The 260,195-nt window shown below is 33.6% G+C and overlaps 12 protein-coding genes and 1 long non-coding RNA gene across 28 annotated transcripts; 6 read left to right on the forward strand and 7 right to left on the reverse strand.

The window, feature by feature from the left end:
• The first annotated feature begins 40,591 nt into the window (after positions 1-40,591).
• Positions 40,592-48,503, forward strand: LOC117206201. The gene is made up of 2 exons (XR_004487352.1): positions 40,592-40,745; positions 48,164-48,503. It is a non-coding gene; the product is annotated as an uncharacterized LOC117206201 (long non-coding RNA).
• LOC117206199 (DENN domain-containing protein 5B) lies at positions 41,318-115,675 on the reverse strand. 7 transcript variants are annotated; one of them, XM_033445322.1, is made up of 21 exons: positions 115,369-115,675; positions 72,534-72,643; positions 70,343-70,563; positions 55,632-55,826; positions 54,521-54,992; positions 53,852-53,988; positions 53,588-53,776; positions 53,151-53,325; positions 52,126-52,337; positions 51,837-52,043; positions 51,737-51,745; positions 51,359-51,533; positions 51,011-51,272; positions 49,801-49,908; positions 49,050-49,308; positions 48,606-48,873; positions 48,148-48,460; positions 45,134-45,310; positions 44,832-45,042; positions 44,536-44,751; positions 41,318-44,434 (listed from the first exon to the last, which is right to left on the reverse strand). In XM_033445322.1, the coding sequence occupies exons 1-20, from the start codon at positions 115,484-115,486 to the stop codon at positions 44,562-44,564; spliced, it is 4,008 nt and encodes a 1,335-aa protein (XP_033301213.1). In that variant the 5' UTR covers positions 115,487-115,675; the 3' UTR covers positions 41,318-44,434; positions 44,536-44,561. The 7 variants fall into 7 exon arrangements, with proteins under 7 accessions (XP_033301213.1, XP_033301214.1, XP_033301215.1 ...); XM_033445323.1 differs by having other exon boundaries at positions 41,318-44,468; XM_033445324.1 differs by having other exon boundaries at positions 41,318-44,751; positions 53,151-53,323; positions 53,589-53,776.
• An 803-nt stretch (positions 115,676-116,478) lies between these two features.
• Positions 116,479-120,437, forward strand: LOC117206216 (coiled-coil domain-containing protein 22 homolog). Its single transcript, XM_033445345.1, has 8 exons — positions 116,479-116,665; positions 117,159-117,330; positions 117,409-117,709; positions 117,782-118,026; positions 118,113-118,529; positions 118,614-119,054; positions 119,161-119,333; positions 120,062-120,437. The coding sequence occupies exons 1-7, from the start codon at positions 116,613-116,615 to the stop codon at positions 119,278-119,280; spliced, it is 1,749 nt and encodes a 582-aa protein (XP_033301236.1). The 5' UTR covers positions 116,479-116,612; the 3' UTR covers positions 119,281-119,333; positions 120,062-120,437.
• A 68-nt stretch (positions 120,438-120,505) lies between these two features.
• LOC117206218 (28S ribosomal protein S27, mitochondrial) lies at positions 120,506-122,283 on the reverse strand. Its single transcript, XM_033445354.1, has 2 exons — positions 120,958-122,283; positions 120,506-120,880 (listed from the first exon to the last, which is right to left on the reverse strand). Exons 1-2 carry the CDS (start codon positions 122,026-122,028, stop codon positions 120,596-120,598), a joined length of 1,356 nt encoding a protein of 451 aa, XP_033301245.1. The 5' UTR covers positions 122,029-122,283; the 3' UTR covers positions 120,506-120,595.
• Positions 122,284-122,375: 92 nt separating this feature from the next.
• LOC117206219 (WD repeat-containing protein 61) lies at positions 122,376-124,087 on the forward strand. 2 transcript variants are annotated; one of them, XM_033445356.1, is made up of 8 exons: positions 122,376-122,478; positions 122,576-122,685; positions 122,753-122,916; positions 123,024-123,262; positions 123,348-123,441; positions 123,511-123,604; positions 123,695-123,866; positions 123,971-124,087. In XM_033445356.1, exons 1-8 carry the CDS (start codon positions 122,476-122,478, stop codon positions 124,070-124,072), a joined length of 978 nt encoding a protein of 325 aa, XP_033301247.1. In that variant the 5' UTR covers positions 122,376-122,475; the 3' UTR covers positions 124,073-124,087. The 2 variants fall into 2 exon arrangements, with proteins under 2 accessions (XP_033301247.1, XP_033301246.1); XM_033445355.1 differs by having other exon boundaries at positions 122,377-122,478; positions 122,753-122,922.
• An 83-nt stretch (positions 124,088-124,170) lies between these two features.
• LOC117206217 lies at positions 124,171-229,507 on the reverse strand. 7 transcript variants are annotated; one of them, XM_033445351.1, is made up of 13 exons: positions 229,241-229,507; positions 211,112-211,291; positions 198,997-199,231; positions 172,418-172,502; positions 171,293-171,416; positions 138,337-138,756; positions 136,265-136,459; positions 132,249-134,929; positions 131,851-131,942; positions 131,593-131,715; positions 131,439-131,514; positions 130,211-130,475; positions 124,171-130,062 (listed from the first exon to the last, which is right to left on the reverse strand). In XM_033445351.1, exons 3-13 carry the CDS (start codon positions 199,160-199,162, stop codon positions 125,683-125,685), a joined length of 8,607 nt encoding a protein of 2,868 aa, XP_033301242.1. In that variant the 5' UTR covers positions 199,163-199,231; positions 211,112-211,291; positions 229,241-229,507; the 3' UTR covers positions 124,171-125,682. The 7 variants fall into 7 exon arrangements, with proteins under 7 accessions (XP_033301242.1, XP_033301240.1, XP_033301244.1 ...); XM_033445349.1 differs by having other exon boundaries at positions 131,439-131,715; positions 136,265-136,456; XM_033445353.1 differs by lacking the exon at positions 131,593-131,715.
• Positions 229,508-232,069: 2,562 nt separating this feature from the next.
• On the forward strand, positions 232,070-233,706 carry LOC117206209 (transmembrane emp24 domain-containing protein 7-like). Its single transcript, XM_033445338.1, has 3 exons — positions 232,070-232,408; positions 232,672-232,908; positions 233,005-233,706. The coding sequence occupies exons 1-3, from the start codon at positions 232,253-232,255 to the stop codon at positions 233,218-233,220; spliced, it is 609 nt and encodes a 202-aa protein (XP_033301229.1). The 5' UTR covers positions 232,070-232,252; the 3' UTR covers positions 233,221-233,706.
• A 418-nt stretch (positions 233,707-234,124) lies between these two features.
• On the forward strand, positions 234,125-236,863 carry LOC117206206 (CDK5 regulatory subunit-associated protein 3). 2 transcript variants are annotated; one of them, XM_033445335.1, is made up of 9 exons: positions 234,125-234,272; positions 234,677-234,851; positions 234,930-235,168; positions 235,238-235,508; positions 235,585-235,715; positions 235,787-236,050; positions 236,141-236,352; positions 236,458-236,629; positions 236,708-236,863. In XM_033445335.1, the coding sequence occupies exons 1-9, from the start codon at positions 234,267-234,269 to the stop codon at positions 236,777-236,779; spliced, it is 1,542 nt and encodes a 513-aa protein (XP_033301226.1). In that variant the 5' UTR covers positions 234,125-234,266; the 3' UTR covers positions 236,780-236,863. The 2 variants fall into 2 exon arrangements, with proteins under 2 accessions (XP_033301226.1, XP_033301227.1); XM_033445336.1 differs by lacking the exons at positions 234,125-234,272; positions 234,677-234,851 and having other exon boundaries at positions 234,953-235,008; positions 235,083-235,168.
• A 465-nt stretch (positions 236,864-237,328) lies between these two features.
• LOC117206208 lies at positions 237,329-241,594 on the reverse strand. The gene is made up of 5 exons (XM_033445337.1): positions 240,446-241,594; positions 238,813-239,047; positions 237,811-237,975; positions 237,596-237,705; positions 237,329-237,518 (listed from the first exon to the last, which is right to left on the reverse strand). Exons 1-5 carry the CDS (start codon positions 240,576-240,578, stop codon positions 237,352-237,354), a joined length of 810 nt encoding a protein of 269 aa, XP_033301228.1. The 5' UTR covers positions 240,579-241,594; the 3' UTR covers positions 237,329-237,351.
• A 9,282-nt stretch (positions 241,595-250,876) lies between these two features.
• On the forward strand, positions 250,877-253,272 carry LOC117206202. Of its 2 annotated transcripts, XM_033445331.1 has the most exons (4): positions 250,877-251,123; positions 251,391-251,616; positions 251,707-252,766; positions 252,833-253,272. In XM_033445331.1, exons 2-4 carry the CDS (start codon positions 251,398-251,400, stop codon positions 253,123-253,125), a joined length of 1,572 nt encoding a protein of 523 aa, XP_033301222.1. In that variant the 5' UTR covers positions 250,877-251,123; positions 251,391-251,397; the 3' UTR covers positions 253,126-253,272. The 2 variants fall into 2 exon arrangements, with proteins under 2 accessions (XP_033301222.1, XP_033301221.1); XM_033445330.1 differs by having other exon boundaries at positions 250,877-251,616.
• Positions 253,181-256,650, reverse strand: LOC117206204 (ATP-dependent RNA helicase SUPV3L1, mitochondrial-like). Its single transcript, XM_033445333.1, has 6 exons — positions 256,551-256,650; positions 256,335-256,483; positions 253,885-254,006; positions 253,684-253,740; positions 253,505-253,599; positions 253,181-253,396 (listed from the first exon to the last, which is right to left on the reverse strand). The coding sequence occupies exons 1-6, from the start codon at positions 256,578-256,580 to the stop codon at positions 253,337-253,339; spliced, it is 513 nt and encodes a 170-aa protein (XP_033301224.1). The 5' UTR covers positions 256,581-256,650; the 3' UTR covers positions 253,181-253,336.
• Positions 256,651-257,107: 457 nt separating this feature from the next.
• LOC117206203 (signal peptidase complex catalytic subunit SEC11A) lies at positions 257,108-258,393 on the reverse strand. Its single transcript, XM_033445332.1, has 4 exons — positions 258,231-258,393; positions 258,024-258,133; positions 257,548-257,697; positions 257,108-257,461 (listed from the first exon to the last, which is right to left on the reverse strand). Exons 1-4 carry the CDS (start codon positions 258,276-258,278, stop codon positions 257,227-257,229), a joined length of 543 nt encoding a protein of 180 aa, XP_033301223.1. The 5' UTR covers positions 258,279-258,393; the 3' UTR covers positions 257,108-257,226.
• A 553-nt stretch (positions 258,394-258,946) lies between these two features.
• Positions 258,947-260,187, reverse strand: LOC117206205. The gene is made up of 3 exons (XM_033445334.1): positions 259,820-260,187; positions 259,514-259,728; positions 258,947-259,437 (listed from the first exon to the last, which is right to left on the reverse strand). Exons 1-3 carry the CDS (start codon positions 260,122-260,124, stop codon positions 258,974-258,976), a joined length of 984 nt encoding a protein of 327 aa, XP_033301225.1. The 5' UTR covers positions 260,125-260,187; the 3' UTR covers positions 258,947-258,973.
• Between the last annotated feature and the right edge of the window lie 8 nt (positions 260,188-260,195).

A 260,195-nucleotide genomic window follows, 5' to 3' on the forward strand; every position in this document is an offset into this window, starting at 1 on the left:
AAGTGAATCTCGTTTTTCTGGATCGCACGACCGCCCAAAGTTTTATTACATTATCGCCCCAGGAGGATGTGAATCTAACACACGGCCCGACGGGCTTCCTAACATTATCACCCAATGGTACATTTGAACCCATTGCACGGCCTCCACTCAATGGTACATTTAACCCATTGCACGGCCTCCACTCAATGGTACATTTAACCCATTGCTCGGCCTTCCTGACATTTCTTACATTATCGCTCCGAACACATGTGAAATCCATCACACGGTCACATTGAGCTTTCCTACATTACTCTGCTAGGCGTTATCGTCATCGTGCTTGTGATCCTCCGAGATCGGAATACTCATATCGCCATGGTCACTGTTCTCGCCATCGCTACAGACGTCCAATTCATCAGGGATACGACTATTCGGCATTTTCCGCAACCTATCATGACTATATTTATAGGATCGTTTACCATCTACTGTTTTCAAAACATACCTATCTCCTTCCAAACTTTCAGCTATTACAAACGGGCCCTTAAATTTTGGATTTAATTTAGTTTGATTTTATTTCCTCGTTTTTGCGTAATACAAAATCACCAGGATTAAACCTAACTACTTTAGCTTTAGTTTTGTCAAATCCACCTTTATCGTACCTAGCACTAATTTCTATATTCTCTATTGCCTGCTGTCTTACATCGGAGATATCTGAATATCTTTCTTCGGTATTATCGGGTATCAACATGTCGTAAGGTCTTTGCCGTTCTACCGGTTAACAGTTCCAATGGACTCTATTTAGTCACGCGGTTGGTGGTGCAATTCAAAGCCAACTGTATTTTGCCAATCGCGTATAGCCACGATCGCTCGTTCGTTTCTATGATTGTGAACATAATTGTCAACGTACCCATAATACGCTCTACCTGTCCGTTGGTCCTACTCGCACCGGTTGAGATTAAGTAGAGTTTAGTGTTTACCTTGACAGAAATCTTGGAACTCTTTACCTGTAGGACACCTCTCTTGACCCGTTATTATCCGGCAAGGACTGCCGAATAAAATATAGCATACTTAAGTGCTTCAACGGTACTAAGGGAATCTATTTTACGAGTATGATGCAGGTATACGAATTTAGTGAAGACGTCGACCAAAGCAATGACATATTCCTTCGAATCACTTTTCCCGCTTAGTTTGTCCGTTATGTCCACGTGAACTGTATGCCAAGGTATGCTGGTCTTAGGTATAGGATGTAATTCAGCTTGTATTTTACCTGAACTAGCCTTTGAAACTCGACAAGCACGACAGTTCTCTACGAATTTATGAACATATTTCGCCATTCCTTCGAACCAGTAATACTCATACAGTTTCTAGAGCGTTTTATCCCAATCTAAGTGCACAATTGTCTGATGCACGTGGTTAATAACAGACCACCTAAAACCTCTTGGGACAATGGCAAGCAGAGAGTTCTGCCTTTTCTCTGTATTTTACGATGAAGGGTACCGGACCGTAATTCATGCGTATTTGCGATATCTCCCGTGAGCTCCTCGTTTTGTAGTTTATTGACGATCTCAGAAATTTGGGGATCGCGACGTTGTTCCGCTGACAGCCAATCTTCGGAGCTTTCGGTCAGATTGATTTCCTTCTCTACGACTTCGTTGATTGTACGCTGATCCAAGTCTACGGGGTTTCGCGAGAAGAAATCTACGTGGACCTTTCGTTTACCTCCTTGATACATAATGTCGAAAGTAAAAGTTTGCAAGTAAGCCCACCACCTATAAACCCTGTCATTTAAATTCACCCCATTACTAGATGCCTTCAAGGAATTACAATCAGTAACAACAAGAAATTCTCGTCCATGTAAATAGTAGCGAAAATGTTTAACACCGTGTAACAACTACTAACGTCTCTAGTTCATATGAGAAATACCTGGATTCCGCAGGGCTAGGTCTTCTACTATAATATTCTACCACTCTATTTTTGCCTTTAGCCTTATGCATTAAAATAACCCCATATACATCCAAACTAGCGTCAGTATGTAATCCTATCGGATAATTAGGGTCAAATATCGTTAACACCAAAACATCAGTCAGTACAGAAATTACCTTTTGCCTCATCTTTTCGCGTTTATCTGTCCAAGTTATGTTTTTGTTACCGGAAGTAAGTGTGCATAGAGGTTTCATTACCTGTGAAAGTTTAGAGACGAATTTTCGAACGTAAGAAACTAAACGTATGAACTGTCTATATTGTGTGACGGTCCTTGGTTCAGGCAAAGGACTCAAGGTTTGTATTTTACCCGGATCGGGGCGAACTTCTCCGTTATGAATTACATGTCCCAAATAGAGTACCGGTATGTTTAGGACAGAGCATTTAGAAGAAAACCCGGCGTTTACGAGGGTATTTAATACGGTGTACAATCTTTCTAGAGCTTGATCTATGGAGTTGGCAATAATTAGAACATCATCAAAATAAACAACAACGTACGAATGGCGCGTTGGCTGCCATACGTATTTTCAAAGGAATCTTAAGAATGATCTCTTGTTTCGTTTGCTCGCAACACCAAAACCACCAGCCGCCGCTGAATACAATGAAGAAAAGTGCGGTACAGATCACTCCGATCAAATGGGCTCCCATGTCGCCACAACTAGAAAAAGGATCAAATTTTTTTTTTATTTATTTATTTGAATTTTACAATTTGTCCAGTAGGACATTTGGTAAAATGTTGTAACTGTATACTAATATAACATGTGGGTGGCTACCCCCAGCGGGGTACCATCTTCGTGTTTGTTAGGTTATGTCCTTTGTGAGATCTGTTGGGTGTTTCCTTTTTAATCTTCTTTTTATGCTTGATGTGTCGACTGTTTCCGCTGCCAGCCGGTTTGGGTGCGTTGCTATTCTTTCTCCGTGCCTTCTTGCACTTTTGTTAATCTCCTCCTTGACCGTTGGTATTCCCAGGTCTTTCCGAATGTCCTCGTTTCTAACGTACCATGGGGCGTTTATTATTGTTCTAAGAATTTTAGCTTGCATTGTCTCTATTTTGGTTATATGGCTCATTGCTGCTGTTCCCCATAGTGCTATTCCGCACGTCCAGATTGGTTTTATGATCATTTTATATATTTTTAGTTTGTTTTCTATGCTTAGTTTGGATTTTCGACTTGTTAGCCAGTACATTTGTCTCCTTGCCATCTGTATTTTGTCTATTGTTGCTTTAATATGCTGTTTCCATGTGAGTCGTGAATCTAAGTGGAGTCCTAGGTATTTGACTTGCCTTGTTTGTATTATGTGTGTGCCGTTTAGTACAATGTTTGGTGGTTTCTGTTTTCGCAGTGTGAATGTAATGTGTTTGCATTTTTCGGAGTTTGCTTTAATTTGTTTAACTTGTAGCCACTTTTCTATTTTTGTGATATGTTCTTGTAGTAATGTGACTGCTGTTACAGGGTTAGTGTGCCTGACTAGTACCGCTGTGCTATTGGTAGTTGTTCGTATGTTAGCCGTGTATAGTGTGTATAGTATTGGTCCTAAGACGCTTCCTTGCGGAAGGCCTGCCTTGATGTCTTTGACTTCGGAGTATGTGCCCTTGGTTTTTATTACGGGGGTTCTGCTGCTTAAGTAGGATTTTATTAATTGGTATATTTGCTCCGGAAATTGTTTCCTGATTGTTTGTAGTAGGCTTTCGTGGTTTATTTTATCAAATGCTTTCTCTATGTCCATAAAGAGGGCTGTACAGTATTGCTCGTTTTCTAGTGCTAGTATTATTTCGTTGACCAGTCTGTGCATTTGCTCTATAGTGGAGTGTTTGTTGCTGAATCCGAATTGGTGATCCGGTATTAATTTTTCCTTCTCTATTATTGGTTTTATGCGGTCGTAAATTACTTTCTCTAGTATTTTAGAGAACACAGGAAGTAATGATATTGGTCTGTATGATGTAGTTTGATGTGGGTCTTTGCCTGGTTTAGGTAACATTAAGATCTGTGCCAGTTTCCAAAGTTTAGGAAAGTATTGAATTCTTAGTATTGCGTTAAATATTATTGTGATTTGTCTTATCGCTTTTGGCGAAGGTTTTTCAGGATTTTGCCATTGATTAGGTCGATTCCTGGTGCTTTATTATTTTTTGTTTTTTCGATTATGTTTCTAATTTCTTGTGCTGTTGTTTTAGGTATAGTGTAGCGTTTGTCAGTTGATGTACTAGTGGTTAGCGCATCCTCGTCCGTATGACCATTGTGGTTGCTGTTGTTGATATTATGTGGTGTAAATGTGTTGCATAGGTGGTTGGAAAATTCTTTAAATTGCTTTTCGTTACTTCTTACCCATGTGTTATCTGCTCTTCTGATTTCTGGGACCAATTTTATTGTCTTCTTTATCTTTTCTGGGGCTTTCCATAGGGAGTAGTTGTAGTTCTCGTGTGCAGATAGTGGCTCAATGAACTTTGTGAACTCGTTGTTGTTGTGTTATTTTATTTTATTTTTTATTTCCTTTGCAAGTTTGTTTAGGTGTTTTTTGTTTTCGTTTGTTCTATGTTTTTGCCATTTGCTTCTTTTTTCTCTAATTTTTTCGAGGATGTCTGGTGGAATTATATTTGTTTGTCTCTTGGTTGATTCAGGTATAGTGATTGCCCATGCTGAATAGTTTCTGTAAATGTTGTTACTGCTTGATCGATGTGTTCAGGTGTTTTTAATGGGATGTTGCAGTTGATTTTGCTCTTAATTATTTCTTTAAATGTTTGGCATTTGGTGATTGTATTGCATAGTGTCTCTAAATTCCTGTAAAGTATTGGTTTGTTTCTGTATGTAATCATTATGGGTGCATGATCGGAGGTAAGCTCGAAGCTGGGTGCTATGTTTAGTTTATTTGCGTTTAGTCCCTTTGTAACTACAAAATCAAGTAGATCAGGTATTTTGCACAGGTTTGTCGTCCAGTATGTCGGTCGTCCCGTGGATAATATATTGAGGTTATTGTTTCTAATGTATTTTTCTAGGGTTCTACCTCGAGGTGTGGTAATTCTTGATCTCCATAGCGTGTACTTTGCATTGTAATCTCCCGCTGCGATATACTTGTCACCTAAGTGTTGAAAGTACTCTTCCTACATTTGTGTTGTCATTTTTTGTCGCGGTGGTACATATACTGCTGACAACTAGAAGTGGTTGCTGCTAGTTTGTACTGTAACGGTGGTTGCTTGGGTATATTCCTTTCTTACTTGGCTGTGTAAGTGATGTTTGATATAGTTTCTTATTATCACTGCGGTCCCTCCGTGTGCTTTTCCTGGGGAGTATACTCTCTCCTCCACTTTGTAGGAAGTGTAGTGGAGTAGTTGCTGCCAGGTGAAAAGAGAATTCGCGTTTCGTCCCGAGACTACCGGTGGACTTGTCAGTAAGGCTATACCCGGTAGTCCCTGCCTTAGACGTAGAGGGAGTCTCGCTAGGTGCGGTATTTGTATCGTGATACCGTATATTCGATCGCTAGCGAGACAGACAGACTCGTTGTCGTCGTAGTAGCCCTCTGGTGTTGGGCGGTTGGTACCCGCGGATCGCCCGGGAGATGTTACGACTGCGTTGATGCCTCGACTTGTCGGCGTCCGGTTGGTACCGATCTGCCACACATATATGGTGTAGTATGGTATTTTCATGTAGCTTTCTGGAGTGAAGTGTGTTTCTGAAACTAGTAATATGTCTATATTGTTGTTATACAGGAATGTTTTAGTTTCTAGAGCCTGTTGTTGTAGGCCGTTTAAGTTTCAGGCTGCTATTTTCAGCGTGTCCGTTTTTATTTTTTGCTTAGCATGTTTGTTAGAAGTTGTAACATAACTGTGATTTGTTACGTTTGCTGTCTGAGAACTGCGTTTTGTTCGCTTATCATTTTTGTTAGCATTTCGGCGTTTTTGATGGATTGTTTGAGCAGTTCCTTGATTTCTGTAGTGTCGCTGCTGTTATTGTTCTGATTTTGGTTGTCTAAGGGTGGCGATTGGTTGACTACTTGCGTGTAGCTTCGGCTACCAACGGTGTTGGTGTTACTGTGGTTATTGTTCATTACGTGCTGTAGATTTGGTGTTGTCACAGTTTCTGCGCTATCCTGTTGCGCGTGAAAGTTGTTGTGTGTCCTGTTTCGAAGCGGCTGAAACAGTTTACGCTGTAGTTGCTTCCTGATTACACAGCCTTTGTAGCTAGCTGGGTGGTTTCCATTGCAGTTGTAGCATTTTACTTCAGTTATTTTTCCTATGTATGGACAGTTCATTGTTAGGTGTTTTCCTGCGCATTTGGCACTCGGTTTCTGTTGCAATAATTTTTTGTGTGTCCATATTGTTGACACCGCATACATTGCAGTATGTCTTTTCTGTGTCTGGGTGGCTCGGCTGTAATTATTGTGTTTAAAACTGTTTTAATTTCGAAAATTTCCTTGTTATTATTTTTAGGTTCGAGTTCTATTAGGAATAACGGTAATGGTTGTTTAGTATCGTACCTGGTTATGTTGTTTATTGCTCTTACCTGATGCTCGATTTTAGCTAGTTCCTCGCGTATGTTACTTGTATTTGTTTTTGAATGTAATTCTCTGATTACTGCTTTATAACTTTTATCAGCTTTAAGCTGGTAAGTGTGATACCTGGCGTTTTTTTCTTTTAGTGCTTTTGTCACTTTTCTGAAAATTTCTGGGGTGTTCGTTTGTACTTTTATCCGATTTTGTTTTAATTGTTTTATACTGTAATTTTCTTTTCCTGCCATGTTGTTAAGTAGTTCAATGATGGGGTCTATTATTTGGGCTTCAATGTAAATTTGCGGTGGTTTGGCGATGTGGATTATTGGTTTTCCGGCCGGGTCTGTTTCTTTCTCTTCTGGCAATGCGCTGAAGGAGTTTCGGAGTATGATTTCTTACAGCCATTGTTGTTTTTCTGCTTCTATAGCTTTCCTAACGTTTGTGTTTGGTGTTATTTTTCGTTTTTTGTTGTAACTTGCTACCTTCCAGCTTTCATCCTGGTGGGTTAGGTCGTTACTGATTTTATTCTCTTCATTCTTTTGTATTGGTTCCATTTCAATTTCGTTTGTAGCTGGGCACTCCTGTTCGTTCCTCCTCTTCGTTTATTGATTGGCTTGGTTTTGATATGTTTGTTGCTTTGTTTATGTAGTATGTTTTATCTTTACTAATTATTTTTATCAATGGGATGTGATTTTGCATTTTAGATTTGATAATAGTCTTCTTAGGAGAAGACACGGATTTCCACCGTTCGGCTATGGGCGTTGACGTTCGTAACTTTCTTTTCCCCACTTGCCACACTTTCTCTGAAGCACCGTTTTACACGTCCGTTTAGCTCGGCTGCTCGGGCAGAACTGACATCGAAAATTAGGAACAATATTTTGTAGGCTAGAAATATTCGGATGACGGTGAAGATACTCCAGCAATCATAAAATTGTCAAGAGCGACTGATGAAATCGTAAAAATTATTACACTACTGTTACCTATTTATTTGTTTAAATCAAATTTAAATTTCAAATTTTGTTTAGTTTATTTTCTGTTTAATTTGAATTTAATCGGAAGGGAAAATTGAAATGATATTATTGTGTATGAAATATCGATTTAAGATTTCCGATTACTACGGTAGTTGCTGCCACCAGAAATAGTCTAAGGACTATTTCAAAAAAATTTTTTTTATTATTTTTATTTCTTTTCCTTTCTCCTTACTATTATTTTTCCTTTCTCTTTTTTTTATTACTATTATTATTGTTTTTCTTCAAGCTAAGAGTATTAATGTGTGATGGGTATAGTTCGTCTATAGTGTCTCTGGTAACTAGATTGAATTTCCAGTCTGGAAGTGCATCTGTAGCACGTTCTTGGCTGTAGGAAAACAAATCTTTGTACCTTCGTCTGTTGTGGGTTTTCGGTAACTACTAGATTAAATTCCCAGTCTGCAAATGCACCTGTAGCACCTTCTTGGCTGTAGGAAAACAACTCTTTGTACCTCCGTCTGTCGTGTTTTTCTGAACTTCGTAAGAGTTTATCCTAGTGAATAAAATTAGTATTTTACGTTTAATGCGTAGCGTTAACTAACGTTTAATGCAACTGGCAAACGAATTCCACTTTTCGGCTAATCTGCTATGCGCAGGAATACTGGCACGGGAGAGGATTAAAGTTATTCGGAATAAACAATGGATATTGACAAACGTATTGATTTCATCCGACTGGGTTATATTGATATAAATATGTTATAATTTATTCGATTTTAGTCGATTGAAGGTATTACAATGTCGGTGATAAGTATCGTCGGATGCAAATATAGATATATTATATGGTGGTGTGCAATAAATATATATATGTAAATATAGTAAATACTCGAGCTTCTAATTGGATAGGTTTTACAAATGTTTGGTAGGGTAAGATTTATTTATGTCGATAGGATTAATGGCGAAAGCTAATTTTTACTCGTTCGAGTGATTAACATAATACGGTTTATGACAGAGGCTATCGTACGATGTAGGCGATGGCGATCGAGATCGGAAGGATTGCGTCTCGCAACGCTCGGAAATAGGTGAACTTGAGGGCGAAAAACTAGGTGCAGAATCTTCGCGACTTAATTCTAACTCTTCTCGGCACCTCTTTTCTTCCCTTTTAACTTCTGCAGCAATTAATCGTTTGTACCAACGTTGGGCTCGCTTCTTGCTGAGATGACTTTCACGTCCTGATCCGTAGCGCGAAAATAAATTTGATAATTTCTTTCAATCAAGGTAATTTAAAACGTTTATTTGAAACCATGTTTACAGTATTTTAAGTGAAAGGCAGTTAAAGCCGCTATATCTTGCGAAAACTTATCTAACCACGTTTTTATATTTTCCTAATGTTTCTATAACGGTGTTAAGACAATTTAAATTGTAAACAATGTCGGCAGTTGTACAAATGTTGGGGATCTTCCCAAACATTTTCAAAAGAAAGACCCCGATGTTTTTTCATCTCCGACGGCTATAAATGTAGCGACTCAGAGAAGTCAGTGAGAATATTTACCGTTCGCTAATTGAGTAAGAATATTTACCGTTCGTTTATCGAGTAGAATATTTACCGTTCGTCTATCGAGTAATTACCGTTCGTGTATCGAATAATATTAATTAATTACCGTTCGTCAACCGAATGATTACCATTCGAAGAGTTAGTTATTATTTGTCTATCGAAAGGTTAGTTATGATTTCGTCAACCGAAGAATCATCATCTTGTCAACCGAAGAATCATCATCTTGTTAACCGAAGAATCATCATTTTGTCAACCGAAGAATTTTATATCCGTCAATCTGTCAGTCAATTGTCAATATCGAAATCAAGCAAAATTTGAATAAATCGTAACATATTGTAAATTTACTTTCGAACAACTTTAATCCTCTCCCGTGCCAGTATTCCAGCACATAGCAGGTTAGCCGAAAGTGGAGCTTATTGCCAGTTGCATTAAACGTCAGTTAACGCTACCTTCTCGTTGGCAACTAAATAGAACGTAACGCGGAATACCACTATAGGGGACAGCAGCAATGAGTCACATAAATAAATTGGAGTCACTACAATCTCAGAGCAATATTCAGAAAGATAGAAAATACTCAGAGCAATAGTCAACGTTATGTTATGTCAAAAACGTGCATATACGTAGAGATCTAAAATTAGCACCGGTCACAGAAGAAATCGGTAGGTACGCAAAAAATACAAGGAAAGAATTTTTTTTTATTTATTTGTTAAAATTACAATCAATTCTCGCGTTGAGAATTTTCAGTAATTTTTCTGGCGTGGCGCAGTGACATGGCTGTTTATTTACAATAAGTTAATTCTTATTATAGATAGGTATAATATGTAGCTATTATAAGTAAGTGTATATGCTTAATTTGGATAACTAAATGAATCTAGCGTTTAGGTCTAGCGGGTAGTGCCTCTTCAGCCTGCGAATCTGGTCCGTCGTGTCAAGTAGTCCAGTGATTAGGGGGTTTCGGTGTTTATTGACTCTTTTGCTATACCTGTCGCTGTATTTTGCTATTTCCTCTTTGACTGTGGGTATCTTGAGGTCGCGATGGATGGTTTCGTTGGTAACATACCAAGGTGCGTCTATTATGGATCTTAGCGTCTTCGATTGAAAGCGTTGTAGTATTTCGATGTTGGAGTTACTTGCTGTTCCCCATAGTTGGATTCCGTAGGTCCAGACAGGTTTTATTACGGTCTTGTAGAGGGTAATTTTATTCTGTATGCTTAGTTTGGAGCGTCGGCCCGTGAGCCAGTAGAGTTTTTTTAGTTTGTCCTTTAGTTGCTTCGTTTTATCTGAGATGTGTTTCTTCCACGTTAGTCTCCTGTCCAGGGTCATGCCCAGGTATCTGACTGAGTCCCTGCTAGGAACTGTTGCATTGTTGATGGTGACCTGGGGGCAGGTTTGTTTTCGGAGCGTGAAGCTTACATGTGAGGATCGTTAATTTTGAAGCCCCATTTATGAAACCACTTTTCCATGGAGTCGAGACTTCGCTGGAGAGTGGATGAGGCTATTACCGGGTCTGCGTGGGTAGCTAATAGCGCTGTGTCGTCTGCAAATGTCGCTATTGTTATATCGTTTGATATAGGTAGGTCGGCAGTGTAGATGGAGTACAGTAGGGGTCCGAGGACACTACCTTGGGGTATGCCGGATTCTATTGGGAATGTTGCGGATGTGGCGTCTAGGCATTTAACCATGAATTGTCTATTGGTTAGGTAGGATTTTAGGATGGAGTAGTAGGGGTGAGGTAGGATCTTTTTAAGCTTGTATAGTAGCCCTCCATGCCATACTTTGTCGAATGCCTGTTGGATGTCTAGGAAAACCGCTGAGCAATATTTTTTCTTTTCGAGTGTTTGGCTGATCGTATGAGTTATGCGGTGGATTTGCTCTACTGTTGAATGTTGTTTTCGGAAGTTGTCTAAGAGTGGAAGGAGTCGATTCGTTAGCATCTTCTTGAATAGTTTTGACAAAGTAGATAGAAGACTAATTGGGCGATAACAGCTAGTTTCATGTATTGGTTTTCCGAGTTTAGGGATGAGAGTAATCAGTGATATTTTCCAGGGCTTAGGATAGTATTCAAGGCGAATAATTGCATTAAAAATTGATCTGATGAGTGCAATTCTTTTTACGGGAAGTTCCTTGGTTGCTGTATTACATATTTGCTCATGCCCCGATGTTTTCCTGGGATTTAGGAATTACGGATTAATTCTGTAACTTCTTGAGAAATGAAAGGTTCAATAGGAGGAGACATTTGGAAGGGAGAGTGCAGGTATTCCGTTATTTCCGCGGCAATATTGGAGGAATGAGATTTAAATACGTTAGATAGGTGATTAGCAAACAGGTTGGCTTTTTCTATAGGGCTGCGCCTATCCACCTTGCGGACAGCGAATTGGAGGGATTATTTGCGGGGGACGCGTGAGTTTCTTGGAAACCCTCCATAGTGAGTAGTTGGAGTCAGCTGTGGGAGACAGATTGGCAAAATATTTTTGAAAACAATCATTTTTCTAGTTTTTAATGATTTTGGTTAGATTCCTAGTTGCGTTATTTAGCTTGCGTTTATCGTTAGGTGTTCTATGACTCTACCATACTCTTCTAAGTCTACGTTTTCTGCGTTTTTTTTAAATATGTGATGGGGGTATTCATGTTTATTGATAGGACTCTTAGTAGGTGTGGAAGAGCGGATAGCGTTTATTATGCTGGTGTTAATCATTCAACATCAGCCTTAATTTCCATAAAAACAAATGAAGATATTCGAACAGCCAAGAAATGCTTAAAGACTTCTCTAAAGAGCTGCCAGTTGGTAGGTTAGTTATGAATAAAGCCATTAGGTGGATTTTCGATAATTGTTGACTTAATTGTTGCAATAACGGGGGAATGATCTGAAGGGTGTTCCGCCGATAAGTTGATTTAGACATATCTTGGCGAGATGTTTTTAGTTATAAAGAAGTCTAGTAAATCAGGTATTTTGTTAGGTCAGTGGGCCAGTATGTGGGTTCATATGTGGTGAGGCAGTTGTGTCTTACTGTGATAAGTCTGCTGCCCCATTGGGTATGTTTGGCGTTATAGTCTCCTCCAGCTATGAATTTATTGCTCAGAGCATCGAGGAAGTTATCAAAGTATTCTTTAGAAATGGAGCGTCTAGGAGGACAATATACTGCAGAAGTGGTGATCGTACCATGGCAATCTTCTATCGCTACGTTTGTAGCTTGGAGGTAGTCCTTCTGGAACGATGGAAACTCATAATGCATAAAGCTGGTTTTGATAATAATTGTGGTGCCGCTGTGGGCCTTTCCACTGGGATATTGGGTATGGTAGAAGTTATAACCGTTTATTTTCAGGTAATTTTTGTCGGTGAAGTGAGTTTCAGATATGAGCATTACGTAGATTTGCTGTTGTTTTCAGAAGAGTTCTAGTTCGTATTTGTGCTGAGCTAAAGCGTTGGCATTCCAAAGAGCTATGCGTCTTGGTTTTATCTTGCGTCGGGGCGTATTAATTTATCCATGATGAGTGTTAATAATGATGGTAAGTTATTAATTTGTTCTGATTGTTTCTCGATTAATTTTTCGAATCTAGAGAAGATATCCGTGTTTTATGAACTGGGAACACTATTTTGAGAATGATCACTATGGATTTTCGGATTGTTTTGGTTTCCTTGAACTGCCTGGACGTAGGAAATTGAAGGAGTAGAGAATTTTTTAGGACCGAGTACTTGGTTGATTATCTCCTTGACTCTAGGTTTAGGATACTTATTTTTGTACAAGGTCTTGTAGGCTGAGCAACCTTTATAGTTCGCAGGATGCTCTCCTTGACAGAGAATGCACTTTGCAGGGGTTTCTGGAGATTTAGTGCACTGATCAGGGGGGTGAATACCTGCACATTTAAAGCAGCGGAAATTATGGTTGCAATATTTCTGCGTGTGACCGTACTTTTGGCATCTTTTACATTGCACTATCTCTTTTTTTATAAAAGGAGGTTCGAATTTTACTACTGAGTTTATTAGTCCATTGATGTTGTAAATTTGTTTATTGTTTGGCTTTTGTTTTAAGTCAATGAAGAATAAGCATAGTGGGTTTTTCGAGATTCTGTGTCTTATGTTGCTAATGTTTGTTACTTCATGGCCATGTTTTAGGAGTCCTAACTTCAGCTCGTCTAAGTTGGCTGAGTGGATGTTGCGTAGTACCACACAAAAAGATCTTTCTTGTATGAGTTGATATGTGTGGAAGTTTGCGTTTAAGGTTTTTAGTAACTTTGTTAGTTTTCTATAGAAGTCTAGGTTAGTCGGCAGAATTTTAATTTGATTATTATTTATTTTTAGTTTGTAATCCTCTTTGTTGATATCTTTCTCAATGAGCTTTATCATTATTTGAATGTCCATGACATCATCATTGAAGATAGGTGGGGGGGGGATTTTTTGTGTACGTTGGTTAGTTAGTATTTCAGCTACGTCCATGGAGTCGTTTGTGAATTCTAATATTGCGAATGTATTGTAAGTGATTAGATAGCTTGTTGACGGTTCGTCCTGACTAGTGTTTGCGTTTATTTTAACTGTTCTAGCTTACGTTTTCTTATGTTGTTAGTATCGTTTGGAAAGAGCGGTACAGTTATGGTTTTGCTCAAGAGAGCTTGATCGAGATACTTGAGCCATCTTCGAACTAGTTAATTCAATTTGAAATAACTAGTCGAGAGGCTATGATTTGGGTTAGAGATTAGGAGCGTTGGATCTTCCACTAGTAAGTTTAGAAACACTTGGTTTATGTCTGTTTCGATTCACTTTCGACGGATGGGCGTCACGTGTTGTATTGTGAATTTCACAGAGCACTAGACACACGTCTGCACGCTTCGGCACTCAACAGCAAAACTCATTAATGATTTAAAAGAAAATCAATGAATAATTTAAACTAGATGTAGCATTTATGAAGGACTACAGTTCATTAAAATTATTTCCTTTTTAAGTTGGTCTAAAAAGTAATAATTATTATGATGAGATTATTTGGTACTAGAAGATATACCAATTTATATTAATAAAGTGCAATAATACAGTGCCAGGAAAATGAAATAAAATTAAAGAAGAATAGATACATAAATACATTCATCCATAACCACTGACTAAGTACAGGATCTTGTCTGTGATATAATTGCTACATGCCAGACATTATTAATAATAATCGTAGATCATGTATAAAGTTGTGCTGGTCTACGGCGATGTGCACAAAGGCGAAAATCATTGACGTTTGCTCATGGACGTGAATATAATAATTCACAACGCGTTATAAGTTTTGTTCTAAAACCGACTTATATTTTCCAAATAAATGTCATTGGCAAGCAAAAGATATTGGAACTAGCGACAGAGTGCTCTCATTTGGAAATATTTGTGCATGTTTCAACCAGGTATTTTAATCCTTATAAAATTAAGAATCGAAGATAAATTTTAGGATGAAAGTCGATAAAGAGACCGAAGCTGGACTTTCAGAGAAAATGATATGCGATATCGCAGGGGACTGACTAAATTTATATCTTTTTAACAAAGCCACCACTGAAAATCTAATTAAGACTTTTCACATAAAAGTGATTGCTTCCTTCCTAGTGCACAAGCCTACCGTCAGTGTATCAGCTACATAGCTGTAATATACATATTACGTTATCCGTGAGATTGAGTATACTTATATTATTCATAGTTTAGTATGTACAATAGTATGTACAACGAAGCAATGCCAGGGTAGGTCGGGAATGAATAACAAGAGCAGTAGAAACAAATTTCCTGGATGTGACGGAGGGTGATGTTGATGCTGCTTATTCGAATATAATTCCGATTACATCATGGCATCGATATAGGACTATGTCGGAAATAAATATTTTAAAATAAATAAAATAATCCAAATAATTGATAAATAAACCGCATTTCTTAATTTCTATATGTCGAAGATGAAAGGACACCGGAGCCTTCCATTTGGAACTTTGGGAAAATTCCTTAGCACTTTAATTTAGATTCTACCATAACCGTAATTAAGGAATTGTCGTCATTCAATTCGATTGTATTTGTTCGAGATTTGTGATAATGAGCTTGGGCTCGAGGCGACAATCAGTCGCCGAACGTAGCCGCGGTCAAGGGATGAACGTTTTGACTAACAAAGGTATGGAGTAATAGTATAGCTCTCCTTAAAAAGAAATAGTTGTAGCAGCACTCGACAGTAAACATTTCAACGGTTTCTGTCCCGTGGCTCGCCACACGCAGACCCTATTCTTCGGGTAAGATGATTACCAAATGTCGACGCATCTCTACAGTATATATTCAACTAGCCTGAGGGTCCGCTATAAATCTTAAGATTTAGTTAACTAAGGTTCTTCAAACAGACAAACAGTCTTTGTTCCAACTACCCCGGGCATGGCGGACGGCGAAACTGGTCCTGTTAAAGAAGGAGGGTCGGCCCTTGGACTCGCCGGCGGCGTACAGACCGATGTGCCTTCTGGACGAGGTGGGCAAACTCCTTGGAAGAATAATCGCCACCAGTCTGGAGGCCCATATATCAGGATGGCACGACAGGCAGTACAGCTTTCGACGGGGCCGCTCGACCGTCGATGCGGTGAATTGTATACGGACCATGGCGGAGGCCATGGTGTCGCAGAACGGGCTGGCGTTGGCGGTCTCGCTGAGCGTAACAAACGTCTTCAACACTATTCCCTGGGACGTCATAGTGGAGGCGCTGGATCGCTTCGAGGTGCCCCCCTACCTTGTCCGTATTATCCGGACCTATCTGAGCGACAGGTGGGTCACCTACGGGGACAATAGAGAGAAGGAAGCACGAAGGTCGGTTGAGCGGGGTGTTTCGCAGGGCTCTGTGTTGGGGCCCATCTTGAAGATCACGGCGTATGACTCGGTCCTTCCCTGCCCCCTACCTCCGGGCACGGGCACCGTCTGCTACGCCGATAACACTTTGATCCTGGCTGGGGGACGATGGTGTTATGAGACACTTCAACTCGGCGAGGTTGCCGTGGCGTTCGCGGTTCGCACCATTCAGGGGCTGGGCTTGAGCGTGTCACCTGTCAAGTCTGAGGCCATGTGGTTCTTCGACCAACACCGTAGAGGAATCCCTCGTGTCCTCTGTATGAACATTTGCGGAGAAGAAGTACAGGTGGGGCTCCAAATGAAATACCTGGGCCTCATGATGGACAGCCAATGGACGTTCGGGCCGCTTTTTGAGCTCCTGGTCCCTAAAGTGACGCCCGTAGTCAACGCCTTATGTGACCTATTGCCAAACATTGGCGGGGTTGGAGTCGAATTTCGCCAACTTTACGAAGGAGTGGTTCGATCCAGGGTCTTGTACGGGGTCGCGGTGTGGGCGGAAGATCTGCTGAGGAATCGTCGCAGCTTACTGCTACTGAGGAGGTTGCAGAGGATTACCTCCATCCGAATAGTCAGGGGATATCGGACTGTATCCCATGAGTCGGCGTCCGTGCTAGCGGCGTCTCCTCCATTCGAACTACGGGCACTAGCGCTTCGGCGGGTGTACCATCAACTGCGGAGCCCGTGCTCGGGCGGGGATACGCGCTCTATCGATCTGCCCCCCCCCCCCTCGGACTTGCACGACGGCTCAGGCAGCGAGGCGTTAGAAGGAGTGGTCCCCTCTAGTGGCCCAATCAACTAAGGATGGCTCCCGATTGCACCATCAGGGAGAAGACGAAGGAGTGCCCCAGCGGTAATACGTAGATGGTCCAGGGCACTTCTACCAATCGTCAGGATGACCACCGTGGAGGTTTTAGCTGGTACGACTCCGGCACTACTCCGGAAGACGCAGGGTGCCTATGAAGGTTTCCTCCACGAAAAAGAAATCTTTATTCCAACTACGGGAACGTATTTTTCTCGCGAACGACGCTTCCCGCTAGCAACATTCCCTCAAGGGCGACTAGCATCCTACTCTAACCAGCAACATGAAAATTGGCCAATTAACAGCGACGTCCATTACTCTCACTTTCCGAACGAAGGTTTTTCTCCACGAATCCGATGATCTCGTGCCCTTAGACATACCCCATCATAGTTTTCCTCTGCAGCGTCACCGTGACGGTGAGACACTCTCTCGTACATTCTCATCAACGAGTTAAGTAACGTCTTACGATCAGTGATTACTCCACGTTTTAATATAGAATCCAACTTAGACTTTGACGAAAAAGTAAATTCGCTATCCCGTTGACCGCAGGTTCGTTATCAAACCTTAGACCATTGTCAATAGTGTCTAATCACCGCGGTTACTTGTCAACTCTGTAATATCCACACTTGTGTTAATAAACGTTACATCGATTGAATAACGACGATGGCCAATTCCAGTGAAGATTCACTACACGACCCCCAACACTTATTTCGACGACGACGACGACCCGACATATATACTAAAACACTTAAGATGAGGATGAATATATACGAGGTGTAAGTGTTGTCCGTGATAATTGTTGTGCTGGCTGTAGATGTCGCTGCTGGGGTACTGCTATTTTCTTCTAATTTAGATGCGTGGAAGAAAAATCGGACACGGGTTCCGAACGTTCGTAACCTAAGGCGCTAACCACTGCGCTACCGTCGTCTGACATTATTTAGTGTCAAGTGGTGGTATTTGCTGTTAAGTGCCGCCACATATATCTATTGTTCTCTCTTTTTCTAAAAGGAATTACACGGAGCACGAGTGTATAAATATGGAATTAATGATTGAAATCCTGATAAGAGCAGAATAGTGGGACGTACTACAATGTCATATGTACATAAAAATCTATCGCCTGAAATGACCTGGTATTCGCTCGTAATAATGATCAACAATTTTTATATTTTCGCTTTTTTACTTATACCATTTAACGTTCTTCCTGGCCTACTTAATGCCGTGTACCTTGTAATTCAGTGCAAGAAATCAATGAAGTCCTAACTTCAAATTCAATTTTCCAATTAGAAATGCGGATAATCTTTGAGTTTGATTGATATATTTAATTAGATTATTTCAAAACGTGGTCTTTTGAGATAATATTATCATTTTTTGATGATACAACTCGTAATATTTTTACTTTTTTTATACAGGGTGATTGGTAACTGGTGGTACAAGCGGAAAGGGGGTAATTCTACTCGAAAAAAGAAGTCGAAAATATAGAATAAAAATTTTTCGTTTGAGGCTTTGTTTTCGAGAAAATCGACTTTGAATTTTCGCTCGGTACGCGTGTACTTTATCACGTCTTGTTATAACGGATCTCACTGTAGATCGTTGTCTCGATGGAAAAATTAAAAAAAAATTTTTTTTAATTTTTATTCTATATTTTCGACTTTTTTCGCATAGAATCACCCCCTTTCCGCTTGTACCACCAGTTACCAACCACCCTGTATACACGTAACATTTTTTACTCGTATATTTGTTTGCATATAGGTTTATACGTTGATTAGACATTTTAAATTACACAACAACATGACGATTTTTAGTCCCTGATCGGTGTAGAGAAACAAATACTCATTAGAAAGCTCTATCACTTATGGAGTAAGTATCTGGATATCAATCACAAAAACTGATGGATGAAATATCGAATACTAACTGATTGTGGCAGAAGTCGGCTTTGGCAATTCATTCAATAATTTTCAAAAAGCTGCACAATTCAAATTTAGACATTTATACTACTATATTATTGATAAATGTATTACGACGTAATATCACCAAATCTCAATACCTCCTCATTGTGGCAGGAGTCGGCTAACGATATAATCATCGTTGATGATTTAGCTGTACTTCTTTTTTTGAATTATTTTTCTAAGATAACGTGTAATATTTTCCTTTTGGTAGTGTAATAAATATAACATGAAAGATTCTATGAATACGTTCCCTCGCTTTTGTGTTTACATATTTTTCGTATTTCTCAGGTCATAGATATTAACCTGACAGATTATAGATATTGCACACTTTTCCACTGTATTATCGTGAAATAATAATGTTAGATTCTATCACTAATAATGTCACAGTTGATCCGATTATAAATAACAAATAACAATAATGTTAGATATTTCTTACAGTTGTAGCGGCACATGAATCACGGGACTATTTGGATCGAGAGTGACTCATGTTGTTGTTCTGTCTCAGGGCATTGACACTGTTACAATGTACGAATTTTAAAAGTAAACAAACTCCGGAGAAAATAATATCGCCGCTACGTGCAACTGTCAACCAGAGTCGAATTCAAACTTTCCTGTACTCCCCTGACCAGTATAAATAAACGAACATACTCTCCAGGACGGTTAGCATCGAGTATTCGGTAGTCAGTATTCAGTAATCATCACGTAATATCCGTATATCGAGTAGCATTGAGCGAGCGACGATTAACTCTATATTGTGTACTTAGAACGATTTTAAATACATCTGACTATATCAAGTATTAACTCGTTTCATCATTTGAAACAACGCGTTTAACATCCATCACGCAGTTATAACTATATATTGTCATTAAATAAAGAATTGTATTATATATATGTACATATTTTTAAGTAGATATACTCGTGTCTACTCTGTTCAACAAGAAGTTTTTTTTTATTTATTTATTTACATTTTACAATTTGTCCAGTAGGACATTTCAACAAGAAGTGACAACAGAAGTAAACGGAATGACCACATGCTAAGCGTCTAGCAGATGTAAATAGTTGAGGTCAGGCGTGGATTTACCTGGATTATTACTAGAACTCCTTAGGCTTTCTCGGCTTATGACATGGACGGCGGTGATGAGTACATTACGAAGCATGAAGATAAATTTGCGTTTGTTTTTTATCATTTGAAAACAGATCGTCGCCGACCTTGAGCAGAACCCAGAACCTAGAAGGAGGTAATCTGTATGCAGTCGAAGAAATTGCGAAATTAAACAATATTACTGTCCTTCGGCTTCCACCATATCACCGTGAATTACATCACATAGAAACGATATGAAACCAAGTGAAAAATTACTTTGTAAGAAGGAATGTGTGTATTTGTTCCTCGACACCCTGAACATAGTTATCATAGAAAATTGGAAACGTTATGTGGAGCACATTATAATGATAAAAATAAAGTTGCGAAACATTTTTGGGATTTAGATAACATGATTGAGAGGAGTGAACCTTTTATTTTATAAATATAGGTGATAATGACAGAAGGATAGAATTTAGTGCACAAATAAATTCTAAATAATAGAATTATATATATTGTATTATTTATATATGTCGGGTTTACATTAGAATTAGGGTTAGGGGCGTGAAACGAATCTTCGTTTGGGTTACACGTTGTCGTTATGCAATAGAGAAGACATTGACTAGTGCAAATACGATTATTATAGAATCGGACAAGTAACTGTGGTAGTTAGGTACTCGAGAAACTAACGACAATGATCCTAGGTTCAATAACGAATCCGCGGTCGACGGGATGATAGATGAACGTGCTCACAAAATCTAAGTCGGACGAGTAATATTCACTGGTCGTAAAGGGTTACTCTTTTCATCGATGAGATCGCGAGCGAGAATGACTTTCTCGTCCCGATGATGCCACAGAGGAAAACTATAATGGGGTGTGTCTAAGGACACGAGATCATCGGATTCGTCAAGAAAAGCCTTCGTTCAGAAAGTAAGGGAAATTGGCGTTGCTGCTAATTGGTCAATCTCCATATCGGTGGTTAGAAAAAGATGCTAGCCGCCCCCGAGGGAAAGTTGCTAGTGGGAGACGCCGCTCGTTGAAAAGTAGGTCTCCCCTATTTTCCCGTAGTTGGGACAAAGACTGTTTGTCTGTTTGAAGGACTTCAGTTGACTAAATCTTATGATTTATAACGGGCCCTCAGGCTAGCTGAACATGTACTGCGGAGACGCATCGACAACTGGCAATCATCTTACTCGAAGAATAGGGTCTGCGTGTGGCGAGCTACGGGACAGAGACCGTTGGAATGTTTACTGTCGAGTGTTACAACTATTTCCTTTTTAAGGAGAGCTATAGAATTATTCCATGCCTCTGTTAGACAAAGCGTTCATCCCGTGACCGCGGCTACGTTCGGCGACTGATTGTCGCCTCGAGCCCAAGCTCATTATCACAACTCTCGAACAATTACAATCGGATTGAATAACTACAATTGTTCAATTACAGCTATAGTAGATTCTAGGTTATAATGTTGCGGGATTATCCAAAATTCCAAAGGCTCCGGTGTTCTTTCATCTCCGACATATATATTATTTGTTATTGTATTATTTGTATTATATACATATATAAGCAGCTAAAACTCCGCCCGGAAAGTGAAACAGTACTTTTGCTACTTTTCGTTAAACAGAAATTAGCGCTGCTATTCATTAGAATAATGCAACGGCGCATACAACAATACATCTTTCGATCTTCCATCAAAAGCTTAAAAAGATCCTACCTCGCCCCTACTACTCCATCCTAAAATCCTACCTAACCAATAGACAATTCATGGTAAAATGCCTAGACGCCACTTCCGCAACATTCCCAGTAGAATCCGGCATACCCCAAGGTAGTGTCCTCCGACCCCTACTGTACTCCATCTACACTGCCGACCTACCTATATCAAACGATATAACAATAGCGACATTTGCAGACGACACAGAGCTATTAGCTACCCACGCAGACCCGGTAATAGCCTCATCCACTCTCCAGCGAAGTCTCGACTCCATGGAAAAGTGGTTTCATAAATGGGGCTTCAAAATTAACGATCCTCACATGTAACCTTCACGCTCCGAAAACAAACCTGCCCCCAGGTCACCATCAACAATGCAACAGTTCCTAGCAGGGACTCAGTCAGATACCTGGGCATGACCCTGGACAGGAGACTAACGTGGAAGAAACACATCTCAGATAAAACGAAGCAACTAAAGGACAAACTAAAAAAACTCTATTGGCTCACGGGCCGACGCTCCAAACTAAGCATACAGAATAAAATTACCCTCTACAAGACCGTAATAAAACCTGTCTGGACCTACGGAATCCAACTATGGGGAACAGCAAGTAACTCCAACATCGAAATACTACAACGCTTTCAATCGAAAACGCTAAGATCCATAATAGACGCACCTTGGTATGTTACCAACGAAACCATCCATCGCGACCTCAAGATACCCACAGTCAAAGAGGAAATAGCAAAATACAGCGACAGATATAGCAAAAGAGTCAACAAACACCGAAACCCCCTAATCACTGGACTACTTGACACGACGGACCAGATTCGCAGGCTGAAGAGGCACTACCCGCTAGACCTAAACGCTAGATTCATTTAGTTATCCAAATTAAGCATATACACTTACTTATAATAGCTACAAATTATACCTATCTATAATAAGAATTAACTTATTGTAAATAAACAGCCATGTTACTACGCCACGCCAGAAAAATTACTGAAAATTCTCAACGCGAGAATTGATTGTAATTTTAACAAATAAATAAAAAAAAAATCTTCCATCAAATTCATTCTACTAATACTGCGCCGTATTAAATATTACATGTACGCCAGCGTAATATACGTCTTGACATTTGCAAAGTGCCTAGTCGATGCATAAGACAGAATTTTTGGATTAAACATTTATTTTACTTTTCTATTTAACTTATCGAATGAGTCATTCATTAATCAGGAATTTCTACGCATATACAATAGAATCCCTATTAAAGAGGACAAACGTATAAATTAGCCATGATCTAACAAGAAAGAAAGAGAGGCACAACAGGAACTGGTGCAGGTAGCAAAAAGGGAAAGAAATCTTGGAAGAGAGGTAAGGATATATTTCAAAAAATTACAGATAACAGGGAGTAGTTGAAATGGCAAAAAGAATGGAAATCGCAAACAGATAAAAACTTTTAACTAAACCTCGAGAAAAGAAAGAGACGAGAGCTGACAAGAGGGAGAGGAGGGGCATACTATTCTGGAACCTAGGAGGCCTAACAAACAAAGACGAAGATTTCTGAAAGTATATTAAAAACTTTAATTTCGTAGGACTAGAAAAAATGTGAGTAGAGGAAAATAAAATAAGGATACTTAACGGATTTATTTGGCAATTCCAATCGACAATAAGGTTTCAAAGGAGGGATGAAGCAAGAGGAGGAGTCATTATGGGAGTGAAAAAAGAATGGAGGGCAGAAGAAGAAAGTGTAGAAAGAGAGGAATTGGTTAGAAGAATGAAGGTGAAGAAGGATACATGAAGACATATGAACAATGTAAGAGCAGAGAGCGCGACTGAACTGAACTTATGAAATAAGGAGGAAATTATGAAAGAGAAAAATAATGATACGTTAATAGGTGGCAACTTTAGCACAAGGATGAAATTGAAGGAGTCATTATGAAGAGATGAGGAGAAGGAAAGCCCAAGCAAGAGGGAATTAAAGAATGCTAAGAAAGACATGGAAGGTAATAAATTACTGTTGGGTAGATGATACATTTACACTGTACATGTGAATGTGTGTGTAAGCATTAGAGAGCGTCCAGGTCTTAGTGGAGACAAAAGACTGTTGCCAGATGTTAGAAGAATCTGGAAGAGTCGGTTGAGAACAAGCGTGCGTGCAAGAAGGGTATCGAGGTCTTCAGAGTGTAACATATATGTATAGCTGTTGTGTGTAAAATAAAACTTTCTTTACCTTAACAACTGCAAAAGGTGACGAATATTGGGGAGAAAGGGAGCAGTAGTTGCATATTACGTACATATTACGTATTCTCAAACTTTGCGGAATGGAACTAGATAAAGAAATTCGAAATAAGGAAGAAAATCGAGTACGGCCACCTATCATTGAAATTGAAAATCATTACATGTGATAGAGACAATACGGAGGAATATATGGAAAATGTAAGGAGGGGATGCTCAAGCAGGAGGAAGTAGAAGAAGTTTGGTTAAAGTTGAAGAAATATGTAGAACAATCCATAGTTAAAAAGAGAATCGTATGGATAGAAAAAAAGACGGGAGACGCAGACTGGTGGGACAAGGAATGTATAGGATAAAAGGGCAAAGGAAAGAAAGCGTACTTAAAGTGGAAACAGGGAAAAGTTGACAGGGAATATTATATAGACATTTCTTGCAGCCTCGAATATATAATTGGCTTTAAGCTCGTTTAACCCTTGTTTATATATACTATAAAAAAAAGATAAGGGCTACGTTTCGATGAATCATTTACCCGTACGCCGCAAGGCTGCCTGCAATTAATACTAACACACATGCTGTTACGGACGCACAATTATAAGCAGAATCCACTGCATTGATATGGATAGTTCTTTGCGAAGATCTCGGAAACTGTGGTTGACCGGCAATTACATGTACAGGATAAAGTTGTTCAAAATTGTTCTACAGTTTCACCATTTTATTTACATAATTTATGTAACTGATTGACATGTGAATATCGATCGATACCATTGCGCGCTTTATAAAATATATTCTTTTGAGCGGATACGATGACAGTCTCACATTGCTAGCCTCTTCTTGTCATATAGGGTAATAAAAAGAATACGCGTCTTGTATTCAAGTGTGTAAGTTAATATATCTTTTGCGGATGAATATTGTACACTGACAATGTTTGTTGTTAGTGTATATCCACGTTTCAATAATAGCCCGCATGGTTTTTGTATTGGAGTCCTCTGGTATCGTAGTTATATGTTCGGAACGATTCGAAATTTTTCAAGACTATGAAGATATTCGAGTCAATTCGAAGCTTAGAACTCTAAAAAGTCTTGATAGTCTTGAACGTCTTGATCGTTTTGATCGTCCTGAAAGTCTTAGACGTCTCGTAAAGCTTGAAGGTCTTCGTTATTTTAAATTCTTATTAGATTTAAATCTGACGACTGGCGACACACGACAGACTTTTATCGCTGTCGATAGTCATAGAAAGGAGAATGAAATAAGAGACTGGATAACCAAGCAATTTAAATGTCAGCATATCGATATGTCGGAGATGAAAGAACATCGGGATTTCCCGTTTGGAATGTTGGGAAAACCCCCAATACACTAGTCCAGACTTTTACTATAGCTACACTTAAGTAATAAAAATAAGAACTAGTTTTAATGTTCCAATCTGGCTTTATGACGATGGGTTCGGGCTCGAAGTGACATAGCGGGTCACTGGACGTAGCCACGGTCACGGGAGGGACATGGACCTGACAGAGGTATGGAATGATTATATGGCTCTCCTTAAAAACAAAGATTGACCCGAAAGGTGGGGACAGGAATATATAAGGGCAGTTTCGTTTGGATTACGGATTAGTTAATTAGTTAGTTAGTTAGTCGTTGGGCGAATTGCTGATTCAGTTATCGAGAGAGTTATCCGAATCGTGTATTACATTGGCACTCGTCATCCCGTGGACCGTGGATTCGTTATCGAACCTGAATTCGTTGTCACCATCATCTCGACCATCCTATCGCCGCTATTACTCATAGCCTCTTGTAGTGTCCACATTTATACCAATAAACATTAGCTACATCCGCGATGGTAAATTGAATAAAGGTTCATCGAACGCCCCAAAATTCCAACCCTAATCCGACAGATATAATAACACAGATATACAAACATGGTATAATAAACACAGCGATTCTATACTTTTATTTTTAGTTACTGCCGTATAACAATTTTGTAACATCTTGACGCGATCTCTTTTCATTGATGTAGATCGAGTAACAGTTATGTAAAATACGTAGAGTAAATGAATATAATTTAAATTATACTGTGTTTGGTCCTATTTTAACTGGAAAACTCTCAACAATATGTTAAAAATAATTCAGATAAAAATGATGCAACTAAAAAAATTATATTAATGCATTACGATCTAACAAACTGCCAAGTCTCATCAAAAGAATCGAATTCACGATTGACTGATTTTAATATAAGGAATAATTAACAATTAAATTAGGAACAATGATAACAGGCATAGACAATGTGAAGGAGGACCCATAATGACATGTTGAGAAAAAAATGACGAAATAAATGAGGTAGAATACAAAAGAATGTAAACATGTAAAACAGGAAGGGTTTTCAATGACTAAAACACAATTTGCGAAAAAATAAATTTATTATTTCATTTGTTAACGGAATATGAAGATAAAAATAAATAAAACACACTTCTCCACAAAATTAAATAAATTAAATAATTAAATAAATAAATTAAATAATTCTAAATTTTATGAAATCATTTGTTCTTTATCATTTATGTAATAATAATAATGTAATAATTATGTAATAATAAAATTGCATTATGGTACTACCGTTCAATCTGTTTCTTTTATGATGGAGAATATTTCCTCGTTTAGAGAAAACGCTCTCGCGGGGCATTGACGTTACAGGACAAGCTAAAATTTTTTCCTAGTTGCAGAATCTCCGATAATCTAGTGGACTGTAATATCTATCTACAGTCTATGTAACTTTCTTTTATGTAATACTGTAATTCGTTTATTGGCCCGCAACCACTAGAAGAGATTATGATGGAATACTTCGTCGTCAAAAGATGTCCAGAATGATGAATTATTTACTACAGATGTGGTACCATTTATATTTAATATGACAGGTGGAATACTTGATGAATTGCAAATATGATCTATTACTAATCTTTTTGCATTGTCAATATTGTTGCTTAAACTAAACCCCAAAAGCTTGAAGTGGGGATTGAGAATTGTCGTTGAAACATTTGTTCCTTATTTCTTTCAATTGTATGGCTACAACGTTATCACTACTTCATTGAAGAAAGACGTGTAACTGTTTTCCAGCTGTTATAACTTCAGAGATTGATACTTGATTCACAAGACAAACACAACAAATGTTAAATAAAAAGATGGTTTCAACACTGGAAAATATCGAGATGATAAGATCCATTCACGTGCAATCAGAAAATGGAAAGAAATATTAGAAGAAGATAATGCTGCCGCTACAACCTGTTTTTGTGCCATCAATCTGTCAAACATGTGATAAGTTGAGTTTCAACGAGTATCGATTTGTAGTATTAATTTACGATTGGACAGTCTGAATATGTTCTGCGTTTCAAATAGTTTGTCTTTTGCTAAGCAACTTGATTTAAAGTAGATTACTGTACGTCGACGCTTTTGGCCAATTAGATCGGGACTGGAAAATATTACTTTTTTAACAACTAAAGTTTATCTATGAGCAAAACACGAAATGCTGACTATGTTGTTTCCTAAATGTCTTACTGCTGCATTATCAGTTACTGCCTTTATTTTATTTTGTATATACCAGTGTTGAGACAGCTAATACAATACTGGTATGATTTTCACTAATTTTTTCTACCCAAAGCGTGTATGTTTTCATTTCGAAATTATTATTAATAAAATGACATTTACTGTTAAGAAACTATCGGTATTAACACTCGTCCATGCGTCGCTTGTTACGAAAATAACAGAGACTTCATCAAGATCCTTTTATACAATTTGTTTGCCTTTTCATTGGAAGCGTCCTTAAACAATTGTTTTCGAGCCTTTTTATTAGAAATAGGATATTTTGGATCTAAATAACTAATCAATTCTCGGAATAGAAAGATCCCCCACAATACTAAAGGGTTGTAAATCCAAGACAATCACGTCCACAAACAATTTATCAATTTTTAATTTTCTGTTATTAATATCTAAAAAAGTTAGATTAACTGTTTCTTAATAAATATTTGCATAAAAATATAGTTTAAAAATGAAATTGCTACATGATAATCTAATTCCACGATAATCCTATTCCACTATGTAGAAATAAAAGAAATGTATCTTAATGTTACTACTGTATGGAACATTGCATAACTTCGTGCAAGAAGTTTCTGTTGCTTTTCGAAGTTGATGAATATTACTTAAATGTTTTACTAAAACTGTTGGAGAATTGCAAGCTTTAAATCGCTTGTTATATATATTACGTGAAGTCAAACCATCCTCAGATTCTGTACAATATTACACAAAGTGACAATATTAGTCCAATATAAATGGAACGATAATACACAATTATTGTTACAATTACTTGATTTACCGTAATTTCAAATCGTAAAAAGAGAGAGCAATTCGTTAAAAAGCATAGATTTCATTTATCACGGACACCAAGGCAACACTTCTCATACAGACGTTGACTATCGATCAATTGTGAATAAAAATCTTAGAGATTTCGTCTCCTTCTGCGAGATTAAGAACAAAAGCAGGTCGACCAGTGTAATAAATCGTATCACGTTATTGCACTTACACATGATATGTTCATTGAATCACTCCAGCGTGATATGCGCCACCTTTAATTTGTGATATCTTTGAGACTTGATTTGATACCTTCATGGTTTGTAATACAATAACATAATTTGTCGAATTGTAACTTTTTTGTATGAAAGCTTTTTCTATCTAACCGATGAGATCCTTCCGATTAAAATACGGCCAAACATGACATAATTTGGAGTTACACAGTATTTCATCATATAATACTAATTTATCACTGGTAAAATTAAAATAGATTTCTACTATTTCTGTATAGTAGAACCATATTAGAATTTAGCTTTTGTAAATTGAATTTTTATGTGTATGTTGAGTAAAAGACAGCGAGTTAACTTAATTTAGTTTTTCTTATATAATCACGACAAATAATTAGAAATAGATAAATTTCTTGCAGATGGAGTTACATTTTTAATATCGTGGAAAATAAAGGACTTTATGCATTAATTAATTATTTAGATTCAAAATATATTATTCCTTATTAACAAAGAAGGCGCTGCAAAAATTAGTTAAATTACTTGCAATGTAGAAGCATTTTCAATATCTCAAACTTTAGAGATTTTCTTTAATACTTTATGTTAATCATACTGTTTTAAAAAAAGTAATAAAAAACATAAAGAAAAATTGTAGATTCAGAATTATATCTACCAACTCATTAAAAGTCATAACAGCATATGGAAAACCGCCTCATGAAATTTTCGAATAGAGAGTATTAATGATTCCTCTAACCCTTTTCCTCCATAAATAATTAATAAGTAATAACACATATAAATAATGTTTATACAAATTTCATATACGTATGGCAATCGTCCCGTCCGCGGGTGCGCACAGAAAATTCATACACATATCATGAGTGTCCAGGATGTTAACAAAATAATCGTAACGAAAATAGCAATCGTTTTATATTACAGTACATGTTCAATATAGCCTCTGTTTTCTTGCAAACAAAGTACACAATAAGCACGATACATACAACACGAACTACACAACACACCCAGATCATTTGCGTTGGAGCTACATAAAAACGATTTAAAAAATAACAAAGAATACGAAAATAAAGGAAATAAAAAAGATGAAGCTGAAAATTGTTCCCGAAACGATTATTTAGATAATTGTCAGAGTTGGTAAATTCTTCCTCGTTGGTATATTAGCGTATCTCGGAAGAAAATGTAAAAGAATTATTTTATACCCTTTTTCCACGTGTTTTGACCTGGTAATTTGAAATATATTGTTATTTTTCTTACAAAGTAAAAAGTGAAGATGGTATCAAACGATGTTATGACATTACATCAAGAACACATCTAGTCGAGAGGCTATGATTCGGGTTAGAGTGTTGGATCTTCCACTAGTAAGTTTAGAAGCACTTGGTTTATGTCTGTTTCGATTCACTTTCGACGCATGGGCGTCAGGTGTTGTATTGTGAACTTCACAAGGCACTAGACACACGTCTGCACGCTTCAGCACTCAGCAGCAAACTGTAATGAAAATTGGCAGAAAAATGAATATAAACACACATTCAAACTAAAAACGTAATATATATTTCATTTGTATATTATAATAAATAATTTGTAAAAATATTTTAAATAATACAAGCTGTTTGTTTGTATTTTATTGAAAATATAAAAGTACTAGTATTTTATGATACAAAATTAAGCACACACATTGATATTTGGGGATTATATCATATGAATAGGAAATATTAACGTTTTGTTGCATAGTTTTTGGTTTTAATGACTACCTGTAATCATTGTGGCATGGATACGATCAATTTTTGGATAAAGAACGATGAGATTCTCTGCAAAAAATGGCTAGTAAGCGAAAGACTTTTTTTTTATTTATTAATATTTACAATGAATTCTCGCAATAAGAATTTTCAGTAATTTTTCCTGGTGTGGCGCAGTGACATGGCTAAATATTTATAATAAGTTAATACTTACTATAGATAAGTATAATTTTTAAGTAAGTGTTGTAAATAAGTAAATAATACTTAATTTAGATAATTAATTGAATAGCGGATAGTGTCTCTTCAGCCTGCGGATCTGGTCCGTCGTATCAAGTAGACCAGTAATTAGGGGGTTTCGGTGTTTGTTGACTCTTTTGCTATATCTGTCGCTATATTTTCCTATTTCCTCTTTGACTGTTGTTATCTTGAGGTCGCGATGTATTAGTTCGTTGGTGACATACCAGGGTGCATTTATAATGGATCTTAGCGTTTTCGATTGGAAGCGTTGAAGTATTTCAATGTTGGAATTACTTGCTGTTCCCCATAGTTGGATGCCGTAGGTCCAGACAGGTTTTATTACGGTCTTATAAAGGGTAATTTTATTCTATGTGCTTAGGTTAGAGCGTCGGCCAATGAGCCAATAGAATTTTTTGAGTTTGTCCTTGAGTTGCTTCGTTTTGTCTGTGATGTGTTTTTTCCAGATTAATCTCATGTCCAGGGTTATGCCCAGGTATCTGACTATGTCCTTGCTAGGAATTGTAGTATTGTTGATGGTGACCTGCGGGCAGGTTTGTTTTCGGAGCGTGAAGGTTACATGTATGAATTTTTTGTCATTAATTTTGAAGCCCCATTTATGAAACCACTTTTCCATAGAGTCGAGACACCGCTGAAGAGTGGATGAAGCAATTATCGTGTCTGCGTGGGAACCTAATAGCGCTGTGTCGTCAGCAAATATTGCTATTGTTATCTCTGTTGATATTGGTAAATCGGCAGTGTAGATGGAGAACAGCAGGAGTCCGAGGACACTACCTTGGGGTATGCCAGATTCTATTGGGAATATTGTGGAAGTGGCGCCTAGGTATTTAACCATGAATTGTCTATTGGTTAGGTAGGACTTTAGGATGGAGTAGTAGGTGTGTGGTAGGATTTTTTTAAGTTTGTATAGTAGCCGTTCGTGCCATAGTTTGTCGAATGCCTGTTGAATGTCAAGGAATACCGCTGAGCAATATTTTTTCTTTTCAAGGGTTTGGCTGATAATGTGGGTTATGCGATGGATTTGCTCTACTGTTGAATGTTGTTTTCGGAAGCCGAATTGGTGATCTGGGAGTGTTTTCAAGTCCTCTAGGAGTGGAAGGAGTCGATACGTGAGCATCTTGTCGAATAGTTTAGACAGGGTAGGTAAAAGACTGATAGGGCGATAGGAGCTGGTTTCGTATATCGGTTTACCGGGTTTAGGGATGAGGGTAATCAGTGAGATTTTCCAGGCCTTAGGATAGTGTTCAAGGCAAAGGATAGCATTAAAAATCGATGTGATGAGTGCGATCCCTTTTATGGGAAGTTTTGCTTTATTGCCTATTAGGTCGTGCCCTGCTGCTTTCTTGGGATTTAGGCGACTGATTGTTTCTATAGTCTCTGCAGAAGTGAAGGGTTCGATAGGAGGGGACATTTGGAAAGGGGTATGCAGGTATTCAGTAACGTCCGCGGCAGCTTTGGAGGAATGGGGTTTGAATACTTTAGACAAGTATTTGGCAAACAGGTCGGCTTTTTCTATAGGGCTACGCGCCCATCCACCTTGCAGACGGCGGATTGGGGGGATTATTTGTGGGGGGGCGTGTGATTTTCCTGGAGGCCTTCCATAGCGAGTAGTTGGAGTCGGCTGTGGGGGATAAACTGGCGAGATATTTTTGGAAACAGTCGTTTTTGTAATTTTTTATGGTTTTGGATAGCTTTCTAGTTGCGTTGTTTAGTTTGCGTTTGTCATCCGGTGTTCTATGGGTCTGCCATACTCCTCTTAGTCTACGTTTTTCTGCTATTTTTTTTAGTATGTATTGGGGATATTCTTGTTTGCTGTTAGATGGCTTTGTCGGTGTGGAGAGGTGGATTGCGTTTATTATGCTCGTGTTTAAGTATTCCGTGGCTGCTTCGATTTCTTCCTTTGTTTTTAGTGGGGTGAAGGCTGAGGTTGAGTGTGTAAAGACTTCTCTGAAGAGCTGCCAGTTGGTGTGTTGGTTGTGAATGGAGCCATTAGGTGTATTCTCGATGATTGTTGAACTGACTGTAGCCATCACGGGAGAATGATCAGAGGAGAGATCAGCCGAGGAGTTGATTTGGACGTGTCTTGATGAGATATTTTTAGTTACGAAGAAGTCCAGAAGGTCGGGTATTTTGTTAGTGTCGGTGGGCCAGTATGTGGGTTCGTATGTAGTGAGGTAATTGAGGTTGTTGCTTATTATGCTGTTTAAGAGGTTTTTGCCTCTTACTGTAACCAGTCTGCTGCCCCATTGGGTGTGCTTGGCGTTATAGTCTCCTCCAGCTATGAATCTATTGCCCAGGGTGTCCAGGAAGTTATCAAAGTCTTCTTTGGCGATGGAGTGTCTGGGAGGGCAGTATACTGCTGAAGTGGCGATTGTACCATGACAGTCTTCTATCGCTACGTTTGTTGCCTGGAGGTAGTCTTTCTGGAATGATGGAAGTTCGTAGTGCTTAATACTTGTTTTGATTATGATTCCGGTGCCACCGTGGGCCTTTCCGCTGGGGTGTTGGGTATGGTAGAATTTGTAACCATTTATTTTCAAATAGTTTTTGTCGGTGAAGTAGGTTTCCGATACGAGCATTACGTCGATTTGCTGGTGTTTTAGGAAGAGTTCTAGTTCAAATTTGTGTTGCGCTAGACCGTTGGCGTTCCAAAGAGCTATGCGTCTTGGTTTTATTTTGCGTCGGGGCGTACTAATTTATCCATGATGAGTGTTAGTAGCGATAGCAAATTATTTATTTGCTCCGATTGTTTCTCTATTAGCTTTTCAAGCCTAGAGACGTTGTCTGTGTTAGGAGAATTGTGGACACTATTTTGGGAAAGATCCCTTTGGCTATTCGGGTTATTTTGGATGCCTTGTACTGCTTGGGCATAGGAGGTTGAGGTAGTAATGAATTTAGTCGGACTGGGTATTTGGCTGGTTGAGGGGATTGGGGTAGTCGTGAGTTTCGGCGGGCTGGGTGTTTGGTTGGTTACCTCTTTTGCTCTGAGTTTAGGGTACCTGTTTGTGTATAGGGTTTTATAGGCTGAGCAGCCTTTATAGTTGACAGGATTGGTCACCTTGAAGTGGATGCACTTCGCTGGGGTTTCCGGTGATTTAGTGCACTGGTCAGTGGAGTGTGTGCCTGCACGTTTAACGCAGCGGAAGGTATGGTTGCAGTATTTCTGCGTGTGACCGTACCTTTGGCACCTTTTGCATTGCACTATTTCTTTTTTAACAAGCGGTGGTTCGAATTTTACTATTGCGTTCATTAGGCGACTGATGTTGTAAATTTCCTTATTGTTAGGCTTTTACTTTATGTCTATAAAAAATAAGGATAACGGGTCTTTCGTGGCCGAGTTTTGAGAGTTCGAATTTGAGTTCATCTATGTCTACTGAGTGGTGGATGTTGCGTAGAACCACTCGAAAAGGTCTTTCTTGTTTGAGCTGGTAAGTATGAAAGTTGGCGTTCAAGGTCTTGAGTAGTTTGGTAATTTTTCTGTATGCGTCAGGGGTTGTCGGCAGAATTTTTACCTTGTTGTTGTTTATCTTCAGGTTGTAATCGTCCTTGGAGATATCTCTCTCTAAGGACTTGATCATTGTTTGTATGTCGATGACATCATCCACAAATATTGGTGGGGGAGGGGGGATTCTCTGTGCTTATTGGTTTGGCGGCGGGTCTGCGATTTCCATGGCGTCGTTAGTGGATTGCAATACGGCGAACCTGTTGTGGGTGTTTATTTGTATCGTTGATTGTTCGTTCCGGGTATCGATCGTGTTTGGTTTTGATGTTTCTATTTTCCGTTTCTTTGTAATATTAGCGTCGTTGGTGCGGAGGGTTCTGCTGCACTTCTGCCACGGAGGAGGTAGCGCGGGGTAGTTGCGAGTTTGCTCAGGAGAGCCTGGTCGCGATTGCTGGGCCATCATCGAACTAGTCAATTCAAAATGAATAACTAGTCGTGAGGCTATGAGGCTAGTATTCGGGTTGGGGTTAGGTGCGTGGGATTTTCTTCTCCCTAAAGGGTAGGAAACACTTGGCTGTGTTCACTTTCGACGGATGGGTGACACGTGTTGTTTTCGGACTTCACTGGGCACTAGAGACACATCTGCACGCTTCGGCACTCAACAGCGAACTGATTTAAAAAGTTGTTCGTAAAAGAGATGTTTGGCCCAGGTCTTAATTTATTGACATCTCCTTGGAGGGGACTAGGGAGCATTTATTAGCATTAGCCCTGACGACAATTAAACTGCACAAGACAATTTTCCATGTACAACTGATTTGATTTTTATACGCCTAACAAAAGCAACCTTCTAAGGTTCTTTTAAGTTCCTTAGGTTTTCTAGATTTCCTCTCACTTCGCAGGATAAAATAGGTGGAGATATAACAATATCCAGTTTTCTAAAGGGAGTGTACAGGTTAATGTCTTCGGCGCCTAAATACATACACACGTGGGATGCGACTATGCATCGCACTAGACTAGTTAACAAAATTTTATCCATTGAAAAAAATTTTCTGTTTGGACCTATCGCTAAAAGTGGCAGTTTTATTACTTAAATGGAGCCTAATCTTAAGTATTATCATTAAGTACAGTCTATAGGACACAAACTCTAGCGAATATAAATATATAAGGCTATCTGACGTGACGTAGGAAAAGTTAGAAATCAAAATTTCAGAGGCAATCTAAACGTCGTGGTCATATTTTGTAAAACATATAAATGTGACTAAATCCTTAAGAGATAATGTAAATAACTTATTTGTGGTACTGGGAAAGCCACACGCAGCTATTGGGATTCAGACAGTTAACAAATGGATTAAGTCGATATTGGCAAAGAGCGAAGTTGATATGTCTATTATTTCAACTTCTTAAAACTTCTTAGAAACTTATCAGTTTTTTTATCACAATCGAAATAATTGATAACCAAAAAAAGGTTGCACTTAATTAACTTCATCGGAAGTGAAGGATATTCTACATTGCGGAATTTATATCCACCATCGTTACTGTCTTCAGAAACATTTGAGGAGCTGATCAAGCTCGTGAAAAGTCACCTACAGTCGAAACATAGCCGAACGTTATGAATTCGAGAAATCCTTCCGATAAGTCGGCAAAAAAGAAAGGATTCACACCGACTAGTACAACAAACGGGATAAAGAATCGGGAGGTGCCTACTCTTACGGTAACCGAATCATATGTCTAAAGTTATGTACAAATAGTATGTGGCAGATCCCCCAAGTTGCTTCACGGCGCGTTGCTTCACCTTGAACTGTGTCTCAGGACGAACCAACGAATGTCGATTCAAATCCTTACTCGCTTGTTTCTTTTACGTACTCTAAGTGACGGCACGAGACTGTTACTGGGCGAAGCATCTTCACGAGTCTGTTTCGCATTGTCTTTACATAGCTTAATAGTTGTCGTTTCAAAGGCTAACATTACAATAAATGTGATAAAGTTGGACACCTAGTTGTGATATGTATGTACGGCTAATGTACCTAATAGAGATAAGTCCGAGAGCAAAGATGTGAATGTTACTTTCAAAAAAACAGTCCAAATGCAGTAAATATAATTCTTTACAAGAATGTGATAATTTATCCGAGGAGTTTGGTAATCTTCTCGATATTAATGAAGGCAGTAGCAGTAGTGTTATAAATAATGCTACGTCATTCAAATGCAAATTAGAAGTACAAGGGAAGCAGTACAATTATAACGATATCCGAGAAGTGCTATGAAAGTACTATACTTATATAGTACCAATCATATGACCTTAAATATAATTCTTTTGTTCGTTTTAACAATTCTTTATATTTATCAATGTCTAACTTCTTACTACTGGCTGTACTATGAAGAACTTCTCGATTAGTTGTTCATTAATTTCTGTTACTTCACAACTCACCTTAGAATTGAAAAAAGATTTCAAACCGTATTTCCGTCGTTTGTTGACCGAAACCAATCTTCTAATTGTTCGATTTCTTCATTTATTGTAGCTTCCTTATTTCGGACAAGTTCTGTATTTTATTTTATGAATAGAAACTTTATTGCCTTACAAACAAATATCGGTTCAAGACGCGGATTCATTCACAATACCAACCACTACCTAAATCAATTAATTTATGTAAGATATATTTTCGACCAATCGCGGGGAGACGCAATCGCGAGGAAACACGTCAACGGGAGTCGTAAATTCCCGTTACGATTATAATAATCGACACCACGAGATGATCGATCCCCTGATTTTCGTTAAGATAATAGGGGTGGTTAAGTTAGTATAACACTATGATTCACAGGGTTATAAAGTTTTTATTTTTTCCACTTAAGTTACACCGTTGCTTATGATATATATCGTCGACAATGATTTAGCGTATAGAGACGCGATACAATGGCACACTATTCGTTGGTGATAGAGCAAGGCTCGTAGAGTTTTTGTTATAGTTGACGTAGCAATAAGGAAAAAGACAGAGCTGAACTAACCCGTTACTGACATGTTGACTATTCTAACGTTGTAGAATAAGTAAAGTTGACTTTTCTAGCGTTGTAGAAGAAGTAATTTACCGTGCCGATGCTGTGTCGGAGGGAAGCTAACGATAGGTGTGTCTAGCGCACGGGACCGTCGGATTTGTTCATGACATTTTTGGTCAGGAAAGTGAGGACAGTATACCTTGCTTCGGATTGGAGAAACGAAGGTTGATGGACTAGGAAGCGTCTTAGCCGCCCTCGATAGAAAGTTGTTAGTGGAAAGCATCGTACGTCAGAAAAATTAACTTTCCCGTGTCAAACCGTAGTAGACAATACTCTTTAGAAAGCGATTTAGAAAGACGATATTTGTCCGGTCTGAAGGACCTTAGCTAGCGACTTCCTGAGATTTACGATGGGTCCTTAAAACTATTGAGTGTACGCAGTAAGGATAAGCGAACATCTGGTTCCCGTCTGGCCCGCGGTGTGATGCCTGGTCTAGGTAGAGTGTCGTCCGACGTAACATCCTCCCCCTGTTGAGAGGGTACTCACAATCTCTGCCAAGGTAGAGTTAATTGAAGCTGCTGCCCAACTCTTTGTCGATTACTGGTTGTCCGTATTCTGCTGGATCGGGTTGGCTCGATAGTAGGACGAGCTGTGTGCATCCTCTAGGACAGGATATGCCGGGCCCTCGAATTTCATCGGGTGCCCGCGTATCTGCGGGGTGTGCTCCGGGCGTTCTTCCGAGACCGGAGTATCGTCTATACCGTCCGGGGCGGAGGGGTGACCGGGAGGGCTGTACATCGCGGGGTCCCGCAGGGTTCGGTGTTGGGTCCGTTGCTGTGGAACATCGCGTACGACGCAGTGCTTCGGACGCCGATACCACCGAACTCAGCACTGACGTGCTACGCCGACGACACGTTGGTGCTGGTCTGGGGCACGGCATGGGGTAGAACCGTCCGCCTGGCGGAGCTGTCGGTGGCCTGCGTGATCGCCGAGATCAAGGGACTGGGACTGAGGGTGTCCCCTGAGAAATCCGAGGCAATGTGGTTTTGCCGCAAGGCCGATCACGGGACGCCTCCAGCGGGTTATCGCCTGAGGTTGGAGGGGGCTGAGATCGGGGTCGAAACCAGCATGAAGTATCTGGGCCTAACCCTCGACATCCACTGGACCTTCAGCGCTCACTTCGAACGCCTGGTGCCGTCTGTTGAGGCGACGGCGAACGCCTTAGAACGTTTGCTGCCTCGGCTGGGCGGGCCCGACGTCGGAGTGCTGTACGCCGGCGTGGTGCAATCGAAGCTCCTCTACGGAGCTCCGATCTGGGCAGAGGACCTGATGACCAACCGTCGTAGTCTCCTAGCGATCAAGAGGCTGCACAGGACGGTGACCATCAGGGTAGTGAAGGGCTTCCGCACCATTTCGGCGGCGGCAGCGGTGGTGCTCGCCGGGTTTCCCCCGTTTGAATTGCAGGCCCTGAGGTGTCGCGAAATTTACCTCCACACTCGTGGTGTGTCGGGCGGGGTGGGCCCGGCGGGAGCCGACGTCAGGATTTGGGCTCGGCGGGCTTTGATCAACAGATGGCGCGTCAGCTTCGACACGAGAGCGGGTGCACCGGGGATAAGGGTCCTCGGGGCCGTCCTTCCAAACTGGGACGTTTGGTTGGACGGCGGCGGGCCTCCGCCGACCTACAGGGTGACGCAGGTGCTCACCAGATACGGCTGCTTCGGTGAGTATCTGCACCGAATCGGGAAGGAGGCGACCGCGCGCTGCCACCATTGCAATGCGAGCGTGGATTCGGCGCAGCACACGCTGGAATACTGCCCGGCGTGGGCGCGGCCGCGCCACGACCTCATCGCGGAAATCGGATGGGACCTCTCGCCGCCGACGATCCTCGAGGCATTGTTGGTAAGCGAGAGAAGGAGGAGGGCCGTGACCTCCTTCTGTGAGCAAGTTATGCTTCGAAAAGGGGCCGCGGAGAGGGTGAGGGTGCGGTACTCTCACCCTGAGAGGATTGACCGGCGAGGGCGCGGCAGAGGCCATGGACGCGCTTCAGTGAGGCGCGCTAGGTCCGCCGCGCCCCCCGTTGGGGTGCAAACTTAGGCGCTGGCAGCTCAGCGCCCCGGGGCCGCAAAGCAGCCCAGTAGGGGAACCGGGCTGCCTGGCACGGCGGCTCTGGCAACTAGGCGCAGTGTGACAATGGCCACACACCGCTCCATCAAGCGGTGGTATTAGGCGCCGGCGGGGGGGGGAGCGGTGTATCGCTCACACCGGTTCCCGGACCCCTTTCGATCGCAGCAGGGACGGTCATCGTGGAGGTTTTAGTCGGTTGGAGTCCGGCACTACCACGCCGCTTTTCCCCAGAAGCGACCTGGTGTCCGTGCGGATTTCCTCCACGTTAATGTAAAAAAAAAAAAAAAAGGGACGAGCTGTGTGGCACCTCGATCCAAGATGCTCGTTGCCGTTTGCACGGTAGCGTTCCTTATAATTCCATCGGCTCCTGAAGTGTTGCTTGATCTGGTGGATACGCTGCCAATTGGATACCGGCATGGTAGAACTGTCCTGAAATCACGCTCCCGTAAACTCGTTAGTGTGTCACCTATTAGGAAGTGACAGGGAGTGAAGACAGGGAGAACATTCGGATCAGATGATATGGGATGGTGAATTTGGAGGGGTGAAACGCCATTGTATCTGTCGGTCGTCGAAAAAACTTGTATCCTTTCCTTGTGTTCGTCGGAATGCAATAGGATCCGAAGTTCTTGCAACTCCCTGTTAGCCCCGATGAAATTGGTGCCATTGTCCGTGATAATTGTCGCGCAGTATCCTCGCTGAGAGATGAATCGGCGTAGAGCGCCCAGAAATGCGTAGGTTTATCTATTCAATTCTTTCCCGATTGGTATTTAGACGATGAGCCTTAGTCGGTGTATTTGATCCGTGATGATCGAGATTCATACGGAGGATGAGATTTTCAGTCTTTTGGAGTCGATTGAGTGGATTTCCGCGAAGGTTCGGTTGTACATCTCGAACAATGTGGAAAGCGCGGTTTCGATGATCCAGGTGGAGATCGTCCATTAGAGGATCGGGCGAACGACCGTCCGACGATCGATCTCCCGACGATCGACTGCTCGTTGACCTACCGCTTGAATACTGACCGCTTGACGCGCAGTCGCTTGAAACCCGTGGACTGACCTGAGTGTGCGCTCAGTGTAAATGTGTATGATATCGTTGCCCGCATATATGACACGAACCGGATGTGCATTGGGTAAGCGAATGTCATCTGCCTAGGCAATTTATACAGAGCGATGCCTTTTTTACAACTTCAAGGCGTTTTGTAGCCGATTTGACTTTGAAGACTTTACAATATCTGAGTTCGTGGGGTCCTTTGCAGGTCGGACACACCAACATCCGATCTGTGGTGGCGAATGTGTGTCCTCGTGGTGCGTTCCGACGATAACGGGTGCGTTGCAATCCCCTTTTATCATTGGTGTTGTAGCGTTCGTCTGATCGCCGTTTGCCCTTGTTTGTAAGAAATCTATCAAATGGGTATAATCGGGCAGTCTTTTGTTCGGCAACGTGCGATGCCATTGGCGTACGGTGGACTGCGGTAACTTTGAGGCGATCAGGTCGCATATCACGGTATTCGACGTTAGCGGATCACCTAATTTCTCTAACGCTGTCAAATTTATCTTGACCGTTCATCTGCAGTGACAAACAACTGCGCCAAATGATCAAGTATCGACATCAACAAAGGTAACCACGTGTTTAGCAGAGTACGACCTATCATCAGCAGAAACTAATATTGCAAGAAGAATGCAACAACAAGGACTTCTAAAAAAAGAAAAACATCAATAATACTTCCACGAAAATCACATCAGCTGAAACCCTAATACTTCTGGGAGGACACCAGTAGAACCGAAGATTGCAGCGTCCGCAGAAATAATCACATACTAAAACTCCGCGCTATTATGGAATAATCCGTCACGTGACAATTATCCCATGATAGTCTCAGTATAAATTTCCGTTACACATTGTCCGTTACATATTGTAGTGCTGTATCGTTTACGCGTAATTCGCGTCAAACTCTGCCGTAAAGAGAAACAACACCGCACAAAATTCAACCGTACCTAAGAGATTAATTGTTAATTGTGATTAATACAGTTAGTCTTGCAACAACTATACTAACTCAATACGATATTCCAAGAATGCGATCGACCATACATATAAGCAAGGTGAGAAACTAAATATTGTAATTTTCTTCTTTAATTTCGGACTTGTACCACATGTACGACTTCAATAAAATTATTCATTGATTATTATTGTCAACAATCAAGAAGATATTGAAACTATTTATTTATTCTAAGAGAACCTTAATCCCTCCCGTGCTAGTGCTCTTGCACATAGCGGGTAAGCCGAAACGTGGCATTTAATTTATCAGTTGTATTGATAAGCTAATTAACGCTACCCATACGGTTATATCAACGAATTAGAATGTCAAGGATATAACAGTTTGGAAATTCAAAATAGTGCTGCGCCTTAAAAGGGTGCGACAAGTTTTTGAATCCATTGTATTCAGTCGTTTGCCTTGTTTCAAAAATAATAAATGAGAGTCGAAGCAAATCGAAATAGTTAATAACTATTTCTGGTGGCAGCTACTACCGCTTTGATTTAAATATAATTCGAGAAATCCAAGATTCGAAATCCAGAGTAACACATAACGATTACGAACACCGAAGATAAAAACCAAATTGTAACATCAATACTTAAATATTTAATAATTTTTTAATTATTAAACACAAATCAATCAGTTTTGGTAATTCTTTATTCTACTGTACAGTATTATAGTATTTTGTTTTACATTATATATATACAATTATATTATGTGGCGCTTACCTTGTAAAAGATCCTATTATACGTTACATGAAGCTTTAATTTTTAATTTATATACAAACTTGGTAAGGAATCTATGGAACGATCGAGCATGGATCGTGATTACATGGACATGACTTTTAAATCTTAGATCGATACTTACGCATAAACTACTTGTTTGAGTATTGTGAATAAGCGCACATCGTCATGTTGAAGTGTCTGAAATATTATTACGAAGCTTATATTTTAAGCTCTTTAACTACGTGTTTGCACTAATTATATATCATTTTGCTGATATATGAAGTATTTTACAATCCTTTCCAAGTAAAAATTTATAAAATTATAATCCTAAATATTTTATTTAATAATGAACCATTCTGTATATTAAAAATAACAAAAAAATTCATTTATACATAATTCATTATAGCTTTTAATTTATCTCGCCATTTTTTCTGTAATATTAATATTTTAAAAATATCTATTGTACATATTTTGTATAAATTCCATTTAACATTTGACTTTATTGAAGATCATAGAGAGATTAAAATTATAGGCAACTTTAACATGACGACACCAGGCATGCTCCAAAGCATAATAAAGTAAAATAATATAAAGTGCAACGCACTATCCTCCAATTTAACAACAAAACGATCAGAATACACATTTTACAATTACCTAAAATACAATTTTTTGTTTCCCCTTTTGATTAAACGTGATTATTGTTAAAACAACAAAATATACAATAATCCGTTTAAAACTGATATAAAACATAATTTTATGTGTACAACCGTTTTATTTTTTTCCTACAAAATCTAGGGAAAGTAACCCAACCAGATCATTAAGCGAGTATTTCATTATTTTTGTCAACAATATACAGCAACGTAATTAATTAACAAACAAATCTTAATGTATGTTCCGGATGAAACAACTAATGATACATAACTAACAAATTCTATACTCTTCTTTTTTTTGTCCTATTCATTTTCCTATTCACTTATTAACACATTGCTTTCCACTTCAATATTATTTGATAAAACAGCATACAATAGAATACAAATATAAGTATAGAATACTTAGATATAAAATTTCTATATGATATATACGTTGGTAAATTTATATTTTATAATTGAGGAGATAAAGAATCATTCTATTTTCAGAAAGATTAAAATGTAATAACGGATATTATATAAGAAGTTGAAACTTAACGTTGAAAAATGTATTAAAAGATACTCTTAGTTAATAAGCAATGTGTTAACAGATATTAGAATTAAAATTTTACATCCACGGATCTATGTAAAAGATGACACGGTAAACTTTTAAATTTGGCCACAGGTGCGAGAGACTCGCTATAAATTATTTCTTAATATGTATCAATGTCATGAATGTACACAATGAACACGTGTGAATACATACTTGATGTTTTGACTTTGCAACCTTGTATATTTTATGGTTACATCAACAAAAGATATTTAAAATTATTTCTGCTTGAAATTAATATTTTTTAAAAGATTAGATACAAAAGTAATTAAATTGAAGGTGAATTGTAAATGAGAAATAGTTGTATTAAATTTTTTTACTTAACGAAATATTTTTTCAATGCTTAAAATTCTTTAGAATTAGTAATTCTTTACTTAAAATTAAATTTAATGTTTAATTTTAACTGTGTTTAATATCAGAATAAAATAGCAAAAAAGTAAGTAAATACCCAAAAATTTAGTATCATTGAAATTATTAAGATTTTTTCAAAAATTGTAGTATACCCAAGTAAACTCGTTAAACATTAAAGCTTATAATAAAAAATATTATTCACGCGTGCTTTACGAAGAATGAGCAATAGTACACTGGTTAATAATACGAAAGAACAATTTTTAGCAATGGGATGTGGTATTGAATGTCAGTGAAATGCTAGCGATAAAATTGAACTCTAAAAACTATTTCTTCAAATTAGTGGAGTATTCTACTTATCTTGATCATCAATTACATTAAAACTTCGAAGAAGCAGCTTGCACGTCAAAAATCAGTTGTCACACTTCGAAACTTGTAATAAATGATTAAATCGGTTGGTCCATTTTTTCTTGAATATGCGCATAAATGTTTCATAATATATTACGTGCTTCTGATTTCGAATCGAACTACAATACACTAATTGAATTTCAAATTTTACAAGAGAAGAAATATAAATTGCTAATATTAAGTCTTAAACTTTGACGTTATTGTTTCTTGCAGCTCAGTACTCGTATAAGTAAAAATAAAAAAATCTTCGATCATATCCGATAAAAAAAGGTAAAGGAAATAGTATTAACTAATAAAGCAGGTATCTGTTCACAAGTGTGTATAAACAACGTATTAAAAAATTAATCGACCATTTTCATGATTTAACATAATGTGATTTATGAGAATGGAGAAAGATTAAAATTAACAAGTCGTAAATTTTTTCCTATTCTAATATTTCTCTCGACAAAGTTATATTTCCTATTATTAATGATTTCGATTAATGTAATAAATAATGGAACGTACAAAATTGATATTTATCTTGTCTAACTTATTAATTATTGCAATATACGTTGTTTGCACGCTCTTTAGATATTCTGCTTACGGCAAAAATTGTAAAAAAAACTAAATCCTTAGTAATAATAATATCAATAATACTAATAGTAATAACTAATAGGATCACATCTTTGGTACACGATACGTCAGTTTCAACAATCTTAACTAGTTTCTCTATCAATTATCTACGGCAAGATGGGCGAAATTAGATCATCTATCTTTTCACTGAACTCTTATTGTTATCAATATCATCAACTTCCGGAACAGAGAAAGATCTTTGTTTTCGTTATCACTCATATATCAACTTTCTGTCAAACAATTCATCATTTAAAAACGACTATTTTACATCAGCATAACAGTCTTCATTTGCATTATTAAATTTCTCTTAGATCCTTAATAGTAGAGTTTTACAAAGTTTATCATTTTTCCAATACTATAACATTTATCCTGTTCGCCTCGTATTATTTAGAATTTTATAAATTGTGCCGTTTTAAAGACATGTATCCTACAGGAAAGTATATGATCAAATTTAAGTTATTCTGCAATCATTTAAAAATAAAAATTTTGTAAAGTGCAGCGTATAGCAAAAAATCCAGCATATCTTACCTAATTATTGGAATGTTTATGATAAATTAACATATACTAGAAATTCCATGAGTCAAGCTCTTTTCGAGGACAATGTGAAATTCGCTTAGTGGTTCAAGAATGTGAATAAGGAAATTTAATAATGTAGTATTTCTTAAGAAAGAAGTTTCTTCATACATGTCTGCAGTAGAGCGCGCTTCACTCATTGGCCGAAGCATTGAATGAAGAAGCTGTTCTCTGGAAGAAGAAAGTAGTAATTAAATTTACAGTAATATACCCAACAAATATTTAAGCTATTAAAATTATAACTTATATACCTTGCTGCTAAGCAAATGAATAACTGAAATTTTCCATCTTTACCAAGAGTTTGACTGAATAAGTTAATTTGATCAATAAGATGACAATAACATCTTAAAGTCGTAAATCTTTGATTATTCTCTGCGTGAATTCGTCTATCTCTATTCAGCCTCTGTGAATATTCGTCCATTTCTTCCAGCAAAGAAATTTCAAAATTTTCTTTTACACGTACTGAAACAAATAAAAGTTAACTATTTTATTTATTCGACAATAGAAAGTTTAAAATAAAACTAAAATGAAATAGCTAAAAATAATAACTTACAGAGATAATCCCAAACGTAAAAATTTTTCCCAAATATTCTTTGGTTCTTAAAACCGAATAAAAATATCTGCTCTAAAGATGGCACAAGACCACCTTCCCCACAAAGTAAAGCAGTCAAAGAACCATCCTGACATTCTCTTCTATAGTGGAATTTGACAATCGCGTTTACAGACTCTCCTATAAAATTACATACATTTTTTTGAATGGAAATTTTATAAATTATAAGTTATAATGTAACTTGTATATAGGAAATAATATAATAATTTTGGCAGAAGGAAAAAAGGAGATTGTGGAGATCATAAAGAGCCTGAAGAGATACCTGAAAGAAAAATGTCTTACGCTAAACGTGAAAGAATCGAATGTGATGAGGTTGAAGAAGGGAGGTGGAAAAGTGAAAAAAGTGAACTGGAAATAGAAAAGTGAAGAAATAGAGGATTTTACATATCTAGTATACAGAATGAAAAGAAATGGAAAAGAACAGGAAGTACATATCAGAAAAAGAGTTAAGAAAAAAAGGCAGAAAAGGCAGAGAAAAAGGGTTAGGAAAAGGAATGTTTGGAAAGGTTTGGAGAAAATGAATATGATTACTCGATAAACTAATATGAACAATCACAGAATACAGAGTAAGATATGGGCGTGGAAAGAGATAGAGAGACTCTGCATGGAAAGTATTTTAGATTGATATTAGGTGTGGATTGGTATATTCTAAGATACTTGATAAGAGAGGAACTAAAAAGAGACATGACGAGAATGAGAGCGAGAATAAGGACATAGAGCTTTGAAAGAAAACTGAAGAGTGGAGAATATAAAAAAGAGAGAAGGGGAATATAAGGAAGAAACTAGACGGAGCCTGGTAAAGGAGAGTGCATGGAAGAAAATAGAGGGAATAGGAGGAAGAGCGGAGGAGGAAGGTGGAGGCAAGGGTAAAAATAGGAGATGGAAGACATAGAGAGAGAAAAGCAGAATGTAGAAAGAGGAAAGGAGAGAAGGCAATAAGAGCGAAAGAAATGCCAATACATCTGAAGAAAAGATGAAATGAGGATAAAGTGAGGAGACTCACAAGATTCAGATTAGGCAACGAGATTGGGGAAGGAAAATATTGATTAAAGTAAGAGAGAAAGGAGTGTAGGCTGTGTGGAAAAGAAAAAGAGACATAGGAATATGTGCAAGAGATATATGTGAGGAAGAACCGAGAGGATAGCAGGAAAATGTAGAGAGGATATTAGGAGAGGAAAGGAAGGCGAAGAGTGGGTGGACAACATAGAGAAGGAAAGATTGAAAATGACTGAAGGGTAAAGGGAGGGTAAGAAGGAGCAGAGTAATGAAATAAAAATAAGGCCAAAAAGAGATGGTTTAGCCAATAAGTTAGATAGTGTAAGGTAGGTGCAATAAAGATCAAATTCTACCATATAGACGAGTGTTTAGTATATAGATAGGATGGAAATGAGACAATTAAATCTAGGATAGCATAAGATAGAATAAGCTAGTTAAGTAGATAAGGAAATACAGAATAAGAATTATTGTAGAACAAAGGGCATTTTGTAATCCCAAAGGAAAAGAAATAAAACATTATAACTACTATAACTTGTACATGTGTTACGACCGTTCGCGGAGAGACGCGGTCGCGAGGAAAACGCGTCAGCGAGAGGCGTAAATTCTCGCTACGATTCGGTGAATCGACGCCGCGAAGTAGTCGTTCCCCTGTTTCGGTTAAGATAACAGAGGTGGTTGATTGAATATGACACAGTAGTAAGTTATATTTCACCGTTTATTCCACAACTTATAACGAGGATAGTTACACTGGTGCGTGTGTACGAGATGATTGAGTGACTGATCTGCGGGTGTGTCTACCCGCTCGAAGGATGTTGACCGTTCGAAGGATGTGAAATCAGTACTGTACTGGGAGACGATGATGTGTCGGAGGAAAGCTAAGGATGGGTGTGTCTAGCGCACGGGACCATCGGATTTGTTGGTGCCGATGTTATTTAGGAGAGTGAGGGAATAGGCTTCGTTTTTAATTGGTTAAACGAAGGGTCTTAACCGCCCTCGAGAGAAAGTGGTTAGTGGGAGGAAAGTTGCAGCGTGCGTGAGAAAAACCAGCTTTCCCTTGTCCAGCCGTGGTAGACAATAGTGTTTAGAAATTCTTCGGAAACAGATGTTTGTTTTGTTTAAAGGACCTTTTCTAGGAAATCTATAAGATTTATGGACGGTGCTTAAAACTATGGAGGATACGCTGCGAGTATCCGAAGACATCTGGTTGCCACATTGCCCGCGGTGTGTGGCCTGGGCTAGGTAGAGTGTTACGCGACGTAACAACATGTATAATATGAATCACCTAAGAATTGAAGCTGAAATATTTTTGATACTATTATATCGAAAATGTTTCAGATAAAAATTGTATGGTTTCAAGGAAGGCATGTTCTAATGTTATTAATTTTTCTGCAGGTGGGTGCTTACAGATTGTATGAAGGTTAGCTTTGTTTTTTTAAATGAAATCATGTACTTTGTAATGCATTAATGGATATAATTTAGAGATTCTTTACAAAAAATTATTTAGCTACATGTATTGAAAAGCTATTAGATCTTTTATATGATAAATTTTACAAAATAGAAGTCAAAATATCTACTAAAGTAATAGTTTTTCGATACAAGTAGGTAAATGATATTTTATGGTAAATCTCAAGCTGTATCGCTTAAAGCATTACAAAATACATGATTCTATTTAAAAAAAAAAACAAAGTTGATCACAGCACGACTTTTAAGCGCCCACCAATAGACTAACTAATAATAAATAATAAAGCTAACAATATTAAAATATCTAAAACATTTTTTAATATAATTAATAGCTTCGAAGATATTTCAATTTCACCTTTTAAGTGATTCAACCTGTATATAAGTGAAAATATATAAATGATTACATATGAATGTATATATATTTTTTTCGTTGGCATAATATAAGCATTTAAATTTACTTTCTGAATTAGAAAAGGTGTATGTACTTCAATAATATTTACCTAACATATGTTGCAGTTCGACTTGAGACACTATAGGACGTCTAGGTATACTAGGAGACCTACATCTTGGTGGTGTTGAACATGATTCAACCAATTCTTCACTATCGATATTACGTGGTACCAAGGCACCTACTAATAATCTTTCAGTAGATCCATCATCGATACCTCTGCCAAGCCATCTACCACAAGGGAATTTAAATGTGTGCCCTGTAACTTCATTTCTCACCACAACATGTTCTACCATCCATTTTGGCGAAAGACCTGTATTGTCATGTCCTATACGTAATGTAGAGAGCACGCCCAAATTCTTATGCTAAAATAAACGTTATAAAATTATGTAAAGTCATGAAAAATAATTAATTCTCTTAACATTCTATATTTTCTAAAATTCAGAAAATGTTAAATATGAAATGAGTCATGAAATGTTAAATATGAATTATGTATTTATAAGAACATACATGAAACACAAATTCCAACGCTCCCTTGGGAATTGGCACTGGATTTGTTTCACACAATGTACCAGAAATAGCGATCCAACTGTTTGCCGAAGTAGTAGCTGCGCTAGCTTTTCGACTGGGAAATATAACGACCCTGTATGGCAATTTCGTAGTTGGATAATTGTTTGTAAAGCAGAAGTAATCGACGGCATTCAACGTTAAAAGATGGTATAAGAATTGTTCCTTTTCTTCTTCGCAACGCAAAAATGCCGAGCGTTTATACTGACTTCTAAAAGCAAAATGACATAAAAAATCTTCAATTTTATTACTTATATAATATTCTACAATATAACCAAAAATGTTAACTATTACTTATGTTAGTTGTAAAACACGTTGTAACAACTAAAAGCCAATTTATCAATATTATAAAACTTAAGTAATTAGTAGTATTTCTACCAATCTTACCTTAACAATCTGGTATCTGATAATAAAGTTTTCAAATGACGAGAAAGAAGTTTCTTTTCAAGTGCTAATCGAACCCAGGCTCTAGCATATCCAATATGCGTTTTAATATCAGTCATTGCCTGTACATTCCGAATATCAAAAAGCAAAGAATTAGGCAAAGGCCTCAAATGTTCAGGGCCAATTTTTCTGTCGCCAGGAGACTTGTGCTTATCCGTGCCTCGTGTAGGCGAGTCGATCTCCAATGCCAGGTTTGGTAGATCTGTTATTGTTAACAAATATAGAAATCTAATTACACAATAATTTCAAATAGACAAAATAATTGAAACTCGTTTTTCACACTTTTATAAAAAGTACTTTTAACACTGCATGCAAATGATAATCTCATGCTTTGGACGAAAAAGAAATAGATGCATCCTGGAAGAATCATTTCAGGCATTCCATGTACGAAATACAAATGTTTTTATTTTTAATTTAAAATTACGTTATACATGCTAATTATTTCATATTTTTGTAGTACATCACTAATGAACTAATAAAAGGAAATCGCTTTTGACATTACATATCTACGATACCTACAAGTTGTGTGAATATGTATTAAAAACTGTCTTTTAATGTTTAAGACATATATCAAATCATGCGATTTGCTAATATTTATTATGATTATTACATTTAAATATAGAAATAGTGTGTATATATGTATTAGAGAAAAAGCTGATCGAATTACTTGTGGCAAGCCAACGCTAGGGCTTACCATTAAAATTCTCCTTGATATAAGAAGCAATTTCAAAAATATTTTTGCCCTTTAAAGATGAAATTAAACGCTCTGGTAATCCAAAAAAGCTACTTGGTGATTTCTTGGCTATTTACAATAAAGAAAAATAAAACGCAAATAAAAATCAACTGAAAAAGAAACATTGATCCACGTTTTAAATAATATTGTGACTCAAAAAGCAATATTTCTAATTTCAATAAAGTAAAGAATTATTCTTTATTTCGTTGTGATACTAAAAGAAGAAATTATTAATTTGTATTAATATTACTTTGATACTAGATAACTAGCTCTTTGCTAGAGCTTTAATATTTGAAACTACTTAATATTTTGGACTATTTATGAAACTTTAATATTTAAAAATGTTTCAATGATACTTTAAAATTATAGTTTAAAATATTTTATTTACTCTTTGAGTTACATTACCATCATAAGTAGAGGACAATATATTTAATACAGTCAACCCTCCTATTACACGATTAATTAATTGCATTGTACTGAAACCGTGTTAAGCGAAATCAAAACAATGTAGTAAAACATACATATGTGCTATATGAATGTTGTTCATATGAATGAATATTTATTAAGTCGTGGTATATAAAATCGTTTTGCAATTTTTGTGCTGTGTTATATCGAAACCGAATTTTTATACTGCTTTGTTATAAGAGGTTGAGTGTAATAATACCTATAATAAATAAAATTTTAAATAAAATGAAAATGAATAACACCTATGAAGTAAGCATGAAAAAGGAAGTAGGCAGCAATTTGATCATATAAAGAAATATTTGTATTATGTTCTGCAATTCTAAATTATACTTCATAATAGCAAAACACTATATTTAAAACATGTGATTTTACAGAATCAATATTCTCTCGGAAATAACAGTCAAACATATTCACTATAGTATGTGCACGTTTAGCAAAAACATGTAGAATCAAATAAATAATTATTTATGAATAATGTGTCACTTACAACTAAGGGAGTGCAGAGTATCTACGTATGAGAAACTAATCTCTACTTTTAACACTTTATCTGAAATAGAATAAGACACGTACAATCGAGACGTTTCCGTAGGACGCACCACGCTAACGCTGCATTTCCAAACGTCATGAATTTTAGTAAATATTACAGTTTCGATGATGAAGTGCGATGTGTGTAACAGATATCAAAGTATAACAAATTTCCACATACCAGGAGAAAGAAAATTAGGATCTATTGGTTTACTCGGGTCGTTGCACTCTTCTTCTTGATACATGGCAAGATGCGACCAAAGAGCGCTTTTCCCTTGTTTATTTTGCAATCCATGACTCCAAACTCGTTCTAGGAGATCACAGAGACTGGCAACTAGCGTATTTTCTTCGACATCGGATAACGATTCACCGCCATGACCTAATGCAACTGCTTCAGAACCCATTTTTTCAACCAACATTCTTTTTGTTTTTGATTTACAATCCTTAAAACAAACACAAAAAAGCAGATTAACGTAACTTTCTCGTGTTAATAAATTTACTTATTTTATTTTCATTTTAGTAAATATACTTTGAGCAATTTTTCAACAAATGTCCAATTTGCTTGTGCTATTAATGCTGGACTCATATCTGCAGAGAGCTTAGTTTGAGGTCGAGGTGATTGTGTTTCTTGAGGTACTGGAGTTTTCCCATTTGACTCCATAGATTTCATTTTATACTTCCACTGAGTCTGACCTCTCCGACTACTGTTATAGATATAAAATTAATTAAACTCTAAGAATAGAAATAAAAATTGTATGAATAAATAAAATATTTAGACAATAATTATAATAGCTGATTTTCAGGATACTGCGAATAAAAAATAAAACAGTGAATCAAATTATATGATAGTATACAGTAACCTCAGATATACATGTATAATGCTGTAAAATTTCAAGTAAATTCTTACCGAAGTATACTACACGTGAAGCAGGAAATAAAATAATAACCGTTAATATTTCTTGTGTTGATCTAATTGTCAGAAAAATGCATTTGTTCAAAATATTTACCTTTGAGTTGGCTCCTTATTTAATGCTACACTGTCTAACAAGGGAAAACTTCGAAAATACGCTGCTCTATGAGGAACGATCTCTGTAGGTGGATTCGTTTCAAAATCTACGTTTGTCAACCTTTGTTCCAATACCTTTTGCGATTCTTCAATACTTGTACAAGGTTCATAACGTGTCGATCTTACAATACCTTCTCCAACTTTTTTCCTATAATAAACAAGAATAACTTTATCATTTGGGAGAATATCACAGAATAATGGTACAAAAAATTTATCTTTCTTATGCTTACCTTAAGAGAGAAATTCTTTGATCAAAAACTCGTGTGTTAAAATCAAGCTCACTCCACGTTGACATAACTTTGCTGTCGACAAGAGATGCAAACATTTGTGTTTCTAGAAACCTTGATAAAAATGGCAAATGCTGTGTAGGTTGGTCAGATAAAAATGTAGCCTTATCAAAAACATGCATACTATCCCTATTATTCAACCATTCATCTTTGTCCTGAAAGAAACAATCGTTTTTCTTCCTCAAATACAGTTTAATATTTATGTTAAATATTATTTATATTATTTATATTTTATAATTCATATTATATAGATGTCATTTATATTATTATAGATATTAGATATTAATTTATATAAATATTATTTTCATAGATATTCATTTATATAAATATAAATATTAGTAGGTAAAAAAGGTAAAAACAGATCGAAATAAACACATTTATTCTTATTTTTGAATTAACGAGTAGCGAGTTTGCTTTTGAACGAACTACATTTGTTTAATTTTATGATAGAGCTTCGAAATAATATCCTTACGCATAAACATAAGTCTGCAAACGTTTTACTATTGTCTGTCCTATTCTTCCTATTTGTATAGTTTGAATTTGTTGAAAACTTTCTTTAGTTTTGTTGTGAAATATTTGAACATTATCAATGTATGTTTCACAAGTCCGATTTAAATCGTGGAGCGAGCACAATAGGAAATAGGATCTTCACGACTTATTCAACTACTTGCAAATCGCTTGTTTCAAAGTATCCTAACTGCTTCTAACTGAAATGCGTTTGAGCATCATCCTGCATAAAATATATACATCACATTTAAATGTGTAAGTATTTAAGAAATTAACACATGATTCTCCGGTTCATTTCCCATGGAGAAATGAGTCCGAATAAAAACTCATTGTAACTCAAAAATGATAATAAATAGAACATATGTTTATACGAACTTTTCTTATCTTTTTCGCGTACTAAATCAATTTCTAAGGAGATTCTTATATATTATGAAGCAACTTATATGAATACTCTTTCGCACCTGACTTGGTTGAATAACGAAGTGTTCGTAATTAGAAAAAATCTGTACAAAACGGTTCAAAAAAATCTCTCTAATGGCATTGTTAAACATAAGCATCTCTTGATATTCTTCTTGAGGTGAGAGTATCTGCTCTTTCACGTTATCTTCCACTGAATCAATATCTTCCACGTTCACTGCAAGAAAAATGGATACTAAACAAAAATGACCAAATGATGCTCTAAAACTAAACATATCTATATTTAGTTAAAAAGCTCCTTTACTATATTTAGCATACAATAACTACCAAAATGTTTAATTCACCTAAGTAAGTCTTCTATTATTAGAGCTCTTAGAAAGAAAGCAGAAAAATTTTACATAAATAAATTTAAAGAAATTTATATACAAGAATTTATATAAAAATATATATAAATAAAATTATATAAAATAAAAAATCTTTACCAGTTCTTTTAGCGATATCTACTATCCTTTGTAACGTGTCTGATTGTGACGTCGGTTCCGGTCGATTCCAATCCAAGACATCGTGTAACGAATGTTTTCTGCGAGGAAGATGACATCCAGAACCAGGAAGCGTCAAACTACTAGTCATGATGTCACCGTTATAATGATTTATGACCGTGTTATCAGTCCTGAAAAAACATTTTGATCTTAACAGTTGAAAAATACTCATATAAAAAAGAAAAAGATGAACATTTTCAACTTACTTTCCCGCGTGTGGTACTTTGTACTTGTTTAAGAGAGCTCTAATCTCGGCAATAAATTGCATTTTATGTGGAAATACAGGTAACTCTTCTGGAAATTGGCTACTTTGCTTATCTATATCTACATAACAAAGATTTGCCTGTAATCAAGAAACAGAATCTAAAATAGCGTCATCTCAAACACAAAATTAAAAGAAGAAAAAAGAGAAGACATTTTAACTACGTCAGATTAGATTAAATAACATAAAATAATCTTAAATTCAAACTAGTTCACATATTTCGCATAACTTGGATTAGAAGATTTTCAAATTTTTGCCAAATTCTCTATCTTAGTAAATCTATTCTATCATAAAACAGAAATGCATACAAGAGAAAAATGACTAATTTTTTAAATGTCCGCTCCAACTAACATATTCGGTGTTACTAGCGCATTTTTATTTTTGTATATTTCAACAAATAATTTTAGGAACACAAATAAAATAGTGAAATAAATATATTTTCAAAGAAACACGCAACTCCTAAAGAGAGGTATTCCTTTATTTTAATAGCGGAGAATCAAATTTTTTTCGGATCTAAAGCATTTGATTTTCCATTTAATTTTCATAATAATTTTCAATATACAAGATGATAGAAATTTTAAGGCCCTGATTTTGAAAAGCGCTAAACACTCACTTCGCTGGCAATTTTCAATACACCGCCCTCACTTTGCGCGTGCAAACCCATTATAAATGGTACCGGCGCGTCCAAGAAGTGATGTAGACTGGCGGGCAATATCGGCACGTACACATGTTGCCAGGAAAACGGAAAGAGAAGCGCCGTTATGCATTCGGATACCACCATCAACTTGTGGAAATCTGAACTTCTGAGTAATACTTGATTCTCCAATAGGACACATGTAAACAATTGAATCACACAATCCGCTCCAAGCCATGTGAATATATCCTTCAGAGGGTAATCTAGCATTTGTAACTCCTGCGATGGCGTTGGCTGATGGATAACCAGCTCTAATGGCGATTTCGCTGGCTCGTCATTGGGAATGAAGAACTTTAACGACTTTCCAGGTAATGGTACCGGCACATTGTACAACAAATTGTATACATATGACTCTAAACTAAGACCAGGTCCTGGATGTCTAGGAACACATCTATAAAGATAAATATTCTGTTAGCTCCCAATAAGTAGTGTATATATAATAGGAATGTAAGCTTCGATATTGCCTTAAGTTTTACGTAGTTTTAAATGTATATAGCTCTAACTTTCTCTCGCCCGTGGAAATTATAGTTTTGAAAAGGCTTATATTTCTTGATAGATGATTAATTTCCTAAAAGAATTTTCTGATTCTATAAATTCCACTTAAAATGTGTAATGGTGTCCATAGTACATTTATTCTTTGATTTTTTGTAAGCAAAAACGTTATTTTGCGTTATCTATACTTTTTACTGAGTGATAGTATATTAATTGATTGGTTAAATTATACAAGCTTCAGCTTTCTTTAATATTTAACTCCACAAAAGTAATAAAGGAGTAAAATGAATTTTGAAGAAATTTAAAAAAATAATACGAATCATTGGAAATTTTGAAAAATTTATTTGAAAACTAAAATTTCGTACTTCTTGTCACTAAAAATGTTAATTTATAATATCTTCAAAGGAAACTTAACTTAATTTGGCTTGGGATAATGGTTATTTCAAGGGTGAAAGTAGTTTATTAACGATCTTCTACATTATCAAACTAGCGAGAGATGAAGGAACGTTGTAAGATGATAAGTTAGATATACACTCACTTGTAGAGATTAGTCAGGAACGTTTTCGCGGCATGAAGGTAAGGCTGCTGGCATAGCAAGGATATCGATTTAGTCACTAGCAACTTGTCTTTGGTAGAGTCGTAGTAGCCTAACGCAGCACCTGGTGAATGTGCTGATAGCTTGAAATGCCGTGGCAACGATCGCGTGTTATGTCCATCCTGGCCTTTTCTTGCCCTGTTAACGCATTTATATTACATCTTCATGCATTCGATTCTGTTAATCTTTATTTAAATTGAATTTCTTTCATTATTTTACGCTAAATTGATAATCTCAAGTAATGCAGAATATTTAAAGTAAATTTCTACATGGAATATTAAGGGGCAAATAGCAAAACGAACCCATTAAAAGTATTTAAGCCTTTTAAGTATGTGTTTTATATACGGCATTTCTACACAAAAATCCTAGATCACGTACCAAATGGAGATGTTTTGTTTTTATGGATGAATATAAAAATATATCGCTGTCATTTTAAATTTGTTGTAACTTTTTAAAACGTTTAATTCAAGAATCATTGGTAATTTGTTAAAAAGGTATCAATCTACCTCGAAATAATTAATATTTGGTACCAATTTCTTTTGTCTTTCGATAGCAGAAGCCCTTCGTAGAATATTACCGAATAATTTTTTTTTATTAAACTCATTTCGTACATTCTGTGCAATCTTTAGTATCTTTAGTTTGTACAAGCTTTAGTATTTCCTTTCTCATGAAACATTCTATATATATTTTACAACATTTAAGTTAGGTAACGCTATTTATCAAACAATTTAAAAGAAAATTTATAAACAAGAAAAAAGCAACAAACACGGTAATAATTAAATATTCGCTTTTGCTAATATCATGTAAGAATATTTCCCGAATGAAAATATTTCATGTGAAAACATGATTAATTGGCAAAACGAGATCACTATCGTAGATGACTTAAGGCTTTTGCACAGTACTGTGTATTTATTACATATACTAATAATCTTCTGTTGTCATTCTGTTTCATATGTATATATCTCGATATTATAAATAAACAATATCTAAGAAACATTTTGGAATCGCTTATTCAATGAAAAAACGAAAACTCGAATAATTTAATAGGAAAGTAGAAATATATATTGAAAATTTTAATCAGATATTGTCACGTCTCGCGCTCCACACGACAAGTAACGTGATACGCCATAGCTCGCGAATAGCACGAGGCACACTCTAGACGAATGGAATTAAAAAACAGAAAACATAAAGGAAATAAAAGATACTATACGTATAAATACTTTAATATCGCAATAAATCAATAAACCAATACATAACATTATTATTGAACAAAATTAAAATCTAAGAATATCGAAATGGAAAAAAGGAACAATGAAACGTCCACTGATACGTACTGCCTTGCACGCGCTCTCCCCGCCACAATACAGGGTACACAGTACGATAAGTAGATAATGGAAGTTGAGATGCTACGACCTTCTTACACAGCATTAACAGCGACAAACAACTAGACGCGCCAAAAAATCAAGTATCGGCATCAGCAAAGTTATTCAGTTCAGTTATAGAGTTCAATCCAGTTAGTTGAAATTTTCGTCGAGTTGAATTAGAGTCAGTAAGAGCTCAGTCAGTTAAAAATTTGTCAAGAGTTAATATCAAGTTCAGAAGAACAGTAGTTTTTGCGAAGACGACAATTGTTTTAATATAGTCTTCGAGTAACGTCAAGAAATAGAACCGACCATTTATTAATCGTCAAAGATTCATACAGTCAGTCTTCCAACAACTATGCCAACTCAGTACGATATTCCAAGAATGCGATCGACCATACATACAAACAAGGTGAGAAGCTAAACATTGTAACACTTTCTTCTTCGATTTCGGACTCGTACTACATGTACGACTTCAATAAAATTATTCATTGACTATTATTGTCAATAATTAAGAAGATATCAGAAATATTTATTTATTCTAAGAGAACCTTAATCCTTCCCATCTTGCACATAGTGGGTAAGCCGAAACGTGGAATTTTATTTATCAGTTGTATTGATACGATAGTTAACGCTACCCATACGGTTATATTAACGAATTAAAACATTAAGGATACAACAGTTTGGAAATTCAAAATAGTGCTGCGCCTTAAAAGGGTGAGACAAGTTTTGAAAAAATCCATTCGGTTGTCGCGGAAGTAATTAGAGCAAAACCTCCTGGGATATTCGGAATAGTGCCACGCTCTAGAAGGGTGCGACAAGTTTTGAAATCATTCCATTTAGTCGTTTGCCTTGTTTCAAAAATAGCACATGAGAGTCTAACTAATCGAAATAATTAATAACTATTTCTGGTGGCAGCAACTACCGTTTTGATTTAAATATAATTTGAGAAACCCAAGATTCGACATCCAGAGTAACACATAACGGTTACGAACACCGAAGATCAAGACCAGATCGTAACAAATACAGATATTTTCATGTTTAATTGTAAAGGTTTATATTCCTTTCTTTGTTTGTGTCAAGATATTAAAGAGTACAATTAGTTTTTGTAGTTTGAAGCAATTGTTCGTATATTTCGCTATTATATAATGAGAAAGAAGACTGAGATAGAATGTCGATTATCTGAACAAGAAAGATAATAGCTCGATAAATCAATAATAGTATTCCTGTTCGACTATTCAGACAAAACTATTTCAATATTTCCAACAGAAGAACTCCTAATTACATTTCCAGATATATTTCACATTTGGAAGCTGTACAGGATGTTTTGCTTGATATATACATACAATGCAAAACAAAAGTATTATCGCATCATCACACACGGACCCCAAGTCTTCGTATAAAATTCTTTGTAAATCTGTAAAGAATGTGATTTTCTGTTTAATTTTTTTGTAAAATGTAGCTGTCGACTCTATATATACTAATATATAATATCTAAGTATACATTTAAAAAATAGTTATAATAAAGAAAAAGAAAGATAAAACACACATAAACGTCCGTTTTCAGCGGGACAAAAGTATCGGCACACTTATGATTTTGCGGTATAAATTTATCATAACATTTGATTTACTATTTAGTATGCAATTCGTTTTTTTATAACAGCTTTCAGACGATTAGGTATTGAATTTACTAAATTTTTTGTAATTTTTGGATTTTGTGCCATTCTTCAAGCAATGGTTTCTACAGTTCTTCTTGCTTAGACGTAATATGATGTGTTTTAATCCTTCTGCCTAATTCAGACCAAAGGTCCTCTACAGGATTTAGAGCTGAGGATTGTAGAGGAGTCGTTAAAATATCCGATGTATTAAAAATGATCCATTATTTAACAATATAGGCTATGTATTTGGAATAATTATCCTGTTGAACATAACAGTCTTGTCTTAAATTTCATTTTTCTCGCACTTTTGCTTTAAAATATTTAAATATCTATATTTGTGCATAGTATTATTCAATATGGTATGTAATAATAATGTAATGGTATATTCAATAAAAACAAACTCTCCTATAGCAAAAGACATTCCCCATATTACTACCCTGACACCGCTGCATTTGACGCTTTGAACAATCCTTTTTTTATCTAATCCTGTTGAGGTTTTATATCTCGGAATAGAGAGAGCAAACGCATGGATGAATGTATTATAGAAATTCTTTATTCAGAAATGTTAAAAATTAGGATTTCCAGTGGTTTCTATTCTATGTGATAATGTATTGATAGATGGATTTATTACAGTGGATTAAACAGAAAACGATGATTATTTAACGTGAATTTAATGCAGTAGTATGATATGACAACTCTCGATTAACGACTTTTGACTCTTGATTCTCGGATGGCTAACTGAACAACAACTGCTGCTGTGCCGAAATATATTGATGGCCGTTAGGCCTATTGAAGTTTTCCGACCCTTTCGGCTTGTTGGCATTTGCACTTTATCGTCGATATTGTCTGTATGTTGACGATCTTTCCGCGGTACTATAATAGAGACTAAAGAAGCCGCTGTAAAGAGAATCGTTGTGCCAAAAACTAAACACTAGAGATGTAGAGTTTTCCTAGAAGTGAGATTTACTTCAACAAATTCAGTATTCAGTTTTCGCTAATCTAAAACACGACCATCGCATTGAAAAATATTAAATTTAGTTTCATCTGGAAACAGTATTTTTTTCTAAAATGTTATATTTTTGTCTACATAATTAATAGTGAACTTCAATCTTTTATTATTATTGTTGTTGTTATTGTTATTATTATTACTGTTATTATATTGACTATCTTTTTTTTCTTGGTCTGTAAGCTCTCGAGGACATCCGCTTTGCGTAGCATTTATTAGATCGTATGCCAAGAAATCGTTCAATCACACTTCTTACGATAAAGCAACTATAATAATAATACTATACTAATATACTATAATAATGATTACAGCAATAAGTAATAATTTTTTCTATTTCCGAGCAAGATTTTCTTTGCTCATATACACATATATTTAATACATTTTAACATAATCTTTCTTTCAGCTATTGTTGTTTCTTTTCTCATTTTATTCAGGTTTCTTTTTTCTGCAAAACAATCTTACTAACTAAAAAACTGACTATCAGTTTGAAGGGTGAAACTTCCGCGACATAACAGATGTGCCAACATTGGGAATATTTAGAAAAGGATATTTAGAATATTTAAAAGGTGGAATACACGTAATAACAAATTTTTCGAGCGTGCCAATGCTTTTATTCCGCTGAAAACGGACTTTTATGAGTATTTTATCTATTTTCTTTATTATAGCTATCTTTAAATTTCATAATTCATAGTACAGTTAAACTTTAGAGTCGATAGTTGTATTTTGCAAAAATATTAAATGGAGAATCACATTCTTTACAGACCTGCAAAGAATTTCATACGAAGATACTTTTGTTTGATACTGTATCTGTATTGAATGAAACTGAAAACTTTTTTAATTAGTTTCACTTCATAAATATAATACTGTGCAGAAGTCTTACGATTAGGCTACATGTACATAGCTGATCTTATAATGTTAATCAAACATAATCTTTGAAATTGTCTTCACAGACTATTATAAAAAACGAATATTTAAACACTCTCTTCTTAGTGTCAAATCATTCCTTAGTTCAATAAATTTTTGAAAGTGTAATCAATATAAACTTGATATAAATCTTACAGAACATATATGCAATTGTTTGAAATGTGCCATAAAAGGAAAAGGTGTCAAAAAAGTAAATAGCTTTTGTAATGAAGTTTTTCTAAGTAGAATGGTAGAAAGTGGAAAATAAATTTATTAAAAAGTTGTTCGACAATATCCTCGAAAGGACAATGAATGTAATGCAATCGAGAACTTATTAATTCTTAGATTTATACTTCTTATCGAAAATTAATAATAAATGACTTTAAATTTTTTCAATAGAATTCAGATTAGAGAACATAACTATAATAATAATAATAGTAAATTTATCGTTCATTAGACTACATGCCTATTACAAGAAATTTGTTTGACATATATTATATAGTTTATGCTTACATACCTACATCGATAGATACTTGCATAAAAATTAATACTATTTTCTTAATCCTAACTTATAATCTAATTTATATTATTAACTAATTTATATTATTTATATTTATATTATATTATAATTTATGTAGTATCGTGGACGAAAGGCCTGGGCAATATCGGACGAACTATGAACAGTGTCGCGAGAGCCGAGGCGCCGTCGGGCCCATCAATGTGTCATCGGTCTTTTCAAGTGCATAGTTTCGTGGAAAAGACCTACGTGACCCTGGCCACGAGCGTCTGCAGAACACGTGTGCGGTGGGCCTAGGAAAAGGGCAATGGAATGCGACAACGGTCAGTCGAGAAACAGAGCGCGAGTCGGGAAACAGAGTGCGAGTCGAGAAGCCGAGTGCGAGTCGAGCGGAGACGGAGGTTGCGAGTGGCGTTGCCGAGAGAGTGTGGATTGCGCTGTGTTCTGTACGTTTGGTATGAATAGTTCAAGTTAAGCCACAATCGTCTTATCTGTCTGATTAACATCTCTATTGTCCACTTTTGTAAACATATTACATCACGATATTACATATTTTTGGGGGCTCAGCCGGGATTGGACAAGACAGAAAACGAAACGGTTTAACGGAGCTATTGGAGCTAATTGTGAATTTACCGGTACGCGGTGCGGTAAAAGACGATATCGTTGACTGTTTAAGTTTGTGTTGTGTGAAAAATGGCCAACGTCGGGGACGAACGATTGTCGGGTGAAGAGGGTTCGACGCTGGAGGAGCTGAGGAATAAGCTCGCGCGAATGAACCTCCCTATATCGGGTGCGAGGTCAGTGCTGATTGCAAGGCTGAATCGGGCGTGTAGGGCTGGACAATCGTATCGTAAGGGATCGACGGGCGGTGAAGAGCTAACCGGTCAACGAGATTTAGAAAATGTACAGAGAGCTGAGCGTGATTGCAACGAAGGTGAGGATGTTGAGAAAATGAATACGAAGGAGTTGAAGGAGCGCCTCGCTAGTTTGGGTTTAAAAACGACGGGAAGAAAAGTAGAGTTACGCGCACGGCTACGAGCGGCCATGGATGGTAACGACATATCGTCGGAAGAAGAAAGCGACGACGAAAGTGAGGATGAAGATGACAAGAAAAACGCAAGAGGATACAAGAGAGATACGCGAAGGGTGCATCAGGACCGTGACGAATGTTGTCGAAGGGCATGTGTTGGTTCGACACTGAGTTTTAGAGACGTCGAAGATGCATTAGAGTCGTTTAGTGGCAACAGAGGTGAAAATGTCGAACGATGGTTCGAGTCGTTCGAGGAAGTCGCTGATACGTGCATGTGGTCGGATGGGCAGAAGGCAGTCTACGCGAGGAAGCTGCTGAAGGGATCAGCGAAAATATTTGCGAGCTTCGAGTGTCACGCCAGGACTTGGCATGAGTTGAAGAGGGGGCTAGTGAAAGAATTTTCGAGGAAAGTCAACAGTAGGCAAGTTCATCAGAAACTTGAAGAAACAAAAAAGGAGAGTGATGAAGCATGTTTGGCTTACATGTACCGCATGCTCGAGATAGCCAGCCATGTGGACATGGAGGAGGAAGCAAAGGTGGAATACATAGTGGATGGAATAATAGACGACGAGAACAATAAGGCTGTATTGTACGGCGCTACGTCAATCAAAGAGTTGAGGAAGAGGTTAGTAATGTACGAAGAGCAGAAGAGTCGCAGAGCAAAGTCGATTGTGAAGTCGGCTAAAACCCAGAAGAACGGGAAGCCCAGTCAATCTGTAGATGCAATGAAGAAAAGAAGATGCTTCATTTGCGGTAGTGAGGATCATCTAAGTGTTAAGTGTCCGGAGAGGGGAGAAGGTGTTAGGTGTTTCAAGTGCAGCGGATTTGGACATATTGCAGCGAGGTGTACGGCACAACCGAAAGAGACTTGCGTAGTGTCAAGATCCGAAAAGGGGAAGTATGTGAAGGAAGTGGCGATAGATGATTGTAGGTTTGTGGCATTAGTGGATACAGGTAGTAACCTTACGTTCATACGAGCGGATGAGTATGCGAGGTTAGGATCACCACCTCTGGGAAACTGCAAACTTAGGTTCGATGGTTTTGGTTCTGTTGGCAATAGTACCTGGGGCGAGTTCACAAGGGTAATGACGGTCGACGGGTGCGACTTTACTGTCACTCTGCATGTTGTCTCGAATAAGGTAATGACAAGACACAGTCTACTCTTAGGTACCGACTTTTTAGACCAGGTAGAGTTGCGAGTCAAACGGGGCGAGGTGACATTTTTACGACTCGACGATCAGACCGACGATCACGAGGACGCGCCGGATGTACTGAGGGTAAACGCGATAGAACAATCCGACGAGATCGACTTGTCACATGTACGAGAATCTCATTACCGTGAAGCCATTCGGGATATTATTAAAGGGTATAGACCGGAGAAGAAGCGAGACGTCGGAATAACCGCAAAAGTAGTTTTGGAAAGCGACAAGCCGGTAGCGCGAAGACCGCGAAGACTGACGCCGTCGGAAAGAAAGGAAGAAGATGATTTGATGGAAGTGTGGACAAACGAGGGTGTCATCAAATCGTCAGACTCGGAGTATGCGAGTCCGATAGGTGTAGTTAGAAAGAAAGATTTGTGTGTGCGTGTGGCTAGATGGGCCTTGTTACTAGGCGAGATTAAGTATCAGGTGTGTCATCGGCCGGGGAAAAGTATGCAGCATGTAGATGCTCCGAGTAGGAACCCCCTGCCGAGCACTATGTATGTAACTGAGAGTGAAGACGGGCTGATTGCACGGTTGAGAAGGGCACAGAACAAGGACACTGAAGTCCGTAGGATTTGGGACGCCGCAACGTGCAGTCAGGCCGATGGGCAGGTAGTAAGAAACAATATCTTGTATAAGGAGTGTGAGGACGATGTGCTAATAGTAGTATCGAAGGCGATGCGGGCTCAGGTAGTCAGGCAAGCGCACGAGCGTGGGCATTTCGAGGTTACCAAAACAGAAGCTATGGTCAAGAAGGACTTCTGGTTCAAGGGGTTGCGCGAGAAGGGCGAACACATGGTATCCAACTGTCTTGACTGTAGCCTAACCGAACGAAACATAGGTAAGCTAGAAGGGAACCTGCGAAATTACAAGAAAAGAAGAAAGCGAGCGAAGCAGTACCTGAGGAAGGACCCGTGCACACCTCGATTTTATGAAACCTTGGGTCCTAAACGCCGAAAGTGACGCATCTGATGACAGCGAGATAAAAGGCAACATCTGAGGGCAGATGTTATTGCAGGATGGCCGAATGTAGTATCGTGGACGAAAGGCCTGGGAAATATCGGACGAACTATGAACAGTGTCGCGAGAGCCGAGGCGCCGTCGGGCCCATCAATGTGTCATCGGTCTTTTCAAGTGCATAGTTTCGTGGAAAAGACCTACGTGACCCTGGCCACGAGCGTCTGCAGAACACGTGTGCGGTGGGCCTAGGAAAAGGGCAATGGAATGCGACAACGGTCAGTCGAGAAACAGAGCGCGAGTCGGGAAACAGAGTGCGAGTCGAGAAGCCGAGTGCGAGTCGAGCGGAGACGGAGGTTGCGAGTGGCGTTGCCGAGAGAGTGTGGATTGCGCTGTGTTCTGTACGTTTGGTATGAATAGTTCAAGTTAAGCCACAATCGTCTTATCTGTCTGATTAACATCTCTATTGTCCACTTTTGTAAACATATTACATCACGATATTACATTTATATTAATTTATATTATATTTAACACTAGGTTTACGGGACCAGTCAATTTGACGGATTTCAAACTTTGAAATGAAATATCCCAAAAACCATAGTATTCATTTTAACCATTTTGCATCGTAAATTAATCGTTTCATTTAAAGAATTTATACACACAATTATTTTTTCCTAGGCTTTCTTATTTTTGAAATCTGTATGTAGTATACCTATCTCTACGAAACCCGTCAAATTGACAGGCTAGTTGATTTCATAAACATTATTGTCCATTATTATTTCCCATTATTGTCTCCGCTTATTGTAAGTATTTACAATAGGATAATTGAATTTGGGCACAGTATTTTCTTTTTTTTTTTTTTACCAATCCCCCTTTTCTAGCAAACACGAGTAAATCCAGGAGATATAATAAAGTATTGAATAAAATTGTCAACATTAATGAAGATTGTTCTGAGGATACCTCCGTAGAAGATCAATATGAATTAGGCTAAAGCGAAGCTGACAGTGAAAGTTCTGAATATACTGAAAGTGGAGAGACAGAAGGATCTTCGGGTAGTGAAGAGGAAAACTTCTTGAAAGTGTATCGTAACAAGAAAAGGATGCGTATTTTTTCTAGTTCTGACTCCGAGGATGAAAGGACGAGCATCCAAGCACATCCCAAAATGTAATGGGTGAAACTGAAATTGCAATTGACGGGACACAGTGGATAAAACTGAAAGCAGACGGATCTAGGGGTAGGACGCCCGTTCGTATGATATTCAAGGATATCGCAGGGCTTACTGGCTATGCTAAGAGAAATATTATGTCGGGTTGTGTAACTAGTGCTTTCGAATTGATAATTGACAGACACATAATGGAACACATAAAAGATTGCACTGAAACCGAGGCGCATCGAGTTTTGAAAAAAGACTGGACAATCACAGTTGCTGTGTTGCGTAGTTTTCTAGGAATTCTATATGCCCGGAGCGCATATGAAGCGAGATCATTGAAAGCCGAAAGATTACAAACAGATAAATTTGCGCTGATATTCGAAAAATGGAACAGATTTATAAGTAATAGCCAGGCTTGTTACAAGCCATATGAAAATATCTCAATAGATGAACAATTATTTCCAACGAAATAAACCTCATAAATTTGACATTAAGTTTTGGTTAGCAGTTGACGTCCAAACAAAATATATTTTGAATGGTTTTCCTTATATGGGGAAATATGAAACTCCATGCTCAAGGGAAAAAAGGACAAGATGACATTGTTTTCCTCAAATTTATATAAATCAGAAAACTGCACGCTTACTGTGTATAAAAGTAAACCTAACGTAAAAGTCCTCCTTCTAAGCACCAAACATACAGGTATACAAGTAGAAGACAATTATAAACGTGCTCCAGAAACCATTGCTTTTTATAATAAAACAAAGTTTTAGCAACAAACAAACAAAGTGAAAGCAACGATTTTCCGATGGCCCCTTCAAGTTTTTTTCAATATTTTAGATTTGGCAGCGATAAACACGTGTATATTATGTAAAGAGTGCACCCGATCGAAAATATCCAGAAAGGAGTTTATATTTTGCCAAAGATCAGACGCTTCGTTTCTGTCACCTTTAACGTCAGAAGTGCGAAAAAGTTACCAAGTGGCCTACTGCAAAAAAGAAAATAGAAGCAATAATTGTTGTATATATTGCATAAAGATCGTATGCGGAAAATGCACAAACAAAATTCAGTATATTTGTAAAAAATATACTCAATAAATATGATTACCCTATATCGTTAATATTATTGTTATCATTTCCATGATAATTTAAAAAAAAGACTTTTTACTTATTAACAATTTATCTAAACGTGGAGCCTAATATTGTTCAATTAAGACTTAATTTGAATAAATCGATTTTTTAAAGAAAATGCGTATTTTCGTTTATCCGTCAATTTTTTTTTTTATTTAGTTGTTTACATTCACAATTTGTCCGATTTGGACATTTGGTAGAATTTTCCGTCAATTTGACAGGTGCTCGTAGAGATAGGTATATAAGAAACGCCCGTAAACCTAGTGTCAATACAGTAGAAATTTATCCTTGAATCTTAGTTCCGACAAAATGATAGTTACACGATTAATGTCCGATGCCAACCCAATTATTTTCATTAATGCCTGGATAAAGTACACGAACTCTTTTGCTTACTGGATGTCTCTTAAAATCAGCATTTGTGGAAAATTCCATCTTTCTCCTCTCGCTCTATTGAGCTGTGGGTATACACTTAAAAGATGATTCAAATTTTCTACTTTGTCCATATTACAAAGTCGGCAAAACTCAGTCATTTAATTTTAACGTACTTCCATTATCATAGTTAATCCACGTCTCGTGCCTAGTGGACAACCTTATTTGAGCTATAATTCTGCTATATACCCTTTGGGTCTTCAATTTTGGGTATTCTTCACAGTTGGGCTTCGTTAGATTTTTAATATATTACAAATTGGCCAGATTTCAGTGTTTTTGTCGGTCCTCTGTGAAAAATTTAGTTTCCACTCTATTGCTTAAAAAATATACCAACTCCGAAAATTTATTTTCATGATTCAGAAATCCAGCAAACAAATTCCATCAAATACCTTAGTCTTCATTTGGACAACAAACTAAACTAGAAAATCCATATTCGAGAGAAAATTAAACAAATAAAAACTAATAGAAAAACTATTAAATGGCTCATAACCAGAAACTCCAAGTTGAATACAAACAGTAAAATAAGCTATAGATCTACAAAACAATTACCAAACTCATATGGACATATGTAATTCAACCCTGAAGCATGGCTGTCAAATCCCATATAAAGAAAATAGAAAATCTACAATTCTAAGAACAACATTATACACATTGAGATATGTAAGAAACAATGACATAAAGAAGATTAACTAAAAATCCCAACAGTGGAGTACATTAACACAGAGTAAAAAGCCATCTTGCTAAAAGTTGCTATTCAAGCTTATCCAGATGTCTCAAAAGGAAACACTTTTTACATCTACTTACACCTAATAACCGACATATGGTTTCATACCGATACAACGTTAACTTTCAAATAAATAAATAAATAAAATAAATGTAAGTAATTGTAACTATACAATTAGATACAGTTAGTAAAAAAAAACATCTAAAAAAAGATCTATTCCTTATATTAGGTAATTGATTTAATAATTCTTGTCTACTGGTTATTTGTGGAACGTCTCCTCCGTTTATTTCTCTTAATTTATCTTGTAATAAAATGTGCCAACTGCAACTTCTGTAGTTGAATATGCTACTACCAAATACTACTCGCATGTAGCGTTGCTGATGTCACTTGAATAGATGTAGTCTTCGTTCCCAATTTCGCATTTTGCTCTACCTTTGCTCATGAAATAGTTAGCCGTCCATCCGAGAAGTCCTGATGCATAAGAGTGTACTCCTAAATATGTATACGTTTTTATTACTTCTAGTGTTGACTCGTTATACCTGTATTCTTTAACTTGTTTCTTTTTCTTCCTTGCTTTTTGGACAATTATTATTTTTGACTTATCTATGTTTACTGTTAAACCATTTTCATAAACATACTGTAACAATGTTCGTTGCGAAATCTCTATCTCACTTGTCCTTCTCCCACAAATCCTTCAATACACTTTATGACTTGTCCTTCATCCACAAATGTACCTCTTAACGATACGTTCTCGTCAATAGTTTTAATCACTCTTATCATCACGAACTCAGTTTCATGCAAAACGGCTTTGAGAATTTTGAAAAATCTATGAATGGTGCTAGTAATTTCCCATTTCTTTTCTTTAGGGTGCTTTTGGAGTGCATTTTCTTTTAGTCGGAGTATTTTTTTGGTATTCAACATTAACAGGTTATCTTTGCACCCCTTTGTTTACTCTAACTCTTGCTTGTCCTTCCGGAAGGATTTCATAATTATTATAATTTATTACAATAATATAACTCTTGCAAATGGTTTTAACAACTTTTTCCTATGTTGAATCACAATCTGTTTCATGAATACAACATTCTGATTAATCGTTTCCTTGATAATTTAATTTAACCCCTTAACCTACGATTTACGTATGAGAATTTTGGTCCGAAAACGTAAACAAGCTATTGTATGTAGTATCGTGGAAAAGGGCTTACGAAATATCAAGTCAACCATAAACAATGTCGCGAGAGCCGAGGCGCCATCGGGTCCAGTTCCGTTGGGAGTGTCAGTTGAGAAGTCAGAGAGAGTCAATGGAGAAGCCTCAGAGCGTGAGTGGAGAAGCCAGAGAGTATGAATCGGGAAATTGAGAGCCGAGTATGATAATAAGACGTACGACGATATTGTAATCAGTTTTTTGTATTGAGTACTGCTTGTTATACTAAACTTAACTCCTAATAAAACATCATTATTTGTCCTCACTCTAAGACCCATTTAAGTTACTACGTATATATTATATATTATATTTTGCCTGATCATCGTACTACGGGCTATGCCCGTAATATTTACGTTTGGTCCAATCACCTAATACGGGCTATGCCCGTGATATTTAGGTTTGGCCCGGTCATCGTACTACGGGCTATGCCCATAATTGTAGGTTAAGGGGTTAAATGTTACATGAAGCCAGCAAAAAACCAAATTATTACTTAAGAATATGTACATAGATATTTCGGTACTTCTAAATTATTACAGATATATAAAATATGTTTTAAATGAAACACTTCAATCTAATTTTAGCTTTTGAACTTATCTCAGGCAACCATATACATATTGTTAATAGATATTAACAAAGGCAATAATTGATATTAGTTAGTACAATTAAAAGAGCAATAATCGAAGGTGAATGAATACTAGTCCTACAGAGATCAATAATCATTCAATGTTGGTGTGTTATCGCGATTGAAACAACTATATGTTTCCAGCTACATTCTAAAAGTTTATGTAGATTTTATGAAGTGTTAGATATTTATTAGTAATAAACGGAATTCCTGAGTAGTAGATATATATCTTGTTTTAATTTGAATTTTTCAGAGAATTTGAACCTACTTATAACAGGCAATAACAATAAAGAAACGTTCTTCGATCATATTTTTCGAAATATAAAAAAATATCAATCTTTAAGCGAATTGCGACAACTGTCCAAATACTTGTGCACGGTATCGTACATAGGTAAGATTTAAACTCCCTTCTGACACAATATTCCCCATACGACACAAAAAATATTAATCGATCTACTATAGAATGATCTAAGTTGATCACTAGACCCCAGATTTCTATGCATTGATAAGAAATTTGAAGGTACTGAAATGCACAAAATGCGTATGATGTGCAAAAACCTATAATGTATTCAAATTAGAATATTCGTTATATTATTTACTAAACAAAATGTTCCTGTGTCTCGTTTCTCTAATCGTATTCATAAAAATAAGAATTCGCATAAATAGGTGCAATCTGCTAATCACGTTATCCTTAACGTAACAAAAGGATCAACAGCATCATGGAGGAACTCAAGCAAAGGAAAATAAACAACGGAAAGAAGACTCACGTTGGTGGTGTACCGTTTTGCCCGCTGCTCAATTCCGTGATGTGCATCGCCTGCAGAGTTTGCATAGCCGCGCATATCTTGCGATTCCGGCACTCCTCGTAGAAAACAAGACTGAACCCGTAGGTTCTGTGCCCGTCCTCCTTGGTGAGCACGAACGAGTGAAACGTTGGTTCCACCGAGTGTTTCTGGGTTCGGAATCTCAGGCCGCTTGGCAGGCAGAGCTGCAAGATTGAATATCTAATGAACAGACGTTGCACACAACGCCTTTTCATTTCTTCACTACTTCTTTTCTTCGGCTTTTCTTCCTCTACTTTTTACCATTCGCAACTAGGACGCGGTAGCCTATATAACGCTGTTGATCGCGAACAATGTGTACCCAGTTTACCGTATATACGTCGAGTATTTTGCACTCTTAATTTTACGTCCCAGTAATTCTGTTAGAGCTTGGCGAAAAGTACCTACCGTGCCTTTTCCTTTTTCTATATTCGAGGGTGTTTTCGAGAGAAGCCACTCGAGGTAAGTTTCGTGGAATCGGATAGATAAATGAAAAATGGTTTCTCTATTTTAAAAGAACTTTTTAATTGTTACGAAAATAAATATTTCATCTCAAAATCAACTAAAAACGTTAAATTTTAAAAAATCCTGTTAAAGAAAATGAAAAATATAGCTGAGCATCTTGTCTCTTCGTGTAAGGTATCAAATTTATCTAAAAAAAAGTCATTGATAATGTAAAAATAAAATTAAAAATATGAGAAATATAATTTGTATAAAATGTTAAAGACAGGAATATAGCATATATTCTTTAGGCATTCAAACGACCAACTGCGAAAATATCTTTACTATATGTATATAAAATACTTTATACTTTTAATCTTTCAATTTACTGATTCTATCAAACTTTGTCAAAAGCACTGTTCCTCTTCTTTCTTCTATCTTTAACAAAATTTTCAACGGAACTACATGAAGTCACGCAATAGAAATGGTTGAATAAATAAAGAGCAGTGATGTTTTTTCTGAGTGAGTATATTCCCCGGTAAGGAACTTTTAAGAAAGTATAGTTTGAGAAACATATATTTTTCGCGGGCACTTTTAGGACGTATAGAGTGTTGAATTTTTATAATAATTATACTTTATTAGTATTTTATAGGTACGTTTAAAAATACATAAATTGACGAGTAGAGTAAAAATATGTAGAAATTGGCATTATTAATATGATTCTCATTTTAGTTTTTAGATCGTGAAAAGATGCATTAGTATGTTATCTGATGAAGTTTAGAAAGTATTAATATAAATTTACAAGATTTATGTGAGTTTCATGTCTACTTGTAACTCTAATACGAATTTGTGCTATCTTCAAATGACGAACATAATAATAATAATTCTTTTTTAATTTCAATATCGTTTAGCATATAGGGTACAGGATATAAGATATCGATTAGGAAATATTATACTTATACCGAAGATGCTAAAACATGATCCATTAAAACATTAGGTGCAAACCTTTTGACTGTTATTGTTCTCTTTTTTCTTGCTCTCATTGGTGCCCTTTGTTTTTAGACTTTGATGGTTAATTACTGTCTATATTTTTAACATTATATACTGAGACATTAAATGGTAAATGGTAAATACATATAAAATTTCATAGTTTTATCTGTACCATTCAAGAAATAATGGTATGATCATATAATGATGTGACAACATCATACACTGATCAATTATGTAATTATGTAATTCGTATGAAGATTGGTAGAACATAATTGAAAAAAATTTCGTTTATATTAAGCTAAATTTTCTTTATAATCGCTTAAAACCATTATTTCTTTGTACTTTTAAATAAAACATGTTAATTGTTTCAACTTTTGATAATTATAATAGCCAATCATTTGTTCTTTACGTTCTCATAGTGCATTCACACTTTGAAAGAAGAAATTGATGAAAACTGTTATTGAATATCACTCTACCAAACAGTATTTAGAAATACCCCATAATGATTATTAAAAGCATGCAGGGAAGGAAGAAAATCACATATGGTCCAAATGATCTGTGATAAAGTTCTAGGTAATACGTAATTCCCTAGTTTCTAAGGTTAACAAAAATTAAAATCAATTCGTACGAATATCGTAAAATTTTGCAAAAATTGTGTTTCTCACATTATGATTCTCAGAAACGATAATTGTTGTTAATAACGTACCATGCATACAGCGTGTTCGTCGAAGGGGTTCCATGGTACAGAATCAGGATAATGTCCCAAAACTTTGCTTTTATACGCTCGGTCCAGAGGTGTACATTGTAAGGAGTCACCTGAAATAAAGAGGACAATATTTTGTTAAATTTCTAAGTTATATAAAACATTTTAATCACTCGCGTGCATGTGCATGTACATAATTACCCACATATAATTATGATATAAAAAGGATAATAATACAAAAAATTTATGTTTTCGTAATATTTTTTCTCTCCTCGGATTTCATGCTATTTTCTTCGCAATAAACATTAATTTATATTAGTTTGCTCTAGTTCTGTCTAAGTTAAACAAATCCAACGGATCCTTTCTTTTTCAAGGACGTTGGGCCAAAAGATAAAAATGCATGTATTGTATTATATTACATTATATTATATTACATTATATTATATTACATTATATTATATTACATTATATTACATTATATTATATTATATTACGTTATATTACGTTATATTACGTTATATCATGTTATATCATGTTATATCATGTTATATCATGTTATATCATGTTATATCATGTTATATCATGTTATGTTATGTTATATCATGTTATATTATATTATATTATAACGAATATTCATTGAAGAAATATTATTTCTTTAATAATTAATGTATAAAGATGACAACATTTATGAAAACTGAATAATTTAGTTATTTTTACCTATACTGATTAATCCTCGACTGATATTGATGCGTTAAATGACCATAACTAACTAGATTAGATTCCTTATCTTTAAGGTATTCAGGGTATTTTTATTTTGTTGTGTATGTTATATATCGCGTAAAATATAGAACACAAAATAAATTTAATATTTTAATATTAAGCAATCCCTATTTCTAATTGTAGTGGTTATTTATTTCCCAACGATAGCAGTTGAGAGATAAAATCAGATAAGTGCATTTATTAATCAATTTTTTAGTTTCCTTACAAGCATCGACTTTCTTTTAATACTAGATCTGCCAACTTTTCATATGCAATCAAATATATTGTACATAGTTAACTAAGAGTAAATATTAATATTAAAAAATATATGTACATACTTACACGATTTTGTAATTAGAAAGACAAAAAATCTGATATTAATCATTTTGATTGGTTTGGTAGTTCTAGTGTTAATTGTGTTAAACATTTATTAATAGTGATTATGTTCCTTAAAGAAACATGAACAATTTAGGCGATGCAACTAATATGTTCATCGTTTGACTTTTTGATTACTTGTAATAAATCTTTACAAAACTGTTAATTATTCTCCATTCCAAAGAAATTAATTATTTTGTACCGGCAAACTAAAAAAAACTGCATGTGTTAGAGATTAATTAAATTCACATGTTATGCGTACATTGTCTTCAAGTAAGTTAAAAGCCTGACATTTATAATCATAAACAACACGTTATGAAAATGATGAGTTGTAATGCTTGTTACGATAAGTGGAGACCGTGACCTTTTAACCAAATACTTAAACATGTTCTTCTCTTTAATCAATCTTCGAGTCTTTTCTTAGAGCTAAACGAGGTAGAATCTACACATGTTACAAATTTGTTCAAAATTTGTTCTTTCCGTTTCTTATAAAATTTTATATTATACTTGAATAATATTCAATGTCACACTAGAAAACAAAAAAATTACAATAACGTAACACAATTATTTGTCAGGAATTGCACGACTGCAATCTTCTGTGTAAATATTTTTAGCATATTGAACAATAGAAGTTGCGTTGATCTTACAGTAATTGCATATCATAATCACAATAAAATGATATATTTTTTATGATCTTAAATGTGTGTACTATCTTATTTTAATGATAGTTATAATACATGGACTTTAAAAAAATAAAAACCTAACCTAGGATATTAAATTTAAAAATTGAATTTAATCGCATCATAATATTTTATCCTATACAGCTACGACGATTATACAGAATGAAACCATTACAGTTCGAGGCCCCGCATATTAGCGACAATTTGTCCTGCGATAGTTTTATCGTTTACGATTAGGGCAACCGTCCATATGAATGTGCGCGTATATGACGACACGGTTACTGGTCTTCTATTTTTGCTCTGGGTCGCATCAATCAAAGTTCAATTTTTTCCTCTAATAATGCCATATACAAATGCTAAAGCAACAGCGATTTTGCCGCTAGTGCTAGCCTCTGACTCATCTGACCTGTAATTTTACAATTAAAGATATGCACTCTACTTTTGAACACTAGTGTACATTTCTATCCTCGACCGCAAGATATTCTAAAACATTATATAATTTTTAACGCCAACATCCTTACACAGTCATATCCAATCTCCAAACCTCGTAACACTTTCGACCCAAGTATTTGACAGAAGTCTCTCTTCACAGACAGAGTATCATCACAGCGAAACAATTAGTGTAAATTCCTCGTTCCACGAGAAACGTTCAAGTCGGTCAACCATTCTACGGGAAAAGTGATATGTATATGTGTTCCAGATGAGACAAAAAAAACGCACACACATATAGAAAAGGGAGAGATTCGACATTTAAAAAAGAGTTTTAGCAGGGGTGCATTTACTTTACTCCAGTTTGCACATTGTTCTTGGTTCAGTACAGCCTAAGTACATCTTGGAAGCTGCAATTCCTACAGCAAGAAAAGAAGTGAGAGAGAGAGAGAGAAATAGAGGAGGAAGAGGGCTCTCCTCCTTTCCTCGGAAAAATTAGAGTCTCTCCACGACAGCGTCGGCAACTTGTTATTGAACGCGGTACATATCCCAGAGCAACTCGACCTGAATGAGACTGTTGAAAGTCTTGGCGATGTTCCAGTTGCCTCGCACACGATAGACACAACAGCACCCTTGTACGGGGTTAATCGTTTATGATCGAACAACTGCCCAGGACGGCAGTGAAATGCATATGATGTGGGCTCGTCGAGCGAGAATTTGATTACATGGGGTGCATAATTGTTGGCTAACGGAAACGGATTCTCAGCGAAGACAGGACATTATCAAAATAAAGTCTTATTCAAATATTTATTTAAATAATAACATATTTAGAAAATAAGTTATTTTAATATTTTTTATTCTATTTCAGTGATTTTCAATCTTTTTCATCCCGTGACATACATAAACCAATTATTAAAATTTTACGTTACACTAAAAAATATATTATATTTGGTTCAAGACGGGACATTTACACTGTACGGCTATGATCGTATTGGCTGTTACCATTTTTTTATTTGTCAATATAATTGAATAAATTATTACATGCTTTAGAAATTTCTGTGGCACATTGGTTGAAGGTCGCTAAGTTTGAAATTGAATTTTACCTTGAAACTATAATCTCTGTACACGGAATTTCTACTTCAAAATTCTAATGCGTAAATCGAAGTACATATACTATATACCTTTACGTATTAGTTAACATATAAGATATTCCATTGATGTTCAACACTGCAGATTTTTTGGTTATTTTAAGTAATAAATGAAAAAATTCTGCAACGAGCTGAATCAGATGCTGCTAAGTCAATCAATATATGGAGATGATCCATAATTTCCCAGTTTAATTCTTGAACCTTTTTTGAAATTATAAAACTCATAGATACTTACGAGTTTTCAAAACAAAAAATACTCAATTTTACTGTCTAAAATTTACTCAATTAAATAAATTGCGTCAAGGTTTAGATATAGGTTTTTAAATATATAGCTACGTCGGAGTTAATAGTAAACGTAGTTAACAGTGGTGTGCAAAAGTTTTCAATCAGATATCTTGCTGCATAATGCTGTGCATAATTTCCTTTCTTAATCCAATTTCTAAAAATGGACCAATCCTTTGAGCAGAAAATACGGTCAAAACCATTATCCATTACCATCGTATTTTAATGTTAGTATCTGATATCTCACATCATATTTTTCCAACAGGACGTCTTCTATATCGTCCATTTACCAGAAAATGCCACATCTCTCCAATCGTCGATTGTTCAGTTTAAATTCTGATTCTTCTTACTAATGAAAGGATATTTTGTACCTGATCTAGCTAAAAGATGTAAACGTCTTGTCACAGTCGAGCGACTAATATTAGCAATTCTTTCCTCACGTATTTCGTAGGCTATTTAAAAAGTAGTCTTTTTTGCATCTACCGTAGATTTTCTTTTTATTAGTTGGTCAACTCTTTTAATACTTTTTCATGGTCTTTTACATTGTGGTTGCTCTTCTAGACTTTTTTCAGAATAATATTTTTTCATAATGTCATTTACCGTAGATTTCCCGATTGTTAATATTGCAGCGATCTCGTGAGACGGTTTGCCAATTTTTGACAAATCAACTATTCTCCCGATAATCAATAGAAGTATTTTCATGTCTTCCTTAAGTGCTGCGACCATGCATTAGTAACTAATTCTGATATGTTGACATCCATATGCAATGCAAATAAAGCGTAATAAACTTTGAATACATTTGGAGATACGCCTGGCCGGAAACTTTTGAAAGCGTCGTATTGACGATTTTGTAAACATCTAATATAAAGGATAATAAAGAGTTTATTATTTGTAACACTGTTTTCTCTTAGTTGTCGTACCCGTATATCCAGTAATAGTTCACACTGATCTACATATCTTTTAGTAAATAATATATACATAGTAAATAATAATACATAGCTTTTAGTAAATAATATATAAGATATATCTGACCGGAAATTTTTGTACGCTAGCGTATACTCAAAACATTTTATGCCGGAAAAATATGTCTTTTTCATATTATCACTTAACCACTAGTCATATAAAAATACATACACGTGTCCTTTTTTATTGATTTTGTAACATTGTGTAAATCTTTTCACAGAGTAATTTTAAATTGAAATATAAGAATTCTATATATTTGTAATGGACGTACTTTTATGTAATTAGTAGTTAAGTAGAAATATGGACAAGACTTCTATGAAAATGTAAAATACGAATTCGTTACTTGCGATAATATCATTTTAAAAATAATGATCAAATAATCAATTTGAAAAATATTTAAAAAATGATGAAAATGAAATGATAGGTCTCCTTTTCATAAATAAAAGAAAAGGAACGATTCAATAATCATTAATACGTATATCCATTTCGGTGTTACCAAGAAGCGGGCTCAGTTTTACAATAATTGCTTATTTAAGATATCCCACTCCTGCTTCCATCGCTCACGCTTTTCTCGCGTTTCTTTGGCCTTGTTATTATCCACTCCAACTTACTATACTAAATTATATTCTATTGTTCTAACCTGTACTATACTATGCTATCTTTAGTTTCCTAACTCTACATATATTCACATCTTCTCTCATCCGTTTGTACTTTTACATCTTTTTTCTTATTGCACTATCCTTCTTTAATATTGTTGCTTATAACATATTTCTTAAGCGTTGTACCTGCTTCCTTAAACAATTCCAATTGCCTGCAACATTTCACCACTTCCTCTTTGAATTCCTCTGCAACTGTCTCCCCGTTCCTTAAACGTGGTTTTATTTAGTTTTTCGCATTTGAAAAGCAGCTTATTATTTCTGTGTATCCTTGCATAACATACACTTCCTCTCCTTTTCACTATCTCGACATTTATTGTCTTCCAGATTTTCATACGTGATACTTGTCTTTAATTTTTGTATCGACATTTTCTTTTCTGTTCTGTAGATATTTCGGTAGTTGTGTGTGTGATTTCATCTCCTTGCACACCTCATTGTATTTTCCTTGTAATTTTCCATGTAATGTTTATCTGTCTATTTCAATCCTTTTTACCTTCAATTTTTCCACTCATCTTTCCCCTTCTTCTTTTCTGTTTTTCTATACGTGCTTAGTTATAACCGCTTTCATTGGTACATTTTATCCTTTACTCTCCCCATTTCGTTTCCCTCTGACTTTTAATCTTCTCCTCCACGCACTTTTCCAGTAATATTATTCAAAAATTATTATTATACATTTACAAAATGAATATATTCTACATATTTATGAAATAAATAGAAACTTCATAATAATAATTGTAAGAAATTCAATTTCTTCAAATGTAAAATTTACGTCACGATAGAAATTCACGATTATTGCCCAGAGAAAAGATTCTTTCAAAATGACAAATTCGTAATTTTTCATAGAAATTTTATAGATTTATGATGGCGCATTTTTTATGTTTGAATGATCTTTTGTAAAGTATATGAATAAAAGAGCTTGCGTTTCTTATTGCGTTATAAACATTATCCTATCCCTTGCATCTTAATTTCTTTGATACAAGTTTTATACTGTAGTTGCCGGTAGTTCTAGTCAGGAATGGGCACTTTTTATTTGAAGTAAAGGTAATAAATAAATAGATCAAATAATTTCTCCAAACAATATTACAAATGAATTTATTTAAAAATAAAGTCGTTTTCAAATAAATTCCAGAATTTAATTTGAGAAATAAATTATTTCCATATTATTTACTTGCCAGATATTTGATCATTTCAAATAAGACTAGAAGGCAGAGGATAAGAAATGATTGTTTCTCTCGTATACGAAATATTGTATATTTATTTGTTATGAAATGTTTGCTTTAGGAATAACTGAATACTGTAATATTTCGTCCGATCAAGGAGCGCGAAAGTTACGAGAATGTATTTTATAATATTTTAAATCAGAATAATTAAAATTTATGTTCCTGTTTTTATGTACTCAGAAATGCTGATATATATTGACGGATATAGAGTAATTATAAAGTTATTTTCATGATACAGCATGCTGTAATTTCGTTAATACTTATAAAATTAAGTTTTGAAGTTTCAAAAGACTTCCCTACTTTTCTTTTAGTTGTTGGAGTTTAGAAATATCGATTTAAGTTAGCAGATCCTTCTTTTAGGAAAGTTAAAATTCAAAAAAGTTACGGAAGGGTAGAGAAGAAAAAGCGAAAGAGTTGAAATACGAGTGTCCTGCAGTCCACGTGACTTGTAAACTGGTTGTAAAGTGGTTGTAGAAAGCAGTTACTCGGATTTAAAGTGACTTCTGCTTGTTTAAATCGATTGTTTCCTTTTTGCAAACTTTTAACTTTGTTTGGACAAAAATTGTCATATGTGTCCTTCTATTTTACTAATGATATATAGTGAACTACCATCGCATTTATGAAAATTAAAACAAAAATAAAATTCTTAATTTTTAATCTAATTTAAAACACTAGTAAACGTGGCTTATTTTAACAAATATAACAAACATGTATGGTGCATATAATAAGCAAAGTTGTAATCAGAAGACAAGTAATGAAAGAATCTATTTTTTAATTTATTGTAACAATAAATTAAAAATTGTTCTAAATTTTTTAACTGTCACAATTAGAATAAAAACAAGATGTATACAAAATCTCCCATGAATGATTCATTATTATACACAATGCAATATTTATTTATATTTCGTGATAGATATAAGTGAAACAAAAGAGATTCTATGACTCAAGCTAAAGCTCAAATTGAGAATAACAAAATTGCATTGTAAACTTCGTTTTCGAGAAAATCGAGTTTGGAAACTTATCAAGTAGCCTGTTGTTATGTGTTTACTTAACAAATTTCTGATTCGATGGGCTACTGAAGAAAGTTATTTTACGCGTGAAAGTAAAGTAAAGAAAAGAAAGTAAAGTAAATTGGAGAATGAAGTCTGTTCGCCTAGTCTCGTTTTCGAGAAAAGTGAATTTGAAAATTTATTGGGTTCGCATGCATCGAGCTTATTCTTGACTAAATATATTCAAATTCTATTTTCTTTAAAACGAGACCTTAAACGAGAAAGCCGCTAGCAATCAGAAAAAGAATCTTCGAGGTTTCCCCCAACGTTTCCACGCTTAATTTACCCCAAATTTCATCTCGAAGCACAAATCAAAACAATCCTTTTACCCATCCAAAATTAATCTCTTGTTACACATCTCTAACTATTGCGGATTTTCACCCACTGTTATCTCAAATAATTTTCCCCACAACAAAACAGGTTCAAAGTGTAGAAGAGTTTACAAGCAACTATAAAAATCTGTTGCAACTTGGTGAGAAACATGCAAGATTTGCATAATACTTCCGTCTAGACGATTTTTTCCTAAGATGCGCTTTCCTAAAGGCGCGAATGTACCGGCCACGTAAGTTTATGAACGTTTGTGAAACTCTTTGTAGAAATCTCTATTTCACGTGTAACATGTCGTGTTTTATTTCGTGCAGTTTTTAACAAATGCATGGGCACACAGGTATAAAAATATGCGGCTGTACGTGTAATAATACATAACATTTATATTTTATTTCGCGTGATTATTAATACAGAACAAAATAATCGAATATTTAAGTACATTCATGCAAGTAATTTGTGAAACAAATATGTGATACAAGCATTGAATTTGAAACATATGTATATGCCCAATTCACGACTAACTACTAAGAACTAAGAACATGCTAAAAAATATTTAACGATACCAACAACGTCGATTATATCAAATTAGTGCTTCTCAGAAGCCGAAGATATTATTACAACGAAAATGAATCGTTTGTTGCCAGAAGATATTAATACATTATTTCTTTTTTGTAGCGAAACGATTATATGATTAATCTTTGTTCACTGAAATTATATGTTTATGCAACTTAGAATATCATAAGCCTTTTCTGCAAAATACTTATCTTAATGTATTTAAATATTGAAATATTTTGTTATATAGAATCTTCGAAAATGACTTGTTACGATCACCATAGCGTTATAAAAAAAAATATAGCAGCGAAATTAACGTTGACCTTGACCGTTGAAATCTTTTATTGCATCGTATTCTTCTCATAATGAGGATAAAAAGTCTGAAAAAATCATGGAATGCAACTCAATCGTTCTCTTGGAAGAGAATGTTAAAGTTCCATTAATTCTATATACAAATGTATAAATAATTTTATTTATAATACATTTAGATCTCACAGTCAGATAGACTTCACATAGCATAATTTTGATGAAGCTGCTAGCATCTACTATTATTTATTATCATTCTTTAACACATGAAATATAACGACAACTGGCAAGGAATAATGAAAGAATGCTTCGGTCCAGAAGAAGCTCCAAATCGTTGTGATTTTCAATGTTTAAATCAATTCAGTGAATCATTTCAGTTCGGATGTACGGATCATATTCGCCGAACAATTAAAACATCAGATTGAATATTTAACCTTCTTCTCACTTCAAATAAACACATAATCTTAGACATAAACCTAGCCAAAATATAGAAATGCGATGGTAAGTATGGCCATTACGTAGATCCGAAAAGACAGAAAGAAAGAAAAATGGAATATCCAATAGTTTATCTGAAGCATTTACGTGTGACAATGGTCAATCTTTACTCTGTATTTAACTGAAAAATGTAACCTGTAAAAATTGAAAAACTAATGAAAGTTAAACATTTCTTTTCCAAGAAAATGTTTTTTAACCTCGTGGAAAGTAAAATAAGATGCAGTAAAAAATATTTAACCTTCAATTTCAAGATTAAGGTCAATTTTGCTGGTAGTTTCTTTACAAATCTTCACCGATTCATAAGTGTAGTATAATGTTATAGTAGATGTGACAAATAATTTTCGAACGCCTTGAACAACGCTTATAATCACACAAAATATATAAAATATGAATATGTAATTGCACTTATATACATGTATTTGTAACATACGTTCAAAATATTGACCTCTACTTTTTAGCAATCGATGGAGATGCACAACGTATTCCAACCAACGTTGTTATCACGTGTGTGACTTGGAAGTAATTTCGGAATCGCTGTGCGATCGGGAAAGATCGCTGTGCTTGGAAAAAAATACAAAATAAAATTTGTTCGCGTGAAGTTGCGTTTTTGATAATATCACATTTGAAAATTTGCTACGAACGTATAATTACGAGAATTAGTATTCTCAATGATATCCATTAAAGTTAAGAATCATAATCATTTTTTTAATGATCTTACTAATAGAACATCTTAAGAAAATAAGTAGAGTGCAACATTTACACCACACCGTCTAAATTTTATATCATGAATCATAAGAGATTGACGCATATGAAAGTAATCCCGAAATGCTATACAACTTTCAGCGATTCGAACACTTGTAACTAAACGCATAAATGTACGCTATTTATAATCTTTTCTAATCTAAAATCTAAATCTAAAATCATCATTTTGATCTTAATTTAAATGAAAAAAATTTTCCACGATGCCTTTTCTTGCATCATCTCACATTTCTAAATTCAAGGTCATTTCAAGATTATAGTATAACAGCTCGTTAAACTCGTCTTGATATCAGATATTACGCTGTGAAGTAAAAAATATGTTATGCAATTTAAAAAAGTCATGGCCACCTCGTGGTATCACCAAGGTATGTTTTCAGTAATTGTAAAGAAAAAAATCTGAAGTCCTTCATTTTGACGGATTTGATAGTTCTGGTGTTAAGGAATAAAATAACAATTGAATATATCCAATCCGGCATTTCTAAATTGTTCGAATTTTGCATTTCTGTGCGATCGGCGGATACGTGATTTAAGTAAGGATTGTCACCGAGTTTCTCTCTTCCCGTCGAAATATCTGGTCACCTTTTTTGGTCTAAACACTTTTGGCATTCCTCCCCGTCGAAATTACCGAGGGTTGCTACACCAGTCATGACAGTTATCATCGATGTTGCAATGCTGCAAAAATCTTTATTCTCCTTAGGCTGAATCGAAGGGAAGTTACGTGACGAGAGTTTCGTCTCTCCGTATTTCCTCAGCGATATTCCCGGTTGCTACCAGCCGTAATTCCAGCTGATTGTTCTGAGGCTTTCAACAAGCCTTGCATTGTATTCAACCATTCAGCGTAATTTCTTTATCTTTGCTTTAACTCGGACTCCTTTGTGCGATGCACAAAGTATTCGTGTGAATCCTATTAGGATTTTAGTTAAAATTTCTCAATTACATAGAAGATTATGTTTTAGAAGAACGAAATGGAATTCTTATGGAATTGATAATTCATTAAATATGTATAAATTATCTATAGAAAAACTTAGTGATTATATATTTTGCTATATGCTACGTATACTACGCATATAATGAGTCACGAAAGTAATCGAACACTCCTAGGAACATTTTTATAAGTTATTATATGTTATATTAAAGATTTTAAAATCTCCTTAGCATTGTGACGAGACCTGACTATCGTGATTATATCGATTAAATTTGAAACAGATCTGAGAATGTATATAGAAATTACAAGATATTTATTGGAACAATGCTTTTAACAGTTGAAATACACAATTGACATTCAGTTCTCAAGATTTTTACTTATACCATTTTAATTCTCAGTCCGTCATTAATTCTATATGAAATTGTGATTAAATAATACTATTATATAAAATCTTGAAAATCGGTAGCTCATTATTGTTTTGTTAATTAAATGGATTCTCAGGAGCAAAATATACTTCTTTTGAATACAATCAATTAACAGTTAACACGAAACAAAATATCAAAACATTACCTCTTTAAATGATAGGTTATAAACTTAGACAGTTTTGGCAAAGATAACGACGTTAACTCTAACCTGCTGATAAATAACTTTTACACAAAATTTATTACATGACTTATAATAATTTCAATCATTTATTGTACGAAGTAATAACTTCTTCTTTGGCATCCAAAATTTTATAATTTTTAATTTGCATTATATATTTGAATCGGCATGGAACGTATGTCACAAAATAAGATATGATTATTTTATTTGAAAACGTCAACTAAAATGAAACATTATTTGGTAATAATTGTTAATTTGGTAAGAATCTGTAATTTTCATGTAGAATAAAATTATTTTCTGCAAATTATTTTTAATATAATAAATATATAACGTAATATAATAAATAGTATAATATATAAAAACAATAAATTTTAGTAGAAATGTGGCTCATTTTAATTTTTGTTTCAAATAAAATTTCGGATCATACAGCATTTATTGTATCCAATTTTCACTAAAATTATTATTGATTGCGAATGTTTATGCAGTTTATAGGAAATTTAAAAGTACAAAACAGAGTGCATATAATAGTATGTAAAAGTATATAAAATATTCAAATACTTGTTATAATACTTAACATACAAAGAAAATTGTTGTTTAGCTCCTATTTTTTTAATTACGACCGTTTAAAGTATGGAATTGTGTAAACACCCGCAGTCTTATTACTTGCACAGTTATCAAAATAGTCAATATTACAGGTACGTGTACCCACCCTGTTAATAATTGTTGTATCTGCAATCCAATTATGTATATCACTTGGAAAACAAATTATGTCTACAGTAACTCACATTAATATGCGCACGAGTATCTGAATTTTAGTGTGACATAAAAATATGACAATTTTTGTTTAAAATTTTTTGTACGATAAAACTACTGTTAGGAAGAAATTATTTACTTATTTTCAAGCTACAATAAATAGTTCATACTAGAATAAGTAATACGATGTTTAAATCATCCTCGTATATAAAACAATAAATGCAGAGATATAATGTTATGTTCGAATATTAATGATGTATAATGAGTAACAGTACATAACATATAATACATCCTGTCATACAGGATGCGGCCAAATAACATGTACAAGCGAGCATAAAATGATTCCTTATAAAAAAGCAAGAAGAAAATATACAGTCAAATTTTTTCGTCTGGGCCTTAGTTTTCGAGAAAATTGTGTTTAAAAATTTATCATATATGAATATAAGTAGTTTGAGTCAAAGTAGGAGAAACTAAGTAGGAAATATAGAATGAAATGTTTTCATAAGACGCTTTGTTTCTAAGAAAAATAGATTTGAAGATCTTTCATGCGCATATGTTCCTAAAAATGAAACCTTAAACAGAAAAATTGTATTCTATATTTTTCACTTATTTCCGCACATAGACTAACCTTCTTCTGCTTGTTTACTTGTGCCTAGTCGGTAACTCGCTGAAGTCACATATGTCAAATAAATTTTTAAAGTCGGTTTTTTCAGAAACTAAACCTCAGACGAAACAATTTTATTCTATATCTTGTTTTTATTTTTTCATAAGAAATTTCCTCGCGCTCACTTGTACAGGTTATGAAGCCACATCCTGTATATATCATTGTTCAATTATAACGAAAAAATCTGTAAGCGCTAATGATATAATTACAGAGAAACTCGGATGTTTACAACAATACGCTATAATATCATTCGATTTTTTTAACTTTATCAGGGTAATAATTCCCGTTCTCAACTTTACAGTGTAATAGAGCAGCATTGCAAACGCGATTCTGTCTAATCAAATGGTAGCATTTACCGATTCAAGGAACCAACCGAAGATTAACTCCGCTTGATGACTTTGATTGCCACTATCAATTGCTCTACGGACTAATCTCCGTTTGGAAATTTCATGAACGAAGTAACGACGATAATCCAATAGACCGTGCTATTTGGCAATCATCGAGGCATTTCGATAAATGTCACTTGCTTCTTCCTTTCATTCCAAATTCGTGATTCCTTCGTGCGATTTGATCAAAACATCAACTGATAATGGATCACTTCCGTGACCGTTGTATCATAATTTTATAACTGAACACGAAAATAAAAATATTGCGAATGGGTAGGAAAAACGAGTAGCACGGAATATTTAGAATATGGTAATACATGTTATACATGTTATAAAAGACTTTATATTTCGGCTTCTTTATATATATTACTATGTATCATATTATATATGTTACTTCATATTATTATCTTTAATATTTGATATGTATTAGAGTCCTGCCTATTTTATCGATTTCAAATGGATCGTTTATTTTGGAATTATTATTTATATATAATAATTATTACTCTGTGTAAGTCCATTTTTTGAAAAAATCGAGAAAACGAGAAATTCGCATATACTTTAGTATGAACTTTTATTTATAAGCAATTTACAATTAAAATCTTAAAATAGTTTCTTGTTTTAATCAATTAGAATTTCGATAATAGATGAAGTTACATAGAAATTTATTTTGAAAGTGATAATTCACTAATTTTGAAAGTGGTGTGTAAATCCATTCGTTACCATGAAAAGCGATATTGGTCTAGTTAATTCTCGAAAATACTGTTTATACAATGAATTCACATCCACTCAAACACATTATACGAACATGGATAAGCTAAGTAGACCTTATCAGGATTATTCAGTCGACGGAAACTCGAACACCTCAATATCTCTAAATAAAGGAAAATGGACTTGCGCTACTTTCAAAGTGAATGGTCCACATGTGTTTTGTTGTGCAATTTTTCAGAATCATGTGTATTTATTGAATATGATTATTATTTGAATAGAAAATGTCTTACTTTAATTTACTAATTTCAGTTATATAAGATACTTTGTTCGATTACAAATAAAAAAATTTACCTAAGGGGCCAGAAGTAATTGTCACATCTTTTAATTTATAATTATCTTCTTTAAGTATGAGATAGTTATTTTTAAAAAATTTCATTCAACAGAAGAAATATGTATTTGTAAAATAAATATCTGTTTTTATCGTCTTATCATTATTAGGCGACCAATATGTCACAATAGCATCTTTACGCAACGGAATTGTTAATTGCCGGTAAAATAAATAGTACAATTTTTATTAAGACACTTGGAAAATGAATGAATGCTTCAAACTTAGATATACTTTTCTTTACAAAAGCAACCTAAGTTTATGCAATATAAGTTTGTAATTTCATCCAAAGTTTCGTTTAAGAGAAAATCGGGTTTGAAAATTTGTCAAGTACCCATACTAATTCCTGAGTGAACATGTTTAAAACTGTATTTTCTACAAAACGAGGCCTTAAATGAAGATATTTTACTCAGTTGATTTTCGACTTAAGATCGGTTTATTTTATCTGCACATGGAACGTATCAGTTCAGCACCGATCAGACAAATATTCTTTAACGCATTTGAATTTTCATGCAACATAACATAAACATGTATCCGGTATCCGACGTTCGCTCGAAGAATGCCTTATCTGATGCGGGATACGTTGGGACTTGCCGAAACGTATCTATGTTGACAGTGTGCATATATTTCGGTTTGATTAGGATCGATTAGACGTGATAGCAAGAGGATACTAATGATGAATTCTGAAAAACTTATTTAATTTGTTAGAGATTGTACTTACTAGATATATTTGTTTATGTAACCAACAAGATAAAAATTTTTAGTGATAATAAGGAATAGTGATAATGAGAGAAAAGGAGCAGAATGGAAGTTGGAAAAGAATTAGGGCAATATAGTAAATACAATAGGTATACATTTATACATATAGTTAAATGAGAAAATATTTTTACTCGGTATTATATGCCTTTACAAATCGCTCTTTGTTGATTGTTTGATCGGATGCCATTGTACGACAAACGTATAGATATGGATAGTGTCCACATCAGAATAACCCCGATACTGAACCGTTCCATCCGAAAACAGAGATAAAAATAGTACAAATAGATCGATAATTGAAAAACAGCAAAAGCATTACATAACGCTTGGCCATCGTTGCCTTCAGGAAGATTCATAAAGAAAAAAGAAATCAGATATTACCGTAAATAGCGATCGCGCTTTTCCACGGCTAAGAGGACTTTTGTCGTCATAGACGTGTTATGTTATTGCGCTATCGCTTAGATTGCAGTTAGTACAGTCCCTGGCTCGAAGAGAAAGCACCTACGCGTTTCCTTCACGATGTACGCCGCGCGTTATGCACTTCTGTCGTCAGTGAGCTTAATTGACCGGAGAAAATTGTATGGTGATTGCTTAGTTAAACGATGGGTGCTGCCGGTGTCCTCGAATGCGCACGAAATGTAACATTTCCTTTGATTTCATAGGAAAAAGCCTCTTCTTACGTGAGAAGAATTTCTATTTTCTTCGTAGCCTTCATCCCTTTCTTAATTGTTTGCACTTTGAGAATTGTGTTCTACGATCGATCAAAAACACTGCCACATTTTTTCGATAAAGAAATCAAAAAGCATTGTTTTAAAAAGAAAAAATATAAACATCTGTAAATTTACTTATTACTTACATAGTAGTCAGTTGTTTATTTTTCATCGATAAAAATAAAAACGAGTAACAATTTGCGTCTTATCAATATCGCTATGATATAGTTAGTTCAATATAAAAATTATTATCGCAAAGAGTTCTGAAAACTTGAAGATCTCGAAGTCTTAATTTTTATTTCATTACAATATCACATTTCTTCTTACGCTATTTCCTTTAATTTCTAGTACAATTTTCAAGGTTTAACATGTTCTGAATTTCCTACATATATTCATAAAAGAAATTTGAGATGTGTCAATATTTTATAATAAAGAAAGATATTAATAATACATTATTTGAAATTACTACAATATCTTCCTGTTCTGTATTAATGTAAGAGTTTATAATACTTTATATTATAAATGTATAGCTACATTTGTGGATGGATATGCATACATATTTTCGTGAACATAATTAAGAAAAATGAAATCTGTGTAGATGTTCCTGTTTCATCTATTAAATGTAATCATATATATTATATTATATATTATGTGTATAATGTATATATGTATCCTACAAATTTTTTCATCTTCAAATTTCTCATAATGCACGTGTATTCACCGTTTAATAATAACAGTTAACAACTTTTTTATCATGAATTTCTACATAATTTTTAATTCTAATAAATTATAAGTCTGACGAAATTCTCCTAAAGCTGCGTAAAATTTATTATTGATTTCTCATCTATATGTTATGATTATAAAATGTGCTGCACTTCAAGACTTGTTAATTGAAAATCAATCTCAAGTATTCAAAAAAACATTGACGTTGTTGAAACTTGTATGCAAAATATTCATGATTAGGTATGGAAATGTGAAGGTATTTCGCTTGAGTTTCTGGTACAATCGTCACGGATGATGTCGTACAATTTAATTATACATATGTATAGTCGAGAAAAAAGATTACTCTAATATTCTTGCTTTCCCCTTCGACTTTAACCCCAATCAAACAACAGATCGCTTTACTGATATATATAGATGTTAGTGAAATCTACACTAACTAGAAAAAATATTTCTCCATCATTGTATTTATTACAGTATTTATATAGTACTAATTCTTTATTCTTTATTCAATTTTGAGTATTCGAGGCGTGCTTCGTCTCACTAAATATATTTAATTAAATTGAAGTACATATATTTTATTTCGGTGAACCTATCAAAAAGCTACCTCATCACCAATTTCGGTGACCATGAAATATGTTGGCAAGATTATCGTTCTGAATAACTTTTTGCTGTATGTATAATAGATGCTCTGTTTTAATTTTCGAGTTATATACAAAAGTATGTACATATACAAAAGGTGGAAACACAAACGTATCATATATGTATATATTTCCTTTCCATATTATATACAAAATTGTACATTTGACAAATTTACTAACAGAACACACATCATACTTATCCGTAAGCAACTCTGTATTCATCCTTTTTTTACATTAAATAGCTTAATCCTCCTGCAATTCAGAAATTTGGGCCGAAACTTTTATTATTTTCCCCATTCTTTATAGTTATTATGAAGATATTAAAATATTAAAACAGATATACTTTTACGTGTAACTCGAAAACTAAAACCCATTATATGTATAGAAAAAAGTTGTTCAGAACGATCACCTCAACAAAATATTTCAAGGATACCGAAATCGATGAGGTAGTAGCTTTTCGATAAATTAACCTTTATTTCATATCATTTAATAAAACAGTAAAGATTCGATTATCCCAACTAATTACATACTTACAAAAAAGGAGAATAATTGAATTTTTTTGATAATCAATCGATGAAAATTGTGATTGATTGTTAAATTAATAATTCTGCAGGACTACTTTTCATTCGCACTTCATACCACCTGTTGGCTGTTTCTATAGCAATTCATCGCTGTTTCCGCTAGTGTACAATTTTCTTTTAATTGTTTCAATAATTTCGTCACTTACGCATCTATGTAATGACGAACTGAGAACGATAACTTGGTTGAGGACTATATAGAGAGTATTATAGTTAACTGTAGTTAACTATAGATATTTGGAACATGTATTTGTTTCCTTTTACTGCTCGACATTGTTTGGGCAATAGAATAATCCAGTAAGTGTTCGAATAGTGGAATGTTCGGCAAATCGACGTTGTATTGTACTTTCACATGATTACAAAAAAGTGATATGTATTATGAAAATGAAACGTTATGACTTGCTGAAAACCGCTTCATTGGAAAAATAAGTTGTAGTCATTATAGCTACACACTTTCGTTATTTTCTTCATATCAAATTTACAAAAGAATAAACTCCAACTTTCTCAGATAATTGAATTCTGAAGTAAATAACGCATCTCATATAAGTGTCCATTACGTTTAAATCGCTTTCATTTCTATATCTTTTCCTGAAGATGATAGTGAAAAGAATTAACAAATATTTACTATAATATTTTTAACTAAATTTATCCCGAACTTAAGAAATAAAGTGTAATATGATTGTTGTAATATGGTAGGACAGCTATAAAGTTTCGCTTAACTATGGCGTGCCTAATTTACTAAAAAAAAATTGAAGAAATTTTCTCAACCATATATAATCGTATACTAATAATTACATGGATTGCTGCAGATAATATCTCATAATATAAATGATTGTTAAGCATTATATATATATATATATATATATATATTATATATATATATATATATATATATATATATATATATATAATGCTTATATATATTAAGCATATATATATAGCATATATATAAGCATTATAGCTTATATATATATATATATATATATAACATATATATGTATATATATATATATATGACATATATGTAGTATCGTGGACGAAAGGCCTGGGAAATATCGGACGAACTATGAACAGTGTCGCGAGAGCCGAGGCGCCGTCGGGCCCATCAATGTGTCATCGGTCTTTTCAAGTGCATAGTTTCGTGGAAAAGACCTACGTGACCCTGGCCACGAGCGTCTGCAGAACACGTGTGCGGTGGGCCTAGGAAAAGGGCAATAGAATGCGACAACAGTTAGTCGAAAAGCAGAGCGCGAGTCGAGAAACAGTGTACGAGTCGAGAAACAGAGTGCGAGTCGAGAAGCCGAGTGCGAGTCGAGCGGAGACGGAGGTTGCGAGTGGCGTTGCCGAGAGAGTGTGGATTGCGCTGTGTTCTGTACGTTTGGTATGAATAGTTCAAGTTAAGCCACAATCGTCTTTTCTGTCTGATTAACATCTCTATTGTCCACTTTTGTAAACATATTACATCACGATATTACATATTTTTGGGGGCTCCGGGATTGGACAAGACAGAAAACGAAACGGTTTAACAGAGCTATTCGAGCTAGTTGTGAATTTACCGGTACGCGGTGCGGTAAAAGACGATATCGTTGGCTGTTTAAGTTTGTGTTGTGTGAAAAATGGCCAACGTCGGGGACGAACGATTGTCGGGTGAAGAGGGTTCGACGCTGGAGGAGCTGAGGAATAAGCTCGCGCGAATGAACCTCCCTATATCGGGTGCGAGGTCAGTGCTGATTGCAAGGCTGAATCGGGCGTGTAGGGCTGGACAATCGTATCGTAAGGGATCGACGGGCGGTGAAGAGCTAACCGGTCAACGAGATTTAGAAAGTGTACAGAGAGCTGAGCGTGATTGCAACGAAGATGAGGATGTTGAGAAAATGAATACGAAGGAGTTGAAGGAGCGCCTCGCTAGTTTGGGTTTAAAAACGACGGGAAGAAAAGTAGAGTTACGCGCACGGCTACGAGCGGCCATGGATGGTAACGACATATCGTCGGAAGAAGAAAGCGACGACGAAAGTGAGGATGAAGATGACAAGAAAAACGCAAGAGGATACAAGAGAGATACGCGAAGGGTGCATCAGGACCGTGACGAATGTTGTCGAAGGGCATGTGTTGGTTCGACACTGAGTTTTAGAGACGTCGAAGATGCATTAGAGTCGTTTAGTGGTAACAGAGGTGAAAATGTCGAACGATGGTTCGAGTCGTTCGAGGAAGTCGCTGATACGTGCATGTGGTCGGATGGGCAGAAGGCAGTCTACGCGAGGAAGCTGCTGAAGGGATCAGCGAAAATATTTGCAAGCTTCGAGTGTCACGCCAGGACTTGGCATGAGTTGAAGAGGGGGCTAGTGAAAGAATTTTCGAGGAAAGTCAACAGTAGGCAAGTACATCAGAAACTTGAAGAAACAAAAAAGGAGAGTGATGAAGCATGTTTGGCTTACATGTACCGTATGCTCGAAATAGCTAGCCATGTGGACATGGAGGAGGAAGCAAAGGTGGAATACATAGTGGATGGAATAATAGACGACGAGAACAATAAGGCTGTATTGTACGGCGCTACGTCAATCAAAGAGTTGAGGAAGAGGTTAGTGATGTACGAAGAGCAGAAGAGTCGCAGAGCAAAGTCGATTGTGAAGCCGGCTAAAACCCAGAAGAACGGGAAGCCCAGTCAATCTGTAGATGCAATGAAGAAAAGAAGATGCTTCATTTGCGGTAGTGAGGATCATCTAAGTGTTAAGTGTCCGGAGAGGGGAGAAGGTGTTAGGTGTTTCAAGTGCAGCGGATTTGGACATATTGCAGCGAGGTGTACGGCACGACCGAAAGAGACTTGCGTAGTGTCAAGATCCGAAAAGGGAAAGTACTTGAAGGACGTGTCGATAGATGATTGTAGGTTTGTGGCATTAGTGGATACAGGTAGTAACCTTACGTTCATACGAGCGGATGAGTATGTGAGGTTAGGATCACCACCTCTGGGAAACTGCAAACTTAAGTTTGATGGTTTTGGTTCCGCTGGCAATAGTACCTGGGGCGAGTTCACAAGGGTAATGACGGTCGACGGGTGCGACTTTACTGTCACTCTGCATGTTGTCTCGAATAAGGTAATGACAAGACACAGTCTACTCTTAGGTACCGACTTTTTAGACCAGGTAGAGTTGCGAGTCAAACGGGGCGAGGTGATATTTTTACGACTCGACGATCAGACCGACGGTCACGAGGACGCGCCGGATGTACTGAGGGTAAACGCGATAGAACAATCCGACGAGATCGACTTGTCACATGTACGAGAATCTCATTACCGTGAAGCCATTCGGGATATTATTAAAGGGTATAGGCCGGAGAAGAAGCGAGACGTCGGAATAACCGAAAAAGTAGTTTTGGAAAGCGACAAGCCGGTAGCGCGAAGACCGCGAAGACTGGCGCCGTCGGAAAGAAAGGAAGAAGATGATTTGATGGAAGCGTGGACAAACGAGGGTGTCATCAAATCGTCAGACTCGGAGTATGCGAGTCCGATAGGTGTAGTTAGAAAGAAAGATTTGTGTGTGCGTGTGGCTAGATGGGCCTTGTTACTAGGCGAGATTAAGTATCAGGCGTGTCATCGGCCGGGGAAAAGTATGCAGCATGTAGATGCTCCGAGTAGGAACCCCCTGCCGAGCACTATGTATGTAACGGAGAGTGAAGACGGGCTGATTGCACGGTTGAGAAGGGCACAGAACAAGGACATCGAAGTCCGTAGGATTTTGGACGCCGCAACGTGCAGTCAGGCCGATGGGCAGGTAGTAAGAAACAATATTTTGTATAAGGAGTGTGAGGACGATGTGCTAATAGTAGTATCGAAGGCGATGCGGGCTCAGGTAGTCAGGCAAGCGCACGAGCGTGGGCATTTCGAGGTTACCAAAACAGAAGCTATGGTCAAGAAGGACTTCTGGTTCAAGGGGTTACGCGAAAGGGTCGAACACGTGGTATCCAACTGCCTTGACTGTAGCCTAACCGAACGAAACATAGGTAAGCTAGAAGGGAACCTGCGAAATTACAAGAAAAGAAGAAAGCGTGCGAAGCAGTACCTGAGGAAGGACCCGTGCACACCTCGATTTTATGAAACCTTGGGTCCTAAACGCCGAAAGTGACGCATCTGATGACAGCGAGATAAAAGGCAACATTTGAGGGCAGATGTTATTGCAGGATGGCCGAATGTAGTATCGTGGACGAAAGGCCTGGGAAATATCGGACGAACTATGAACAGTGTCGCGAGAGCCGAGGCGCCGTCGGGCCCATCAATGTGTCATCGGTCTTTTCAAGTGCATAGTTTCGTGGAAAAGACCTACGTGACCCTGGCCACGAGCGTCTGCAGAACACGTGTGCGGTGGGCCTAGGAAAAGGGCAATAGAATGCGACAACAATTAGTCGAAAAGCAGAGCGCGAGTCGAGAAACAGTGTACGAGTCGAGAAACAGAGTGCGAGTCGAGAAGCCGAGTGCGAGTCGAGCGGAGACGGAGGTTGCGAGTGGCGTTGCCGAGAGAGTGTGGATTGCGCTGTGTTCTGTACGTTTGGTATGAATAGTTCAAGTTAAGCCACAATCGTCTTTTCTGTCTGATTAACATCTCTATTGTCCACTTTTGTAAACATATTACATCACGATATTACATATATATGTCACTGTTGTGCTAATTGAATTCAATACAAATTACACTGTAACTTAATTACATTGTGCTTCAATTACATAATACAAACTTTCTAATTAATTAAATTGTTAATTACTGTAATAATAAGCATAATTGACATACAATGTAACTGAATTACAGATCAGAACTCTGGAAAAGTAAGATAAATATTTATGAATAATGCCATATTTATTACTGATAATAATTTTTTTCTGTATGAAACTTTTACATAGTCCTTTCCTCCTTTTATCTCTCAATTTGGTTACTTCTTAATTCGTAATTTTTATCCAATTATATTGTACTTTGTAATTGTACTTCAATTACAATTACGAAATGCATTGTAATTCAATTGAACGAGAGATCGAAATTATGAATTACAATGTAATTGAATACGATGTAATTGAATCCAATACTCTGTAATTATAATTCATTGAGTAATACAATTGTAATTCTGTACGGATTCTTTACATACATATATACATATATGTTGCTTCGTTATATCGTCATAAAAGCATAAGTATTAAAAGGTACGTCATTAATTATCTGTAATAATGCAACATAGATATCTAGTTTCTGAAATAATATAGTATAATATTTCACCAACAGGTATGGAACATAACGGAAGAACCGAAGATCCTATTACAATCGTATGTACATTGTGCAAAACCGCAATATTGTTGCAAACAAGTTGGAAAGCTGTAATGGACCTATAACTCTTAGCAACAGAAGAAACAGCATTTTTGAAAATGCACAATTTTAAAAATGAAATATTATTAGATGTCAGTTATAAGTTATTTTAACTTTAGTTGTAAGTTGTTTTTAGTCAAATAAATTGATACACAACTCTACAAATACTGCTATAATTATCTAATAGCTTAGATAGTAACAGTTTTTTCTAAAAATTGAGGTACGTGAAATATTATGACGTAATATTACCACACTACTAATGTAATGTAAAATTACCATATACAGTTTTACAAGTATAATTTTTATTTTTTATTTACCTTTTGCGGTACAACTAACTTCTAATACGTATGTAACTATACTATATTTGAATAATTATAACTAAGTGGTATGAGGAAATAAAATAAATATGTGTATATGTATATGTATGACCACTTTTCAATCTTAATAAAAGTCTATTTCAATGTTTATCAAAAGTTTCTATATAATTTGAATATCTAGTAAGAAAAGAAAGATCAAAGTCTTTCATTATTTTGTTAGTTTGATGAATTTCATAGTTCTACTGTTAAGATTTAACACTCTCCTCGCTTAAAATTAGATATATCCAAATTTTATCCTTCAGAATCCCCATTGAAAATAATATTCAAGAAATCGAACTTGATACAGTATAAAGAACGTGTATTCGCTGCTTATCTATTCCTTTAGCTCACAAAAGGGCAGAGAGAAAAACGAAATATATGTAGGAGAAAGAAGCTGAAACCACTTCGCTTTGTTTAACTTTTCAACACTATTTTGGAAAGTTTGTTTCCTACAGTCGTTATACAACTTGAAAAAGCAGCAAATTGTTTCTTCGCCGAGTGTTAAAATCTTTCTGAATGTTACAAATCGACAAATCGAACAAAGTAGCACACTATATCTTTTATAATTTCTTTGATAGCAACTTCATAAGCAGTTCTCAAAAGACGTATTGTGAGGATACAGATGTTCTTACGAACATCTATATTGAACTTCAATGATCCTTATCATTAAGCCAGCAAACGTACATATGTGTTTTTTATGTAATTTCTGTATCTTAATTTTTGTTTCATAATTTGTTTACAAATGATGATTACCGATTAAAAAAAAAAAGGAATAGTCTTTACCATGGTTGCTTCATATCAATTAGACTAAGAAAAAAACAAATTGAATAAAAAAAATGATAGAGATTGTATAATTATTCTTATAAAATTGTAAAGTACGCACATACATATGCATATAATACAATTGAAGTAAATTGTGTAAGAGAATATTATAAAATCAAAAGAAATGATACACAAACGTATAATATTTAATTAAACACCAATATAGCGTCGTACGATATACATTTATTATGGTATGATTATTTAGCTTTAAAATTATTTTAATTTCTCTATAATTTTTTATTTTTACTTTTCATTTATGTCGTTTTTTTTATATGAAGATTTCATTATAGAAATGTACTTTATCATAATAGCTAGCTTCCTTTGTTATGTTATTGTTAACTTTGTAATTTTGCGAAGTAATATGCAAGGATCAGTTACTACTACGTAATGTGCGTAAGATCAAACTGAAAAGATGTGGTCTCCGATACAACCGCGTGCAGGACAGATCAGCCAGGATAGAATGTAGGAAGAAAAGAAGATTACAGCCGAAGAGGGTAACGAAAAACGAGCATTAAACATTAGGCGTACCCCTATAGTGCAGAAAGTATTGATTCGAGGTTACGCTACACGCGTGAGACACTATGTAACAAGTATTATCCACGAACATAAAGGGCACATCCTGTTCGGGTCAAAATTTTGCAAAACAAAAGCGAGATACATTCGTTATAACTAAATTTTTAACTTATATATTTTTTATCTATATGTATATAGCTATTTCTTATGAGCTTTTATTTTTATTTTTATTTTTATTTCCACAACATTTTCAGATACAATTACAAAATTAAATAATGATATTAAACAGAAGAAAGGAAGATTGAAAAATGTATATTTCTATGGTGTTTAGAAACTTTGAAATTTTATATCTCTCTTTCTTTATTCTTCTTGACACTATCCATTTTTATCGCGCCCTTTTAGAACACAACATTAATCTTACTTCCATTGACCCCGTTTCCGACTCTTCTCAAAATGAAACTTGGTTTGAATGTGTTGGAACATTAATAATCTATCAAATTTATTTACTACAATTATTGTTCATAATTAAAAGAATTATTATACGAAAAGATTGCACGAAAGTGTTACATTTAAATTAATTGCAATATTACCATAAAAATGGACGTTATACGATTCCATCCGTTATTACATTACGTAATATAGCTACTTATGTACGTCACTTATAAATTGCAATGCTTATTTGAGAATGATTTCACTTCGTAAACAGTGCTTTATCCAGCTCTCTTCATATGAAACACCGCAAAACATATACAGTATGGGATTCAAAACAATAATGAAAATCAAATATAAAATATTAATGGAAAACAGTAAAAAGTTTGAATCCCACTAATAGACGTAAGTAGGTATTCAATTAATAGTTCTCCTCGTTCCTCGCTTATAAATATGTGTATTACACTATCTGAATTAATATATTCTAATTAATATATTCCAGAATAATCTTGGTAATATTATACAATGCGACATAGCAAACAGTAATAATAATATCAGTAATATAGAACAAACACTGTAGAGACACGTCTCAATCTTTGATTTTCTTTTTAATTACATTATATGATGCCATAATTTAACCTTTATGGAAGTTACAGAAATAATAGTTAAAACAAAAAATTCTATCGAATAATTCTAAATAATAATAATGAGTGGTGACAAGGAAATTTGTGAAACTCACTATAATTTTTGTATTTAATAATCTTTAAATTTTTTATCTTAAATACAGTTTAAGTAATTAAAGTTTTACTTCCAATAAATTAACAATTCAAAATTCAACGTTTCTCAGAAATGATTTGCTACACATCTTCCACTCACATCTTCATGATAAATCATCCCCCTTTCGACGATACCACGAATTAAATATTATATTTCTACCTATATATTTACACATATTTTCTTGTCAATTTAGTGCAATAAAAAATCATTATAATCGAGTTGTATATATTTTCGACTTGTTGCTTTAAATTGCCTTCCATCATTTCACATCTACTCGACACACCCTTATCGAAATGCATGAATGGGTACATGACAATCGATAAACCAATGAAAGAGTTAAACCGTTTTTCATCGGTATCCTTCTTTTTGCGAACCTCGGCGTGGCTAAAAATATTTTGCCAACTGGAGCACGATTCGTCCTAGTTCCTCACTTCATTCTGAACTTGTGCAAACGAGACTGAACCGTATAACAAACGTTCGTTTAAATAAAGGCTGCGAGAAAACAATCCAGAAAGAAATAACAAACAAGAGAATTTATAATTTAGATAACGATCAGATACAAATCAAGGTGCTAGAAGAAGTCTGATATTCTACAAAACTTTAATTAGGAAAATTTCTATAAATGTGCAATTTAATTAACGAGAAAAAGAAAATATTCTAACATCTTTAAAATTCATAAAAAGTTACATAGATTGGGGTTATAGATTTATGTATATAAAGTATTGTATTTAGTATTGAAAAAAATAATGATATTATTATGTCCTATATTTCTTTTTCAAAAAATTTATAGTAAAAGCAAAACTTTTGATGGTTCTATTTATCATATTATAGTCCAGAAAGAAAGGATACAAATGACTTCCAAATGTAAATTTCTCTTCTGAAAAGCATGGAATTTCTATTTAATCCATTTTCATCTAAAAATAATACACCTTAATGATATTTATATCTTGAACATAAGCCAGAATGATAAATTCAAGTCCTCTTTCACCTCTTACAGCTCGTTTCAAAACACAAATGATTAGAATGTTAAAATAGTTGCTTCTTAATAAAGTGCAAATAAAAAGATCAATCTTTAAAAATAATTTTCAATTTTTATATTAATTGAATTTCTTTTCATTTTTCACGCTGTGTTATCAGTATATTGCGGTTTTTATACACTTATGCGAAATTTGAAGTTGAAAAATGCATAAAATTCATATAACATATAAAAATATATGAAATATCCAAAACATTCATAATTGTTACGACGTGAACAAATTCTATTTAGATCTTATTTCTTGACTTGTACAGATAAATAAGGAAGATCGATAAAAGTATAAATTTGCATAAAAATCCGTAGTTTATTTATTAGATACAATGTCTCTTCGTACAAATTATGCTAAGAACAATTTTCAATTAATACAGAATTAAAGTATCAACTAATTATTAATAATAACGTCGGTAGAATTTTCAATTATCATAAAACTATCCACCACTTCACATTTCATCCCTTTTCCTCGAAATACTACACCTTTTTCTCAATCTACGAAAGGGTTATATTACCTTACCACACGTGAAATTTTTTTTTATTTTTAGACATATTGGTTTCGAGTATGGAAAGAAGATACGATTCTAGTTTAGACCGATTTCGACGAGAGTGTCTCAGTTACAGGATCATCCCCTTCTTAAACTTCCACTTTAGCTAATTCTCCCCATCTTTTAATTAACTTATTGAATTAGGTTAGTACGAAGTAATTGAAAAAGAAATTTATAAACTTTATCATTTGATGACATATGATTTTTACAAATAGGATACATTAACATAATTATCATTTATGAAAAATATTTACGAAACTAAACGGGGCATTCAATTTGTTTAATTAAAAATTCTTAAGTATGTACTAAAAAAGATATATATTTTTACTTAAAAATGTGTGTATGGATCATATATCAATAATAATTAATAATTTTGTTATGAATAGATTAGTAGTTACAATAACATGATCGTTATTTCAATAATTATGTAAAAAATAAACTATACATAAGAAGACACGTCTTTTTACATTAATTCCTGTGATTTTTAACGATCAGATTATAATTTCAATAGAAAGAGGTATCATATGTAAAATGAATCTATCTTCGCCACCACTCACGTAATAACAAACCTATACAGTGACAAAATTTTTTACGGCATTATGTACTTCCTGAAAACATACTTTTCGCACTTGAGACATTTTCTCACGCCACCAAAAACAGCATTATTTAAAGCTCTATTACCAGATGACTCATTCTCTGTAATAACGTAGTAAAATAACAGTCTCAAATTTGTATATTAGAAAGATAAATCATATCTAATATCTCAATATACTTAATGATCTAAAAACAAGATCTTTGTATGTAAGTATAATTTGTATAATTATTTTTAATGATATTTGTCCCTAACATAAATATATAATATATAGCAAAATAATAATAATACAATAATACATCGTGACAATGTATTATATAAAATAATAACATAAAATTCAATAGAAATAATTTTAAAAAAATGTGTCGAAATGAAACAAGCCTTATGTCATTAACTTTTTTACATAAATGTTTATAAAATTATGCTCGATATTATCTTTCAGAAAGAGTTTCGATTTCTATATTTAGAATAAAATAAGCGATAAGTAATATTATATAACTGCGTTTTAAGGGAATAGAGATCAATGTTCTGAGAACAAACTGTTTAAAAGCAATTAGTATAATGAAATATCAACATGATAAAACTGCATAAATTTAATGAACAATCCAAGAGAAGAAGAATAATCCATGCAGTAAGTGAATAATCCAAGTTTATAAGTATTTTGGAACACATAGGAATGATTGCTGGTGCAGCCCATACGTATCATATGAACTTGGCTTTGCAACTATACTTCCACCCTTTAAATGCGCACTTAAATAACGTGGACCCTTCGCGCATAAATGACCCCGTTTATGATGACGTCACCCACGCTCGCAATGAGGGAGAAGGAAACATTAGGAAAGTACGAATAATATATTTTCTATGGTGTATTTAACGTGTTAAAAATTGACACTTTATCACCTATCAAGATACCTCTCCCACTTTTTACCCTTAATATACCACTCCTACGATATCAATTTTTTTCTAATAAGATTAAAGTATTACTTTGCATGATGGACTGTTTAATGTTCAAACGTAATTGATCAATACATAAATGTTAAAGAGAACAGAACATAAAATTGCTGAAAATCTAACTACCCACCAATCTCGATGATCTTTGGATATGTGTAGAAATGGATATTTTGAATAACTTGATCCTATACACGTAAGAAGTGCTCATTTAGTTTCTGTGATATTCGCAAAAAATTTCTGGTGCCGCTACGGCGAATTCTGCCTATAGTTGTGCATCTGTGTAGTGTATGCGTCAGTTTGGTTGCCTGCCGCTTATCTTCTGTTTATAAACGAGGGTCGGGAGAGCTTAAAGACCTCGTGCGCAGCGTGCATATGCGACGCTGTAAGAAACGTCTGTTACAACTTATAATTCAATTAAAAGTGTATATCATCAATGTATTGGGTTTGGCTTCGGCTTAGAGTCTTCAATCCGGCCGCCACGAGGCAACGCTTGCGTAAAATAACAACAAATTAATTATAAAAATAGTAGGCGAATAAATAATTGATATTATTTTACGAAAGAAATAATTATTTTTATCTCACGGGAGCGCAGCCGGCCGCCTCATGGCGACCTAATTGAAAAAAGTAACTCAAACCCAACACATTAATGATGTTCACATTTAATTGAGTTATAACAGACATTTATTATAGTCTTGCATTTCACGTTGTGCACAAGGTTTTCGAAGAAGCACGAACTCTCGTTTATAAACAGAAGATAAGCAGTTAGCGGCCTATAGCTAAACCGACGCATACACTGCCACAAACGCGCAACTATAGGCAGAATTCATTGTAATGGTACCGACAGTTTTTTGCGAATATCTCGGCACTAAGCGAAACTGACGCTAATATGCATAGAAAAAAGTTGTTCGAAATCATATCCCTCAGCACGCATTAAAAAATCATCGAAATCGGCGCATAGTTAGCTTTTCTGTAGTTTTACCGAAAAAAACAAACGTGTAAAATACTGTACAAATATTTTTATACACACTGTACATGTATATGTTATATAACCGCTGATAAGTACTCACTTGATAGATTCACGATAATAGTACATACACATATATGAATTATATTAAATTTGTAAGCAAATTACAAATTGCGGACTAAAAGTAATTTTTACTATTCGAATCAATGCATTGTAAGTTGATATGTTGTTTAAAAAGCAGCAATAATGCAGATGTACATTGTTTAATTGAATTATAATGTAAATTAATTTAAAACTACGTCATGTTTATTTACAGTTTGGAATAACGTCGCTGGTCCTGGTGTTAATAGAAAAAGAATCTTCATATGATTTATAATTCAGAAAATATAAATAGTTCAGAGCTTTTCAAACAACAAAATAGTTCCGCAAGTTCCGACAAGACAACGAATGTCAAGTAAGTTATAGCACGTTATTTTTCGCCGATTTCAATAATTTTTGAGTATGTGACAAGAACATAATTCTGAACAGCTTTTTATTGTTTCCGCCTTAGCTTCAAGAGATTCGTAAAAAAACTGTCGATACTACTACAGTGAATTCTGCCTATGATTGTGCATCCGTGACAGTTTATGCGCTAGTATTGGTTCTCGGCTCCCTTACACAATGAGATAAAATAAAGCGTAATCTAAACCTAATTCTTATCTTTTGTTTATAATAAATATAGATTTGGGTTAGGTGACATTTTATTCGGCCATATTTTAATACGTTGTCACGGATGAAGAATTTTAGACAGAATTCACTGTGGTGGTATCGACAGAAGTTAAGGCTATGCGACGGTCCTATACATTTATATGTATAGGAAAGAATTGTTTAAAATGTTGATTTCTACAATATATTAAAAAATCATACATCATCGATGAGGTGAGGGACATATCGATAATTACCTAATATTCTACTATGTACAGCTGCAACGATGATAAAAAATAAAATAATTGTAAATTATTTTTCCAGTAAACTTCTGATTGAATTACACTCTGTCAGAAAAAGGTGATCGGATATTTTTGAGCAGTAGTGTACTTACTTATAAGAACATACATTATGATAAAAAATATTACTGCAGTATTAACATCGTACTTAACATTAATGAAAGGTCCATTTCATGAAGACAGGTTTATTGATCATTAAATCGTCGTATAATAACTGACTCAATGCGTCTTCATCGATGCTCCTTGTGATAGTAATGGTGCACTATGCTACTATAAAATTAAACGTGATTCTAGATGTTAGGTTATAAAAATCTAACGATACATTATTGTGTCACTCTGTATAGCAATAAAAAGATAATCAAATGATTACCTACTATCTTACGAATATATACTAGTGACATAGATACATGTTCCGCGTACTTGCTAGATGAATGTGTTTTCCTTGCGTAAACAGCCATCGTTTACTGATAACCCATACTGTTTACCGGAAACAAGACTCTTCTAGACAGAACAGCTCTTCCTTTATTCCGTCGTGAAATAAAGGAAAAATAGAACATAGGGACTAAAATATAAAAAATTCTTTGTGTATAACCAGATATGTATATTTTTAATTGATATTCACAGGCTAAGGATTGTAAATGTCGTTGATGTGAGTACATAGTACAATCACAACTTCAAAAGCTATAATTATCTTCGGTTATGATGCAGGTATTTAATTGTGATTACATATCGCAATGTATTTGACCTCTAAAAAAGAATGCTGACTCAATTAAGGAAATGTATTTAGTTTAACTTTTAAATAACTAACCAGATGCTGACCAGAAAATTGTTATGCGTATATAACGATTCAAATGTAGTATAGTATAATATTATGTGAAAATAATTTGGTGTTAATAGTTTATATTTATATTTATATTTATAATTATATTTATATTTATAATCGTTTAAATAAAGTGATACAGCTCTCTATAAAGTCTAATCTAACTCTGCTGCATCGCTCCAATTTTTATATATGTACATACGTATTTCAATCTTACTTTTGTTTTAGCAAGCAAAATATATAGAATATAAAGAAAAACGAATCAGAATCAAAGAGAAAGTGACGCATAGAGAAGTATTTTCAAAGAGCTGGTCAAAACCTAGAAGATATTCTTAAAATATGTGCGCATACATGTTCTTATTAAAAGCTTGTGCCATCTATATATTCTGCGTCAAAATAATAAATTATCTTGCTTAAACGTAATTTACATACAAAAATAATTTTACGCAAATATCCTAACAAATATTAGTTTCAATATAAAACATAATATTCAACTAAATGTTGATAGGTATTTAGTATTTCTTTTTTTTTTTTAATAATTAAGTGAAGTAAGAAAAGTATTACAAGAATGATAGCAAAAGTAAAAGTAAAATTGATAGTAGCAGATTAATACGATTCTTAATTTCCAACTTGTAACTTGTTACTTGAATTATAACTTTCAAATTTAAAAACACCCGATTTTCAATAAGAGATACTCAAAATAAAAATTTGTTAAAAATTGTCAGTGTTGCAAAATGAAATTTTCGATTTAAAACAAGTACTAAAATATGTCAAACACTTAAAGAAAAAAAAATTAATTCATTTGTAACATTGATGCCAAAATATTGTCAGTTTACCGTAAAATGAAACAAACGCTAACATTGAATGATAGATGTCATCGTTTGTCTGAAATAATCTTTTATGTATCTATTGTATTGTCTCCAAGTCCAGCTATGAGTAAAAAATTAACATTGTAGATATAATGAAGCTGTTAAAAGCCTAATTGTAAAAAGAGAGGTTAAATTACGTGTTAAATGTTATAAGGATCTAAAAGATTAATAAAATTCTCATTGAAAAAAACATGAACATATCCCGAATAACAACATATAACAGTATATACATAAAAGTTTCGCGCTAGGATATCGGTAGAATAAAATTATAAAAGGAATTCGAGTAAATATACAATACGTGACATATGATCAAACGGAGAAAGTCAGTTTATCAGTCATTATTATCAGGCTATTAAATGTTGATTATTTTTTCGAACAATTTGTATGTTTTCTGGCGAAATGGATATTCTAATACTTTCGTAATATTCATTCTCAATAAATTCACAATAAATTTGTATACATCTGTATCAAAATTACATTTTATCTTGCCAGAGTATTAAACTGTCACGCTATGCGACGTACGCAATAACATACATATTTACAATATTTAGACATATTTCGATAGTGCCTGCAATTCTAGCAAAATTGCTTTCTTGGATAGTTTCAATTCTACTGCGATATAACAGCAAACGTGATTGCACAGGTCTATATGTTTCCTGTTAAAGTAAAATGCATCGAAGACTGTTACAAGTTAATGCAATGTATTCTTCCCTTCTTTTCATTATACCGTACGCCGAATTATGTATGCTCAGTTAAACATACACGTATCTAACCACGTTTGCTTCAATTGAGAAAACAGTTCGCAGAGACGAACGGCAATTAAATGATTTTATTGTGGATTAGATATTATACTTAGATTATATGTTGTCTTATTATTTGTTGCGTTAGTTCTTAAATTAACTCAATATCACTTTGGAAGCTTCTCTTTTTTTATGGATTACATGTGATCTTGGTATTAAATGAATAAGTAACTAATTAAATTTTATTAATAAAATATGGACATTTCTTTTACGATTATGTTCCTGAAATCACAAAAGCTTCTAAATAATATACATATATATATATATATATATATATATATATATATATATATATATATATATATATATATATACTTTTTTATTTGCTTTTATAGCAAAAATCTATATTATCGTAAAATACATATAATCGAAGAAATAATACAGAACTATACTACTATAATACTATACATTGTACATTATACTGCAACACCACTGAAATACCATTCGTAACATTAATTTTAGAAGAAATAAAAAAATAAGTTTACAAAAATTGATGTATGTACAATTACTATTTATATTCGCACTCTATACAACAGAACAATTTTTGTAAAAAGGGGTCGAATGATTTGACTTTTTTCTTTTTTTGATAAGCTAGAAGGTCTAGTTTATGTATAACACATAAATGTCCAAAATGTGTTTAAATTTTCATTACAGAGCCATATAAAAAAGTTGTAGAAAGTCTCTTAAAAATTTTTTTACGTCACCTAGTAAATAAATTCTTCCAACTTCCAAAAAAAAACTCAAGTCATTTGATTCAATTCTGAAAATGTTATTCTGTTTTAAAGAGTGTATATGATATGTACATCTACGTAAGCGATTCTCCTCTTTAGCACAACATTTCTATCGTACTTTCTCCTGCATTTATTATGTCTTTTATTTTCATCGTTATCCTCATTTTAAACTATATGAAATAATTACCACACCGAATATGTGCGTATCTATAATTAAACTTTCCAGAAGTAATCACAATAAGAAAAAGTTTTCTTAAAACTAATCGAATCAAACGATTTCTTCAATATTTAAGAAACATGTGGAAACACAATTTACTATATTTCCATGGATACATATGTTCTTTAGTAAAAAAAAACTACGAAAATTGAAAACTCTACTATCAAAACGATACGTGTATGTAACGTTTGACAATATTCACATAATGTAATGTAAGTAAAAATATATTCCACTAGTTTATTAAAAATATCCAATTAATATATGCAGATACGTAAGACGAAAAATCTATAATAATTTACCATAGATTTATCAATATCAGGGGGATTATGTAATCGAAAATAATATTAATAATAACGCGGAAACGAGGAATAACATGAAATAATCAAATTGCATTGATGTCTCCATTTTCGAACAAATTGTGTTTAAAAGTAAATATACGAAAATTTAACTAATTTCTAACTACATAGGTACAGACAATCAACCGAGGATTACATTACTTTACATTATACATTATATTACATTAACTAATTTCTAACTAGATAGAAACAGACAATCGACCGAGGTTACCCTAGATAACAAAATATAATAAGTTAAAGATTGATGAATTGATTGAATAAATTGATAAGTAGAATAAAACTTTGTATTTAAAGCTTCGTTTTGACAAAAGGGAAGTTTGGAAAGTGGAGAAAGTCGTTTTGGAAATATCGAGTCCAAAATAATTCAGTACACATGTACTCGAAAAATTTTTTAATTCTAACATATTTTATCAAGAATGAGACTACAGGCGCAAAAATTTTATTTCACATTTTCGACTTATCTTAACATGTAGTATAACTTCCTGTTAATTGTTCCAAACTCTATCTACTCAATGTTCATGTTTCCAAACTCTATCTACTCAATGTTCATGTTTCCAAACTCTATCTACTCAAAAGTGAAGCCTGTAACGTAATTTTATTACTCTTGACTTTCTTCTAGTTTTGAGCTATGGAATTTCTCTGACATCACCTATACCACAAATCTAAGCCCACAGTATAATTCTTATACAATATAATATATAGTAAATTGTTTAAGTAATCTTGTTTATTTTCATCTATCCCTGATGAAATGATAATTTTATCAAATATATTTTCTCGTACCATTTGCATATTTAATGTTTTTTACAATATTCGCACACTTTGTACAGAAATTTTACCTTTCATAATAACACTTTGAAATTCACTTAAATACATATCGGTAAATATCGATAATGCAGATGCTACTAATAATTATCGGCAAGCTATCGCCACGATAAATATCGATTTCAATATTTATCGGTTCATATGAACCATTTAATCATTGACGTTTCTGGTAACTTTAAAATATATAGACTCTCTTTTATAAGATACATTGCTCACAAATAGTTGCAAAGTAGAATTTAATTAAGAAAAGTCATTTTTCTAGCTTATTATCATCCTCCGACAAGCATCGTTTACCATAACGAAGCAGACGTATTTAATAACTGAACTTTGCGAGCGACTGGATCGATCGAGCCATCTCACTATACCAACATATTAAATTGACGAATGGGTGAGTTTGAGCATACTGGCTGCTTCTATTGGGATTGGGAGATATGTGAATCTATTGTACCCGAAATCATCCAAACCACAAGGTAACAAACCTGTAAATGATAACTGTTTTATTTGATACACTACTATTCATTTTTAAAAACATCTTAAAATAAATTTATCTTCTTCTAAAATAAAATTATCTTCTTAAAATAAATTGTATATAATTCGAGAACAAATAATATTAGTAATGCTAATAATAATAATATTAATATTAATAATAATATTAATACTTATAATTTACAAAACTATTTGTTTATTAGCAGATAGTATATATCTATCGATATAAACATTTTTTTATATAAATAATTTAGGAAATTAACATGTATTATTTCAAATTTTATATTTAATTATTTTATACTTATTATTTTATACTTAAAATAAAGGTTGTAGGAAAAAATACATAATGAGTACATCTTTGTTGATTAGTTGATTTGTTGAATTTAATGTCACCTTATAATTAATACTTAAATATAAAATAGATAGAAGTGAAAAGAAGCTGTTAGATTCAAAGATATATTTAACGAAATGTAGAAGTTAAAAGTATAACTATTATTTTATTGTATATTTTATTGTGACAAAACTAATTTTGAGATCAAATAGAAAGATAATTTTTATAACATGGGATTAATTGACAATATATTGAACTTTAAAACTATCTATATATGGAAAATAGAAAATGTGACATATCTTTTTCCGCAGTTTTCTTTTATTGTTAGCATGTTATTATTAGTACATAGCAAAAATATAATTTCCCTTTTCATTTTCTGACATTTACGTCACTTGATAACTAAAAGACAAATAAGAAGAAATATTTTAACATAAAATAATTGAAAGGGGGAATAACTTAATACATTTACAGACACAAGTCTTTTGAAAGTAGAAAATATATCTACGATGTTTTTTAAGAAATGAATAATATTGACATCATTTTTATGTTAATTTAATTTAAGTGATACTAGTGTGCAGAAAGAATAATCTTATTAATATTTTTGTAATGTTCACGAAGATGATAAAAATACATAATCTCAAAGTCAAATGAAAATATAGCTTTGATGTGAAATTGTATCAAACTACTTATTATGTTTTTCACCAATGACTTTTAATTGCAAGAAAAAAGAACAAATAAATATCTATTAAAAATCTAGCCTGTATAACATTTTTTAAAGCTGCGTTTACTATTTAAAAAATGTTTTAATATAATAAAAGTATATTATTAGGAATATATTTGATGTGATATCTTAAATTCAATTGATTAAAAAACCTTAGTTAGATAACATCCTAACTAGATTATTAATACCGCGCTAGACAAATAAATGAACTTCGTTTCGAAACGCTCTTGCGTTCTGATTAATTTTGTTACCCTTGAGGGTGTTCAGGCTGCTCACGATGCATTGCACTGCATCTGTTGCAGCTGCTCTCAGCGTGCAGTATCTTTAGAATTCCCCTCCGTTTCTTTGTCGCACCGCGCTTTATTCGAGAACTTTCTTTTTTAGAAAAACTCGAGGAAGCTACTATCACGAAATATATCATACGGAAAGCTACCTAACTTTTCCTTCTTTTTTTCCTTTTCTTTTATTCTTACAAATTTTCTTACAAATAAAACAAGTTGCTTTTGTTAATAATCCAAATGCTTTTTCATTGCTTATAATTATCCTAAGATACAATACGTATAAAACAATTTTTGTAAACATATAAAGCAAAAATTTTGTTTTCATTAATAATTTAAATTTATCGTGTATTTGTATAACACATTACGACAATAAAAAATGTCTTTTTTTACAAACCAAATACATTTTACGGATCGTTTATTTTATCAAAAATCTTTCTAATTAACAATTTCATTCAATTGTCAATTCTTTTATATTTACATTTTACTCCAAACTTAACTTCATCCACTAGTATTCCAATTTGCCATAATTTGTGTACAGTTCTATCAGAGTTCATATTTTAGCAAAATTATATTTGATATAAAAAAGTGGCTACGCAATTTTGATAAGATAGCTATTATGAAATGTTTGATATCTGAAAATTAAATAGGTTTCATCAGCAACTCTTTCAACGCGTCGCTAAGAATATTCATTTTTCGCGACACGGCTAAACACGTCGAACGGACGAGGTCGAAGGTTACAATTCAACGAAAGCGGGAATTATCTCTTTCTTGTTGTCATTGTTCACAATTAGCCTTTGTTCGTCGCGCAGAATGAGATACGCTTCTAGGGCGCGCCAGAATTACATTTCAATTTATAGCCCGAGTATTTTTCAGCCGAACGTTGGTAAAAGTACAAACTGCGTCTCGTTTCATGCCACGTTTCTTTCAATCTATACTGGCAAAGTCTCCACGCGTACAACATTCTTTTATCCCTTTCGAATAAGATTACAACGTTTACTTCTGCATAAAGAAATTCGACAAAAAAGAAAAAAAAATTTCCCATAAAAAAGAATTGGAGAAGTGAAAACATTCAAAATTAATCTATAAAAAGAAGTTAATTTTCGAGATCTTTTCAATATTTTGGATTTTCTATAGTATTATAATTAGTATATAAATTTGGAAATTGAAAAATTTAGACTAAAACTGAAATTTTTAATGACAAAGAAGGTAAAATAATATCTATTATAATCTAATTATGATCCAAAACTTTTCTCTCAAAACATAAATAATTAAAACTTAAAAATTTCAAATAGATAAATACACTTGAAATATTCTAAAAGTAAATTAAATTCCTTTCAGCAAAGATTCGCCTAACTAAAACCTCATAATTGTCTCATTAACAACTAATTGCTAATCTGTTGTAATTTTCTTGTAACTAGGAGCTTAATTCAGGTCAAAATTATTAATTGAAATCATTACTTTATATTTGTTAGGAACTTAAATCATAAACGTAGAATGTTAATGTATAACACTAGAAGCTAGTGATAAATCGCGGTATGATATAGTAGAATATAGTAGAATACCAATACAGTAGAATACAGCAATATAGTAGAATATGATACACGACGATGCACACACGTGTTGGACTTAACAACCGTAGAAATTCGTAGCGAAACAAGTGTGTCGTAACTCAATACTAGCCACTTTCATCGACTAGCGCGCGAGTTTTCAGGATTGAGTTACGCCTTACGTCCGTCCACCTTGGAAAACTAACGACATTACATAAATTCTTCCAAGAAGCTGACACGATCGACTAAGAACGACATTTGATGCTCTTATATGAGAACATATGTATCTCGTTTGAGTACGTCTGTTTGGAAATAGTAAGCACATATAACTTGATCAAAATATGCTTCTAAGGACAAAGCAATTACTCATTTGTAAATTGTTTTGTTTCATTGATATCCAACTGAAGATTTTATATGTATTTAGCAAAAGAATTTAATAAATAATGAGAAATATAAAACATGATAATAATACTGTAATTATGTATTGGTTGTATGTATGATTAAATTCAAATTATATCTACATACGGTTTTAATCACGAATATCTGCCTATACCTATTGAATTTTGTACATCTAACTTAACAAAGAAACTAAAAATGCATTTTGTCATAAAAAGATTTATATTTACATAACAACACAATTATTATTATTATTATTGTATATTTCTAACAGGAATGAAAAGAATTGAAATCTTGGGATAAAATTAGATACAAAATTATACAACTTTTTAATTTTTTCAACATCGAGAAGATAATAGAATACTATTGATGCTTACGAAAGACCTGCTAGATATTGATACATACATTGATAAAAATATAATATTAAGCCTTTTTTTATCTCACATAGGTATAACACTATATGTATCTTTTGTTACATTGTCTCTTATATCTTTTTTTAATTCCTATTTCTTAATTAAGGTGAAAACGAATAAATTGTATTATATTTTATCAATATGTGTCTTTGCGCGTCGAAAGACTTCGTAGGGCTAATATTTTCACCATATCTAATATTCTCCATTTAGGAAGAGTACGTTTACTTTAGTAACTAACTATATATAATATGTATATAATTCAATAATAACTGACGCGCCTTATCCCATATAATAAATTGCTCTCTTTAGCAGAACCTTTGTTTCGTGTTTTGTAATATGTATGTAATACAGGGTGGTTGGTAACTGGTAGTACAAGCGGAAAGAGGATAATTCTACGCGAAAAAAAGAAGTCGAAAATATAGAATAAAAAATTTTTTTTATTTTTTTTTTTTTTTTAATTTTTCCATTGAGACAACGATCTACAGTGAGATCCGTTATAACGAAACGTGTTAAAGTGCACGCGTACCGAGCGAAAATTCAAAGTCGATTTTCTCGAAAACAAAGCCTCAAACGAAAAATTTTTATTCTATATTTTCGACTTCTTTTTTCGCGTAGAAGTCCCCCCCCCCTTTCCGCTTGTACCACCAGTTACCAACCACCCTGTATATCTGATAATGTATTTATAACACAAATGAGTAATTCTTGTTTCGAATACAAATGACCAGAAATGGAGACAATAGTAAAAAGCGATCTTTAATTGTATTATGTAATATTTAAACAAAAACCCGCAATTGCAATTTTCTCTCATTTTTTATTCAAAACTGCATTTTCACAACTTCCTATTCCCTACCATATAAAGGAAGCAAGTCTTCTTTCGAAGTATTAGTAGTAAATAGAGTATAAAGGAAAAATAAACGTGGCCGTGAAATGCTAATCTAAATAAGCATTGCGCCAAGTTTGTAGAAATTACGTAAATAAACACAAGAAGCTGCGGCCAATCGCTATAACAGAACGGATGGTCATCACTCCACACGTGCAGTTTCTAATGCGGAATTTTCTCAACGATGACATGCTACTATACTCTGTAAAACGATCTTCCGAGTCGTTCTCAGGAAAAATCGTTCAAACGAGAGAAACATCTTTCTTCCCAAGAAGATCCGTTGCTTCCTGTGCCCTCATTGTTCGCGTTTCCAGCGGTTTTGCACGGCTGAGTGTTGCTAACCGTCAGTCGACCAACAGTAAAATATTCAACAAAGTTGACTAACAAATTAGGCTAGTAATTGTATTTTCAACTGCACCACCCGTTTTCTAATCTTGCTACGAACTATTAATCATTGCACATAAACAGTGATGTTTACAAGTTTTGTACGAAAATGAAGACATTGGATAATCGGACACGTGAATAACCGAAATGTAATTTCGTTTCGTCAATTATCAATTTATCAATAACAATCAGTACACCTAATAAAGTATAAGCACCTAATATAAATCGAGATAAATTTTATTGCTTAAAATAATATGTTATACAAATATTTCGTAATTTAATTAATAATTCTATTTATAATAATGTTATATTCTCGTGGTAAAAAAATTAACTGAATAGATAAGACCAAAAATTTTCCTTATACTGATATATTGATATTATATCATAAAAAATATTTATTAAGACGAAAGCAGTTTGGGAAATAGATTTTAATAAAATATACTGTACTACTGTAAACTGAAATAAGTACTGTATAATTTTGACTGCTGTGTTGTAAATCAGAATAAAAATGTTTAAGACTTGTTACTCTATTTGTAATTAACTTGAAATTACGAGTAACATTAGAATTTATTTCGCCAAAAAATTATTTTAAGGTAACCTACATACTTGACACTGCTACAAAATGGAATCGTTTAATTCTAATTATTATTTTAGTACAAATAACAAGATAATCTGAACATATTTTTCTCTAATGTATCTATAAATACGTATACCTAAATTATCAAAATAATAATTATATAATAATGTACTAATGATAAACGAATACTGTTTATTGCACTTAACATTTAGTAATATTGATAATGGCAACATGTTGAAACGTGCAACGAACATCCTCTTTACGGAAGATTAAAATAAGCAACTGAAAATATCGATTTAAGTGGCATTAAAAAATATGAAAATAAAAATACACTATGAACTTGATTATTATCGAGCGTATAAGGTTCTATAAAATGTGGCTTCCTTCTATGTTACTAACTTAACAAGATTATATATGATATGTTGACATTGATGGCTATTTGTATTTGAAAACATATCAAGAATAAAACATTCATTCAGGAAAATATTATTACAGAAGATATGCTATCTAACACACTTGAATATAAGACGAATATATAAAATTTTTAAAAATATTTTATCACTTTATATTACGAGAAGATACTGACGATGTGTTTGGTAGAACTGTCAACGAGTCCGCTCAAAGGGATATATTTTATAAAGGGTACAATGGCATCGATTGAAATTCACGTGTCAATCACGTGCAAATAAAAGAAGTAGTTAAACAACCTATGCTTTACATAAACCTCGCTCCTTAATTAACAAAGAAACTAATCTTACAATCAACAAAAAAAATTCGATAAACCAAGAATGAAAAGATAATGAGAACTAATGAATCTTTTTGGACTCTTGAATACAAGCTATCTTACAGACTTAAATAACTGACAGTGCTCCGTGATATTATCTATCATTGCGCAATCTAGCGATTTCGAAAATTGCAACAGTAGCACAGTCTTTCTGTCAGACCATAAAAGCCACCGAACATTCATAACAGCGATTCCAACTCTCGTTGGATATTAAATAAATACTAAACGATTCGTATCAAGAAGACCATCTTTCGTTTTACCAAAAATGCTCAGAAAAAGATAGTGGAACTCACCGAAATACTTGTCTGGCTCTAGGCCTGAATCTTTGTCTAATCCACATATGACAAAATAATCCGCGAATCTCTGAGGATGTTGCTCTGGTCCGCGCATTATTCCCAAGCTCCCGTTCATCTTACCCGGAGAAAAAGGTCAGATACGGCTCACCTCCGCGGTAGACGAAGAAGCACCCTCACGAAAACGATTTCCACATTATGGACCTCCACGAAACTGTCATTTCACGCGACAGCGAAACAACAGCTGATGTTGACGCGTACAGAACGTAACGCACGACTCCGCGGAGTGCGGATCTCGCCGCGAATAATTGATCTTTACTTTGTCACGTGAACTTGCCTACAAATCGATTCTCGTAGTCGGGGCTGAAAGCTGGCGCGTAATTTTAAATTATAAGATCTATCCGAATTTACAAATTAAAATACTGAATACATACAAATAAATCGTTTCATCATCATTTAGATTTCTATATTTTTTCATTTTTATTTGATTTGAATTTGTTCAACGAGTCCGAGTATTGGTTGATGTTCATTGAGAAATAATATTTATTGAGAACTTTAACTTATAGTCTTTATATAAAACAGAATGCCTACGTTATTATTTTCCTACGTTATTTTTGTAAATAATAGATTTGTGAAAAAGATAGAAAAGGATAAAGTTTCACTGTGGTTTAAATAAATTTTTTAAAAGATAATTTATATAATTGTTCAAAACAGTATGAAGTAATAATCTGAACAATTTGTACATATTATATATATATATATAACAATTTTTATCTTGATTTCCAATCACATATTTTTGTACAAATATAAATAAAAGCAAAAATTAATTATTATCACGTGATAAAAAATTTTCAAGATTTCTTGGTACAATAGTAAATCTAGTTATTTATTTACATAAAATACAAATTTAAGAAAAGATTTGTGGTTGCTTTATAACTTTATATAATATTACATTATATGTTATATATTATTTTCATTTTGTCTCAGTTATGGTCATGAAATTTTATCTCTTTTTCGAGGATTATTATATAAATCACAGATGAGAAATAATGAAATGATTAATATATGTGTGTGTAGTATAAATACATTTCGCGTTGGTAAAACTGATAATTTATCGCGCCATCTGTACAATAGTGCACAAATGTTTGTTCACTCATGGACAGGTTAGATTTGTGCAGTTCAAGTTAAATTTCTTTCAATATAATAATATAGTAAAAGAGTATAGGATTTTCACATTTTTACGGATGATGGAGGAAGTTGACAATATAATTATTCATTCATTGCGTCAAATAGGCTGGTAAGATCTATTTTCTGCGACGTTTTATGCATTTAATAAACTCTTGATATCTGATGTCAACCGGTTTTATATGACTGAAAGTGGGCGGTGATATTTATGTGAATTATATTTTATACTTCCAAATGATAATTTGTAATTTATTTTATCAAACAGGAAGACATTACGATATTACTTAAAAATATATATATATATATATATATATATATATATATATATCGCGACATTGAAACAGTGTTTGCAAATACTAAATGATTAAAAAATAGTTGCAAAAGTGTGATATAATTTTTGAATTAATTGCAAGATTGTATAAAAAAATTTATTTTAATTTGTTCTACATGTATATTGCAGAGTTTGATTATCAACCTAAATAATATTTATTTGACACATATGTTATGTAAATTACATTACTTAACGCTGCTTTAGCAATTCAGAATTAAATAAAGTATTATTCATATAAAAATACTTTGCAAATTTTTAACATCAATTTTTTTAGTGACATAACAGAGAATATAACAAATCTCAGTGGTTTTAACACAGAATTGGTAGTAGAGGCAACGGTAAAATGTTTAGACATAATAAGACCAGGACTTGGATTATCAACAATTTTACCTATAAATATGGCAGCCAGATTTCGACTAGGTGCTACACTTGCTCAAGCATGTTCAGTAAGATTTTATAAACATATAAATTATTTATGCAATTTTGATATTTTAATTTTATTGACATCTTGTTTCTAAATTTAGGAATTAGGATACAAAGGTGATATTGGTTATCAAACATTTTTATATAGCTCAGAAGCAGACCTAAGGAAAGTTTTCATGTTTCTTATTGAAAAATTACCGAAAGAAAGTGATAAACCTTTAAGCGAACCTGTTAGCAATATTGCATTACTAGAAAAATCTATAGCAACAGTAATAACACAGAGTCTATCAGTTTCATGGTTACCACATTATTGCCATACAAAGGGATTTAGAAATAGAGGACGGGCAAGAATCCCTTATAAATCTGTGAATTTAGAAGTTCCAAAAATGGACAGTAAAGAAGGTAATATTGCTTATATTTAATGTATTTTAATATTATAATAATATTTTGATTAGAAAATTTTGTTTGTCATAGAATATCAAGATTATTGCATACATTATCTGCAATCTGTGCCTGAGCAAGTGCAAAATGAATCATCACTTCTACCTTCTTTGATATCTTACAATGCAAGAGCTCTTCATACACATTCAATGAGTATTCTTGATCAAATAAATTGGTTAAATAAACAATATTGCGATAAAATTATTGAGGCTAATATATCTGGTGATGTTAATTTTCTGAATGGAAATTCAATAAAAGATAGAACATTACCTTCCAAAGTAAGCTTTAAAAATATTGATAACGATGTTCACACAGTCTCATTCTAGATTGTTTTATTAATTGTTTATTATCTTTCTGTATATAGCAACCTCAGATAAAAGATAATGGCACTAAAGAAACTAAGATTATAGAACAAAAAGTATTAAATAAGATGGAAAAACAAGACTTACAGATAGAAAAAATAAAAATAGAATGTGAGTGTTCCAGAAATGACATAGAAAAATTGCAAGATGCAATCAAGAAGCTAAGTACCAGTGTAGCACAAGTAACAATAAATTATCAAAATGAGGAGAAAGAGTTAACAATTAATGAAGAACAAAAAAAGATTAAAGCAAGAATTTATGATCTGTTTCAAGATGGGGAAGAAAATATTAAGAAACTAGAGACAGCAATTGAAGTTACTACAAGTAAATTAATCAATTTAGGTAATCAGTGGGAGAAACATAGAGTGCCTCTAATCCAAAAGTATAGACAAGAAAGAGAAAAGCATTCTACTAAAGCTGTAAGTACTATCATCGTAATATAAAATAAAATTCAAATTATTCACGTAAATTCAAAATTTCATGTATTGAATATATATATTTAGAGTGCAAGTCAGAAGAAGCTCGATGATATTAAGTTACTAAAAGAGAAGGAGAGAGAATTACAAGAAGAATGTCGTAATAAAGATCAACAATACTCACAATTAGTAATCGAAATTCAAAAACTCCCTAAAGAAGTGAATAGGTCCGCATATACTCAACGAATTTTAGAAATAATTAACAATATTAGAAAACAAAGAGATGAGATTAATAAAGTATTAGCTGACACACGTGAAATCCAAAAAGAAATTAACACACTTACAGGCAGATTAGAAAGGTCCTTTACTGTTGCTGATGAATTAATATTTCGAGATGCAAGAACGAATGAGGCATCAAGAAAAGCTTATAAATTATTGGCCACACTTCATTCTGATTGTAGTGAACTCGTAAGTTTAGTAGAAGAAACAGGTGCGACTATAAGAGAAATAAGAGACTTAGAAGAGCAGGTAAATATTGTATAGTATAAAGGTAATAATATCTTTGAAGTTGACTTTTATATTGCTGTCATATTATTGAAACCTAATATAATTAGAGAGTTATAATGGATTTTAGATTGATTGTGAAGCTACAAAAAATGTTGGAGCAAATTTGGAAAGGATAACTGCTGATTTGAGACAAATGAAACAAGAAACAGCAGAATTAACGGCACAATTACAGAGTAAAACTTCGTGATTTTTATATAATCTGTGATATTACGATATATTATTTGTAATAACAATGACCAGGTAAAGTTCCATTAACACTTTGACTGCCATGTTGGTCATATATGACTGGCCACGGTTTCTCCTGTGACGCCACAGTGGTCATTGGTGACCAGAGCGCTTGAACTTCTTACAATTGTAAAATGTATGAAAATTGACAGTTAGGGCATTTTGAATATAACCGATAAATAGAAGATACTTTGAAACAAAAAGTGCCCCATTGAACAATTAAACACTTTTATTAGAATATCAATAAAAGAAAATGCGAACAAATCTTGCATCTAACACTGCACTGTGTTTGCATCCATATCTTTGAGGGGTAATCTACGAATATTATTATAAACACAGCTTAGAAAATAATCGTAAATGCTGCTTTATAATCATATATATAATTGAAGTTAGAAGTGTGCACATATCTTACTATTATATATAGAATGAGCAAATACTGTTTACTAATATCTTCTACACGTCTCAACAATATATTCTGAACGTTTTGCTTACAACGAAATGACAAAGGCGAATGGTTTGTTGAAACCAACGAAGCCTTGTTATAATATGTCGCTATCAACTATTACCAAGGCGCCACCTTTTGCCATTATATGCTTTGAATAATAAAAATATTCCCATGGCGTCTTGAGCAAAACGTGTGATTTCGGCGTGGCAGTCAAAGTGTTAATGTTAAAGATAGAATGAGCTAAAGCTTTAATTAGAAAATTTTTACCAAAAGTGAAATTATATTATTGCATTTACAGAACATTCCTCATAAACGAATACGATTACGAAGACCAAATTTTATAGTTATGCAGGATTTGATATATTGCTGCCTATAAAATAGTTTTTAACAGTTATTCTAAATTTAAAAGTAACTGTTAAAACTGTGCCTTGGCCCAAAGTTGTGTGTAACGTAAAATTATACGTAATTCGCTAATCGTGTTTATAAGAGGGCCAAGATGTGACATAAATGGATTCAATATCAACGCTCAAACGGAACGTTATTTGCTACAAAGCCTAATAATTTTTTTAGCATAAACTTTAATTGTACAGTTAACTTCCATATTTCTAAGAAATAAGTGGCTTTGGAGATATCCGCTATAAACTTACATAATAAACATTTAAGGAATTATGTACAAAATATGAGAGATAAATAATGTGATACATATTTTTACTGTTTTTTATTATTATAAACCCTTTATTCATAGTTTTCGAAAGTATTTAATTTATTAAGGTTTTAACTATACACATTTATTAAAAAATTATAAATGTGTCAAAAATTACTCTTTCTGAATTTAAAGCATTGGTGGTATATATTCCTTTTCTCCTTCTAATTTCTTCAGTTTCCTTTGAGCGCCATGTTTGCTAAGGAGTTTTTCCATATTTTCCTTTTCCTTTGCTTCCATTTCTTCTATCTGTAGTTCTATTTCTTCTTCATTTTCAAAGAAAGTTAAAAATCGTTCTTGTTTCTTCATTTCTTCTTTCAATTTGTTTATTTCCAGCAGTTTGGCCTCTCGATTCATTTCCTCTATCTGTTTATCTAATATTAATTGTCTTTTTCTTTCCCATTCGGTATATTTCTGAAATATTAAGCAAAATAATAAATAATAGATTTAATTAATACCCGTTTTGTATTTTTTAATGTATTTTCAATTACCTGCAACTGATCATTTATATCTATATCGTGTTGCTTTTCGACTGCAGATTTAACATTATTTTCTAATGCTTCAATTAAATTATCCTTACACAAATTCTTTTCTTTTAACCCATTGACTTCTAACATTAATTGTTCAAATTCATTTGTTGCTTTTTCTTTATGTACTTTTTCTTTGTCATTTTCAATTAAGTCAAAAACTTCATTGTAAACAATATCTCCTTCGAATTCATTTAACCATTGTTTTATTGACTTTGATGCATCTTGATATTTTTTATATAATATTAGACCTCTCAGTTGACAAGTCCTTCCTAGTGTATTATTCATAAATTTTCCCTGGAAAGCCAGTGTTTTTCCAATTAAATCAATTGGATCAGTAAGATCAAAATGGTCATCAAAGAAAGGATTTCTAAGATAATTCACACGTATTTTTACTTCTTCTTTAGTATCTTCTATTGGTTCTGATGGCTTTTGCCATGTATCTGTATGTTCTAAATATTTATGACAAGCATATATAGATAGTGCATTAGTTATCAAGTTGTCAGTATCCTCTTGCAACATAGGCAAAACAGCAACTTTTACGGCACTGGCATAATCTTCTTTTTTTATATATGCATCCATGAGCATGTTATAACACACATAATCGGGAAAAATACCATATTTAAGTCTGTCATGTAACACATTCATAAGTTGTTCAGTAAGATCATTATCAAATAAATATCTTATGACAGCATGATGTGTTGAATCTAAGGTATTTGTTGTTTCTGCACTTTTTCGTAGTTTCTGGATTATACTCAATAATTCTTCTACCTGATCTTTGCTTCGTATGGTATTTGCAAATATATCTATGTCTATGGCACTAACTTTTCCATCAATAAAAAATTTATTGTCCAAGGTTATAAATAAATCCTCCGGTTTGTATTTTTGGAGTAACGGAAATTGCAGACGAGCTTTCCATGCATTCTCGCACCGGTACGCTTCTGATAAAAAAGACCGTTTTTGCACCACAGTTTTGTGGAACTCATGATACAATTTTCTACCAGACCTAAATATTTTCAACATTTTGTACTCCATTTTTTGTCATTACATCATATTCTTAAAAAGGTAGCTTTGATATCTTTTTATTTGTGCAATCAAATCAAACAGAAAGGTTACAATTACGATTGTAATATAATGTATAAAATGAAGTATGTTATGTTAATTTAAATGTGCACAGTACTAATAAAATCAAGCTGTAATTCTTATTTACGCGTTTCTATTTACATTACCCATTATAAACTGTATATTTCCCAAAATTTTGAGAGTACTTTCAACATAAACACATTTGATTTCAATGAATCCAGCTGCCTGTAAGTCAGCTGCTATCGCGCATACGCGTGTGGTGAACTTTCGGATATTCAAGTTATATATGCGTGTGTTTATAAATAGTTAGTATGTACATATAGTTAGGAAACAGTGTATTTTGTATTAGATCAAAATCATTTTTAATCATTGTTTGGGAGATAATAAATACTTTCTGGAATGGTGAGGAATATAAATGAATTTGCAAATTATCACGATATAAAGGTTATGTTATTCATGATATGCGACAGTTGCAAAGACGAATTAAAAATTTTTTCAGTATTCGATAGTTAATAAAACTGAAAATGCTCATGAAGATAGCATTTGGACCTGTGCTTGGGGCTGTTTAAAGAAGAAAAAGGAATTACAGCAGGATAATGAAGATTCACGGTAATTAATTTCGATGTATTTTTTATCATTTATATACTTCTGTACAATTTTCTTCATTATATGGCAGTGAATCGATGCAGTTTAATGGGAATGAGACAGTCGAATATTTAGTAACCGGTTCAGTCGATGATGTCGTCAAAGTTTGGGAACAAAAAGACAAAAGTTTACAACTAAAATATAAATTAACTGGTCACTCGCTTGGTGTGGTATCTGTTGCAGTTAATTCAGATGGTTCAAGTGAATAATTAATAAAAACACAAAATTATTTGCATGTATTTTATTTTAATGAATATATTAATGTTAGCAGAGCTATATGATATGTACACACATGCTTCCAGAATGTGCATCAAGTTCACTAGACTCAAGTTTAAAACTATGGAATTTGCAAACAGGAGAGAAAATATCAAGCATTGAAGTAGGTCCTGTAGATATTTGGACAGTGGTATTTTCTCCAGATGATAAATTCATTGTATCTGGTAGTCATTCAGGTAAAATACATTTATATGGAACAGACAGTGGCAAACAAGAACAAACTTTAGATACCAGAGGTGGAAAATTTATATTGAGCGTTGCCTATGTATGTATTTTAAACATTTATATTGTATAATTTTGTGCAAAAATAACACAAGATAGTTTTTGTATTATATAATTACTTATTTTAGAGCCCTGATGGTAAATACATTGCTAGTGGCGCAATTGATGGGATTATCAATATTTTTGATGTTACATATGGAAAAGTTTTACGTACATTGGAAGGTAATAACAAATTTTGTTAATAAGTTATTGATGATTTACAATTATTAATATGTATTTGAAATATTTTAGGTCATGCAATGCCTATCAGGTCTCTTTGTTTTTCACCAGATTCTCAATTACTTCTTACCGCATCAGATGATGGACATATGAAACTGTATGACGTGTAAGTAATTCATAGTTTCAATTCGCATAAAATAGAAATATGATTAAAACATTGAAACATTAATATATTCCTTCTTATTCTTACATATAGAAAAGATGCTAATTTAGCAGGAACTATGTCAGGTCATGCCTCATGGGTACTTGGTGTTGCTTTTGCTCCAAATGGTCAACAGTTTGCATCTAGTAGTTCAGATCATACAGTTAAAGTATGGGAACTAGCCCAAAGACAATGCTTACATACATTTAATGAACACAATGATCAGGTGAGATATCGTATTACATACAGCATTATGGAATTTTTATTGTAAATCTATAAAGCAGAAAAAGTAATCTGTGATTTGGAGTTGTGAGCATTTTGCTTTTCTAGGTATGGGCTGTAAAGTACAATCCACAAAGAAATAACATGATTGCATCAGTATCTGAAGATAAATCCATTAATCTTTATGAATGTCCATTATATGACAAATAAATTTTTGTATAAATATGAATAACTGTATATTACTTTATGTATATTACATAACTTTAAATGTTATGTTTTTATATAAATGTAATATTAAACAAAATAGATATTAGTATCTATAAATTTTATTGTACTGTAATTATTAATATACAAATCATTAAGATGTCTGCCGAATCTAAAATACAGTATAACAAAAGATGAATACTTAAAATCTAAGTAAAAGACGAAGATTACAAAAGAACCCTGAAAAGGAATTCTGGTGTACAGATCAAATTCTGTATGAAAAAAAAAATATAAAGATACCCTGATGTGGTTCCAAGTTGGAAGAGTTAAATCTAATTAACTCGAACTGGAACAGGGTATAAGACTTGTGTAACAAATACGTAAACAATGAATAGTAAAATCTATTCTATATCGTGTCAAACAGTTTCCTTCTAATGAAATTTTAGATTGATCGGGTGCATGTAGAAGGGAAGATGACGCGATATAGAAACAAACTTAAAGTATCGTACGCATTAAATGCTTCGAATAATAGCAAATTTTCCAATGAAACTAGAAAACAAATGAGAACGTGTGAAAGTAAAATTATTAAATGGCATGCCAATACCTTAAACCTTCCGATCTATAAATATATAATTGATCCGTACACACTCTTAATTGTACCTACATGTATTTTAGAAAGGGTAACAATCGAATCAGTAGACACTTGTTACATGCAAATCGATTTTTTTATGTAATACATATATGACCAAAATAGAAGCTATTTTAACTGTAAATTTTCAAGTAGACTAGAAACTTAAAGTAAGGGTTTACAAAATTTTGTCTCTTCACATAATGCCAGTTTAGCGTTACTTAGACCGCTACATCGATATAAACATCACTACTGCTTTTGTCGTAACATTCTGTTGCACTGAAAATGTCCAAGTTTCGTCCAAATCTTCATCGTGCTTCTATCAGTCTTTAAAAAGTAATTAGACTTTGTATTCAATTGAAAGAATACAAATCAGTTTACGATGGAAACAAAATACAGATCTTATTCCTTGCAAATTTATCTATTACGAAGATGTATAGCGACATATTTCCATATACATCATAAGTCGTAATACATATCACTAAACTTTCTACATTCTTCATCGATGTTTAATATATACAAAATTGAATTAAATAATCGAGCATAATTACTGCTACGTACTACCGATTTTTAATTTTCTTCGTAATTATGGAATTTCTCAATATATGTATATACAACACGCAAAGTGAATAGGAATGATATATCAGGATTTTCGGCTATGTCACATTTTAATTATACCTCTTAAAAAAAGGGGGGAGAATAAAAATTGCATTGCCAATGCACATGCAACGAAGAAAAGTATTCAAACGATTATTCTTCTTATCTTTAGTGTGTAAAAATTAATGAGATGCCATGAAGATTTTCGGTGTCCTTTAAACGATGTGTGAGGTAAGAAAGAAACCTTCAACTTACTTATCAAGTATTCGTAATATATGTACTGCGTGTTGATTTACGATCAATACAGCAGTAAATCAAATGTACAATGACTAGCCTAAAACAGAAAAGCAATACTACGAAAGAAAGTTGTTTACTTTATAACAGGCTCTCACTATACCGTTGTTACTCTCGCAGAAGCTGTGACTATGTCACTATGACAATCTGTCACTCTGAATTTGCTTTCAGTTTCATCCGGCGTTACTTTGGTTATTTGCGAAGGGATATCTTGCTTCGGGTTATAATTAAAAGGTGGGACAATGGCGGACGCGGGTGTACGCACACCGGACCCATTAACGTATGTTTGTGCAGAACCTTCTGCATTCGCAGAGTCTACTCTTATAAAGGAACCAAGACGTGATATTCGTTTCATAGGATCCACCTCTGCCGTGGAGGATTCGGTATGCTGTGATTTTCGCAGAACAACCGAGGTGTCAACTACATCTACGATGTCTTTCTTGTACGTAGAAGCGTCATTAGACTTTACAGGAATCTTGCAAGGTGCGTCGTTTGCGTTCATTCCGCTCAAGTCACAAGAGTTTCTGTATTTCACTTTACTAGGTTGTACGCCCATTACCAATGGCCTCTTCAATTTCGATTTGTACAAAGCTGATTCCGGATTATCATTCTCTTGGGGCACTCCTTCGAACGTGGAACTACGAAACAACCTAAAAGCTGGCGGATTGCTCACTGGAGATGGGGTATCCATCTCATTAGCACAATTACCAGGCTGTAGCCACTGCCTAGTATCTGGTTTCTCAAACCGTTGCTTATTTTTACTCTCCTCTACCTTTTTCCAAAGGCTTGCAATTTTACTAGTCGCTTCCTTTGCCAATTTTCTAGTTTGCATTCCGGTCGAGGAGTTGGATACAATACTGGAATTACTGTTAGATCTCTGACCAAGAGGACCTACTTTTCGAAAGACTTTACCGCTTTCTATCTGTGCAGTACTTTGATTATTGGCTGATATTTTTGGAGTTGCAGTTGCTTTTCCTGTAGGTAATCGTTTTGGAGCTACCAGTAATGGTAATGCTTTCGAAGATTGAATCTTCTCTGAAGCGTTTCCCTTTGATGATTTTGATTGGTGCGCTTGATGTGTCTTTGGCGTAAGTTTTGGTTTCCCAGTTGTTGGATGTACCTTGGATGTTGCACCTCTAATGGGTTTTGCGATTTTCGTTTTTATCGGCGAAGGAGATGAAGACTCTACGGTGGGCGCATTCTTCACTTCTGGTTCGTCTTTGGTAAATGTTCCTTGTCGTTCCAAGGGCTTAATCGTTACGTCCGTCTTAGTTTCTTGTTGATAGTTCGAGGAAGAACACGTTGGAGGTGTGCTGTGTCTCTTTACGGACTTTGTGAAAGTTAATGACGATCCTTTCTGAGGAACTGATGCTCTTTTTGCAGCCACCGATAAAATCTTCGTTCGTTTGTCATCTGTTGAGCTGGGATTCATTTTAGGACTTATATTTGATTTTGTTGATTCTTTCGTCGCTGTACCTGAACTATTGTTACTTTGTCTCAATGTGGTAGCTCTTGTTGCTCTTACAATAGGTGAAGTGTTGCTACGACCTATAGGTATTCCACTGACAGGATTCACCTGTTTCAATGGAGACGATTGTGGCGTTGGCTTTCGCGTAATTGGATTTGAGTAGAGAGCTTTTCTTCTCCCGCGAATGGCCTTTGGACTTTCTGGGTCTGATTTATCCGTAGCGTTAGAATCATTACTGGGATCTCTCACCATTCCTGGTTTAATTATTCGGGGCCTTTTTGTTTCTCTAGGTGGTCCCTCGGTATTATTAGATTCATCTTCGCTCTCAGTTTCCACATTATCTGTATACCTGATGTCTTCTTGCGACCTGGGTTCTTCGATCTCGATTGTTTCCTTATGAGCGTCCTCTGGTTCTTGTACATTGTCCATTTGTCGAATACACGAACCTATCAGTTTTTTAGAAACGCCGTTGACAAACCGCATCCGTAGGTTCCGTTCTGATTCTGATTCATTTGATACTAAACTAATAGTCTCGCAATCTAGCAACCCATCCTCGCTAGTTTCATTTGTCTTATTTGATTCGTTTAATGTATTTAACACGATGGTTGCATTTTGTTCCAACATGGTTTGAATTTCATCCGATTCGATAGTGTGTGTTGAATCTGGTAATCTATCTTCTACCGCGTTTGTAGTAGTATTACTTTCTGTATCTCTGAATATGCGTTCTGAATCGTTCAAAGTTCTCGTACGATATCTTTCCCTATTCTTCTTTTGCTCGACGCGCTTTTTAATCAACGTTTTACAAGCGGATAGTTTTGACAATGTGGGGATAGCAGATTTTACCGGGGACGTTGCTCCCGTTGTCTTTTCAGAATTCTCTTGTTCATAAGTAGCATTAACTTCCTGTTGATTATTTTGATCTTGATTCATGTCGGGGAAAGGATTTTCCAATACCTGTGTTTGAAACCTGGCTCTATCTTCTTGTCTACGTTGTTTAGGTGTCAATTTGGAAAAAGGTGAAATTTTTCCCCGTGCAATCTTCTCCTGTACTACGTTTTCCTGTCGTTCTTCTTCCTTTTTATCGAGTTCCGCAGCTATAGTATACGTCTTATATCTTTCCTTGGCCAAAGTTCTTTTCTGCTTTGGTGTTAAATTTCTGTGTAATCGCTTCCTAGGCGTGGACTCTGCCGAGCTAGTAACGCAGTATTCAGACGAAATTGGTGTAACTGCCTCGTCGGTATCACCTGCTTCGTCGATCCTGTCTATCATCACAGGATGTGGAGCTTCTTCGGTATGTAGTTCCGCGTCAATACACAACGTATCGCTGCATATAGTTTCTGTAGCTTGTTCCACTGTTGACTCATCCATTTCACACACTTCATTGAACAGCGAAGGTGGATTGATGTTCTCCAGATATTCACTCAAACTATTATTTGCACTATTCTGCATAGCTTCAGCGTAACGCATGCACGTCATGGATAGCACATTTGCGACAGGTTTTAGTAAGTCGAAAACAGCGTCGCTCCCGCTTAAGTTCTGCGAGTCTTGATCCTTAGAATCTGCCACCTCTGATGTAATACTGGCCACGCTTAACATACTATTTTCCATGTCGCCAACGTCTAGTAACTCGTCCATCATTGATGGTGGTTTGACACTTTCTAAGTGCGAACCAGTACATTCGTTCAACAAATTTTCGAGACTGCCGGTGTGACTCTGAGTTTGACTCAGAGCTCTTTTAGCTACGACACCCAAAGGAAGAGATTTCTTACGACAGCTTCGAGAATCTGTCGAAGATATATTCTTCGCCTGGATTGGAGGCAAGGACGTAGAATTACACCTGTCTCGATTAACGAACGACTCACTACAGTCACCCGAACCTGCGTAGCTAGCTGTCAGTGATAGTAAGCTTCCCATCGAGGAAGGTGGTTTTATTGCTTCTAAATCCATCGACGTCATACTGGTTGTATCTAGTTCGTTCTGTCGATTCATTTCTGCGTCCACCGCTTGAGCCAATTTAATCGCTTCTCTTTGAATAATTTTTGAATTGGTCATGTGCCCATTGTCGCTACTTACTGTTTCATAACACTCCGAGGTGATTGTTCCTGGTTCTTCTGGTACATCGCTTTTAAATGAAGCGATTATAGGGGCACTAATACTTATGCTAGGAAAAGATACATCATTAGGAGAATCTTCATTCCATGTATCACTCAATATGCTCTGTTTCATTGCGCTCGAATCTCGTTCTCGAATTGCTTCCGTTTGTTGCACGAGAGTCGCAGTTAAGCGATCTAACGAGGCAATCATAGCATCAGGATCCCTTTGACGCCGATATACATCTTCCTTCTTCACATATTTCGCTGATTCTGCAGATTTCTGTGCCAGTTTGTGCTTTGAATCAACTTTTTCTTTATTAATGCCATCTATTTCACACGTGTCATTGTACATTTTACTGCTTTCATCAAAATTATTAATTTTTCGCTCCCCAAATTCACTGTCGATTTCATTCATCGTGGTTTTATTTATCTGGATATTGTCCATAGTTTTCGTTAATCCAGGTTGTATACACAATTCTAAAAGTGCGTGTTCTGATTGTTCCACGGAATCGATCGATTCGCTACTCTCTGAATCTGTTACTTTAGTATAAGATTGTTGCATAGACGAATTCTCAATCGCTTTGTCTTTTAATGTTTTTGATGTTTTATCATTTTCCCACTTGGCAGAATCATCATCTATATTTTGATCATTTTCAATAACATCATTATGTATCAGAGACGACATGTCTTCATTCGATTGGGTGTCGATACTAGATAGATATTGCTGCTGTGTAGGTTCTGTGTTAAACACTACAGTTTCATGTAATATCGGGCTATTCCTCAAGTTCGAAGGTAATGAGAAATTGCACAGACTATCATTGCCTAATAATGAACCGCGTTCCGTGTTTTTTACTTTGTCCAACTCATTCTGCAAAACTTGATTCGATTGTTGCATTGGAATTTTAGTTTCTATCACCTGAAATAAGAAAATTCGATGTTTATAAGATATGCGCATTCTTTTGTAAATTTCTGTTGTAATGTTTTAAATAACGCACGAAAATAATTAAATTCTGAAATTAAATTTATAAAAATATAAAATTGTGTGCACGAAATAGATATGTCACCTTTTGCATAAATTTGGCCGTACTTTGACTATAATCTGACACAATATTCATATTCGATGAGTTATCATTAACGTTATCAGTACAAATATCGGGATCTACCATTTCTTCAGATCCCGATTGTTTTGTATCAAGACTGTTCATGGTAGAATCGACAGATGAATTGCAGTCCATTTGATCTAGTGCAACGCTTGTTTGGTACCTGGCAAGATTGCTTTCATTTCGCGGAACTTTTTCAAAATTATTTCCTATAAACGAATGCCTATGCCTAAAAAAGGAAATAACGTAAGAATTATTTTTCAATCAAAAATTATTTGGTTTAGTGAAAATAATAAAAAAAATGTGGTAAATGTACATGTCGAACTCAACCTCTTCGATTTCGATGATTTTTTAATATATGGAGCACAATATATAATATATTCGTAAAAAACTGTCGATACAGTGTTTACTACAGTGAATTTTACCTATAATCATGCGTCTGTGACAGTGTATGCATCAGTATTGGTTGCCAACCATCGACTGCTTATCTTCTGTTTATGAACGAGACTATGGTCGAGCTTAAAGGCCCTGTGCACAATTATATGTACTTGCGAGGCTGCAAGGAATGTCTATTACAACTCAATTAAAAATTAATATGATCGATGTATGTATTGGATTTAAGTCAGATTTCCCAATTCGGCCGCTGCTGAATTATAAAAATAATAGGCGAATGAATAATCGATATTATTTTACGAAATAAGTTAACTGTTATCATTTTATGCAAGCATTGCTGGCCGGATTAAAAGTACTAATCTAAACTCTAAATTCTAAAAATTATATTTATTTTTAATTAAGATATAGCAGACATTTTTTATAGCCTCGCTTACGCACGTTGTGTACGAACCTTCATCTCGGATACCCCATTCGTTCCACTCTCCTTTGTATACATAAGCAGAAAATTCCGACCAGGTCATTTTATTCGGCAGTTGGCAACTAAACAGACGTATATTCTGCCACAGATTTGTGCACAGTTCAACGTATAATTTTTTGTGGTAGTAACGATAGTTTTTCGCAAATATCTCGGAAATTAAGGCCGACTACCAGTTACATATATAGGAAAAAGTTGTTCGGAATCATGTCCCCACCACATATTAAAAAATCATCGAAATCAGAAAAGTTAAGTTCGATCTGTACATTTACCAAGGATGTTGTTGATAATTATAGTACATTTATACCGAACCAAAATATTTACCTATTATTTTGCATTCCAATATTAATGCAAGCTGTAAGCAGATCTTCGTCGTCCTCATCGCCATCACTGACTTGATCTAAACATTCGGAAGAGTTGTTTATATTTAATATATAAGGCATGTTACGGGTATCTCCTTTTAGTTCAAATTCCTTACATCCTGAATCGTTAGAAGCCTTCAATGCACTAGTCACGTACGAATTAACACCGTTGCTAGGATAACATTTATCAAATTTATCGTTTTTTTCAAACATGCCATTCTGTGTATCGTATTTCTTCTCTATAATAAAATAAATACATTTTTTTAACTGTTTCAATAAAATTCTATATTTTTAGAGAAAATTTTTCAGTATCGTTGAATTTCGAATCGAGTAGTATCGAGAGTGAGTAAAAACAATTTTTTATGTAACTTTACCTGGTTTATTTTTTGTAGAATTGGGCGCTATATCATCACTCTCAGCATATTGTAAGTTGCTCGAAGATACTTGTGTAATTGTTGTTCTTACGCTGCGAATAGGAAAATACAGAATTTTTATTTATTTTTTCATATATTAAATATGTAGAGTATCCTCAGGTTAAAGAAAATAACAAGTGATAGGAAATGTGTCACATAGATGTACGTATCTGTATATATTATACATAACATATATATCATGATATAACCATGTGTAATCATATTATATATATAATCAAGATTATAGTTACGATCCAAACATTTTTTGTTAAGAAAATAAGTTACTAAAAATTTTCATTTATTTTTTAAATAAAATGTTCTTTTTGCTAATTGTATTATCTACATGAAAGTGTACAAACCTCAATGAATTTTTCATAGAAGTGTGATCATTTTCCTCAACATTATTGTCCTTGATATTCGTTTCAAAGTACTGCAACATTTGACTTCTCTTCTTGTCACTCGAAACTTCCGTACATTCCATTCTGGTACATTCTAAATTCAATTCCTCCGTATCTTGCAGTTTACCTTGTTCCTGAATCTTCTTCAATAAACTCCTCTGTCGACTATCCTCTTGCAAGTCAGAAGCCGATGCCGCTCTAGAAGAATTTAAAGACGTTCCATGTGGAGTTCCTTCTGTGCAATAGGTCTTTACTGTATCTTCGTGGATGAGTTCTTGATCGTTACTCGGGAAATAGTGAGAATGTGGTTTTCCTTCGTCTTCCAGACTTCGTTCAGCATAACGCAAACTATAGTCAGTTGGTTGATCCAAATCCGTCTCGGCATAATCACTGAACAGATTTCCCTCTGTTCGATAACTGACAGTCGGTGAGATAGCCTGTTGTATAGTATTCAACGAACTGTGTTGATGTAAAACAGTCTTGTCGTAGACGTTTCCAAAGTTGATGTTGTCTTTCGCGGGAGAGCTGTTGTTGACGAATGATAACGAGGTCGAGGTTTCTATTTCAGGCTTCGTGCTCACGTACTCGGTTTTTGTGCAAACGTTCAACTCCGTTTCCTCGGAAATACTGGACTGACTACCAGTCTTGAGCACAGACGTGATGCTTTGTGGCAAGTTGTCTTCTACGGAAGAGTGTAGCAAATTCTGTGAACAGGCGGATTCTTGATCCGGAGCCGAGGACCAGGAAATAGTAGAATTAGTGCATCTAAGGTCGACGAGACCATTAAAACCGTCTGACGACTTCAAACGATCCGGGATGGCGTTTTTGTAGCGTAACGTATACTTCTTCTCCGAAGAGGTCTTCGAGTGAGCATCACTGGACATTCCGCTGTCGAAACCGACTGCGGAGTGTAGCGACGAGGACTGTTGTTTTATCTGAATATCAGTAGGAGATAGTCCATTCAATACGTGTCGATTTACCCTTTCAAACATGGTGTCAGAATGAGTGCTTGTTATGGAGCGCATAGAGTCTCTACTCTCGCTTCTGGCGACTCCGTTGCACTTCATATTGGATGTGCTAGGTTGATTATGTAGCTGATAGGAGCGTAAAGTTCGCGTGTTGATCCCCAAGAAGCTATGTTCCACCTTGAACGAAAACTTATCGTCTTTGTTAGTCGGAGATGTGCTAGGTTCGATGTTATCGCAAGTTTCGGCCAAGCTTTGATCTATTTCTTGCTCCAGAGCCCTTTGTCTGCGTGCAACTAAAGTTGGTAGAGTTGGAAGTCCTAATCCGCGTGCTGTCGAGTCTAAGTGGACGAGATTATTACAGCCTGGTCTGGCACTCAGTAAATTCTTCAAGGCTGCGCTTGAACCCATTGAAATCATCTTGTGCTTGGAGTGAATTAGACTACGAAGCATTGGAACTGCGCCCAGGTCCCATAACAGACGCTGATCCTGTGGACATCGGGCAGAAAGATTCCACAGAGCTCCACAGGCGTTACTAACGACGGTTAAACTAGGTGATCGCAATTGTTGTAACAATACTTGCAAACATCCCCTCTCTCTTACAATGGCTCGGTAATCTTCTCTAACAGCAATGTGACTAGATACATTCCTCAAAATACCACCGGCGTTTTCAACAATGGCTAAAGTTTTAGATGGTGCTTTGTAGCTCAACATATCCACGAGGAATGCCAGTGCGCCATCTACGGCACAAATATCCACTTTATTCGTACTACAGTGTGCCGACAGGTTCCAAAGTGCAGACAGTATCGACTTAAGAGTTGATTCCTTCCTACCCTCCATCGCAGCCTTCATCAAACCAGTTACTGCTCCCACTTCCCTCAACGTTTGCTTGCTACTAGTATCAGCTCGCCACGACAAATTTCTCAACACAGACGCTGTGACTTGTCTGAGATCGTCGCTTGGACTTCTCAATTGCGAAACCAGAGCCTTCATGAACTCTCGGAAGGAACAGAGCAATGCTTTATTGTTTCCATCGCCGAATGTCAGATTCGTCAGAGCCATTCCGGCATATCTACGCAATGTGATGCAATTTTGATCGTCGCATTCGCTTCCATGAGCCATATGATCCATCTCGATCAGCTCTGCAACTGCATGAAGTCCACCGAGCTGACACATGGCGTGACGATGAGCTTCGTCGAAGGAAAGTTTCATCAATGCCGCTATCGTTGGCCCGGGATGCCTCTCTAGGTCATCGGGAACCTGACCCGTTTCTAGGGATGTCCTCAGAGTCTGGCAATAGTCCCGTAACTGTTCTAGAAACCGGAGAACCCGCGCCTCCCGGCGTCCAGCCCTCTCGTCGCTTTTGGCATACACTATATTATGCAAAGCTCGAGATGCCTTTTCTCTGGTTTCTGGATCTTGTCCTGGAGCGTGAATCAGTTGTACCAACAGTGGAAGGCATCCTGATTGCCTCATTATGAGGCAATTGTCTATCGAATTGCTCATAGAGAGTAGCGTTGCACTCATGTCCTCTCGGCCCTCCGTGCTACCAAGCATTCCCAGTAGATTGTACACTACGTCCACTTTCGCCCCTAGCCTTCGATCGCCTTGCATTTCCGTGGAACAGCCGAGGGCCCCGCCCGAATTCGACGAAAAGCTCATCACGCTGGCTACGTCCTATGGGAGAGGATGGAAATTAATGTTAGGATTTTGATTTAGGAGGAATACTGTCACCTTTGAAGTCCCTTCCTCTTTATTAAAAAGTAATAATTAAATTAGTTTTTTAGTAATTAAGAACCTTTTTCCTAGTTTTGTAGGACTTACATTTATCAACAATCGAAGAATATTTGTTCTACTATCTTCGTAAAGTTTCCGAGGAAATTTAAACTGACCTTCAATTTATTTTTTTACTTTATACACAAAGGGCTATCTATTCTATTTTCAATTTTTTATTTATATACTATGCAACGTTGTAAATTATTTATTAATTTGTAATTATTCACTCTTTCTAATTAATTGTTCCTATTAAATAATCGTTTAACGTTAATATATTAAACGTTTATAATTATATAAACTATATAAAATTATAAAAAACTATAAATTATTATATAAACGTTTTAAATATATTATAGGAAAATAGTTCAGCTCGCTTATATAATATTCTATTATATAAACTATATATTTATCACACCTTCATTACATTATTATATGTTAATATTTGCGTTAATTTTTCAAATATATAATATTATATGCCTTATGACTTAATAAAATAAATTTCCATAGTAATAAGTTATTAAATCATTCATGGCGATTTTTGCTTCGCAAATCGATTGTGTAATAATGATAATGGTTAGTACGATGAGTCAAACTTCTTTTTCGCAGGTCATGCTCCCTTTTCAGCGCCGTCTTTATGACAGGTTACGTATTTATTAATTCATGTTCATTCATTTATTAGTCCTGTTCATTCAACTCACGATATATACGTATGTTCCACATTTATATCCTTATACTTTAGATATATTTTCCTTTTTTTAATATAATTGTATTCTTTAGGATTCTTCAAAATATTAACAGTACGAAGGAAGAGTAATAGTTAAATAAAGATACTGCTCAGAAACTTATTGCACTTATTATAGCGTGAATAATCGCAGAAAAAGATAATTTTTGAGTCAATTAACAAAATATATTTTTGAATGTAACTCCTGGACTCGTCATATTTCCTAAGTGAATAATGATATTACTCTTCCACGATTCTTCAACAAATTACATGGCACATAATTTTGGAGATGTTTAGTAAAATCAGTAAAATAACAAAACAGATTTTCCCTAATGTAATATAATTTTGAGATTATTTGACTATCAAGATAAGAAATGGCCACTATTTTTCGTAAAATGCGATTATATAACGCATAATTTTGAAATCGATTTGTAAGACTATTAAAGTAATAAAATGCTATTATTTTTCCCTAAAGTCGATTGTGCGATGTACAGTTCAGGAAAACAGTGACTTACGTTGTGTACAGTGATTGATGTGCTTTGTTGAGTGGAAAAGCCCATTTGTTGATTGGCCCATATGTCTCTTCTGATGGGCCACGTTCCCCGATAAGAAGATGGTAATCTGTGGCCCTGTAGAGATATATCTGGTTTGCTGTCTTCCTCGCTACTTCCACCTTCATTGTAACGTTTATTTCTTCTTGTATAAATCTGCTAAACATAGTTAAACAATCTAATTAACGATGAATTCATTGTATGACGACAAAAAATTGTATTCGTGAAAATATAAAAGTTCTTTAAGTATAACAAGTTGATAATTTACTATTAACACTCGATAAAAAATATGAAAACAGACAAGATTTTACTTATCCTCAGCACGAATCAACTGAAATAATAATAATAGGAATTTACCAATTTTTATAAACTCACATCTATTTTTTTAGAAAATATTTCATCTTCTATAGGAAATTCTTTTCTACCACGTATAATCTTAATCAAACATTATAATTCTAAATTAAATTATTTTTTTGTAATTCTAAATCTACGACATGAACACCTTTAAAAAATCTTTTAAAACATTGACCATATGTATGTTAAATACGATAATGCTCGTCCTAAAAAAAAAGGAAATAAAATAAAACCATTAGACCAACCACTCTAGAAACAATTCAAATTTCCCGCTAAAAACAGAACCGAAGCCATGAAGTTAACTCAAGTCTACTTGCCCACTGTGAAATAATCAACGTTCGTACTCTAAGCGTCTTACGTTCACAGGCTACAGAAAACGTACGAAATAAATTCTTGCAGAAATGTTTAGGGTGACAGGGAGAGTTAAAGAGGGAGGGAGGGGGAGGCGAAAGAAAAAAGTGCAGAGATAGAAGCGCAAGCGAGAAAGGATATAGATATATGAGTAAACGTGTATAACCAAAGGTAGAGAAAGACAGAATGAGCTCTCCGTAAAATCAATACGGAGCTACGTTGGGGGAAGTGCATGTAGGAAGAACTCGTACTCTACAAGCATGAGGCGATACCAGTGGTTTCCAACCATCTCTTTTTAATTACTCGACTAAGACAAAATAATATTAAATTTCTTTGAACAGCAGAAAACATCGTCGATATATTGTAGATAACGTAAGATTTAACGTAATCTTCGTTTTTCAGATATTTCGGAACTAGTTATATAAGAATGCAATAGTTTGTTGAACGATTAATTAGCTATAGAGAGTAGGTAATGTGTGTAGAAATTTTAATTAACATACAACCAACTAACGTTTTAATAAACATACAACTTTTGTTGCTCGCTTAATGGAGAACCTTGTACGTCACGCATTTTCGTTTACACACTCCTGAGCATCCCCATAGGTATTAATTGATTTACACACTCGTTATGGCACGGTACTAGATGCTGCGCTTGTGCTTTTAGGAACTGCATTAACTATCTTCGATACAATTACCGTTGTCATCCGACGATAGAGGTTTACATAATGTCGGACAACACGATGACATTTTGTCATCATAGGAGATAACGAAATGTAATGGGAAATGGTAATTTCACTTTCATCACTGACAGTTTATATACCAGTATACAGAAGTTACAAAACACCATGTAAGATTCGAGCAAATATGAAAAAGATCCAAATTAACATCGGTAAACATCGATTTATTTGGCACGTCGAATCGTGCAAAAGAAGAAACGATAAAATATTGCCGGAGATTTTGCAATCGCTTATAAAGTTCTTCCAATAACAAACAAAGAAACCAATCCACTACAATGGACAATCGCATTCCCTCGGAGTATTCGAATTCACCTGTTCTATCTGCGCATTACAGGCTTCTCTTCGATTCGGGAAAACAAAGCCACACAACGGTCACTCGACAAAGGAAAAAATATACACAGTCTAGTTCGATCAATTTCAGTGTCATCTCTCCGTGATCGTTCTATGCGAACCTATCAGTCACACGTCGTAGCATGCATCAACGAGGCTGGAGCAGAAAACAAAAGAAAAAAAAGAGTATGCACGAGATAAGCAAGAAGATATAAATAGCAGGAGAGTAAGAATGGAAGGACAGTAAGAAGATAAAAGAATTACCTCGGGGCTCGGCGTGGACGACCTTCGTTCGTCCTCCTCCTTTACTTCTGGCTCCATGGCATCCTCCTTGTTGGTCTCAGCGATCACGGAGCCTAGGTACAACCTTGGCCTGATGTGGGCATTGACGGGCAGAGAAGTGGAGGAGGATGATGGCGTTTTCAACGCGTTTTTCATCAGCGAGCATCTCGCGGATGTCGTCGCCGCTGCGGCGACAGGGTTGAACGCTGCGCCGTCCACGGACGACTCCAGCTCGTGCGCCGCGACGCCGATCAGGGGCGTAGATATCTCGATGTCGTGAGGGCGCCTCTGAGCCTTCCACGAGCCGACACCTTCCACGTCGACGCCTATCGCCCCGCGAAACACGCGACACTCCTCCGACAACAATCTTTCTGCTCTTTTCTGACAATCCTCCGCGTCTTCCTGCAATAATAATAATCAACAAAATGAGTAGTTTGAAGATTCCCGGATAAAAATCACAGTATTAAGCGATCGTTTTACAAACTACGTCGTATGTCGGTACTTGGCATACAGTTTACAACCGCGTTCTTTTTAAAAATTCGTTGTTTATTTTGTAAAAAAGTAACAATGCGAAGTAAATCGCAGACAAAGTTGGTGTTGAGATTTTCCATAAATATCTTTTTACGATCATCTCTTTAAGCGCCTTAGTGTACTTAAAGAATTTGTATAGAGATTTCGTATAGAGGCTGTATGATAATAGGAAATAAATGGGAGAGAAAGCTGAAGTCTAGGGTTGCTCGAGAGATTTTGAATGGATATTTGTTTTAGAATGATCTTTCCTAGTATTTTGGTTTAGGTAGGTACATAATTTGCATGAATCTCGAGTGCAGATTGTGCGATAATAGAAATTTACTTAGAGAATTCAATTTTAATTACTTATTCAAGCGATTCTCGTTTGTTTGCAATGATTTTTTGGACATCTTTGTTATTTCAATCTTCATTTAAAATCCTAAGTTTTAATTTTTAAAAATAAAAAATTCTTTTATTACGGCAAATTCATATGCTAAATAATTATCATTGTTCGTTCAATAGATGTACAAAATATGTTTGCATCGTCCCTCCTTATTATTTACTTTATAACATTTATCGGCTTTGTGATTTCTAATTTCGGAAGAAACATATATTTTTTATTTAAAATTACAAAATATACGAAAATTAAAATAAAGATTATAACCATATGCAAAACAGAAATGAGAAAATGATTAGGCGTAAGTATGCAGGTCTAATCGTTTGTTTCTGACAGATACAACGTAATCATAAGGATAAGCTCACATACTGGCCGGAAGTGTCACATATACGTAAGCTATATAGCAACGCGTTCTTGTTGTCCCGCTAATCATCTTTCCAGCTCTGTACAGTACAGTACAAACCTATATAGGTTTCAAAATCTAAAACGGATGAAATTTTCTACTAGGTAGAAATATAACAAAAATCGTTATCGAGGAAACGAAAAAAACAAACATAACAAAATGTACAATTATAATGTACGAATATCTGCAAATATTCATTGTGTACGTGGTAATAAGATGTAGATACTGATATTTGTAATTCTAGAGGATTTTTCAGATATGCGTTAGTTGTAAGTCAGCCAAGAATAAGCGTAATATTGGGTAAAACATTCGATTTAAAAGTCAAATTGCGAAGAATTGAGTAACAAGATGTAATGCAAACGTTTGGAATTTTTATGGAGATGTTCTCAACCTTATTTTCACTCGTTTCTTTCGTGGCAATGACGATATTGTCAAAGATTTTTTTCCTTCTATTAAATATTTTACGCCTAATAATTTACCATTTGGCCATTAATGATTGAAATTTGATTGACTGTATGACTTAGGAATGCAGTCGTTCCTGCGATTGGTACAAGGCGGTACGAGTTAGCATAATATTCTGGTTCGATATTTCATAAGTCAGTATGTAATAAGTCTAATATATCAGACTATTTTAATAAAATTATATATTATAGGTTTTATAGATATAAGTTTATTCTACTATGTACTTGTAGCTGTCTTAGATTCCCATTTAATCTTTTTTAATTGTAAAATAACTTTGAATTTTTGGCTCTGAATTTTTTGCTTTTTGTCAAAAGTTAAGTCAGAGCAAACAATTAGTACTTTACTTAATGGATTTGGTTTTGTTGTCCCGGGACCTACTATAAACCATAATCTATCCTCCGGTTAAGATGGCCATCATCTGTATAAGTATATTAACTCGGACCTGTAATAATCCTGAGGAATAGTTATAAAATTCAACTTTTTACCTTTCTGCCAGGGCCCTTAATTGCTACAAACACTTTACTTGTTATCATCCCTTCGAACAGAATACATTTCGACTTGCTCTGAACGCTTCGCTGAAAACACTTGTATACGCATCAATCGTATTCTTAAACGTTGTTGGAAATAAAGAGTATATTAAACTCAGTGTTATAATCATTCAATCACCCCTATTATCTTAACTGAAATAGGAGATCGGTTGATTCGCGGCGTCGATCATCGTATCGTAACGAGAATTTACGACTCTCATTATACGACGTTGAACGTGTCTCCCGCGGAGCGGTCGATCAGATTTTGTAATAATTATAATTAGATATCATACTAAGATAATAGTAACAATAAGATTGCGATATGTAAGATTAAAAACATGAGAATGCAAAGCAATTTGTAAGTGCGTATGGTAGGTGTACACTTTGTGTACTACATTGTAGTAACTACAATAAATGAAGTTTGATAAATTGCGATGATTTTATGGTACCGAAACCGTTGTATACGAAACGTAAAACGCGAGAGAAAATGAAAGTGTCAAGACAACATAAAAGACAAAGAAAAGAGGATATAAGATTTTATTATACCAATTTATCATATAATATGATTTAAAAAATTTCAAGTGAAATTGTAAGAAAGTGAATTATACATATATGTATACTACATGTATAATGCATAATGACAATTAGTATACGTTTCAGGACATAAGTTGTTATATAACGAAGCGTAGGCAGTGCGTTCTTATCATGTAACATCCTCGTGCGGACAAAAGTAACGAGCAAACGCAGTGTCACTCACAATTGCCTGTGCTAAAAATACATTCATATGTGTAGACTATAAGAATTCTTTGAATGAATATCTCAGATATCAAACGTTAACATATAATGAATCACCTTTTAATCATTCAGTATTCTTTCCATGAAAATCAGTCTCATTCTAATTAAATATTTTATTGCAGTAGTATTAATATTTACGTCTTTAGGATATAATACCAAAAGTATAACACTGTTTCAATATAAATTATTAAAAAAGTTACTTATTTTAATTATTGGTAATATTTAATGTAGTTGAAATATTATTAAAAATATTCTGGTATAAATTATAAAAACGTTCCTTATTTGAAGATTAGCTTTCAAAAGGACACTAATTGGGTATTTTAACCCCTTGCTTTGTGATATCGAATCACATTATAAATCAATTTCAGTGAGATGCCTTCAAAGGCAGGCATTAACTGTATTAAAGTTCAATTCTAATTTTGACTTTAACACGAAACAAGACTGTGAATTAACAAATACAAATTGCATATAACATTACAATGTCTTGTTTTAAACATAGAGCTATTACTTCATTAATTGATACACATATGCGTATATGCAAGGATAGAACATATGGAGTTAATTAAAAAAAAAAAGTAAGATGCATCGGTTAGATTAGCAACTGAACCGATTACTATTCACAGAATTTAATAAAAATGATTAAAGAAGTATTTTATATTTTACTCTTTTACATCGCTTAAATGCAAAATTGAAGTTTTTCTTTGTTCCTAAGAACATATTTCACATTACGATACTTTTTAAGCTATATTAATTATTAATATATCATATTTTGAGCGTGGCGTTGTTTGGAGCAGAGGTATGGGGCTGGAACATGGAAGAAAGGCTGAATACAATACAAAAAAGACATGTGGAATAGATGTTAGGTTTAGATATGACAACACCAAATTATATATTGATAGAAGAATGCAAGCTAATCGAAATCAAAGAAAAAGCATTAAAAAGAGCAGCAAGGTATGAAGAGAAAACCTCAGAATAAAAAAAGGAACTAGTAAAGGAGTGTATAAAGGAAAGAGAGAAACTGGGGAAATGGCCAAGAAATGGAGGGACACAGATAGAAGCAAGAGAAGAGCAAGAAAGGATGACAGCAGACCAAATTATAGAAGAAAGAAGAAAGAGAGAAGCAGAAGAGAGGGAGGAAAGGATAAGGGAATCCAAATATAACATACATTACAAAAAAATCGTCAAAGAAGAATTACCAAAATACTTAGAAGGGAGGATGAAGTGGAAGGACAGAAGAATGTTAGCAAGACTCAGATGTGGAAACAAGACCAAAGCAAAGGAATACTGGAAAGAACAGGGAGGAAAAAGATACAGACTATGTAAAAGGAAAGAAGAAGACCTGAGGTATGTAATAGAAGAATGTGAAATAACGGGAGGACCAAAGGACATAATAGAAAAAACACTAAATGAGACTAGAGAAGGTCTAACAGAAATAAAAGCAATAATACAGAAGAGAAGGACAATACAAGAGACGAGGAGGAACGACAGGAAGGAAGCATAGCAAGGAGGCAAAAACTCAAAGTTGCAATAGTTTTTTAGTCATTAGTTTTTAGTTTCTAGAGATAGATTAATTAAGGGAGTGGAATATAATAGAGTGGATAAGAAGGGAGGTAGGTATATAAGAAGCGAAATAGGTGTAAGAGATGTAAAACCGAAAGTTCGTCCAAAGCCGAAAGGCACGGACTAAGCAATAATAAATAAATATATCATATTTTTTCAATTTTATAATTCGATTATCTTTGCAAATAAATTTGCAACTTATTTTTATTGCAGACATATTTTTAAAGATATTAAGATACATTTTATTATTTGTCTTTTAATTATATGTAAATTTTAAAAACATCTTTTAATATTAAAATTTAGATCTCCACGAAATATTTAATCATATAAGTTCTAATAAAAGAATATGGAAGTATTATTTATACAGTATGATTCATGCTACCGGAACTGGATTCTCTGATTAGAATTAGATAAAAATATTAGAGATTGAAAAGATGAATGATTTTTCTTACAAGTGTTACGACGCATATGCGCAACTGGCGTTTTAAATAAATAAATAAATAAATAAATAAATAGAGTTTTGAAATGTGCATAACACATACATGTATCTCTTACATGTATAAAATTAATCACTCCTCGTGTGCTATTCTCCAAGTGTGCTATCATTAATTTCTCAATGACGCGTGTGAAGTTTTTCGCCTGTAACGTATAATATCAAAACATTATGAGCTCAGAATATGCGGCTTACTGGAAATAAGTCACAATGTCGAAGATGTTCGTATACAACAAAGAAAAACTGTTCCATACTGAGGTCGAAATGATAACACACTCTGTTAATATGTTTAGAAATTGCTCAGTAGTTCATGATCTATCAAGAAGTAAAGATTACAGTACAATATTATATAAATTTCCTGAACTAAAACAGCAACGGTTCTCAGTAGCAAAAATATCGAAAGTAATAAGAAGAAGTCGTAGAGTAATACACAATTTCTTAAAAGATGTTGAAGATTATGGCAAAAAGAAAATTACTGGTCGGCCGTCAGCGTTATCCGATCGTGATAAGCGAGCAATTCTGCGTGTAGCTTCCAACTCGCAGTTAACAACGAAGCAAATAATGGAAAAATGTAGTATTAGTGCTAGTGTTTCAAGTGTTCGTCTAGTTCTACTATCCTGCAAAAATATTAAGAGGTTAAAATTGAAAAAGAAACCTTCGTTAACAACGAAACACAAAGTAGAACGTTTACGCTTTGCAAAAGAAAGAATGCATTGGAAAAAGAAATGGAGAAGGGTACTATTTTCAGACGAAAAAGATTCAAGTTGGATGGTCTTGATGGGTTCCAATATTATTTTCATGATATAAGAAAAGAGACAATGCCAACAATTCGACGACAAATGGGAGGAGACAGCGTGATGGTTTGGGCCGGCATCGGTTATTTCGGCAAAACAAGTATCAAGTTCATCGATGGAAGAATGAATAGTGTCCGATACATAAATTTAACCAAAGAACAAATAAATAATCATGCAGAACGCACTTCTGGACCTGATTACATCTTTCAACAAGGTAATGCATCTGTACACATATCAAGATTGGTACAATCCTATTTTAATGAAAATAATATATCTATTTTGCTGTGGCCTGTACGCTCCCCGGACCTTAACATTATTGAAAATTGCTGGGCAGAACTTGTTCACGGCGTATACGCGAATGGAAAACAATACCAATACGTACAAGAATTAAAAAAATGCAATTGTACGCAAATAGATTACGTTAAGTCAAAGTTATATCTAGAAACTATATAAATCGATACCAAATCGTATAATAGAAGTAATAGAAAATAAAGGGGGATGTACCCATTATTAAATAAGTATATATGTTTGATAAGTTATTATTGTTAGTTACAATTTATGTTGATTATTATTTTTTTATTGTACATGTGTTATCATTTCGTTTTTAAAATAAAACAATTTTTTTTGTTACACATTAAACCTCATAATATTTTTAATTATTTCCAACGAGCCGCATATTCTGAGCTCATAATGTTTTGATATTATACCGTTACAGACGAAAAACTTTACACGCATCATTTAGAAATTAAGGTTAGCACACCTGGGTTATCTTTTTGACGAGGAGTAATATGGTCGAAATTTACAGAAATTTGATTAATTTGCCACATAGTTTTAATACAACTCTGTACTAAATAAGGTGTTTTACCAACAAATATACATTTAGATATACATAAAAAATAAATACTGCAAGTGTAAGCAGTATTCATCATTTTTCTTTAATACTTATCCTAATGTCAATCGGGAAAGGCGTATGAGTTGTTTCATTTGTGTGAAACACCTTATACATAAATATAGTCTATCACAAAAGTCTGCATACACTTTTTAAATATAAAATATTGTAGCAAAAATGTCAGAAAACGAGCGTTTTTGGCACATTAAGACACATATGTGTTATTAAAATGTAACATGATTTATTCACTATGATCTTAAATTAAAGAAGAAGTACTAAAATATAAAATACAATGTTACGAAAGTTATATACACCTGTTACATCTGTACGAAATCACAAAGATGGTTTAGTATTATATTAAGACCTTGTAAATGACCTACGCAAAGCGCGTCTATAATTCCTTTGATAAGTTAGATATACAATCTTCGATAACTGAACATACAAGGTGTACATTTTTTCATTTAAGGATTCGTTGTCGAAAAAGATAGGTTTGAAAATCTGCCAGGTAAGCGTACATTAGCTTTACTATTATTAAACATGGATAATGTCACGATTCTCTTTCTATTACTTTCTTCCTAGTACTTTTATTTCCATGACATCAATCTGCACTATTACTTTTATATACTTCTGTAATGCCTCCAAGCATAATAACAGCTTTGAAGAATTAAAATCAAACATTATTTTGGCGTTTGGAGATTTAAAAAATGTGCATAATTCATTACAAAAAGCGCATAATAATTTACTTCAAACAGCAAAGTTGTATATACAACATCATGGTCAACATGTCGAGCATTCGTTAAGCAATCTTATATATAATATTTTTATAATATTTTTGAAACAATTCAAATTAAGTACAGAATGAAAGAAAGTGATAAAACGGATCTTAAGCGAACCAACTCCAAACGAAGTCTTAAGTGAAAAAATATTTCTATTTTTTTCGATTTGTTTTTGTATGTAAAATTACCACCCGACCAGCGTATCACAATTTTAGAATACCCCGTATATTTATAGACCTTTGTGACTGACTACATTTTTATTTTTTTACGAATCACAATATCATACCTATACTGACTGTTTCCTACCTCTTTCTCTCTCTATCAAAAAAAAAAAAAAAAAGGAACAAGGAAGAAGAACAACGAACTACATGAAAGGTGTAGAAGTTTTCACTAACCAAACAGTTCATTCCGATACAAAACGTTTGAAACCGATCCAAAAACTGAGAGCAGCTGTACGATATTGTCTGGCTTAGCATCATCCGGTCGGGAATTATTGCTTTCGCGTATTCCACAGGGTTCACTCATTTTTATCCCACTCAATTTAGGCCTGACAGCCGCGTTCGTTTCCTCACAGTTTCACTCTCTTTAAAGCAAAGCAAACAAACATAGCCGGGGAAAGCGATATTGCTCGAATTCGCGCTGAAAGACCCGGCAATTTCGATTGGTTGTACTTTCTCTCCAGGTTCATGGACATTCTTCTCGAGCTTCCCGAGCTCGCCATTACGACGTGATCGAGATTTAAACGCCGCGCTGCGCCGTTCCATTAGACACCGTCACGAAACGTACCACTGCGTGCAACAAGCAATTAACCCGCCACGTTCCGGGCCAACGAAAGGTCATCGCTATCGCAACTTGCCAGGTCCTGAAAATGCCATCCGGAACATCTTACGGATCCGGAGAAATTTATGTCGCATCGATTTTAATGACTGCAAAAAAGTTAAATACTTAATAGAGAAGGAACCAGAGTTGTTGCGATGATCTGGGTATCGAGATATTCTATGAAAGTGCGGAGAATTTGCGGATTGCACGATGTTCTAAAAATGGTATTCGCGATATTCTGCAGAACCAGAGGAATTTAAATACTATGCAGAAAAATCAAACACTAAATTAACGGCACGATACAGATTTTTCACTGTTCTAAATATGGAAATAGGTGAGCCTTCATAGGTGGCACAACTGGAGTTAGGAATATTCTATTGGTATGCCAATATCATTGGTGGCTTCATCTTCGAAAAAGTCGAGTTTGAAAACGCGTCAAGTATATGTGAATTTACCTAATTTCCAATTACATAATTGTTGGAAAGTAGAGATCCCTATTTCACATATGTTTATATATATATATTTAATACATGTATACACGTGTATTTAAATTTTACATTTAAAATTTTAATTACATGTATATCAACATATCCGTATTTTAATTCGCGTGACTCTAAATATATGGGTATCCGAGAAATCTAGGAGATTGTGAAATTAATAAAAGAATATTTCGATATGTTTACTGGAATAATATGGGGAAAGATCACGCGAATCAAAATATAGATTTATTAATACACGTACATTTAGATATGCATGAAGTAATGAACGGATAGCCATGTACTGAACATATATAGATTGAGATACGGATATTGAAGCATACGTGTACACGAGCCTTTTTAATAGATATATCATACCGTAATCTCTACTATCCTATATAATATGAAGGTTATCCTACATGCAAAGATAAATCGATAACGCAGTCGGTGATAGTGTATAGAATAAAATTTTTATGTTTAAAGCTTCCTTTAGGAAAAATTGTTGTTCTTTATGAACTAACCTGGCACACACATATTCGACGTTTTCAAATTCAATTTTCTCAAAAACAAGGCTTCAATTGAAGAAGCTTTATTATGCATTTTCGAATATATGTAGATTAACTTTCTGCCAATTATCCGTTCTTTTTCAATCAGGTATGAGTCAAACACACATACAAGTTTTTAAACTCAATTTTTTATTCTTGATCTTCTTCTTATTCTGAACCATAGAATTTCTCAGACTTCGCTTGTACCACGAACTTAGAACCACAGTATCTCTTATCAGGTTGTAAGAATTTGCTTATGCGTATACCACAATATTTTAAATAAGGTATCTGCGATATTGTACAAAATCAAAGGAATTTGCATTCCACAAATATTAGTCTTTTGCAGACAAGGCTATCTCCGTTTCTTTTACGGACAGACTATGTCGTCGATACTCATGCCTATTTTTTTCTTACTATTCTAGGTTCTTAAAATATCTGACAATATTCTGGAATATTAATTTAAGTTTTTCGTATATTATATGATCGTTTCAGTGGTTTTTCGGGAAGAATAAAAATTCGCTTTGAAGAAAATCACGAGTGAAATTTCATTTGAGCCCATTTAAGGTTGCCTACGTAGAGTGATAATTGTTTATTTTAGGGCACGCCTCATTGATTTTCATAATCTTGAAATACGTTCAGATCATCATTCTGGACACTTTTTTCTATACATGTTACCGCATTATTCATTGATATTCGTAAAAATCTTCAATAGAATTTAGGTTAGGTACGATTATAGTTTATTCTGAGGTCGACTACATTTTTATATTTACATATAGTCCATATAGTCTAAACTAACTTATTGATGAGAGAGATAGCCATTTTTAATATTCTATAAATAAAAAAGAAAAAGTAATGGGTTATGGGTTGAGCTAAATTAGTACCCGGTCGTCATTAGGCGACCAGCAATGCTGACATGAAATAATTTTCGATCATTGATATACAGAATGTTACGCTTCATTTTCATCTTCAAGTGATCAAAAGATGTATATATGTATGTTCCAACACGCAATCTGGCGATAATCACACAGGTCTTAATTCGTGAGTTACACACAGAAGTATGTTTGATAGTATATATACGTAAAAGTAAATGGTAGTAATCGGATTTACGATACATTTACAAAATTAAATAAAATAAAAATTAAGTTATGCTAGAGTAGCCTCATGGCGACCGTATATTAATCTAATCCAACCTACAACCCATTATTTTTCTCATTTATACTAAGGATGATTAATTTTTTATATTAGAGTCAGGTTTACGTTGAGGTTATACAAAAATGGGGCCACTTATATGCTAGAATGAAGTGTAATAAAACTTAAACTTAATTGAAGCATTTGTTGAGTATGTCGGAAATTAAGGCTAAGCAGCGGTAACATGTATAGGGAAAAGTTGCACGAAAAGATCTTGATAACATATTTCAAAGTCATCAAAATCGATGAGGTATGCCTTGATGTAAATAATTACCCGCAAAGTTAATAAATAGAAAAATAAGTACTTAATCGAGAAACAGAGATTTTGCAATGTTCTAAATATCGAAATATTTCAGGAAATTAAAAAGTTTGTAAAAATCTATTTCACAACTTTCTGCATATGGTATCTAAGGCATCGTGCGTAACCGAGGAGATTTGTATTTCCTAGATATTAGTAAAAGAAGATTAAAATTGTTCCCTTAAATATCTCACAAAATTTGAATCACAGTAAGTCGTGATCGATAGAAAACACATACTTAATCGGGCAATAGATTTTGATCATGTGCTAAATATGTTAATACTATGAGATTGATGAATTTGCATCAAATGCATCAAAATGGAAGCGAATTTGAAATACATACATTGTACATAGTACGTCAAATGTTCAATATCAATAAAATATTGAGAAAACAGCATAGAATTCTAGCAAACTCATAGAAAAGGAGTTGAGCAAATATTAATATTAATTATTTTTAATTATTAATTAATTATTAATATTAATAATAGGATTAAAATTAAAAAGAAAAAAAGGTGAGAGAGAAAACTAAACGCCATGCAAATTCAAGAAATAAATTGAATGATAATGAGAAAAAATCGTTAAAGATCATACGTATTAAACGTAATTAAAGATCAACGTAATTAAAAAGTAGTATTGATTATGATTAAAAAATTTATATTTTACTTTACGATGTTCTTAAAATGGATATGGAATGTTCACCCACAGCTCGCTTCAGTTGAATAATTACAAAAACAAACAACTAAAAATCATAGGAATAATTGAAAAATAGCCATTTTACAAGGTGTTGAAAATAGAAAAAATGTTATAAATCTGACAGATCTTTAAAAGAAATAACAATGAGAGCAGATCGGCAGAGAATAAGTATTGCGGATGAATTTTGCCACTTTCACTTAGTTTTCTCCAACATTCGAGAAGTTCAAGAACAATGAGTACGCTGGTAACACGAGCAACCACGCGTAACGTTGTTTCAAGCACGATCTTAGAATCACGTTAAATTATAATGAGTTAATTGTAGATGTGTTTGAAGATGGCACTAAAGATTGTTAAAGTACAGCTGGTCGTTAATAGAAAAGTCCATAAGAAACTGATTAGATGAGATTATGTAAATTGCTTCGAAACCATTGGCAAGTTACGGTTCATGGTAGAATTTTGCGTTAGGTGATTCAAATAATATCTGCGTAAGAAACGTAGATGAGAGAGTCGGTTGGTGAAAATAATTTTATAGTCGGGGGTTTCTCTTATGGTTTATGGCTATGATTCTGGTTTTCCTGATTTTCACAGACTGTTAAAATTTCTGATGTGAACGCGGAGAGTCGAGCAGTGTAACGATTTTTATCAACTGATTTTTACATAAAACATGGCCATTTAAATCGAGTATCTAGAGTTAGTCATAGACAGAATAGTTGAGAAAGTGGAATAATTTAATGCAGTATTAGATTACTTATACGTCAAGAAATTATAAATGGTAATATAATAAATTGTGAACATTATCTTTTTTCCTGCTTTCTTCAAAAAGATATTTGATTACGCCTCGCGATCCTTATTACAGTATGCTTGAATTAAAGTGCTAATTTAATATCCTATATTCAATATCATATGATATTAATTTAAAGATTAAAATATATGTATTAAAATAATATCAATTGTTGAAATCAGTTGTTCAATTCTCTATTTACTCATATTTACCAATGTACTATTGTATTGCATCACATCATGTTACGTTATGATTTATCATCTTCACGTTACTTATCATGTTATGAGTTTACTTATAGCCATTATTACACATATACAGTTTTACGAATAATTATCTAGATAGATAAATAGATGGATAGATATATAGAGAGAGAATTTCAGTAATTTTACATTCTAACAAATTTAAAATAGAGTAAGAAGAAAATTGAAAAGAGAAAATAAACATAAAGGTCAAAGTATAAAAATAGATACAGAAGGAAGCGTAGGAAGAATTAATCGATCCTTTTTTGGCTCGATTAATTATAATTCGACCGATCAATTATATATTTACTAAATTAATAAACGTCTCGCTGTTCATTAAAATCATTTATTCGTTTCACGCACTATTTTATCGTGCGACGGAAAAACTTTAATATGTACTAAACCACTGACTTTCATCGAGTTATAAACTCGTTTACTGCGAACGATAGCAAATAAACGTAACGAACGTATATTAGTTTCTTCGTGTAGGAAGCTTTCTAAAATTGTGCACGATACAAAATTCTATTCTCCAGGCGACAATTTTCCGTATAGGAAAAAATTTTCATTCAGTGTAACTCCGCTATCGTCAAACTGTGAGTTATTATTCACCTCGTAACTTGCGCATATTAAGTAAGAAATTGACGTTCCACCGACGATGGTGAATCATTCTTAATTGGCTCGTGATTCACAGCAAGTACGTTCAGACGTTAGCCTCAATTTTGCATTTTCGTTTCATTTACCCCTTTAAACATCATCAAGTCGTTTGTTATCATCAGTGTAATTTTCGAAATACATTCATATCGTTTATCTTAGAGCGGGAAAGATTTATTCTATTAAGAACTTTAATTACATAGTGCTGAGACATTTTTTCACGAAATTTCAAGCAGAAGAAAAATATAAATTAGATTCTTACGTGTTAGTTAAGACGTTTACTATGACGTTAATAAGAAGTAACATTATTTTATTTTTATATTATTATAATTATAATTAATTATTATTATTATAGTACAGAGTGATATATCTATGTTTTATAAGTTTTAGGTATTTCCTTTCTTCAATGCTCTATTATTATATTGTATTATTGCATTGCTACCAATGTAAATTAATACATAGTAATAATATTCAAATAACTAGCAATAATGATTTTTATTAATTTTAAGATTTTAAGATTAATAATTGTAAGATTTACTTGTTTAATAATTGTAAAAATTTATTTGTTTGATTATCAAACTTATTATTAAGTTATTATTATTCAATTTATTATTATTGCCACAATGTACAAGGGAATTTGTTGATACTAATACTTCGTAATTTGAGATTTGTAAAATTTCACAAATAGTATTAAAAAAATTATATTTACAAGAGGGTCTTGAGGATTCTTCGTGATTTCTAATCATGAAATTCTTTGGATGAAAAGAAGAAATAGTAATAGAACATAAGAGTGACATAGGAAATCCAGTATTTTAATATCTACTTCACCATCAGGTTATTTTACAAGTAATCCGGCTTTTTCAATATGTGTGCATATAAGGTGAAAGTGAACAGCTATCTGATGGTAATTAATAGACTGCGTGTGTGTATGCCAATTCAGGTTTATACGAATACGTATAAGTAAAAGAATAGAAATCAAATACATCTTTGTTTCATTCTCTAAATATTATAACGAGTATTTTATTTTAGACAGGATGTACACTCGTGTATATTATGTGCATTTTTACATATTTAACTTTCTCATAAATGTATAAATATCCGTAGTTCAATTAACTAATCAGTGGTAGATTTTCTTTTTATTTTCTACTATTGTTTATTACGTTTATAAAATTGTTATCACGTTGAGTTTCATTCTTGTAAGCTTTTAGTAAAATCGCATTATTGGTAATTACTTACTTATGATTGTAACAGCATTAACAACAAATTTTGTTAATTTCCCACAAAATCTTTCATTAAAATCACCTTAATACTCTTGTTCTAAACAATTCTCTTAATCTTACAATTTCACTGATATCTGATTACAGTATTTTATCATCGATAATTGATTAAAATCTTATTAATTACCTACAAATCTTTTATTAAAATCACCTTAATAGTTTTACTCTAAAGAATTCTTTCAATCTTGCAATTTCTTTAAAAATATAATCAAACAGTCCATTTTCGTCTCTACTATAGTTTATTATTTAACTACCGATAATTCCAACTTTCTTTAATTATCCGTAATTGTTTTGCTCTTACTTCAAATAATTCTCTCAATACTATAATCTCCTTAAAGCAAACGCGTTTTCGAGCGCAATATTCCTCGACTTCCGGTTCAGATCCGAATTAAAACCACGAACGAAGTTTCACCAGTAATTCCCAACGACTTTTCGCCAGTAGAATCCTTCGAATAAAAAGACTAAATAATAGTAGACAAGAGTAACCAAGGAATTTATCTAGCTTTCACCCTGGAACCTTCGCTTCCTTTCTCCTGCCTGCTTCTTATCCAGCCACCTTACTCTGCCATTGGAAAGATAAGTCTCTAGCTCCCATGTAAGGATACAGAGCCCTTGCGTGAGTATCAAATACTTACGTAAACCGTTTATCGCAGAATAGGCAACTGTTTTTACAATTGAACCGATGGTCAAAACTCGTATATACCTATAAACCGGGTTCTGACTCATACAATTGTGTGCCGTTACGTTAGTGTCTGCATGGTTGAGGAATTAAGATAAAGAGGGCCGCTTTATGAAGAAGAAGATGATGAAGCACAAGAAGAAACGAAGAATGTGAATAAAAATCGTACAGACGACTTGGTACGTTGATGTCGATGAACTTTGGTGATTTCAATGCTTCACGAGACTTTTGGCGTTACACACGTACATGTTATTTGATCCTGCTACATTCTTTCCCTCACTTACAATTTACAATCCCATTATATTTTTCTAACAGTAAAAGGTATCTTAACAGTTTGAACGAAATATGAAAAAAATTTTATCGCTATGCATAATTTTCTCCTTCAACTCTATATTCAACATCTTCCTAAGACATTACAAGTACTTTTTGTTTGTTGAAATTAAAGCGGGATTGAAACATGAAAATTCGAGAATCGTGGCAGGGTTAAATGAAATATTTGAAAAGTTATTAATATATATTGAGGAGACAAATCCTAATCCTTTTAAACTGTAAAACTATGATGAAATATCCAGAATGAACGCTTTAGAGAATAATTATTTACTTGTCATTAAGATTTCTTGCATTTTTGGTATCGAAAAGTATATACTTGCAGTTTATTGTAAAAAAAAAAAAAATATTAATAATTCAGCTATGTAGATGTAATAACATTCAATATGTGAAATTTAGAATAATACATTGGATAGCTTGCCAGAGTTTCTCTCGAGCTATACTATAAATGGGGTAAGATGATCATCTTATTTGGTTAAATGATATTACGAAATAATTATACATTAATTTGTTTGAACAAGATGATTTTTCTTTGAATTATTTCTATCTATCAAATAGAATAACATTTTGTATGGTTTCTTAGATAAACAAATATTTTCCGAACTAGTTCCCTGAATAATTTCTGATACAACTTACGTTAATTACGTAAGAAGTACAAATTTTTAAATAATCTGGATTTATTGTTTGTTATCCAAATATACTTAAAGAGCAATTAAAGGGAAGCAAAGAGTTATTCGAAGATGATTTCTTTGATTTCGACATAAAATAAAATTACAATTCCCGATTGTATCTTATTTTTAAAATGCAGATGATAAATTGGTTGAGGCGTCTTAATATTTTAAGATAATATGTTTTATTTTGACATTAAATCAAATTTGCCCACATCTGGTTCCCTACTGGAAACGAGAAATGAATGCTAGATCGAGAGCATTTCTTTCTGTGTGGTAATGAACTTGGTGGAATTCGATTACGAAGACGAGTATTAACGAAACTGTGTTTTTTGCAATCTTAATACTTGTTTGGCAAGTATTCAATATAGAAATATAGTGTTACAGTTGTCATAGCTATATATATTATATAATTTTATAACTCTAACATTTCTTTGTAGTTTTAGTCGAAGATCTTGTACGGTATTTTCTTTCTCTTTTATCCGTAGATTTTTATCTTCTAGTTATTTCTAATGAAAATCATTCTAGTCATTTTTAATGAAAATTACGTATTTTTATATTGTTAATTTTTAATCAGAAGTTCGTGTACCTAAATTTTTCATTTTTCATTTTTCCTCAGAATCTTTTTTATTTCCAAATTTTGTAGGTTGTTTGTTTCTTAGATCTTTAATTTCTAGTCGAAAATCTTTATACTTGTATATTTGTTGTTTTCGACGAATCTAGAACATTGGAATCAATGCTCTGCGAGTGATATTTTTATTTTTGACACGACCAAGCAAGGAAGTGTATTTTAGTCACGTGCAACACGTATACGAGCAGAACACTTCACGTTTCTCATTGAACGTTCAGGTTCAAAGAAATCTTTATTTCTTATCAAAGTTATCAGCGAAAGGAGAAATTAACTTCTTAATAACTTACAGATAAATCAATTTTTTTTAAGTTCCAACCACAACACAAAAATTAGACAAATTATAGTAATCTATAGTGACAAAATCAGAGCACGCTGAGATAAATATCTATATTTTTAATGGCTTTAAAGTTATTAGGATATTTAAATAAAGAAATCATCTATGAATAGTTTTAAGATATAAATTATAATTTATATAAAAAATGTATAATTCATAAAAAAAATTTAATGGTGAAATTAATACTTATAATAAAGAACACCTATAAAGAATTACAAATCAGCAAGTTGAAAAGCTTAAATTACGTGATGAGTTGCAATTAATTTAGAATAAAATGTCAGTAAAAACAGTTAAAAATTTGTTTACCGAAAAGTTTGAAAATAATACTAGATAATACTATAATAACTATAGCAGTTTATAAATGAAAAGAGAGAACATTATTTCCATATAATATTTTAATTCAAATTCGCGCAAATTAGTGAGATCTTCCTTATATATGGAGAATATTAATATGTTTCAATCGTGTTTTACTTTAGAACCTATTTCTGCGAAACGCGATACAAACTTAATTCTCAAAATAAAATTTTCCATTATTCCACAAATTTCTACGATATCGAAGAATTGGAATCATAAATCTCGATATAAATTTAAATCCGAGCTGAGACTTTTGCTTTCGAGCGGTCACTCGAGGAATCTTCTACTATTTTAAACACGGTGCTAGCGTGACAGGATTAAATCTCTCGAGTATTCTTCTTTGCCCTACTTTGATCTAATTCTAAGAAATAAAGCGACAAAGCCAGCGAATGTACCACGTATTGTGACGAAATAGCATCATTGTGAGAAGTAATGAAGAACGTACGCGATATGCCGCAGTAAAGCTACAGCACCCAGTTTAAACTACTTTAATTCATTTAAGCATCGAAACTGCATATATACGGTGTTCTAATATATTTTCAAATGAAACTTCATTAAAACTGCTTACGATAAGAAATAGAGTAAATAGAAAAATATTGTTTAAAGATTTATCGAAATACTATATAATATGACACTTTAAAACGAAAGTTTATTACTATTATATAAAAAACATATTAGCATGCAAGAGTTTCAGAAAGCATTTCTTTCTATAAAAAATTGAATTCATTTTTCACCTTTTAGATATACATATAATTCCTTAAGTGATGCCATGTACAGATTCTATCGTTCAAAAATTTATTAGAAATACAAAAATAAATTTCTTTGCGTATTATAAACATGCATTTATGTAGTATTAGATATATAAATTTCTCAACACATAAAAGTTTAATTATCAGAAGATTTTCATTTATTGCTGCATTTTGAAAGTTATCTACTGTTTTATCTGGTTGCTGTAACGTTTGCCATCATATCGTACGCTAACTGCAGCAATTTCTTAACCGTGTTATACGAAACTATGTTTTGTCAGTACCATGTTATACGAGAGTTTACTGTATGTAATTACATAGATTGTTGACTTATTTTTATCTTGTATTATAACAAGAGCGAGTTCGTTATCATTTCCTCCGTCTTCCAAGTTATTACATTTTTTAATGAAGACTCGAATGATTTATTGGAATGAGTTATATCTTCTTGTCTGATTTATATTATTCTATATTAGAACCTATAGAATAGATGAAATATAAATTAAATAAGAATTTATAATTCACTTTATTTTCTTCATTTTCGATCATCAAATATATTGACCAAGTTTAGTCAAAAGATTCAAGAATACATTGTGTACAGTTTATTAAAAACGTTGCTTGTAACGTAAGGTTATAAGTAATTAAAAATGGGAGATTTCAGCGAGTATGTTTAAAATGCTGAATCTAGAATGTTGAAGTATTAAAAAACTTAGGTAAAAACAGAAATAATCACAAAACGTACAATTGGTACACAATATCAAAGGAAAAACTAACAGAGCTATAAGAATCCGAAATACTATAACTGGAAGAAGAGGAGGAGGAGGTATTACATCAAGTAGCCAGTATAAGCAGCACAATCGAAATTACAGCGTTTTTGGATGACACAGATATAAAGCACTAAGCTTAAACTATCGTCCGATATATCAATATATAAAGAACCTAGCAGAATTAAACAGAGAAGAATATCTAAATTACATACTACGAATAGTTTTCATTTCCGATATATATATATATATAATAATAATAATATATATATATATATATATATATATATTATTTTAATACGTTATATTATATATCTTAACTTTTTTTTAATATTTAGTATGTATTTATCTTTGTGTATGCAGCACAGTGGTGTATATATATCATAAATCTTTATATATATATATATCAAGATTTATTATTTATCTAACTATAAGTTTAATTTTCTTATGACTCGTTGCATATAATTGAAAGTGTTTTTCGCTTCCTCTCTATTGTTAATGATTAGTGTCTGGACGGAGTCTTTTCCTTTTGGAATTTTTTCTCCTTGCATATCATATTGTTGGTATGTACACAACACAATACAATACTATATGTATATAAGTATATATACGCAATTGTATACACTAGCATAGATACATATTAACCATTAAGAGAAAGTTAAGTAATATAATTTAAGTAAATAAAACACAATAAAATAACAATATAGTATAGTGTAAGAAAGTACTAAGAATGCAACTATCTCTTTGTAATAGACCCTAGGCTTTAAGTACAAATAAATTGTTATTATTATTAAGTAATTAAGGAGACAATACGGATCAATGATAATTAAAGACGTAAAGTACAGAAGAAAGTAAACATTATTTTAAGTACCACGTTTTAACATTAATCTCCTATGTAATTGTAAATTTCTGTCGAATTGTAATGCAATTGTAATAAAATTCTTTATGGTAAGATAGTCTGAGATAATGTAGAAAAATAACAGAGAAATTATCATGTAATTTGTATTGCGCGCTTTCGTGGAAAGTCTGCACCGGAAGAAACACGTCTATCAATTTGTTCAACGAGTTATCAGAAGTTATTGAGTTATGCGTTGAAAAAGACGTAGAATAATCAAATGAAAAGACATCTTTATGAATCATTTGATGCATAATCTAATTTACGATTTAATTGTCGTTTTAATTAACGATATTCAACGTTGCATACATTCTGATACATACACTCTAAACGGAATTATCAATTTCGATTCTTTGTGTTCTTTTTAGATTCATATCGCTGAGAAATAAAAATAAATTCCTTTGTTTCCAGCATGTTTAAATGTTTATAACATTTGCGTCAATATCTTTATATCCAGTATGTATAAAAAGTAAGTGTAGAAACTAGTATCACTACTATTAGTTTCGCATCTCCTATATCTCTGGAGATCTGTAAAAAGGAATCCATGCAAAATTGACCTTAACCTTGAAATTCAAGATCAAATTCTTTCCACTGAGTTTCACTAGTTTTTGGACTCGCTTTATTTACGATATGGTTATATATAGCCAGATTATTGTAGCCAGACTATTGCGTATGTACACCTGATATACCTTTATATATCACATTTCTTCCTTGTTTCTTTCTTTTTCAATCTACGTAATAGCAATTCCAACGTGTCAGCTAAGCAGTTCCGGATTTGTATTTCTATAATATATTTTGACCACGTTTCTTAAGAAAATTACATGTTAATTTTAGGCAATGGAAAGCACGTTTAATTTAATGGTGTAATTATTCAATTCAATAGTAAACTTTATCCGAGATGTAAATATATTATAAATAACATTAGTTTTATATGAATATCTCTCTAACTCTAACATCTAACATCATTTTGTAAGAGAACGGTTGAGTTGCCTTGAATCTTAAAGTCGAGGTCAATTTTATACAGACTTTTACAAATTTCTATCGATCCAAAGGTGTAGAATCCCGTTGTGGGGGTTTTTACACTTACAATTTATACAAGAGACTTTAGTTTAGACAAGACTATAGTTTTTTAATGGACGAAGACATAAGAAAGTATTTTCATCTTTTAATGATAGAAGAAATGTTTTCACATCTTCTTAAGATAGAAGAAAACATCGCAAAGTGAAATTAAACGATTTCGAATGGAATATTTCTTGATAAGGAGTCTCTTTTAAAGGCGAAGGTATTTCACAAATTCATTTCGTGTTTTTTAAATATTTCTTCGAAGGCATAATTTTAAACGCGTTTATCTCGAAAAGTGATTTTCACACGTTTAATTCCTTTTTACCAGAGCACGTCACATATACATAGTATACATACATGGTATAGAAGCTACAACTGTTACAAGATATTTATTGAAAGTACACATTTCGGAAAGTGCACCAAATTATTTGGATAGTCAATTATCCATTGCATTAATAAGCACAATATGTAACGAATAATGAGACAATCTTTGTCATTAATTGTATGGTTAAAACTTTATTCATGCTGTATACTAATTCTTCACGAAGTGTATGTGTAATTTGTACGTGCGAAGGTGAGTCATCTAAGAGTTTAAGCTGAAATATTTTCGATATTATTAATTATGTCGGAAAACGTTCCGGATAAAAGTTGAATGGCTTCAAAGGGAACATGTTTCAACGTTATGCAGTTTTTTTTGTAGATGGGCGAGCGAAGGAGAAAGGTTATACGGAGTCCAACTTCGTTCTTTTAAATGGAATCATATATTTTTTAATACATTAATCGATGCAGCTCGAGATTCTGTATAAAAAATTATTAACCTACTTATATCGAAAAACTATTAGTTTAAAGATATTTTAACTAATAGTTTGTAAAACTTATCGTATGAAAGACAAGGAAAAACGTAAGGCACAACTTTTGTATTCGTTTTTCTTATCTTTCATACGATAAGCTTTAGAGACTAAAAGTCAAAATATGTATTAAACTAATAGTTTTTCTCGAGCTGTATCGCTTAATGTATTGAAAAATATATGATTCCCGAAAGAAGCTTAAATTCTTAGATGTCTCACTCCGTATATTCGAATTGGATTCAAATTTTACTATTATAATTACGATAGTCGTATTTTATTATACAGCCAACAAAATTTAAAAAATGTTTGCATAATGAACATAATGTATTCCTAAGAAAATTCTGTGGTAAGTGTCGAATACTTTCACGAGTATATAAATGAAGACAAATTTCTGTTGAAACATTTATGTACAAACAAAGATTCGAAGGCGAAACTCAGACAGAAAACGTAGCATGCTAATCAGTTGTGCGAAAAAGACGCAATCTTCCGGTTGTCGTTTCAAAAGGTGTGACAATAAGCAAACTCGTTGTCGGGTGAAAGATTTAAGTAAATTCATTGAAGATCCCTTGTGAAACGCAAAATACTCTGAGAGAACAGTTCGAATCTTAAAAGTGCGGTGACTCACGGGTGAGAGAAGTGAATAGCTGTGGTTCAGAAAATTTTCAAGTGGAACATTGTCTATGCGATGTATTTAATACATCAAATTAAAGACGATGAACGATAATTGAAGAAGTCAAGGCAAGAAAGGGATAAACCGCATTTTTGGCGAAATTATGTCGTTAAGCGTTCCTTTGTGTCTGTCCGAGAGCGATTTCTTAGTACTGTGAAATAAATCAGAAATAAAAATGAGAAGTTTACTTTGAAGATATCGAATAACATTATTTTAAATTAATATTTACAAAGATAATATGTTTAATTGGATATAATATCCGCTTGACATTTTAGTTGCTATAAATTTAATATCAATTAATATAAAGTAATTAAAAACCAATTTACTAACATAAAGGAGAATAGTTAGTAGAAAGTAGAATACTAGAATATAAATAGTAGAATAGTTAAAAATATAATAGTAGAATAGAAAATAGAATAGTAAATAAAATAGTAAAAAAGTATTAAAAGGAGTATATTATATTAAAAAGTACAAAAAAGTATTAAATAGAGTGTTGGTATCGGTAAATCTATCTTGACAATATCGAAGTATTATTTTCAATTAATTTTCACGAATTTGTCAATACCATAAATTCATCATCGATTAATATAAAATTGATTTAGCCAAAATCAATTTCCCTATATTGGAAACAAAACATAAAGTCGAGCATTATTACCGTATCTACTTTAAAAATGTTTAATGATATTATCCGCGATCAATATTTCCAAGAACGATATCCTACTCTCAAAATACTACTCAAAATTTTAACTTTATTATGCAGTAACAAAAACATCAGCGACCCGATATCAGACTATTAATAAAGTATTGATCTCGGCATGAACTAGCTGCGTAAAACAAATAGAAAATACAAAAAATATGGATAAAATCTCATTTCGATAAAAATCCAAAGTCAACGATAAAATCCAAATAAAAGATGATTACAAAAAAGGAACGTTGAATTGCACCAACGTAATTCGATATAAAACACAAAATCAAGACTCGCGTGAAATAATTGCTAAAAGATCAACATCGAAACAAAGACCATTCCAAAGAAACGAACCAATATAATCAACGCGGCTAATATAATTCGATACAGAGCCAAAGTGAACAATTAGATAAAATACCTTGGGAAGCTAAACAGATATCTTAGGAATAACGAAAGATCATTATAAAAGGAAGAATCATAAAATTCACCTAGTCCGCTCCAGAAACTTTTCAATAACGTGTCAAAAACAGGAACGTGTCATATTCTTCCTCAGCTACGATAAACCCGTAAAAGCCGACCGCGTTCACTTATTATCCAATCATGAAACAAGGAATTAACACGTTGTAACTCTCACCCCAATGCCGTGGTAAATCCTATTAGTTTCTATTTTCATCGATGATCGATGACAAAGAAAAGAAAAAGGAGGAGAAGGAGAATCTTCAAACGGGGAGAATCACCAATCACCTTTCGTACAGGACATCGATACACGTTGCAGGATAGGTCGCAGTATCGCGGTGTAGCCGGCTCCTTGATGGCAGACACTCGATAGCCCATCTCATCCTCGTCCACGTTGATCCTTCGTTCCTTCTCCGATGTATCTACAAACCCTCTGTTGTTCTCCATGATCAGTCTTAGACGATTCTTCTCCGTTTTAACGGTCTTCGGGTTCTGTGGCATCGCACGAGGAAGAGGGATCATCGAGTTGCCGCGTGTTCTGACTTCGAACTCGCTCGTCTTTGACGGAGAAAGCTCTCTTCTTACACCAGACGTTGTTTGTCTGAAGCTCCTTTCCCTATTTTCACCCGGCATAACTTTTCTTTTCTCCGATATTTTATTATATCCTGTATTATTTTTCCACCTTTCTCTGTTTTATCGTTTTTATCGTATTCTGTCTTCCTGTAATCAGCTGATCGGTCAAGGAGCTTCGATCGGACAGAGAAATCGAGAGGTTAAATCGAAAGTTTAAGTCGAGAGGTTAACACGAAAGAACGGTGGAATGACGCGTCGCGGCGCCCGGTGTAACCTGGCTGGTCCGACGTCGACGCACACCATCAGAAAACCTCTCTTTTCCAGGTCTCGACCCTTCTTCATCCACCGAGGGGCAGCTTCATCGCGCTCCATCGGGCGTCGAGTGCGTCGGCACGCATGCGTCGAGGCAAAGATTTTCGAAATGTTCCTCTGGCATTTCATCAACACCTCATCTCGACTGCGCCAAGAGCCCCTTTCATCTGCCGGTTCCTTTTCGCGACTTGGTTAATTATTATTTTTCACGTGCCGTTTCGTTTGTACTTGTTGCTTGTCCGACTGTTTCTTGCTTCGTTACTCGAAAACGTAGCGACAGACCGTTTCTACGGGCCTTAATTGGTACGCTGACCTCTTGAGAATTTGTGGAATGTGTCGTCGAGCGAGGAACTATTTTTTTCTTTGCACTTCTGACGCTGGTGTAGAGAACGATCGAACGATACGATTTATAAAACGGACCAGTTATCCACAGTGATCGCTATGCATCGTAAAATCTTGAAACTGGAATTAGGAATGTAGTTACGTACCTGTCAAGTACAGTCTTTTTCCGGATACAGTGCGAGGAACTTTCTTTTCCCTTCTTATTGTAATTTTTGTCTTTTAATGCGAAATTGTTTGTTGTAATTAACGTTTATTACATTCTATGTCTGGAAAGTTCTGAGTGATCTTAGAATTGTAATTTGTAGAATTTCGGACGCTATTTTATCGAAGGAACAATAAATTTCCGTATACTTAATCTTGTACACTTGGTATTACGCTTTATAATTCTTAGTATTATATCTATCGTAGTATCTAGCTGAAGTTGATCTAGGAAGAATTTCTGTTCTCATTCACGATTCTTTAAGAATTTCGTTTCCCTTCGCAATGTTATTTTCCTCGTGACACAGTCGATGGTTTGGTATTACAGGTTCCATTTATAGTTGCACGGTACCACTCGACTCGTTTACGACCCACGTTTTGCCATTCGTTTCGCAAATCAACCGGACGCGCCTTTTGCGGTGAGAGATAAAGAAGGAAAATCAGCTTTCTTCCTTCTCCTGTCTGACTTCTTCCGAAGAAAATTTCAACTTGATATCAACGTCTTACTTAATCTTATTTTTCATTACCTTATTCGGTCCTTAATTCCCAAATAAATTTGTCCAAAAATACAAGAGACGCATGGTATGTTCAATGCACCTCTCACTTTCTTTAGGCTTTCACTGTCGTAAAAGAATCTTAATACCATGCGAAATCGTAGTTTGCTCTTCCAATTTCTTGCGAATTTTACTTTAAAAATTTAGTACATTTCGAAAGAAAATCACTAGCTACCTCGATAAATCCTGTCATTCGATTTTCCTCAAATATATGACGTTTCGAAAGAGATTTCCAGAATTTTTCAAATCATTGGTCGTAATCCAAAAGATCGCCCATTCTATTCAAATCCTCTGTTCAAACATACATCCTTTTCAATTTCCGTGCGAGCGTTTCTACTTTTGAAGCTATTTCCCAAGGAAATCTACCGGTCTCTTCTTTACCGATCTGTGCTCGTTAAAGAAATTTCTGTTTCTTTTCAATTACAGGGATTGTCGAGGACTCCTTCGCACTGTGAACATGCACCACTCCGATTCGACTTGAAAATACACGTTATCCTGTGAACAATCGCGACTCGCTGGAACGTCGCGTTCGATTCGTTATTTTCTCGCCCGAACGAGATCGAAAAGTGCCCGAAGGCAAAGGTATCGCGGTTCAAAGCGGTTCATCCGTCAAAAAAATCAAGATAACGAGGTTTGACAGAGTCGCGCACGTTTTCCCATACCATGGAACGCTCGCACCGATATATCGTCAGGGGAGATTCGTTTTTAAGTACAATTCAATCGTCACTGTCGCTTCATCGCCGTTTCCGGGGAGCATGGAGCACCGTTCACAATCGATTCACTGTTTTATACGAATAAAGCGTTCTTATCTCACGTTGTTCGCACTTTGTCTTCTTCTTTTCCTTCCTTCCTTCGTTCTACCAGTGAAATTACGAATCGGAACGAAAAAATTACGATGAAAAAACGTTAATGAATGGAAGGCGATAAAACCGGAAGATCGAGGAATAACGAGGTATCGACGGGTACATGAGAGCACGGAGCGCGTTCAGGACTACGTAGTGTTGGTAGCTGAAATAAACTGACGTAGGTTAGGGGATCGAAGAACAGCTGGGCTCGGCCTGGCTGCTGTACGCCATCACTGACTCACTCAACCTCTTCTCTCACTCTTCCACTCCATCCTTTATGCAATACCTCTCGCTCTTCCAACACTGTGTCTTTTTCTATCTCTCTTTTTATCCTGTTTTCTCTCTATTCTCCCTCCCTCGCTCGTGCACACTCCGTGGATCCGTGACTGTCCTTTTCCTTCTTACGCTACTGGATAAATTCGTTTCTCTTTTGCTCTGCCGCTGTCGATGCTACGTACGTCCTTTCTCCGCTGCGTGAAATTGTCCTGCCTTTTTTGACGTTTCGATTTGCGTCTTTGATTCATTGGTTTTCTCATAACGCACAAAGGATCGTTCTCTTTATCTATCGAGTAATATTAAGTTTTTTTTTCACTTTTACGACAGTTTAGTCTTTTTTAGAGCCGCTTTTTATTCTCTCTTATTTTTTATTTTCTTGGTTGCTTCTGTTTTATGGTAAGCTTTAGAACACGTTGTGTAATTGCATTTTTGCGTGCACCGTTTCGTTAAACAAGAGGTTGTTTCGTTTTTAATTTCTAGTAGAAGTAACGTTACGTCATCCGTCATTTCATCGACTTCTTTGCGTTTTTATATTTATATACTTGAGATTACTCCTTTGTTCGCACCATACTATTATTCTTATTTCTCTTTTTTTTATAGTTCACACCATGCACAGCGAAATAGCGAATATTTACTCAATTTACAATGACCTATTTTATTACATATGTCAAGAATTTGTTACTAAATTTCTATCCTCAGCCTAAAATAATTTTTTTCGTGCTTCTGCGTAAATCGCAATCAATTTCAAACGAACCTGTGAACGGAAAAGTCTTCGCTTACTTACTTTTCACATACCTACTAATATAATGTATGCAAGGTCATTTATTTCCCCTCATTCACGTTTTTCTGTAAACTACATTTTCTCCTTTTTTCCACACAAATTCCTTTCTTCTATTCGCTGTATCTTTAAGAAACTACATACTATTTTATACTTAGAATTATTATCTTTCCTATCGATTGTATCACCTCCATGTTTTACTTTATTCTTATCTTTTTTCTGTTATATTTACTCTGTTTCACGGTTATTGAATGTTTTATCTGGGATATCTAATCAAAATCCTTTTTTCACCTCATTAGGGACGAGTTCTTGAGCGTAGATGGATCAGGAAACGGATTGGCGCCTTGGTATATCGATTAGAATGCAACGTGCGTCAAGTGGAAGGTGCTCTTTATTGTTCTTCGTTATCGCTGGTTATCAAATACTTCGCATATTATTCTGTATACCGTATTTCCTTTATTGATAAAACGGCGTTTGTGGTGTGTGATTTAATCAGCGATTTCGCGATTTATCCGTAAATTTGTTCCGATTGCTCTACTTTGTGCAATGTGTACATTACGTCAATAATAATACTGACAGGAAAGGGTCGAAGGCGATATTTCTTTTTCTATTAAAATTCATGTCACCTTCCTTAATAAAAAATCTTCGTATTTCAAATAAAAGACATATAAAAGGTTCAAAATTCTTTTTATAAACAATATACTGCTTTGTTTTACTGTTGTATTTTTACTTAAAACGTTTGACCCATAATCATTTATAAAGGCAGAATAATTGTATGCCTATTGTTACGAAATCGATGATACGATGATTGTTATATTTAATATTTGTGTCGCTTACATGCATTATATTAATAATAATATTCTAATCAATAATAATAATAATAATAATAAGAAGAAGAAGAAGAAGAATACACTTATGAAATAATAAATAAAATAAATATATATGTAGTACTATGTAGTTCTATATGAATATAATGTAAATTTTATTTATGGAAAACAATTGATGTAAGCTTTCGAGATCTTTAGAAATTTATCGATGTATTCATGCATATTTATATAATTTGTATGATATTTAATTCTTTATAAATTGCTCGTATTTATGATTTTTTAACTTTATTTTTGCAGAATTCAGTTTCCATAAGATATCATATTAACCCAAGTATTATTTTGCAAAATTAAAGTTACAATGTCTTTTAAACTATCGTTTTCAGACACAAAAACCTTGACCTCTTTTTGTTGAGAAATAGATCCATCTGTAAAAATGGCAATGTTAATAAATACATAACGCGATATTCGTACAAAATCTCCATTCTAAAAAAAATATTTCTTGAACGAAAAATATGACGATGACCTAATAATTTTTCCAAGTACACAGATATTCCAGAAAACTCAGAAGTTTATATCAAATCCAACAGCCACAGTTTCTACGCTGGAAGCAAGGGGGAAAAATCGTAGCTCGATTCCCCATGGCGTGATACACTTGAGCCATTTCGTGGGACAGAAGAAACTCTGATCAATAACATTACCCCAAAGAGAGGCGGCAACCCCTCTGCAACGACTACTCCCCCATGATGGTGAGCGCATGCCCACGAATTAAACGGCATCCCTTCTTGCGATTTCACCATGCTAGCTTCCCCTCTTTCTAAGAGGGAAAAGACGAAAAATAAATATGCGGCAGAACAAGAACAAAGAGACACCGCGTTTGTACGCGACTTTTATTCAGGCTAATCAACTGACCTTGATCGTGAAAATATTTCTGATGAAGGAAAACCGGATATAAAATATGATTTCGTGCAGAACCGTGCCAAATATATTCTCCATTGCATTACTCAAAACTATAAATTGCAAGAAGATGTAAATATTCGAACGATCGGAGCGCTCACCTTCCTTAACGTCGATTTTTAGAAGAGAAAGTGAAAACACTTGAGGGACTAGGCCCTTCTCCTTACTGCGCGGAGTCCTAGCGGGCTCTAACGATTTTACAACTGCAACGACTTTGATATTCTTTGTACGATGGTCAACGCGGACGCATTTCAAGCAGTATTCTACGCGATCTCGAATATTACGAATTAACGTTGCGCTTTTATAAATTTTTATAAATTTTGCGATTTTATATACATCTTGTTAGTTTTCCACACATTTATCGTCGTATCGTAAAGATTATGTATGGTTGTAAAGCTGATAGTTGGAAGCGATTCAAAGCCAAAAGGCAAGAATGAAATAAATAAATATACAAGAAAAAATAGTTTGTCTCATATAATCCCACTTCTGATATGTGGGAAAAGGATTTAATTTATGGTATCTTCCTCCTGTGTCTTCATTTCCTCTTCTTAAAACCGACGGTGACGAAGGCCAGACAACTGATCCCATGGTTGGGATCTTTGAGTTTTCTTACAAAATTTATACTTTTTGGTTGAATATTTTAATATGAAAAAGCTTCGATTCTTTTCCTTTTCCTTATGTCAAGGTTGATCGATATAAAATTTCAAACTCTTACATGACATCATTGTATCATATAATTAGTGTATTTTCGATCTATCGCGGGGAGACGCGATCGACGGGAGTCGTAAATTCCCGTTACGATTATAAGAATCGACGCCACGAACAGATCGATCCCCTTATTTCTTGTAGGATAATAGAGGTGATTGATGTGGTATAACACTGCGATTAACAGGATTATAAAATTTATATTTCCAACACTTAATACACTCAAGAGTTACACCGTTACGTGTGATATAAATGTCGTAGACGATACTTTGAAGTATGACACTCCGATAGATGAGCACTGACTGTTCTTTCGTAGTAGAGCAAGGCCCTTACAGTTGAATATAAGAAGAAGTCGACTTTCTTGGTATAGCAGGAATAGCAATTGAACTGACTGAATATAAATATGAAGTGACTGCTCTGTAGTGATGAGAATCAGTGAAGTTCGTTCTTGCGTGATTACGGAGGAAAGCTCGACGTGGGTGTGTTTTTTGAACTAAGGACGTGGATTCGTTTTTCACACTTTTCCTTAGAGAAGCGAGGGTAACTATCCGCGATGCCCATTGGTTATAGCTAACGTTAATAAATGAAGATTGGAAGAGGAAGTCTTTTGACAAATTTAATAGCCAAAAATGTATAAAATGAACTTAACTTGGTGACGAAAGTTTATAAAATGTTCGAAATATAGTACTTATTACGCGATATTTAACAACTGAAACAAATTTCTGCTTATATTCTACTGCTTCTTTTTACCAAATGTCCAGCTGGACAAATTGTAAAGTACAAATTAAATAATAAAAAAAAATATTCTACTTCTTCAATCGCGTTCGTGAAAATACGAATTTGCATAAATATCCACAATCCGCGGTATAATTATTAAAGTTGAAACTTTCGAATATGTGTCATGAACGAACTGTGAATTTGTATGCAAATTCATATTTTTATGAACACATTTAAAGAAGTAGTAAAATCTAAGTAAGCTTCTAAGTTTATAATTTTGCTTTGGATATTTTATACATTCTTACATATTATGTTCGTTTCGTATATCTCTGCATTTTTTAATTTTTAATAAATACACAAGAAGCCGTAGTCTATGGTACTTGTGAAAGAAATAATCATTAATATAATATAAATAGAAAGAAATATCTTTCAAATCTTAATGAATCTGATTGAAACATTGAAACGTATAATCTTTATTTTTATATCGATTATACTGCTCAAACTTAACTATACAATTTGTAGTATTTTTAAGCTGAATCGTATGCAATACAGATTTTTCAATGTTTTGTACATTATAGTGATACTAGTGATTAAATAAAGTTTATTATTTTTTAACATAGTGACAGCATGCTGATTAAACGAAACAGAGAACGTTAGCAGCAGCAAAGATTGTCGCTTCTAAGCTATCACGAAATGAGTAATAATCTGCTCGAAATAACATAAATAAAGTCTACCCTAATCTGGACATCACGCGAACTTTTCTCCGCTCCTTTCGTTCTTATTTCTATCTATTAACGCCAAGAGGGTAGTTCAAGGGTCGTTGACTTAAATCTATAATAAGAATGAAAAAAATAGAGAAACATAACAGGTATAGAGATATAACAATTAATACAATCGTTCTATACTTTTTGCAAAGTTCGTTAGATTTCACTGTCTTATAATAATTTCGAACGAGTGATTTTGTGACGTTATTTTAATTGACCGAGTATCTAGCAATAAAATAATACGCAAATGTTAAAGATTTCCATTTTCCATACAAATTAAAAATATTATAATAAAGGAAGTAAAACGTTCAACTTACTGATAATGATTTATTGTTGAAAAGCAATAGAAAGAACTAATAACAATAACGCAAACAATAACGATACTATTTAATTGTAATCAAAAATCATCAAATGGTTTGATATCGGTATTTCATTGTTTAAGGTCGTTTCAAGACCACAATGTCATTAAACTCGTGTTGATGTCCATTATGGCATGTAATTATAAGCAACATACTGAAAGCAAAAAAGTGTTTATGGTCTTAGAATAACCTTCAATATGAGTTTGAGGCACTTTAGTTTATTGTGATCGTGCCTTGAACTCGTGTCCATCATAGCCGTTTTTCCTTATTTTCAATAACAAATAATGTAGTTGTTTAATCCAAGTCAGAAATCCTACGCAACACACATTTATATATGCGAAAAATTGCCGCCAATGCTATAAAAATCAATAGTGGAATGCTTAGAAGGTAACGTTAACGAGTGTGTATCGATTTTAAGTTAGTTCAAAACGAGGATTATCTATGATGACAAGTTGCAAATTACAGTGGGACAGTTTAGCGCGGATGCTGCGTATTATCTTGTTCACCACTTCAGCGTATCATCGTCATTAATGTGTGGCGCGGCATGCTCGATACTTTAGCGTGAGTGTATTAGTTCGCTAGCACTGAGAAAATTTTTACTGAAGTTTATAAAAAAACCAACACGCAGAAAGACAAAAAGAGAGAGAAAAGAGAGAAGAAGAAGAAAAACACAGCAGTGCAAACATACTTGACGTGAGTACCCTCGTTAAAAATCTCATCGCCGAGAGTAATTTACTGCGAAATTATAAATTATATTTTGGCTTTACTAATAAGCTCACATTTCTCTCGTCTCAATTTTACTCTCGTTTGTAAAATTAAAAACGCAGGATAACGTAGCAGACAAAATTTTAATAACTCTAACAAATTATAACACTGAATATTCTTTTCTTTATTACGTGTATTGCTGGGAAGTATATTTGTTTTTTTAAATATATCGGAGTTCTGTTTGTGGTTAGTCATTCTGTGCGTGAAACGTCTATTTGCTCCGTAAGCTATTTTCCATGTGGACTCGCATTGATCAAAAGGAAATATTGAACCAGCTTACCTGCAGCTTTATTGGACGATGGCTTCGACTTCTCCAAGTCAAGAGACGACTGGTTAGTTCTCCTGCTCGTATGCCTTCAGTAGAATCTAAATTTTGATAAAACCGTGGTCGAAACCGGAAATTTCTGTAAAACAAATATATAGAAAATAGGATAATATTGTAATACCAGGTTTATGTTGTAATATTGTAATATTAGGTTATGTAATATAAAATTAATTAAACATACAAATGTCGAATGTAAAATTTCATTTAGAGGAAGTGGACTTTATTTTATTTCCCTGTCATTATAGTATTATACTGTACAATGAATCTATTTGTATTTCGTTGTTGGATTTTGAGGAATATTATAGAAACATTATTGGTTAAAAAACAAATAACATGGATAAATATTTACCATTTAATGACAGGAGAAGCAAAAAAATGAATATTACGATATTTTAATAAAATAATTATTTGTTTTATATGCCATACATATGTATATATACATCAGACTACAGACCTTTTCATGATATAACAAAGATTGGATTTCAATATTTACTGTGCTATAAATATTAGAAACGAAAAAATTTCTTTGCAATTATATAATTATAATATAATTTAGAGAATATAGAAATATACATATCGAAAGTTTTTGATAAAGATACGAATGCCTTCGAATAATGGAAAAAATAAGCTGTTCAATCCATGTGCAAAGAATAATAGAACAAGAATGATACATCTTATATAAATGCGATGCTTTATTAAACTTGTTACGCAATATGATATTGATATTATCATATTTCATTAATATACCATTATACCAGCGCCGAATTATTTATTTATAATAATTATTACTTACTAACTTTAAAATTAAAAAACAAACTTGTTATAAATTATAACCATTTCTTCCCGCAAGAAAATAAAATGTTATACATATAAAATACAATTACAATTTTTTTCATTGACGAAGCAAACAAAATTTGGACAGAATTTCTGTGGAGATTTCAAGCATCTATCGATGATACTCGGTAAAACGGTGCAACAAGATGGCTACAATTTCCCGCGTTAAAAGATACGCTTCTGTCGTAGCGAGTGCAATTCTAAAGCAGAAGTATCTTCAAAGGCAAGTTTAATGCTTGTACTCACTTGTATTCCGCCAACGGGTTCTGTCCTGCCTCGTCTTTTCTACTTTTCTCACACTGCTGTATCACGTTGTCCGTTAGGTGTCTTCCTGAAACATGATATTTTATAGAAAGTTAGCGTTGAACTTGCAAAATAACGAGGAATTTTGAAATTATAACCAAATCAATTAAATTTTGCAATGCGTGCAAATGTGCAACTGTTTAGTGACACTAAAGGGGTTTCTTTTGTTTTATATCCTAAAATTAAATTTGCAGTTTGTGACCACAATAAAGTCTTATTACATTATTGAGATAAGGAGTTTGTTTTTTAAAATAAATGTCCAATATGTATGGAAACAAACATACAGTACAATGTACGGTACAACGATATGCAATGATTTTTAAATTGCTTTATACATAATAATCGCTTAGCAATTAATAGTCATCGATAAATTATATTGCTTCAGATTAATTTTTTATTAAAAGATGTATAACAAAATAGATAAAAATAGATAATAGGCACCTACTCTTGCTTAATATAGAATCATACATGAAACATTAGTCGATAGATTTCCTTCATCTCTATTAAAATCAAACTATTTATAACAAAAATCCATTAGTCTGGAAAATACTTTTGTTATGAAATCCTATTAATTGGTAAAGATTATCATTTTGAAATTATTTCTATCTTCTAAATAAAACTATATTGTTTGATGTCTAAAAAATTTGATTTTTCTTTAAATAGGCATTAAATTAAGAAATTTAGTGCTTAGATTATATGATTTATAAAATAAAAGATTATTAAATTTTTTATAAAGAGAATTTCGTCGATATTATGTTAATATGAAAATACAGGGTGGTTGGTAACTGGTGGTACAAGCGGAAAAGGGGTGATTCTACACGAAAAAAGAAGTCGAAGATATAGAATAAAAACTTAAAAAAAATTTTTTTTTTTTTTTTAATTTTTCCATCGAGACAGCGATGTACAGTGAGATCCGTTATAACGAGACGCGATAAAGTGCACGCGTACCGAGCGAAAATTCAAAGTCGATTTTCTCGAAAACAAAGCCTCAAACGAAAAATTTTTATTCTATATTTTCGACCATCCTGTATATTAACTTGTTAATAGCAGCGTTATATTGAATCAACCACCCTTATTATCCCAAAAGAAATAAGTGATCGAACGATTCGTGGCGTCGATTTGTCAAATCGTAACGGGAATTTACGACTCCCGTTGGCGCGCTTCTTCGAAATCGCGTCTCCCCGCGAACGTCCGAAAGTTCAAAGGGTATGTTCTATCTTTGATTATTCGATAATTTTAACGCAACGGATATCCGCGGGCACTTGCAACTTGGTTGAATGCGCTTGTTCCGCAAGCAACATTGCTTGCTTTTTACCTATCAACGCGCTTCACAAAAATAACCAAATTCTCAGGGAATAGAGAGAGAAAAAAAAATAATAAACCGTCAAAAGATGGTAAACAGAAAAGCGCAGTCGGTCGTGACGTAAGCGGTGAGAACTAAAAAACAGCGAGGACGCAACACTCCGGCGGGTGTTTCACGATTCCACGCTGAGAACTCCGAATTACACGCGTGTACGCACTCTTACCAACTCCGTAATCGCGCAATACATAATTACGAGAAAGAAAAACAAATTTATATTTCGCTTGTATTTTATTCATATTTCTTGCGTCGAGTCGAGCAATTTATACAGCAAATTTAATTTCACAAGTTACGAAGTAATATCGAAAGCACTTTACGTAGCAAATGGAACATTAAAGATGGAGTATGAATGATACAATTTGTCATCCATTTCTATCATCGATAATACGAGAAATGCTTTTGTAAATATGGGGTAAATTAGTTTGTAGAATCCTAGTTTGTAGAAATAGCGTAGTTGTTTCTTCTCGATTAGTGTTTATGTTTTACTTAATCTTTATCTTTACTATTAATATATATTTATCTTATATATATGTAGTATAGTGTAGTATCGTGGACGGATTGCCTGGAGATATCGGGTGTGTGTTGTCAGCGTTGTCAAGGAGTGTTGTCAGCGTATTATAAAGAGAACCGTTGTAACGAGAGTAATTAGTGACGAATGGTGACTGCGTAAACATAGATTGACGGAGCATTAAACGATATTGTAACAATCATACCGTTACCAAACCTACTAGTATTATATTATTTCCTACATATATTATTATTATATCTCGTTCGTCCTTATTTAAGAGTTACATGGAGTTGAGCGTACCAGTAACTATAATATGCTTTGTTGAATTTGACACACAACGTGTAACCGAAATGAGTTTAGTTTACTTCTACTTTATTTTTGTCATTTTTAATTTGATAAATTAGATCGAATTAAAAGAAATGGACAATATAAGCGAAAATAGTCAATAACTCCATTTTTTAATATTCCCAAACATTATACAAACCGTACCGTACAAACACTTTGACAATTTGAAAACATGCAAGAGGAGGAATTATTTACAAATAGAATAAAATTTATCTATACTTCTATAGCTAGTTTCTGAGATTATTATTCTACTTGATAATTCTTTATATGCAATGAATATCGTGGAAATAAGAGTGTTAACTAAATTTACCAGCTCACATTTTATTTGTCGTATTTTTTTTTAAATATATTCACTGATTCTTACACAGGTTAGTTTATTTCTATAAAAATTTCTCGATATTAAGAATGTTAATAAAATAACGAATCTACCGAACTTCTTAACATTCTGAATTTTCCATTTTGTATTTTTCAGCTTCTCGCGCATTCACTTCCTTAGTCTTATTCTACAGTTTATTCCAACTAAATAATAATGATCTATTTCCAAAAGCTGTTCACAATTTGGCAGTATTTTAATAATTTCGTGAATAGTAACATATGCACGTTGAAATATTTCCATCAAATTAATTTATAACTCGAAAGAGTATGTTTTATGTGTACGTATATTAAAACTGGAATCAATTGAAATACATGGAATTTCGAATCTTAATTCAGCACAGGACCGTAGAGAGTTGGTACAATAAAAAAAAGGATGTATTAAAAGCGTGTTTCACAAGTTGATGATCGATTTCCTGCTTTAATATTCATTTACCTCAGTCTGTTTCAACCGTAAGCCGAAGTGTATTGTATGTGAATCACGATGGAGCCTTTACACACAGCATCGGTGACGAAAGTGCATAAATATGCAGTTTATTCACACGTCCGTATAATTGAATGGAGTTTCAGACGAAACAGCCCAAGCGCTCTCCTTAAATAGAACAATCGAAGTGTATTCTCTAACGTTCCCAATGTTACTAAACTTTTACTCGTAATAACAAACATAGAGGACACATAAATTTATCGAAACTACTTATTTAGAAATCTGCACGTCGTTCCATTTTTACTTCAAGCGTGTGTTTCTCAAGAAATGTATTTACTTTTGCGAAAGCTTATTACACACATCATTATAATACTAGAAGTACCAGTGTTCTTCATTTGGTTCTGTCAAGTATGTTTTCTTTACATCTTCGAAACGAACACTAAAGAAAGAGCTTTCAGTATTAAAAATAATTTGTTACAAGTAAGCTACGAACATTCATGCAAATGCAAATCTACAGATTTGTTAAACAGAGATTTGTTGTACCCACTAAATATTATGACTACTTTATTTTAAATATTTTCTGTATTTTTGCATACTATATGCATTCTGGATATTTTTGTATTTTTAGATTCCCCGCAATTGCATAAAAATCTGACGTCTGGTTATGAGCGACAAGGATTATACAATAATCGATAGAAACGATGTTTGTGCAGAATGGTCGGCAGAGTACTGACTGATAAAAAGCTTTAATAACTTGAAAACAAAAAGCGATCACGTCAATTTCTTTTCCTCATAATACAAAGAAAATTATCATCCTTATCCATCGCGACAGACACGAAATTTTTTAAACTTTTGATTAGACGATCATGAACATTTCTTCAAACATGAAGAAAAATTCCTACACCTATTTTGCATATTACGATATGATTAAAATGCGAAACAAAGTACAACTGAACAATACAAAAAATTTTCAACTAATCGAAAAATAGAGAAAATTAAAAATTAAAAAATTAAAATCGGTTGGTACTCAGGACCCTGCTGATTACCCTGTGAATGTTAACAATTTCAGGAGTTCAAAATTTATAGGTTTATAGCACGTATTAAGAGACGTAAAAAATGCTAATTGAATGAAGGATCTAAAATAAATTTTTCATAACAGAAGTAATCTCATATCATCTGTAAGAATCGTCATATATTGTCAACTAAATGTAAGGATATGCACATAGATTTCATAACATATAAATAGAAAAATTAGTTCGTAATTGAGAAAGGGTAATAGAAAACGATAGAGAAGATGTTTATAATTGATTATCGAAAAACAAACGAAAAAGATACAATAATATTGCTAAGTTTCTAAATAATTGAGAATATATTTAATATTATTACCACATATTCGATATTATCACAATTTGACATTTGTAAGATCCTCGATAGAGTGAAAAAATATGTTTGGTCTCATATCAAAATAAACGAACAGTTTTAATAACACGGAACTATTTAATTGAATTTTGAAAATTGTTGATCATGTCCTTTCCTTGTGGGTTTCATTTGAACTCATAATGGTTATTTTATGATTTTGTTGCAGTAAATGGGATTCAGATAAATGGAATTCTTCTAGCGTACAATCAAAAATATAAACTTACTTATATATTGCATTAGAAACGACACGCTCATTTCCAGCGCGTGTCACACGCGAATCGAACGTTGTTCCGAACTTTCCTGTTTTCACATCTCTTCCAGTGTCAGCCAGGAAAACGCGGTAACCTCGACGAGTTCTCCAAGATAGACCACAGCCTACGTGTTTTCAACGGTCATCGTAAACGTTCCGACTCCGTAAAATAATGTTGAATTTATTACCGGCTAAATATAACAAGAAAAGTATTCGTGAACCGCTTGAATCGAGCACAAAACCGAATTCTCTTTCTAATTTTGAGGTTTTGACATCAGCATTGTATGAATTGCAACTGTTTCGCGCAAACGAACGCGTAAGTCGATTATGCAATTGCTTGAAGATTGTTATATAAACAGGAAAAGTATGTATGCGGACAATGTATGCAGTTCAAAAATAAACTATCACATCGAACTCGGTAATAAGATTCTTCTGGTAATCTAAGACTACATGTATGTACAAGATATTAAAAAGAAGAAATCTGATTGTAGGATTTTAATACGGTTTTAACGAGTCACGAGAAGAAAGAAAATCAAAAAGGTAAATAAAGTGTTTGAAATATTCAAAACAGAATGATATTATGCAACAAGTTTATTAAAAAATTATTTGCTAATTACTGAGAATAAGGGCGATGTCGCTGATTTCAGTGACCTCGAAATATATCGTCATGGTCAATATTCCGAACAATTTCTGCCTATACATATAATCGTCGCTTGGCTTTAGATTTCAAGTTATAAATAATTTATATTTAATACTACATGTATTGTTTAACGATTTCTTTCACAAATATTTATGCTGTAAATAATATTTCAACGACGGTAGGTCATATTTGATAAGTTTTTAAGCAATTCCACATACCGATTTATCGAAAATTATTCCACGCCAGCGTTGCCCGCCGGTATTGGCAGCAGGATATTACTCCCGCCCAATCTATAAACCAGTGATTTTTCTTTTCTTATTTATACAATATTAAAACTGGTTATCATTCTCATCAGTGGGTTAAGTTTAGATTGGTTATATAAAAATGCGACCGTTTACTTCAAAATAGGATGCAATCGTAATTGTAATTTAATCGGAGCTTTTTTGCAAATATCTTGAAAAAGAAGGCTGATCAACGGTTATCTATGTACTTATATCGGAATGTAATTCCTTGAAGGCATCTAGTAATAAGGTCCATTTAAATGACAGGGTTTACAAGTGGTGGGCTTACTTACAAACTTTTAATTTTGATATTGTGTATCGAGAAGGTAAACGAATGGTTCACGTAGATTTCTTTCCGCGGAATCCCATAGACATTGATCATAGTATAATTAACAAAGTCAAAGAAAAGAAATTAATTTGACCGAAATCTCAGAAGATTGACTGTTAGCAGAATAACGTCGGGATCTTCAAATTTCAGAAATCGTCACTAAATTGCAAAATGATGAGCTCGCGGAAGATGTCACAAATGCGTATGAATTACGATCTGGTACCATTTATCGTAAAATACAAAGAGAAGGCAGGACTCTCTTCTTGCCCATTGTCCCAAGAGGTTTTAGGTGGTCCGTTATTAACCATGTGCACCAGTCAACTATGCACTTAGGTTGGGATAAAACGCTTGAAAATCTGTACGAGTATTACTGGTTCGAAGGAATGGCGAAATATGTTCGTAAATTCGTAAAGAACTGTCATGCTTGTCAAGTTTCGAAGGCCAGTTCAGGTAAAATACAAGCTGAATTACATCCTATACCTAAGACCAGCATACCTTGGCATACAGTTCACGTGGACATAACGGGCAAACTAAGCGGTAAAAGTAATTCGAAAGAATATGTCATTGTTTTGGTCGACGTCTTCACTAAATTCGTATATCTGCATCATACTCGTAAAATAGATTCCCTTAGTGCCGTTAAAGCACTTAAATGCTATATTTTTATTCGGCAGTCCTTGCCGGATAACAGCGGATCAAGAGAGGTGTCCTACGGGTAAAGAATTCCAAGATTTCTGCCAAGGTAAATACTAAACTCCACTTAATCTCAACCGGTGCGAGTAAGGCCAACGGACAGGTAGAGCGTATTATGTGTACGTTGAAAATTATGTTCACAATCATAGAAACGACCGGAGGATCGTGGCTAGACGCGATTGGCAAAATACAATTGGCTTTGAATTGCACCACCAACCGCGTGACTAAATCGAGTCCATTGGAACTATTAATTGGTAGAACAGCAAAGACCTTACGACTCCTTGATACTCGATAATATCGAAGAAAGAGAAGTAGATATCTCTGATGTAAGACCGCAGGCAATAGAGAATATAGAAATTAGTGCTAGATACGATAAAGGTGTATTTGACGAAACTAAAGCTAAAGTAGTTAGGTTTAATCTTGGTGATTTTGTATTACGCAAAAACGAGGAAATAAAATCAAACTAAATTAGATCCAAAATTTAAGGACCCGTTTGTAATAGCTGAAATTTTGGAAGGAGTTAGGTGTGTTTCGAAAACAGTAGACGGTAAACGATTCTATAAATACAGTCACGACAGATTGAGAAAAATGCCAGATAGTTGTATTCCCGCTGAGTTGGATGTCTGCAGCGATAGCGAGAGCAGTGATCATGGCGATATGAGTACCGCGATCTCGGAGGATCATAAGCACAATGCTCATACCGTCTAGCAGATTATGTTATCAAGCTCGGTAAGGTCGTGTGATAAATTCACACGCACCATGAGTGATAATGTTATGAAGCTCGGTAAGATCGTGTAGTGGATTCACATGCACCATGAGTGATAATGTTATAAAACCTGTTAAGGTCGTGTAATGAGTTCACATGCACCATGAGTGATAATGCTATGAAGCTTGTTGAGGTCGTGTGATAAATCCACATGCACCCGGGGGAACAATATAATCAAACTCTGTGTGGTCGTACGATCCAGAAAAAAGAGATACATTTGGATGCGAAATCGAGAATGGCCCATCAGGCCATTGCGATCAGACTGTCCGCTCTTCCGTACGGCGTACCCTCAATAGCCTTAAGCATCCGTCATAAACCCGAGTCACTTGCCTGCTAAGGTCCTTCAAACAAACATCTGGTTCCGAGGAATTTCTAAAGACTATTGTCTACCACGGCTGGACAAGGGAAAGTTGGTTTTTCTCACGCACGCTGCAACTTTCCTCCCACTAACCACTTTCTCTCGAGGGCGGTTAAGACCCTTCGTTTAACCAATTAGAAACGAAGCCTATTCCCTCACTTTCCTAAATAACATCGGCACCAACAAATCCGATGGTCCCGTGCGCTAGACACACCCATCCTTAGCTTTCCTCCGACACATCATCGTCTCCCAAGACGGTACTGATTTTACATCCTTCGAACGGTCAACATCCTTCGAGCGGGTATACACACCCGCAGATCAGTCACTCACTCATCTCGTACACACGCACCAGTGTAACTATCCTCGTTAGAAGTTGTGGAATAAACGGTGAAATATAACTTACTACTGTGTCATATTCAATCAACCACCTCTGTTATCTTAACCGAAACAGGGGAACGACTACTTCGCGGCGTCGATTCACCGAATCGTAGCGAGAATTTACGCCTCTCGCTGACGCGTTTTCCTCGCGACCGCGTCTCTCCGCGAACGGTCGTAACAAGTAGTACTTTCACCGTAGCCAAGCAAGTCGATTACGACCTGGGCTTTGGAAGAAAGCGTATTCTGTTACCCCGTTGATCGCGGATTCGTTGTTGGACCTAGGATCATTGTCATTAGCTTCTCGAGTGTCTGATTACCGCGGTTACTTGTCAAATTCTGTAGTAGTCGTATTTGCACTTGTTAATGCCTTCTCCATTGCATAGCAACAATGTGTAATCCAAATGAGGATACACGATCCTGATGTCACTCAACCTGCAAGTTGAATAGACTCCGTTGCAATCCAAGTGGAACTGCCCTTATATAGTCTTCTCTCCACCTCTCGGGTCAATCTTTGTCTTTAAGGAGAGCTATATAATTATTCCATATTTCTGTTAGGTACACGTCCCTCCCGTGACCGTGGCTACGCTCAGTGACCTGTTATGTCACTTCGAGTTCAAGCCCATCGTCATAAACCTTGAGCACCCATAATCGGATTAGAATATTACAACTATTTCTTAGTTTTATTACTTAAGTGTGGCTATAGTAAAAGTCTGGACTAGGGTATTGGGGTTTTCCCCAACATTCCAAAAGGGAGGTTCCAATGTCCTTTCATCTACGACATATATATTACAGAATTCTCAAGAACATATTTCAAGGTCATTGTTACGCCACGAGGCTTACCGCAAGCTGTATTTCTAACCGTCGCTCGCGGTCCTACAGTGTCGCAGACAGATCGTCTTATCTGCCCGACGGAACATACACAATGTATCGACGAGCGTATAGTTGTCACCAAGCAGCGAGATCTAGACACGTCGATTTTGGTCCGTTATCTTTTCCACAGAAGAAGGCGGCATACGTGATCATAGGCGCGAACGGTGGCGTGACCCGAGCATAGTGGGGGTCGTCTCCCAAAGAAGACAAAGAAATGATCGAAGGGCAATCAGTCCCTTCTGAAGAGTCAAACGTTATACATCGAGAGGTCCAACGATTAAAATTAAGGTCGCATAGTCTAACGAATTCATTGAGAGATATCGTAAAGTCAAGTCGACTTTCTGTAACATATTTACTGTATTCATTGTTAAACAATTTGTGGCGTGTTCATCATATTATTGTAAAATATTGTCAGATATACCATTTTATGTTAACCTGTTAATACAGTGTTAAATTCATTGAATTACCCCTGTTATCTTAATCGAAATAGGGGAACGACTATTTCGTGGCGTCGATTAACAGAATCGTAGCGAGAATTTACGCCTCTCGCTGACGCGTTTTTCTCGCGACCGCGTCTCTCCGCGAACGGTCGTAACATTTGGTCCTTCGAGCCGGATACAGTGGCAAGTGAAAAGTGTTGACAGTGACACCCACTACCATACAGTGCCACGTGAATCCAACACAAACAGCAGCAGAAACATTACCACTCCAGCGAAGTCAGTAACGCCAGGGACCATCAGTCTTGAAGAGGCATAACCCGGTAGTTGAAGAACGCAACCACGCAGCCTCACACCAACAACTAGAGGGTCACCTTCCGCAAGAACACGTCTTACACGTTAAACGAGACACACGCGGTGACGAGTGACATTTAAACTTACAACCACAAGGTAAGCTCGTTCTTTGTATTGTCTTTACAATCCGCTATATCAATGGAGAACACAGACAAAATTACCTTCTTGCATCGGAGACGAGGCTTTCAAGTCGACCGAGGCTTTCAAGTTTACTACTTTGTCGATGAATACGAACTATTACTCGATGAATACGAACAATCCGGCCAACCGAATAAGGCCTCTTTAACACGTTGACTGCCACGCGTATTTTCAAAGAAATCTCCGTCAGGCCACGCGTACAGCAGTACCAAGCGTTCTCTGCTAGGTGCTCCCATCGATATTTTAGTAATGCGAATCGCTCAAGTGGTGGAATGATCTTTCGTTTCGTTTGTTCGCAACATTAAAACCACTAGCTGTTGAATATAATGAAAGAAAGTGTGGTATAGATTATTCCGACCAAATGGTTTCTTATGCCACCACAATTAGAAAAGGAATCAAATGGTACAGAAAACTTGACATTCAATTCTTTCTGGGAATTTCTGTTGTAAACGCTTTGACGGTTTACAAAATTGCAACAAAGAAGAATATAAATATTAGAATATTTGGACAATTATTAGTTGCAAAATTATTAAGGTTGTCTAAAAATACAAAAAATCCTTGTCTTCGACAGAGTCAGCATAATATCGCCGTTTAGAAAGATGATTCCGGAAGAAGCATTAGACGCGCATGCAAACTATGTTATGCAAATAAAAGACGTCGAATGGACCAAACAAAGGCACAAAAGAATTTGAAGGAAACAACAACTTATTGTCCAAATTGTCCCGACCAATCTCAGCTATGTATAGAATGCTTTAAAGTTTTACATTCTAAATTTTTTTTAATAAACCATTTTCGTATTTTTATTTTATAACAATTCAACTATTATTACAATTAATTATTAATTAACAATTTATTATTATGGAATATCTTTTCAAATACCTACGACGATCCTTCGCAAGTAGTCAAATAAGCGACACCCGAATACGGGTGTCGTGGCGGTCAACGTGTTAACGGCCTACACGACACTGCTCGTCGACACGTGGAAACAATACAGATTATTACAAGAAGAATTAGAAGATTTAGGCGAGGAAGAAGACGCGCGCGTTTTCGAAATAACAAACACATATTACGATCTGGTATGATCACTCTCATGGATGATGCACCAACATCGTCGTCGAAATCGCTAAGCTGCGAGTCATCTAATGTCGCCGAGTCGACATCAATTAAACTACCAGAAATTCATTTGCCTACTTTCCACGGTACCATCGAGAATTGGCATTCATTTTACGACTCCTTCTCGTCCACTATAAATCGAAGCGAGCGACTTACACCCGTACAAAAATTTCATTATCTCCGATCCTCCTTGACCGCAAAAGGCCGCGCGAAGTATCCAATCGTTAGACATCACAGAGTTAAATTATTCAATCACTATTGACGTTCTTAAAGGAAAATTCAATTGCCACAGTCAAGTCTGCATGCGCCACTGGGACTTGATTTTCGACTATCCGAAAATAACCAAAGAGACACCCGAAGCCATAGATGATTTTCTCGAGACGGTCAAAGTAAATCTCCAAGCATTAGAGAAACTCGGCGAACCAGTCATATCAAACGTCGTTCTTATCAAATTATTCACATCGAAGCTACCCTCAGCCATCATTCGCAAATGGCAACGCACATTATCTGACAAGAAAATGCCGTCATATACGCACCTGGTAGACTTTCTTAAAACACGGACGAACGGCGATAGGACAAGCTCAACATCAACCGCGATAAAAAGGGCGTCCGATCAACATAACCGTCAGCGACAAAACGCGCCGCGAAGTCACACATTCACCACTACACATAAGACGTTGGTGTGTCCAAACTGCCAAGGACAACATGAAATATGGAATTGTGATGTCTTCAAAGCAAAGTCGCCCAAGGAACGCCTTGAAACCGCCAAAAGGGCGTCACTCTGTACTAATTGTTTAGGCAAGGGACATGCACTTACTCAATGTTCCGCCGGTTCATGTTGCATTTGCAGACAGCGATACCACGTGGCCGGAGCCGTCGGGAGGATCGGACCGCGGAAAGCTCCTGGTCCCGATGGAGTCCCGGCCGACCTGTGGAAGGACGTCGCCGGGGTCTTGGCCCCGAGACTAATGCGTCTGTTCGACGGATGCCTGTCTCGGGGTGAATTCCCCGCTTCATAGAAGGAGGGGCGGATAGTCCTGCTGCCAAAGCCAGGGCGCTCTCCGGACACGCCTTCCGCCTTCCGGCCGGTATGCCCTTTAGACAAGACTGGCAAGCTGCTGGAGAGAGTGGTGGCTGCCCGCTTGGAGTCGCATTGGAGTCCCCGGACTGCACGACGGCCAGTTCGGCTTCCGGAGAGGGTGGTCTAACGACCGACACTGTCGCCCGTGTCCACTCCCTTGTCGAGGGGGCCGAGCGGCGTGGTTACGTGGCGTTGGCCGTGTCACTAGACGTGGTCAACGCCTTCAACAGCATTCCCTGGGACACGATATACGGGCCCTCGAATTTCATCGGGTGCCCGCGTACCTGCGGGGTGTGGTCCGGGCGTTCCTCCGGGACTGGCGTATCGTCTACACCGTCTGGGACGGAGGAATGACTGGGAGGGTTGTACACCGCGGGGTCCCGCAGGGTTCGGTGTTGGGTCCGTTATTATGGAACATCGCGTACGACGCGGTGCTTCGGACTCCGAACTCGGCACTGGCGTGCTACGCCGACGACACGTTGGTGCTGGTCTGGGGCGCGACATGGGGTAGAGCCGTCCGTCTGGCAGAGCTGGCGGTGGCCTGCGTGGTCGCCGAGATCAAGGGATTGGGAATGAGGGTGTCCCCCGAAAAGTCCGAAACAATGTGGTTCTGCCGCAGGGCCGATCACGGGACGCCTGCAGCAGGTTATCGCCTGAGGTTGGAGGAGACTGAGATCGGGGTCCGAACCAGCATGAAGTATCTGGGCTTGACCCTCGACAGCCACTGAACCTTCGGCGCTCACTTCGAGCGCCTGGCACAGTCTGTCGAGGCGACGGCGAACGCTTTAGGAAGTTTGCTGCCTCGGCTGGGCGGGCCCGACGTCGGAGTGCGCCGGCTGTACGCCGAAGTGGTACGATCGAGGCTCCTCTACGGAGTTCCGATCTGAGGGGAGGACCGGATGACCAACCGTTGTAGTCTCCTAGCGGTCAGAAGGCTGCGCGGGACGGTAGCCATCAGGGTAGTGAGGGGTTTCCGCACCATTTCGGCGGCAGCAGCGGCGGTGCTCGCCGGGTTCCCCCGTTCGAATTGAAGTGTCGCGAGATTTATCTCGACACCCGGGGTCTGTCGGGCGGGGTCTCGCGCAGGGAGGACTTGCTTATGTAAGTCTATGGGAGCTGGCAAACCTACGTTCCCGCAGCCAGGGAGGACCGTCGGGACAAGCGTCCCGCTTACGTGAGTCCTCTATGTACACCGCAGGGAAGGTCGCTGGGAGTGTAAGACGTAAGGTACGGTTACACTCTCTCTACGTGTCCTTGGGTAGTAGCGCACCCCTGATGCCAAGGACGGGACCGTCGGGATAAGTTCCCGGGTACTTTGTACCTTGAGGCCCCCGCTTACGTGAGTCCCATCTGGAACTGCCGAGCACGGTTAGCAGGTCGCCGACCGGCAGTGACGTGGCCGTACATCCACACGATAGTCCCACCAATGACTTAGGATGGTACCACGGGGGTCGTGTGTAAGCCCCGAGGGAGTAGCGATCCCTCTGCTCGGCCAATTATGGGTTTGGACTCGTGGTGGCATTGGTTGATGACCAAGATGCTGGCAAGAGGGCCGATTTAAGGGGTACTGGCTCGTCTCCAATGGCCTTCGGCGGGTGAGCAGCGTCCCACCTGCTCCGAAACCGTCCTGGAGAGACAGAAGGGCTTAGAATGTGCCCCTTTCGACCTGAGACAAGCGGCAGCCCCTGCAGGGTTAGCTAATCGAGGTAGCAAGGCACTGGGTGCCTTGCGCGATGGTTGGGCGTAATCCCAACGCCTATGGCCCTAGGGGTGCCCGGGTTCTGTGTGGCGATAAGTAGACGCCGAGGAAAGCACCTGTCAACGAAGTCTGACAATACTTGTCGGGCGGGGTCGGCCTGGTGGGCGCCGACGTTAGGGTTCGGGCTCGGCGGGCTTTGCACGACAGATGGCGCGTCAGCTTCGACACGAGAACGGGCGCGCTGGGGCTAAGGGTCCTCGGAGTCGTCCTTCCAAACTGGGACGTTTGGTTGGACGGCGGCGGGCCTCCCCTGACCTATATGGTGACGCAGGTGCTCATCGGACACGGTTGCTTCGGTGAGTATCTGCACCGAATCGGGAAAGGGGCGACCGCGCGTTGCCACCACTGCGATGCGAGCGTGGGTCCGGCGCAACACACGCTGGAATACTGCCCGGCGTGGGCGCGGCCGCGCCGCGACCTCATTGTGGAAATCGAATGGGACCTTTCGCTGCCGGCGAACCTCGAGGTATTGTTGGTAAGCGAGAGAAGAAGGAGGACCGTGACCTCCTTCTGTAAGCAGATTATGCTTCGAAAAGAGGCCCCGGAGAGGGTGAGGGTGCAGTACTCTCACTCCGAGAAGATTGACCGGCAAGGGCGCGGCAGAGGCCGTGGACGCGCTTCGGTGAGACGCGCTAGGTCCGCCGCGCCCCCACGTGGGGTGCAAACTTAGGCGCTGGCAGCTCAGTGCCCCGGGGTCGCAAAGCAGTCCGGTAGGGGAACCGGCGCGGCGGCTCCGGCAACGAGGCGCGGTGTGACGTGGCCGCACATCGCTCTATTACGGGAGCGCGCGGGGGGGGGGGCGGTGTGTCGTTCACACCGGTTCCCGGGCCCCTCTCGATCGCAGCCGGGACGGTCATCGTGGAGGTTTTAGTCGGTTGGTGTCCGGTACTACTACGCTGCTTTTCCCCAGATTTCTTCCACGTTAATAAAAAAAAAAGACAGCAACACCACACATATTTGCATCAAGACCAAGGTCATGGCAAGTCGCGAACACATATAAGCCAATTATCGAGCGGTCGATCGTCGAGCAACCGATCATCCAACGGTCGATCATCGCCTAGTTCACCGACCCCGCGTTCGTCACATCGTTCGAGACGTGTATCCACGTCTCCCCGAACGTCTCCCCGAACGTCTCCCCGAACGTCTCCCCGAACGTCTCCTCGAACGTCTCCTCGAACGTCTCCTCGAACGCCTCCTCGAACGCCTCCCCGAACGTCTCCCCGAATGTCTCCTCGAACATCTCCGAAACGCGAATCTCGGTTATCGCGAACAAAGGCACCCGAATCAAATATATCGTCCAGTCTTAAACGACAAGCAATACAATGACGACATCAGACGACTTTGCTAGGAACCGAACCACAGAAAACGGACTCATTGACCTCGCTTCCTTCTGAACCTCTACATCACGATTTGTTAGTCAGGGCGCAGGTCAACATCTTAAACAATAAAATTCAACCATTCCGTTGTAGAGCTCTGCTAGACACCGGCTCTAGCATGAACTTTATCATTAAAAAACTCGCCAACTCATTAAAAGTCAACCAACGGAATTGTTCGGTCCCAATCGGAACGCTCAACACGTTATTGACAACCTCGAAATGCTATATCACGGCCACGATCACCTTCATTGACGGCACATACGAACGCACTTTGACGTTCCTAATCATACCAACGATATCCGATTCAAGATTCCATAGACCTGCTCCGATCGAAATCTTATTGAGCGCCGGACCAACACTAGCATCACTCTGTGTCGGCCAACTTGATATAAGTCAATCAAACGGGCCCAACTTGCGTCTGCAAAAAACTCGATTCGGATGGGTCATCGGGGGGAGCCCAACCTCGCAATCATCAGCATACGCATTTCACGCCTCTACGACGGCTTTACAGGCGGACCTCGCCCGTTTTTGGGAAATCGGCAAAGGCAACTTCACACATTTCGGAAGCGGAATGACAATGCGAGGAACACCTTCAAAATCACGTTCAACGCACCAACGAAGGGCGATACATTGTCGCTCTCCCTGTTAACGAAACAACTCTTTCGCTTGGATCCTCTAAAACCATGGCGATGAAGCGACTCACATCCTTCTGCCGTCGATTCCAACGAGACAAACAATTCGAAGCCGACTATCACGCCGTAATACGAAAATACTTGGAATTAGGACACATGACGAAGATTACCGCGGACCATTGCACGGACGACGGATATTTTCTGCCACATCACGGCGTGATCAAAGAGTCCAGCCAAACTACAAAACTCCGAGTCGTGTTTGACGGATCTGCACCAACCACCACCGGAGTTTCATTAAATGACGTGTTTCATACGGGACCGAAACTACAAGATGACTTGTTTTTCATTCTCCTAAGATTTCGTTCTCATCAATATGTATTTACAGGCGATGTTGAAAAAATGTATAGACAATTTCTTGTGTGTCCACAGGATCGGAAATTCCAACAAATTTTGTGGCGCAACTCTGATGGAGAAGTTGACACCTATCAATTTAACACAGTGACATTCGGGTTGTCAGCGGCTACTTATCTAGCCATTCGGTGTCTCAAACAACTGGCGGACGACGAAGGACATCGGTATCCACGAGCGGCGATAGTCTTATAGCGAGATTTCTACGCAGACGATGTTCTCACAGGAGTTGATACAAAGGTTGTGGTACGATCATTGAGAACGGAGCTCACAGAATTGCTTAAGCTAGCCGGCCTGAACATTCGAAAATGGGCATCGAACGACCGGCAACTGCTACGAGGACTTTCCGAACAGGACATAAACTATAAGCTACTACTAGGTGAATCTCAAACCTTTAAAACGCTGGGTGTTCTTTGGAATTCCTTTGATGATTCGATCTTATATTCCGTCAAAATTCTACCGCCTCTCGTATTACGAAAAGAACAATCAGCTCCGAAATCGCCAAGATCTACGACCCTCTTGGATTACTGGCACCAGTGATCGTTCGAGCTAAGATGCTGCTCCAACGGCTTTGGACATTAAAAATTGATTGGAACGCATCTCTTCCGGCTGACTTACATACAGAATGGAGTAAATACTATGCGCAGTTACTATTGCTAAATAACGTAAAGTTTCCGTTTTAACGTAAAACCATAATCAAGTCTGCAGCAGAAATTGAGTTACACGGGTTCTGTGACGCCAGCGAAAGGGCGTATGGGGCATACCTTCGCACCATCACTCCGGATGGTCATGTCTAGACACGACTCATCACTGCGAAGTCAAAGGTGGCTCCGCTCAAATCACAAACCATTCCAAGGCTGGAACTGAGTGGAGCACTTCTTCTCATATCATTGGCCACTACAGTCCTTCAAGCCTTACCAAGCAACATTCCTCGGACCGTTTATTGGACTGATTCTACCATCGTTCTTCATCGGATTAATACATCACCCCATACGCTGAAAACCTTTGTCGCTAATCGTGTGGCAGAAATTCAAAAGAAGACTCACACCTCAGATTGGCGTCACATTCCCACCACCGATAACCCTGCGGATCTCATATCTCGAGGCCAATCACCCGAAGACTTCCTGCGACCAACCATTTGGCAACATAGACCGAAGTGGCTCCAACAACCTGAAAGATACTGGCCGACGTGGAACCCAGTACCATTAATCGAAATACCGGAGCAGACCTGTCTTGACTCCGGCTGACCACAGTCTACTGGAGAGATTTTCTTCTTGGCCCAAGCTAATAAGAATCACTGCTCGTTACCTTCGATGGAGACAAAAACAGGATCGAGGGAGACCTCTAACCACGCATGATTTAACCAATGCGCATAACAAACTGGTCAAATTATTACAACTCTGTTATTTTTCAGATGAAATCCGTACTCTCCGAACAGATCGAAATTTTGCAGTGAAGGGGAACTACAACAACCCAATCCATTTCTGGACAAGGACGGGATGTTGCGAGTCAGAGGCCGACTCAGTCATTCACCAATACCTTTCAATCAAAAACATCCAATCATTCTACCCAAATCCTCAGTTACAGCGCTCATAATCGAGCATGAACACCTCCTAAACCTCCACTCCGGAACTCAAACTACCTTATATGCCCTAAGAAGAACTTATTGGCCTATCGACGGCCGTAGTCAAGTTTGGAGCACGCTGAAGAAGTGCGTTCATTGCTGCCGAGCCAATCCACCTCCAGTGGATTACGCAATGGGCGACCTTCCAACCGCACGGATAACGGAATTTCGGCCATTTACCAACATCGGAATCGATTATTGCGCACCATCTTACATCAAAGAACGAAAGGATCGCAACCGACGTAAAATCAAGGTATATGTAGCAATCTTTGTATGTCTTGCAATTAAAGCAGTCCACATCGAGCTGGTCAGCGACCTCACTAGCGAGGCCTTCATTGCTGCTCTGCGAAGATTCATCTTTCGCCGAGGATTCTGTGTAACAATCTACTCTGACAACGGTACCAACTTCGTTGGCGTCAACAACGGATTACGAGAGCTCCGAAACCTCCTGCAGTCCGACGATCATAAGGTAAAGGTTCAGTCCTTTTTAGCCGACCAACGGCGCTTCATTCCTCCCAACTCACCTCACTTCGGCGGGTTGTGGGAGGCTGCAGTGAACGACATCTTCAAACGACATCTCAGACGTGTCGTAGGTAACGAGCTTTTAACATTCGAAAACTTCAACACACTTATCATTGAAATCGAGTCTATCCTCAACTCCCGCCCGCTGACTCCAATATCATCAGATCCAAACAACCTTCTTGTCCTTACTCCCGGTCACTACCTCATCGGAGATTCGCTAACAAGTTTTCGAGAACGAGATTTCAGGGACACTCCATCCAATTTGTGGCGTGTTCATCATATTATTGTTAAATATTGTCAAATATACCATTTTATGTTAACCTGTTAATACAGTGTTAAATTCATTGAACTACCCCTGTTATCTTAATCGAAACAGGGGAACGACTATTTCCTGGCGTCGTAGCGAGAATTTACGCCTCTCGCTGACGCGTTTTCCTCGCGACCGCGTCTCTCCGCGAACGGTCGTAACAGTCATTAAAATTAGGAGCGAAAAAACTCTTACTTTCAAGAGAAGAAAAGAAGTCACGCAAATTGTTGTTTTAATTATATTAATCTTCTAAACAGATTGCCAACAATTGTTATAATTATAAAATATTTCCGTTTTGTATGAGGCTTAAGATCTCTTCTATTAGAAGAACTTATAAATATCGAAAGAGATGTGGCGGCACTCAACAGCAAATAACACCACTCGACACTAACTAGGTCGGACGACAGCAGCGCAGTGGTTAGTGCCTTAGATTACGAACGTTCGGCACCCGGGTTCAAATCCCGGCGACCGGAGTCCGATTTTTCTTCCGCGCATCTAAATTAGAAGAAAAATAGCAATACCCCATCGGCGACATCTACAGCCAGCAGCTACAATTATCACGGAAAACACTTACACCTCAGAGAGAAATTCTGAAAAAGAAAATTACTAAGCATGCTAATTTTCGAACAGGAAAGTTCTTTCAAGTATAATATCATTCTAGAGTGCAATGCCATAAAAAACAGTAATATTAGATAGACCGCCGAAATATGAAGTTTTTAAGTATGCTTAAATAAAAATAATCCCACCGTGTTAGAGTCCTGCCCACACAGAGAGTGCAACTTAATTCGAAAGGCAATTGTCCATTACAATTTAACGCACTGGATGTCGCTTTAATTTAAACGCGACGCATCGACCGTATAATGTATAATTCGTTCTGCACTGGATTGTCAACAGGAAATTTTATTATTTACGTTGGGTGCTTGTGTAATGAGCATCGTTTGAGTTTTTGCAGGCTCTTGCCTTGTATCAATACTATCTAATCGATTATTTCATCAGAGGATAAACGAAGGCGCATATAAATGACCTATCACAATCTCGAATTCACAATAGCCAATTTAGTCAAAATTAACCATTTTACTTAAAACGTATCCAATCGAGCATTTACAAATACATAAATAAGAAAAATAATTTGTATTATTTTATATATCAAATATATAGGTAATATTATTATTTTCCTTGTTACTAAGGATTACAAGGGATTTCGCTTCTTTGATTTATTTTGCCACTATGTTTACATCTAGTAATTACTATATTATGTATCCGCTTCTTATTAATGATTGAAATACAAACTTTCTATCCAGCTTCTATCAACTACAATACAAGATACTCTTTATACTAACAAGATATACCAAATATACGTCGGGTTTACATTAAAGTTAGGATTAGGGGCGTGAAACGAAACTTCGTTTGGATTACACATTGTTGTTATGCAATAGAGAAGACATTGATTAGTGCAAATACGATTATTATAGAATTGGACAAGTAACTGTGGTAAAGATACTCGAGAGACTAATGACAATGATCCTAGGTTCAATAACGAATCCGCGGTCAACGGGATGATAGACGTACGTCCTCACAAAATCTAAGTCGGACTCTTTGTTAAAACGTGGAATATCCACCGAGCGTACAGACACTAAGTAACTCGCTAATACGACCTCACGAGAGAATGACTTTCCGTCGCGATGATGCTGCGGAGGAAAACTATGACGGGGTGTGTCTAAGGACACGAGATCATCGGATTCGTCGAGAAAAGCCGGCGTTCCGAAAGTAAGGGAAATTGGTGTTGCTGCTAATTGGTCAATTTCCATATCGGTGGTTAAAAAAAAGATGCTAGCCGCCCTCGAGGGAAAGTTGCTAGTGGGAGACGTCGTTCGTTGGAAAATAGGTCTCCTCTATCTTCTCGTAGTTGGGACAAAGAATGTTTGTTTGAAAGACTTTAGTCAACTAAATCTTAAGATTTATAACGGGCCCTCAGGCTAGCTGAACATGTACTGCGGAGACGCATCGACATCTGGCAATCATCTTACTCGAAGAATAGGGTCTGCGTGTGGCGAGCTACGGGACAGAAACCGTTGGAATGTTTACTGTCGAGTGTTACAACTATTTCCTTTTTAAGGAGAGCTATAGAATTACTGCATGCCTTTGTTAGATAAAGCGTTCATCCCGTGACCGCGGCTACGTTCGGCGACTGGTTGTCGCCTCGAGTCCAAGCTCATTATCACAAATCTCGAACAAATACAATCGGAACGAAAGACAATTGTTTAATTACGCCTATGATAGAATCTAGATTACGGTGTTAGGGGATTATCCCGAAGTTCCAAAGGGGAGGCTTCGATGTCCTTTCATCTCCGACATATATATACGATAAATAATTAAACATCGACTTAAAAATAGAATTAAGCAATAATTTTTCATTAATTGCTTATTCTTAACCCCCGTGTAATTTAAAAAGATGACTGACATAATACACATAATATAATATAATTAGCTTATTTTTAATTTGTAAAATTTAGTTGCAATATTTTATTTATTTCGCAGTACTTTATCTAATTTACTAAATTAACGAACGTTATGCAAAAGAATGGATCAGTACTAGTAAGTTGTGACTTCATCAACTACATAATATTCTAACTTTACTACCCGATAATAATATAGCAACAATTCAACATTTTGCTCTTTTTACACATTTTATATTCTCTGCCAATTCATATCTTATGTTAAAAAGGGAAATATAACTTGTCCAACAAAAAACGCAGAGAAGTAAGGATACTCGCATCACAGGTGTTACACGTGCAGTTTTTGCTTTTAACACTAAACCTACCGGAGCGGTCAAATTGACCGCTCTTGCGATTTCTACACAAATTTAACCATATTTAAACTTTATGATATCGCTTCATAATTTCTGACTTTTCCTAAAACATGCATACAGTATATTTTTCGGTAATTAATTTTAGTTTGCTCTTTTACTTTCTGAGAAAAATTTGTACTCTGTCTTGCCTACCGTGAGCGGTCATTTTGACCGCCCGACAAAATATGTTAGTTATTCTTAAAATAAATGCAATCAGTACAAAGAAAAGGCTATTTCAAGGTCAGATGACAAACAAAATCAGTAATAACAAATAATAATAGCTGTTACACCCGCTGTTACACAAGATAGCCACCAGCAGTCAAGACATATCAACTCAGGTCCATAATAATTCTAAGAAACCGCCACAAAATTTAGTATTTTTTACAGTCTATTGTTACAAACATTTTAAAAGTCGAGAAGTTTCTTAGGGTTATTGCTCATTGCTATAAAACACGCGAGAAGCTTTTCCAACTCCATCCTCGAGTAACTGTTGGTGGAGAATGGTCAATACTCATCAATATTTTCGTATAAATATCGCCGTCACAGATCATATTTTTATTTTACTATTGTCTTTTCAACTAGAATACATCTCGGTTTCTAAGTCGATTAGTCGACATCTAAATTTGTTTGACAATAACTTTTGTATTCCGTACATGGTGTTATTCTGTGATAAATATTTACCCTAGAAATGTCAAGATTTTTCAAAAAAAAAAAAAATTATAAAAAAAATGACGGATATAGCAGAAGACTGTTCAGTGTTATCGTTGACAGCAGAGAGTGAAAATGGGCCCGATGGAACAGTTTGGAGAGAAATAGATGCAAGTCCCAAACCTGGCAAGACATCAGTTCATAATATTTTTAGAGATATGCTAAACGGCATATAATGAAAGGACAAGTAAAGATGGCATTTTATCTTATCATTGATCACCGTATAAAGGATATATAATAAAATGTACGGAAGAAGAAGTATTTAGAGTACTGGGGACTAAGAAGGAGTTAGATGCTACAAAACTAGATGCATTTATTGCTCCGCTATATGCCCGCGGTGTATATCAGGCAAAAAATTTAGATGTCTCATATTTGTGGAATAAAATTTGGAGACCTGCATTTTTTTCAAAAACAATGAGCAGGAATGACTTTGTTGAAATTATGAGGTTTATACGATTTGATAAGAAGAGCGAAAGAGGTCAACGTTTACGAACCAATAAATTTGCAATGGTATCTACAGTATGGGGCCAATTTACAGAGAATTCACAAAATTGTTATAAACGTAGTGCATACATCACTTTTACATAAAGAATCGCGGGAAAAAAGTCATGCAATAAAACTATCAACAAGTTCAGATTCATTACTACAAAAGACTTGTCAAGTAAAAAATTGTAAAGGTTACAAAATTACGAAAATTTGTTTAAGATGCGGGAAATATTTATGCGGCAAATGTACATTTGATAATAAGATAATTTGTAAAAAATGCAGCAAAGTTGAATAAGATATATCTCTATATGAATAAAAGTGCAATTCTATTTAAGTCTATAATTGAAATTAAACAAAAGTAAATTTGGACGAAATGTTATGAAGGTTCATCATTTTATATACATTTAGTTATAAATAACCATTATCTAAGTTAAATCATAAAAACTATTACTTCTTTAATCATCGGTCATTTTGACCGCTCACGGTAGGAATAGGAGCGTCCTGTTTTGCGATCAAGTTTTCAGGACAGAAAAAAATTAAAAAAAATACATAAAAAAGCTCCGCTCCCCAGCGGCTTAAACCCAAAAATTGTATTATACAACGAAAAATGTAAAGCACCGACACATAATACAGCATGGCTACGTCGTATCGCCGCGTATCGGTACCTTTGCCTAACATATCATTACAAAAATTCACCGTTTATTGTGAATATGTACCTAAAACTGTATTCTTGGGCTCAATAAACAACTTTAAATCGTAAAAATCGTAAATCGGTAGGAATAGATATACGCGAAGTGTCGGTAGCTTTAGTGTTAAGCCAGTGAAAGATCCGGCAAACGCGTTTTTCTCTCGATGTCTCACGCGGACCAAAAGTACATACGTACTTTGGCGTGGTATGGCATTAGTCCAACCGTTTTGCCTCTCTTGGGCTCGCAGACGCCACTTGCCAGACAGCACAACCATCATCCAACTTCGTATATACGTCTCAGGCTGATAATATTGAGGAACTGTGCAAGAAACGGAAAACGATTGTCCTCCGTCAAAGCAGACACGGAAATAGACGCGACCGAGATGAACATCTTCTGCTTCAATGAATTTTGGTATTCGAACAATATATTCGATCGCTTGCTTCGCCATCAAAGATAATATTTGCTTTTTATAAATTTTCCGTTGAAAACTTGAAACTAGTTATCGGTGAATTCGTATGGAAACTAGTAACAGTAAATTCATGTTAAATGATCGATTTGTATTGAAATTAGCATGGATAATTCGACATAGCTGAAAACTATGCACAAATTTTTAAAGAAGAATGGTAAATCAGCTCAAGAAATTTTACAACATTAAAAACTACTAACGAAATTTTGGTTAATATTAACATTATTAATATATTGATCTAAGTAGGAGGGAGAAAAGGAGAGACACGGGAGAAGAATGAGAGTTTAGAAAAAAAGTAAGAATAAAAGGAAAAATAAAATATAAAATTCAATGTCAACGGAGGTGTATAACAACTGGATGATAGATATAAAAATTGAATATGTATTTAGAGCAAAAAGGTAAGGGCATAAGGTTAAAATCGATTGTAAAATTCAGAAATTGTAACGAGTAAGACATAATAGTTACTGGCAATATGAAAGTAAGAGAACATATTAACAGTTTCTCAAAGAGTGGACTAAAACTAAGAAAATACATGCAAAGAAAAAAAGAAGATTATATCACAGGAAGTCGAAGCTTATAATGGATGTTAAAAAAGACCAAGTAGAAAAGAGGGACAAAATACAAAAAGCATAAGAAAGAAAAAGATGTGAAAACCGTATAAAATAAATAAGAAAGTGAGGCAGAATAGTTTAAAGTAACACATACAGAGGTAAAATCATGTATCTTGCGAGAAGGGAAATATTACATTTAAAAATATATATTATAAAAGAAATTTATATGTCGTGATCTAAGTTACAATTAGGTAAATACAAAATTTTAATTAATTATATACCGGTAAGATAATAAGTTTCACTTATAAAATTGTAACACACGTGGAAGGTTCATAGGGTGTAACGTAGTCATTTAATTCTTAAGAGTGATTTAATTTATATGAGTAACTTATACAAGATGTATAAGGTCCCGATAATATGTCAAAATAACGTTTTAAACAAAAGTTAGTTAGTTTTCGGTTCACTACATATTTGGGGTTAGGTAAAAACAGAATTTTTCAATAAAAAAATCAGGAACATATTGACTTTTTTAAATAGCACCATATATTTTGGACTTCACAGAATTATAGCTGATATCAAGATGAATTCAATGACTTACTACACTATGATCTTGAGGTGATCTTGAAATGAACTTTAAGTTCGATTAACAGCAATAGTTCATCGTAGCGCTCAATGCAAAACAATATTATTGTTACCTTTGCATATTTCTAATAAACTTGTTTTATTTTTTTCGTCTTCCTAAGAACGGATTTGTTCATTCCAACGAACTTAGCTCAACCTAGAACGGGGCATCGAATTTTGTTGTCTGTAGGAAAGAGCGAACTATGTTTCAGGTTCTTAAATTGATTCATATGACGATGAATGCTTGTGTTTATTAGTAGTTGTTCGAGATGGTCTATTAATGTGTACGGTGTGATTGTTGTTATCGACATAACGAGTGGGTATTATTATCAGGTACTTGTCCTGATTTCATATTTTTTCTACTTTATTTTTTCATTGCATTTTTCTATTACGTTTTGTGTTCAATAGTATGGATATATTTATTAGGTAGATTATCTTTTGGTTTTTGCCTTGAAGGGTGATGACTAACCTGTTGTATAGTATTGCTTTGTCTGTATGTATTGTAGTGTAAGGCCACTTATCTCCAAGTATAATTTATAGTGTTCGTTTTCAAGAATAATAGTTGGATATACTTATAGTACGGTGTGTCGCTGAGTAGTCCGCTTTTATTCGCTATTACTTGGTGTACTATCTTTACTGCTGTTATTATTATTATTAATAAAATTCAGATTTTATATTAAGAATATAAAAATTCACTATTTATGTATTACAAATTTGCACTAAATAAACAGTTATGATAATTATTAAATAATTGATTACCTGCTCTAATAATTTAAGTAACTGTCATTTTAAATTATTACCTATCACTTTACTAAATTTTTTTATGCGCACTAGTGCAAAAACGAAACCAAGGTTCATTTTCTCATATGATTAAACGCAGCTTTACTGCTTAATGCTTAAATTAAAGAAGATTATTTAAATTAGGAAAAAAGCTTGGTTAAGTTGCTCTGGATTCTAACGGTATAATACTAGCTCTTATCGTAAGTTCAACGGACTTCCAGCAATGTCGCGAGCTACATTTACGATGCAGTAAAAAACAATCGATCCAGTAACCGTTATGGCAAATATCCGTTTTTGTTCCGTAGAGGTACATTTAAATGTAATAAAGATTTTATTGATATCAAATATGTTTCTTACGTGTTATATATGTACAACAGATCAATCGATTAATTAAAAGAAGCTTGTAAGTAGAATTTTGTTGAAATTAACGCCGGAAATGATACAATTTCCTCTCTTTGATATTGCTCTTAAAAACAATTGTTGAGCAACTGTCTGCTACTATTTTCTTTTTTGTTTTTCTGCTATTATTTTAAACAAGATTTATTATTAAAGTAAAATGTCGATGTTTTTTTCCAATGTTAATTCATCGTAATAGAAGAGAAATAAATTGTCATTTCTTTTTACAAAACTTACCGTTTTCATAATTCTTTTGTCCGAGAGAGAAATTGTGGTTTACATCTGGCGGATCAGCATTGTCGAACAGGTCAGAAGACAACTGTCTTTGCAGACGGATCGTTTCATGCGTCAGCTCCCGAACCTGAATGAGCAATTCCTGATAATTCGATACCGGAAGCGTCATTGCTGTGCACTGTATCTTTCACTGCGCCCTTGCGCCCAGATTTTGAAAGAACAGCCATCCGATTTGAATCTGTAACAAAATGAATGTTGCTTATCAATATAAAATGCATCTTATCCGTATAATTAAATTGCAAATGTTTACGTATGATAAATATATAACAAGTATATGACATTTATACATGTAAAATATGCAAATATTCACGAAGAATATGCAAAATGTGTTAGTAACATGTGTGATATAAGTTTAAAATTGCAAATATTATTTACGATACAATATTTAATAAGAAATATTTAACAACACTTTTGTAGTCATCCTGATATGTTACAGCTTATGTTACAATAAATTATAAGATTAGTAATATTAGATAAGACATTTTAAAATTCACTCATTTAATAAAGGTGAAACTATTTAGAATTGCATATAGCATACGATATGCACACTACATCAATTACACAAAGTAGATCAGTCATCCATATACGGTAAGAAATAGTGGATTTTAATTTTTTTTAGCTATGACGCACCATTCCATGATCAAAAAGCCCACAAAAATTATAATTTAATAATCGTGTCAGGCAACCTCTAATGTAAAAATATAAATGTTGTCATTTAATAACATCAATAAAAAATTTGGCATTTTGAAACCTTCCTAATTTTTTGAAAATAGGTTTTTCAGTCGAAAGATCTGAAAAAATCCCTAGATATATAACACTACAACTATAGTAATCTCAAATATTGTTACGTAAATATATATATATAATAATAAGAGTAGGAGACTAAAATTTTGTCAAAATGGTTTTGCTAGAAAACTTTTTCGATTGACGTATCATAAATTTATATTGGTTTTGGGATACTTTTATGGTGTTTGTTCGGTTATGCTCTTTATATTTAGGTTTCATTTCTCTACTAACCTTCTGTGAAAATATGTATTTACATAAACACTCATAATATACAAATAACATATAAAATATTGAACAAGTATGTAATTATTTTAAAAATTAACACCTGAGGAATTAATATTTCATTATCTTAAAAATATCTACATTAAACGATCAAATTTTATTAATGCATAATCAAGTAGTAAATAATTAGTACAATTTTATTATTTTCGCTCAAGACAATATTTTACTTGAACCAAAACAAATTATCATTTATCTATTAATATACACAGAACATGATAAGAATACAAAGAAATAGAACTACATAATTTCGCTTAAATAAATCAATTCCGTGACATAAACATATTAGAGTTAAATGATCGAAAGCAAAATAATTCGCAAGATATACCAAGCTTTTACAGAGAAATATATTCCTTTAAATTTATACGATTAAATAAAATATATTTGATAATTAATATGACTAAGGCTGACTAAAAAACAACATATAAATAATATTTTAAATTATTTCAAGATTCTAAAAGATTTTAAATGCAGTGAGTTATAATAAGCATCTTTTATAATATGAATGTTACTCGTGTTCATAGATAGAATTGCAATGGATAAAGAAGCTGTTTACAATTACGTTTTACCAAAAAGTGAAATACCAACAAATATCAAATATATCAAAATATCAAAGAATGAAATATTTCGTAAATTTTATTTAATTTTCGTTCGTCTGTCCTTGATACTAATAATAGTGTATGATTATATAATAATACATAATTGGATATAAATCCAAATCTAACGTAAGAAATCGATTACAAATATTATACATACACAGCTGTAACACACTATCGTTACTATTACTGTATTATTGTATTTATATTTTATATGTAGTAGTGATATTGTTATATTTGTTGCAGTGGTACTTTATATCGCATACGCAGGAAAAATCAAAGGGTTGGTATATCCGAAAAGAAAATGCAGTTGCACTTTTTTTTTACATAAAAAAAAGGTAAAGTGTGGATAGAATTATCGCTCGTAATGTGAATATTTCAGTTGATTCGTACAACTGTACATTTCATATAAATGTTAAAATATAATTTTGAATTAATGGCTAACTAACAGTTGAAACTAATATTTACTATCTCCTTGTGGAATTAACAGGTATACGTATGTATTTACATACAAACAGTCACAAAAATTTACATACACTTGTTAAATATAAAATTTGTTAGTGAAAACGTTAACTCTACAAATTCCTTTAACGCATTAATATACGAATTATTAAAAATGTAACACAATTTATTCACTCGCATCTTTAGTAAGAAAAAGGAGCTACGGAATATAAAAAAATCCAATAGGTGTTTGTAGAATTTCGTGACTGGCTGTACATTATATGAAATTACAATTGTTAGTTTAAAATTTTATTAACAATATATTGAAACTAAATGTATGACTCGTTGAAGTATAAATCGATTTCAAATATTATTGTTGAAATTGAGAACAATGTACTTCATAATGCTTAACAATTACAAATGCCGACATTTAAAAATACATCTTGTTGTGTCATAATATTCTACGATAGCTCAATTAAAAAATAAATTCCATTCGACTCCTCCTATTTGTAATTTTCTAATTATATTACGTTTTGCCAAAAATAAACAACTATCCACGTACTTTTGACTGCTAGTGTGCGTTATCTAATTTCGTTTTATAAATTTTATTCTATCTCTGATAATTATAAAAATATGTGTATCTAGAGATGCGAAACATTCTGTATTTGTAAAATAATTTCACACAGCAGACCTAGAAAGCTAGATTACATTGTGAAAATCCATTCTGACGATTGTCATTATAGAATTACAAGTGACATCAAAGTCTGAAAAACCGCGAAGAGCGATACCGTATACAGCATACAAGCTAGATTCTGAGCTATACAAACTCGTCACTCTACACGCGGAGAACCCCTTTTGGTTGAAATGCTACGAACCACGAGTCGTTGCAATTGCAAGTCTCCGTGTTCCACGGTTATGCATATGTACGCTTAAGTACTGCACTCGTTCGTGCTTAAAAGAGCTTTTGTCGATAGGGAGGAAATGCTGCAGCCCCTTCCATCCCCGTCGGCACTAGCTCGACACATGAAAAGCGTGCGCGCGTGCACGCAAGTCGAGGGAACCCTAAACTTACCACATTCGTTCGCGTCAACCGGTTTGTTTGTGCATCGTCTAAGACTTGGTAACCACGCTCAGTAGTTACTTCGTCTAATTTTGTGCTAACATTTCTCACGAATTTTTCCCATGTTTCTCACAAATTTTCGCTAATTTTTTCAAATGTTGTTGTGGAAGTCTTTGCAATTGCGCCAAAGTTTCATACAGGTTAAAAATTATGTTCTCATTTTTGTGTAAATCGGTTTGTAATATGTTTTAATTTTCAAATTGTATTTTGAGAATTGGAAGCAAAAATGAAAAATAATCGTAATATGGATTGTGATAATTTAAAGATCATTTTTTCAAATTTTGATACTTGGAAATTTCAGTTTCAAACGTTTATACAGATATTGCGTTGTTTAGAAAATTTATAGCATCCCTAACGGATACTGGTATCGAATTATCTGATACATTTTCTCAAAATGAAAGTAGTTTTTTGTTATAAACTTCAGTTAGATAATAAGACGTATAAATATATTAATTGAAAAGCAGCATCACTTGTTACATATAAAATAATCCAATGGACGAAGAGTTAAGAAATAGCTGATTTTTAGTTAATTACAATATTATAAACAAATCCTCAAAGATTTACCTATAAAAAATTGTCTTCGCTATTTTATTAGTTTTTATTCGCGGCATTTAAATATAACATTGAAAAATGTAATTATCTTTAAGGAAATTATCATTAAAGACTTAAATTCTCAATCCAAGTTATTCAAATTCCCAAAAATTCAACCGAAGGATAATAAAATACACAGTTGTTGTAAATACGAATCATCCGATAGAACGATGTAATGTACTTAAAGTACCTTTTGATAATAGTACACAAGATGATCTTGAACGCAAGAACCATGAATTCTAGGTGAACCCATGGAAGAAACACAGTTTATAGAAAATAATGTCGCGGAATGAAGGCGTAGCGGGTCTGCCAGAGCGCGTCTGTCTCGCTTCGTGATCCCCATGACTGGAACCAGTCTAAATTGCAATAAGAAACTTTGGCTGAATGCATTCCATAAAGAGAGAGAGAGCTTTTTATTTGACTTTTCAAAGCCAAGGTCGAAGGTATTCAATCGATGAAGTACCACGGTAACTCATCGAGTAACAATCAAGTAACATAATTGTATAAATACTTAAAGCTAGTAAATAATTGCAAATAGGTAATTATGTATTCTGCTAAACAGTAATATTTAAATAATCAAAGAATTCTAAATTTCTAATATTATATTTACATTACACCTACGAAGAATATTACTACACCAACTAAGTTATTGATGATAAACTATTCATGGTAAACTAACTTATTACAGTTGTTTTTATAGAATATCGGTATAATATTAATATTAATGTTTAAAGAGTTAAAGTGTAAAGTTGGTAAAAGTTAATGACTATTTAAATTTATAATTACATAATCAAGAAGCGTAAAAAATTCTGATGATGGTGATCACCAAGTTATATGTAAATAAATTATCCGATTATAATTGACCAAGAAGAAATGAAAAAACTCATTAACTTGATAAATTAATTACTTGATAATTTACTGTTATTCCTTTAGACATTATATTAGAACAACTAAACTGACAGCTTTGCAGTATCTGCTACCTACGATGAAACCTTTTCAGTGTCATTGTAAGAGAATCATGGAAACTAGAGAGTATACTATAAGAGTATACAATCACACATAATTACTAGTGATGTAAATATCATATTGCTGTATTTGGCAAAATATCGGGAATGAAGTCGATGATTTCATTCATCATTCATTTATTTTATTCATCGCTAAGACAATGAATTTAAAAATTGTTACTTTACATATTAAAACGTAATATTTTAACAATTTTAATTTGATTATTAATAATTCGGAAAGCATTCACTGTAATTGAAGGAAATTATTAAAAAATTCTCAATGTAATTTTTTAATTTCAGCATATCGCAATAGAATTAACGTAAATATCGTTGATCTGTTTCTGTCCTTTATCGACTGAATAGCGAGAGTCCATCGTTACTCTATATTACTCGGTATTTCTGGTATAACTATTCAAAAAGACATTTTCTCATTACTTTTGCTCATATATCTTATACATTGAACAATATGATTGTATATAGGAAAAGACTGAATAGAAATTTATAGATACAGGTATTTTATAGATATGTTGATATTTAGATCCTAATAGTATAATTTGGAATCTATATTGATTAAATATACTTTATTTTTTTCGTAAAGTACAGTAAGCACTTAAAGGATATTCTGTATAATACTATAGTTACAGATATTCTTCAAAATAATCATACTTGTTCACTCATTAATTACAATGTCGAGGCATTATTAAAAAATAAAGGAAAAATATTCAAAAGTACCTATGTACGATGATAGTCTAAGATACAATGTATAAACATGCAATGTATGTACATATGTATATTTAACTAAATTATTAGCTATTCGACGATATTTCATCCCTGCAAATAGTTAAGTTCTTCGAGCGCCAAACTTGACCTAGTCACGTATGCGAAATGTATGTGCAAGATCTACGTTCTACATAGATATAGACTCCTATTTCGTACGCGCTTAATGCCAAAATTGCATTCTAAAAATACAGCACCATGTCAGCGTTGTCCTCTTTGCCGTGTTACGTGGAATTTATTAACGCGGTCAACGCTCAGTCATAATCACTTCACGTGTCAAAAACACTCCTCTTTCCCCAGATATATACTATGAAACTTAACGAATTCTATTTCCCAAAATACTTCAAACTTTGAAGTAACTTCTGACGTAAATATAACAAAATGGTACACCTCGTCGAAAATATAAATTAAAACCCTTCCTTGAAGATAACTTTGCAGATGAAAAAATACGATTACAAGGAAGAGAAGAGTAAAATCGAATTATCGTTTTACACTCTGGAAATTTTTACGATACGATCGATTAGCAGCTGCAGCATATTTTTACAGTGAAACTTTTCCAAATCAGGGGTCTTTCGAAGAGAAAAAGGTAATAAATGCGTAAAAATTGATTTATAAGGTGGCCTTCTTCCATTTTTTAATGATGGAAGCACAATAGAAGATGCAATAGACAGGTTCGCGTAATAAATGTTGTTGTAGTAGCAACTGTGCAATACAGTGGGTTCTATGCTTTTGATGGAAATAATTCTATGCTTTTATAGAGAAAAGTTAATCATCTCTTTCCCTTTTTGCTAACGAATATTGTCCCAGCGTTCAATTTTTTATAAAAATTGGCAAATATTTCAGTAGCTAGAAATATTGAAAAATATGCTATTGAATAGGACTAAAACTGAATGTGATAAATGTAATGGGGGGTAACTGGGAAAGAAAAATAATAAAAAATCATAATTAAAGCATCTGCGTTGGAAACGGTACAAGTTGGTATTATTCGGCCATATTGCAGCAGATCAATTAATTTGAATTTTATTTTGTATTCTACGTATCTGTTTTAGATGGTAAACATCGTCGTCAGTTTGTACCGTGTAAAATATAAAATACAAAATAAAATTAACTATCCTAATATTCAGTAATGTAGCCGAAATTATAGTAATCATTAATGATTCGTTCCAATACCAATTCAGAGTTCTAAGTTCATCATTACGGTTATCGCTCAATTTTTCATATTGCACACGTGAAAACTGCAAAAGAAAGAAGAAGATTAAATCACAGTCAGACCGTAAACTCATCATCAGCTGATTAACATTTTATGACCATATTATACTATGGATGTATAATTTTACTCTGCATACCGTTACGACTTGTTCGAAAGAAAAGTGCACTGACCGACGTGGAAGCCTTGTTATAACATAAAAGTCAAGCAGATAGATTTAGAAAAGACCATCTTCTAGAAAACCGAACTTGTTTACTGGCTCGATGCATGTTATTTTGTGAGAAGACGGTCAAAATAATCTGGCGATTATGAAATTATTTTATGCACTTGGTCTCAAATTTGGAGTAACGCAGATTCTGATATTGAATCACTACAAAAGAAAGGAATAAGAAGGAAAAATAATTTTTAGCGATTATGAAGGGAATTTAGGATAACAAATTTTGATATTTGATCACTAGCTTTCGCGCTGATACTTTAAGAGAATCAAAGATATATTTATAAAATGCATGTAATAAGTAAAGTGTAAGATTGTGGTTTAATATGTGAAAACTTTTTCTCATTAAGTGCTTCTATGCAAATCCACATAATCATGAAATATTAATCAACGCGTTTATGAAGCTAATCCCTCTGAAGATGCTGGTAATTAACAGGACGAAGATTATACCGCATTGTGTAACGAAATTTGTAAATAATTACTGTAACCTACTTAAAGTTCCAATGTTGATTACTTGCTAGCCCGTAAAAGTTAGTTGATTATTTTCATTTTCCTAAAATTAATTAATAACTACGATAAATATGCAATCTTTTTAACATATCTATACTTCCAGTTTTAAATATACTTCTAAGTACTATACTTAAAAATAATTGGAGCATTGTTCGCTTTATACGAGGAGTAAATCACTCATGTTACAAATTTTTTATTTTTTTGTGAGATTCTCAAAGCTTAAAATGTGCATTATCGAATCATTTACTGAAAAAGAAGTTTAAAAATATTAGACAAGGTTGAAACGTTAAATTTTTAATAAAAGTTTACAAATTTATGTAATCGATATTATTCAACACTTCCTGAGCTTTGTGTAAAACCAAATGTTTTTAATATTTTATAAAATATTAAAACAAAACAAAAAAGAAAATTTTTAGTAAATACCTTATGAATTTAAGTTATTTGACTCTCTGTCTAAAGTAAAATATATTCGACTTTTCTGTAAAAACATCGATCAACTGCTACTACAAAACCGAAGTTTTCTAAAAATGGAAACATTAGTTCGGTATAATATAGTAAAATAGTAAAAAGTAAGAAATTTTCATTACAAATACAAATTTAAATAGCCCCACTTGTAAATTTCATCCAAACCTACTTATAAACAAATCGACCATCTATCATCACAATAACAAATAATATATGTACTTCAACGATGAAGAGTATATGCACTTCGATTTCCTAGTTCCCTAGAAAATACTAAAAACAATACGTATTACAATTTCCTATAAATTAGTAAAGAAAGAACGATCCTTAGTTAACTTCAAAACACGACCTTTCTATTAAGAACAAAATAATTTACAATAGCAAAAACAAATCCTCTAAGAGATACTAATTCTCCAATTTTGTAATATCTTTGATCGCAATATATATAATTCTATAGCGATATCTAACCAGAGATTGAAGCTTTAAAATCAATTACCTTATAATTATCCGTCATGAGGATCTCAAAAATCATCGACTGTCTCAAAATGATCTTCGATCTTGAATCAGAAATAAACGAATTGTCTCTTTCACAAGATGGCAAGGAATAAAAGCTCGTGTCACATTCTAAGTTAAACAAGACGCTACGGTAGAATTATACATAGAGGAGAAATGCTCGACACACTATGAGGAGATACACGAGCAGAACCTTCACCTTCTGCTGTCCAACGAAAACTCATGGTGCACGCTCAACGCGGCTACGAAGGCCCTTCCTCCCCCCACTCCAGCGATGGAAGTTAATCGTGGTGGAGAAACCCCTCGTGTCGTTCCTGGTTCGTGTTTAGCAAGGGACAGACTCGTTCTTCGAACATGTGACGAATGCCCTGAATCGCTCCAAATGTTATTCGAAATTAAGAGATTCGAAAACCTTGAACCATCTAACTTTCTTAATAAATCTTGACACAACTGATACCTAAAATTTTACTGCCTAGAGGAACCGAGCGATCTTATGTATTTTTAACTGTTATCGTAAATTTACTGACTGAGGTGTAATTTAAAGATATGTAAAACAATCAGAAGGAAATGAGATCTTATTATAGCAGTGAAAATGTAAAAATAGCCTACGATAATTTATGTGTAATTTCATTCGTGTAACAGGAAAATTGTTGGTATAATATTAATTTGGGTTTGATCCTTGGTGAAAAATTTACGGATAGACGATCAGTTGAACTACATAATAATAGTAATGATATAATGATAAAAATATAAAGTATATGGTAATTCTGGAATACAGTGACAAAATAAGTTATAGGTTTAATTAACCGTCCGTAATGCTATTTTATTATAGCTTGTATAACAAATTTAAAAAAGAAACGCTTTTTATTATTTTGAAATAATGCTAACATCCCTCAAGTTCCTTCTCCTTGTTTCTTTAAATTTCCTATTTTTATCTATCGATGGAAACATATCACAGAATTCTATTTATTTTACACCCATATATGTCATAAATTGAAGGAACATCAGTTGTAGCTATTTTTGGAAAAGTATTAACATCTCCTAAGCTTATTTCCTTCTCTTTTTCCATCTTTATGTCCGTTATTTTTCTATTGACAATGTAATTCTACCTTTATTACAAAAATCTATAAAGTTATCACGAGAAACGTATCATTAAATAAAAAGTAATCGAACTTTCTTGAAAAATTACGCTATTGTAGACGGGGCATTAAACTATACGACTGTTTGATGGTACATCGAATAGAGTGTGACGATAGAAAAGTGAAAACTAGTTCTACTTTCGTGCCAATTTTTGCTTCATACAACGAAGATCGTAAAACGTTTTCGATGACTCAGTATGCTTCAGAGTCTGCTCGTATAATCGTGCTGAAATCGAGTATATACATAAAACTATCAAAATTGGGGTATCAAGATTGTTGCAAAACCACACAAAAAACACAAAGACGTATATATACATATTAAATTAAAAAGACACAAATATAGTAAAGTAATAGATAAAGTAGGAATTACCTCTATGCCTTTCGTTCGAAAAATTTGAATGTAATTCATTATCAAAATAAAAATAATAAGATTTGGAAACTAAACGATATACGTTTACTGTATCATGTGATTTTCAAATGTAAATATTTTTTACGTTAAAAAGTAATGCGACATTCAATAAAAAATTTACATGTATGTTTTGGATAGGAAGAAAATAAGAACTGTCCAGCTACTGTTTAATTTCAAAAGAATTATTGTTTGATATTAAAGAAATAATAATGAAAGATTTAAAATAGTCAAGATTAGAATAAAAGAATATAAAGAATCTAATACAGTAAGATAATAGATAGAGATAAAAAAATAAAAAAATTTAACTTAACTCAAACTAAGCTATGACTAATAAAATAAAAATTATATTACTATAAACATATAAAAAAGGAAAGAAAAGAATTGATTGGGATGATTTTTATTTCCACTAAAGAGTTTCATTTCCAAATGTCGAAACTGTACATTTCAAAACAACATTTATTATAAATCAAGCTAATATATCCTTCGATTAATTCGATTAAATTAATTTAAATGCATCTTTTTAATTGATTGCGAAAGATAATTAAATAAAAAAAATGTTAAGTGCACTATCATTTCATGATTTAAAAATTGGGATATTTTTTTTATAGTAAAAGATAATTTAAATACCTAATAAGAGAAAGAAGAAAAAAGCAGAAATATCAGTAAATACCAGTATAATTTTGTATAATATGAGTCTCGTTGCGAAGGTTAAATGCGTCTTTTGACCGAAAGAGAAGAAACGCCATCAAATTCTTCGTCGGTTAATTATAGTTACAAGGTTTGTTACAAAAACAGAAAATGCCTTGGTGGGAATGTCTACCGGCTTTCGTAGAACACCATAAAAGCACAAATCACCATGTGTGACCTGCAACTGGTTGATCATGAAGAAAAGCCTCTCGCGTTCGACGAGACCTCGTTGCATCGCATTTGTAAACCTGTGTCGAATGCAATCGCCTACTACACATTCCTCGTTTAATTCGAACAAGAAAACAAAGTGAAAAAGTTTTTCAGAACCTAGGGCAATATGTATCATCATTTTTAGACGAACAGGGAAATCGTTACAATGGTATTACATAAGACAAATGATTTATGATATATAATCATTTTTTACTTTATTTTATTTGAGCAATAATAATCTATTTGTACAACTCTGCTAAATATTTATTGCAATTAATACCATTTTTAAGTATATTGCACCATGTTACTACAACAGTTGTACAAGTATTGTTCCTCACAATAAGTTTAAATAGCATCGTCTGTTTAATTTTTATTATAATAGGCTTAAATAGAAATTTCAAGTAGAAATAAAATAGAATTAAAAATTGAAATAGAAATAACATTAGAATTTCTTAAATTGTACTTCTTATCGAAATTTTCTCACTTTTTTCTAGCTGATTCGGTTTGGGGTTTAATTAAAGTTACAACTAAAATGCTCTTCGTATAAACTATGCTTATCTTCTAATCTACTCAGATAATACTCAGATTTTGATTAGATTACTGGTTTTAATAAACCTTTCATACATAAAAGAAAAGAAAAATACAGAACGTTTTGAAGAACCATTTAAAAAATACACAGTAAGAACTTTCTAAACCTTGTAAGATGTAATTTCTAAATAAATTTAATTCGAAAAAATTACATTCGTATCTATGTAAAAATATTGTAAACTAATTCCTTTCATGGTTGTGGAAGCGAAAAAAAAATATATATTATATATATATATTAATACATGTACATAAATTACGTTACATTCGAGAGTGTATGAAATTCTTGCATTAACAGGATATGAAATTATTTCACATTGTTTACAGAACTGTTTAGAGCATAAGTGCACAGAACAACGAATACAAAATTTCCAAGTAGAAACGGATCCCAAACAGAAAATAACGAAAATTACATTAAGTTCAAGAATATTTTAAGTTCCATTTAAGAATTTATATTGAAATAATGTATACTACGAAATGTGTTTTAGATATATAAGACCAAAAAAAAATTGTATATCGGTGGCTCACCTTCGCTAAACTCGCGCACGTCCTCCAAGATCCCGTATCATTCTCATAATTTCCCTCTTAATGTAGACACAGGACAGAGCACTCTTCATGTGCGTGTGTTCTCCTGCGTACAGAAAATAGAAATCCAATACGGTCACGGTAGTCTCGAGCGAGAGGGCAACTTCGGTGTTTCACCTTATCCTGTAAATTAAAACACACACGTCTGGTTTAGACAAATAAGAAAGAAGAGAATGCTATTCCTTAACAAACAGAAACGTATCGCTTTCTCGTTTTAAATCAGATGATATCGACGCAAAAAGAAGATTACAAAGGTAGTATATGTATATTAATATAATATTATATTAATATAATATCAATATCAATGCTTAACTTGTATATTTATAATAATAATAATAATAATAATAATAATAATATATAATAATATTCTTAAAAAGTATGTACAAAAATTCGTTGTTCAAATTAAATATTAATACAGATTTTGGAATAAAACTTCTTAACAACATGTGGCGGCACGGGCCACGGAACTTTTCAACGGCTCCGGATGCAAAGCGCGACGCCGCCAAAGCGCAACACCGACGTGCCCAATGTACCATCGATATCTTCACACTCTTTCCGCCGAATTTTCGGAAGAGCATACACGTGCCAGCACTGGCGGCACATCTAATGAATGCACGCTAGTGGAGGATATCGATGGGCTACGAAGGGAAGAATCTGCGCGATCCGAAACAATAGGGCAGGCAGTCTGTCTTACGCCATTAAATGTGTAACTCCTCGGTACTATTTGCATAACAACGCTTCGAATGATCTCTCGGTGTCTATCGTTATTTGTTAGTTGTTACCAGTTGTCTGTTAAGTGTAATTGTTAATTGTTAATTGTTAACTCTGATTGTTGATTAGTTCTAAATAAACTATTGTTCGTTAAAAACACCAAGAGTAGTTCCTTACGCACCTATCACCATACCACCTCAAACATATAGCAACTGAAATAGAAATATTTTGTTTTAATGGTGAAGTAAGAATCGTAAAAATACCCAATATCCAAAATAAAATCGTAATATTTGAATTGCAGCTATAGAAAAAGGTTTTAACAGAAGTGTGTATGTACCTAAAAAGGGAAAGAATTCTGTTTTTGAACAACTAAGAATTTTTTTTGATAAATTTTTCTTATCATTTCCTGCTATTGTTATTAATAATTAAAATACATTTAAAATGGCCCTTGTTATAATAAATAATAAATTCAATAACAAATATTGGATTAAATTATTTACATACACGGTATTTTATCCATTTTGAATTCTTTAATATCTTAGCTACTTTCACCGATACAAGAGATTATGTCAAGATAAAGTTAAATGGTTCAAAATGACGAATATTGTGATTTGCTATAAGATATTTGTTGCGTCGTGCAACACTCTATCTGGACCCGGCCATACACCGCGGGCCAGACAGACCCCAGATGTCCGCGCATCCTTACGGCGTACCCTCAATAACCTTAAGTAACCGTCATAAATCCCAATAATTTGCTTGCTAAGGCCCTTCAGACCGAACAAATATCTTTTTCTAAAACACTTTCTAAGGACTATTGTCTACCACGGCTGGACTTCCTAATAACAACTTTCCATTGAGGGCAGCTAAGACCCTTCCTAGTCCACCAATCTTCGTTTAACCAATTAACAACAAATCCGATGGTCCCGTACGCTAGACACACCCATCCTTAGCTTTCCTCCGCTACAGCATCGTCACCGAACATCACTGATTCTTCAACCTTCAAACATACAACATCCTTCGACCGGGTTTACACCCGAAGATCAGTCAATCACTTATCTTATACACACGCACCAGCGTAGCTATCTTCTTTACAAAGTTGTTGGAATAAACTGTCATTCACAACTCGTTACATCAGTGTCATATTCAATTAACCACCTCTATTATCCTAATCGTAATAGGGGATCGATCATTTCGTGGCGCCGATTATCTAATCGTAACGGGAATTTACGACTCCCGTTGGCGTGCTTCCTCGCGGTCGCGTCTCTCCGCGAGTGGTCGAAACAATATTTTTTTCAGCATGACTAAATATTTTGTTATACACCAACACGTGATTTTATTTTCTATAAAAAAGTATTAATATATTTACTTGTATTTGAAAACTATTGATTTAAAAGATATTTTAACTCTAATTTTGTGAAATTTCTCATACGTATGAAAGTCAAGGTAAAATGCAAAGCAATATACTTGTGTTTATGTCCTTCTTATCTTGAAACTAATCGTTTTCAAATAATACTTTGCATAGAAAATAAAAATTCACATCGTTTGATAAAATAATATCGCCAAGTTTAAAATGTCGAACAAAAAATCATGAATCGCAATGTTCCTTCTTTTGAATCAGCTAATTTTGTGCTAGTAGGATTTTTTATATCAGCAAAAGTATCTGAGTTGTTAAAAAAAAACAAGAATTTAAATACTCTGTATAATGTATAAAATTGAAATAATTACAATGGTCACAAAAAGTATTTGTACACCACTACATTTATTATTGCATTTATTTACTGACAGTTTAGTATGATAAATTTCGTATCATTTAGCAATAGATTTTTATATGATTACAAAAATTTGGTGATGGAAATGAGATGTAGAAGGTGATAAAAAAATCTCTTCATTGGAAAATGAAAGTATGTACAAATATTTGTTGTACTCACTGTATATGAATATAATTAAATTAACATCTCAATTATTCGTTTAGAGTTGCACTGCTGGAATCAAACAGAGCTAAAAGTAATTTAATTTGACTTAATATGATTTTCACATAATCATTATTCGAGCTATTGAGAAAGAATTCTCAAGATCGCTATATTGATATAACAAACTAAAAATTAAATACACTTCTACTCTTTCTAAACTTTACTCGAGCAATTTTCTAAACCAAATTATCTACTAAAAATTTCAAGATAACTTAAGTTATGTACTAAATTATAACTATTATGACTATTTACTTAAATTATGACTATTATGACTATAAATTATGAATATATCACTAGTAATAATTTATTGTATTTATGATTGATTATACAATGATCTTACAGGTCGACGTAATAACTCAAAGGTACCCCTGGAACAGTACATATATGTCTTCGCGAAAAGTAATTACCTACGCGTAGCAAATTGAAGAGAACGCGGATTCATAAATTCATTCGCATCGCATTGTCTGCTTCATTATCGCCAGAACTTTAATTGCAACTTCAAACAAGCGGAGAACCGGCGAGATGCGTTTATTTATACCGTTCCAGAAGCTCGACGTTAATAAACAATTCATCACATATTGGCTGTTACACTCATTGTTGCGAAATCAATTCATGACGCAAATGATCGCCTGCTTCTTCTGTTATTATTTCGTCTGGGGGGAAGGGAGGGGCTTGATTAGCGAATTCATTTGAACTGTAACGATTCCATGGTTCACAAGCGTATAATCTGGAATGGATCAAAGACGCTTCCAACGAATTTACAATTGCAGATGCGAAATTGCAGATACGAGATTGTAAAAAAATTGATTAGAGAAAGAAAATCGTGCAGAAACAGAATTGATCAAATAATCAAAATAATTATTGTAACATGATTCATTGTCATTTATTATTAGAAATTTTCAATGTGAATTTTTTTAATAGACTAACTGCAGTAGGGTATACCGCGAAATAGATAAAATGAAAAAGTTAGGAGAAGATTAATACTTTCTAATGATTAGACGTATATCATTATTGGAATAAAAGTTTAAAAAGAAATTGTCATTTCTTTCATAGAAACATATTCCAGAAAAGAATAGAAAATTGTATATATGTAATAATACAATGAATGAAAAATAAAACAAAAGTACACGGATATCTTATTAAACATATAAATTATATTTAACAAGTTCAATAACCTATTCGATGTAATAAAAGATAATCAACACACAGGGGGCAATAGTTTCATCGATTTTATTAACATTTTCTAGTTTACACTGAAATACGAGATTTCACGACGTGTGCAGAGAAAGTTTTCCACTGTAAGATAATGCATTAGATCGCCGATTCCGGTTATCCGTTTAAATGCATGTGTCGCTTTCACGCTTTTTACATAAATTTTACAATTTCTGCATTGAATACGCAAAGAATCGTCTTTGTTATAAGCGTGTTTCCTGTTTAGTATCTTTTGGATTAATATGAACATTTTGCTAATTAATAGATTTGCTTATTGTTTCATTGCGAATAATAGATTTATTTCTCAAATCTTTCATTATTCCGATGTGCAGTATTATTCTACATTGAAATAAACAATTCACAATAAAAGTATAAGTTTGAAAGTAGAAATGGAAGAAAATAAATATTGAAATATGCTATACTTACATTGTTCGATAGTAATTATGTACAGTTACTCCCATTAATATTCGCAATATCTTCTAAAAAGGAAAAACTCTTTTAAAATAGGATCGGACGATTTGATTTTTTTTAGAAGTTAGAAGAATTGGTTTACTAGATGACATATAACAAATTTTGAAAATATTGCAGTTTGTCGGAATCGCAAAAAATAGCAACGGTCGTTTTTTACAATTTTTTTATCTGGGCCTATAATGAAAATTTAAACAATATCTTTTATAAATTTACGTCAGTTATATGTTAATAGATTCAGTATACATATATGGAAAATTTAACCGAAATCTGTTGATGCGGAAACAAGCCAGAGGCATCGAAACACGTAAAAATCTTTACATTTATTACAGTTATAGATCGAAAATTGTGAAAAATTACGATTTTCACCATTTTTAGCCATTTATAGCTCATAGCAACATTAACCGATTTCGATCGAATTTTCAGCATGTGCGAATATAATTGACATTAATTTTCAAAATGTTATTTAAATTTTTATTACACGCCCAGACAAAAAGCAATCTTTACCTTCGCCTTCGTGATTCCAAACAATTGCAATTTCTTTTTTGCTTTTTACACGTCATCTAGTAAATTAATCCTTTTCACTTCTAAAAAAGAATTGTCTTTTGGTTTTATTTCAAAAAAGTTATTCTGTTTTATTATATTTATGAATATTAATGGCAGTAACAATAGATAGATATTTTTATGCGAGAAAGATTCCACAACTGTCTTGTTAAAATTATTGTAGGACAAATATATATATTAAAAATTTCAAAACTATTATATCCTATTAGTTTCTTATTTTGATCCACTGTAAGAAACAATTGGAATATAAACTTAAAAAGAAAGATATATTCTATATTATTACATGTAGTTAATAATCTATAATATGTAAATGTATAATATAGGCAAACATTATTTCGAATAGATTATAAATGTACAAAAACAAATACTAATGATATTATTCGGTAACATATAATTATACAAAATTCAAATAACGGTAACGTTTTACCGTAATATAGTCAGATAAGCCGTGTTATAATTAATATTTCATGACTCTTCATTTCAGCGAGTGACTGCCTGCAGCAATCTATTGAACACTTGTAATATTAAATTTTTAACAAAATCTGGTTCTATATTTTCCCAATTTTTGTTTCTAAGTTTCTTATAATAATATGTATATTCAATATTATCTGACACAAGCTACTATATCTTTTTTCATCATCATACAAGCATCATGTATTTAATTATTGTTATATTATATATTTATTGTTATACAATATGATATATGTATATTATAATATAATTATAATTATATTATTATAATTCTTATAAATATACATATTATAATTATACGGTTGGGAACAAAAATAAATGGACAAGTACAGGTAGATATAAATGAAGTTTAATCGAACGTATTTTTATTGCATTGCATTGAATACTAATATTATATATTTAAGTTTTATCTAATAAATAATTCAAGTTAATATTTACATTTTTATGTAAAGAAGCCATACTGAATGGAGCTTCATTGCTATCTATTTCCATTACGTATTCACTTAGTTTCATCCTCGACTCTATTATGTCATGTACATACATATTTACATATGTAGTATGTGTATAACGAAAACTTCTGTTATTTTTCTTCTTTAAAACGACAAAATAACACGTCATTACACGCAATGAGAATTGCCTATGTACTTACTATTTCAAACCAGACTACAGCATTATTCAAACAGAATATTCGAAAAATGATTTTTTAAGAATGATTCGATGAAAATGATTTAAAAATGGTTATTTAAATGATATATTATCCCATTTGATTAGATGTTATTTTGAAATAATTATGCGTTGGTTTATTTGAATGGATAAATGATTTTTCTGAGAATTATTTTATTATTTTCTATCATATGTAATAAGTTTTTATCTTATTTGAAATTTTGCTTTCGAACATATATTTCCTAAAATAATATTTGAAATAATTTCTAATTGTATCTTATGAACATTGTTAATTGCGTTACAAACACTGATTTTCTCACAACGTCTTAGGTATATCATCTCAGACATTTATTATTCAAGAATAATTAAAATTAAAACAATACTGAACGGATATCATTACGTTGAAAAGTAATTAAAATTAAAAACATTTCATATTTCATCTAAGAGAGTTAACCAAAATGAAAAATTATTTAAAAATATGAATAATCTGATCTTGACACACAATAAAGTTATTTTATGTTATCTGTAAAAGGAAAATAATAACTTAATTGAAACGACTCATTTATTCATATTGCTATTTCTTATCTTTATGAAAAAAAATTATCTAATCCTGTTTCAAAGGAATACACAGAAGTGTTATAAAATAAACCAATGACTTATCTATAATGACCTCCGTAATTACTTATCTTCTTAAATCTTTTTCGTAAATGTTAATGAAGCGATCTTACTTATTTCATTATTCGACGAGTCGTTTTCTACTTCATGCATCGTGTATACACGGTCGCGCTAATTAAGCCCCGCTTGCTTTCACGCGCGGTGACAGATGTTGGATTACGCTCCGGAAACTTTAATTGTAGGTAAATTCGTAGAAAGAAATGCTGTGGATGGAAGGGGTAATATAATGCCGCGGAATGAAGGTATAACGAGTCTGGTAGAGCGCGTCTGCAAGTCTGCATTGCTCCGTGGTTCATAACTGAAACCAGACTACACAGCAACAAGAAACAGGTAGATACGTAGCTGGACGTGCCTCTCTCGAAAGAGGATCTACGTCAGTTTTCTTCCGCGGTTAGATGAATGGGGGGGGAGAGAAGTCCTGAATCTCGCCGTCGGCAGTGTCTAATAATAGCGGCACGTTGCATGTTTCTCTTTCTAGCCAGTGAACCAGCGTTTCGAGAATCGATACCAATGCTCTTAACGTGCGTGCAAAATGGTGCACGTGTACATTCTACATGCATATATGATATACGTATTGGCATTGAAAATGAGTCAAGTACATCATGTCTCGTTTGTATTAGTTAAGTTAGTCGAATCCAAGTCACTTGACCTGAAGTTTGTGTTTGTACAGATCAAACATAAAACTAATTAAACAAGAAATAACAGTATGTTATGCATTGTGACGCTAGATTTATGATATAAGTAAAGTCAGGGAAAGTCTATGATTCGAAATAAGGTAAAAGTGAGAATAACAAAATTGAGCAAGAGCCTTTACTTCAGAGAATTTGGAAATTTCTCTACTTTGAGACTAGTTCTTAATTTGACAGGAGTGGACAATTGATAGGAGATTTCTACATGACATAATAAGTTGAATACATTGATTCGAATTTTTTTAGGTAAGTCAAGAATTATCCCAATACACGTATAATCGATAAATTTTAAAATTTAATTTGAATTTTCAAACTCGATCTTTTAAAATATTAGACCTACAACGTAATTTTATTATCCTTAATTTTCGTCTTATTTTGAGTCATAGTGTCTTCTTTGGCTTCGCTTGCGCCATAAACTTAGGTCCACGATGTATAGCAACCGTTATTCCTTTCAAGTCAAGGCATATGTATTTGAAAGAACTTTAGCTTCATTCGAGATCGTATTTCAAGTCAAGCAAGATAATAATAAGTTCGTATTAGCAAGGTAGTATTAGTATTAATTACGCAATTAATATTAAGTAGTATTAAGTACTCGAACACAAGCAACCTGAACTCGAGTGACTTAACTAATGAGAACCATCATAGAAACTTGTAGGAATATTTCAAAACACGTAAATACCAGGTTCACACTGGTAAAGTTGTTTGAATTCAGACGCTTGAATGAATTATAGTGTTTATAAATATAGAGACAGAGTTCTTCCAAAGTTCTTCATATATATGGAAATACAATATCTTTTCACTGATGATCAACTTTAAAAATTGGAAATAGCTATTATGTTATAAATTCCTTTTGCCATATGTACATCTTGCTGTTTTATCTTTCAAGTATGTGATTTTTTTGGCTAGGGACAATATCCAATACAATGCAATATTAATGCTTATAACAATTGCAAGAAGTGATTAATAGTAAAATATAGAATGTTTTAAAATGCTAGAACAACTATAGTACAGTAGTATAGAGAGGAGCAAGAGAAAACAGCTGCAACGGGACAGCAAGACAATAGACGATAGTTTTAGTCTTAGTTTAGTCGTTAGTTTTTAATTGCGAATTAGGTTAAGAGTTCTATTTGCTGTAAACTGAGCCAACTAAGTTCCTTTTTAAGGCCATTGAACCCGAAAAGAAAAATCAAACAGAAGAAATACAGCATAGTAGTATCATTATTAAAACATTAACTATAGTATATTTTTATTATGAATATATAATATAATAACTTGATATCGGAGTTATTTTCAGAAAATATAAGAATATTTTTCTACAAATTGTTGTATTTTTTAAACTAATTGAGATATTGATATGAAAAAAAAATTGAAAGATATAATAAAGACCTTCCAATTATTATTTGCACGCATTATTTACTTAATATTATTCAAATTAAATATCGTTTGAAACAGCTATATGTATTTCATATTTACACATGAAAGTGCAATTATTCGATAATATATATAATATTTACGTATGTTCTCACACTTGGTGAATTTGTTAGGAAAATAAATGCGATAAATGAATACAAAATATGTTCTTTTATATATATTTTTAAAAAATACATATAAAATACACAAAATATGCAAAATGTGTAAAATAATCAAGATTTTTAAGTTTCACTATACATATTATCTATTTTCTACAAGATGTATTTGCAGGAACATCCGTACTTTAGTGTTTAATCGCAAATACGACGTGTCACGGTTTTCTAGAAGTGTTAGAACATTTCCATTAATAGCTCCAAAATTTTTCATAATCGAGTCAATAAAACATATACAACTATAGGAATACTAATACAGCTATGTATCAGTAACACCTAATAGAAAATAAAAAATTTTCCCAGACAGTGAACAACGCCGTCCTTAAAAATCTCCATAAAACTACTAAGTTAAATAAAACGTACAACACCTACAAAAACAGTACTTATTCAGTAATAGTATTATTACGGAATGCAATAATTGCCGCATAAATGGAAGCACAGTAACGTGGATGGTAACAGCTGCATCGATTGCAGCAGTGCTAAATAATAGCGACGCGACAGCAGCAAATACCGCAGCTGATCGAATACTAATTAAAAAACGTACAGAAGAACCTCGCATGCACTGCGTTTTATTTATCTTTTCATGAATTTGTTAATATTATAGTTACTCCGGTCAGTACAAAAAATTCTGTCAGAACTAAATTAATTAGTTCAAGACGACAAACATTGTAATTTTTTCCTTCTTTATAAAAAATATAAATGCAGATATCTGTGTTTGAAAATAATTGCTTGTATTTTTGCTCCGTTTATTTTAACTTTATAAGTTAAATTATATTTTAATTTTGCTAAATTTATCCTATGAAATGCAAGAAAAACATAAATATAAGAAAAGCTCTACGTCATTTCTCATTTTACATACGTAATAAGTACAAACTTCTAATTCAAATATCTTTTAAATTAATTATTTTTAGACAAGATATTACAAACACTATTATTAATAATTTTAATAATTTCTTATAAAAAATCAAAATTTGCATTCATGAGCGTATAAAAAGGTATGTATTCTTGCTGAAGAAACTGATGAACTTGAAAACGGTAACCTTGAAGGAATAAAGTCGCGAATTGCAGTGTTCACACTTCTGAATCAACAAACTTGATACAATTCTCTGCCTCGAAAGAACTAATGAAAGTACAGATTTAGGAATCCAACTGCTGTTCAAAGATACTCAGAGATGTGTCTATTTTTGACCATTTAATTAAAATATTGTGAATAAAAGAATCGGACATTATATGGTTTATACAGTGACGAGCAAAAGTGTAAACACACTCCGCTGATTTTATATAAAAGGCGATAATACGACTAATTTTTCAAGTGAACGGTAAAGATTAGATAACGGTAACTACAAGCTGCGTCTGATTAACGAAATGTAATAGTTCATTTTCATTAACATTAATAATGTACAGAACATTTTACAAAAATGGACATCTCAAACCATGTTTACAGTTTTGCACTTTAATTATACTCGTCGAATTAAGGTTTCAACCTAGTATTTCGTCCACTTTTCTTTACTTTTTTTTAATGCTTTTAATCTACGAGGCATACTGTCAATTAAATTTTTCCCATAATTCATGAACACCCGAAGGTGGATTATTATATTTTTCCAGCCTTCTTTTCAAAATGGACCACAAATTTTCGATCGGATTCATATCCGGACTTTGTGCTGGTCACTTCATCACAGAAAAATTTTGATTTTCTAGCCAGGTTTTAACTATTTTTGCAGTATGCTTAGGATCCTTGTTGAAATACTACTTCACGTTCATTATATCCAATAGAATTAACTACAGAAGGTAAATTACTTTGTAGAATGGTCAAATAATGCTCTTTTCGTATTATACCTTCGATTCGAACTAAGGGGCCAACACCTCTGTGAGTAAAGCAACCCCAACACATGATTGAGCCACCTCCAAACTTCATAGTTTGTTTTATACCACCTGGTTGATCATTATTCTCGGATGAAGTCCAATACCAGGACCTTCTGTCAGATTCGAATCTGTTAATTTTTGTTTCGTCACTCCATATAACTCTTTTCCAATCTTCGGCCGTCCATTCTTTGTAGGTGTCCACAAATTGTTTTCGTAATTTAATATTTTTGTTTGAAAGAGATGGTTTACTTTCTTTTTCCTTCGCTCGTAAACCAATTCTCTTTAAAGAGCGACGAATGGTCCATTCGCTAGCACTTATTTCGATTTCCTGAGCAGCAATTTTTGGTGTTTTGTAACTATCCGACCGAATACAGTGTGCAATTTCACGTACTGCTCTATCCGAAATAAGTCGCGGTCTATCGTTTTGTGAAGAAATTGGTGCACTAACATACTTTTTTCTTATTCTTGCAACTATCGTATGACTGACACCACATTTCTCTGCAATTTGCCGCAACGACAAATCTTTATCACACAAACAAATAATACTGTTCTTTTTATCTTCACTAACTGGCTTCATCTTGGATTAAGCATATCAAACTGAAAAGTAATCTAACAATGGTGTGAAACAGTTGACTGCGAAACAGTGGACAATCAGTGCTTATTGACAGTTTCGTTTCCCTGACATTTACGTGCTATCATAAACGTTTCTGACGAAACGTACAAAACTGTAAACATTGTTTCAAAACACAATTATTATAAAATATTCTGTACATTATTAATGTTAATGAAAATGAACTATTACATTTCGTTAATCAGACGTAGCTTGTAGTTACTGTTACCTAATCTTTACCGATCACTTGAAAAATTAGTCATAGTATCGTCTTTTACATAAAATCAAATTTGCTCGTCACTGTATATCGATATTGAAATTTAAATATATTAAAGTTCCGTTTTTAAGTTTAATGGAATTACTTAAATTCAAATTTTATTTCGAGTTTATGCAAGAAAAATTAGTTTAAAATCGTTTAAGATTTTTATAACTCGACGATGCTTCATGGTACCTCTCATATAAAAATGAATCGTATATGCTTTAGTATAAGATGGTACAAATTCTCAGAGGTAACACGTTTAACTACACAAAGAAAAGATTTCATTGTGTACACGTGACTGAGGCTTCTTAATTTTAGGTTAATTTAAATTGTTACATTTTTAAAAGAATTTAGTGTTATAATCAATTTTTTCGGGATGGTAATTTTTATATTACCTACTTGTTTTATATTACATCTGATTGTTAGTTATCGCCACTACTATATGCATTTATGCCCTACTGATTATGATAAATATTTATATTTAGGATATAATATTATTTGAACAGCTTTTAAATATCTAGAATAAGAATTGTAACACCTAATTGAATATAGATGCCAGAAGTTAATTTCGAGTAAAATGAAATTATTTTTTGATTTAAAAGAAACAGTAGTTGTTAAATAATACAATGTTATTTTCAATTTCATGCTTGTCGATATTGTTTTCCTAAAGTTTCTTCGACGTTAAGTATGCACCACTTTAGATATCCATTTTCGTTATGTGCCCGCTTGCAGTCAGGTTACTTAAATTCAAACGACTTCAACTAACTTGTATAAACAAGACATTCATCAACCCGAGTCATGTAAATTCAAGTAACTTAACCGACCTAGAGAGGGATTCAGTGTTCTTATAAACGGTAATATACATATACAGGGTCCGGTAGAATAACATGTAAAAGCGGACACAATGTAATTCTTTGTATAAAAATAAAAACAAAAGAATAAAATTTGTTAATTTTCAGTTTAGTTTTCGAGAAAATCAAGTATACTTGAACATGGCTAATTCCGTACCGAACAAGACTAAATAATCGACAGGAAGTCATATTACGTACAAAAACAAATCGAAAATGTAGAATGTTGTTATATCTATACTCAGAGGTAGGATCAGAATAGTTATTATTTTATTGAATGGATAAATCTATCACACCGTTCTGAGCCAAAAAGAAACCTTTATTGCATGCGCTTACAAAACCTAGGGATAAAAACAAAAAAGCATCTTAAGCCTATCGATTAAATCTATCGATTGTAACTAGGATTATCTTCCAGTTACTATTTCTTATAACTAACGCATCTGCATATGCATGGCGAGCACGAACTTACGTTGTCATTTTCAACATAGAATAAAATTTTTTCTCGGGACGCTTTATTTCAAATAAAAACAAATTTGAAAATTTATCGTACACATGTACTAGGCCTATTCTTAGCGAAACATGCTCAAACTACATTTTCTTGAAAATGAAGCCTTAAACAGGAAAATCTTATTCTATATTTTCGATTTATTTTCGATTTATTTTCGATTTATTATTAATCCTGTCCAATCCGAAATTAACCATGTTCAAGTATACTTGATAAATTTTTAAACGTGATTCTTTCGAAAACTACACCGAAAATTAAAAGAATTTTATTCTATTGTTTTTTCTTATTTTTACATAAGGAATCACATCGTTCCTGCTGTTACTTGTTATTTGGTCGGACCTTGTATACAACCATTTATACAACGATACCACGCGCATCGTGTATCGCGGTAAATTAGTCTGGCTAGAATAAAAGTCGTCAACGAAGCGTTACAAATGCACGTTTTTTCCAATCTACATTGGCTGTGGATTGCCCGCTAATTATTAAAGAAGAGATTCTCTCAATTATACGTCAGGACGTTGACCTGTCTAGTTGCAAATGTCGCGACGGTGAAAAGTAGAGTTTATCCGACGTGGATGGTAAGAGATCGATTGAACAACGTGTATAACGTTCCGTTCACGTGCGAACGTACTAAGGTATAGGCTGGTATATAAGACCATAACCGCATGAACACCATAAGCACGCACTTTTATAACTTACGGTAAATTTATTTCACAATGTATTTCCCCTCCCTGGCATGGCTGGTGTTCATGTTTCTTGGTTACAATTTTGGAGAATTTGTAGTACTGTTACGAACGTTTCATGGTTATATGGTAAAGTAAGTTACGAGTTGAATGGATAAATGTATTAGCTTGTTGCATAATAAACATGCCACTTTTCTAATAAACAAATTATTTGTATATTGTTTTGCTTAAAAAGCATCGATTTTATCAATTCTAAGGCACCAAGATCCATTACTACCTTTATTGATTTGATAATATTTGCAAAGCAACTATATATATATTTTTTACTTTTTTCTAAGTACAATATACAGTTTCCAGATCATTTTTCCTTTTGAATACATACTTAGCTGAACTGCTCCGAAATAATAAATGTATGGATACAGATGATTCTTACTATAAATAAAAATTTGTATTCTAACTAAAACAAATTACGCTATTAATGCCGTAAAATAAGTATTACCGAAAATAGCATTTATTATGAAACAATCTGATATTAGATTATCCTTTATGTATTGCAACTCTTTTCATATCTGTATGTATTAAATAAAGATAAACAATTACCTATCGATAATTAATCACTGATATATTTTCTAGATTAATTTTGCTATAAATTCACAAAATCTTAGGCGTCTGTTTCGTAGCATTCTGTATATCATTACCTGAATGCAAAGTAAATGATAGCTTTTCTATCAGCTTAATAGAATTTTCTGTAAATACTTACTCCATTGCTTGGAAATTAGATAATAACAACAGAAAATACAAATATGATAACAAGAATAAAACGAACGACTTTTTTAATGTAATTATTCTAATATTTTTTTATAATAATTTATTTATAATTTATCCAAGTTTCACTTCATAAATTTTTAGATTTTTATAATTTCTATTAAATATTTGTTTGAAACTATAATTATCGTTTACGACTCATAAACATATTATATTAATTAATATATATTAATCACAAAAAACAATTGTATAAACATTTCGTTCATTTATTATAATAACCGATGGATATGAAATAATTGAGTAAAGAAATTAATGTTTAACACGTTGAATGCCACGCTAGTTTTTCAGGGATTGCCCGTGGCGTCACGATGAATTTTTTAATATACGATACATACAATGTTCAAATATTACCTATAAGAAATATGTTACAATGGATTTATCTCACTGAGGTCACCGGTGACCCCCGTGGCGCTAAAGTGCGATTTCGTGCGATCACTTATTTTTTTCGTTTATCAATTATCTCATATTGTTTCTTCGCGTTGCTAAATAATTGTTCCAAACCATAATCCATCCTTCGGTCATACTTATTCGGACCTTACTTTAGTATCTTTTACTTTACTGTCAAGGCCCTTAATTGCCATCAGACATTTTTCAAGTCGAAACGTTCCTTAGGGTTATTGCTCATTAAGGCAAAACACGGAAAAATCGTGAACAAAATATCATGATAACGAAATTGAGGTTTCCATTTCTCCATATGAAAGCTTGCTAAGAAAACCACGTCATGAATTAAAGGCAATGTCGGGAAAGGCTAGAACTGTGCGACGATTTTGCAAAATATGTTATGAAAAAAACTAAAAAACGCTAAGGAGGACAACTACAAAAAGCTGTAGTAAAAAAAGTCGTGACATATTGTGAAGACCGTGCTAGTTCACACTTTCTTTGTTTGGAGTGTTTCAATACGACACATCGCAATATGCACACATAATAGATTATATTTCATGTATAAATAAAACTATTTTTATGTGTTTTATACTGCATTAATTTCATCACACCATTGTAGTAGCGATGTTAATGATAACAGATTTATAACTATTAACATTTGTTCAAATTATGTATTTCTACTAAATTATGTATTTCTACTTGGCGCGTAGGTCACCGGTGATCCCCGTGGCATTCAATGTGTTAAGTATAAAATTAGATAGTATACTGTCACTGTAGTTTTTACATTTAGATGCATATCCAAGTATGTGTATACATTGAAAACATTGGAAGAAATTTATTAATAAACCGAGTATTTCAGCATCGCGTCCGTCAACCTTGCTTCGTTTATTTGCTATATTCGACTATATTTAACGTTCGTTACATTACAGCACTCGCAATTCGTGCATAACCCAACATCGCTACCATTGATTAATCATGGAAATTGGCAGAGAAATCATAAAAAAGGACGTAAAATCAGCATAATGATTGAAATATAATTGTAAGATGAAACGAAACAAATATATGATTATAAATTTACTAATGTTATATGGGTACATGTTATCTTAACTATCTTAGTACATGAAACATGGACATAAATTAATGTAAAATTTTTAGAAAGAACATTTAAATAAACTTCGCTTTTGCGAAAATCGAGTTTGAAATTTGTAAAATATACATATTTCAATATGGGTAATTGCGGATTGGGCAGGAACGAATAATCGACAAGAGGTTATTCTACGTACGAAAATAAGTAAAGAATGTAGTACAAAATTTGTTCATAGGAGGCTTCATCTTTAAAAAAACAAGATTTGAAAATTCCAGGTCTATTCTTAACTAAACATCGTTCAAATTCAAATTTTTTTGGAAACGAAGCTTTAAATGGAAAGATTTTATTGTACATTTTTCACTTATTTTCGTATGTAAAATGTCCTTCTGCTGATTGATTACTCCCACCCGATTGGTAATTACACAAATTCATATATACTAAATAAATTTCCAAACTAGACTTTCTCGAAGACGAAGTCTCAAATAAAAAAATTTTATTCTATGTATACATTCGATTTATTTTTTCATCTAGAATCACTCTGTATATGCAACCTTTTTAAAATAAATTTTCTAGTAAGAATTAACCGAACAATCTAAAATGAACATTAGCCAACAAATTACATATACAATAATTATTTAAATTACAATAAGTATCGTAATTAGTTCGATCTTCAAACTTATGTAAATATTACTATTGATTTTTAATATGAAAGTGCAGAAAATGTATTTTAATAATTTACAGAATAATTTATCAATAACCATTCATAACCATTCAATATTTAAAATGAATGTTTTTAAAAATGTTAAAATGGAACCGATTCTTTAATTTTTCCATTTTATACAAATATACTATGTACATAAACCTTTTAAAATATTTCTTACTTTCATTTTGCACAATACTTCTGCAAAATGCTTTTGCGAAATTATTTACAGTTTGTACCCTAAATATTAATTAATTGTTAAAAGCCACCAACCTACATTCTAAACTTCCAAAACATATCGCACGATATAACGTAGAGACACTGATCCTATATCGATTGCGTCCGAAAGTGTAATTTGATAACAAAAATAATACTACACAACGACGGGAAAATATCGCAATATTTCTTAAACTTTTTCAATACTATGTATCATTTTAACATAAAAAATTAATACCAGTAGAATAAAAAATAAATAAATAATGAATTTAGCAATAAATTTAATGAGTATCGAAAACATAAATACGATAAATAATATTTCTAATATTTTATTTCAATAATTATTACTTGTGTATAAACTGGAAGAATTTTGCTGTTGGGCAGAATATTTCAAAATACTGGCATAAAGTCTTTCGTTTATTGCCTTACGGGTACATTCAAAGAAATATTCAGTGGGTAAAATGCTTCTTTGTGACACCAATTCAATTGTAGCTAAAACAATGCACGAATTTCAGAGATCAGAAGAGTACTAACTCGTGAAAACCAACAACCAATTCTTTCAATATTTCTTCTACAATACTATTTTAAATATTAAGATATATGTAGAAAAAACAATTACTTGTCTTGAGTAATCACATGTAAATAAACTCAAAAAAGACCAATAGAATAGAAATCACTAAACTGCAGATTTCTATGCAATATCATGTTTTTATGAATGTAACTACAGAAGTAGAACCTAGTTCCTGAGTTTAATGTTTTATCCAACTGTATATTTCCAACGTTGGATAATATTTCAGAAAACAAACTATGGAAAAGTTGTTAAAGGTATGCATCATTTTCCGTTCAATTTTCCTTAAAACATTAAGAATCTTCTTTGACAAAATAAGAGTAAGATTGAATTTTAAAAATTCATAATCGGATTAAATAGAGATTTGTTTCATCCACCAAGTATTATAACCAATACTTTGTTTTATATATTTTATATATTTTTATATAGATATTATGCACACTCTGTATATTTTTCCACTGTATATGTTCTACACATAGACGTTCCAGTGAAGATTATTCGCTTTATCTGAAAGGACTTACTTTATAGACGGCTAGCCTGAAAATTTTTCAAGTCACCGACCTATGTTAAACCAGATCATCATCTTCTGTCTTGAACTCCAATAAAACTCCAGTGTTCTTTCTCTCACGCGCGTTACTTTTTATCAGTTTTTCACGGTAGAAACACAAAAATTGTTTTCACGTATAAATTTCTTGTAACTGTGCAAAAGAAAAATTTCTCGATAAAAATAATACTAGTAAGAGACGAGAGAGGTGTACAAGAGACCTGCCTCCTACCGTTGTCGTTCGAAAACTCATGGTGCGAGCTTGATGCGATCGTGTGCTTCTTCCCCCACTCCTATGAAGTTAATCGTAGTGGAGAAACCCCTCATGTTGTTCGTATTTCGAACCTGACTCTTCGTGTATACACGAATACGTGTGTATATACACTATCGCTCAAAAGTTGAATACATATGTTACTGATAAAGGATTCTTCAATTTTGCACACATTACTTGCAATTGACACTTTTATTTTATATACAATTTTGTGTATACATTTATTATTATTATTATGTATGCATTTTTGTGTATGCAAACATATAACACACCTTGTAACGCCATATTATATACATATGTATATACATAATTCCTAATTTCTAATACTACACCTCTAATTTCTAACCTACATTATCTAAACCTTATTATTCTAAATCTATATGCGAGTTACAAATAATACGTGATATTAATATCTTTGCACATACTGAAATTGTTAAATGCGAATGAAATGCAAGTTCTAAAATTCTAATTGTCCTTTACACATGCAGAAACTTTTGACGGATAGTGTATGTACTTATATACACAGTCTCAAACGGAACGTGGTCATTACATATTCACGAACCGTGTATGTGTACGACATAGAGCAGGTGCTCCAAGATTTTTTATAAAAATTTGTTTTTTGAATACTATTTATAAATAAGTATAGTAAAGACAATAAATATAGTTAAATCGTTAGAAACGTATACGTTCAATTATATGTGAAATAATAAGTAATTATATATGCAAATATCACTTAATTAATTACATATGCATGTAAAATCATGACTATTTGTAGCGGTGGTACACGTAATCGATGCGGAGTATACGGAGACATCGATATATATACATATAATAATCACTTTTTAATAGAAATATATTAAGAATATAATCCTAAGAATATCTGTGTTTCAAAATATCAATACATATCAATTTTGCCTATTACGTATTTTAGTTTCCAAATGTTAGTTAGCATTTCTTTATTATTTTCAGAAATTATTTTCATCATTTTCAGAAATACTATATGAAAACCTCCGGTACATTTTAACTTTGATTAAACTCACATTGATTTTGTGATCTACATAGTAACACATCAAATTTAAGACTGCTTGCAGATATCGTTAAAGATCATTCAAGCATGCTATGCGGAATTATAAAAAAATTCGTGACTGTTATTGCCGTGCCAGCAAGGAGTCTAGATTATATGATAGGACGTATACATATGTATGTATATATATATATATGGTATTACATTACACAAGTATACACTACACTGTCCGCTTACTACACAATATAATCTACGTAATCGCAATTTCATTTTTCTGTCTCGAAAATATCAGATCTATTTCAGACATAGCTTTAACAATTACAGTTAAATATTTAATTATTACAAACTAAATGTTAATGTTTCAAGGGATTTTTCTTTTTTTTATAGTAGTTCTTGTAATTCTTTCATGCAACCTATTTTGTATATTTTTAATTTTACAGTCTATTGTACTTGCTTGAAATAATTTTTGGGGTGACATATATTTTTTCACATCCTTTCACGCTTGATTTCCTTTTATAATGAAAAGAATCTTTATACTGCTCTGCCCCTCTTTTGTACGCCCTCCTTGCCCTTCGATACACGTGATTTGTTCTGCAACAGACTTCCATGAATAAGTAACATGACAGACGAGAAGACTATATTAGAATGGGAGGCGGGGCCTTAGGGCGCCTCACGCAAATGCTACTTTACACATACACGTGTTTCCTTGCAGTATTAAAGTCTTTTCTATCTGATAGGGAGTATACACAAGACCTGCAAATCATTCTATGTTCTAATTGCATACATGGAAATAAGTTATGTATGAAAATATATACATGTAAAATATTTCATCTATGTAACAAAATTTGATCGCACCCAAAAACAATTATTCAAAACTAAAACTTTCTAAGACTAGACTTAAAAATTTATACGTTTAAATTTCTTAATGTGAATAAATGTTGATTGGAGTTGCAATATATTGTTATTTAAACATTATTCGTCTATTCCAAAAGAGGAAGAAGTATTGAGAAATTGACACTTTGAAACAACTTCCGGTTTCTAGAATCATGCAATACACGTAGAGGAAACTATTTAATATTCTTCTAAGTCATAAGCACGTGTATTTATTAATACTGTGAAAAAAACGTGACAAAACTTATGTACCCATACCCTATACATTAATCATCGACATTCATTAATTTATGGATCCTTGTAATAATGATATATAAACGAGTTAGTAAAAGGTACAGGAGATATAGTTTCATAATCAAAATATATATCTTTTAAATGACGTGAACAGGTCAAAAAATTATAATAAAAAGTAACATTTTTTACGTATGTATTTTTTTAAATCAATAAAATATTTTATATATGTATGATCAAATTTTTCACTAAATCTTTTTTTAATTGTAACTTTTAATTAATTTCAATTTTCAATTGAAATTTACTCAGAAAGTTTAATTTAAATTTCTTAAAAGATGTTTTATGTAATCTAAAAAGAATTTGAACATTTTTCGAATTGGACGTCGCCGCAGTTAATTCCGTTTCAGCGGCGCTCCTGTCGTATTAACACAAGTAATATCCGGCCACGTTAAAATAGCTTGTTTGGTTAAAATATTGGCCGGGTCCTTGATCAGTTAATTGAATAGTGTATCTTAAAATCTTTTCCGAACTTAAATGTGAATAATTTATAAAAGACACTAAACTAACGAAGAATGAACTACTGGTCAATTTGTTTGCTGCTTGTCTCGTTGTTTGGTACCATATTACGTACTGGTGGTGTCGAACTATCCTTCGAACTACCTGACAATGCGAAACAATGTTTCTACGAAGAGATCAAACAGAACACAACAGCAATGCTCGAATTCCAGGTACATAGATTATTTATTATTTAGTAAGATACTTCTTTTGGTAATGTGTAGTTATTAAAATAAAATTTACAAGCAATATATGTAGTTTATTTCGACGCAATAATGTCAGCCACATTTAATTTTGTAATCATTACCAACTTGTCATTGAAACACAAACATATTGCAACTTTGCAATATTGACACTAAAATTTAACATGTTCTCCGAAGAATTCTTTTATAGGTTATAAAAATGATGTGGTTTCAATCAAATAAATGTTTTTTAGGTTGTGACAGGTGGACAATATGATGTTGATGTAATTTTAGAAGCACCGAATACAGAAATCATTTATAAACAAATAAAAACACAGTTTGATTCATATCAATTTACAGCATCAATGTCAGGAGCATATAAAGCCTGTTTTAGCAATGAATTCTCAACATTTTCACACAAACTTGTTTACATGGATTTCAGAGTGGGAGATCAATTACCAGTTGGGGAGCATGTAACTGTTATGACACAGGTAATATATATATTAATTATTTTTATATTATATGTAAAATATAAAATAAAATGTTTGTAAGATCAAAATAAACGTCATATAAATATTTTGTTTTAGATGGAGTCTTCGGCCGAAGAAGTACATAAGCATTTGAATAGTATTTTAGACTATCAAACACATCATCGATTAAGAGAAGCGCAAGGTCGTAAACGTGCAGAAGATTTGAATAATCGTGTGCTCTTATGGTCCGTTATGGAAACACTTACAATTTTGATCATATCTGTGGGGCAGGTGTATGTATTAAGGACCTTTTTCACAGAAAGAAAGCGTTAAAACATTCATTAGTGCATCTGCAAATAATAATACATTCTTTGTTCGCAATACAATAACTAATCCGTCAGAGTAATGTGGGACACCATCATATTTAATGTTTCACAAATTCTACCAATTATGGTGCCATGTTAACTTTGGCCAGTTGTTTGTTGTGTCCATACCTATTTTGGACTGAAAAGTACAACTCCAAAGATACGAAATAATTTAGCAGCAGAAACATGTGGTTTCCTGGAGTATGAGGATGTTGTGTATGCGCGTTCATGTGTGTATAATTTAAATTAAGTTATATAAAACCTAGAACATTTTAACAAGTACCTGCTCTATTATGAGCTATAAGGGGAATGTGGAATCAATTGGACTGTCCCTTTTAATGATAAATTTTTAAGTTATAACTGTACTTTGGCATTGACAGTGTAACACTGTCATGAAAAATACATTTTTCTTACTGTGAATGTGTAACAATAAACTAGAACATTTACGTATGAATGTGTTACTTTTTACGATTACTTTTCCCATCTTACTGAAATATTAATATAACTTGTTACAATTGTACTTAATGTATTGATTGACAAATAAAGAATATCTCAAATTTGCATTTTGTACAATTAACAGAAAAATATGTATAAACTTTACTTTCTGATTTCTCCTATATATACTCTTTGCTTTACATAACTTAGGATTCATATAAAATAAAATCGCATATCCTCGTATCCGAAGAATTAATGCATTATCTTTTTTAACTAATTTATAAAAAAATAATTTTAGCATTTAAAAGCGTAAAATATAGTATATCTATAGCTGATTTTTATCAATCTGCAATTAGAATATGTGGAATATGTATTCCTACATACACACAATAATACTAATATGTAGCAATCAATTTAAATTCCGTTTTCACGGAAATACGTGTCTTTTAGACAGCCGGCAAAATAACCTTACTGTTACAATCACTTTAATATGCTGACACGACACAAGCAGAGTAACAGCTGTCATAACCAAGAAAGAGACGTAAACAAATTTCAGTAAAACTATTAAAGTTTTATATTATGGAGGTAAATTTTTGAATTTTCACGTATCCGATTCAATATCTATTTTTATAAGTTATTAAAAACGATTTATTTCATTAAATGTATGAATATATAATCAATAGTTATTTTTTAACAAAAAAATATTGTATTTATTTAATGCAAGTATAATAATAGTATTTCCTTGTATTTTTTATCACAATAAGGCTTATAATTTTTAATTTTATAGATTTTATAGAATATATTTCTATATGTCATATACTTTATAGAATTAATTTATGATTAAAAATATATTACATTTACTAATAATATCTCTAATGTGATAGTTTATTTATTAATGTTTACATAATTTTATATAATAACTTTCTTATTTGCAGTATGTGTAATATTTAATATAATTTAAATTATAATTGATGTTATATCTTGTTTAGGAACAGGATATTCCTATTGATATTAATATTGGAAAATTATTAGAATGGTTAATAAACAGAAGACATTGCTCTAAGGACTGGCATGTAAAAGTTTTAACTATCAGAGAAAAAATTAACAATGCAATACAAGATATGCCTGTTCATGAGGAAATTGCAAAATTACTATCTGGTTCATGTATGCTACATAAATATTTTACATTTTATTCTGTTCACAATTCAATTTACATTTATTATTTAATTTTTATTCTTTCAGATATAAATTATTTTCATTGTTTGAAAATAGTAGAAATATTGAAAGAAACTGAAGCTGATACAAAAAATGTATTTGGCAGGTATGGCTCACAAAGAATGAAAGATTGGCAAGAAATATTACGATTATATGAAAAAGACAATTTATATCTTGCAGAAGTTTCTCAGATACTTATAAGAAATGTTAATTATGAAATTCCAAGTATTAAAAAACAAATTCAGAAATTGGAACAAATACAAGCTGTAGGTATTTATTACACGTACATTGTATATTATTATATTTTTTTAAATAATATAACCTATTTTTACCAGGACTTTGAAAAAAGAGAGGCAGACCATAAAAAATCAGAAAATGCAGCTAGGTCGGAATTTAACTCACTTTGTAAGCAGCTAGGTATTCCTGGAAAACAAATTAAACAGGAATTATCTGAAAAAGTAAAAGAACTTCCAGAAATTTATGAAAAAATTGCTAAAAAGATTAAGTCATTAGAAAAAGTTGTAGAATTCTATTGTGGTTTTGTTAATTATACTCTTGGTAGACAGTATGATGATGGTTGTGTTCCTATGATACAATACATAGTTGGTATGCTAAATTAATAAAAACATTTTTTAAAAAGTGTCATACATATATTATGCTAAAAATATTATAAATTAATTAGATAAAGGAAATACTACTACATATGAATGGATCTATGGCGAAGCTCCATTATCAGTTAGTGAACCACCTTTAAATATAAGCTTAGATAATGATGATCTGGAGAAGAAGAAAGTCGAAGATATTGATAATGTTGTATGTGAATCATTGTAAAATGTTACAAATAACTTGGAAAATTTTTCTAAATATTATTGTCATTAATTTAGGGAATTGATTTTGGAGAAATTGATATAAATGGCGGCATAAATTTCGGCGATGTTAATTTAGAAGCTGGGGGTGAAATTGATTGGGGTGATGGAAATGTAGAAGAAGCTGTACTTGGAGATATTGATTATAATATTTCTTTAGAAGAATCTGGTATAGTCGTAGAAGCAGCTGGTCATGAAGGTGGAATTGCTACTGATACTGAAGCGTACACAGTCCTTGATAATCCATCTACTAGAAATGATTTTATTAACCAGTTGTTTGAGGTATATATGTTTTTATCTTTTCTAGTTACAAACATAATGCTTTCAGTGATGATTAAAATTTATTTTCTATAACAAATTATTTTCTTATAGCTGGAAGCATTTCTTAAATTACGTTTATATGAATTCAAAGGTGACGATAGTATAAATTTCTTAAGCTTCAGTCAATTACAAGATTCGTCTTGTATTGTACAAAATTCTACATTAGAAAATAATCAGAATATGTTAGATAACGTTCAAGTTGTCTTATCTGAAATTTTGGATACTAAAGTTCAGCACTTGCATAACATAAAACATTCTGCGAGGTAAACCAAATAATATTTTATAATAATTTATAATAATATTTTATAATAATAACATTATATTTATATATTATTTTAAAGAAATTAAAAGTTTATTTCTTTTTATAGATATGTAGATGTCTTAACTTCATCATTAAAACAAAAATTAAGTTTAGTTGATAAAATGATAGCTTTACAAAAATCTGTGAGAGAGAAACGAGAAAAGTGTGCACAAGAAGTTACTACTGTTCGACCTCTTCTTCAACTTCTTATACAGAGAACAAAAGAACTACAAGTAGAGGTATCTGCAATAATTTTTGTTAATAAATTTCATCTGTTAGCGTATATTTATTTATTAATTTTCTTTTTCTACTTATAGATTGAAAAAGATATCTCAAAAAAATATAAAAACAGAGTTGTACATTTAACCGGAGGTATAAATATGTTGTAAATAACTAAAATAAAAAGGAGAATATATCTACTGTAAATAAGATTTTATTGCAGAATATATAATATCATATACTATGTACACAAATTATTTGTATGCCTTTTTTACATTTTAATGAATACTTACTGCTTTAATAAAATAATAGGGATAAAATGAAAGACTGTTTCGATGTATTAGGTTGTCCCAAAAATTCCTTTCGTTTTGTAAGGAAATAATAGATGCACAACATTTTTTGTTTTATATTATTATATTGAATTATGTATGATCCATTTTGTTCTACTACTACGAAATTTGTTCTATTACTGCAAAGTAGATCATACATAATTCAATAAAATAATATAAAACAAAAAATATTGTACTTCTATTATTTCTATATAGAACGAAAGAAACTTTTGAGACAACTTAATATATTGTCTTGTTGATTTCTGATATTACAGAAAAATTTGTACCTTTCATAATAAATGTTACAATACTTATTGAAGTACGCTTCTTATCTTTGGTATGAACACAATATTATTAAATCATGAATTAATGTTCAATTCAGTTATTTATATTTTACAATTCTATACCAAATATTACATGATCATAAAAAGATTTTGCACTAGTCTCCAGGGTGAAGAAGTGCATACAGCTTTGGTTGTTGGACACGGATAACGTTTTAAACATTCAGCGAATGAACGATCGCATTCACATAATCGCTGAGCACATGACCCGGATCCTCCCCAATTTCCATGTTCAACAGCTACGATATAGAGAAAAATATACTTCCAAATAAAAGTAAGTTATTTAAATAAAAATAATGTATTCTACGAAACTAACCGCATACTGGTTTGTAACCGCGATAACATCTCCAATAATATGGTACAAAGTATTCTGAAAATGTTGGACATTCTGTAGCATCATAGCACCAATCATGCATTTTACAACATCTATAAAAATAATTAAATTGTAATTTAAACTAATGTAATTTGAAATCTATGTTTACATCTTTTTATATCATCGTGAATTCAAATATTTATGCATAGAGAACTTACCTATCTATTCCATCTATTACATATCCTGAACCTAAAAAACCACAGTAGCATCCATATCCCTTATAAGCTAAAGGATTACATCCAGTGGCGCACACTACCATGTTATACAAATGTATCACACCTCTTTTAAATCTTTTGTGCGTTGAGATCTGTTCACTATACATTCTAAAACAATGTACATTCTCTGAATAATTAAAAATTATTTCTTTTGTAGTATAAAAAATTTTATACAGGGTTTCGGAAAGGTGAAGATAAGTATAAGTAAGAATAAATAAATTTATTAAAAATAGAAAAAAGAACTTATACTACGTGTTAATGGGATCAAGTAGCTAAAAAAAAGTTTACATGAATTTATGTCCGAAAGTACTTCGTTGAAGAGTTACATAAGCGTTCAAAAATTTCTTTCTGATAAAGTTGTTCTTAAGGATATTCTCAGATTATTGATATATGTAGATTGTCAATATTTCAAAGTTCTCAACTAAAAGGATCAGTATGTTCTGTCAATACAATATTATTAATGGTTATTAACAAATTGCATTTTCGATGAGAACCTTGACATATTGACAATATTAATGATTGAGGGTATCCTAAGACTCGTCATACAGACTCGTAAACAGACATAAATGCGCATCTACCATTATTTCTACAACAGCAGGAATATTCGAAAGAATTTGACGAATAGAGTGCATTCTTGTAGAAGAATGAAATTTCAAGCGTTTATTATAACTGTCAAAACACTTAACAAAAATTTCTGAACGCTTATAACTGTTCAATAAAGCATTTTTAGACATAAATTGATATGAACTTTTTCTACCTATTTAATCTGATTAACACGTAGTATACATTTTATCCCTACCTTTCCGGACACCTTGTATATGTATGTGTAATTAAAATTAATATACCTTATATGAATATCTTTATTAAAAGAAGTAATGCTACACAAATTAGCGTAATTTTATTAAAACAAAAAATTGCAAAGTATAAAAAGCATTAAACTCTTACGGTAGTTTGTTGTCTCTTGTATGATTGTGTGTAAAATTAACAGATGGAAATTCATGTATATATCCATTTTTCTTTTGGTATTGTATAGGTATTGCATCCCATTTTTCATCATTTTGTTTTATATGAAGATTTTCTTTCTTCCGATCTTTTGTGTAGTTGAATAAAAGTTTATCTTCAGGTAACTTATACGATTCTCTATTTCTAATTAATTTCTGAGTACTTGGATTATTCCTGGCTATAACAAATATTTGACAATAAATTAAGTAAGATCGAGAAACGCAATAGGTATTATGATATTATGCAAAAACAGGTCAACTCGGATCACTTAATGATCGCCCTGCACGAAAATTTCTATGCATATTTTCGAAGTTATTTTCAGAATATAAATAATATTTATTGCATGAAACGTACGTATGCACGCGCATCGTTTATTGCCATTACAAACTTATTTTACCTCCTTCCCAAGTTAGTTATCTTTGAAATTATTGTAATTTCTCTAGTAATTTGATGGTTCGTCATCATTGTCCATATACGATTTCCATGAAATTTATAAATTTAAAATATACACATCACATAAAAATGAATTTATGTTTAGAATGTTATATATTCTAATCTATGGACGATATTAAAATTTCTAATACGAATTATGCATTTTTTTTTCGTTCCAATTGTTGACTTAAAAGCGGTCAAAAATGCATGTTTTCAACCGCTTCTTTTCTTTTCTTTCACGCTTACTGAACCCTAATCTCTAGCAACGAGACACACTTCCGTCTACGGCACATCTTTCGATTATGTCATTAAAAAAACTTATTCATTAACTGCTGTAGAGTAAACGCGTATTATTTTATGATTCGTTTAATATCAGGGGCTCAATAAAGGAAGATACAAGAGATGGATTATTTATATAACTTAAGAAAATTGTGCGTAAAGCGTGCAAAAGCTTAATAAAGGCATCTTTATGTTTTCAAACACTTAGATATTAGAATAAAGTTATCCTTTCCTGTATTATTAAATTAAAATATTGTAGTTATTAGCATATCCCTATCGTAAAAACGTTTGTATGATCTTTTCTTTAGATGAATGCTGATCAACTGCTTCCTCTACTATCTCCTTTTTAAAAAAGAGTATCTGCTTGTACTACTTTTTCCATTAAGTTTCAAACTTCTTCTTAAGAATAATTTGCAAGAAAAAAGAATTTACAATTTGATAAAGTTCGTTGAAGAACCCAAATTATTTAACAAAATAATGTAACAATATTGTAATGTAATTAGATATAGCATGACATTAGATTCTCATACGAAGATGGAGGGGAGTACCCATCATGGTTATAGGTAATAACATCGAAGTCGATGCATAAACATTACATTAATACATGAACATTGATAAAAATATATATGTAGCTTTCTTTTATTATTAAGTGGCCACGAAAAGTATTTGCACATACCATTATTTTTTTATCAGATTCTACATTTTATTCTCATTCTATCAAATTGTTATAGTCATATGAAAGCACTACCAAATGGTACGAAATTTCATATACTTGGATCTAATTATTTAATATAAAATGCTATAGCAAATATGCACAATAAGGTGCAAATATTTTTTATAGCCACTGTAAATTATTATGACATACCACGACTTTGATAACAAGGCAGCATTACAAATATCACAAGGGAAAGAAAGATGAAAATTTTTCGACGAGGTATCATCTGTGGCCAATTAGAGCTATGAAAAATTAACACGGCTTTGACTCTTTTATGAATCATTGAATATATGTTTTCACGAATACGAAAACAAGCTTTTAATGTCAGCTACGAATCTTAAAGTTATTCAACATGTTACGATCCGTGGGTTCCAGTATCGAAGAATCGTAACGTTCCACGCGTAAGCACATTATTCATTGCGCATTATCAATCACGAGGGATCCATTCAGATTTATTGATCAGGATCGATGAAATCAAAGAACGTGGCAAATAACAATATCCTTTCATACTTTGAAATTATTCTCTTTTACACAATCTCGAACAAAGATCGTTATGTTCGTGAAATCCTTGAACATCCAAAAATCTTCAGATATCATTTAAAATTCATGTATGCAACCATCAGTCTATATATTTGAACAGGTAAATCTTCTTCCAAGCAATGTGATTCATCGACGATTTATTTAAAAAATACGCTCGTTGCAAATGTCACTTTCGTAAATATTTAAAAGTTATCAACCATCTTCACCTGTCGCACAAAATATTGTCTTTTTTATTTTAAAATCAGAACTTTATTCGCTCGAGTAAATTTCTGTACCGCACTGTATTCACTGTTTTCCAAAATCAGAGCCAAAATCCTTTCGTCGGCGGAAGAGTCAAATGAACACTGTCCAGCCTTATCAAATGCTTTTGGTCCATCGATTCCCTCTACAGGGAAATTTACCCCTTCCTACCACAAAACATTTGACGTGTCATGATTCACTGTTTTGCTGAATTCTGTGACTCCGAGTCTTTCCTTTGGAGCTAGCTACGAAGTACTCGAGGAACGACACTTAGACTGATCCTCTTCATTGAGGAGAAGAGACACGAGGCGCTTAGGCGCACTCTGAGAAACCTACTGTTATACTTTCAACGATTTCCTCGAAGCGGAGAATACTCAACAACTTATTCACCTTTTACTCGCTTTTTATTCATCTCCTATCTCGATCGCTGTTCCAATGGTTTATCTTTATAAGTATATTATTTCGTCTTCTTTCATTATAGGTGTCCTTTTGATGGTTATAGCTTTTGAAGAAGAAATAACTTTCGATATGATTATGTTTGTTAGTCTCATAATTTAATCCAGTTTCATTCACACATTATTTTTCATTTATTTTTGGGTAGTTTTATTTCTCTTTCTTCTTTTCAGATATTTTAGCGAGCGTATCCTTCATTTCATTATCTTGGAGTTGTTTTGTTAATACAGTGATATAATAATTTGATTTCTAATAAGTTTGTGTTGAAGAAAATATGTAACGAAAGCTATATAGAACGTTTTTATTTTTGTAAGATGAGATTTCGTTGTAGATGTGATCTAATTTTTAAGTAGTCCAGCTCTCTCCCAAAAACAAGCTCAGAGGTTAAAGGACAAGCGTAAATGATGCTGCAGAGATTGTTTTTAATCCAAGTTCCACGATAATTTTGAACACAAGTAACAATAATTATTTTGCTGATAAAATTGTTTGAATGAATTTATGCCAAATTGTGTAACTTTTATAGAAGATTTGCATTTCTTTAAATTTACATTCTGCTACCTTCGCAAAACATTATTTGTAAAATATCTACTTTTGTTGAATATCATTAAAATTCCGTGAAATTGATATCAATTTTTGATATATTATGTAAATTTACATATATTGATAAGGTACAAAATTAAATATAAAACAGAGGAACAACGATGACATAATTTTCATTAAAAGTCCAAGATATCGGTCATATCCCAATAGTCAAGTATTGGGAGCAGAAAATTTACCCGTTGACCGACTGGCCGACGTAGTTTGAAATCGCAAAATAGTAGAACGGTAGAACCCAGCTGGTTCGTATTTACTGGTATAGTGAATGGATGTGTTACGTTGAATCTAGCGGTATTTGCTGTACTTGCAACAGATGTTTGATGCAGCATACGTCAAATAATTTAAAAAATATAAGACTAATATTCATTTAAAATTTTAAGGCTTTATATACTCAAATTCTTTATCAGATCTCTGTGGAATACTATGTCAAAATCGGGAAAAATTCTTTTGTATTCCATTATGGTTTCCTTAAACATGTAAAAAAAGTATTTAGCACGCTGTTCCATACCGAAAGTTGCAAAACTGACAGACATACGAATCAGAATTGGACGTTATCACAATAAATGTTGCTTTAAGTAGATATATATTATATGATCGTAAGCAACTTAAAGCAACGTTTATTTTGTATATATTATTGTTACATTATTATAATATTATTGTATATTACTATATATATAATATAAATACATATTATTATTTGAAAAATAAATTATCTTAATATTTGTTATTTTATTTGGTGTATATACATAGGTATATCGTTGTTTGATTTAACCAGGAGGACAAACCTATTTTTCTGTGTTGCATTAGATTGCTACTGTAAAATTACGTACTTTCGGCAATTTTTTTTAAATTATTTTTACGGGAAATTTTCATATATAAATTTCAAAATCTGGGTACTTCCATCTTTTATACCCTGATTTGTACCTTTTTTCCCCTGCCTTTTATGTTTCTTAATCCGATGAAATGTTTTGACATCAAATTTTTTAAAAGGTGAATATTTATAGATAGATATATGTATTCCTCATACATGTACCAAAAACTGTTATCTTGACTCCATCTTCAATTATTATTCGAAACAATCAAATATTTGACAAATAAATGATTTGAAAATAATCAATTTCTCAAAATAATATTTTGAAATTCCTTGACATACATATGCTACATACTTTTATTTTCAAATGTACAATTATGGACAAAAATAAGCAGACAGGTAATGGAAATGATATCAAAGAAGTTTCGTTAAATTCCTCTTTACACAAAAATGTAAACATTATTTTCAATTATTTACTAATTAATACGTGTACTATAAGAATATGCAATAAAGAAAAGTTAGATAGTAATTGGATTAAACTTCATTAATACATAAGTACTTCCACTGCCTGTCCACTTATTTTTGTCCTCGACTATACTTATTTATTTTCGTCAAAATGATTATTTGTCTTCTTTATCCATTTGTCATTTCCATATCGAACAAAAAAAGACGAACTTTCATAAACTTTACAATTTTTGAATGTCATTTATATAAAAAGGATGAAACAAAAAAGATAAATAAATAATTTTCGATTCACTTTTAAAGCTTCCAAAATATTCAATGTACAACTTTCAAATCATAAAAGCATTTATAGGCGATTCTCTAGTTACCACCTCGCCATATAACAGCTTTACCGTGTTACCAATCGTTAAAACACGTGCCTCCCATTTTTTATTCTTTATGCTTGACCTCCTCTGATGGAACTTAAAGGAGCAAGACGAGCAATTATTGTGAAATCCGTGCCTTTGAGTAACAATGCCTGCAGCGAGGATTTCAGATGCGATTTCAAAGTCAATCCTCCTGCACCACGAAGGAAAACATCCGTGACACTAGATTCACCGCAGGAAATTGCAAGATCACGCTTGTACACAACCGATAAGCGACAAATAGAACAATGGCCTGTCGAAGAAAGAACGTCGCGAATAGTTTCACTCGCATTAAGTATCGTTTGTTGGTGTCGTTGCAGATATTATTTCCTGAATTACGACAGCTCTCCCGGAATATTTGGCCAAGCGTGACGATCGATTCGGATAAAATTTCCCAACAAGGTGTTGAACAATGTTATATAACAATGGTTAAGTTCATGACATTAAGGGAAAGAAGTAATCTGGATCAACCACGTTCTCAGTGATCTTTACGGAAAATCTTTAAGTTACTTTTTGCTATACGTTGTAAAATAAATCTTTCCCTTTATACATTTTACAATCTAAGTCAATTTAAGGGAATAAAAAATATTTATACGATTTTAAAATAAAGACAGGAAGATGTATTGGAATATTTATTAGAAGTAATGACATTATTTCTAAAACTGAGCAATAGATTAAAAAGTTTATTTTAAATATTGTTTAGAAATTGAAAAATTAGTAAACAAATTAAAAACTTGCAAAGTGTACAAATTATATTTCTATTATTACATTATGCTATATTATGCATGCATATTAATTCGCATTACTCTTTTCTTTGTAATATTAAAAGTAATTATAGACTATTTAAACTGCGAATATTTGTGGGCGATAATTATACAATAAAGACATTTATGCACATAAAGTAAATAAATCAGCGAATATGCAAATACAGTTTACATACGTTTAATATATTATCTACGATATAGTCATTATTTACAGAAATTTTATAATACTTTTGTGATTAATTTAGTACATACAAATAGTATTACATTATAATTAGACTGCAGCTTTTACGTATATATGAAAAATTTGAAGATGCAAAAATGCATACAATGCATACAGATAATGTACTAAAACATTCAGAGTACGGTATTTACAGATTATAGAATTTAGCAAGTGAAACAAATTTCTATTTACGTTCCATTTTTTTAGCTACGTTCACAAAAATATTTAAAACCCGCAGTCTAATTGTAAACAAATTATAAGCAATTTGTCCAAATTTGAAGTCGTTGACTGCTTTTTCTTATAACGTTTACATAAAAGAAATAACGCCTATTTATCTTTTGAAATATTTGCTTTGAAAATATTTACGAAAACCATGCTCGCCATATATGTAACTTACAGTTACGGTTAAAATAGCACGCTAAATTCAATAAAACTAAGATATCTTAATTCACAACACAAACTGCTCATTATATCCTACGCTTAACCAACCAGTCAAAATTTGACATTAACATTGTTACGAACGGTACACAGTTATGACAAATTAAATCAATTTCATGAGATAAATGTATCATATATGTAAAGTATACGATCAACCATACGTTTTCGAACATAAATGTAATGCGATATACGTGTGTTCTTAGATATAAATGTGCAAAAAGTATACATTTTAATTATAGGAAATTTTTACCCAGGTTTTATTTCCTTACTCGCATGCTATAAAAATATGAATTTGTATGAACATCTGTGGTCTACAGATTATTACTTAAATTCCATATAATTTTAAGTTTTTACGTAATATAAAATAATATTTTATTTAACTATTGGCTGAGAAAATATCTTGATTCGCGTGACAAAAATTCCATCTCTGATAATTATCCTAGCATAAAAGAAACATTTTACAACTTCAATTTCGTCTTTTGTATACGCGAAATTAATGCTGTAAAATTTTTTACAATTACAAGTAAGAACACTTCCGCTAATAAAGTAATGTTAATTGTTGCTCGGCATTTACCTCGGCGTTTACCTCCTCCGTGTTTCGAGTTACTCTATGTGCATCTGTATCTGTGCAATGAAATGACTGTTAAAGGTCTACGAACGAGCATCGTGAGAAAGTAGTCTCTAAAGAATGCGAATCAGAAGGAAACACAGACCAATTGGTTAGCACGCAATCTATCCATTTAAGGTTGCACAACCTAACAATATTTCCCGTTTGTCAGTGAACAAAGCCAACTACTTTATTTGTCACGATAAATGCGTTTGTTTCTTTCGAAATTTCATTGTTAAAATTACACACGTAACAGGTAATTATGATAGTTGTGTATTATTTAAACGTCAGGTCGTAAGTAATATAGTCTTCCATTTTGCGTTTTACATTTCCAAGGTAAAATCAAATAGAAGCTTCCGAAATGTACAATCATCGTCAGCAATTAAAAGAGTTAGAAATAATCGATACTAATGAAGGAGGAAAGAAATTCTATTTCATCGTGCCAATGCTCGGCTGCAGGCAGTGAAAACAATAAATAAAATCACGGAATGCAATTGAAAATTATACCATTCTCTCTATTCTCTAAACTTAACGCGTACGAATTCCATTTATTCATTACTTCATTTCATTTATTTATTCGTTCTTTCTCGTTTCATTTATTCCGATCACTAAAAATTGGTGATGAAAGAAAAAGGTGATTTTATAAATGGTGGTATAATAATTCGTTAATAAATATTATAAAATTTTACAAACACGATATTATTTATGGAATGACTTGATACTTGGAATTGAAACAGATTATCTTAAGTTGTTATCTTTTATATTTATTTCAAGTAAAACCCTCCCACGCAGGATTGCGCACTGAAATATACTAAGAGATCATTGCAACTTTTATTTGCCTTCTCTCATCCTAGACATTTTATAGTTCCTTGCGATTTTCGGGTTCATCTAACAAATCTAATCTATTTCTATAACAATCCTATGTATAATATTAAAGTGTGTATTATAAAACTTAAATAGATAGAAGAATGCAAAATAATAGAAATAAAAGAAAAATCATTAAAAAGAGCAGCAAGGTACGAAGAGAAAGCCCTAGAATCAAAAAAGGAATTAGTAAAGGAGTGTATAAAGGAAAGAGAGAGAGAATGGGGGAATGGTCAGCAAGGGAAAAGAGCAAGAAAGAGAAAGAAGGGACTAGAAGAGGTGAGAAAAGGAGGGACGCAGATAGAAACAGGAGAAGAGCAAGAAAGGATAACAGCAGACCAAATTATAGAAGAAAGAAGAAAGAGAGAAGCAGAAGAGAGGGGGAAAAGGATAAGGGAATCCAAGTATAATATACACTACAGAAACATAGCCAAAGAAAAATTACCAAAGTACTTAGAAGGGAGGATGAAGTGGAAGGACAGAAGAATACTGGCAAGATTTAGATGCAGAAACGAGACCAAAGCAAGGGAATATTGGAAAGAAGAGGGAGGAAAAAGATGCAGACTATGCAGAAGGAAAGAAGAAGACCTAAGACATGTAATAAAAGAATGTAATAGAGAAGAGAAGGGCAAACGACAAGAAGGAGGCACAGCAAGGAGACTAAAGACCAAAGTTGCAATAGTTTTTAGTCATTGGTTGTTAATTTATAGTTGCTAATTTTTAGTTTTCAGAAGTAGAACAAGTAAGGTAGTGTAATAGAATAGAGTGGAAAAAAGGGGAAGTAGACATATAAGAAGAGAAATAGACATAAGAGATGTAAAACCGAAAGTTCGTCCAAAGCCGAAAGGCACGGACCAAGCGATAATAAATAAAAATAAAATAAATATAAAACTTAAATAGAATCGAAGGAATAAATATCTTCTAAAACATTCATGTTAATGAATTGTATAGCAGAAATTAGAGCATGTAAAAAATTCGTAACATGTAGCGAAGCATTTATTATTAATGAGACATTTATAGAGCATAGGATAAGGATAAATGACATTGTTACATAAATGTACAAATGAATGACATAATAATATTTTTTCATTATGTATTTTTACTTTTAATTGTACGATATATGTATACAAAAGTCAAGTTCGTAGAATTGGAATTCAAAAATCGTCGTGAAACATAAATCTTCAAAATTTTAAATAATTAACATTTCACAGTTATAAATTACAGAAAATTAGCTTGGAATTGCTTGATCTCTGTGAAATTTTCCCAGATCGCGATTGCTTCCTTGGAAAGATTTTAGTTCGTCTTAATATGTAAATTAGATACTAGTTACCGCTCTTAAAAGTAGACCGTCTGTGAAGCCAAGTGTATCGTAGCGTAATTTTGCCAGGCGTATCAAGGCTCTACCTATTTTACCCTGAATTCAAGGCAAGCGTAATAGGATGGAGGAACGTCACGTTATCGTCGAATCAATTATATACTTTCACCAACAATCTTATCAACCGAAATATGAAATGGTAAAACAATTCTAGGAAAGGCAAGACTTATTTACATTTTATGTACAAGAAAAATCACACGAAATCTTTAAGATTCCAACTTTCTACAACATTTCCTTGCAGTAGCTCAAGTTATCATTAGCTTAAGTTTAACGTTAATCGTCAAATAAAATAAATAAAAATTTACCTAAACAGTAACAGAAAATGTCTGAATTCTTATAATTGTATGATAACAAAGTAAAAATAGCGAAGTATTAAAATAAAATAAAATAAAATAAAATAAAATAAAATAAATTATAATAAATAATAAATGAACGAATAAGAATAGTAAAATGAAAAATATACATATGTTTTATTTATTAAATCATTACATTTAAATAAATTTCTCTATCCTTTATTTCTTAATGTGAACATCGCCCGAATAATTTAAAAAATTATATGAACACAATTTTTCTATAAATAATTCGATAATACTAAAATAACGCGTTTTAGACATCGACCATTCAAATTTAACCTATATCCTGGAAACGAAGTATGTAACAGACTCACCGTTAAGTACTTAATTAAGAAAAATAGTACACATAGATATATATGTATATACCTACTTAGAAAACCCTTATTTTTGTAACTTAAAGTATTTAAAAAATGTGTAATAAATTTCAAGCGCAATCTGGCAGAAGATCCACTAAAAGGTGTAATTGAGTTTAATCAATTGGCTCGATCGTTTTCAATGAAATTATGCAATTTTCGTGCATTTACTTTCAATGTCGGGGCTCCATTAAGAACAGGACCATTAACTTTCGTTCTTTTTCAACGCTTTCTTGTTCCTCGATACGGAGTGGTTCTTTTCACTTTACTGTTATGGGCATTCTTAGAAAATGTTTTCAGTCAACCAATACGACGACGGTTGCTTAGACATTTGTTTAAAAAGGGACACAAAAAGAAAAACAGCTTCTTAGCGTAAAACGCAACGATCCTTTGCAATTTCGTAAGTGGTTGATATCACTGAAAGTGTCGGATTCGCGAATTATATGCAGTCATGAAAAATCGAGTAGAAACCACAACTGTCCGATTACGAAGGATTATACATACGTCAACTTATCGTCTTTATAAATGTGTAAATGCTTAGATGAAGAATGGAAACTGTATACGGAATCACAGAAATCAATCACGTTGCAAATTTTGAAGCTGCGGTGTAGACATTATTTAAATAAAATATTTGGAAAATAATTATTTAAATAATAGATCATCTTATTTGGTCTTCATTATGATTTAATAGAAATATTTGAACGTGAATTTCCGCACAATATTATGCTTCGATCAAAATGAACATTTTAAAACAAACTATTGAAAATAAAGAATTTGCTAATCTCACCTTTTCTACTTCACTTTTATTACAATATTATCTTAAATTGTATTTTTAATGTAAAATATTTATCATTTTTGTCTTTATTTAAACCAATGCTAATTAAAGTATACATATTTAAAGAATATATATATATATATACGAGTATATATATATATATATATATATATGTTGTAGATTTTGTTTGTAGATTTTCAAACAAACAATTATTATATATATATGTAATAAGAATATTACAATTTTAAACACGAAGAACACATCAATTTAACAGAAAAAACAATAACAAAATCTTAATTAATTTCTAAATATTCCCCAATTTAATCTTTTAAAGGTTCAAAAGGTCAAACGTTAACAAGAACATTGAACTCGTTAATCATTAGAAGATAAAAGATACTAAGAAGTTGTTCACTTGCTTCTTTCCTTACTTGCTTCTCTGTTTTAAGGTGGAACATTTCCTGTTCCCTCTTGAAAATACATAAACAATACGTACTTACGAAGCACATGAGATTTATTACCAAAGAAGGTACATTGTTCGCAGATGCACATTGTTCTTTAATTGGGCAAGAAACTTTTCAACAAGACGTTTCATAATCAAATTCAATCGTTAATGATCAACTAAGGATATAAATAGGTTACTTCGCATTTGAATTCATTGAGGATTAGCTTCAAGTACAAAATTAAAAAAGCTGAATTAATACTTTCTAAAAAAATAAATATCTCTCGAGAAATTTGATATATCTTTTTTACAGAATTCTCGTCCGAAAACTTTGTCCCATATCTTCATCTCATCATTTTCTAGAATTGCTCTAGTAGAACAAATTTTAAAGATCATTGAGATCCTTAACTTTAAATCCTTCCTGAGTATGTCTCCGTGTGTTTAATCTATTTCCTCATTAAGAACTACAACTCCGCAACTTACCTTCAAAGGAGAGTTCCTCAGTTCCCACAAACAGTAAATAAAGAGAAAATAGCAACAAACATTGACGTTAGAAAATAAAACAATTTTTTCATTATTTTAAATTTATATCAGTATGATTATGATAATTGTGCCTCATCACAATGTTAATGAAATTGTTTAATGTTGTTTTGAATTGTAAAATGTTTTATATAATAATACATAAAAAGTTTCCAGGTGTGTTCGAAACTGAAATGATGTATTTCTTCTGTGTTTCATATTTTCTACATTTTATGTTTAATTTTAATTTAATAGTATATATATCTGTCATTCCCTCATTAGATTTCTTTAATTGATCATTCAAATTTTGTTTTGTAAAACAAAGTTAAATGGATTCGTTTATAAAATTTTTACATTCTATATTCATGATAATAAACCAATAGAGGGCGATGAAAGTCAAAAAAATTTAAGATCAAAATAAATAAGTTATTAAAGATGTATTAAAACGTGGAAAAACTCTCAATTTCTACTCAAAATGCTCTGAATCATCTTTTCAAAATGAAGTGTAAAATTAACAACCACTATTAATATCTCCTATTAAATAATACTATTGAACGAAAACCGAATAGTTGCCTTAAAACAATATTGACGACTGGTGAACAATCATGCTAAATGTATGTAATTAAATGTGAAATTCCATGGAATTAATAGAAAATAATATTGACTGAAGCTTTAAGGCAAATATATATTAACTTTTGATGGTATTTTAGCATAAAGATAGTATAACCTAAATTTATTTTTATGATTTATTGTTTTGTACCATGTCACTTTAAAATAATTGTAATAAATGTATAATATGTACTATAAAAAGCGGTACAAAATGTGTAGTAATAATGTTATATATACTTTAAAGTAAGATAATATAAAAATAAATTTTATAGTGTCATTATGACGCGCAAGTGTGTATTGTGCAAGGAAACCAATTACAGAAACACTTATAGCTTTTTCTCGGCACCAAAAGATCCAGAGACTCGTAAAAAGTGGCAAAATGCCATAGCTATTGAGAATTATGCTGTTACTGATGATACATATGTCTGTAGCAAACATTTTCACAAAGACGATATTATTACACATTGGGTCAGTGGAGTGCCACCATATGTTATAACTGTAAGTTATAATAGTTTTGTAGCTGCTATGTTATATAAATATCATAAATTTTTAAATCATCACATATGAAAAAATTCTATTATTTTATAGATAAAATATAAAAAATGCAGACTGAGACCGGGAGCTGTACCTGGAAGAAATTATCATCTCGAAGAAAATGCACAAGCTCAAGAAAATTCTGGTGAGAGTGATAATAATATAGGTAAATTTAATAAAGTAAGCACAGTAGAAAAGAAAGAAACAGATTTCCTCATACCGAGAACCGAAGAAAAATTACAAATAAGTAATAATGGGAATCATAAAATTACATCTTTACGTTACCAATTTTCTCGTGATATTAATGATTGTATCCATAATTCTAAGCAAAACTTCTTAAAGAAAATGGAATTATCGGAAAATATTTCAAATGTAAATAATACATCTTATAATGGATCTACGATTAAGGAATCTCCGAAGCAAAGTTTAAATCAAGTAAAACAGAGTAAATCAACAAACTTTATGGAAAACAGTATTATTTCTGATACAAACTTAATGAAAGACATAAATCCTGAAGACAGAAGGGAGAAACAAAATCAAGTATCCAAAGAGGATTCTTATTTCAATGTAACCAAGAAAGTCTCAGAGTCTCCCTTTAAAAATTATATTTCTGAAGAACATGAAACAATGATATGGAAGCATAAAGCAGTGAAAAAAGATATTGCTTCTATTGAGAATCCAATAGATAATAATTTTGAAACCACAGAGAATGTATATATAGAAAATCAAATAATGTATAATTTAAATTATAATCAGTTAAATAAGTATTATCCTATGAGTAATGAAATTGATGAAAGTCAAATGTTGTTTGAAGATTTACTTGAAATATGTACAGAGGTATTATTACCACGTGGTTGGTCTTGTTTAGTAACGTCAAAAGGTCTCACAACAACGATAGTGTATTTGTATATGGGAATGACAGAAGGTGGAATGCCATTTACAGAGAAGCAAGTGTTTATTAAGAGTGATATGATGTTGCATTGTGCTGTTGTAAATAAAGAGATTAATCCACTTATTCATAACCTCATAAGAGAAGGAAAACATTTACAGGTACAGAGTTTATTAGATATAGAAGAACTTATTGATGAATTCAATCAAAGAACCGTCTGTCAAGGTATTTATATATATTTTTTATTCTTTGATTATTTTCAAGAAATAAAGCTTTTATTTTCTAAATTAGGTATATATAATACCGAAAGATTCCAAAATATGCATCGTATCATAGTTGCTTATAAAGATGGTATAAAATGGCGACATGTTTTATGTCCACTGATAGTGAATAACGATTCATCAAGATGTACAAGATGCATTTCTCTGTCTCACACATTACAGCATAAATTGAAAAAGCTTGTATGTCCTCGCAATCCTTCAATATTTACAGAACAACAGCAGAATATATATTCAGTTCGTCGAAAAAACAAACGTGCAAACAGACAAGATCGCAGATATGAATTTATAAATATCTTCAAATAATTTTAAATAAAATTTTTTTAGAAGTACGAATTTTAATTGCGTCTTTTTACCTTAATTATCTCATTTCTAATTCCTGTAGGGAGTACACTAATTGTTTTAAAGATGCACAAAAATTATTTAAAAAGTTTTCTTTAATCTCTCTCGCATTATCTTTCAAAAGAAACATTCTGTAAGTCTCATTTAAGTTACAATAACTGAGTAACACGATTTCTTAGCTGCGAGATTTTGGTCCGCTTCTTTTCCTATCTATTGAAGTTCTTTTGTTGGATTCCTAAAAAGATTTATAAAAAAAGTTTATAAAAAAAGTTGATATACTTATCCATAATTTAACTGATTAAATTATAGAAATTTTTTAGTTTATAGAAGAGATTCTTTTTACCGTAGACCATTCCATTTTTAATTGTTCTAACATTTTTGGTGTTAGGAGACCTCGAGATATCAACGTATAACTTAATGTATCTTTCCGATGTTTACCTGCAACATATATATATATATGTAATGTAATTTATAGAATTATGAAAAATAAACACATAATGCTTTTAATATCTAACAAATTACCATTTGTTCGTAGATTTTCGTCCGGACAAGACGACTGTTCTTTATCAATCACAGAATCTAATAAAAGCAAACATTATTCAACCTATTTTTAATTCCATAAATAAATTTTCAATAATGTCATAAATAATTATAAATCAAATTCTATATAATCGTATATAAATTTTGTTATGAACAGCATACTTCAAACAATAATTGATGTACCTGTTTTCGGCTTCTTAAATAATCTTGTAATTCCTTTAATTCCTTGCTCAATAATTTTATCTAATTCTTCTTGTAATGATTTAACTGCATCTGCATCAGGAAACAAGTCTGGCATTCGATAACTACAAATAATATAATTCAATGCATTGCACATAATATCTCAGTAATTATGGTACGATTAATAAGAGGATGTTCCTGCGCTATAAATTTATTTATACCACGCCTTGTTTTCGAAATATGAGACATGCTGAGGAGAGTTTGAACACGTTTCATCAAGAATTGGCTTCGTACATGTGTAATTGACAAATTTTCAAACTCGATTTTTTTTTTTACCATTAAACCTACCAGCGGCGGTCAAATTGACCGCTCTCGAACTTCTACACAAATTTAACCATATTTAAACTTTATCATACCGCTTCATAATTTCTGATTTTTCCTAAAACATGTATACAATATATTTTTCGGTATTTACTTTTAGTTTGCTCTTTTACTTTCTGAGAAAAATTTGTACTCTGCCTTGCCTATCGTGAGCGGTCATTTTAACCGCTCGACGAAATATCTTAGTTATTCTTAAAATAAATGCAATCAGTACAAAGAAAAGGCTATCTCAAGGTCAAATGATGGACAAAATCAGTAATAACAAATAATAACAGCTGTTACACCAGTAATCTTGTCATAAAACATAATCCATCCCTCGATGAAGATGGCCACCAGCTGTCAAAACATATCAACACAGGCCCATAATAATCCTAAGGAACTGACATAAAATTTAAATTGTTACAAACATTTTAAAAGTCAAGAAGTTTTTTAGGGTTATTGCTCATTGCGATAAAACATGGGAAATGCTTTCCCATCTCCACCCTCGAGTAACCGTTGGTGGAGAACGGCTAATACTCATCAATGTTTTCGTATAAATATCGCCGTCACAGACCATATTCTAACTTGCTATTGTCCTTTCGACTAGAATACATCTCAGTTTGTTAGTGAATTAGTTAACATCTAAACTTGTTATTTCTAAAACTCAGACAGAAAGCATCTCAGAGCGTTTTGTGCAAAGTTGTTATAAAAGGAAAAGTAAAACATATCAAATTTGACAATAATTTTGTATTCCGTACATGGTATTATTCTGTGATAAATATTTATCCTAGAAATGTCAAGACTTTAAAAAAAAAAATAACGGACGTAGAAGAAGACTTTTTAGTGTGCGATGAACAAAAAAATTCTGCAACTGAAAACGACATGGAGACACATGAAAAGCTATTTACAATCGAATCAGAGTTGAATATTATACATAAGCGTTTACGTAAGAGCAAAAAGAAAAGAAATTATCGTTGACAGCAAAGGGTGAAATTGATGTAGAGAACCAATATATCGAAACTGGGCCCGATGGGACAGTTTGGAGAGAAATAGATACAAGTCCCAAATCTGGTAGGACATCAGTTCATAATATTTTTAGGGATATGCTAAACGGCACATAATGAAAGGACAAATAAAGACGGCATTTTATCCTATCATTGATCACCGTATAAGGGATCGTATAATAAAATGTATGGAAGAAGAAGCATTTAGAGTATTGGGGACTAAGAGGGAGCTAGATACAACGAAACTAGATGCATTTATTGCTCCGCTATATGCCCGTGGTGCATATCAGGCAAAAAATTTAGATGTCTCATATTTGTGGAATAAAATTTGGAGACCTGCATTTTTTTCAAAAACGATGAGCAGGAATGACTTTGCTGAAATTATGAGGTTTATACGATTTGATAAGAAGAGTGAAAGAAGTGAACGTTTACGAACCAATAAATTGGGTCCAATGGGGCCAATTTACAGAGAAAATTGTTATAAATCTAGTGCATACATTACTTTTACATAAAGAATCGCGGAAAAAAAGCCATGCAATAAAACTATCAACAAGTTCAGATTCATTACTACAAAAAACTTATCAAGTAAAAAATTGTAAAGGTTACAAAATTACGAAAATTTGTTTAAGATGCGGAAAATATTTATGCGGTAAATGTACATTTGTTAATAAGATAATTTGTAAAAAATGCACCAAAGTTGAATAAGATATATCTCTATATAAATAAAAGTGTCTAATAATTTAAGTCTGTAATTGAAATTAAACAAAAGTAAATTTGGACAAAATTTTATGAAAGTTCATCATTTTATATACATTTAGTTATAAATTAACCATTATCTAAGTTAAATCATAAAAATTATTACTTCTTTAATCACCAATCATTTTGACCGCACACGGTAGAATTAGGTATACACGAAGTGTCGTTAGGTTTAGTGTTAAACAAAGTTACAAATGACAAAATTATATCTCATATTTTCAGCGTATTTTTTTTACAGAAAATCGTCTCTTTGCTGATTATACCATAATTGCTGAAATGCTCTGTGTATTAACACAGATGTTAATCTGTACATATTATTGTATAATTACTTGCCTTAACCAAAGATAAACATCCAATACATCAAATATACTTTCTAAACGTAGAAGATCAGCGAGATTCAATGGTATTTTAGGAGGCCAATTAATTTGTCTACGTAACCATAAAACAGTTGCCGGTTCATTTTTACTGCATTGTCGAGCATACTGTATAAAAAATACATAAAAATTTTTTAATATGAAGTTTTATAATTTTATTGATATTTTAATTTACCTTTAAAAGCATACTGCACGTTAGAGGCATCTTTCTATTGACTGGTGCACAACAAAACACATATCGTGTACGAAGAGGTAATGGTATATGTTGTATCGTATCAGCATTTATTGATTTTATGATCTCCCAATATCGAAAATAAGCGTAAATTAATTACACTTCCTACCTGTTCAGTGATATAATAATTTTTACATTATAATTAGAAAATACTGTAAATGCGATTACAAATATAAAATATTGAAACTCTTGATATTTGTATAATATATTATATTGTTAACGAAAATTTTTGTAAATAATTTATGAAACGAGTTAATGAATGTTTGAAAAACAACATTAGTATTAATTGAAAATAAAAACGTTTGTACATTTAATTTTGCCAATAATGGCAGAACATTATTTTTTAATACAGTACAAAAGTACTGTTGTTTTACACATATACCTTAATATTTTCTTATTACTATTGTAAATATACATACAATTCTGCAAAACTATTATATTATTAACCTCTTGCATAACAAAAGGTTCTTCAAGTGGTACGAAATCAACAAGACATAAAATCACATTGTACATAGCTTCACATGTGTATTTGAGTTATGAATTAGGATTTAAATTTACAATGCACTTTTTTTGTAAATGTTCAGATAGTCTATTTCATAACTTCCCATATGAAATACCTTTATTCTCTGTGTACCAAAACATATAATCCCAAAACTGATAATACTGCATATTTAAATTTGGGATATTCATTCATACATATTGTAACCATTCCTACATATGGCAAAAAACCCCTTGCTCTGCCAACAACGTCTTTATGTGTCAGCCATAATTGACCAGCTGCATATAAACCTCTATCGTCAACAGAATTATTATCACCCTTTGTTAGAAATTTAACAGTATTATTTTGATCGCCCCTAAAATACATAAATTATTTTTTTTAATAATTCGATGTATACCTACCCTTTATTCTTGTTGTCGTTAATATTTAAAAGATACTTACTTCTCATGTAGTTTAAGTACTCTGTGTACAATTGGAATATCTCTACCCTCAACTTTAAAAACAACAATTTCTCCTACCCTGACTGGTTCATCTTGGTAATTGGTTAAAAATAACAAATCTCCCCTATGGAAAGCTGGTTCCATACTACCACTATAATATTAAAATTTCCATGCATAAAAAATCATGTTTTAAAATACTGAAACGCTAAATTAAATCTATAAATTATGCAAAAAGTATAAAATTTAATGTTTCTCTATTATTAATATTATCACACAACTTATGATTCTTAAATAATACGAAATGTATAATTACTCCAATACGTAATGATCCATTGAACAAAACATTGTTAATAATATATAAGAAATCGACAGTGTGTACAAAATTTAATAGAAAATCAATAACATTACAATTTAAAACTAGAACTATTCGCGCGAAAGATGCGTCAAATGTAACTATTAGGTTAAGTATTCAAATACCTGAGAACGACCACGATCGGACTTTCACTACCTGTTACAACCATCAAGCCTTTCCATATCATCAGAGCAGATGTAACGATCATACCAAAACTTAACATCTGATACAGGAACTGTAAAAGGAATCGAAAACAGTGATAAAGCCTATTTATCGACCATATGTGCTCACTCTAAGAATCTACGGTAATTCGAACGAAGAAATTCGTTTACCTGCCGTTTATTCATTCGCCGCACATCGTCGAATATAGATTGCAACATTGTCACAACTATTTTTTATAAAAATTACGAGAACCAAGTTAAACAAAACAATTTCAACTTTACTCTGCTTGAACACAACCGGCAACAACCAGTAAACGTATCGTTCAACGTACCACGTCACGTAAACAATGAATAAGGAACGTTGGAACAATTGGAACGGTCCAAATGGTATAGTCCACATCCGTTAGTGAACGAAGGAACGCGCGCGGTAACACTTTTGAATAACGTACTTCAGATATTTTTCACAATAAACGATATACTTTTACGTATTAGTTCTCAAATATTGTTTTAAACAAACCAATTTGCATCAAAGTTGTTGTACAATTGTAGTCTTGCAAAATTATATAGTATGTATCGGTAATTCTTCAAAACTTTTGCAATCACTTTCCCATATCCGTAGCCCCTAGAGAAGCGTAGACATTTTGCCTTAATTTGAATGCAACTGCATTATCAAAATTTCTCATGATGAATGGAAATATCCTTCACGGAGTAACAACATGAAATAATGTAAAGGTATGTATATTTTTTTACGATAGATTATTTATTTATTCAAAATGGCGTCTAAAATTAAAATTTAAGATTTATGTAAATTGTAATTCTGTTTCTAATATGTGAGAAGTAATACGAATATGTGTATATCAAATGTATCCCGAAAACGTTGAATTAAAAGTATTATTATAAGTATGGGAAGAGATTTATCCATAAAGTTTATCTATTTTTGTTGGATCGTCGGATTTGAATCGAGCAACGAATATTTCTGGTGCCATATTGACTTCCGCGTCTATCTTTTGCAATGTGTGACGATTGAGCATATTATTCTCATTGAAAGTATTGAGTTTCTGGACATTTGCAGCAAAATCGGTTCTTCTGATCGAATCACCATGGTTTTCTTCATCGAGATACCATTGTGATACCATTTCTTTCAGCGGTTGCAAATGATTCACATTTTTTTGAACTTTCTCTAATTCCTCGTTACAGAGTCGTTCCACTTCCATCAATTTCTGCTTATACGCGTTTGCTATCATTTTCCATCGGGCATTATAACGCTTTTCCGCCTGAATAAATGAGTATTCGTCTTGATATTTAGCCAAACGTTTCTCATATTCGAGTATTGTCAATTCTCTGAACGCATCCTCTGATGAGATATCTAAAACATCCCCTTTACCATAAATTAATGAATCCGTTATTAAAACATTATTCAAATATTTTACATCTCGTTTCCTAAGAAAAATTACCCAGATTGTTAGATAATGGCGATTCGGCAGCATAGGCTGCTGCAGCTGCACGTGCGGCTGCAGTTGCTTCTTCCAAAGCCAATGCATCATCCTTTTCACGTAAAAATTGCAATTCCCCTTTTTCTTTTTTCCAAAGTTCTATTTCCTTCCTTAATTCTTCCTTTAAGTTCCTCATTACTTCACTGAGCGACTCTATTCGCTCCCGAAGAATGTAGCTGTTAGTTACGAAAATTATTCAATATAACGTGTGATATTTTTTTTTTTTTTTTATTTAATTGACAAAGGTTTTTTTAACATAGTGTGTACTTTAAATCTTTATCATCTTGGCCATCTTCTACTGACTGCGCGCCCTCTAAAATCACCGAGTCTTCTGGCTGTTCAAGAACAGCTGAGAGCTTTTCTAATGAATCATCATTCTCATTCTCAGAAACACGATCATAATTTGGCAACATGCTTCCTAGATCCAATGTTAAATCGACGTCCGCTTGATCCTTTATCCTTTGCTCCTCATTGGATAATTCTATGCATTGATTGTCAACATTTTGAATGCTGTCGGTATTACTTGAGCTATCTGTTGAAATTTCTGTCGAAGACTCATGCTCGTTTTCCATTTATGATATTTTCTTAAAATTACTGATTTGACAAACTTTCTAATCAATGATGGATTATTTAAAACTCTGGT

The sequence above is a fragment of the Bombus bifarius genome, unplaced genomic scaffold (genome assembly GCF_011952205.1).
Source record: "Bombus bifarius isolate JDL3187 unplaced genomic scaffold, Bbif_JDL3187 scf7180000007998, whole genome shotgun sequence".
NCBI lineage: Eukaryota > Metazoa > Arthropoda > Insecta > Hymenoptera > Apidae > Bombus > Bombus bifarius.

What these genes read in the sequence shown, in the direction of transcription:
- LOC117206199 (XM_033445322.1), bottom strand. Translation starts at nt 115,486, where the DNA reads ATGAACGGGAGCTTGGGAATAATGCGCGGACCAGAGCAACATCCTCAG. An exon ending in CAAAACGGTACACCACCAAC is followed by an intron (nt 55,827 to 70,342) that starts GTGAGTCTTCTT and finishes ATGCGTTAACAG; the next exon opens with GGCAAGAAAAGGCCAGGATG. An exon ending in TCCTAATTTTCTTTCTCCTG is followed by an intron (nt 49,909 to 51,010) that starts GTATGTGGAAAT and finishes TATTGTAAATAG; the next exon opens with CCAAGAAATCACCAAGTAGC.
- LOC117206216 (XM_033445345.1), top strand. Translation starts at nt 116,613, where the DNA reads ATGATGGAGGAAGTTGACAATATAATTATTCATTCATTGCGTCAAATA. An exon ending in TCATTGCGTCAAATAGGCTG is followed by an intron (nt 116,666 to 117,158) that starts GTAAGATCTATT and finishes CAATTTTTTTAG; the next exon opens with TGACATAACAGAGAATATAA. An exon ending in CACTTGCTCAAGCATGTTCA is followed by an intron (nt 117,331 to 117,408) that starts GTAAGATTTTAT and finishes TTCTAAATTTAG; the next exon opens with GAATTAGGATACAAAGGTGA.
- LOC117206218 (XM_033445354.1), bottom strand. Translation starts at nt 122,028, where the DNA reads ATGGAGTACAAAATGTTGAAAATATTTAGGTCTGGTAGAAAATTGTAT. An exon ending in ATATAAATGATCAGTTGCAG is followed by an intron (nt 120,881 to 120,957) that starts GTAATTGAAAAT and finishes TTAATATTTCAG; the next exon opens with AAATATACCGAATGGGAAAG.
- LOC117206219 (XM_033445355.1), top strand. An exon ending in AGTTAATTCAGATGGTTCAA is followed by an intron (nt 122,923 to 123,023) that starts GTGAATAATTAA and finishes ACATGCTTCCAG; the next exon opens with AATGTGCATCAAGTTCACTA. An exon ending in TTAATGAACACAATGATCAG is followed by an intron (nt 123,867 to 123,970) that starts GTGAGATATCGT and finishes TTGCTTTTCTAG; the next exon opens with GTATGGGCTGTAAAGTACAA.
- LOC117206217 (XM_033445346.1), bottom strand. Translation starts at nt 199,162, where the DNA reads ATGACGCTTCCGGTATCGAATTATCAGGAATTGCTCATTCAGGTTCGG. An exon ending in CGTCCACGCCGAGCCCCGAG is followed by an intron (nt 136,460 to 138,336) that starts GTAATTCTTTTA and finishes AACTATGTTTAG; the next exon opens with CAGATTTATACAAGAAGAAA. An exon ending in TTCTACAAAAAATAAACCAG is followed by an intron (nt 131,716 to 131,850) that starts GTAAAGTTACAT and finishes ATTTTATTATAG; the next exon opens with AGAAGAAATACGATACACAG.
- LOC117206209 (XM_033445338.1), top strand. Translation starts at nt 232,253, where the DNA reads ATGAACTACTGGTCAATTTGTTTGCTGCTTGTCTCGTTGTTTGGTACC. An exon ending in CAGCAATGCTCGAATTCCAG is followed by an intron (nt 232,409 to 232,671) that starts GTACATAGATTA and finishes AATGTTTTTTAG; the next exon opens with GTTGTGACAGGTGGACAATA. An exon ending in ATGTAACTGTTATGACACAG is followed by an intron (nt 232,909 to 233,004) that starts GTAATATATATA and finishes ATTTTGTTTTAG; the next exon opens with ATGGAGTCTTCGGCCGAAGA.
- LOC117206206 (XM_033445335.1), top strand. An exon ending in TTATTAACCAGTTGTTTGAG is followed by an intron (nt 236,051 to 236,140) that starts GTATATATGTTT and finishes ATTTTCTTATAG; the next exon opens with CTGGAAGCATTTCTTAAATT. An exon ending in CAAAAGAACTACAAGTAGAG is followed by an intron (nt 236,630 to 236,707) that starts GTATCTGCAATA and finishes TTCTACTTATAG; the next exon opens with ATTGAAAAAGATATCTCAAA.
- LOC117206208 (XM_033445337.1), bottom strand. Translation starts at nt 240,578, where the DNA reads ATGATTCATAAAAGAGTCAAAGCCGTGTTAATTTTTCATAGCTCTAAT. An exon ending in GTAATAGATGGAATAGATAG is followed by an intron (nt 237,706 to 237,810) that starts GTAAGTTCTCTA and finishes TTATTTTTATAG; the next exon opens with ATGTTGTAAAATGCATGATT. An exon ending in CGGTTACAAACCAGTATGCG is followed by an intron (nt 237,519 to 237,595) that starts GTTAGTTTCGTA and finishes TCTATATCGTAG; the next exon opens with CTGTTGAACATGGAAATTGG.
- LOC117206202 (XM_033445330.1), top strand. Translation starts at nt 251,398, where the DNA reads ATGACGCGCAAGTGTGTATTGTGCAAGGAAACCAATTACAGAAACACT. An exon ending in TGCCACCATATGTTATAACT is followed by an intron (nt 251,617 to 251,706) that starts GTAAGTTATAAT and finishes ATTATTTTATAG; the next exon opens with ATAAAATATAAAAAATGCAG. An exon ending in TCAAAGAACCGTCTGTCAAG is followed by an intron (nt 252,767 to 252,832) that starts GTATTTATATAT and finishes TTTCTAAATTAG; the next exon opens with GTATATATAATACCGAAAGA.
- LOC117206204 (XM_033445333.1), bottom strand. Translation starts at nt 256,580, where the DNA reads ATGCCTCTAACGTGCAGTATGCTTTTAAAG. An exon ending in CGTGCAGTATGCTTTTAAAG is followed by an intron (nt 256,484 to 256,550) that starts GTAAATTAAAAT and finishes TTTTTTATACAG; the next exon opens with TATGCTCGACAATGCAGTAA. An exon ending in GATGTTTATCTTTGGTTAAG is followed by an intron (nt 254,007 to 256,334) that starts GCAAGTAATTAT and finishes TATTATTTGTAG; the next exon opens with TTATCGAATGCCAGACTTGT.
- LOC117206203 (XM_033445332.1), bottom strand. Translation starts at nt 258,278, where the DNA reads ATGTTGCAATCTATATTCGACGATGTGCGGCGAATGAATAAACGGCAG. An exon ending in CCGATCGTGGTCGTTCTCAG is followed by an intron (nt 257,698 to 258,023) that starts GTATTTGAATAC and finishes TTAATATTATAG; the next exon opens with TGGTAGTATGGAACCAGCTT. An exon ending in GTACTTAAACTACATGAGAA is followed by an intron (nt 257,462 to 257,547) that starts GTAAGTATCTTT and finishes TATGTATTTTAG; the next exon opens with GGGCGATCAAAATAATACTG.
- LOC117206205 (XM_033445334.1), bottom strand. Translation starts at nt 260,124, where the DNA reads ATGGAAAACGAGCATGAGTCTTCGACAGAAATTTCAACAGATAGCTCA. An exon ending in CAAGATGATAAAGATTTAAA is followed by an intron (nt 259,729 to 259,819) that starts GTACACACTATG and finishes CGTAACTAACAG; the next exon opens with CTACATTCTTCGGGAGCGAA. An exon ending in GCCATTATCTAACAATCTGG is followed by an intron (nt 259,438 to 259,513) that starts GTAATTTTTCTT and finishes TTTATGGTAAAG; the next exon opens with GGGATGTTTTAGATATCTCA.